General features: G+C 41.6%; 2 protein-coding genes across 4 annotated transcripts; both read left to right on the forward strand.

Moving 5' to 3' along the window:
- The first annotated feature begins 24,786 nt into the window (after nt 1-24,786).
- Nucleotides 24,787-223,024, forward strand: KCNQ3 (potassium voltage-gated channel subfamily Q member 3). 3 transcript variants are annotated; one of them, XM_040079503.1, is made up of 15 exons: nt 24,787-24,834; nt 187,485-187,575; nt 189,355-189,481; nt 191,195-191,367; nt 193,309-193,464; nt 194,799-194,909; nt 195,804-195,899; nt 197,269-197,363; nt 198,584-198,610; nt 208,806-208,993; nt 210,006-210,108; nt 212,371-212,502; nt 214,211-214,309; nt 215,960-216,044; nt 216,896-223,024. In XM_040079503.1, exons 1-15 carry the CDS (start codon nt 24,791-24,793, stop codon nt 217,631-217,633), a joined length of 2,265 nt encoding a protein of 754 aa, XP_039935437.1. In that variant the 5' UTR covers nt 24,787-24,790; the 3' UTR covers nt 217,634-223,024. The 3 variants fall into 3 exon arrangements, with proteins under 3 accessions (XP_039935437.1, XP_039935420.1, XP_039935429.1); XM_040079486.1 differs by lacking the exon at nt 24,787-24,834 and adding an exon at nt 26,070-26,404; XM_040079495.1 differs by lacking the exon at nt 24,787-24,834 and adding an exon at nt 175,773-175,897.
- Nucleotides 223,025-228,637: 5,613 nt separating this feature from the next.
- HHLA1 (HHLA1 neighbor of OC90) lies at nt 228,638-246,244 on the forward strand. The gene is made up of 17 exons (XM_040074974.2): nt 228,638-228,677; nt 228,935-228,997; nt 233,762-233,866; nt 234,731-234,790; nt 235,863-235,943; nt 236,404-236,487; nt 236,585-236,668; nt 237,996-238,079; nt 238,657-238,713; nt 238,822-238,908; nt 239,679-239,771; nt 240,845-241,042; nt 241,566-241,637; nt 241,874-241,948; nt 244,871-245,027; nt 245,677-245,759; nt 245,971-246,244. The coding sequence occupies exons 2-17, from the start codon at nt 228,979-228,981 to the stop codon at nt 246,012-246,014; spliced, it is 1,383 nt and encodes a 460-aa protein (XP_039930908.1). The 5' UTR covers nt 228,638-228,677; nt 228,935-228,978; the 3' UTR covers nt 246,015-246,244.
- The last annotated feature ends 25,216 nt before the right edge of the window (nt 246,245-271,460 follow it).

The raw sequence follows: 271,460 nt of genomic DNA on the forward strand, positions 1-271,460 counted from the left end.
TTTGGACATCTTGATCTAGCTAATATCTTTCTAAAAGCTTCTGTTGGAACAAAAGCTGAATTAAATTTGAATTTGAGATATTATTTTTCCTTAGAGCTGTGAAAATGTTTGTGGAAGGTAATGCCACTTCAGCAGCTAAATTCAGCTACATGCACCCACCTGCAGTTTTCTTCTGCCTAGCACTAAGCCTTTTTCAAAAAGGGTAGCAGGAAGATGAATAGAAGGTTCGTTCTGCTAAAGAAGATGAAACCACGGAGTAGAGTGGTTTACTGACATTGCTAGTATTCAGTCACTATATGGGAAACAGATTTTCCAAACCACAGTATTAAGGAAGATTCTGTAGAGGTCCCAGATACTTGACAGTGAGTACAGAGAGAAGGGCAGCATGTGAAAGCAGTGATATTTTAATAGCCAGCCTTTAATAGCCAAAGATACAGATCCAGACTGAAAAGAACTGTCCTACTTTAGAAGTGTCTTTTTAGGATGCAGAAAGAATATAAGACAAAGTGTTCCAGTTTGGATATTCTAGTTTTGTTGCACTCAGTCTGGGAAATGCAGTGCCAGTAATTGCAAGTGGTGATGAGATACAAAGAAAGCTAGAGAACACAGAGGCATTTAGGGCCTCGTGAATCCCAGTAATGACAGATGATGGGCCACAAGAGGCACAAAGCACAGCCCCTTTGCTGGGTAAAGCCTTCTTGGAAGTTTACAATAAGAGCAGGAAATAAAATGGGACTTGGTGATTGTGCAAGAGTACATAGGTGGGAAGAAAGAAGTCAGGTGAAACTCTGAACAGGAGAAAGACATTGGAAAAGCAAAAATGATGAGGGAGGCATAAGGAAATCACAAACAGTGAATTAGATACGAACCTGAAAAGTAGGGAAAATACAGTTTTTAAAGAAGTCAGTCTAATTCTGGACGGCAGACCCAGGTTGCTCCCACTCCAGATTTCATGGGAAGCAGTTGTGAAGCAGCAGCTCCTGACTTTGCTACTTGCAAATGTTACTCTCTGTAATATGTTCCTCCTTCCATTTTCCCACTTCTGGGTTTGTGAGCCTATTTGCACTATCAAGTATAAATTTGTGTCCCTCTGTCTGACATAATGATTTTACTTTTGTTTCAGGATTCATTAGGCACTTTTATTCTAGTCTGTTCCAGTATAAGGACAAAGGGCCTTTTTGAATGTTCTGGCAGCATGCAAGCCGAATTCTTATGAAGCCTACATAAGTCCCGTTCACAAATTTTAGGTGAAGTCTGAAGGACTTTTATGTTCACAAACCATGTTCGAAAGACTCTCAGAAAGTTTCTGGTCTTTGGTGCCAGCCCTAATGGAGTCCTTGTGGGTGTACTGAAAGGAATATGTATAACTTTGGACTGAGTTTGGTCTAGTTTGACTTTTGCAGCATGCAACACTCTGAGAAAGGACAATGTTGCTTTTTCTTGCTCATTGATTATGCTCTTATATTGCATTAGCTCTCAAACTGAACTGCATCCAGTTAAACTCCAGGAATTTTAGGCAAGTTGGAGACAAGTTATAATTCTAGAAAGATTTTGGCAGAGAGAAGTGAGTTTTGAAGGACAAAACAATCACAGTGGGTTTGAAATTGCTAACTTAAAGGCAAACAATGAGAAATAACAAAGCAAATCCTAAATTAGCCTGTTCAGTCCTTATCCCTGCAGAAAACCCTTGACGGATGTCCCAGGCAGCTATTTTAACAATGGGTACTTTAAAACATTTTAAAAGTTAGTTTGTTTTGATTTCACCTGAACTGCTTTTAGGAAGTTTAACAAAAAATAAGATTTAAGAAGTTGTGTCAGAATTTGGTTCCATATTAGTTTACCTGGGAGATGATTATTTGCACAAAGCCTTTAGTTTGAGGAGCTGTCCCAGGTGGATGTAAAGGGATACAGCCCAGGAGCATCACCTTACTACAGTCTGCTTTGAAGGGATGAGAATGATGTTAGAGAATCAGATCTATTTTTATACAAGGTTGAGCAGTAAAAACAATAAAACTCAGTGATATGACAAATCAAAACCTAAGCCTGGCAACAGGAATTGCCCAGACTGGGGCATTCACTGTACCTGTATGTTTGACAGCTATTCTGCATAGTAAGGAAGATCAAGTATATATATAAGCTTATATAAACTATACAGATATAAATGTATATATCTGTATATAAATCTCTCTGTATTTTAAGTCACCAACATGTCTGCTGACAAAATTTCCCAAATACATTGCTGCAGCATTAGCTATTTCTTCTGCAGGCAGCTTAAAACACCCCTTCTGAATGATGTCTGTACCTGCCACTCACTTAGACCCTTGTTAGCAGCACCTGCACTGTTTTCTCCACCATGGTAGCTCCAATATGACTTGATATCATTTACTGTGCCTTGCAGACACAGGGTGAAAACATGGTCCCTGTGCTAAAGAGCATGCAAGGAGTATAAGTGCAATCAGACCTGTTTCCTTTTTAAGGCCTGGAGCTGACTAATAATTGCCAAATCCAGAAGATGCTACTGATAAAAGCTCTGCTATTGGCTGTGTTGCCAGGTGGAGCAGGTAAGGAGACTGCAAGTAAGGCAAAAAAAGGAAAGAGGTAAGGAAATCCAAGTCAGATGCCAAAGGAGGATAAAGCAGGATGATGTGCTGCAAAGGATATCGTTGGCTATAGCCAGTGCAGTATATTAGAAGTAATGAAGATTTTTTCAGAGTTTACTCACTACAGAAATGCTTTATTCTGCCTTTGATGTCTGTGTAAATTTCTGCTTGATCTCAGTGGGAAATCCCCTTGATGTCTTTTTAAGCCTGAGGATGTCAAAAAAGACTTTGCCAATCATTTTCTAGTGTCAGTCACTATCCAAATGAGCACTACTGTAGTTAGAAATTGCACTCCTTCTGTCCACCCACTCTTCCCCCTTTATTGATACATCAGTTTAATTACAGCTAATGTTGCCAGCCAGACCAGCCTTGAAGGTTCCAACTTTTCCTTTTTTAAGCCAGAAAACCATAGGCAGCAGTGGTGCAGTTTGCCTCTGCTCTTCAGCTAATTCTTTATTCCCCCATGCCAGGAACCTGTAAGGGATCAGAAGATACTGAATTCCTGACTTCCTTGTATTTATGCTGGTAATGAAAGAAGCCCACAAATACATTCCTCCTGGAACACACACACTGCCTATTTTTCGAGAAATGGGCGCTACTCGTTTTGTCTGGCTAACTCAGCAGTGAATACAACCACAGTCGTGGTCAAACCTCCAGGCTGCTTGCAGCCTTTCTCTGGGATTTACAGGGATGACGGGAAAGCTGTGTGACAACGTTCACTAATCACTGGGAAGGGGACCATGTGGAAAGAAGGTGCTGAGGCAGACGAGCAGGCACTGCAGAGATAACACTATGTATACACTGTATGATATGACTGGTGGTCTTTTGCTTGCAAAGTGGTTGTTAGATATTTTCTACTCTCACACCAGTGTGCTGCATCAGCCATGACAGAGGGAGGGCACTGGGACACAGGCTAAACCCCTCAAAATTAAATTCTGCTCCACATTGGGGAAATGCTTGCCTGGATCCTTTCAGCCCACAAACATCACCTTTGTCTTGCTGCATCACTGTGGCCCTGATCTAAGTCTCCATCTCAGTGCTCACAGAGACTCCTGGGTTCATGTCCCGGAGGCTTGTCCTAACAGCACTAGAAATTTGTGGCTGTGAATACTAAAAGCAGGTAATCCTATTTTCTACAATGAGAGAAAATCCCATTGAGACATTCTCAAATCTTTTTCCTTCCATCTCTTAGAAATGACAAGAAATTCTGCTAAGAAATGCATTTATCAAAAATATACTTGAAAAACAGATCACTGCCTTAGTATGGCTGTGACTGGAGTGGGGGAGTGCTGCCCTTCTCTGGAAATCTGGAGCCGGTGTACCCAACATGGCACTGCATGTTTCTGTGAGCAGCCTCTGCCAACAGCATGCAGGAGCAGTTCCTTTGGAAAATTGTTGGAACACACACCTGTGATAACCTAACCAGCCACTGAGTGTCCTCTTTGCTCCACAAACCCGGATGGAAAAGTACTTGCCTGAGAGAAAGGAGAAGGGATGGTTGACCCTCAAAGAGCTCAGATACAGCAACTACTAGGAACTAGAGTCTAGCACAAAGCCCGTGGTACACTGGAGAACTTTAATTAACTAACCTGCTTGAATAACACAGTGTTCAGCCTCTTTGATCTGCAGCTTCTTTCTGATGTAAGTATTTGAGCTCAAAGATTGCTTTGAGAGAATGAAAAGAAAAAATTTCCTTTTGTTTTCTCTGGCCTTTCAAAACCAGGGATGGATTTGGCACAGTGACTCATAGGTTGAGCTAGCGTGCACCAAAGTAATGCTTTTATGTTTCTCTCTGCATACTAAGGGGCTGGATCTCTCAATACAGTAGTTTTTCTCTTTCCTTCCCCATTAATTAATCGAAGTATATAGTTCTTCTGAAATGGCCTCTGTCTCTCTTGCATTGCAGCAGATGGACTGACTATTGTAATTTCCAGTGAACACTGGCTGAGGTTTTCTGTCCAGGACTCAAATGCTACATCATTTGAACCAAGACTCTACCCAGTGACCGTAGCTTTCGTAGTGGATTCAGTCTCCTTCTTGGCTCTTGCTGCTCTGGCTTTTGGAGGGCTCCAGGTCTGGAGACCTCAGAGACCTGCAACCTCCAGCATGTATTTTCCAGACCCTCCACTTATGGTTCTGCATGGGCATGGGCATGCACAAAGCCATTTCCAGCTGTCCTGAGATGTTCAGGGTAATTTTCATCTACTATTACTGTGCTGAGTGTAAACATTTTGCTTTTACTCATCCATGGGACTCTCAGTATCTTGGTTCTCACTTTCTACCCCCCTCCTTTACCATCTCAAGATGAATCCAAACAACACCTCCTCTTTGTTGCTGTATCAAGAGGCACAGCTGAGCACCACTGCAGTAATCAAAATGCATTTATTGGTTTCTTGCTGCTATATATAAGATGTTAGGACGTTTAAGTTTGAATCCCTGCTGGGGCCGATCAGGAAATCATTAGGCTGAAGTAGAAGAAAATTAAATTCTAGAGAATATTGTTCTTCCTAAACTATACCATTAGGACACAAAAAAATATGGAGAGTCTCACAAAAAGAAGCTCCTGGATGGCAGAATAAATTCTCCCCAAGGATTCCTGATGGAAGGACAAATATGTCAGTGTCTGTGGGTATATTTGCCACTTTCAATTTTTGCATCTTCTGTGCTGACTTCTGAAGAGTGACTCTGTTGAGATACCAAATGAACAGTATTCAGTTCCGCCCAACAATTTATCCTTGCCTAATTACAACTGTAAACTCAGAACATCCTCCTGCTGCTCTGCAAGAGAGTAAATCTTGTTCAAGTCTGAACAGGAGCACCTGAAGATACTCAAAATTGTGAAATTTTCATTTTGGCCAACTGGCAGCAGTCTAATCACTAGAGCATATCCCAGTGTAAGATACATTGTCCCAGTCTCACAGGTGGAGGTCTCACCTTAAACTCAAAGGCTGGCTTTAACTCCTAAGTCAGTTATTGACCTCTCTAATCTTGCCCACCACTCCAGTAAAACTGATAAACAATTTCATGTTTAAGAATAAAGTAACACTAGTGTGTGTGTGTGCTAGAGATTTGAACATGTCAGATCTGTAGTACAAGCCCTCGGGTCTTAGCTTGGATGGAAGCAGTGACCTTGAAGTGTTACTGCAGAGAATTTGTTTTGTTGAAGAACCAAGCAAAGCCCTCCTGCCACTCCTTGTTTTATACATCTTCAGAATGTAAGCTATACAGTGACTGACTTTCCACCAAAGAATATTTGTGAATACTTTTTTGTATCCAGGCACTGGGCAGTTGGGCTGAATCTATTGCACAAAATCACGTAGCAGCTGAGGTTGGAAGGCACATCTGGAGCTCATCTAGTCCAATGCCCTGCTCAAAACAGGGTCACCACCAGCAGGTTGCCAAGGGATATGCTCCTGTTGTGCCAAGGTGTTTTCCAGCTGGTTGGCACCCAGTCTGTCCTGGTGCATGGGGTTGTTTCTTGGCAAATGTAGGGCTTTATATTTCCATGTACTGAACTTCATGAGATTCCTGTCAATCCATTTTTCTATACTGTTGAGGTCCCTCTGAATGGCAGCATGATCCTTTCATGTATAAATCACCTCCTCCAGTTTTGTGGCCCTTGGAAACTTCCAGAGGGCACACAGTTAAGTCATCTCTGTCAGTAACCCAGGTGTTAAACAACCCTTGTGCCAGTATCAACCCCATGTTACTCCCCCAGTCATTGACCTCTGGCCAGGCTGCTGCTGACCACGAACTTTGAGCTGGCAGTGGGCTGTTTGTGACCTGCTGTGTTGCCCCTTCAGAAGATACCAGAGTGATTCAAGCCCCTGCTGCAAACCAAAGTCTGTGAATGTGAGGCTTCTTCCAGCTGTCTGAATCTTTTTCAGCTTTTATGAGTAGCTGAAGCTACTGCTTTTTCAGCTCCAGTGGTCTTTAGCCATATCAGCCATGTTTGTCTTGTCAGGACCACTGCTCTTGACCCATCACCTCTCATCTGGCTCATCATCCACCGCTAGGCAGAACTCCATGCCTATCTGCAGCTCACACAGGGCAATTGGCTTGACTTTCCAGCCTGTTCTTCCTGAAAATGCTTTATCCTTCCACTGTAGCACTCCAGCCATCTTCACTATCCCACCATAGCTCTGTGATCCCAATGAGACTGTGTTTGACAAGGTTTCTGCTACAAATAGGCTATATATATATATATATATATATATATATATATATATATATATATATATAATAAAAATTAAAGATAAGTGGTCAAGATTATCAGCTTTCAAATGCATATCAAACCATAATGAATAACCCTCACTAAAAAAAAAAAACCAAAACCAAAAACAAACAAACAAATAAACAAACAAAAAACCCCCCACAAAACAAACACCCCACCACAACACCAAAACAAAAAAAAAAAACCATTAACAATTTAAAATATGAACTATATTGATGAAATAGAGCAATGTGGGAAAGATGAAGAGAGAGCTAGCAGCTCAGAAAACTAATACTCTCCAATAAAACATTTGTAGAGTGGGGAAGATTATGATTTAGTGAAATTTAGACCTCATGAAAGCCAGTGGTATCTCAAAATCCCCTTCAGGGAAGAATAGTAGGAAACAAAGGCAAAGAAAGATTGTTGGCACATGGGGAGGTGGTCCTGATCTTAGGACTTGGAAGCAGAAATGTTTGTCCCCCATAGTGCTTACCTTCAGGTGTAAATGCTTACCTTGCTAGGACAGCCGCTTTTGTGCCAGGACTGACTGGTAAAGGCTGTGCCAGAGGGAGATATGTGACTGTTACTCTTTTTTCCTTTTCTTGGTCAGTGCATCCAATTGGTAAAATTTGTGCCAAGATGAGGTTGTTTCCTTGGTATGGTTCTCACCTGTAGGCCTTGACTCAGTAATTTCCTTTGCAAATAGACATGCCTAGAAAGGAACTAACATGCCCTGCCCTTTTGCAATATTTTCATGTGTTTTTTTGTTTTGTTTTGTTTTGTTTTGTTTTTTTCTGCTTCAAAACCATGCATCTGTTCTTATTAAAATTATAATGCACTTCCTTCGCCTTTCTTCTTAATTATTTTCATGTTTTCTCTATTCAGCTTGATGATTTTTTTAAACAGTGGTAATTATTGGAGATTTGTATTAATCATACTTGTGTTAGTTTGTACCCAGGAGTTCAAGAAGAATGAGTCCTTTTAGAATGCAGGCAAAACAGTTCCTTTGATAAAAATTGTCAACAGAAAAGACCCCCCAGACAGACAGAGAATATTGTATTAGACAATGCACTGCCCACACATGGTGTGCCAAAATTCTCTCTGCTTTCCTTTCCCCACAGAAATTGTGTCCTAGGTCCAGATGTGCAGTTCAGAGATGATCAGCTAGAAAGAGAAGGGGACACCTTGAAGACAAGGAGTGAAGAGTACAAAAAGAGGGCTGAAAATGTGGGAACAGCAAGGAAAGACTGAAGCTGAAGTGAAAAGAAGGAGAAGTTTGAAGTGAATCCTTGTGAGAGGAAAACAGTGTCACACCAAATGTTGTGGGCTGAATGGAAGTCCTGGGCAAAGTTTATCAGGTTTATCAAAGTTTATCAAAGACTCTCATTTAGTCATAAGGAGCAGAAAGGAGTAGAAAAGGCTTTAGAAAGCAAAGCCCTTTGCTTTCGAAACTCAGGAGTCTGGGTGTGGCTGGATCCTCTTCTAGCCAAAGACTGGGTCAATGACTTGCGTCTAAAGGATTATATATGTGTAATTGAACCTTCACATGACTTTGTTCCACAGGAATAAGGATATTAAGACAAACATATGAATGAAATAAATGATTTATTTAAATTGATGATGGTAATGATTACACTAAGAGACTTTAATCAGTATTATTTACTAACCAGTATAGATGGTTATAACTACTAATACAGTGCATTATTTATCAAATTAACAATTTCAAAGCTTAATAGTTATTAAGTTGAGATTGGTACTTATCCATATCAATGACTTTGGGCAATTCTCTTTTGCTCAGCCTTAAGGACATGCCTACTCCGTGGGGGACATCCCCACTCCAGGGAGAAATCTTGAAACACGCTCTAACTCTCATTCTTACTCTCCTAGGAGTAGGTTAGAAGTCCCTGCCATTAAAAAGTGGAACTGGACTTTATACTTTCATAGTATAAAGTGACTGACTTGTCAAGTCAGATGTTTCTGGGTGAGCTGTGAGTGCCACACCCTCACCAGTGCCATTTTCAGTGAGAAAACATCCTCTGAAAGTTTCACTTAGGGATTGATGGGTCAGGCTGATGTCAGCACTCTCCAATATCAAAAGCAGTGTGATCCCACTTCTTCATCCACTGGTAACTTTTGAAAATTGGGCAAAATTTGAGTTGATTTTTGCTCCCTCCTTAGGCAGAACACCCTGCTACACCAGAGCTTTCCAAGAAAACAGACTTTGAATGCTCTTGGAAGTGGTCCTATTAGAGGGGCCTCCCCAGGGCTTCATGGCAAGGATTCAAGGTGTAGGTATTATCTGGGACAAGGAAGCACAAAATGTTCTCCTGAACTGGGAATCCTTGGAAGAATTCATTGTCACTGGTCCAACAGCTACAGGACATAACAACCCAGCATGGAGTTAAACACCACTTGACTTTCCTCCCAAGCTTCTTCCCCTGGAGCAGTCTTTTCATTATCTCTGTTTACTAGGAAAGACTTAAGGAATAAGTACAAGAACCTGTCTTCTTGATAAGCCTTTAAATTGGTACAGAGCTTGCAGTGCTGATATTAATAAAGGATTGCAACAGTTCAGCTATTAATACATTTTCTCTGGCAGAGCTTAGCAGAATATGATGAATTCTGGGTAGACTATGTTATGCTAATTAACATAAATATAGGAAAGCCCTTTTCCCTTCTGAATATCAGAATACTCCAAATGAATACAGCAGTTAACATATGCACACAGGAACACAAGATTATAAGTATCACTGACAACATCATCTTATTAGCTATGAGCATAAGTTTTGAACAAGGAGAGGCTCTGATTGTTAAAGGAAGGGCAGGATACTGGCAGATGAATTGAAGAAAAGAAGGAGGCAGTGGAGCTCTTTGGATACAGTTCACAGATACAACCTTGGGAAAAAAAAATGAACCAACCCCCTCCTCCCCATCACATAAATATCATTTACTTAATGTGAACTGTTTTTTTTTTTTTTTTTTTTTTTTTTTTCCCTTTTAATAAGAGCTATCATGTTAAAAAAAAAAAAAAAAAAAAAAAAAAAAGAAAAAAAAAAGGGAAAAAACCCAACACCCCCAAAATATATCTTAAGCTCCCTTGTCTGAAATGCTCCCTTATATAGTTCTCAAATATAAGGATTTCATAAGAAGAAATGGCTGGGGGGGAGGTGTTTTTTTCCTTTTCTTTTAAATACTGTTTTGAAATAAGAAATGGAGAAACATCCAATGCCTTTGTACTCAGTTGACAGAACTGGATGATGGTATAAAATACTGCTTTTACAAAGATAATCAGGACTGTGTCACAGTGGGAGATACAGTGGGATAATGAAGCACAATCCTTCTAATTACAAGACTGAAACAAAACAAAATGCTAATGCTTCTCAAATCACACAAAATGCACACACACAGTAGATGATGCTGAAGTGGAGGTCTTTATATCTTTTCCCTTTGCTTTAACAACATTTTGAGCCAATAAGAAGTTCTCTGCTGCTGAGGTTGCTCACGTAAAGCAAAGTTTGGCTCATGTCTATTGATGGTACAGAATCATTTAAACCCCTGAACCAAAAGGAGGGATTTAATGAGCAGCAGGTGCTTTGGATTTGAAGACATGTAAGACAGAAGGTTGGGTCAAGGGTATCTAACCAAAGGTCAAGGATCTCAAGGATCTCTACCACACACTGCTGAAGTGAGCTCCTGTTGGCACAACACTGAATTTACTATAGGCTCCAGTCAAACTTTTGTCAGGCATCTGATGGAAAAGTCCATCAGGAATGGTGGAATTATTAGGTGGCCTTGAGGAACCTGGTCTAGTGCAAGGTGTCCCTGCCCATAGTAGGGGGGTTGGAACTGGGTGATCTTTAAGGTCCCTTCCAACCTGAATCATTCTATGAGTCTATATTTCTACTTGAGGTTGAATTGCATTTTCTCAGTGAATTCTTATGAACAATTTTATATATGAGAGTGGCAAGAGAAAGTGGAAAGAAATGGGCAGCAGAAGTTCATTTTTTCTTCATAAGCTGTTTTCTTCATCTCAAGTCTAAAAAATTACATCAGATGCCATATTTGAAAGACTCAAGAAAATAAGGATATGAGCAGCCTGATCTAGTACAGCAGTCAAACCAGTTTGCCACTTTCTGGAGTCTTTCTTCTAGAGTCCCACTTTCTGTATTTCTAGAGTTTTACGTTTGAGCTTTTTTTTTAATGAAAATTTCTATTTGACCTGTATTGTGGTGCTGCATCATAAAAAATTAAGATGATACACAATATCTTCTATTATTCAGTATTACTCTGAAGATGCATCAAATGGAGTATGTTTTTCAGACATGGGATGGTCTGTCTGCTGTTACTTATGCTGCAATAAATTCTCTGGGGGATACATTATACAGCTCAGAATCAGTTTGAAATAACACAGTCCCACTTGGTTCCTGGTAATCACATTGGAGGTGCACTTTGCACCATCCTCTGCACAGAACTTCTTTATTATTCAGATGCATCTTTTTAGTCTCTGTTTTCTTTCAAGTGCACAAAACACAGGAGTAGGTTGTAAAAAGTTCAGGTTTTGGTGAGCCAGCATTTGTGATTATGGTTCTAGCCTATGTGTTTGCTCATAGTAAAAGGAATATCTGTATATATACATAGACCATAGACCTGACTGCACCAAATTTATTCTTTCTTTTCCAGGTTGGAGGAAGTAAAGGTGGAGCAGAACAGAACCCAACCTTCAGACATAAAATCCTAGAATCCTAGAATTGGTCTTTTTCATTAAATCCTAGATATCTTTATTTTAAAAATGCCTCTATCACTCATTGTCAATAGAAATATACTTTTACATTTGAATACCATGTAAATAGGATAAGGTAAAAATATTCTCTAAAATGATGTGTGGGTTAAAGACAAGCTGGTTAGCAGAAGTGTAATAGAAATAATTTGCTTTGGCCACAGAGATAAATGCTTCAGAGAACAAGCATGACTCCTTCTGTCCCAGCAATAATTTATTGAATATCTATATTTAGAACCATAGATAGTAAATGTCTAGGAGAGGGCTGCAGAAGTACAGCTGCTCCAGTCATAGTCTGTATAATTTTTATTACCAGGATCTAAGAGTAAGACCTGCAGTGCATTGCTGCAGCTCTTTGAACTTCAGGGTGGACTCCTGCAGTCCAAAAACTAAGTGATCTAAGCTGCCTAATAGTTCTTTGGATTTAATTACTCAGAAACACATGGGGATTTTTTACATATGTGGTCTTGAATATTGTAGGTTTGTTTGTTTGTTTGTTTTGTTTTGTTTTTTCCCTTTACATGTGTTCACTGTCAACCAGGTAAAGTTAAGATTTCCTCTACCTCACTGGTGCACTGTAAACATTAGTTAAGTGAAGAGCTGGAAGTATTTAATTATTGTGATAATATGAGGCCATTATATCCCATTGATTGTAGGTAACTGGCTCTAGGGAATGCACAGTATAAACATCTGAAGTGCTTTCCAGATACTAATTATTGCCGCATCATCTCCGTTTGAAGGTAGAGAAATTAAGGCATGAAGCAGTGAGCACTGGGACTTTCAAACACCACAAATCCCAGTTTAGACACTGAAATCCACAACGAAATTTTCCAACTAATTGCACAGTTTTGCTCTTTCCAAGCTTTCTGGAAATCTGTTGGGGAAATAGAGAGGTATTCAGAAGATCTGAATGAGGCCTTTTGGTTTGGCCAAGTCATCCTTGCCTTCAGCTTTCTATCAGTTCTGCTACTGCAGAGCTTCTGCTGATTAATACAGTTTGTGCCTGAGTGATCTTAGGGCAAATTTTAGAAACTGGGGGCCAAAAGGCCTGCTCTGTGTTGTGCTGTGAGGTGCTGCAGTGAGACCTGGAAATACCCAATTCATCTTCCCACACCTCCTACCCTTCCCAGCAGGACATCTTTCAGTGTCTGGTAGCACCAAGTCCCAGCTCTGGTCCAGCACAGCTCTGTCACAGACAGAAATGCTGAAAGGCAGCTGAGCGAGTGGGGAGGAACATGGGCTTCTCTCCAACATCCACAAATTGCAACATCGTGTTAATGCATTTAAATTAATGCTCTTGTAGCTTCCTGGTGGGGACAAAAATATCCTGTGGTACAGGCACTTTCCCTTTTTGTGATGCCTCCAAAGAAAAAGTTCTTGACAGTCTGAAAAAATTAATTCTTTTTTTGAGCAGAAAGGTCAGCTACAGGTGAAGGAGCTGCACTGAGAATACCTTTAAACTGCTCTGGCGACCATGATGAATTTCTGAGAGCTCTTTCTCCAAGCCTGGATATATTTAGACTTTCTTTCTAAGGGCAGACTGATTGGGCCAGGATAGGAGTGGCTCAGTTGTAATTTAGTCTGGAAGTAGATAGTGATCTGGCAAAATGGATCCTCATCTGCATCTCTTCATCTGAGCTCTTCTTTTTATTCACTTGCTGGCTTCTGTGCTGAACTCTGAGAAATCCACAAGGGCCATCAGGACTCAAAGGAACAAGAAAATACCCAGGAAGACATTTAAATACATTTAAATCACTTGAATTGGTGGGATTCAAACTTTAAGAGGCTGATGAACTGGAGGCTTCTTCAAGCAATAGCAAGGTCTTGGGATGAGCTCTGGACCTTGCACTGCCCAAAACCTCTGCCATGCAAGGGAAAATAATTTCGAAGACATCACATTGTGACATTAGGAGAAAGTGAAAACATTTTGTTTGAACCTGCTTTTCCCCCCATGACATTGCAAAAACAGGTTTGCAGTATTCATCTGAAACTACAGAAAGGTGCCTGAACAGTGCTCCAGGAAAATGTCCCCATTAGGATCAAACATCAGGATTGGTAAGTCCCCATGACAGAAAAGAGCAACCATCAGATCCCCCAGGATCTTAACCTGTCTTATATGTTTGGCAAACAGAAAAATGATGTCTTTTTACCTTAATAGAGCAACAGCTAGCTTAGGTAACCAAAATTTATGGCTGCAGCAGAGTTAAATGTAATTTCTCTGTAGCCAATCTAAATTGCTTGTGCCCTAGGGAAGAAGGCACAGCACCCTGAACTTCCTCTGCTTGAGCAACATCCCTCAACCATCATCAGTCTTTGCTGGGTGGAGTTTGGGGTGTGTGAGGCTGTCACAATGGTACAACTACACACACTGCACACAAACATATGGAGAAAAAGAAAGGCCACACTGGAAGGGAATAAAACCTGGGTTCTGGATACCATCAACTTGCTGAATGCAGAGAAATGCCATAAAAACAGTCATTGCAAATTCAGATGCATTAAAGGACCACATGCAACTTCAACAGTACTGCAAGCAACCTCAAGGCTCAGAAAGGACCGTGGGAGCAATCTGTTCCTGACTGTTCAAAGTACTGCATTTTGGCTTTGGCCACATTTCTGATTTTATTACTATTGGTTTGAACTGCTAAAAGAGAGCTTTGAACTGGTAAAACACACACTTCAGTCTTCAAAAAAAAGTTTTTGACTCTGTCTAAGCTTCTGGAAAATAGGTAAAAAACCCTTCACTCAATTTTTTCTTTGTTATAATTTCGTTATTAATATGTTTTGAGTTTGAAAAAAAAAATCCTCTCAGCTCAGCTCAAAGTCCCTTCATGAATTCAAGAGTCTGAAACCATTAATCTCACAGTGCTTTTGCTTTTGTTCTCATAGCTTGCTAGAAACACCTACCTAAGACTTCAAGATCCTAGTGTACCTGGCTATCACAAATTATCTTCTGCCCAGCAAAGAAGATCAAGTTGTAACTAAAATTGAGTGCTCTTCAGTTTGATTTCAGTGTCCAAGAAAACAATCACAGAATTATAGATTGGTTTGTACTGGAAAGGACCTTAAAATCATCCAGTTCCCACCTGGTGCCATAGGCAGGGACACCTTCCTCTAACCGAGGTTGCTCAGAGCCCCAGCCAACCTCCAGCCATGGTCACAGCCCAGCACTTGCTGCTGTGAAAATGGGATGGGACAGCAAGATGAACATTCAGCCATACATGGAAGAAATATTTTGTCTTTTCATCAAAATGTGATAGAATAGAACTGATGTTTATCTTGAAAGCCCAGGACGTTATGACACCCTCTTTAAAAAGATTAATCTTTGCAACACTGAATGTGAATTCAGGCTGCCTGAAGATTCAGACAAACATGTGGCCTTGTTACTGAACCTCAGTGAAAAATGTACCAAATCTTCCCAGTTTACAGGGTCACAGATCAGCAAATAGACATTTGACTGACTGGGAACAGCCTGTTGGGTCCCAGCCATTCCCTGCTGCTGCCCTGGCTGCCCACATGGGTCCTCAGTGTGCATCCCACGGAGAAACTACTGCCCTGCTCAGTGCTGAAACCTTGAATAATTATTTGCTCAGCCTTTTAATAACTTCTTGCCAAACTTTTCCATGTTGTTGTTTTTGTTGTGTTAAACTGAAATAGAATCAGCTTTCAAATTATTTTTAGTGAGCAAAAAAACTTGTTTTCCAAGCAAAAAAAAAACTTCTCTGAAAACTTGTTTCCAAGAAAGAATAATAATAAAAAGAAAGAGCTTAGCTTAGCATGTATTAATAAAAAAAAAATCAAAAGAAACTCTGAGTGTCTTTAACTTATTGCTGAAGACTTTCCATGGGCTTATGTTCCTGTCAAAGTTTTCAGGTGTCAGACCACTATTCCCCTACGTGGGATGTGTGGGTTCCTCAGATAGCCCTGAACTAAATTACTGATGAAATAAATGACAGATTTGGGCAGCGAAAGGAACCATCTGGTGGAGATGGGACTAACAGATGTGCTTTCACTGTCGGTGCCTCAGTCCACACACCTCAGAAGTGCACTGCCAGGCACCCCCTTGCTCACCTGCTCATTCATAATGTAGCATGCCTGCTCTTGCTGCGCTGAGGGATCCCATTGATCATGCCAGGCCCTGCACAGTACCAGAAGTTTCAGTCCCAAAGCATTAAAGCCCTAATGCTCCAGTGAACTGTGTGCACTGGCCTTGGAAGAAAACGAAGCAGAGGATCAAATCCTCAGGAACTGAGACAAACAACTGCTCCCTGAATGGTACATGGAGTAATATTGATCACAGCCACACAGGGAATAGGTAATAGTAGGAAAAGAAAGCAAGACCTTTTAAGTGCTACACCTACATATTAACTTCCAATTCAGCTCTCCTCCTGAACAGATGAGAGCAAATCCTACTCCTTCCCACTCTGTCTTCTAGACACAGTCTCTGCTCACAGTTTCTTTGGATTTTTAATTTTTCATGAAATCAAACTAAGTAATAATATTATTTAAGGAGCACATCCATGTTGTCACTGCTCAGCTACCCTGGACTCACCCAGACCCACATTTGCAATGGTCCAGCAAGGCTGACTTGATCGGTAGGCAGAGGGGTCTATCAAAGCAGAGCCTTGTGACTCTGTTCTCATGGCTAATTCCTAACCAGGCCTTTGGAGCAACAGGAAAGATAATGGTAGTAGAAAAGTGCTGCTCTGATAGCGCAGGGTGCCAGATCATTCAAGGTGGGAGGTGTGGACATTCCTTCTCCAGAAAAGTGGAAAAAATACTTAATTTGGCAGATTCACAGTGTATCCCTTGCTCACTGAGCTGCAGGAATTAGGTGATACCTGGGAGCTGCAGCAAGGTTACAGCCACACTATAGTTTTTTTGCCTGAAGTCAACTTCAGTGCTGTGCAGCTGATCAACATTTATCTTTGTGCAATAAAACACAGTTTTCCACAACTGATTATGAACCTTTCCCCTTCTGAACACTAGCACACAGAAGGTGCAAATTATGAAGCAGAAAGACAGCATTTGAGATCAACAGAAGCTGTAGATTTGAGAGCATCATTCAAAGGGAACTTGTGTATTAGGGTGGGCCTGTTCAGCTGCAAACCAAGAGGAAAAAAATGTTGTGAGCTCCTGGTACTGAGGTACATTGTTGCTTTCAGCATGGAGAGACTGCATGGGCTGGCGAGCTGTGCCTGCCTGTGCAGGAAAGTGTCCATCTCGAGACAAGCCACCCAAAAACTAGGATATGTGTGGTGTGGAATTGGGAATTTGCTGATCCTTCAGAAAGCCCTGGAGGAGCTGCTTGTCAGAGACTGATTCCAATGGGAGAGGGAAGTGTCATCTTGGAAATGAGTGGGCAAGGAAAAGGAGGCTGGAAATAGATTTTCAGTTTTACATTTGTGAAGACAGAAGTTGTCCTAAGACAGGGCAGTTTCTTTCTCTCTTTGGGGAAGTGATAAATGGCATCCTTTGAATGACTGTAATGAAATCTTGCAGCTACCAAAGGCAGTGTAAAGAAACTTGCCCTCAGGATCATTGCCAGCCTGGGATGTTCTCCTCCCAAGGGCTGACTTTGAAATGGGTATGGGGTACCTGTGCAAACAGAGCTGGGTTCCATGTGTGAAGGACTGATAGCTCTAAATCATAGTGTAGTTCTGGGCTAAATTCCTTGAAATTAAAATATGTGTCAGGTACTTCCACAATCCTTTGTGAAACTGGGTGTTCAGAAGCAAGAGATGAGGTAATATTTAACTGGGGAGTGTCCAGCCCTGGAGATACTAAAAAACCATCTGGACATGGTCCTGAGCTGTGTGCCCCGCTGGAAGAGAAGGGGTGGACCAGGTGACCTCCAGCATCCTTTCCAGCCTCAATCAGTCACTGATTCTGTGATTTTGTGAATATCTGAAGACTTCTTCCACTGAGGTTATTAGGACTCTCCTGGAGCAGGACTGTTGAGTGTTGTAAAGCAGACTGTACCATGAGGGCCTGCCAGACAACATCACTATTTCAGTGTGTGTGATGCTCCACACAACCACTTACAGTCCCACCCGGACCTAGTGGTGAAGTTGTACCAGTTATTCAATCATCCTCATATTTTAGCAGCAGTGATGGAGCTCAAGTCATGGAGAAACACAATTCTGGCACACAAGACATTCAGAGCAAAGGCCTTCTCTGTCTTGCTCCACTAAAAGGGACTTGACCGAGGAATTTGCAGTGGATCAATTTATAGCAATTTAAAACTGATATTCAGAGGTTTCTGCTGTATGTAGCCACCACTCCTTCCTCTTTTCTACTTCAAATTGTGCCACTATTCTGCAGAAAATTAGAAGCATTGGATAAATATTTCTAGAAAATACCTAAGAGGTACTGGTTTGCTGAGCCTGGCTGTTGCCTGGTATGAAAACAGACAGCATAAAGGAAACCAGTGGGTAAACTTCTTGCAAGAAACACTGCAACCATGACTTCTGCAGGTCTGAAGGCAAAGAAGGAATTTGATGGGAGCTTTGTGAAAGCAGTCACAGGATCTACCTCTTAGTTACTCTATAGTGACTGATGTTGAATCTATAGCACGATCAGATTTCCACTAATGACATTCCAACTGATTATTTTGATGCTAAGGGAAAATAGCCAATTGAGAGAGTCACTTTGACAGGGAGATACAGTACTAACTTAGGCACAATATGGAACCTTAAAAATTATCTGAAATGAAATGGAGAAATCACTGGAATCAGTAATGATTTCAATACATATTCCTCAGAGTTGCCATCTGTAATGATAAGAGTTCAAATGCCTGGATTTGGCGTTGATTGTGTGATGCTCCAACACCTGGAAGGGAGATTCTCACCTTTTTTTCATTCACTTATAGTCAGGAGGGAAAGTGAGAAATTCCAAGACGATCAAAAAAAGTCATAAAACCTGAGACTGAGTGAGAGAAAGTGAAAGACTCATGATAACCCATGTTTATCTGCTTGCTTTCCTTCCCTGAAGAATTTTTTCAGACAGCCCTTTGACTTTTAATGATTTAGTGCTGCCCTGCCTTGTGTGCTAAAGGGCCATGCCTGAAAATGAATCATGATAAGGTAGATTCAGCCTTGTGAAAGGGTTAAGCTCACTGGGTTGAGAAATGAAGAAGTTTTGGATGAGTACTTTTTTCAAGAAAGTCAAGGACTGGGATGGTCAGAGCTCAACACACATGGAAACCCAAGGTTTGAAAGTCCTGATGCAATGTAAGAACCTTGCTGGCTGAAATCCCTCTTTCTGTCTCAAAAACAAGGACTGTGCAAATGGATGGGACAAGATTATGGATGCACACATACGTTGTGACTGTGACAGGGATTCAGTAAGAGGAGTATGAGTGAATTATGGATGCTCTTTTGATTGGTTTTAAATTATCTTTTAATGGCATTAAGATAGTGTGAAGTTACAATGTATTGATTTTCTTTTGCCCATACAGTAATTTGCAGTGGTGGAGATTTATTTTCCACTTTATGTTTTCCATGAAGCTGACAGGCAGCAAGGCCATGGCAGCTGGTGGTTGGTCTCCCATTCCTATGGATGCTCTTGTGCTCTGAAGATGTGAGTGCCAGGGAACTCAGTGCTTAGGGAGAGCAAAGTTGGTGCAGTGGTTTCACATTCACTAAATTCTGGTTTTAGTACTCACTCTTTTTTTGTGTGTGTGTGGGAGAGAGACTAGGAGAAAAACAAAGCAGGCTCAACCTTAAAAATGAACAAATAGTTTTATTAATACACACTAAAAGAATGGAAAAAGAAAGTTGGGAAAACAACCTAAAACAAAACAGAATGAAACCCTAAAAACACTCTTCCCTCCTCTTACAAACTGTTAACTCTTCCACAAAACAACATAAGGAGACAAAACTTGTAGTTTTCAGTCAGTTTCACCATTTGACAATAGTTTTTCATTAATTCTTTAGAGGAAGAGTCTCTTTTAGAGTCATGGATCTCACTGACAACTTAGAACAGTTCTCTTGTGGGTTTTTTAACTGTCACAAAAATAGTCGCTTGGGGAAACCTGCTTTTGTGACCCCTCCCATTAGCAGGTTCCCAAGCTGCTTATGGGTCATGGGTCTTGGACTTCTGCATATTGGGGTGTCACTGTTTAAAGACAAATAACTCTAAAGGCAAAGGATTCTTCATCTTAAAGTACAGAGATATCTTCTCACCTCTTCACTGGCGCAGAGGGCTTCTCATCTCTATCTCTGTTTAAGCATCTTATAGGATTAATATTACTTAGTCCATCACAAATACCTTTGCTCAAATCCACACACAAATCTAAACAATCATCTCCCCAAATGCTAATCTGCTTATCTTTCCCATGATTTAAAGGAATGATCTAAATATAGAGTTCATTTTCATTGCTCAAATAAGAATGGAACAACCAACTCTTCAACCCTTGTCCTAATAGCCTTTTCACTCTTGCTTTACTGACTTCATGCTGTTTCTTCTTTATGTTCACTCTTCCTTTCTTTTCTCTCTCAGAGAAGAGCCAAGCTCTGGAAGCTTCATGTTGTCAGGAAAGGGTTAAATCTGCTCAGAGTCTCTTCTCTCCTGCAGTAGCTCATGGTATTAGATGTTCAAGGCCAAGCTGGTGCGGGAGGAATATCTCACAGAAACATCAGAGATCAGAGCACCCGGGCAGTCCGGAATCACAAAAAAACCAGGCAGGATCATAAATACCTTCTCAGCCCACCCCTCGGTGTAAAATGTGGTGGCCTCGGCCCAAATGGTGCCCATAGCTCTTATCAGGGGCCCGGCAGAGATCTCTCCCTGCTCCAGGGAAGTTTGGAGAAAGTAGCTGTTGTAAAGCAGCAATCTCTCCTCCCCCTACCCCCTGGGAGCCGATGGAATCCGGCCAGGACTCAGGCCAGCTCCCATCCCACAAAAGGGGGGAGCAGCAGGGTAACAGGGTAACAGGGTAACAGCTCGATGTTACCTGTTCTTCTCTGGCCAAAGGAAAAAAGGAAAAGGCCCACCTACAGGAAACCAAGGGGTTTTATATGGTACTTGCCAAAGTTGTAGCCGACAATTTTCAGTGGTCAGAACAGATGCCAATATTCCAACTAACCCTCTGATAGGTCCCTGTCTTTTCTAAAGCAATTCCCAGGTCCTGACCCAGAGAATCATTCTACATTCCTCTATAACTAAAAAAACCAAACTGTACTAACCCATGACACTTGGCATGGGGGATTTCTGTGGCCTCATTTCCACACTGGCATACAGATATATTTTTTGCTAGGCTGAAGCTGCTGCAGTTGCAAAGCAGGGAACCCTTGCCTTGCTAGCTCGTGGACCAGGGGATCTGTTCTGGCAAGTTGCTCCCTCAAGCAAGCACTGTGAAGGTATTTTACAGTTCCTGTTTTATTTTGTTGGTTGTTCTTTTTTCTTTTAATGAATTTTATCCACTTGGGACCAGCAGCACCAACCCTACAGTTATTTTGATTCTGAACATACAGCTAATATAGACTCTGGCTTCCACTGCACAGAAAACAGCTTGGGGCAGCAGCTACTTTTCAATAGGTTATTCTGCAATCTGGGGAGGAAGAGCTGCCTGTCATAACTATTTTTTATTTTTCTGCACAGCTTTGAGAATTCATGGACATCTCAACCACTCTTCCACCAGCAGATTTAGGATCAGACACTGATCTCAGTCTCCCTAACATGACTGTTGTGTGCCTGACCGGGTATCATGCATTGATCTGAATGCCAGTGTGACATTTTTATCAGTTTGACCACCTGCTGATCACAGAACATAACTTCAAGTTAAACTAAGCTATAGGTTTTAAAAATAAAGATCAAACATGCAACTCTGACTTCAGACCAAGTCCAAGAGTGCTTCATGCTTGGCTAATCTATTCTGCCTTGTTTCAACCAGTTGTTCTTTCTGGGCTACACTTTGTGTTGGTTTAAGCCACATCTTAGATTCCTTCAATGCTAATCCTTAAGAAACAAACCCATAAAAAAGTTTGACATATAGCTGTAAGGAAGGAGGAGAACCTGGACACACAAAGAGGGGAGAGGAAATGTTGCTGAACACAGAAGTCACAGTACCAGATTCAGGTTGGGTGTTTGAACAATGCATCTGAGACGGCACCGTCCGTGTCTGGGTTAGCACTCCCCTAAATAATCTCCCATGGGGCTTCAGGTCTCTTTTAAAGCCAGGCTGCTCCTGCTGCCTGAATTATCTGGGCTATCAGTGCTGTACTTGCAGTGTCTCATTTGGCACTCAGCAGTAGGGGCTTCCAGACCATGCTCAGTCACACCAGATTTTGTGGGCATCTGAGTAGTGAGTTTTAACAAAATGATTAAAAGTGAGGTAGGTTTGTGTGTGAATGGAGTCCTCCTTAAAGCTTTTGGAGCTTCCAAGGAAAGAGCATGAGGATGTTTGATGGATCTTACACCAAAGGTTGAGTGGAAGTTGGTGTAAGAGACCAGCTAAAAATTAGGTCTCGTCACCCTAAATGAGAAACTAGAAGCCTTGAAGTACTGTAAAAAATTTGCTTGGTAAGATAGAGGAGCCAGGAGAAGGACAGAAAAGGGCAATAAAATTCAACATCAGTGCTTACACTGAAACTGAGATTCCACTTACTTCTATGGTTATACAGCTTCACCCTCCATGCACTAGGTCTTGCTCCATATACAAGACTCCTGAGTATCAAGAGGTCCTCAAGCTTGAAATCTCTCATCCCAGGAAATGATCCTCATGGCTCTGCTCTTCACCTTTCTCAAAGCATGCCCTACTAAAGCAGGACATGACATTCTAATGACAGTTTCACTCACAGTATAGACAGTGTTGCTTTCTGTTCCTGGTTCCTAGATAGCCTGACCATTTTTTCAAGTAACAAATCTCTGTTCCACTGTCACTGGAGCTCATGAGCAGCTGTTTCTCCATTTAGCTCCTAAAGTCTTTTGCACAGTAACTGATTTTCCACTTGCACTTTCCTTCTAGATAGTCAGCCTGAGTGTTTATGTGGTTCTACCAGAATACACTGTGTGTTAATGTGATGTTTACCAAGCACTCTTGTGCTTTGTAGTTCACAAGAATACAGATGACCTATGAAAAAGCCAAGATAAAGCCGCATTATCTTAACCAACAGAAACAATCCTGTTTTCCTCTGATTTTAGGCTATAACCTTTTTGACTGAACCAGTTTTCTGTCTGATGAGGGCCAGCATAACCTACTGGGAAATGCTTGTCAGCAGTCCCTCCAACACGTTACAGCCTCCAGGCTGCCAGCTCCAGCTCAGCAGAAGCACTCGCTTTTGATTACAGAGATCTCCAGTGTCGGCCAAGGAGGTGGATATCAAACCTGAGCATGCTGGGTGCTGCCAGCAACACTTCATAAATAATAGTAATGGAGTGTAATTGCTCATTAAGCCGAATCATAGCCCAGGGCCCTCCATCTGGCCAAACTCCCTCCGAGTTCAGCAGGAGCTTTGCCGGCAGGTGTGCAATGGGATTGTGGTCCCAGGCAGTGGTACCATCACTGGGGTACTGTAGCACCACTGCTGGGGGCTGAGTCAGATCCCCTTGAAACTGTTGTGTGTCTTTGGATTGATTCAGAAGACTTTAGCCAACCTCCCTTGCTTTACACTGCTCAGCCAGCACAGCTACATCTGCGCAGCAGTTATCCCAGATGGAATATGGAGGAGGAGAATTCCTGACACTGAACCGTGGGATTTTAATTTTAGAGAGGTGATGGAAACTCTTTCCTGTTGGGTCTCAAGTGGTGGTTTGTATGGGCGTGATTTGAGGCTTGAAAATGTCTCAGAAGCCTGCAACTGAAAACCCCAACATGTAATTGATATTGAAAAGTGTTGTGTCCCTGGTGTAAGTGTTATAAAAGCCAGACAAGCTGGTGTGCCTTCCCATCAATCACCTATTGCTATCTGACATTGGTGCAACCCTTTGCAAGTGAAAATAATTTACTGCCTCCCCCCATGAAAATTATTTACCATCCCCATTTCGGTTTGAACATTTACCGTTGTGGTTCAAAGCTGTGATGAATTGGTTAGCTATAAATTGTCTTTCCTCTCCCCTTCTCCTCCCACTTCTTCCTAATGTAACGCTAGGATGAAGGTTAAGGCATAGGGTGTTATCTGAAGCAAGTGCTCCATTCTCAGTGCCCCATACATCCTCGCTAATGCTTATAGCTCCCCTGTGGCATTGGGAAGCGTGATCGCTATTGTACTGAGGTAGAACTGGAGCTGGAGAGAGATAAATGGCCTAGTTATCAAAACTTCCTAGCCTCCCACAGCCCTCCTTGGGAATACAGCTACAAATGACATTCAAATGATGCTGATAGATGTGAGCTGAGCAGGCAGCGGAACGTGTGCAGTCCCGGTGCTGCACCCAGGCCAGCCCCTTCTTGCTGATAGTGTCAGGAGAGCTCAGCATCCCAACACTGGCTGCTGACACTGGAGGAATGTGCATGAGATACCACTCTGTCTGCTCTCATCGGCTTGTAGACAAACCCCTGGGGCTTGCAAAGGGTCTAAATCAGATGGTGACTGAGACACACTGATGCTGGAGCTTGCAGAGCTGAAGGGAGAAGTGTTTTTTTCTTCTTTGGCACAGAATTTTCTCAGTTTAGATGCTCAGAGGGTGAAATATGGGAGGGAAAACAGCCTTTCTTCCACCCAGCTCTGCAATGACAGAAGTGTGTTTTTGAGTGACCTGGGATTGTCTGGTCCAAGGCAGTATGGCCTGTAGTGGGTCCAGAAACCACCTCCAGCAGCTCCCTTTGCATCTGTTGTCTTTCTTGATGTGTGAAACAGAGGAAGGACTGCTCAGATCATAAATCCCTCAAGAATGGAACAGGAGCAAATAGAGTAGGTGGCAAATCTGCTTCTGAGACTGAAAGGGTTCTTGGGTGTTTTGGCATCTCTTCAGGAGATACCGGGAAAACGCCCCCATCTGGAGGAGGAGAACCTCCCATGAAAACAACTAGCAACCTGCAAAGCGTTGCATTATTTTATTTTATTTTAATTTTATTTTATTTTATTTTAATTTCATTTATTTAACTTAATTGCATTTCATTTTATAGGCCATTTTATTTTATAATTTATTTAATTTTATTGCATTTCATTTTCGTTTTAGACCCTTCCTATCCTCCCAAGGTGTAGCTATGCGAAAGCTCAGCCCTGAAGGCAGGTTTTTACACGAGAGCGGCGCTCAGAGGGGATGTGTCTAGTGCACCGTGGAAGAAATCCGAGGGCACCGAAAGTGTAAGGCACACAAAAGCTTGTCTCTTCCCTTCTTCCTTACAGCCAAGAAACTGAAAAGAAAAAGGCTGCAAGGGGTGTTGATCATGTCCCGTCAGGTTTTAGGTCCGAGGACTGGAGCAAGGTGCGGGCCCCCACCAAAGCGGAGAGGGCAGTTCTTGTGTCCGCGGGTCGGGGCGGACCCCTCGGGTGCGAGCTGGCCCGGGATCCGAGCTCTGCAGGAGACCCCCGGCAGGGGCCAGGAGCAGCATCTCCCGCCGGAGACCCGTGCAAAAGGCGCTCCCCGGCGGGGCTGGGGCCGCCCGGCCGCGCTGCCCCCAAGCTCGGGCGGCGGCTCGGGCTCGGCTCGGAGCGATCCGCGGCGGCAGCCGGCGCCTCCGGCCGCCCACTCGCCGCCTCTCCCGGCATCCTTCATCCCCATCCTCCGCTCCTTCCTGCTTCGGCGGTGGAAGCAGCCCCCCGCCGGGGGCCGGGAATGCCCTCCCCTCCTCTCCCTCCCTCCAGCCGCAACGGGGGAGGGGGGCTGTGATGCTGCAGGGGGATCCCCGGGAGCCGAGCGGGGTCTCCCCTTCCGCCGGCTGCCGGGATCTCCCCGCTAGGCGCCGGCGGCCCCAGCGGCTGCTGCCGGGGGGTGGCAACCGGGGGGTGCGGGGTACAAGGCGGGGGGGGGGGGGGGCGGCAGTGCCGCGGCAGAGGGGGTCGGTGCCGGTGTCCCCCACACCGCGGATGACTCGACAGCCGGGGCTGGGGGAGCGGGGGGCGGGCGCCCGGCTATTTGCTGGCTGCATACAATGGGCCACTCCCTAACGTGAGGGTTGGGGGGAGGCAGGAGCCGGGAGGAGGAGGAGGAAGAGGAGGCGGGAGGGGGGGTGGGGGGGAGGAAGGGGCTCGGGCATCGGGCTGGTAAATAAACTCCGCGATGATTCCCCTCCCTCGCGCCGGCCCAGGTGCGCGCCGCGCTCTTGCCCGCCCGCTGCCCGCCGGCCGGGGTGACCTGACGGGGATGTGACCGCCTCCCCCTGCCCGCCGCTTCTTACCCCCTTCCTCCATAATATATATATATTTATATATACACACACTACACACGCACACACACACATGCATTCACAGATGAATATATATATATAAATATATAGAGAAGTCATTTTGGGGGGAGAGGCGGGGAGCTCGGATCATGGCCCTGGGGCTCCCGGGGCTGCCGCCGCCGATCCGCTGCTCGCCTCCGGGGCCCGCCGGCGACCATGGGGCTGAAGGCGCGGCGCGGCGCGGCGGGCGGTAGCGCGGCCGGCGGGGCGGCGGCGGCGGCGGGGCGGCGAGCGGCGGCCGGCGGCGACCCCGAGCAGGGCTCGCTGGCCCTGGGCAGCGGCGGCGACCGCGACGGGACGCTGCTGCTGGAGGGCGGCGGGAAGGAGGAGGGCGGCAAGCGGAGCCCGCCGGGCCTGGGGCTGCTGGCGAAGACCCCCCTGAGCCGCCCGGTGAAGCGGAACCACGCCAGGTACCGCCGCATCCAAACTTTGATCTACGACGCCCTGGAACGACCCCGCGGCTGGGCGCTGCTCTATCACGCCTTCGTGTGAGTACGCGGAACGCGGAGCGGGGCTCCCGAGGGCGCGTCCGGGGCTGCCCCGGGGGGCAGCGCCCGGGGCCAGCGTTTTGCTTTATCATTCTCGGTGTAAAGCTCTCCGGGGGCTCGCCCCGGCGCCGGCTGCGTGCGGAGCGAGGGTCTGATACGGGGTGTGCTGCTGAGCGGCTTAATTCCTCATGTCGTCGTGTTTTCCGAAAGGAGAAGCCGCTTTTAACTCTGTGTGTCTGTCTTGCCCGTACCTCCACGTTGCCGTGGAGTGGCATTCCCGAGCCCCTCTGTCTGAGGCACTGGAGGAGGGATGCCAGAAAGACCGAGCTCTGAGCGGTTTTAAGGCTCGAAGTGCTTCAGGGGAACGCGGCCAGTTCAGCTCAACCTGGAGCGTGAGGTTCAGCTCGCTGTTACATATCGCGAGTGAAACGATTCCTTCCGTAGCTAAAAGCGTCAAATGAAAACCACCGGGTTTCGGTCTGATAAGCATCACCCCGCAGTGCATGAAACCCGAGCGTTGCAGCGCTGTCAACCAGAAAGTTACACTGACCACGAGTGAACCGAGAGGAAATAAACTCGTTTTATGGCCCATAGGTGACAAGTCAAGAGAATGACAAGTGGTTTGCATTCCTAAAAATTCTGTTGCCTTAAGTTTTCATAAAGAATATTGAAAAGATCATTCTGCGAACATCATGGAATGGAGTTGGCAGAGTCGTATTAAAATTAATGTGTGTTCTAGTGTTGTGAATGTGTTTGAAAACCCAGGGGTTCATCGGCGATCGCGGTACTGTTTTTCTTTGGCGCTATGCGGTGTGCAGGGCTCTATGTGACAGAGGATTTAAGCAGCGTTTTTTGAAATTGGTTTATTTGCCAAAGACAAACAAAGCTCTCTAGGCTGCATAGTTTGTGAGCCTGGAGCTGGATCTCAGGAAGTCCTGATCATTGGCATAGTCCTTGCACCTGCAAATAAACAACTTGAATGAAGAGCTGTGATTTTACTTTCAGGCACATTGCTGTTGATGTTCGCGGTGATTTAGCCCCGAGCAAGAATTAAAAGGCAGCCTTCACTACTAGAGTGCTGCTTGCATACCACTTATCTATTGCTGCTCCCCTCTTTTCAGTGTTTATTCTACATCTTTCGACTCACTTCATGTTTTCCAGCTTAAAATCTGGATTCTGTGACACTTTTTTGGTTCTTTCACCTCTTTTTGTCGTAGGAAAACTCGTGGTAGCAGGTAGGGAGTGACAGCACTGGAATTGTGTTTTGCTGGGAAGGCTCTTTGGTCTGGAGCTTTCTGTTAAGTTGTGTTCAGTATTGCATAATGCTCGCTGGGGAGAGCTGTGACTGGACAGAGGAGCACCCCTTTCTGCCTTGGCCAACCCACACACATCAGTGAGGCTTGAGCACACAGCAGAGCATGCCAAGCAGTTTGCACCCCTCTGTGGCAGCTGGGTCAAATCTGTGTCCAGGCTCATGTCTGAATAGAAGCAATAGGACAGTGGATGTGTCTGGAGAGGCTCAGGTGAGCTGAGAGTCACACTTATTTGCAGTGGTATAAGAATTTCCAAGTTACAGCATTCATTTTAGATAACTCTCTAGATGTGTGCTTGACCTTAAGATACTTATCCAATATGGGTCACAGAATGGGCAAAAAATCATGACGTTTGTAAGGTTTGATCCTTCCTAGGAGTGGACCTGACACTGTGTGGTCAGCTTCTCTTTGATGACTGCTCAGTTCTGCAAAACTGAAATGTCAGTCTGACTCACAAAAGTCAGTAACCTTCGTGTGAAAATCATCAGTGCCAAGTTCAATATTAATGAAAATGAAACAAAACGAAACACTTCCAGAAGTCCTTATCTTTAAAGGAAGTAAAAAGCACAAATCTGCCAGCCCAGTATGGACACTCCATCCCTTCCTAGGACATCCAGAGCATTTTGCTGTCCAAGTTGTCCCCACTGAGTTTCTGTTCAATGTCAGCTCCCTCCGAACTCAGATGAAGCTGTGAAATCTTACCTCACTGTAGGATCCAACCCTACAACAAGAATCTGCTGAGGGAGATGGAAGAGTGTGCTGGGATCTGTCTGACAGGCTTCAGAGCTTGTTCCTGCCACTGGAGAAGGAGGACCTGATCAAGAGCAGGAGCTGTGGGGAAGCAGTGTCTAAGTTGATACCCAAAGTCTTTATTCTTGCTTTCAAATGAATTGTCTTTTAACCTTTTTTCCTTCTTTAAAGGGGTGTCTCTCATTTGGAGGTGCTGCTGTGACACGGTGTAGCTCCATCCCAGCAGGCTCCCAGTGCTTCTTTTCACACTGGAACAGTTTACACTTTTCCTCAGGAAGGCAAGAGATAGCCAGTCTTCACATAAAATCTACAAATTTGATCCTGCTTTAATTTTCAAGGAAAGTCCCATTTATGTTATCTTAATGGCGTATTACACTTTGCCTCATCTTCTGAGTAACTTTGCAGTAAGAGCCGTGCACCCAAAATTAACCAGTAAGATTGTTGCTGTCAAATACAAATAACTAGAGAATAAACAGCACGAGGGGTTGCATGGCTGGATATTATGAATTCCTTATAGATCCATGCATTCAGAGGTGTTTAACGAAGAGATTATGCGAAGCAGTCCAGTGATGTGTATATCCCAGGGTTTGGGAGGCAGGTAGCTGCTGTTGGAAGAGCTGCAGCTTTCCAAGACATGCTGAGGGTGTTGTGTGAGGGGCAGGAAGGGGCTTTGACAAGGTCTTTGTGAAAGTTTTGGATCTCACAGTTCAAAGTTTTTGAATGGGTGGTACAGATGGGATCTCGTTAAATCACCCAGAGATGCACATATGGCTGCAGAGGGGTCACGATCCTGTGTGGATCTCACTGCTGTAATGTGCTCATAAATAAGGCTCGAGCGCTGCCTCTCGTAAATGCTTGCTTTAGTTGGCGTTGGGTGTTTTGAAATGATTCTGTCTAAGGAAGTAATTCAAGGCAAACTCATAACAGGATCAGGCCTTACCAAGCCCTAGGGACAGAGATGCAGTGGAGAAAGGGAGTAATTCCCGATGGCAATTTTAGCATTCAGCTTTCACTGGCAGTAATTAAGAGGAAGTGTTGTGGGATACTTTCCTTGTGACTCTTCCTTCTTTGTTGTGCACCAGTGAGTTTGTCCAAGCCTGTCCTTGGGGATTTGGTCCCTAAAGAAGCTGGCTCTGTTTCCTTCACCATCTGAAAACATTTGTTCTCTGGTAGCTGTACTAGACAAGAGATTTATCTATCACCCATGATGTTGCCCTTTGCTGGGTCACCAGGGTTCATGGCATTCTTGGCAATATGGCAATGTCTTAGGTCCTGTCATGTTAAGAAAAAATTGTTTCTCCCCTGAAAAATTTCATGCCCGTAAAGCTAAACTCTAGTTGAACATTTTCAGAATAAAATAAAATACAGTAACTTAAGATTTTGAGATATTTTTGAGATACTTCATTTGGAAATGTCTCTTGGGGGTTGCAGGTCAGGCTACAATCCATCCCTGTTCTTTTCTGATCTCACGTCACTGTAGGTACAGCTGACGTTCCCATGATATTCTGTATTTCCCTTTGTGTTAGGCAGTGCAATATATTGTAGGAAACCCCTGCAGTTGTGCCTCGTGGGATGTGTGCTGTGGCCAGAGAGACAGACTCAAGACCTCTCTGCCTCCACAAACCATCCAAATGCTTTATTTATGCACAAAAGCATTAATGAGTAGAATGAAAAACTGAAACAAGTAAGATTTCTATTTTTCCAGTATTTTTTAGCTGTAAGCACGAAATATTTAGTGGATAAAGGACAGAGTCCAAAAAGGTAACATGATACAGGTTGTTTGGAATTGCAATTTGTGGAAAATTTTTAACCTGACTTAAAGAGAGGATGAAGGAGAGGTAACTAGGAGATATTCTCATTTTCATGTAATCTTCTGTGACAACTACAGCCTTTACTTTCATAGAAAAATAAGACTAGGAAAGGATTTGGGATTAGATATTTCTTTTTGGTGAAGTGTGCAATATCACCTACATTCTGCCAGTGTAGATCCCCACGACCACCATCACATGCTGATGTGAGGGAAAAGCCATGGGGAGCATTAGAGAGCCCTTCTCTATTTGGCATGCAATCTTCTTTCAGTACTGCTTAATAACTGGAATAAAATGAGGGGGCAGAGTCATGCAGTCTGTCAAATCAGCAGCATTTCTGGGAAGCACCGGCAAGCACCTCTTACATGACTGATTGTAGGTGGGTTGTTTGCAGAAAAGGGTGCCATGGGATTTGGGGAGCAGGTTGAAGGTCTGGAGGCTTTCCATTATTCTCCTCTTTGCCCTTCAGGAGATGCTCCATTAGATGTGCTCGCCCTCCAGTCTCTGTGAGCCACCTGGAGGGAGATGGGAGAAGGTTTGGGGTAAAAAGAGAGACAAATATGAATCCTTTCTTGGCTTGTTTGGCATGGACTTGTATCTAAGTGAGTCCCTAGAGCAGCAGAGCGAGCATGGTCCATTAGCGAGTGCCCTTTGCTTATGTGTGTGCCAATAGGAGTTCTGCTTTAATTATTTATGCTAATTTGTCATAATGCATGGATAAATATTCTGCAGTATACTTTGTAAAAACTAATGAAGTCTTAGTCATTGGAGACCTTACCACACACCCCTGCTCTTGCAGCTCCCCTGAGGCTTGCGGAGCCGCCCTGGGACTGCGTGTGGTTTGAGGATGCGACTGTAGCTCAGCTGCTGGGATCAGCTGGCACCACAGCAAAGCTGGGATTTGCTGGGGGAACGAGAAGAGGCAGCACAGCCTGGGGAAGCCACTGACTGGGTAATGGGTGGCTGGTGATCCCCAGTTGCAGCTCTGGAGTCCCTTCAGCTGCTCACAGGTGCCCAATGCTCGTTTAAGCATCCAAACTTCCTTTGAAATTATGGACCAGGCCCTTGGGTGGGAACAAGTGTACACCTGCAGCCTCAAATCTTTTGTTTGGGCATCAGTGCTGACAGCAAGACCCGCTCCACGGTGGGTACCCCCAGGGTGGGTTGGTTTGCCCTGCATTCCACATTGCCATGGCTGCACTGCCACTTGCCGAGTTTTGGTGCTGCTCACGCCTGCTCCATGCCTGTGGGAGCTGCAGGCACGGGGCTTGCAAGGTGCACAGGTGTGCCTCAGTGTCCCCAGGTCCCTGGGGCTGCAGCTCCCTGGGCACCCTGCTGCAGGTTCAGTCTCCAGCTCAGAGCAGCCTCATCTGGATGGGCGCGGGAATCCGCGGTGGGAGTGCCCGGCAGCACTGCCAGGGCCAGCAAACACTCAGCAGTTGTTCTTTCAGTGCTGCCAGCTCAGACCTGGAACAGCCCCTCAAATACAAGTCATAGTCCCTGGTGTTAGGTCTATAAAACTGAATAGCCCCAAATTTAATCAGTTTGACAAGCAATGATATAGCAAAGCCACTGCAGCAGCCAGCAAATCACAGTGTGAGGAGCAGCAGCATCTCAGTGCCACCCCAGCAGTTCTGGAGACACTGTCAGTGGAAAAGCCCAGGACTAGATTTATCTCAGTATCCTCAGCCTGGACTCTGGTCAGAGGTATCACTCTTCATAAAAGCCATCCCAGCCTCTTCAACTGCCTCTGTTTGTTCCTTGTTGGAAACAAGGGATCACGGTGGGGCCACAGCAGGGTCTGCACACTTCTGGGAGAGCTACTGGGCGAAGGGGACACCTGAGCTTGACTGCTTGTTCTAATCTGAAAGGGACATTAAAGAAATGGCACAAAAATGAGGAGGGAGCGGCTTTCTACGCTTGTGGAAATCAAAACAAATTTAATGGGAAAAACAGTAACTAAAGACTGTGTGTCTTAACAGCTGGATTAAAAAAAATAATACATATAATGCCAGTCAGATATCACTGTGTGCTTTTGTGTGTGCAGGTGAACATGAAGGTGCTCCAGTCATTCTTGCTTCTCCCAAAGATCACCTCAAAATCCGCTCAACCAGCATATTTCTTTTCTTTGGTAGTCCTCATCTTCAAATATCACTTGATTGAATAATTTTTATTTATAGCTTACCCGATATACAAACCTGTGCATGTATGTAGAACATAATTCTGTATCCCTTGACTGCGTGTGGAAGGTCAGACAATGGCATGCATACTCAAGGACAAGGTCTGAACTTGAGGAATTTGATTAAATAGCTGGAAGAAACTTTCTGATTAAAATTGATCAAGTGAGCATTAAGTTAATATATTGTGTTGTTTACAAACATAAAAGACTGGTGACCTTAGACACAGCCAGGTGGCTGGGTAATACCATGATCAGCCTTGCATGGTATAAATAAATGATAATGTTTATTCTTGTATTTAATAACATTATATTCCCTTTTCGAATTTAAGAATGCCATACTCTCTTGTGCATGAAGCTTTGCAGAAAGAACAGAGCCATGCATCTGCTATTGCTTCTGGCAGATACTGTATTAAATGGGATAACTTAAATATTAATAGCTTTGCAGGGAATAAGCTCCACAAGAGCTGTTAAGTGTATGCTGCCTTCTGTCTTAGGATGGTAGCTGAGAAACTTAGCATTTTCTGTGGAGAGAGGGGACATGCCCCAGGATATTTAGGTTTTGGTAACCTACTTGGAAAAAGGCAGTTTTGGAGAACTTCCAGTCTGGAAATCTCTAAGTTGCCTTCTCCATTCCTAAATGAGCAGATTGCACAAATGTGTGTTTAACTTGGAGCAAGTGAAAGGTCCCACTGAAGTCAGGAGGAACCTATCCAAGGCGACACTGAGGCAATCCAAAGCAGAAGTGCATGACTGGGATTTGGTGGAAAGCAGCATCTTCCTCTGTACAACCAGTTCATTGTTCTACTCAGGTTTGATGGTATCCTTGTGAGCTCAACTTCTTCACAGGATCCATCACAAATTGTCAGCTTTTCCATAGCTGAATAACCACCTCTGGTTGTAGGATACCACCAAGATACCACCTTGTCCTCCTTAGTGGTGCAAACCATGCAGAGGTGAAGGTGTAATATCTCTAACTCTGTTAAATCTAGTCTAGAGAGATGCTGAGACCCTGACATGAGACACATCTGGTGTCTCCTGAGATGGGATTTGCTCTCACTCCCCTCTCACTCATGATTAATCTTGCCAAATCTTTCTCTCTTTGATTTTTCTCAGTTGCTGGTGCATGGCAGAGATCCATTGTGTGGCAGTGACAGAGGAGGAATCCTCATCCTCTCTGGGTGGCTGTTGTCTTTTACTTCCTTTGACTTTCCATGCTTTATTTCATTTCATGGATACTTGGATCTCATTTGTCCCTGTGTTTTCAGAGCTGTGGCTGACAGTTACATGAATGTGCTTTGCATTCCTTTGGCAACCCGTGTTAGTTTGTGATTGTCGTGTTGACTCTCCAGTGCTGGGGTTTTTTTAATCCCAAGTGCTTTAATATTTACTTTATTATGTCTTCAATAGTGTTTTTATTGCATTTTAGATTAGTACCTCACAATTATGCTAGCATTCAATTCTCTCCTTTTTCTAGATTATTAAGGAAACAGTGAGGCCAGAACTAGCAAACGCCCTTCAGCATTTCACTAAACAACTTCCCTGCTTCCTGGTTAATACAATGTAATTTGTTAGGGCTTTATTTATAGCTCTGGATCCAGTTTATAATGTCATATAATTTCTCCCAGTCATCTGAATTAATATTAAACTAAAGATTTTATGATACATGCACCTGTGTCAAAACTGCAAATATTTCCTCATTTCTTTTTGTTCAAACCTGAGTTTCAGGCTATGTTTATCTGTTCTGTGATGTGCATTTAATTGTTTTCTCTCCAGCTCAGATTTTTCATGCTTTTGACATGGTGTGTATCTCAAACAAAAAAATAATTATTTGTTCCAGGCGCCATCCACCACTGGAGTAGAGATAAAGCAATGCTGAAACTTAAATATCCCAAACCATTCAGGTCTTAGTTCTTCTGTGTCTTATAGAAGCCATTAGAGTTGGGTTATACCTAACTTTATGTCAATGATAGAGATGTTAATCATAAACCAGAAGACTCTTTATAGGACAGTCCCCATGGAGTGTATTTCAGAGTGTAAAATTTTCTGCTTTCAGTGGGGATGGAGGAGGAGCAAGTGCAGCTGTTGAGGGACTGATAGTGAAATCCCCAAAGTGCCTGGTGGGGACCTGCCCACCCGTTCTCAGCAGTGCAGCATCAGCTCTGCTTATCTTTGCTCCCCTCATCCCTCTCCATGCAGGCTCAGAGTGTTTATGAGGAGGGATTACGCCCTGAGGAGGGAATGTCAAGAGCAGCTGATTGAAATTGCAGGGGAATTAGTTTAGGAAGGTAATTACACGAACTGGAATTTGCTCTTCTACCTTTGCTAACACTGTTGCTCCTGTGGGATGTGCTGGGAGAATTTCAATGCACACGGCTGAGGCTGCCTGGTCACACCTCAGACACCTTCTGAGCCCTGGCTCCACACGCAGCCCAGGACCAGCCTTGCTCTGCAGCTCTGACGGCAGCTTTGCTTGTGCCCAGAGCAGTCATTAGCCATGTCTTGGCTAATTGTCAAAGCTGTGCCAGGGATATCCCAAGCAGTGACACACACACTGACTGATAGCACAGCGCTGCTGGGTGGTGGTTTTGTTCTGAGGTGACTGAGTGACAGCACAGAACAAGTGCTGCCACAGACCTGGGACCACTCCCAGTCGGAATCTGAGTGTTGCTCCCTGCTCTGGAGGCAAGTGAGGTCAATGATGTGGACACTGGTCATGCCAGCTGGCCTCAGGGACCGAGACCTGGGATGAGCATCTTTGGGTTAATAGAGCAGACATAATTTGTGTATGTGGGGTCTTACCACTTTGAGGTTATCCTCCTGGGTCTGTGCAAAATGACACTTTCTGGGACAGAATCTTAGAATAATTTAAGTTGAAAGGGACCTTTAAAGATCTAGTCCAACCTCACTGCTGTGGGTAGGTTCAGTTTCAGCAGGTTGCTCAAAGCCCCAGCCAACCTGGCCTTGAATGTTTCTGGGGATGGGGCATCCACAACCTCTCTGGGCAATCTGTGCCAGTTTTTTATCATCCTCATTGTAAAAAAAGTCTTCCTTATATTTAATCTAAGTTGATGCTCTTAGTTTCAAACCATTACCCCTGGGATAAGACCTTTCACTTAGACCAAGGCACAAGAAATCCTGCCCCACTGAAATAATACAGGTTTCACCCTAAATGTGTGTTCAACAACATATTTTACATTCCACATCTTTTCTCCTTCTTGTTCGTGGGACTTTGCCATGGCTTTTGCCTTTTCTGTTTCAACACTGCTTGTGCTGATCAAACTCCCATGGAGGTTTCAACTCTTCACCCCCACATCTTGGCATATTAACAAAAAAATACATTTTGTGATAGAAATCCAGGGGGAAGAGCCCACTGATCATTCATTAACAAACTTTTTATGTGAAATGTGAAGAAATTCCTGGCTGCTGATATTTGGCTATTTCTCTTGACTGTGTCTCACTCACTATTGTAGATGTTCCTCCATTACCTTGTCAGGTCCAGGGTGCAGAAGTGGGATCTGGCAGAGGCTGGGTCATGACAGTTCTGCTCTCAGAATATGGTGCTATCACACAGTGATAGCAGTGTCAAATACACTGCTCTCTTCAGTGTTAAATTACTTCCACAAACTGTATTTCCTTGCTCTTCCTCAGGGCTTGAGTGTCAGTCTTTCCACAACGGGACCCATCCATCTAGCACATTATCTGAGGTAGCTGTCTGGAATTCTTTTATGACTGCTGAAGAAAAACAGGAAATGGAACTTTCTGTAGTGCAATTAATCTCGTTCTAAAGACAATTTTAAAATGGGTAAGATTAATCACATCTTGCAGTACCTGAAACTCTTCCCTGACTACAAAGGAGACCTCATGGAGCTAATTTAAATTTAGGTATTTGCAGTGAAAACACCTGAGGAATGGGAAAGTTTCTGCCTGACCTGAGGGGCAAGGATCAGACACATTAGGACAGCTAAATGTAAATAGGTTCAAGTACAGTTCTGTGTGTGCAGTTGGTATTTAGCTTCTCTTTATAGTCAGTGAAGATTCAGTCAATACAATCAATAGATTTTAGGGTGGAACTCATCCAACCAGATGTGAGGGTCTGCTTTGCATGGAGATAAATCACAGCTTCAGCTCCACTGAGCAACTCTCACTTGTCTATAGCAGCAGCTGATCTTTGCTAAATGGCTGCAGTAAAAGCCACGTTCAGACAAGTGAGTTGTACCTCTAAAGGCAAGAGGAATATGTTTCTTATTATTATATCAACTTCTATTAATATTAGGCTCAATTCTAATTAAATATCTTTTTTCGAGAGCTGTATATATGTTGCTACTTGTTTTCCCAGGCCATGACAAGCCTACAGTCATCCCTGACATTATGCCAAAGAAAATAACATTTCAGTAGTTTTAAGATCTTTCTCTAGTTGGGATTAGTGAGTTTAACTTTACACCTTCCTTTTGTTCTCTGTTTTGTCATGGCCTTTATCTCCCTGAGCCCTCACATAAATTTGCTTTTGATTTATGATGGTAATTGCAGTTGATCTTGAGGTCACATTCAAACCCAGACGTAACTACCTATTATGTACTGTTGTACTGTGCTTCAAATCTAAGGCTGTGATTGACTCTGTTTTCCCTTTGTCTTTCGTATTTACCTGGGCACAGGAGCTACTGTGCTGGGAGTTTGCCAGCATCCGTCCTCCTTCTTCCTGTTCCTGAATTTCTGTCCATTTGCATCGCTCCTCTTCATTACATTACTCAAAATTACCTCTCAAAATCAGTGAGCAGGCATCACTGGTTTCTAGGTGTCTTTTAGGGATCAGAAAACATTTTGAGGATGGCTTGAACATTGTCTTCTTAAAGCCTGTAACAAGTGTACAATGTCAATTTGAATGACCTGGTGTGAATGAAGGTGATCATGAGGGTCATTCGTGGGCTCAGACAGTTTTGGAAGTGCTACAGTTTTTTGTATAAAATTGGGGACTTTGCAGAGATGTAAGCACCACTCAGTATTTTCAAGAGCATGCTCACTTTCATATACCAGCTGAAGCAGGAAACCAGCATAATTGAACCTAGTGGTGAAAATCGTTAGAAAACTGTATGAAATCTGGATGCATGCAAATGCCCTGACATAAAGAAGTGTATTTAGGTTGTGATGTATTCCTTTAACAGCTGCTAGTTTGTGTTTTGCTTGTTTTTGCAGGAGTACTGAGCCAGCAACCTCTTTTAGTCATGTCAGTGCAAATGTAGAGTAAATCCATTACAGTCAGGAAAACAACTGGATTTGGCTGCTGTGCCACAAGCTTGTTATAGACCCAATATAAAATCTTTTTACTTTTGTGGATATTCTGCTAATACCAGAGGCCAGGATCAAGGTCTTGCACACAACACATTTGTCCTCCTGCTAGTGTAAGACACCTTGAGGAGTGAGGTAAATAGGAGAGATGGAGATGCCCAGGCAGAATAACAAGTGATCATCAACCTATCCCAGAGCTGTCAGTATTCACACCGTGGTGGTCATGGCCTGTTTCCTTCGTGTAGGGAGCTGGTTTATTCACACATGGAGGCTTTTCTTCCCTCTTTGCTCCTCAAAGATGCAAGAAAATCTTTTCCCTTCATAAATCTATTCATGGGGTAACAAATCCAGTGCAGATTAGCTGGGGAAGTTGTGCAAGTGAAGGGCTGTCTTTCTGCACATTTCTTGGTGTAGGTCGTGTCTGATATCGGGGCTGTAGGAGGGAGTTGACAACTGCTACCATGAAACCATTTAATTGGGAAGGTTTTCGAGGCCTCCAGTCCAATCCACAGAGCAAGGTTAACTTCAAACTCAAATCAGGTTGCTTGGGGCTGTATGTACTTGAGTTTTGTGCGCCTCCAAGATTTGAACTCCATTATATTGTGGGGAACAAATTTGTTTGCTTTTCACAGAATATGTTGTTTAATGTGTTTCACATAAAATGCTGACTTCTGGGCCCAGAGTCATGGAGAGTTTTCTTCCTCCCCATTCTATTTGATCCTCAGTGTGCACGGACAGAAGCGAGGCGTAACATCTAGACAGAGATGCTGGGCAGGTGAGCCCTCTGCAGAGCAAACAATATTCATATTTAGCTAGAAAGGCAGTTGTGTGTCTCTAGGCTAACTCAAACCAGTGTTGTCTGTGTTTGGAGTACTGGCACTGGGAAATGCTAGGTGTAGTTTTCATTAATCAGTGAGGTTCATTGAAAATAGGAAATCTCTCCCAATTACTTTTTTCTTTTTTTTTCTTTAACAGATGTTGTAAGTTTACTATTTCCACCAATTTTTCATCATTCAGAAGAGTCATTCAGTTTCAACTCTGCAACTCTTTCTCACTTTCCCATCTTCTTCTCCCTGTCCCTCACTCAATCCCATCTTCCCTCTTTTCCTTGGTGGCCTTCATCACCTCACTGCTGAAGAACAGCACCAACCACTGGATCCAGCTCTGCCTTTCCTGCATTACGTGACTGTGACAGCAAAGTTGAGTCTGACTTAAACTTGTCAACCTAAGTGCTGATAGCAGGTTGATGGAGCTGACATGGCAAGTTGCCTCTTACTCATACGTAGCTGTATTTCCTTTTTTGGTCTTTTCTACCCCTTTTTTTAAAACTTATTTGATTTTGATATTGGGTTCACCTATGTTAGTATTAAAACTGTACCTCTATTTCCCCAGAATACAGACTCATCAAGAATTACTTTATCTGTATGGAGCAAGGTAGTTTAGGTGCAAGAATTATCTCTGAATCACCTTGTGTTTCAATGTCATTAGTGTTTCTTGTTTGGTTACACAGCTCCCTGATGCCAGGGAATGTGGCATCCAGGGGTAAAGGTCCTTCCAGTGGGCCACCTGTGACTTTGGGCAAGGCTTTTTGAGTCCCTAAGCAAGCAAATCCTTGTAGAGCTGTTGAGATTCAGGCCCACACACCTGTGAGTCACAGTTCTTGGTCCCTCTTTGCCCAAGGGAGGTGATGGTGTTGGGAAAGAGTGATTTATTGATGACCTGTGGAGGTAACAGCTTCCTTGTGGTGACTCAGCTTTCTTTTACGAAATAGGGAATAAGAAGTGGAGGCTGACACCCATTTCTCTTCCCAGAAAGGATACAAATGGAACTAGTATCCGTCCCTGGTCTAAGTGGTAGGAGGAAGTAGTGTAGGAGCGCAGCATAATCCATGACCTGCATGTTACTTCATGCACAGTCTGTATCACAGCTGCAGCTGTTGCTCCCAGAGTCAAGATAATAGTACCATGTCCTGGCTTGCAGCTCCATTTGCTGCCAGTGTTGATAACCAAGAAATTAAAGATGGGAGCTCTTGGTGTGACAATAAATGGACAGCAACTTTCTGTAGCAATTGAGCACATAGTCAGGGCTGAATTCAGCCTGAGTCACTACATTCCCCAGCAAATGGGATGAAAAAGAACATTGCTCCCAGAGACCAAAGAAGGACATAATCACCTCCAAAGCAACATTTTGTTGGACACCATAGGGGAAATCTGCTGTTATAGAATAATACATTATAGTTTTCTGGAAACAGTAACTCTAAAGAAGACATTAGGATGAGTGAAGAAAAGAGATTTCGAGCAGATGGAAATCTGTCTTCATTGGCAATGCTTGTTTTCACTTACTCTACCATGAGTTAATTTCCCAGCAACTTGAAGTAGATAATGTGTTTATTAGCATTAATCTGAGATTTCCATCAGTGTTTGTTCCAGGCTATGAAGATGGAGTTTCTGTTTTACTAGAGGGCTTTTTAATTGCATAAATGATGATATAGCATGATTGGAAGGGGATGCAGGATAAACTCAGGCTATGCATAAGGTCTAATAACAGATCAGATATCTGCTGAAAGAATTAGCATAAGAAATTTTCAATTTTCCACTTGTCATTTTTAAACCAAACTTGGGGGATTTTCTAGAAGACAGCTGTAGACTGTATCTTAACTGCAAAATATGGGTAAATCAGTGATTTTGTATATTCTTGGCTGGTGATTAGGTAGGACTGCAAGATACAGCCAGGAATATGTTGGGTTTGGGGATTGTTGTTTTCTTGATCCTTTTTTTTTTTTTTAAATTTATCAACAGATAAACAATTGAGCAATGAATTAACACTCAGGAAATGGAGCTTTACTTGCACCTTAACTGTATTGTTAACATCATAATGTAACATAACAGAAGTAGTAGCAGTTACAGTAATTGTGCTGGGATGCTGAAGACGAAATGCAGATGTCTTCCCTGTAAATGTCTAATTATGTCATTTCAGTCTCTTCAGATGCTGGTATAAACCATGGCTACAGGAGCATTGCTGATCTTGAGCTCGTCCTGAAGTAAATGAGACAGTGATTTATCACACCCCGATTACCTACGATTGTGCCAAATAAATAGGTATCCCTCGGCTGTTAGAGGAGCTTCGATACACAGCTTAGATGTAGAAATCTACATTACAAACACTGAGGTGAATCTCATCCTAATCACATTGTTGGAGGCCTTGTGGTGGTAATAACTTTGTGAAGTACTCTAGACATGAGGATAAAACAAGCCAGCCCTTTTGGCCTTGAGATGACTATGCCAAATGCTAGAATCAAAGTCTGAAACACCCTTCTCAAAGCATGTGAATGCATGAACCAAGATCACCAACTTTCTGCAGTGCTGAGTTCTTATTCAGTCTTTTTGTGATGCCCTTTAGGCTCACCTTATGGGGACCTCTGCTGATGTTCCCCCAGTTCCATTCAGAAGGTAAATCTCATTTAAGAGGTTTGCAGGACTGGGCTCAGAAATTGTTGCTGCTTTTTCTGGACAATGTAGTCCCTACATTGATGACCAAATAATGATTTCCAGAATGGTTGCTTGGTTGGTTTGTTTGTTTGGGTTTTTTGTGTGGGTTTTTTTTTTTTTTTTCCCTTCTTCTTATTGAAAGGGCTCTAAATCAATGTTATTTTATTCAGAATGCAAACACCTAGTTGAATCTCTTCAGTTATTTTAAAAAGCAATGTGATCATTTCTTCAGCTGTCAGCTCTCTTGAAGAGTAGGATGTAAGTTTTAGGTGTCCGTGCAGTCTCTTTGCCACTGATCCTGTAAGGAGAACAGATGGACCTGTCTGATGTCTGCCTTGTCCAGAGGGAAAAGAGAATGATTTTCAGCCCACTTGGTTAAAAAAAAGGAAAAAAAGGAAAAAAAAAAAGAAAAGAAAAGAAAAAAAAAAAAAAGGCAGAGGAAATAAAGCAATAAAGCCCATGTTTTTCAGAGTGAGGTAAGACAGAAGACAGCAATAGCTCAGGGAAGAAGCCAGCAGCTTTCAAAGTAGTTCCAGTGATGGTGACAAAACAGCAGCTGAGCTGCAGAATAAGGCAAGGGAGATGTTGGAAATAAAATTGCAAAAATGAGAGGAAAGAGGAATAACATTGTGAGATGTAAAAGAGAAGGAGAAGGGGAAATAAGACTCCTCTTGTAAGTCAACATCTTAGAAGCACTTAATGAAGGTGCTACTTGTACAGAGAAAACTACTTAATTGCCCACCTGGTGCTTTGGTGGCTGTTTCAGGCAAGTTGCCTGTTCCTGTGTAATTGCAAAGTGTCTGCAGTGTGCAGCCTGATGTTGCTGTTGATCTACAGGGAGACCCTGTGTGCTCTGGGTGTGCTGAGAACAAGCCCAGGACCTGGTCAGTGGTGGGGAGTCTTGCCCAGGTGGTGGAGGAAACCAGCTGTTTGTTGCTTGAGCTGTTCCTGTTCTGTAGAGAGCCAGGGGGCTGTGATTGCTGAGGTGGATCCATTGTCTTTGTACATGTCATGGTTGTCATCTGCTCTTGGCAGCACAGAGCTGTGAATTACATCCTGACACCCAAAGAGCAGGAGACTGAAGCTCTGTTTGTTATTCCGGTGCAGAGCTGAGCCCTCGGTGCTGAAATCCTAGGATAGTGTGCTTTGTGGTAGGTAATGTGGGGCCATCCTGGGACAGTGAACCTCCCTCTCTCCCCTACATGCTCAGGGTCAGCTCCAAACCTGAAGAAACCTAAAGAGAGACACCAAAGAAGCTGCATCTTCTATGCATGCTAAATGTGAGATAAAAGACGAATAGCTTAGAATCAGAGTCATTAAGGTTGGAAAAGAACCTCGAGGTCATCATTCATTGTCTGAATACCACGATGCCCACTAAAACATATCATGAAGTACTATGTCTATGTATTTTTGAACATTTTCAGCATGGTGACCCCACTATTTCATTCTCAAAACTAAACTTCATTCTCAAACCTGAGATTTCACAGGACTGGGAGAAGCACATAATGATGTGATGGTTTCAGCTGTTCTTTGTTCTCACGGCCTGACAGCACTTCTTTTCAGTAAGTTTGAGTTTCTTTACTTCTGTACCTCGTAAAATGCCCTACCTTGCAACATGGTATCAAGGTGCAAGACCTTTTGTAATTCTCTGTTATTGTTTTTGTATAATTTACAGGATGTTCCCTGCAGATTGGTAGTTGTTGGTTGTTTTTTTTTTTTTTTTTTTAAGCTGAGGCAGAGGAAAGTCGCTGGCCTCTCTATGAGTCAGCAAATCTACCAAAACATCAGGGTTTTAGTCTGAGATTAATCTTTGTGTCACAGCACCCTTTTTAAGCCCCCAAATAATTTGTGGTGGCAATAAGGGCATTATTACCAGTGTGTAGATGTTATCAGTCATGTGAGAAGTCAAGATGAATAGAAGGTGGATGTGATGGCAAAGGTTATGTCTGACATACCTGTGAATGTGTGTTTGAGATAGTGTAGCAGCACGCAGTCACTGCAACCCCTATTCCTGTTTGGATGTAGCAAGTGATTTTTTTACTAACCCAGAAATTATATGTATCGTATTTTATGTACTATAGAAGCACCTTCAGGGAAAAGCAGAGATGAAAACCCTTTAGGTTGTGCATCCTTGTTATCCCAGAGTACCCCAGACTTCCTCCAGCACTTCTAGGTCCTACCACAGTGCTTCCATAAAATCTACAGCCTTCTGAGAAGGTGTGGACACACCTGCCCTCCTCAGAGAGATGCTGTTCACCCTGCCCAGCCATCCCCTGGGCTCTGCACTGCCCAGGCAGAGCAAAGAGGATCCTCATCCCAAGCTGGGGCCAAATTTGTACATAATGAGACAAAAAAGTACTGTGACCACCAGCTGGGGCAAGTATAATTTAAAAAGAAATGAATTGTGCTCACTGTAACAATTGGTAGTCTCACTGCTTCAGTGTTTTGCAAGTATGTCACGGAGACAAACCTCCTGCAAGGAAAGACTGGAAGGAGGATAGTGCTGGATTTTCTGGTTCCCACAGAAAATGCTCCTTCCTTGCTCAAGGGACAGAGAGTGAAAAGGACAGTGTGAAAAAAGTGGGCCCGTAAATAGGAGAAGATGATATCTCTGGTGGAAAAGAGAGTGGTGCCACTCCAGAGCCAGAAATGGTTCAATATTAATAAATGATCGTTGATAACTGGGGATTAAACCCTTCATGGCTGTTTTGGGAGGACATTGGGAGTTAAAGGTCGGAGACCACTTGAGGGACTTTCTCATCTAACTGGCCTTTAAATGATGTTCAAAATACACCTGCAAGGCTGACATCCTCACTGGCAGTGTTTTCACTTATGCCACAGATTAAATTACTTTCTTAAGGCATCTCTGCTTTGTCACTGTTCCTGAGAGGATGTCACTGTTCCTGAGGTGGGGCTCAGTGAGAGTGCAGCTTGTGGACACACAAACTCTTGTTAATCCTCCTATTTTCACTCCCAGGGTGAGAAGACAAACCAACTAAAGACTGTCATGTTTCAGGGCTAATTCAGCTTTTTTTTATATCGATTCAGCTCACCATGGATGAAGGAGCTACTGACTTTGGACCTGGGGACTGTTCTGCTCATTGAGCTGAAGAGACAGGAGTAAAAAATTGATGGCATTAATTCAAGAACATGTATTTTTCTATGGCTGGTGTGTCACACATATGCAGCTGGCTGCTCATACACAGCCTGTGATGGGGTGGGATTTTTTTGACTAGTACTCCTCTTTGCTGAGGATGGTTGGATTTGTTTATCTGGAGGTCCCATCCATTTTATTCTCAAACCATGTTTTTCAGCCACATCTCACTCAGATTCATATACAAGCTCCTGGTAGATTAGGTAGATTTATTTGATTCACTTAACCTGAGATCCGTGGTTCTGTCTCCTTTTCCTCGGCCTGTTGACCATGGGAGACTGGAGGGTTTAAAAATGCAGCCTGTGTACATCCTCTGCCCCCACCTGTGGTCTCATCTCTGCCCTTCCTGCAGTGACCTGTCTCTGATGGAAATGCAGAGGATTTAGGGAGGCAAACAAAAATAGAGAGCCGTGTAACACTGAGGTTTTACTCCTTTTCTGGGCCACCCTGAGCTGTTGAGCTATAGAATCTCATGGCAGGTGCTGCTGCATTTTGGAGATATATGGGCTAAAACTGATGCACAAACCTTGAGATGCGTTGTGATCCTTCAGCTGGCAAGTGCTCATGCAAGTTGTTTTTGTTGTTGATTTATGCAGACAGCCTGAGGTTGGCTTTGTTTCTGGCAGCTCGGGAAAGCAAAGCCTGTTTTCGTGTCTCTGGATCCTGTGTGTGGTGCTGCTGCAAGCAGGGACTGGGGCAGGTTTGGCACAGGTGCTGGATGCTGCTGTCCAGCCCTCCCAGTCTGCAGTGTCTCAGCGTGTGGGGTTTGTTGCACAGTGTCTGCTTTAACTGGGCAGGGAAGCGACTGTGAGGAGAGAAGGGCTGGAATGGCTGGAAAGGGAAATGAGGTTTTGTCATTTGATGCTCAAAACTTGTTACAGTGATAACTGCAGCTTGGAGGCTCAATGGCTGAGCTTTGCTAATTTCTCAGTTATTAGGGAAGGCGGAGCAAGCAAGGAAAATGGAAGGTCTGTTCTTGGGAATTTGGACTTTAAATATTTGTGCAGCAGCAGCAAGAACCTGGTTATGGTCTGTGATCTCACTGTAATGAGAGTAATGTAATGCAAATGTAGATAAAAAACTGGTCTTTGCTCAAAGACCTTACAGTTTTAGTGTAATAGGGATATTTACAGGTGGATACAGAGGGGTGAAATGAAGCATTAGCAGTACTCACGGTTTGTCCTCAGTATAAACTGTTAGCAATGTTGTATATACTACAGGAACAGCTTATTTGAAGAAGAGCCATTAGAAAAGTCAGCAAGGTAGCTTCATGCATCTTTGCCTCTTCTGGCTTATGCCCGAGCAACTAATAGATTTTGGGTGAGTGCAGTAAGGATCTGACACAGGATCAATAAGGGCTGGCACAGAACTGTGAGAAGCTGCTCTTCCCAGCAGGAGGCAAGGGAAAGCACAGCAGGAACCACAGCTCAGGGCTAAGATGTCCTTTCAAGGTGGTCTTGTGGTGCTTGGGCTGTGCCCTGGCGCCTGAAGCCCAGCCCTCAGTGGTGGAGCTTTCCTAAGGATAATGAGCTGTGATTTAAAAAACGTGGTGGGCGCCCCTAGTGCAGCACCTCTGCTCCATGTCAGCTCCCCAGCCTTAGCTGGAAATACCAGGAGATGGATCCTGGATGAGACTTTCAGGGGTCCAAAGAGCTTCCTTCAGTAGCAAACAAATGGGCACTTTCTTCTGGGAGGTGTTTGTGGTGTCTCAGGAAAAAGCCTATGAGCCCCATTAGCTCTCTCAATTCAGCTGCAGAAGGATTTTCCAGAAGGATCCTTTTCTCATCTGTAAATACATTGGAGGTTATCCCTGACAACTGGAAAGGAAAGAAAAATGAGTGAGCAGCTCTGAGTGGTGTGCTGGAAGCTCTCAGAGGAACAGTGTGACTTCCATGTAGCATAAGCTGAGCTGGAACTTGGCTGAATATTCTGGTGAAGATGAAGTGAACTAAAAAATAAACTGGCTGAAGAGAGGCCTGTAGTACATAAATGCCAAAAATACATTTCTGGCAAAGCCATAAGACATTATACCTGTCTTTATCGTTCACTTTTGTGTCCTTTGGCTCTGTAGCCCTAATACTCCAGGGAAGAGCAGAGGTGGGAAATCAGAACTATAAGTGTGCAACTAATTTTAGAAATGCCGCTATGGCACATCGCTGCTCACTGATTTATTTAAATTTCTGGCTAGAAAATTGCTGGTTGTGGAGGAACGAGCTTATTCTGGAGACAACAATTGGAAAACATTAAAAATGGGATGGATAAAATGTCTTTCGGATTTCCATCATTTCTCATAATAGTCAGCTATTAAAAACCCAAACAGTTTCCTTCAAAAAAACCCCAAAATATTTCCAAGGTACAGCTTTTATGGTACAATTCTGAGTTGGAGAACTGAAGAAGTACCAGAAGAACTTGCTCAGTGTCTACATACGACTTTAACTTGGAAGTGTAAGCATTTTCAACCATTGATTTCACAAATGACTCTGTTGACGTTGAACAATGTGGCTGGATAATACACATATTATAAACAAGAGAAGTCTCTGGGTTTTTTCTCCAATTTGGTGTTTTAAGACAATGTCATTAAAGCAGCCATTATCTTCCATTTCTTAAACATGCTGTTGGTAGGATTTTCCAGGATTATAGTACAATGCTGATGTCTTTCAAAGGACAGTAACTATCAAACTTAACTCCTGGTGTGTATGCACTTGTACAGGCACTGGCATTCATAGCACCAGGGGCACTCGTGTAAACTCACAGACTTGCAAGGCACAGACTCAGCCTTTCACAGCTCGAATGGAGAGGTGTTTCCAAGTTGTGTCTGTTCATATTTCTGCATTACAGTCACCTCCCAGGCAACTCTCTGGCTGTGCAGGACAGGGAGATGCGATGGCTGAGCCAAAGCAGGGACCTGGTCCCCCTCAGAGGTGTCACATCCTTGGAGTCCCTCACTGAGGCTCCTGTGCCTGCAGCTCTGGGCTCCAGTGGACCCAGGGAAGAGATTCCTTATGAGCCTGTGCTGTGTGACAGGACAGTGAATTCAATGGCATGGTTGCCATGGCAGGAAGAACGGAATGGGTGGTTATGGGAGTGGTTAGGGTTTGCTACCCCTTTCCTCTTTAGGTAGTCCTGATCTCCAGTGCAAAGAACATTCTACCCAGAATTTTTATTTTCTGCTTAAAGTTGTCAGTGCTTTTTCAAACAGAGCATTTTATATAAATTGATTTTTTTTTTTTTTTCCTGGATACAGTTGGTTTTTGGACATGAGGGTGTTTGTTTAGGCGGGAGCCTTCCTTGTTGTTTTAGACAGCACAAATCCTTTGATACATAGGCACCCAAATTCATTGTAAGGTAGTATATTGTTAGCAAAAGAGATTGATATTCCAAATTTTCGAGACTACCTGGGGAACAGTAGTGAATAACAAATGTAGTTCCAGAGAAGGAGAGGAGTGCCTGTAATAGAGCAAACATCTTTCACAGTTGTGAGCTGAGTGATGACCAAAGCAGGTAGGTGCTGGAAACAATCAAGTGTAATTGGTCTGTTGGCATTTTAATAAAACCTTTAAAGCAATAAAAGCATTTTTATGAAAAACGGATTGTGGCATCTTTTCTAAGGAGGTCTTAACTTTAACTGCTGGTTTAAATGTTAATTATTGTTTTGTGAAACATCTCTTCGCAGCAGGTGATAAGCAGCAGAGAGGAAGCCTGGTGTAGTCAGCCCTGTGGCTGTGAGATCACATCCCTTTGGAGAACATGGTTCCACTATGGGTTCTCCTTATTCATCTCCATGTTCCTCACGAAATTTGGCCAGCTCAGGGAAGATTTACAGACCTCTTCTGCAGACTTGTTGGGGTATCTGCAGTGTGTACAGATGAGAGGAATCTGTGGGTTTGCTGTGTCATGTGAGTGAGGGCTATTTATATCCAGGGAAGCTGAAAAGGTAGGTATTGAAACTAAGCAGATTATGTAAAAATCAGTCAAATAGTAATTTTCCTTCAGGTTATAAAACAGCCTTCATTAAAATAGAAAAGCACAATCTTTAAGACTTTTTTCTTCTGGTATTGCCTGTATCTTAGTGTTTGGAAAAAGCACAGGGATCCTTCTACAAAAATAGCTTTCATAAATGTTGTTGTTAGCACCTGTTTAGGAGTTAAGAATTACAAAGCCATTTACAAAGAAATCTTGCTTTTGTATCTGCTCCTACTTAGGGGAAAAAAAAAAACAAACAACAAACCAACAACAAAAAACAACAAACTAACCAACAAAAAACCCTTTAGACCTATATTGTCTCTATTTTATCACCATTAGGCAAAAACACTGTAAAAGCAACTTAGATAAACTTGTTTATCCAATTTTGAATTATAGATGACCTGGCTATCTCTTAAAAAAGGTCTCTTAGTTGTGGTCACTCCCAGTTTGAGTTCAAATGCCAAGATACTTGCAGAGTTTCTTGCAGTCTTAACCACAAGGGGCCTTCTGTGATAATTGTAGCAGCTTTTTACATATATGTTTATCTTCTTTATTTATTCCTTTTGCCTTTGGAAGGTTTACGTTACCAGGCAGTCAGAGATGTAAGTGGATGTATAAGCTTTCCAAAATACTGGGAACTGAATACTTCAAGCTCTCTCAAATTTGCCTTTTTAAAAGAAAACTTTGATAATATAGAAATCATAATCTTCTCATTTCTCCTGGGGGTTCAGTTGTGATTTTTCCCATGAAAGTCTGCTGCTATTGTATCTTTCCAGAAGAGCAGAAATGCAGTTTTTTGGAAACATAACAGATTCATAGTCTAAAAAAATATGATGGTGTGGATGAGATTAAGAGGGCAAAAGAAGAAATAGCTGATACAGTTAAGTAGGAAAAGTGAAAAGTCTGTTTAGTAGGTATTGTGTGAGACAATAACTCATTTACTTGTGAGGTTTTACAAGTACACCTGCTCAGTGGGGACTGCAGTGGGCTGCTCATTGCTCAGCCATGAGATAAAATTGGTCCTTCCCTCATGTGCTCAGGCATCTCTGCCTGGACATCAGGAGACACTTTATAGCTCTCCGACTCACTTGGCAAGATAATGACAGAAGTATTTGGAGAAAGGAGATTTTGTTTCTCTGAAAAGAAGCAAGTACCTATAGAGGAATCCAGGACAGGAAGGAAATCTTTGCAGGAACTGAGTTCTGTTCTCTTCTATCTGAGGCAGGAGCATAATGTGGTTTTTCCTTAAGTGAATAAGGTCTTTGTGAAAGCTAATTAGAATCTGTCCATTCTGGGCTCAGAACAGGACTGCAGTGCACTACTGGACTGGCACTAGTTTTGAATGGTGAGCTCAGGTGTCAGTAGCAGCTGAGAATGGAGCTCCACAGGGGCCACAAAGGAGGCTGAGAAGGAAGCAGAAAGGCTGGACTCCTCAGGAAATTAACCCAAACTGAGGCCCATGTTTCTGTAGCCAGGCAGTTCCCAAGAGTGAGCAGTGCTCACAGAGCCTGGGCACATCTGCACATCCCTGCCGGGTACACAGATCCCGCTGCTTTGCTCCCACGGCTGCTATTTGAAGACTGTTCAAGGCTTTTGCTATTTTAGTGGCTGAAAACCTTTCAAATCCATATCTATATTTATGCACAGCCTGTGTATATTCATTTCTGCCTTTTGCCAATGCTGGTTTTCAGTTCAAACAGCTCTTCTGCTTCCCTCATTCCTCACTTTCCCAGCATAATTAAAGTGAATAGTCATCTTCTATCTTAACAGCTTACTGAAAAGATAACATTTGTGGATCGAAGAGGAAAAATACCCTAAAAACAGCCTTGCGATCCTTTTTTTTGGAATGTCTTCACAATTTTTGCCACCTTGTTTTATAATATTTTGTGATATTTATAAACATGAGAGACCTTAATACTGGATGTACTTCTCTTAAAGGTTTCTTGAAAATATTTAAATTTAAACTCGGGTTCTTTTTGTACCCTTATGATTTATTACAGGAAAAATAATATAGACAAGAAGAATGCCTAAAAATATGCATATTGCTTTTTTTTTCTTACTTTATATTTTAGAATATTGGAAATGTCAAGGCTAATCTTTGTTACTATGGAGGAGGCTCTGGCATGTGTTGGAGCCCAGCTGCTGGAAGCTCCTGAGATCTCAGTCTAGCTCTGTTCCCTGAGCACTGGGAAGCAGAGCCAGTGGCAATAGAAAGTCCCTTGGTGGCCAGTGCCTCACTAACACCTCCCATACACCAGCAGCAAAGCCCACAGGTCTTGACTCAGCTGCTTCACAAAAACAGGCTGCAGCACTGATCCCCTGAGGTGGTGTCAGCGTCTTCGCCTCTCCGATTAGCAGTTCCCTTTGAGCTCCTTATGATTTCCCATAATCTCCCTTACTAATTTCTCTAAACCGTTTGAAGATGCTCCAGGTATAATTCTGGTGTCGTTTTTCTCTTTACTTAATCAATTTCTTTTAACATCTCCTCCTTAGGTGGGTCTGTCCTTGATTTCCACTTTTCCATATCCTTCATAACAGCTTAGTATTTCCTCTAAATGATAGCCTTAATGGGACAAATTACCCTTTTAATTTTGATTTAACTTCACATATGAAGGATTCAATGCATGGGATTGTTCAGTGAAGCTAAGACCCAGAATTAGGAAGGGATCAGTCAAACAGATTATCTTTGCACAGATGTCACATTTATAGTCTTCCTTTACCATAAACTGCTAGATTAACTGCAGACATGGGTTCAGGTGTGACTGAGCTTCACTCTTGATTCATGGTCAGAGCCATCCAGGTTGCAACTGAGCTGCTCTGTCGGTAGAGACAGTGTCACTGGATGTTTGTGAGGGCTGGGCACTGGTTTTACAGTGCTGGTTTCAGAAGGTGGAAATGCATTAATTGCAGCCGCCTCTGTCATTTCTGGTTCTTGTCACAAGGTAGTTGCAGAGGTGGGGAAAATGCATAAATTATTTTGCAGGAATGCTGAAGACTCCCATCAAAGATTTAACAAGAGCAGTGAGACAGGTGATGGGAGAGTGCACAAAGGGGAAGCATCTGATGCTGTCTTGTACAGCTTTTGTTTTTAAATCTGTGCAGATAAATGGTGACAAAGACAGCAGATAAAAATGGTTGTGATTGATTGGCCCCTTTGTGTTAAGTTTGGGGCCAATGATTTAATGGAGAAGGAAGCGGAAAAAAAACCCAAGTAACAGGCATCCAGGATTTTTTTTTTTTTTTTTTTTTTTTTTTTTTTTTTTTTTTTTTTTTTTTTTGGTAATAGCTTCTAAAATTTCATTAGAATCCAGTGGATGACTATCCTGTGTTATTAATGAGCTTCACTAGATATCCTGTGGAGTTTGGGAACATTAAAAAGTCACTGTAGTGATATAGGGCTGGGAAAAAACCATATAAAAAATAACCTTTTCTCTCCTCTGGAGTCCAGTTTTATTAAACTAGCTCGGAGGGTAAGTTTTCTACTTTATAAGGGAGGAAGAAGGGCTTTGTGAGGAAGACTCAGAGGAAACCTCTGAGTTTTTACATTTTTAGCACACTTTCTTGAACTCTTTTTATTCTTTTCATGGTCTGTTGAACACCAGGAGTAAATATATAGATAGATACCACCAAATTCAGTATGAGCTTAAAATGCAAGATTGTGTGGGACCTTAGCTGATCATCTTGTCCACCGCTAAAATAGAAACCAAAGCACACCAACATATCTCAGTCATTTGCAAAATGTATTTGTCCAATCTCTTCCTAATAGTCAGAAATCATGTTGAGTGAAAAATGCTTTAGACCATCTACCTCTATTCCATTACCTTTTCTGATGGACAGTTTTCCCCCATGTCTCTTTGGAACCATTTCTTCTCACATTTTGTCTCCCTTCTAACTTTTGTTTGATATTCCTCCTATAAAACACATCTCCCCCTTTTATTACTGCAGCTGGAATTCATGTCATGACCATAAGCCATGAAAAATTTCGATCTGAATCACCTTTTTTGGGTTCATGGTTGACTTTTTAGCTGTAGTAGGTGATGTATTTTGTAGTAGTGACTTCTTTCTACCTCCTGCCCTGTGCATCACTTCAGGCTTCCCTGGTAAAAGCAATCTGTCAGTGACCAAAGTGCAGTTCTTGGGAACACCTTCTAAAAGATATCTCTCGTTGACGTCTGCCTGCTAAGCCTGTGGTAACCCATCCACTGTAGGTAGCTGAAAGATTTTAATGTCAACATGCTGCAGGGTACTAATCCACAGGTTTTTAAACACAAACACAATAATTAATTGATAAATCGTTCTTAAACCTGAAAAAGGGATGGTTTTAAAAACCCACTTTTTCAAGTGAGATCTTGCTGGAGGTTTTAATTACATTTTCCCCTCAAATTTTTGATAATATAGTCTAGATTTCAGTTTTGCATTATTTACCCAGGATCAGCATTAGCTTGGTTAGTTTGTGATTCTCTAGTTCATTCCTTTTATATTTTTAAGTATTCAAATGATGTTGGTAATCCTGCAGTCATTTGAAATTTTGTTTCCCAAGTTTTGTTGAAATTAAGTTTACCAGGAGTTCCTCATCCCTTAAAGGCTCTTGGTGCAAGATATGTGTCTGTTGTTTTTAAAAAATGTTTAATTTTAGCAAATGCTACCTCACATCCCCTTTTCATCACAGATGGCAATCTTTCTGTTCCACCCTCAGTATAAAATTCCTGCTCTGTTTGATATACAGACAAAAAATATCTATCCTCTGAAATTTTTTACTTTCTCTACTTGCCTAAGAACAGTTTTTCTGAGTGCCTGTAGCAAAAACTCATGTTGAAAAAAATTGCTGTAATTATTTCTGTCTGTATTGGTCATTTCATTGTTCCCTTCATTTCCTTATTATCAGTCAAACGTTTTGTAAATGATAATTACAATTTCCTTTCCATTTTCTTCCTGACTCTATAAATATATGAAAATTAATGCCTCACTGCCATTTCCATATCCTCTTTCAATATTTAAGAAGTTGGTTTTTTTTTTTCCAGTAGAGCATTGACATCACTGGGGGTTTCTGGCTTTTGGAGCCTCCACAGGAAATTTGGGAACAGTTCCCATTACAGTCTTCTTTTAGCATTTCTTCCTTTAAATTTGTGTCCCTGTCAGTGATGCTGTCCATCTCACTAGTTTGGCCAAAACCAGCCCTTTCAAAAATTCTTATACGGCTGGTCACCTGTATTTTCTGTTTGCACACAATAAATGTAAACAGATTGTCACCGTAATCTTCAGTACATAAGCAACCACTCATTTTTAGGTCACAATTGATTTTTCTTTGTCCATCAAAGTGAGGTCTAGTATTAGGTTACACTGTGCTAGGTAGGAAATTTGCTCTTTCAAGAAATTACCTGTTATTTTTAGAATATTTGGGAAAGTTTAATTGTTGCTTGCACTTGTTCAAAAAAGGGATCCCGAGTGAGGTCACCTATAATGAATATGAAGCCCATAGATCAGGTTTCTTAATTCTCCAGTGAGATAGAGAAGCTGAAAACAGGTAGTATCCAGTTCTCCTGAGTCAGTGAAATTATGATCCCAAGTGTTTTGTTTGTTTTTGCTCAGTAATTTATGATGTATTTAGGAGAGTTTACTCCTACCCTGTTATTGTGCTCCACCTGGGAAAATCAGAGCACTGAAGCAAGGGACTGTGGCTGATTCTGGATTCAGTGGGATTACAACCTTCACTCCTGCCCCCAGGTGAAGCTCAGCAGACTGAGAGACTTTACCCCAGGTTTCAAAAGGTTTGAGATGCCTATTTCTCATGGCAGCACATGGCTCTTTAGCTCTTTTCAGTGCCTTGGAAATCCTGAGAAGATGAAGCCCATGAGCTTCTAATCTGAAAGCCTTTTGTTCAGCCTCCTGAACATCAAATGCCTCTTTCAGGCATCACATTAGCATTGTGGTGGCTCTTGTTTTCTTCACTGGGTGTTCCTACAGCAGGAAATTGGAGTTACTGGAGGGCCTGCTGGGCTATTTCACGCTTGGTAGCCTGTGTGACTCTTCACATTTGATGTAATTTCTGACATGTTAGGTGAATATTCATTCCTTTGAAGATGACATCCTTCCTTGTGAGGCAACAGCAAACCACTGAAGGCTTAAACACCATGAGTTTTTGAGGCCTGAAGTCCAAAGATAAAAGCTGGCACATGACATAAGGTAAAGCTTCAGACCCATTTTCTGAAACATCTTGAGACTTTGGGGAAAACAGCGGAGATTGAGCTCCAGTCTTGGTTTCTTGTTGACAGCTTCAGGAGCACGTGTCAGGAGAGAGGCTGACACCTCAGAGCAGCAACTCATCATGTGCAGGGGATGCTGGGCTGGGTGATGCTTTCAAAGCATCAGCTCTGCTACAGCCCAAGCACCCCAACCCCTCTGCTTTTGGGGCTGTGGCTTAGGGAATTTTCTGATGAATCCCAACCTGCAGGTCAGGAGACATATCCAGGGTCACACAGAAATTTACCCCAGGGCTTCCAGTCACACCGGAATCTCTTATTCTACATTGGCAAAATTTGACCCTGGAGTCTCTGCTCTTGTACAACACTTGCTTGGCCCGGTCTGTGGTACACAGCTCACACAGCTGTATTTGTGTGTCTGCTTGTTCATGGCACTCTGTCTTATCCTTGGCACACCAAGGGTGGAAAAGCAGTTCTGCTCCTGAAACTCCAAATGAATGTTTAAACACACATATTTATTTGTAGATGCTAATGAATATTATGGAAAAGGGATTCTAGGGGATTTGGGGAGGGAAACAATTTCAAATAAGCAAATTATTTAATTTAGAATTACATTTACTATACATAATAATGGGCAGCTTTCTTATGGTGCTTTGCATCTTCAAACTACTTTGCAACTATTAATTAATTAACATATGTGCTCTTTTGGAGGTAGGAAACTAATTATTAAGAGCCCAGTCTTTCACACAGGGAACTAAATGACAAACATTTGTGTTATTTAAACAATTTAGCCATTGTATTGCATGCTCAATTTGTCTCTGAAAGTACCACTTCTCCATACATAATGTGGATTAATGCATATGCAAATGAATAACTGAAACAACTGCATTCATACAACACATGATGATCATCATGAATAATGATTTGCCCAGTGTTATGTATCTTAGGACTCCCTTAAAATGACAATTAGTCATCCTTGTTTGTGTTTCCTGAAGGTCGTTTGAGATTGAAATTTGTCCCCAAATATCTGAGCTGAAAGATGACACGGGCCCAGAGCTGTCTGGGAAGCTGTTCCCTGATGTAGAAAGTTCTGGAGGGAATCCTATAGCATGGCGGGGAAAAAAACCCCACAAACTTAGACTGAAGGTGGTGTTGCACAAAGCTACACACACTCTTGTGCCAAAACCCCCCAACTCAGTCCCAGGTAAGACAAAGGGGCAAAGATCAGTAGAAAATCCAGGCGCTCATTTTGCTGGTGGCCGAGCAGAGACACCGTGGCTCAGTCAATGTGCTGTACCCACACTCTCATTGTCTGCACCTGGTGATGTTGTTTCTATAGGCAGCCTAAGCTAACCCTCATTTTAGCCTGTCTTAGCAAATCCTACCAGCCCTGTGGCAGAGAAATCTCCGAGTAATTTAGGGAGCCTTTGTCTCTGCCAAAAATCAGTCAAGGGACAATGCTGTAAAGATGGATGGGACAGATAATTCTGCTGGAACAGGAGCTGAGCACCAGGCTTGTGCCTCAGCCAGGAAACTCTGCTCCTATGGATCATTTGAGGAGGATGAAGTTACATTTCATCCTCCAAGAGCACCAGGTGATCACCCAGCAGTGCAGTGTGTGGACAGGCAGCACATCTAGATTGAGACTGCTGCTGCAGAGCAGCCCTGGCAAAGCTGGAGGAGCAAAGTGACCTCCTCAGGTCCAGCACTTACGCACATTAACAAGTCATTTAAGGCAGGTTGATAATTTTTCTTCCCCAGTGTCCATCTGGGGTTTGAGATGCTGGTGTTGAGAGGTGAGTTTCATTGCAGGCACACAGCTTATCCTGCAGTTCTGCCAGGAGCAGAAGGCAGCATGTAACTTGTGATGAACTTCCCACCCCTCCATGATGAGAAGAGAAGCTGCGCCAGGGAGATTTAAGACTCCCTGAAGAAAACAGAAAGGACTTAAGGAAAGCTGAGGAAAGCACCCTTGGGAAGGCACAAAAGGAATGTGACAGCTGAGGGAGGAAAAGCAACTGCTAAGTAAGCAGAAGTGTTAGCAGGCTCAGACACTTGGAGAGCTCAAAAAAGGCAACAGGAAAGAAGCACCTGGGAGTGTGTGAGAGCCTGGGGGATCTGAGCAGAAGTGAATCTGTGCAGACCCTCCTCAGGCTCCCAGGACATCCAGTCTGTGGGCTGGTGAGAAATTGCCAACGTGGTCTTCTGATCTCTGCATGGCTGTATGTGTTCCACAAGGCTTTCTGTGCTGGAACATGGACTGTCCTTATCTCAGCTCCAGCCTGTTCCACTAACAGTTTGCTTCAATTTTTCTATTTGCCAGTTATCCTATTTCCTTTCTCCTAATCTTTTCTAACTCAGCATTGTCTCTCTATCCTTTGGCCTCTCCTTTGCCTTCCCAATAGCTTCCACACCCTCTGTTTAGCCCACCCCATGTAGAAACCCAGACATACACAATTCATGATCCTTGGATAACACTTGCACCTCTCCTTCCAGCTCTCCTGATACCTGCTGTTCCTTCCCCTTATTTTATGCTTCTTCTGATATTCTCAGCTTTTTCTGGTGAACACTGCCCTGTCCTCTTCATACAGCTCCTGGCATACTTGTTTCTGTTCCTACCTGTTGTCTCTAGGCATTTCCTTCATGCTATTAAACAATAATGACCATGTGGCTTTTTAATTTCTTGATGCATTTTTAAGAAAACCTACATTTAGCTCTTAATCCTGGCGTAGACAGCGTGTTCTGATAGATAATTGGCCTATTAAGTTATGGGTACAGCTGAGTAAATTTCATGATTATAGAACTGCTTGAGCAGGCAATACATTTAGCTGACTGCTGACTGCTATTTACGTAGTTTCAGGAGAGTAAATAAAGCCTATTGAGTGGCCATCATCATAACATTATTTTACCTCCCTCCTTCCTGCACTCTCAATTTCATGCAAAAGCCCAACCTCATGCACAGTCTTGTTCCTCCAAGAGGCAAATTACTTGAGCTGCTCCCAAAATGAATGGCACTGGGAATGTTCTCTGCCCTCCAGGACCAGGCTCCAATTCCCAAAGTATAAGCAGTTACGAGACTCTTTCTAATGTCCATTCCCACCACAAATGATGACGTTCAGTGCGGGACTGGTAGCACCTTTGCCTGTCAAGCTCCTGTTGTGGATTGTACTGATCCCACTCATTATCTGATAACTACATTAACATAAACGCCATGTAGGGGTGTGTTTTGGAATTCTGGGTGAAGTGGAGAGTCCACATTTTTTACTTCTAATATTTATGATTGGAAAAACTTTTCTGCTTCTACTTTTCTTGTATTGTAAGTCATTTGCAATACAACCTTTTAGAGGAAATGTTTATTTTGGATTCATTAAAAAGAAGGCTACAGCCCTCTGTATCTCCCAGGAGAAGTCTATGTGCCTGTTGCTATTAGTGTTTGAATTCCAGCTCTGTAAAACACTCAATGTGTGCATTGCTTTCTTTCAGATTTAACAGTTTAGGAGCATCAAATCATGGAATCACAGAGTGGTTTAGGTTGGAAAGGACCTTAAAAACCTGGTTTCAGCCTCCCTGCCATGAGCAGGGACATCTTCCACTAGACCAGGTTGTTCCAAGCCCCACCCAGCCTGGTTCCTGGCTTGGTACACTTCAGGGATGGGGCAGCCACAGCTTCTCTGGGCAACTCGTGCCTCACCACCTTCACTGTAAAGAATTCCTTCCTGATACCTGTAACCTAAATCTACTTTCTTTCAGTTTGAGGCCATTCCCCCTTGTCCCACCACTACGTTCCCTTTTAAGCAGTTTCTCTCCACATAATGTTCCTTTCCAGAGGATTTCTCTCAAGTTCCACGAGCAGACCTCTTCAAACTTACATGTAGGCTTAAAATTAAGCACAGCGTTGTAATCAGTGTGTTCTAGGTCTGGATCTCCAAAATGTTGTCCTAGGCAAAAAGTGATCAAGGGGTGATCAAAATATAATGAAATCTGTCTGTTTAATAGAAGCCCACCATTTTTTATTTTATGATTTACCTGTCATGTTACTTAAATTAAGCTGATATAGGCAGAAATGAAAGCACATAAATGTACTAAAATTCATTAAAAGCAGATTAGTAATGGCAGTCAATAGCTTAATTATAAGAGACTGTATAAGAGACTGACAGGAAGATTTGGAGTGTTTCTGAAGGTAATGAGACCCTGGCAGCTGCTGGCACTTTGGAACAAGCCTCTATATTCCCAATGCACACCAATAACTTACTAGCTGATACCAAAGCAATTGCCCAGTTTAGAGCTGTTAAGTACCCAACTGCAGACATACCAATTGCTTGGACAAATAAACTGAAATTAGGTTGTTGTGTCACGTAGGATGCTTGTAAAAGAGTGTGTGGAGCCTGAGGAAAAATGAGAGTCAATCTGTCCCTCTGGAAAGAGAAGCACAGCTGGAAGGAGAGTGAGCCTACAGAAATACCCAAGAAACCAGATAAATACATGACAGCATGAACAGCATCTTTGCTGTAGATTACAGACACTCGATTTTATGGCCCCAGTATTTCCCATTTTATGAGGATTTCCTCTGTCTTTTGCCATGTTGCACTAAAAGTGGAGGGGTTTTAGGTTTTGTTTGTTTGTTTTTTGTTTTGTGGCTTTTCGGTTTGGTTTAGTTTGGTCTGTCCTTGGTTTTTTGGTTGTGTTTTTGGGGGTTTTTTGGTTGTTTGGTTTTGTTTTTCGTTTTTTGGATTTTTATGGGGGTCACTCTTTGTCTTTGATTGAAGACTTTTCTTCTGCTTTTCAACAGCAGGTATCTTCCCCAGTCAGGGGAAAAGAACTGTACTGCAGTAAATGGGGGGAATTGGGGTGGCTGTGGGGAATGATGCCCTTGAACATAGGGATAAGCAAAGTCATGTCAACACAGTTTGGACTGAAGGAAAAGGCTGTTTATGCAAAGAGTGAGTGATTAGCTATTAGGACAGATGAACCAAGGAGGTGTGCCCAAATGCTGCCTGCCTGCCAGCAAGCCTTTTCGCTGCAAATATCTCTTTCTCTTTCACTTAACCAAAAATAACTGACTGGATTCCAGAAAATTCCTGTGTCAATTTCTGCATTATGCCACAAAATCAGGGCAGGTAATCCTAATAGTTCCCCACAGATTCGCTTGCACTCCCCCCATTATGATAATCACTTGCCATCTCATGTCACGTGTATTGGGGTTTTCACTGGGGAGATTTTCTAGCACCAACCCTGTCCCTTCTGATCTCCAAATGGATGTTTCTCACTCTCCCAGGCTGACACATGGAGACAGTTGGTGCTTGGAACAGAGTAATCCAGATCTCCTCACTCCCACACCCCTGCTGTGGTGCCGCCTTTGCCGTCCCTCAGATAGAGCTGAGCCACAGGCAGCAGAGCAAACACACGGATCGGCTCTTCTGGCTCCAGAGAGCTGGTGGTTCCTCTTGGCTGCACAGGCTTAGAAAACACAGGGAGAATTTTTCACAATGAATTATTTAAAATAAGCCTTTTTGACCTCATTTCCTATATGCATCTCCTAGCAGAAAGTTGAAGCTAAAGTCATTTGTCATGGCTGAGTGTAAATCCAAGGGGAGCAGATGGGGGTTTCCCTGCTACGTAGCCATGCAGGCAATGTGTGCATGAAAATGGACTGCCTGGGATGAGGCAGGCAAAACCTCCACACAAGAAAATGGAGATGCAGCTAAAGGTTTCAAAAATCAACCCCCTAAGTTTACTGGTGGGATTTTATCCTCCTGTGAACCTCATCCAGGTTTTGGTCATCTTGGAGGCAATGTCTTCATCAATTAATTCAACATATTTGCTGACTTTTTTCACTTTGAAAAAATTGCTGTCCAATAAACTTTTTCTTTTTGGGATATGCTGGTAATGGCTTTGTAGCATGCCATGGAAAGGGCTGAGGAATTTTTTGGGGCTCAGTAAAAGTGTGGAAGATTCTCTGTCATTTGAAATCTTTACACGCAGTTTAGTGCCTTCTTGTGTTGTCGTGTATTTACAGACTTGGTGAAGAAATTATTATCATATAATCAGTGGGTTCCTAATGGTGATAGAATAGCTTTTCCCCCTCCAGGGAAGCCCCTTTTAGCTTTCATTACTGTGCATAACTGCAGAGCCTGCCAAAGAGCACTATCGATTCCTGCGCTTTGAGCAGATCAGGGCTGGGTTTGTTGTGCAAATAACAACCCAGCAGCAGCACTGCAGACACCAGGAGCAAAATGAGACAACGGTCTGTGTCAGGCATTTGAATTTATTCATTCTGCCTGGTGTTTGCAGTGCAGCATGACGAGCTGCCTTAGTCTCCATGCACATTTTCCATATGAGCTTGATGCACTGTGGGGACTTCTGGCTGTCAGCTCTCGATGGAGCATGCCCTTGGAAAGGCTGGCATGAACTCTTAAAAGATGAATTATTTAGACAACTTCACAAACATCTTTGAGCCAAAGCTAAAGATACATCTGCTTGTCACGGGCAGTCATGAACCTGTGACGAGAGCAGAGGGGCTTCCCCGTGACACAGCCCAGCCTGTTGCTCACTGCTCAGTGCTGCACAGCAGGAAGAGCAGGAACAGTAGGAGAGGGAATGCTCTCCCCATAGCAGGGGTTTGCTTTTACTGTAGGTTATATCACAACACGAGCATCAGCTGAATCAAAACGTCATACACTCAGACCTGGGTTCTGCTGGGTTTCTGGCTGGTCAAGAGCAGTACTGGTGTGGTGTGGTTGGTACTGGGAGCTGTCGCTTGTGCCACCCCTAGGGCAGTTTGCTCATACAGATGATGTCTTTTAGTCTGAAAATAGACTCTAGGGGGGTTTGCAGCAGTTTAAGCCCTGCCTCAAGCCGATGCAGATGGCTGCATTATAGATTTTTCACTGATGTGGTCACATAGGGAGTTTCCTCAATGCAAACATAGCCCTAATGCCTTTGGCTAATAATTAAGCATCCTGTTCTCCATCAGCTGTCAGAATGACAAGGTGTTGCCTGCCTGCCTTGGGTGATGAACAATGTCTTATCATTTTAGCTTTAGCTTCCAAATAACGTGAGGTTAGAACAAGAATTTCCTTTAGGTTGAATTCCTCTGTTCTGGGTAGCTGTGAGATTTCTGATACCTTCCTCTGAACTCTCCTGTGGGAGATGAGATGCTGTAACTGAGGAGACCTAAGGCTGAGCTGAACTGGCAGTTCCTCCCCTCCTGCTGGTCTGGGAATTAATTAATATTCTTATGCTATGTGCAGTCGTGCAGTGGTAAAGCAAAAATGTGACGATTAAGTGATTCATAACTAAGCTTGTTTTAAAGATATTTCTTGGTGCAAAAAATGTTTTTGACTGCTCAGTCCTGTATTGTGTGCTGCTATGAAGCCTGTCTGAAGGAATTGTAGTAGTACTAGTAATAGCAATGATAATAATAATTCTAGCTCTTACATAACACTCTTTTGCAAGATTTCTGGAAGTGCTTTTACAAGGAGAATAATGTGTTAACAGAAAGAGAAAATTATTTTCCTTGGGTCCTTTGAAGCTCATGTGATGCAGGTAGGAGTGGAAGTGGATCTTTGAGGCTTTGTATCCTGGCAGGCACCAGCTCTGAGGACACCAGCTGTTGTAGGTTACTCGTAGAAATTGAAATGAGGTGTCTGAGTTGCTGGTACCTTGGGTTTGGGCTGTTTGTGCAGGCTGCAGTTGGAAACTGGGGAAAAGGATTATAGATGGCGGACCTGCAGGGAAAAGAACAACAGCCTCTGCACATTTCAGTCTCTCTGCCCCAGTTTTCTTCTCTTTTGCATGGGTTCTTCCATATCTTGGGTAATTAACATCCTGGGTGGGAGGCTTTAAGTAGAACAATGATGACTCTGATGCCTGACTCAGTTTGACATTGAATGTCAGGAAATGGTGTATTTTCATTGGGAAACAATGAAATCTAAGTCAAAATTATTCTTGGGTAGGAAATTTTAAGACCACATCTCCACCAGTGCAAGGACTCAGGGTTTAGCACTGTCAATGCTCCTGGACTGAAAAGGGCAGTAGATTTCAGGAATATTTGCAGACTAGTAAAATATCAGAGGAAGAATCAGACCTACTCCTCATTCCACGGATAAAAGCTTTATCCCAGAGACAAGTATCTTCAAAGCAGAGATCCTGAGTGAAAATAGCTTGAGGCTGAAAAAGGGGCTTTGCCCAAAACCATTGGGAGCCATGAAATTACAATTATGAGTGAGATGTCAGAATTCCCTATATTATATCTAGAAATGCTCAACTGTGAGCTTCCAAAAAGCACCCCATTTTGTTTCAATTTTAAAAAGAAATTGTCCAACTTATTTGGGGACATGATAGTTTTTCATTCCTCGTGACCCAATAGAGATACAATGCTGGTGTGGGTTACAAGAAAAGAGGGTTCCTTGTAGGTGGGGAGAGGGGTATGAGGCAAGGGAAAAGGGGGCACATGTGGACAAGCACAGGAGTGTTTGGGCCCACTAGTGGCCCACACCTCACTGGGACTGTGAAAATGGCTCAGACAGTGTCTGTCCCAAAGAGGGTTACTGAGCTAATGGCGCCCTGAAGGAGAATCAGGACCTTCTGGACATGAATCATTTAATCCAGAGGTTAGTCTCCTGGAGAAGTGTCATGGTGAAAAGAAAGAAGATTGAATTCCCCATGCTGGGACTAAGATACAGAAATTCTTCTAGGGGATATTATTCTGGGTGCAGTTTGAGAAGAATGTCTGAATTCAACCTCCAGTTGAATTCAGATTTTCAGTTTTTCAGTTTTATTTAGTTCTCACTTTGGTACCTTGAATGTTGCCTATTAAATGCTATGTACAGTCTTCAATGCACCAAGAGTCAGCATTAACAACAGGTATGTTGCAGAGTTCATTTGATGTTCTCATGTTTTTTTAAGAGCTGTTGGTTCTTACAGGAGTAGCACATTCTGGTGAGATACATTTCCTGCCTGTTCACAGTGAAAAAGAAGTAGATTTGAGGATTCTAATTTATTGGGAAGATAAACAGTTTATGGCTAGTATCTTAGGGCTTCTTTCCTATTCAATCTCAAAATACATGTGCTTTGCTTGCTGTTGAGAACAAGAGGAAATAGTTGCTGGGAAGATTGAATATGTTGTTTTCAAAACCATTTTCTTTTGATGTTTTGAGGAACAGGGAGTGTACATTTGAGAACAGTTTAGTTTTGTCAGAGAATATTTTTGTTTGTTTGATCTTGCCTTTTTTTTTTTTTTTATTAGGTTATTACCAGTCTTTTGTTATGCATTATTAAAACAGATAAGAAGATACAATTCTTGCTCCAGGATATTTTCTGTCCTCACAACTAAAGGCTTTACAGCCAAAGAAACTACAATTAACGAGAGAGACAAATGGGGTAAGGAAAACATTATTGTCTTCAGTCCTGAGGTGGGTAGCAAATTACAAGGAGATTAAAGATGTAGGTTAGCAAAACTCTTAAATGCATATACCATGCTTAGATCCAGCCCATAAAGGAAATGAGGATGTCTCTAAGTCTTGTTGATCTTGGGTGGCTTCTTTAAAGAGCCATGGAATCCAAATAGCACAGTCAGACATGAGTTTGTTAAAGATATGATTTTGGACATTTGATCTTTTTTATGCAGCCTGGGATTGGACATGTACGTCAGATGGGACTGGATTGGGTTAAAGACCTTTGAGCAGGGATTAGATGGAAGTTCATGGAAGATTTCAGGTTCTAATGCTATTTCTGATAGTGACAGTGTGAGTGTTTCTTCTAGGACCTCCTATTTTCTTGTCTCACCTGCCAATATGGACAGTTTTCCATCTCAGTAATGCTTTTATCCTGATCTAACACTTCCTGTTACTCCTTTGTCCACAGAAGATGCAGTTTCATGCTTTTGAGATTTGATTCAATGTGACTTTAAAACCACTATTGATACAGATAATTCCCTTTTCAGAATAAAATAATCCCTTACAGTCTCTTGTCCAAGCAGCCAAGTGTAGGTCAGGCCTACTGACTTTTTCAGCTGGTCAGTCCTAGGTATGTGCTCTATCTACTCTCCTCTTTCAAATCCTTTAAATCTCTCTGAGCATCGTTTATAGAAGTCTGGATTATTATTATTTTGCATTCATCAAATGACAAAATTTCCTCTGGATGCTTTCTGCTCTTGCGGTCAGAGTCTGCATTGAATTCTGCCTTTGTTGTTAGGCCTACAGACTTATTTTCTAAGCTTTTATCTCCTATTCAAAGGATATATCAGCAGCACAGTCTTTGCTGTGGCTCTGGCTGAGTCATTCCTGCATTCACAAATAGTCTCTGTCCTGCTGTGCATTGATAATATTGGTGCTCATTGATGACCACTGCTGGGGCCCTGGATCTCTGTCCTATTGGTGTTGTCCCACTTCCCTTTCAGGCCCTGCACAATAAGTCTGAATTTTCCTCTCCTCTGTGCACTTTGGGGGTCTGAGCTCTGATGAATTTTTTTCTTCAGAGGATGGTGCTGCAGTGGTCCCTAGGTGGGACCCGTGTCTGGACAGATGATGGGGGCAGGTGTGGACCGCACTCAGATGTCACTGGGTGCAGCTGCTGAAGTGGGGGAGATGGTGCACCTTGGAGGCACCTCCTGGACATTTCGTCATGTGCCATGCTTCTCTCCTGCCTCCAGCACACTTCTGAGGCCCTTTCCCTTGCATATTGGGGACGGGTGGCAGATTGGCAAAGCACTTCTGCTCATTCTGAGGTATCTGGAGACACAAGAGAGGTGAAGCCATGCACTGCAAGGGTGTGAGGTGCAGTGCATCGTTTGGAGAGGAGGAAGCAGTTGTGTGAGCCCTGTACTCCGTGTTTGACCTGTAGGGGTCCGGGGGTGCTATGGGACAGAATTGTTTCATTTTCTGCTCGACCCCACAGGCCTGAGGCACAAATGAGATCTGTCCCAGCATGGCAAAGCTCTACTGCTGCACATACCCCTCACAGTCCCTTCTGGGCTCAGGTTGAGCAATGCAGCTCTTGCTTGAGTTCCACGCTTGTGCGCCCCTTGCTGTTGCTGCCTCTGCTACTCTCAGTTAAGCTCCTGCTGCCAGTGACAGCTCCCAGATTGCCCTGTTAGCCCAGAGAAATGTGCTCCTGAGCATATCCCCTGCGATACTGCCTCAGGAGACACAGCCCAGCAAGCTTCCTAGCTTTGCCTTTTGGATATCTACCCTTCACCTTGGTTTTTTACCCTGTCATAGTACTCCAGTCATAGTTTGTGTCTTGGGCTTGTGGCCACTCTTTTAAGATCATCTCTAAGTTTTCACAGCTTTTATCTCCTTTCCAGAGCTATAATCAGTTCCTGAAGATGGAGTAAGTAAGTGAAGAAAGTTAATTTCAATGTGTCCTTCCCAATAACCCCATTTGCACGAAAATAGCTCAAATATTGTCATTAATCATTCTTTTATGCAATCACTTAGCCAGCTGACTTTCTTCTGTTTTCCCAGTCAACAATTTTATAACAGGCAGCTCAGCTGAGCAAATGGCTGTTTTACGGCAGGCTGCAGCCTGGGGCACGATGAAGAGAGAGAGGTGGGGAGGGGGGTTACCGTGCTGCTAAATCACAGCTAATTTGTCTTGCTGTATGAAGGGCAGGATGGTGGTTAAAAGTTCTCCATCCTGGAGTGCTCCAGTGGATGCTCTTTGCTTGATAATGAGCATTTCCCACCAGCAGATCAGACCCTGAGCAACTATTTTAACAGCCTTGGAGGGTTTAATAGAATCACAGAATAGTTTGTGTTGGAAGTGACCTTAAAGATCACCTGGTTCCAGCCCTCCTGCCACAGAGGCAGAGACACCTTCCACTGTGGAATACTGTGGGTGGGAAGAGACTCAGAAAGGTCATCAAAACTAACTCCTGACTCTACACAGGTGAACATAAAAGTTAAACCAAATACCTAAGAGTGTTGTCCAAATGCTCTTTAGACACTGGCAGGCTTGGGGTTGTGACCACTTGCAAAGGGACCTTGTTCAGTGCTTATCCATCTTTTCAGTTCAGCTCATGCTTCAGAAGAACTGTGTGAGAATCTAAGCAGATGTTTTGAATTGTACATTGCTAGCCGCAGTGGTAGAAAGATATTGTAGGTCTGGATTGGGAGAAAACACACATAGAAACACACAAGCAAGGCTGCTTCATTTTCTCATGTGATCTTGAAATGCCATGCAAGTGCTAACTAAGATTACTAGATGCTGTCCTCTTTTTCATACTGAAGATTTTTGATAATAGGATCTTTTTTTCCAGAAATAAAGACCTTTGGTTTGTTAAGGTATCCCTGTTTAGTAAGTACAGTTGCTAATGTCACCAACAATGAAATTGTATTTACAGCACAGCATCTTACAGTTTCTCTACAAAGGACAAGACTCCCTATCCAAATTTGTCCTGTTCCTTGCCCTACACCAGGATTTCACTCCTTTGCTGTTTGAGGTGCTCTTACCTGCTTGGCCTCTTCCTTCTCTACCAGCCTTTCAACAATGGCATATCCAAATTCAGATCAGGTTCCTTGACACCCCGTCCATCCTAGCCTTGACCACTTCCAGGGAAGGGATTTGCCTCTCCAGTTGGAGGGACACCATTGCAAATCGGGATATTAAGCTTGGGTAAATTGGGTGTAAAGTGTGAAGAGAGCTGTGCCAGGAGCAGTCCTTCAACAGAGCAGCTGAGGCCAGGGGAGGTGGCTATAAATAGGCAGCTTTTTGGGTTTTTCCCCCGAGTGCAAGCACAGAGGTTTGTTTTCTCTCATTTATTTGCATAATTCCAGCACATATTTTGACAAATGTCTTTCCCTCTTCTCATTTTAATTAGATTGTTTGTGGGAAATGCACAAGATTTCCCAGGCTGTTGCCGTATGACGTATGAACGGGATAACCTCTGTATCTCAGTTCTCCTGTTGGCATTTGAAGCTCCTTCCTGGTTTCCATTCAGCCGCAGAAACAATTAATTTTTAGCATCTGGCTGTAAATAGCATTTTGTCTGGCTGTGACAGGGAGGCAGGGAGCCCAATTAACACAGCCTTGAATATCTGTTAGTTTGCTTTCCAGATGCATTTCTATTTTGTGTTAGAAGGCTTAAAGCTTAGAGCAAAAGGAGAATAATAAATTCTAGATGCAGTACTGTCTTATTTAATATTAATTTGGTGAATATAATATGATAAATACTATTGAATTCATTAAACAACTCTTTCCTTCCCAGTCATACAATAGTGGTAATTACATGTGCAGAATGCAGTGAAGTGCTTCCACCAGTGAATTGCTTTTAGACTAATTTGGTGGGAATTCTTATCCAATCAATAGATAATAGGGAGACTAGGATCCTGACTGTAGGAGCAGGAGAATATTCAGGAGGTCGCTTAATTTGGTGGACACTGTACTGTATCCAACATTAAAAGAGCTTGTTGAAAAAATAAGAAAGGTTTCGGTAAAGTATTACAAGACGTATTTGAGGTTTTCAGAATGTCTTTTTGAGAAACACACCTCAGAAGATGGAAATAATTTAATGTATCCAGGGAAATACTTTTGTTAAGCTCCTACATTCATTTAAGAGTAGCTTGTAGAAAACTACATGGGGAAGACATTGCTGGGAGTTGATTGCTGTGGCAAAAAGCAAAAGTGAGGCAGTGGTTAGAAAGTGAGGCAACTGCTATGAAAAAAAGACAACAAAGATATATTGTACTGAAAAAAACTTAGTGGATGTGATACTGCTAGATTGTCCACTGGTTTTAAATATTTGAAATATATTTCTTCCACAATAACATGCACAATGTCAGATAGAAGGTGGTGTTTTAAGCAAGATATGTGGGGAGGAACGTGCATAACCTTGAAGTTCCCGCAAGGCTTAAAAACTCATGTGTCTAAGATAAAATATTGTTTCTCCCAGAATGTGTTTAAACAGACCAATACAGCATTTTTGGTCGTGGTGCCCTCAAGAGCATATCTATAGAAACAGAAACGTCCCTTTTCCTACTTTGTATGTTTTCCTGAATGAATCACAGGAGTTTTGGGCTATAATGTGTCCACTTCAACCACTTAAAGCTGTGGGTAATCATCACAAAGTCTGGAGTTGAAAAGGGCATTGCAATACTCTGACTTTTCTTCTCCAGCCCTAAAATATTTCAGGGTCCGTGACAGGAGAGCACAGGTTGTCTACTTTTTAGCCTTTCTCAAATATTATGCAAATATTCAAATAGAATCAATTATCATAAACAAAATTGTTATTTCAATAGGCCCACAGACTCTCCTGAGGATGCCGTTCAGGATGTGGATCCAAAGGGCTCTAAGAAAATTCCTGCCACTTGAAGTGGGATCCCAGCAGAGTAAATTGTGTCAGGACCATCATAAGGGCTCAAAAGGAACCTCTCGGGCTTTGAGAACTCAGGTTCCAAGTGGAAAAACATCACAAGATTTCCAGAAGTCAGGAGATAGCAAAATGTGTGGCTGTTCTTCAGCTGTGTTTGAGCTGTCAGGCTGCTCTGGCTTTTCAAGAAGCTGTGACAAAAGCAGCACAGTGCAGATTAATCTCAGAACAAGGTTCATCCCCTTATGTTTTCATTGCCATCAGAAATTCTAAAATGTAATATAAGATGCTAAAGTAATCTCTTTAGCTTGAGTAAGAAACTGCATGTGCTGCAGGATCAGACTCTTTAATTGCAATTTCAAGTCACAGAGACATTTTTTCCATTTTGGACATACATTTGGATACTTACAGCATGACCCTGAATACTCCCTGTTAAGTTTCGTAAAACTGATAGACCTAGTGGAGATACTTCTGAAATGAGCAATTTTCATGCAGCAGAAGAAATGTTTCATGGAGCATTTCATACTGAAGGTCATTCTAGAAATAAAATCTGGTTTGAACCTTTCTCAACTGTAGGTGAAAACAGCAGCTTTCTGCAAGTTGGTTGCAGAGAAGTGGTCTGTGCAGGAATAAAATGGACTTCCTGCAACATCTGCCCCACTTCCCACTCACTGCTTGAAAGCTTCTACTCAGAGACTGACAGCTGAGTCTTTTCTAGGTGACACTTGTTGAGAGAGAGGGTAAATGCATCCTGAAACACAGCTGAGTGTCAGCAGTAGTGTTATGAGAAAAATAAAAGTATTCAAAAATAATGAATTGTATGTTCTGAGATTCTTGAATTCTTCACTACCTACTTCTCTGCCAATTCCTAATTCTTTTTCTGGGCTCATTGACTATTCCTTGGTAAATTAATGAAGTTCATTTACCTGAGCAAAAATCCCTGTATTATGCTCATTTGTCTTATACCAAGTGGTATCAGCAGCTGAGCTGAGACAAAAACAACCCAAAACTTGTTCACTATGGCAAATTTCAGTGGTTTTGTGTATTTATCTATAACTGGAACTTAGAGTTAAAATTATATTCTTGGGGGTTTTTTGGTTGCTGTTTGAGGTTTTGTTTTGTGTTATTGTTGTTTTTGTTTTTGTTCTAATTTTTGGAAGTGTCCAAGAACATTTTGAATGGGAAGCATCAAAACAAGAAGTATTGCATTCTTGGACCAAACCAAAAAATATTATTGACTCATTACTGAGCATTTCAGATGCTGATTTGCAAATGACTTTTAGTTTTAGCTGAAACTGATGTTCTTGAATTTAAATTTATTTGGCTAACTTGAGGAGAAGCACATTTGAGGGAAACATAAAATGCTATCATATTAATTTTACTTTGCTTGTGTCAGTGTTCCCAAAGCAAAGGGTTGTGTCTCAAATTTCCTCTTAAGACTTTAAAAGCAGGTCATGGAGAATCCCACCAGTCCCAGCTGAGATGGCCCGAAGATAAGCAAACCTCAGCTGAAGATACGCTCTCAGCTGATACATCACCATTGTTACTCAGTTTCAAGCTGTGGTCAAACGCTCTAAAATCCGATCTTTGGCTGAAAAAAGCAATTTACAGAAAATAACTGAAATACCTTGACTCTGCTTGTTTTTGCTGGTAGGAGGGAAACTTGTCCAGTGTGAGCCAGTTCACTGATTCTATATTGAGTCCATGTGGTTTGAGAGAACCTGGCAGGGATCTGTAGGGTGGAAAGATTGCATTTCTGTCTGAGTTTTTGCCCACATACACTGTCATATTGATTACCTGTGTCAATTTGTAATAAACGTTATCTAATATCTTATTTTGGCATCCCCAGCTTAGTGCAGCTGAGAGAATTGTATTAAATATTGGTTTCTGGGAGAAGAAGGAGCCCACAGACAGGATAAGGGAGATTTGCCCTGGACAAGCAAATCCCTCACAACTCCTCGGAAATCAAAGTTGAGCCAAACTTAAGGGTCACATCCACACTGCTGTTCCAGGTACTGGTCACCAGGGCATGAAGTGTGATGCTAAGCTGTCTGACAGTATAAATGTACTGAAAGTGACCAATTGAACAAGAACATTGGAATATTTTTGTCAGTGTAAGCATTGTGTATGTCAGTCAGGTGAAAGTAATATCCACCCTCCCCCTCCACTGCCTACCTTCCTGCTCCATTCAGTCACGAACAGGGCATTGAGCAGGTGCAAACAACTGCCCACACACACATCCTGTTCAAGATTTACACTATAAAGCATTAACATATTTTAATAAATCAGCAGAGTAGACTTTTCTTCCCACCTCTTCCCAATAATTGACTCTGAGATCTTAGTGTTATCTCTGAGATGTTGGAGATAAAAACCTCGGTTTTTACAAAATGCAAGACTAAGCCTGGGCTGTTGCACAGGCAACTTTTCCTCCTTTTTGTTTTGTTACCCTACACTCTTTACTCCCTGTGAAAATGTCCTAGTCTAAGTAAAAATATAGATGATAAGAGTAAACAGAAGGTTCTTGGTGTTATCAGCTAGAGTACATTGGAGGCACACTGACATCAAATAAACCCCAACAACTCTATTTTAAATTAGTCTCCTTCCACTGCATTATTTATCCCTTAATATCTATGGAATGTTCTTTCCCTGAATATTCTCCCATCCTTCGCTAGAGCATGCCATCTGCCTCCCCATGTGCAAAATGGATGCACAAGTGGAGAGGCATTGAAACATTAACATTCAGAGGGTTGTGGTGGCAAGGGATGCACATGAGATGACTTTTAAATCATGAGAGATGGACATTCTTTGAAGATTGGGCACTGCACAAATTTAACACAGGTTCATTTCTAAGATATTCTGTTCAGTTGAGTGTTGATGTCTAAGTACTCATACAGAGTAGCCCTTAATGCAAACTCAGAGGTCCTCAGATTCATTAACCAACATAGTAAAAAATATTGCCAGCCAAGCACTGCAGCTGTACATCACAGTCCAGTGCTTTTGACTTCATCCTGCAAGAGCAGCTTTCAGCGTTCAGCTCTGCCAGAACCCTGCCAGCTTGCCCTGGGTGTGTCTTGGCTGCCCCTGTGTTGGTGGGAGACTGAGCTTTTGTGTCATGAATGCTTCAGATGTGCTGATGGAAGGAGCTCTGTGAGAGCTCACAGGGGACGCCTTGGCCCACTGCAGGAAGGTGGGAGCTCTTTGCTCAGCCTGAGCTGGCTGAGAGCAGCCCTTGCTTGTGCTCCCATCTCAGCAGCTGCTCAGCTCACATTTGGTGCAGTGCTGCTGTTACCCAGCTCCTGTTTGCTCCAGGGTGGGCAGAACAGTGTCATACCTGGCTGGGAAAGTACTGACAAGCTCACCCTGCTTTGGGCCATGGGCCCTCTGAACGTTGCCTTTCCTTAGCACATTATGAACATACAGCAACCTGCAAACAACAACACACAGGTTTATCTAAACTTTCCACTGAAAAGGTGGTCAAGCATGGGAACAGGCACCCAGGGAAGGAGTGAAATCACCATGCCTGTAAAGGTTCCAAAGACATGTAGATGTGGCACTGTAGGAACAGATTTTAATGGTGAATTTGGCAGTGCTTACTAAGGGTTGATCTAAGACTTGATCTTACAGGTCTTTTCCAGCCCTAATGATTCCATGATTCTCAGAGCAGGTAACCCATTTCTCTTCAGTGGGTTACCTAACACTTCTAAACCCACAAGCAGCTAATTTTTTTTCATGTATGTTACTGTTAACTCTTTTGCAGTTCCTTTTCTAATGGTTTTAAGGTGGTTGGGAACCTGTCCTTCCTAATCCTGCTCCCCTTTGCCAGCAAGACTTAAGAGAGACTCACCTTTGACTGAAGTGGCAGCTGGAAGTGATGCTACAGCTTTCAATTAATGAGCTGAGTCCTGACTGCCTGAAGAGGAAGTCACACACTGTATTTTGGGGTGATTGCATCAGCAGGAGCAGCATCAGCCAGCAGTGCACAGGAGCCAGCAGTGGGAACACGGAGCTCACACAGCCCTCTCAGTCCGGGTCCAAAATCCTCCTTAAGTTTCTGCTGCCTTGAAACCTCGGATCTCAGCTGTTCTCCTGCCTCTTGGCAGGTAGTAGGAGAAACAAGAGACTTAATGAATACAGGAATCTGGGTTTTTTTAGAGGAAATTAAAAAAATGCTGCACTTTTGTATTCCTTGGTGACAGTAAGTAGGCAGATCCTTCTGCATCAGCTATAGGCAGGACTAGTACTGATGTCTGTCATCAACAATAGTTAGACAAGGCTGGCAAAATTTTGACCATTGTCCTCATCTGAAAAACTGATACTAGCCTTTTAAAATTTTCAACAAAAACAACAAGGTATTTCAGAAAATGAAATCAGGACAAATTTTTTGTTCATTCTAAGAAGGGGTGCTACAGTGAAACTTAACACATTTTTCTGACTGTGGGTTTAGCACTGGTGAGAAGTATTGCCTTTATGTCTTTTAATTTTAATTTGATGTTCCTGTAGAAGTTTGCATATGTGAAGAAACTATGAACTTTGGAAAATTCTGGTCTGTTACAAGACACTTATTGAAATTTGGCAGCTGAATTCTTTCCAGATTCTCCCAGCTCTGATTCTGCTTAAGGTGGAGAGTCTTGTCTGGACTCCCCTAGAGAAAATTTCTTCCCAAGGAATATCAGGAGGCTGGAAGAGGAGACTTGCCTTACTTTCCTCCTTGATGCCCCGCGGAGGAGGAGGAGTGGGTATTTATGTGGGAGGAAATGGGACAGCACTTGTGCAAGTCAGAAGTGCTCATCACTTCTAGCTGCAGACAAAGCCTGAGAGAGCTGTGCTGTGGACTGATAAAAACCTTGAAAATAGAAAAATGAAATATGATGTCCTTATTCTGAGATGTCAAAAATTAAATTGTTCTTTTGATCCAGACCTCCCGGCCTCGGCTCCTCCCTCAATAAAATAAATCCAGGACTGCTCTGATGTCACAGCAGATTTATGAAAAGGAAATTTGTGTGTGTCTGTGAAGTGTGCAGGGGTTTGTCACATTGGGAGTGAGGAAACCAATGGTCTTATTTCCCAGCAGGGTTTTGAAGTATGCAGCAAGGTTGTGCTCAGTGCAGATACAGTGCAGTACAAATATATTCAGAGGTTTGCCCAGCGTGCCTCATTCTCTCTGTGCATTGAGCTGTGAAACCTGTAAAAATAATAATATATGTTCACTTATAATTAAAGGCTTCATCATAATGCATGAGCACAGGGGAGGCAAATGAAGGTTTGTGCATGTGCAATTATTGAATAAATTTCTAAATTGCAGCATCTTCCTAAAGCAGCAGAGGTTCAGGCTTAGTTAGGCAGTCATGGAAAAGATCTGTAACACTGTTCTGTGCAGGAGTTACCCGCTGCACATGATTGTATTTTCTTTACTAAGGCTTTGTGTGTTTACTTTGATTTTTATTTTCTGGATTCAGGAAAGGGAATATGAAAATAATTATATTTTTCAGAGCAGAGACCACTTGCTGCTTTGCAATTGTACATTACATGGCACCAGGCCCACCATTCTTGGTGGCTGTTTGGTCCTGCCCTATGAAACATAATAAGTAATATTTTAAACTCCAGATTGCAATGTGGTTTTATGTTTAGGTATACATCTAAACTCATGTGCTTTAAAGAGGGCTGTACTTTAATTTGCTGTCATGTTTTTGTTTAATGACCACAGTTAAATGAAAAAAAAATCTTTTTTTTTCTATGGAATTTTCTAACAAACTTTTTCTCGGGATGTGTGTACAAAATTTGATAGTGAGCTCTTTCCAGAATCTCAAAGCCGAGATGCCTTTACCTCAGAAAAGGACCATTTGGATTCGATTTCTACTTTTGTGTGAAGACATGGGAGAAAAGAAAAAGGAGTGTAATCTTGACTACACGTAAAATTAATTTCTCCACAGCTTTCAATGAAATTGGAATTTTGCCTTAAGCCTATGGCAGAGCATTTAGCTGTAAACATTAGGCCTTTGTTTGCTGCATTTCATTCTCTTGAAAAGATTAATACAGCTATTTCTTAGTCTCACCTCTGTGTTCTTATCTATGGCTTCTGAAGCTGATGCTCTTTTGCAAAAACAGGACCTGCCTCCCATTTTTCTTGCACAGAAACCTCTGCAAGGCTGAGATATGCCTGAAAGGATAAACTAAGAAGGTGCATTTACAGTGAGGGGAGCTGCACACTGGACTCCCTCTAACTCTTAATAAACCCCATCTGTGCAGAGCACATCATAAAATCAGTTATGGGAGAAGTCAGGCTCTGCTTTCAATATGAGTATGAAACACTACTGTTTTTCTGGACTGTTTAAGAGCCCTGGGAAAGGTGGAGACATCATAAAATAGTTTTGTGTTTGTCTGCAGTGACCTTTCTTGAGCTCTGAGAGGAAATCACTGTCCTGAAGTCTCCATTTTAGTGCAGGTGAATTGGGTGCAAATGCTGTAACCACACAAACATTTATTTGCTGCTGCAGTAACTCAAGTGCCCCATTCCTGGAAGTGTTTAAGGCCAGGTTGGATGGGCATTTGAGCAACCTGGTTAAGTGGAAGTCAGGGGCTTGGATCTAGATGGTCTTTGAAGTCCCTTCCAACCCATTCTGTGGTTCTGTGAAATCCATTCTGGGTAACTTTCCAAAAGCATTTTAGTCCCTGACACTCATCTGTCGAGTTCTTTTCCAAATCAGCTGAGATGGAAACCTGAGAAAACCCTTCTGTGAAAGGGTAGTCATGTGGGCAAATTCTGGTGTGCCACAAAGATAGCTTGCCATCCCCAATATGGGAACAAGGCCAACACAGAAAAAACAAAACAAAACAAAAACATGGAAAAATGGAATCAACTTCCATCAGTCCTTGTAAGGCACATAAGATGTTTCATACAGACAGTTTTATTACATTACTCTCTGTTCCTATTTTCAAATTGGAGACAGGAAGAGCAGCCTATGGCAGAGAGGAAAATGACTAATATGTTAAGATGCTTGGCAGTGCTGCTTGGATTCATTGCAGTAGTGCCCAGTGACCTTTCTCAAGGATAACAACCTTATCCACTGGTCAGTGTGAAAACAGTGTTAAATATAAAACACAGTCTCTGTCCCAGGGAATCTCACAAGCCAGACATGACCAATAGTCAAAGCAGAGAGGTGAAGAGAAAATGAGAGTTGAAGTTAAGCAGAACCTTTCCTTGACAGCTGTCCTAGATTATGGAGGTAAGCAGTTCCACTGAGGTGATTTTCAGTCTTTATGTTACATTGCTGCATGCTTGGTTTTCCTTTGTGCAGGTCATGTCTAAACATCAGGAGAAGTTTGTTCCAATGTATTCTTTTGCTTGGCTTAATAAACCATTAGAAAGATAAGAAATGTAATAATAGTATAATTTTATTTTTTGAGTTCCAGAGGCCCAAAAATCTAATAAGAGAGGAACACTGCATTTCATGTTATTTATTTACGTTGGACCTTTGCTTCAAAGTAACTTCAACAAATAAATCCAGAACAGCATAAAAGCAGAAGAAGCATCCTGCAGAAAAATAAATTGATGATCTGGGCACAAATCATATTTATTAGAATGAGTAGGGTTATGGAGTTTGAGAAAATACAATATCCAAAGCAAGTTTTCAGTCTGTGCAACTGTGGATGGTGGTCTCATTAGAGAGAGCCTGACCTTAAATCGTGCAAATGGGCTTGCTACAGATAAGAGCTACTTTTTAGAAGCTAATTAAGAGTATTAGTGTTCCAACCATGGGATTATATTATAATGTCAGTTTGGACAGCAGAATCTTCAAATGCCCACACATAACCACTGCTATGCTTATTAGGGAATCATCTGGAAGATTATTAGGAAAAAAGTGATCTGGAAAAGAACTGGAATCAAAAAACCTGGTTCAGTCATTGAGTCTTTCATTGATTTGTTTGGTATAACTTATCTTTTACCTCTTTGGGCCCTAGTCAGGATGTGGGGACTCAAGAGAGTAATTGTGCTGCAGACAGGATGACACTGTCACCAGAATCTCCTGAGTGGCTCAGAGTCCATTGTATGGAAACAAGCAGGATAGTGACTTCTACCAACCAAAAGAAACTTCTTTTCTCCAAACCTGAAAATTTTTCAGTCCCAAAGTGACAGAAATTGGGAACAAATTGGAAGAAATGGCTCCTTGGTAGATTGAAATCCAGTTTGACATCAAAATGAGATCTTGGCAGAAAACTTCTAGCAGCTGCACCTCAGTCTCTTTGGAAGAAGCAGGTAGTTCTCATGAGCAGATGTAGGTGGCAGAAAACAGTAAGTAGGAGACAATCATCTGTGGACTTCTTGTGCTGTGCTGTCTCAAGGAATTCCTGCCAACACTGTGCTCTTCTCCTCCTGGCTAGTATAAATATCCTGAGGCATGTACATGTACACTGAGAGCAGAGACAGATATTACTTCTGCGGGAGCAGGCTTTCAGACGTTCTGTTCAGCTTATTCTCCACAGTTTAAAAAAAGATCTGATGAAATTGGATCATTAGTAGTATTATGATATTCTACTCTTTTTCATTAGTAAATTCAAGGACTTCTTAAGTTGTATGCATGACTAAGAATGTTTTATTGGCTGTTTTTATTTTCATGAATAAGATTCATTTTAACAGAAGCAAAATATTTATTGTCTCACAGAGGGATTAATATGGCTTAATATAGTGCAGGTTTTGTCACATTGCTATATTCATGGCCAACTATAATCTGATTTGGGATAACATACAGAAATACATCAGGGAACATCTGATTTTATAGCTTTTAAATTCAGTATGATATAAACTCAGCTCTCTTACTGAGAATTAAAGTCATTGCAGGACAAGAGAATTTTTGGACAAAGAACGAATCCATTATTCGTTATGCAGAGATCCAGACACAGTGTTTTCCTTTAGATTCATTGCCTTTATGCAATAGTGCCTTTATTTGAGAAATTTTGGTGGTTTTTTTTCATAATATGGAAGTTATTTCTCTGAGTAGTGTTTTTTTTTTGTTGTTGGGTGTTTTGTTTTGTTTTGTTTTTACCAAAATGTTTCAAAGAGGTTTATTTGCCATGCTGTGTGATACTGGGAAATCAGAAGGAGGAACATGAGATCTGAGTCCCAAACTCTTTGCATGTTTGAGACAAATCAGAAATCATGGATATGATTTCCAGTGTCAAACGCCATTCCATTGTTTGTTGTAACCAGTGAGTGTCATTAAGTAAATAATTCCCAAATAATGAGCAGTGAATGCTAATAACCTGTGAATTAACTAATTCCTGAAAGAAGTGGATATGAAATGCAATTTATGCCTGACTAAATACAATTTTTTGAAAACACATCAGGAGAACTAAACTTTTAGGAGTCAATACTCCCACTCTTGTGGAATCAAGACTGTGGAGCTTGGGGAAGCACATGGACACAGATTCTGGAAACTTCAGCATGAATTAGGCAAAAAACACTTGTGCAAATGTACTGCTTCATTTCCTGTCTAGATCTGGATTAAGTAATTTTGATTATTATGCTCTCAGTTTTGTTCTCTCTGGACCAAGGCCTTGCTAGATCCCAAGAAGAATCTATGGGCTGTGTTCTCCACTCCTTAACTTAGCAGCAGGCCTCCTGTCAGCAGAGAGATGTTCATTCCTCCCCTTCACCTAGCCTAATCAGAAATTCTAACCGCTTGTTCTTCAATGGAACACAATGTTTTTCAGTCTGCCTCATCATTCTTTGTGTTGCAGAGGGAAAACTAATGACTCTGGGGAGAAACCTTTGTGAGGAGATGTGGCATTTTCTGAAGTAACAAATAGCCAACATCTTCATTTATATATTTCTTTCTTGGCTTGTGCTTATTGCTAATGGGATGTAGCACCAGTGTTTGTTTTGCCTTTGCTGGCACTCCCAGTTCATTTCACATTAGGTCTCTATTACTTACACATATTGCCCCTTGTATGTTTCAATGTATATTGTGATATCTTACCCCTTTAAGTGACTAATTACGTGCATAGTGACCTCTGATCAGATGCCTTTGTACAGAAGCTGGAAACAGAGACCAAGTTTTGAGACTCTAGGTTCTGTTATCAGAGATCACTGACAAACCACAGGATGTGGTAGCCGGTCCTGAACCTCCCTCACATCCATGTTCCCTCAGATCAGAGAGCAGACATGCAATCTGAAATGCAGTGGGCATTTGCAGTACAAAAACACTGGAGTATGGAAGCTTACCTGTGACAAACTAGAAGAAAATGAAGTTTGCAACAAAAATGTGAACATCTTGCCTTTGGATACGTGCAGAGTGGCCTGATACTGTTCTGGTACTTCCCAGTTGGTGAAAAGCTTCAACAGTGGCTTTAAATAATTTTCCTTGCTATTATTATTAAGTACTTTAAGTGAGCTTCACCTGTTAATGTATTTGTGATATATTCAAGGACATGTTTTTTCCTTGAAGATACCAAAGGGAGGTAGAGAAGTTTTGGTACTTTCCTGGAGAAAATAGCCTGATACAGCTTATTGACTCTAAAGTCATGAGTGCTTCATGGACCAGTGGCTGACAACCTACAAATGGCATCTGTGCTGCCATGACTGTGAAACTCATTATTTGGGAACTGCCTATTTAATGGACAGTCCCTGTCTGGTTTGCTGCAATGTCCATAAATAAGAGTTGTAACAAAAAGGATTTCTGTAGCAAAATGAAGAGCTGCCTTTGACACTGGAAATCACATTTAAATGGTTGGTAGAGATCAGTTTGTCTGAGTGTTGTTTTAGTTGAGCCTTTAAGTAGCTGAAAGTTTATTGAAAAAATTATTTTCACAAAGCAAAACGACAGTTGAAGTCACTGCTGTGAATTCAGTGGGCTCTGGAAGAAAATTTCTGTTGTTGTGATTGATCTGAAGGGTTTAGAGAAGCATTTGCTTCCCACAGTTTCCTCCTCTCCCTCATTTTATCAGCTTTCTCCTGTGATCCCAGCATCTGTTTCCTGTTCTTTTTGGTTCCTTTTCATCACTGAAAAAGAATGGGTGAGAAAAAGAAAAGAGACATGATGAGGGAAAAGGGATGTTACTAGTTTAACATTTTTTGGAAACCTTTTTGATTTCTAATGAAGATATTTTTCATTCTCACACCCAAAAGAAATAGTTCATTTTTACCAACCTGTTGTGCACAGACTAGTGCTTTCAACTTCTATGAAGAGCAAATGAAGTGAGTCTCATCTACCTTCTTTATATGCAAATGCATGTTACTAAATCCACAGTGCCTAAAACATGAAAGAGCTCAAATCCCTCTAACAGAAATCTTAGGAACAGCTCTACAACTGGCTTTGGTGTTGACTCCACTGACCAGACATGCTGGGGGCACCATTCACCTCTCTGTGCCATCAGAGCTACCTTGAGGTGTCTAGCTCAGCCTCCAGCTGCCTGTTCAGAGTGATGTGGTGTGCTCAGAGGTCCTCAGACACTTCAGAGCACCTAGGTGGCACTAGCAGCCTATATTTAGGCATGTAAACTGAGCCCCAGGGCTATGATTCAGCTTCCAAAGTAGACATTTGGATGTCTGTAGTGTGCTCTTGGTGTCTACACTCTCATACTGAACAGAGACCCAGATCTGAATTTGTCTACGGAAACCCCTAGAGGAAGGTTTAGTGCCCAGGAGCATCTCTCTGGGGCTGGCAGATCCCAGAGTGGGGGAGCTGAACCCCTCCCAGCCCCCCTCAGCTGTGCTGGGTTTCTGCGCGTTGCTCCCAGCCAGACACCTCAGCTGGAGATGTTTCCATTGAGGACTCAGTCTGGAGCTGGCAGCCCTGGGTGGCCCCTGAGCTCTCACAGCCCAGGCTGAACAGGTGGGGGAAGTGCTGCCAAGCACGCCCTGGCTGTCCAGGCTGCGGCTCCATGGGGGGACAGCCCTCGTTTGACAGTCGTTCTGGAGAAATCGAGGAAGAGAGCCAGGATGCCTCAGCGAGGGTGGAAGGAAGGAAGCATCACAATTCCCTTTTACCTGAGAGCTGGTAACAGCCATGACCAAGTGACTTCCTCTAGCTCTGAGGACCTTCTTCTCCTGCTGCTGATCTGAGTTTGGCAGGCAAACTGTTCATAAAATTGATTTATAAGGGAAGAGGTCACAGGAAATCCTTTTACAACACAGTTCATCTTATGTATAACTAGGAGGCCAGGGCAATTTTTTGACATATGCTCCCAGCCTACTTTTTGGAATGGGGACTGAGTAAATCCGCATCATTTTCTGAATTAAGACTGAATTAACACTGCACTGAGAAATTATCTAACTGTAGAGGTTCTCACCTGACTCCCTGAACTGTATCAAGGCTAATAGTTTCAGGACCACTCTTCTGAGATACAGGAATACCTTTAGTTGAAAAATAGAGAAAATTTGAATATTTAGTACCCCAGAAAGTTATATTTACAAGGAGAAAAAAAAAATATCACCTTATATCCAGGTGACAGAAAACCTTGAGAAGCTGTGCAATGAACCCTATACCACGATTTTTTCCCCTGTATTTTCTCATACAACAGTTAGGGAAACTGAGGCATCGTACAATTGCAGGTTTTCCATGGAAATCCTCAACCAGAAGGGCTGATGTGAGCCTCATATGGGTATCTTTACATTGATCTCTTCTGCCCAGGGGTCATGTTGAAGTAGGATTGTTATGATTCTCTTCTCTAGTAAACCCTGAAATACGTCAGGAGAGTGTGTGCAGTTAATTACTGAGTTTCAGTTTAAACTTCTCCAACTAAATCTCCATAAGGAGAATGCAGGAACACTCCAGACTAGGAGCCCTAATTCCTAATGAGAGGAAATTCATTCCTTTTCTTAGTGAGTGAAATGAAGTGGACACTTCCTCGACTCTTCACTAAATTCTTGATGAAGATGACTCAAGACTAATTTTCTAAGTTCCCAACTGTGAAATATTACACACTTAATATTTTAATAACATTGCAACCCCCCACACACAGGAGAGGAAGAGATTATGACCCTCCTTTTCACAGTATTCCTGATTTATATCCATCTGAGATGAGAGACTCTGGAAGTTCATCATAAAAGTGATGACCCAGCAACTTGTGGGGCTGTGATAAATATTGCATGAGATATCCAAACATGAAAAAATCTTTTACAGAACATTAATCACTGTTAAGTTAATGCTGTGGGATGTTTTACTATTTTGTAAGTATTAAATAATTCATTTAAAAAGCTGATTTACTCTGAACTTTGGCCCAAAGCTTTAGAAGTGTGAGAGCACAGATATTCAGGAACAGCTGAACTTCACTTTGCATGTGAATTTCCTCTCTTTTTTTTCCTGTCCTTTTTTCCTTCCCATAAGCTTCCTCTGGATTTCCCACCCTAAAGAGTGTGGGTGAGCTCATGTACTACTTAGAACTACAGACTGTGAACACTCACTCCTTTAATTTATAATGCTGGACCTCAGACACTCCAGTAGCACTTCTTATATTCCCTCACAAATCTTTATTTCTCTTGGTACTTTTTTCTTGCCCCAGGCTTAGCCCAAGCCTTAGGCAATGTTCATCTGAGCGAATGCAAAGGCAGGATTCATCTCTGCAAAGGCAGGCATCTACTCTGACAAGTGTGACTCCTTGAACTTGTGGCTTCACAAACCTTTCTTCAGCTAGAAGGGGAATATAGAAAAGGAGCCTTCACCTTTATAGCCATCCCTGGCAAATACTGCTCAGATGACATTACGTTCTTGCAGTTGAGAAATTCCAATTTTAGCTAGGCTACCCCAGATCTAATCAATGAAGAGGAAGCAGGTCTTTTGGGGAATATTTCTCTCATCCTAAAATAGGGCAGAGAAGCTGTGAAAGCTGTGATCTGCATGCACCTGCTTCTCTTCACAGTCTTTAAGAAAAAAAAAAAGTCAAGGCAGTTTGCTCAGATACAAACATTTATAGATAGATGAGGTGATCTCCTCCCTCAGCGTCATTTTCAGCCCTGTGGCCCATGTGAGCTGCTTTAGGGCTACCCCCAATTTCCCCCTTTGGAAGACCCTGATCCTGGCCTTCAATCAGCCAGTCCTGCAGCTCTCTAGATTGTATGATCTCCCTTGGACACCTTCAGTGGCACCTGACACCCATATGTGGGTAAATGAATCGAGTCCTTGGTGTCATTTATTTGTACTCCACACACCTTGCACGGTATTTTGAATTAGAAAAATAATCCCTCTTTTCCGCATTTTAAGACCCTATTTTTGCAATATCCTGCTGCAAAGGCAGCAAATTGGAGTCAAAGTTGAATGGTGAATTGTGGTCCCCAAAAATAAGGCTCCTTTTCACCACTGATGGGCAAGCAGATCAGCAGCTCGTGCAATCCGGTTGCAGACCAGCGGTGTCCAGGCTAGAAGGGTTTTGGCTGTGCCTGACTGAACAGATAAGAGACATCTTCAGCATCCTGTGGACCATGGCTGACCTTCACGTGCTTGTTTCTTTTCTTGGCTGACCCAGTTTATTCGCTTCACTCAGTTTGATTTCCTTGGCAAATGTGGAAACTTTCTCCTTGCTTTTACCACTGTGCCAGCAAGCAACATCTGATGAGCTGTGTGCATGTGCCAGCTGTAGCTGCTGGCACGGGTCTGCTCTGTGCAGGTGTCCTATTGCACTCTCATGTTACAGCTGAACACCTGTGTGGCATACGACATTCAAGGATTTATGGAAAGCAGGACAGTATCTGTATGGAAAAAAAGCTTCTGGTTTCAGAATTCTTTTTAATTTTTGATGGGAGAGCTTGAAACAGAGAATTTGGGTGTCTCCTGTAGAGTGTTCAGTGGGGCTTTTCTTCTGTTCCAGAATATCCTTGCTAGCAAATGCATGACTTAAATAACAGGAGTTTATGACTGCACTAGATTAGGAAATGCACAGAGAAGCAGGATGAACAGAGCAGACAGAATATCTTGCATCTTTTTATGAAATTATCACAATTTAGACTTGATTCTTCATACTGAATATAACTTGACCACAGCAAACCTATAACACAGACCAGAATGTACTGATGTCCTTTTATTTGATGCTGGGTAAACTAAGTTTTAAGATAGCCATTACTCCAGTTAATTCAGAGATAAAAATAGAGAAAACCTTTGCTTCATTTTAGCAATGCTGGAAACTCGATTCCTTTTATTGTAGTCTTCCATTTTCCTGTCAGTGTCTGTATTTTTGAATTGTCACAATATCCAACCACACAGAAAAAATCATACATTAGGTTGGCTTAAAAGAAAAGTAACCTTGTAAACATTTTGCTGGAGGTTTTAAATGTTAATGAGACAGAGTGAAGTTCTTGCTGTGGGCAACCCATGCGTTCCTGAGAAGTGTAAACAGGAAGAAAGAAGGGGAATTACAGAGGATGGTATAAGGTGCTATAATTATCTGTAATGAGCTGGAATTACTGAAGGGAAAGATTTAGGCAGGTTTTAGGGAAATGTCTGTGAGCATTGGTATGATGGGGCTGTTTTCTGGTTTGATTGGATCAGCGTTGTTGCGATGGGCAACAGACAATCTGGTTAAAGGGCAAGGAAATGTCCCATAAGAAAAAGTCATGCAGCAGCAAAGTACTGTATTTAAAGTGTAGTTCTCTACATCCAGACAGCTTTTTTGGTCCCATCCCTACCATTTTGGTCCCATCCCCATCATTTTATATCTGGCAACATGAGAAGAGGGAAGAGAGGAGCTGGTTACCACCACTGAAGCTGTTAATTTCTCTGTCTGCTCTCTGCCTCACTTCAGAGTACTCTGAAGGACAATCAACTTTTGCTCCTGAGGTCAAAACAGAACTCCTGTTCCATGTATAATGCAAACAGTGTGCCTTGAATGTCCAGTAAATTCAGCTTTTCTAGGAAACCTTAGATTTACTGAAGAGATCTGTGTTGTACATACACCAGAGATCTAAGCTACTCAGAGGAGGAGCCATAGCTCAGGGCCCTTTCATACCAACGTATCTTGATGAGCAGTCCTACCCAGACAAAAAACTGTAACATCACTGGTCAACAGCAGAAATTTTTTTAAAGCAAACTCTTGTTCTTTGAGGTGTTTTGCTGTGATGAGGAGAAAAGAAATCAAGAAACTGTTTAAATTTCATGCAATTTGTTAAATAAATTTGGGCTATTACTAGAGTAAAACAGGTGGTTACGTTCATGTAAGGTTATAAAATGTGAAAGGACACCGTGGTTCTGAAGTCAGACTGACTGAAGTCTAATTGCTAATGTATTTCTAGAAGAAACTAAAGCTATTACAGAACTGATTTTGGACTTGGAAAAGTCTGTGGGAAGCCAGACTTCCCTGCCTCTTATCACAACTAGAGGAGCTTTTTAGAGAGGGAGTTTTCTCAGGTGATGGGACAATGATGGGAGACAGGACCTGAAATTCTCCTTCCTGCTCTGTCTGGTTCAAATCATGGACCTGACCTCAAAGCTTTACTTCCGTAGATGAAAAAGAACCACAAAAGGAGGGTGAAAATTCCCCAAATCTACATGTGGAAACTGTGGAATGGTGTCACAGGTGGTGTGACAGCACCTGGGGTTGATGGGGAACAAAAGAGGCCATGGTAGCAAATGCACAGCCTGTCTCTCCCTCTCTTCTCTAGGTTAGCAGTGGCTTGGTAGGGAAAGTGGAGCAATTCCCACAACAAGCTGGAGAGCCCAGGGAGAGCCTGGCTGCTGGAGGGGGCCTATAATCCAATCTCTGTGCTATCCCTCTCTGCCTTTTTTATTTTAATCAAATGTTTTGTTTCTGTTGAAATTTGTACAGGCATCCCTTAAAAATGGCTCCATTGTGGAAGATTCGCGTTTTCCTGCCAAAAGTAATTTTAGTGGGACATGATGGAAAATCCTTTCATTTGCTGGCAATCCTTCCTTGTGGAAGACCAGCTGCTCGTTTCTGGGAGCAGAGCAGGTATTAATTCCTCAAGGGCAATACACTCTCATGGCCAAGCCTGCCCTAAAGCAACTGCAAAGCCTAGGGAAGCAACTGGGAAGGATTGCACAGATTTATGGTTAGAGGTGGTTTTTGGCTGCAACAGTATGTGGTTTTGCCTAGGAAATGACTCATGACCTTGTAGCAGCGTGCAGGGCAATGCCTCCTCTTGTTAAGAACATTTTTGGCCATGCTGGGTCCCATCACATCAGCCTGTGGTGCTTCTTTGGGTTTTTGCCATTTCTCCTCCAAGTCAGGAGCTTCTGACTGACACCCAATTCAACCAGTTCTCTAGAAGAGGCTGTAAGAAACACATCTAGGCAGAGTGGGGGACACAGATGGTTGATGTTATCTATCAGGAAATCAGTCAATAATGTACAAAACTCTGAGTTCTGCTGACTTACTGACAGGAGTTTCACATACAGACATTGTACACGTACCAATAAAGCCTATGACACCCAATGAGGCAATTTTCTCACCAGGGGTTTCGTTCCTTTTATCTAGTGTCTCTTTTCCTCTCTGCCCTTCACTTCCCTCTTCTCTCCCCTCTCTTTAGTCAAAATAAGCAGAATTAATTTCTTTCCTTGAATATAGATGTTGGTTGTCTTGGGGGAAACCTACTTTGTCTGTCTAGGTAAGGAATCCTCTGTTAAGACCTATGGGATTTTTAGGAGTTGCTTGCATTCATAATCATGCTTTGCATTGCCAGGTATTTTATAGCACACCAGATTTTCCAATGTTGTCAGACTGTCTTTATTTCTTACTGATAAATAGGCATATATCTCACTGGCAGTGATAAGCTTAGCTGCAGGAGCTACAAGAGTAGAAATCTGAGACCAAATATGACTCTTTTTTTTTGTACCAGAAATCCTATTCTCCATCATTAGGCTAATGCTGGTAGAAGGGCTCTAGACTTAGTCAGGGGAATTTGAAGAATATAGATTTCTGGGAAACTAAATGTGTCACAGACAGTGGCAGCAGCTACCCTGCGCTTAACTCAGTGAATTCTGGACTTCTTTGTCTCTGAGAGGAAATAGTTCAATTAATAAATAACTGTCTGCCTCTGTGAAAATAAGATCTAATATGCAATTAAAGTGAAAGATTTCCCTTTTGAGGGTGTGGGGAGCTGTTAGATAAAATTGTAGGAGAACCAGATGTGAAAAGTACTGTTATTTAATATACTTAAAAATGAGGATAATTAAAAGAAGTGAAACATATACAGTCTGCCTTTAAAGGGATTTGTAAGCTCCCCTGCTAACATCTGTATCACTAGGGAGAGTGTAAGGACTAGCTATGCTACATGGCAGAGAGATGACTAATTGCAGAACATACACACACTTGGATTTCCTTAATACAATAATGAGACTTTATTAAGCAGTGGCAGGGAGCAGCAAGCTCAGTGCTGCAATATTATTATTATTATTATTTATTTCTATTACAGTGCTGCACATAGGAATGAATGGAAACGAGACTGCCTGTAGTGCTGGGTGCTGCTTAAGCACAAATTGGGTGATGACTCCTGCAGCTTAAACACTGCTGTCTGTAGACATTTCCTGTGGGGATTAGAGTCCAGCTCTGAGGATGGGTAGAGCAGGTAGCTTTTCCACTGTGGCTTGTGGGAATTAATTTCCCATTAGGTGTGTCAAAGGTTTGACCAGTTGAGCACTAGCAGAGGGATCATGTAGATCTAAGGGTGTACATGGAAGGGTACATGCATTGGACAAGCAAAGTGGTAGCACGGGTATATAAATTAAACTATTCATAATCCCTGGATGAGGAGGTTGGATTATTGCAAGGACTGCATATTTCAGGAAAATTTAGAAATTCAAAGTTCCTGTGGCTTCCTGTGTACCCCAGAGACTATGAAACACCTAGCAACATGTCTCCATGATGTAACCAGTTCCTAACCCTTTCCCTTTTGTTGGGATAGTATTTGTTTGTCCTCCTGGAAAAGAAAGGGTTTTGAATAAAAATGAGCCATGGACCAGCCTAATCCCAGGTGATGGGCAGGAGACTCAAATTCTTTTCCCCATTTCTGTCCTCTGCTTTGGGAGCACAGTGCCATGCTCTCTCTGCTCTTTGGACAGCCTGCAGCAGGCTGACAGCAGAAGACTTTTCAGAGGAGCCCCACTGGCCAAGGCTCATTCCCAGCCCTGTCCCATCATCCTTCTACTGTCACCTGTGTAATGAGACAATGTGTAGAATCTCACCTGTGAGGTCACAAATATATCAAGAAGTTTGCCTACAACTGAGACACCTGTCAAGGGGAAAAAAAAAATAAATTGGATGGTATTTCCTTACACTAGGAAGTCTTAGATCTTTTGCAATCCTACTGATTTGCAACCTGTGATGTAGATTGTATATAGTAACAATTGAGAAGGGAAATCAGGAGGCATTTAGGTCATTACTGTCACCAGTATTTCTTTATTTCCAGAGATCACTTGCAGCATTTATTACACTTGCACTTTGCTAATCTAAGAGTCTTCATTATCAGAAAATATTTACAAGCTCAGGATCTTCTTCCCAATCCTTACCTGAAATGGGTGCAAAGAAAGAGATTAAGGATAACTATATCCTGATCTTTCCCCAGGATCTTTTCCCCATTTTCTAAGAGTTTTGGCTCAGTAATTTGTGGTGGTGTTTTGTTTTGTTTTGGGTTTTGTTTTTTTTTTTTTTGGTAAAGCCCATCTGTTTTCTCTCCCCTTATATAACTGATCCTATCTACAGTCACTTATAAACATAGCATGTAATAAATGATCTCATTTTTTCTTTTTATCTTTTTTAACTTGATGGCTTTATGTTATTCCTTCTATTTTATTGGAAAAGGCAGCTGGAAGTTGTTCAGCCTTTGACTGTCTCCATGCAATTTATTACATCACAGAGGTTTATCATATCAGCTATTTCATTTCCAGGCAAGTAAATGAAGTAGTTCCTCAGATTGAGACTATAAGTGTATTTTGAGAGATATAACAAACGCTATCTTGGAATGAACTGTGTTTGTTGGGGATATTAGAGATTTCCTTTGTCACTAATTGGAGTGTATACGTAATTGGTTTACTCTGGAAAGTTTGCAGTAATCAATATCTTTGGTCAGGATCCAGTATTGACTCCCTAAAATTCTGGAGTTATCAGCATGCCTAAGCATGCAGTGCTGTTTGATGGAAATTATTCAGTTGCCTAAACACAAGTGTAGAGTATGGGAAACCCTGAAATATCAAAGATAATTGTGCAGGAAAAATGAGATGGTGTCTAAGGGGACCTAAGATTCTGGAATCTGCTCTGGGCTTTCTCAAGGCCAGTGAGATAACCCAGGACATTTCAGGTGACATGTCCTGCCTCCTTTTATCCAAGCAATTCTTCTCTACACTGTGGAAAGCAAACACTTCTTTATGAAGGCACACACATAAGGAGTTAGGTGCTTGCTTTCAGATAAATCACTTTAAGATGGTTATTGCCGTAATTCTCACTTACAGACAATGATAATTTTTATCCTAATCTATAGGAATAGAGGGAGAGTTGCTGTAAGCAATTGTTCAACAAATCCACATTTGGTTAGCATTGCTGTAAGTTGTCTGGATGCTCTTGTGTGGCTTTCTTTGTATGCTCTAATTAAAAGAACTTAGAAGCTCTTGGATGTCTTCTTTATTTATGCATCTTTTAATTAGAAAATTCAATAGTTAAGAATTGGGGCATGTGAAGATACAGCCATTTCATCTCCTGCTGTGATCTTGTTATATGTCCCAAATTAATTGATACCAAGCCAAGTTAGAACTTGGATAAAAATGCCTTTAGGGATTAATCCTGGGTGTATTTGCAGGTCAGGCTGATGATTTAATATGTGTCAGCTGTACAAGACTGCTGAGTCTTACATTTGTTCTTGTCTTGTGGTGCCAGACATCCGTGTCCTGGGGATACACCCTCATTGAATACCCTGTGATGAATTTTCTGGAAGAGGACATTTTGGTGTGGATGGTCCAGCCCATTTCCAAAGGCCTTGTGACATCCGGAGTTGCTGTCACCCCTGTGTCAGTGGGGCACGCTCTCTTTTGTCACTGCCAAGGGCAGATCCTCTGGGGACAGGGGAACTCTGCCAGCTGAAATGGACACAGCATCTGGTCCAGTTGGGTTCCACAGATTGCTTCATAGGGGCCATACTCTACTGCCTAGAGAGAAGCAATCACGTAAATCAACTGGATCATTGAGAAAAGCTCTTTTCAAAAGCACACATGAGATGATGTCATTTCCTTAGAGAAGATCACTGTGCCCCAATTTGTGGTTGTAGGAAGGAGAAACTGCTTACAGCGGTGTTTTGGACACTTTTATCTTTCTGTTGCCATGGATGAGTGAAAAGAACAGATCTTTCCCTTCTATTGTTTGCCTGGAAAGAACAAAGATGTGGACAAAAGACTCAGGTGGTTGAATACCAGTTTACTCCTGGGAGTGAACTGGTATTCAACCAGCTGTTTGGATGGCTGGAAGAGTAAAAAGGGTTGAAGGGCTGGGGGCTCCCACAGGTTTGCAGCCTGTTCAGTTTCTGTCTTTTCCTTCACTTGCAGCCTGTGAAAAGGAAACACACTGACAAATATAATGAAAGACAGCATAACTCCACAGCAGTTTTCCTGCAGAGAGCTGAAATTAAGTTTTCCACCTTTTCTCTTGTGCTACCTCTGAAAAGAAGGGGAAAAGAGCCATTGTTTCTGGCAAAGCTAAGATTTTCTCCTGCATTCTGACAGAGATTCTGTGTAGCACAAATCACAAATTATTCTAGGAGATCTCTTTGATACTCTGCTATTTATCTGTATGCAATACTAAATGCATTAGAAGGGATCTTAGATGATTATAATGTGTCAGCATATTGGAAATGATAGAAGTAAATGACACCCTTGCTCACAGACACAATACTAAAGAAAAGGCTTGAACAAGCAAAAAAAAAGTGGGATCTCCATTTCTTCTGAAGGAGGGAAGGCTCAAATTAAAGCCCATTGAGGCAAATCCTGCATCGTGATTACTGCTGCTGTGTCTGTTCTAGAGCTGTGGAGTTATGGGGAGGAGGACTTGATTGCAAATATTATTTGCTGTCAGGTCCATTTCCCTGGGATTCTTCTGCTTAGTGTGTTCTTCTGACTGAGTTCTGACTTTTGTCAGCTTCTCGTGCCATTAAATAAACAGTAGATCGAAGTTATCTGTCCCTCTCTCACTCAAATACCTGTAAAAATAGCAACTGAAAATTATCAGAAATTCATGGTTGGAGTCTCACCACCAATTTGCACGCTCTGATAATCTGATCCTAGTGCTGTTTTTTTGGGTCTTTTGTTGCCTACATTTGATTAGAAATCCCTTTCTTGAAGCCTCTGTAAACACGTGTTCTTTAATTCTATTTTAAATTCTCAGTGGACTAAGGATGTGTCTAATTTGTCCCTGCATAACGTGTCTAGAAGAATACTTTCTAGTGCAAAAGTGCTTTATAGAGCATTTTTAAAGCCCTTTCTGGAGACACTAATGGAATTTTCCTCCTTTCTACCCAGAATTCTCCTTTGTAAAACTTAAAAAATATACCAAACATCATAATGTAGAACATGAATTCTTTAAAATCAGGCATCTTTCCTCTCTTTCCTTCCTCCATATAAAGCAATTTTCTTTTTAAATGTTTCAAGATTAGCAGCTGTGCAGCTCTAACAGGATGTCCTTTGCTATGGAAAACATATGAGCATCTGTATGCCTTCTGACTCAAATTGTTTTAATTCAATTTTGGTGTACACTTGATGTGATGAATTCAAGTCATGTAACTATTGAATAAGCATTGGGGAAGATGGATGGAGATGGGGAAAAGTGATGTGTCATCAAATGACACATTTTCTTCCACCCTATCTGAATTTCAAGGACATGAAAGGGAATTAATTCGTTTGACCAAATATATTTAGAGATTTGTATTCTGTTATCTGTTGAATTGGTCCTGGTTTGAATTCCGGCTGTCGAGGACGCCCCTGGGTACTGAAATGAAGATTTACAGGGAAGAGATAGCAGCTAGGGGAGAAGTATGAATAATGGGGCTCTTGATGACTTCTCTGTAATGTCTGATATTCACTGGAGTTGCCAGGAGCTACCTTTGTCCAGGTTTCCTTTGACACAATGAAGGATAATCCCAAGACCTGACTGCTGTCAGCAGCCCTGCTGCCTGTCCTTTTTCGTGTGACAAAATTTCCATGTGATCTTGGGCTAACTACACAACCAGGCTTGAGGCACAGTTTTGGGAGATATGGGAAGTGACTTAGTGCAGCTTAACACACGCTGTGTTGGCAGGTCACGTTTGTGCTTTTGGCTGCCCCCACATGCCCCCAGCTCCTGCCCCAGGACAGGGCTGGTAAAAGCAGAGTCCATGTTTTGTGCACTGTCACCACTGAAGAGGCATCTGTAATGCCATGGTCAACAATAGCTGTGAGCAATAATCTGACAGAACCGTGTATACTATATGGTCAAAACTATTATCCACTGGTTTGAAAACAAAACTGACAGAAATATAGTTAAATTCATCCTGATTTATTCATTATTCAACAGGACACTTCAGTACCACTAAACGAGGGGACAAACTACATATTTCATCTTTTGAGGGACTGGAGTCTAAATTGATTCAAGGAAGAGTCTGGTTGTTTAATATTCATCTTTAGAACCTAGTGCTGTTGTAAATCCTTCCTATGTTGGTTAGTCAACTAGTATTTTAAATTTCTGATGTATTGACTAAGAGATTAAATTAAATATCTTCTGTTAAATTAGCAGTTGCCTAGAGCATGGTGTAAATAAATAAAGGTTGTGGACTGATCTCTGTAAGAGCTGAGCTTGATGATCCTTGTGGGTCCCTTCCAGCTCAGAATATTCTGTGATTCTGGGAGCAGTGCATCAGGGAAAGCTGTGTGAACTCTTTGGGAGATGCTGGAGACCCCCGCTGGTCTGCAAAGGCAGCCTTGGTGTTGTGATGGGTGTGCAGTGAATGCAAGAGCCTGCCAGGTGTGCCTTCCAGAGTTTGTGTGGAAAAGCTTCATTGGAGGAGAAACATGGTAGGTTAGAGCATGAATCTTCACAGTTTCTGCTTCCAGAGGGTTGAGGAAACCAGCCATGATGCACCAGAGAACTACTGACTGATGGTATTGTGTGACCATGTGCTGGCTTGAAAGCAAAACCAGCGAGAGAATCTAAGTTAGAAAAATAATTTAATAGGAGAGGAAAAAAAAAAAAAGTAAAATAAAATAAAACAAAAGCAGTAGTACAAAAGATCACTGGCAGAGTCAGAATACAACCTGATACCCTGTGGTGGTGGTAGCAGTCCAGATGAAGTGGTCTTGTTGAAGCAGTGATCCTGCAGAAAGGTCTGGTAGCTCTTGTCCTCTGGGAATCCAGTGGGTAAGGCTGCCTGTGTTGTCCCAAATCCCAGATTATATCCAGGTGGGAATGCTTGGCTCCTCCCCCTGGGCAGAGCATCTCACAATGGGCTGATATCATTTTATCACTCTTGTAATGGGTCCTTGATTGCCTATTAAACAGAGATAGCTCCCGGAGGGAGTTACCTATGAGTCATGCAGCAGGGCATTGATGGGCCATTAACAGAAGACAGTCTGGAGGGAGGGGGCAAGGGAAACGCTGCCCAACCTAGCTTCAACAGCTCATGTAGATGGTGATAGAATACATACTTAGGGCACATCTTACATTGTAACCTAGGACAGACCACTGCCAAGAAACTCCATATCTCAACAGCTTTTTCCTCTTTTAATTCCACTGATTGCATTTCTGGATATGATGGGGCTTCATCTGTGCTTCGCAAAGTACTTTGCAGGTCTCCTCTGAGATGTAAAAAATGCCTGATATTTGCAGGACACACTGTTGCTTAGTGATGATCTGACCTTGTGCCGCCAACAGCTTTAATTCAAGGCCTCAGTTCACTGACAGCAGAAGTGACCTGGTTCTAATTCGTGCGTGGCTCATACCAGGCTTTCTCAGGGATTTTTTTCCATACCATGGTCAGTGATTGTTTTGAGTAAGTCACTTAGTACCTCCCAGAATCTGTTGGGGTTTTTGTTTTGTTCTATTTTGTTCTATTTTGTTTCATCAGCAGTGACTGACGGGGGTTTTGAACAAAGCTGCTCACAGCAAACATGTCAAGTTTTCCTGCTCCTCAGCACACAGCCAGGAGACATTGCTGGGAAAGCACCTCTGCCAAGATGCACCTGGACATGCAAACAATATCCAAAGAAAGGGGTGGCCCCAAACAGAGCTTTCAGTGTAGCTTTCAGGAAAAAGTTTTTTAATGCATGGGAAGAAAGGTGGCTCAGGGGGGACATTATCACTCTCTACAAGTCCCTGACAGGAGGGAGTAGCCAGCTGGGGATCAGTCTCTTCTCCCAGCTAGCAAGTGACAGGATCTGAGGAAAAGGCCTCAAGTTGTCCCAGTGGATATTTAGATTTGATATTAGGAAAAGTTTCTTCACTGAAAGGGTGATTACACTTTGGAACAGATTCTCCAGGGAAATGGTGTCATTACAGCCCCTGGTGTGTTCAAAAACATGTGGATGTGGTGCTTGGAAACAGGGTGGGTTGGGCAGGGTAGGATTGTAGGGTTTGTTGTTGGACTCACTGATCTTAGCGGTCTTTTTCATCCCGAATGATTCCCTGAATATTAACTGAATATCTCAGTTCCATGAATTGGGATATTACCTGGACTCAACATGGCACAAATTTCCCCTCCCATTTCTCTGTACCTCAAGCCATATCCCATAAGCCAAATTTGTCACTGCACATAATTCTTGTAGGTATTCCATAAGTAAATCCAAACCAAATTGCTCCCTCTCCAAAACCAATTGTTTTTCTTTTAACAAATACAAACATTTGATATCTCAGTATATCTTGTGTACTAAGGAGATAACCACAGTTATAAGAAAATCTGATTTTGTCCAAAAGAAAATTACAGACATGTAAAATACCACAATCCTGTCCAAAATAACAACAATAAAAAAAGTCTGAGATCTCCAAAGTGGAATCAGATTTTAGATCTATACTGTATTTAATGTACAAGTATCTGATCCTTTCAGGTTGCTTTGAAAGATAATAATAAAAAAAGGCAAAGAGCTCTTCAAAAGTTCACCATTAAGATGCAAATCTGTAGGCAAGAGGGCTTGATTTGTAATTATCTGCCAAGTCAAATAATAGGGACAAAGCATACCTGAGGAGAATTTGTATTAGTTGAAAACCATGCTTTGTCAAGTCAAATTTTTTTTTTTTTTTTTAAATAAATTTACATTTTTTTCCAATGTCTGGAAGGTAAAAACTGAAAAATGACATGTATTCACTCAGGAAAACCCTATACTCTTGCAAAGGCTGCATTTAACAGCTTACAAAGCAATTATTTCATTCTTTCTCTCTCTCTCTCTCTGGGCTCATTGTGCCATCAGATACTTTTCTATGCCTCCCATGATGGTGTCAGCATCTACACAGGGGAGCAGTTTTGTCAAGATAAAATATGTGGTATTTTAGCAGTACTATTTTGTTCTAAAGAAGTTCATAGCACTGTCTGGGTTCTCCCCACCTTGCACTGCTTCAGCAGCAGCTCTGGAGTAAAATGGATGAATTTGCTGCTGTGTGGAAAACTACTCCAGCAGACAGCTGGTATTGCCTCTTCACTGAGGTCCCATTTCCCTGCTTCAGGCTCCCTCCTGCCTTTGCCACCCAGAAGTCTTCTCTTGCTGCTTCCCATAGCACCCCTCACACCTCTATGTCCCATTCAACTCACGGCACCTGCAAAAATTTATGTCCTTCTTTTTGCTGAGATTCACTCTTCAGCCAAAAAGCTCAGCATGTGCAAACTTTCATAGATGCCTTCACTGGGGTGGGGTGCACTGAGGGATTCCCTTGTTTGTTCCGTTATAAATTTCTGAGTTGGGAGAGGCAATGATTTAAAGTCTCTATTTCAGCATTTTTTTTTTTTTTCCTCTCTGGAGTTCTGTGTAATTCTGAGGAATTTGAGAAAGCTATTTACCTGTGTGCAGTTTTATTGTGATGAATTGTCCCATGTGTTTTGTGTCAGCTATTATTCCAGATCAACTCTCTGAGGACTTTGCTGTTCCTGTTAGTGGCAAATGCTGAGAAGTTACCTCAGTGACATAACTTGATTTGCTGAGGAAGCTGGTAAGAAGTGGAGTCATGTCTATTACTGAGACCATCCATCCTTTTTAATTTTGTGTGCAGTAGCACTTGTTATATAAAAGTTTGCATGCCAAGCAGGTCAGCTTGGTATAGACTGCAACAGGGGGTTTAAAGACCTCTTGAATTTTGTGGAAATAGAAACCAGACTTTGGGAATGGCATGGAGCTTCAAGTGAAAGCTGGGGTCTTTTGAGGTTTTACCCTTTCAGAGCTCTTTCCTTGTAAAGATGTTTTGTTGTTTTTCTGCTGATTAGCAGAGGAAACTAATCATAAAGAAGAGCAGGAAATTATGAAAAAGTCTGCTTTCATGGCATAGCATTAATAGGCATGAAGGTTCATCACACAATGAGTGAAAAATCCCTAGAGGGTGAAGCTTAATTTCTAACAGCAACAAAACTCAAAAGAAATTGAAGAGCACCCTCTGAAGCTGAGCTGGTCAGTGGGGAGGACCCAAACAGTCATGACAAAGTGCCTACCAGATAAAAGTCTTGGGGTTATTCTCACAGGAGAACAGGGGTCTGTTTGTCAGAGTTAGCGGTCTAAGCTTCTCTACCTGTGGCTTTTGGCACCTGCAGATTGTTTGATTCCTGGGCACTGACAGGTTTGAGAATTTTGGAATTGTGCAATACAATTTCAACAGGTGAACTCCCATCACAGGTTTTCCTCACCAGAGGAACTCATTCAGTTCTCCTTCCTCTTTCTGGACACCAGCAATCAGGAATCTTGTGGGAATTTCTGTCTAAGGTTTTCTCTCCCATCTCTAAAATGTTGGAAAAAAGTTGAAATGAAATGAAGGAGAAAAGGGCAGAGGGAATCAGACTAAGATGTGAGAATGATAATGACAGCAAAGAGGCTGATGTCAATATAAAAAATTGTAAATATTAAAATGATAAATAGATTTAAAAAGATAATTGTCCAAGCAATAGTATGTTTTCTTTTCAGTCTTGTATATGCTTGCAGACTTCACAGCATTTTTATACTTATTTTTCTTTCTTTTTGCTTTTTTCCTTATCTCTAACCCATTTACTTTTTAAGCCTATCAGGTTGCTTGGGTCTCAGCTTTGCAGCAGTTGCATTATTCCTTTATTTTATTAGAAAACAGGCACACAACTTCAGAGATAGAAAGAAACTTTTTAGCAGGGCCAGATGCAATAGGCCAAGGGGTAACAGGTTTAAACTGAAGGAGGGTGAACTTAGATAAAAGGAAGATGTTTTTTACAATGATGGAACCCTGGAAGAGGTTGCCCAGAGAGGTGATGGATGCCTCTTTCCTGAGAACGTTCAAGGTCAGGTTGGATGGGGCTCTGAGCAATCTGTTTAGTGCAGGAACATGCACTTTGCAGGGGGGTTTGGACTTTTTAAACTGGGGATTTAAATGTCCCTTCCAACCCAATAATTCTGCAATTTCAAGATGCTTCAGATGGACAGTACTGGGCTTTGCCATCGTAGGAGTCCTCCTGTCTCCCTCTTCAGAAGCTACAAGGCTGACTGCAAATACTGCAAAAGGAGGATGCAATGTGAATGCATGATCTGGTGAAAAAAAAACCAAACCACCCTGCAATCATAAAAAGCATCAATGCAAAACTCTCCTCTAATGCCTTCAAACCAAAGTTAATAACATTAACATGCTCTAGCTGATGGCTTTTCTTCAACACCCACAGGGCTACACAAGGGAACCTTCTCCCTGCTGTCCTGGTGAAAGTAAAGCTGAATGTCACCTTCTGCTTTCTCTTACCCCTCCTCTTCATAGGGGTTGCAGTCTTTCAGCCTTTCAGTGCAGGTCTAACCCAATTCTGCTTAGTTTGTAAAGCTTGACAAGATCACGGCTCAAGGTGCTAAGTTTGTCAGGTGCATTCATTTATCATTTCAAATTCTGCCTCTCAAGCTATCTATAGTTCAGCATTTAGGTGGCAAATAAAGCTGTAGCTGGTGAGCTGAGCGGAAAAAAGGGATGATAAATGAGTTAATACTGAGTTTGTCACAAGGCAATTTGCTGTATGAATTAAAACACAAATTGGCCCATGGGTTTAAGGTGTACCAGCCCTACTACAAAATAAGTTAGTGCAGAAATCTGGTGATAGTGTGTTTGAAGGTCTATTTTTCTTAAAGTTGGGCAACTTGGCTGTCCTCTCCCTCTGGCACAAAGTCAAAAGAAGAGAAGAGCGCTCTGCTCATATGAGTGATGCTTTAAAAGGGGAGTGTCATATACATACATTAAATTAATCTTCTCTGGTCAGGGGAGCTGTCTGCTTAGCAGCATCTGTCCATAAAGTATTATGTACTTGTGGTCCTATTTCCTGAGGTCTAATGCATTTTTATGTTAAATGGTGCTCTGAGCTGGTCTTCTCCTCTTTTGGCAGTCACAGCGACCATTGCTGTTAATTAAAGTAGTACCTAACTCTATGCTGGAGGTCAGGACCCCATGCCATGGGAACAGTACATTCCTGCAACTCACAACAGCTCCTATCATGAAAAACTGAAGACAACCTAGACCTGTAGGAGAAAGGTTTTAACATGGAAAAATGCTAAATGCCACATTTATTTTCATTTGATGGGGCACTCACATATTGCCCTTGTTTAAGAGGGCAGCTCACCTTGCACTCCCTCTCTTGCAGCCTGAAGACACCATGTCTGAGTTCATGAGGTTTGTGCTCCATCACAGGATCCCTCCATCTCAGAGACTGTCTCTGAAGGGCTGCACTTTTCTGCCACGGTTTGTCTTCACTTGGTGACTGAAAGTCCTTTTTATCCTGTGACAGCCTCTTCAAAACAAATAATTTCCTTTTCACCTATGGCAAACTGAATAACAAGGAAAGGAGCACACAGCTGTGTGTATATTTGGCTGATGCCAACCATAAATGTCCTAATGAATTCTCATAAATCCCAGCCAGTCAAGGAAACTCCATCTCAGTGCTTGAGAGTTTGTAGTGACATATTCTTCCCTCTTTTACATGTCTCATGGGGTCCATGTACCTGCAGAGTATCCACCAACACTAAAGTCTTTTCATCACAGGGTAGCTCTGCTAAAACATTCGCTAGATCCCTGCTGTAAGCTTGGGAAGAGCAGAATGTGGAGGACAGCAAGTACCTTTCCATGAACTACACCACCCCCTTGTTTTTCTGGGAATTGATTGTTGTTAATGTATGTTTTTTTATTATTATTTTTTTCTTTTTTTAGATTTACTCAGCCATCTATGGCAGTAATGCATACATATAAAATAAAATGCTTGTTAAAAATAATATGCAGAACTCGCTCAGTCTCCTGGCTGCCTGTTAGCTCACCAAGCATGCTACCAGTCATAGTGCGTTTATTTTCCCTAACCGGCCTTAAGATCAGGGAACACTGCCTTTATCTTTGAGGGGGGAAGCTGAAGCAGAGTGGGTAAAGCCTTGATCTTCAAAGGTGTATGGGTGAAATGGGATCCAGAGGAAAGCAGTCATTCAAACTAGGAGAATCTTAACTAACTTGAAAGATTTGGGCCTATGAGACTTCTCAAAGTCATGCAAGGAAGGATGTGGAAAAGCAGGGAGCTGAGCCCAAGGTTCTGTGTGCTTAAACAAACGCTTTGTAGTGATCCAGACTTCACTATATGCAATTATGCATAGGGAAAGGTAAGTAGCTATTCAAGTGCTAAATATTCTTTTCTCCTGAGTGAGTTTGTGAGGAGCTTTGCCATTGTTAGCTGCAAATGTGAAAAAGATTAAGCCCACAGAATGAGGGTACTTTGTTATATGTCACCCTGAGAAATTTTCTAAGAAGCAGATCACAGAAGGAGGCTTTCCTGCTTTGAACGGCAGGTGTCAGCTCTGGTACTTAGCGCCTGTTGGGGTGTTTAATCTCTGAGAAATTGCCTGAATCTGTCAAAGATCTGAGATCTTAATTTCTGTGGTCCTCCTGGAGACTGAGAGGATGAATTCTCCCACAGCTTCTAATTATGTTAAACTTTGTCCTTCCTCTGCTTCTTCTGCTGTGTTGTTGTGATTTTCATCCAGCCTGTTCCCCATGCTACTGAGTAAGTGCCAAAGCAGAGGCCCTTTGGTTCCTGATCTTTGACACTGCTATTTGTTTGCAAATATTCAAAAGCAGGATGACATTTGTTAGTGTTCCCAAACACTCATTTTGTTACCAACACAGTGTAGAGGAAGAGGGGAAGAAGCTTTGTCTCACCCCGGGAGAGTTAGGTGTTAGGGAAAGTTGTGAAACAATTAAGTTGTGCAACAAGATTGCCTGGTTAACCAGAGGGCCACCTGCACAAACCTGGTTCTCACTGAGCCTTAAATCATATTTTATTTAAGAGTAGCAAATTTTAATTTGACCAAAGTGGTCTTCTTTCATGAAGTGTGTAATGCTTGGGGTTTGAGGTTCAGAAGAACAAAGGTCAACCACAGATCTTCAGCTGAAATCTGTGGGAACTTGTGACAAGATTTATGGACCCGAAGTTACTGGTAAGTTAAACGTGTGAAAATCAAGTTTTGTGGTTATAATTGGCTATGATTCAGTGATCCTAGGTGGAATGGCATGAGACTCCTGGAAGTGATCAAGTTGTGCTTAGATAAGGCACTTGTATATTGTAAACAGAAATTATTTTTCCAAGTACAGAATTGATTATATTGGGCAGTTCTTTTAGTGTATTTATTTTGGAAATGTCTTATATAAGGTTATGATATATAAGTAGTGATAAATTATGTTTGCTGGGGTGTTCACATGGAATCACAGACCAGCTGGAATATAGGAACTGAGCAGAAGAGCCTTACCCAATCCAGATGAACGATATGATGTCATTGCAAGGATAGGTATTCACAACAGATTCCCACCCCCAGTGGCAACAAGAAACTCCATCTTTTTGAGAGACTTGACTACTCACATGTGCTGTCCTGGGCCAAGATCCCAATAAAGTGTTCTCCTCTTCAATAAACACTCTATCCATGAGTGTCTGTGTAACAAACTGTGGACAGAGGTGCTGCAAAAATGTTAAATATCCAGAAAGATCAATCCATGGGCATATCTCAAAGCTGATGTGTAACAGTATCTCTCTTAAACCCAATTCCCTATATTTAAAATGAGGATATTAATATTCTTGAAGTCTAATGGAAACAGATCCTTCTTGAAGCCCATAAGGACAATCATGATGCACTCAGAAAAAAAGTCAACAATGAATTCAAACTGTGCAGAGTTTGAATAAGTCATGACAAAAATGGTGTAGAGCTGCCGTTGAACAGGGGCATTGGGTTGGGAGTTTTGAGTACATACCTGGTCAGTGCCCATGGTGTCTTATGTGCAATGAATGGGGCAGGGGCCCAGTGGAAGAACTCATCTGTGATTAAGTCATTAAACACTTTCACAGTACCCATGAAGAATTTAATAAAAAGGAATGGAAAGTTACATGGCTGTTCCATTTTTGGTATTTTCTTGACTGCTGGATGCTTTGACCGTAAATCTTGCTCTTGTGTCATATACATTTGTGGACATGAGTGGTAATAAAAATCGGTTCATTAGGGCCAAAAAGCTCATTTACCATATTCCCTTAGAACTTCTGGATGGAATAGTTTGTGTCCCATGAGACTGGCTTTATAAGAAGTGGAACATTTCTTTTTCTTTTCATAAAGTTTTACCATGACACATGCAATAACAAACACTGTGCTACACCAGGATGTGTTTGTGTTTACTCTGCTTGAGACTCCCCACCAGCCCTCACCGCTGTTAATAATTCTGTCAGCGAAGCTGAGATTTCCATGGGAAGCATATAGGCAAAGTTAAACAAAGTGAAGGACTAAGGAAAAACAAGCCAGTTGCATCATGGAAATCTGTGTCCCTGCTGTGTGCTAACAGCATACCAGCATAAAAAAGAGTTGCCAAGAAAGGGACTAGGGAACTTCAGAGTTCTTTAGAGAGGAATCAGGACAGACAAACCTCACTAAAATGTAGATTGTTTTTCTCGTGGATGCAGATAATTCTTTTCTCTGCACTCATTTCTATCTTCCTTCATTCAGTGTGACTCCGAGTGTCTTGATACAGTTCTGTATTTCTGTCTGGGCTACCCCATGCTTTTAGATTCACTTTGCCAACATTTTATCTGAGCTGATATCTCTGCATCAGCTACATTAAAAAAAAAAAAAAATTAAAAAAAAAATCAACAAACCATCAAAAATCCCTTACAAAAACCCGAAACACAAAGTGATGCTAATGTCAAGTTTGATTTTAAGAATCAAGTGGACATACCCACCTTGAGCAGGCATAAAGCAGTCCATAGCCTGTAAATTACTGTCAGTGTGAGAAAAACTAGAAACTTCCCAGAGAGTAATGAGCATCTTGTAATTGCAGAGTTCAGGATTAACAATGAGATATTTGTAAGTAAAGCTGTATTAGTCATGAGTTACAGCTTGTCTGTGTTTTACAATTAATCCTGAAAGACAGGAAGGGATGTATTGTCCTTGCTGTATAATTATGTTACAGAGGTTCTTTCATTAAACTCTGCAATGGCAGCTGAGCACTTGTTGTGCTTTGGGTGCTTGTGAAACACAGCAGTGACCCTGCTTTTCAACTGCACTTCAGGGCACCAGCAGGAATGTGCATTCCTGCACATGCAACACAGCCGTAGCAGAAGTGAAGAACATCTCAGAGAGAGACACTTCTGTGCTTCTGCTGTTTCCATCTCTGTTTACCCCAGAGAAGGTTACAGAGAAATTAAAGATCAGGCATGTTATAAGTGGTGTGTCCCTCTACAAGATACCTCTGGGACTGGTGATGTTCTTTGTCCATCATCAGTCACATAGTGGGAGTGAGCCCTCACTGGGCAGCAGTCTTTAATCAGCTGCTGAGTTTAGACCCAGCTGGGTGCATTGCATGTGTGGTCATACTGGCTCCCAGAGATGCCTGGCTAGAAGTAGGTTCACCTTTTAAAGCTTCATGGCATTGGCTTGATAGAGGGAGCTTTCTCCTTCTCCATTCTTTCTGAAATGCCAGCCAACAAAGACAAGCACCTGGTCCTCAGTCAGGTTCTTTCCTGGTTCTTTCCCGGTTCTTTCCCCTGGAAGTACCAATCATAGAATCCCAGAATGTTTTGGGTCGGAAGGGACTTTAAAGATCTCCCAATTCCAACCTCCCTGCCATGGCAGGGACACCTTCCACTAGACCAGACTGATCAAAGTCTCATCCAGCCTGGCTTTGAACACTTTCAGGGATGGAGTATCCACAGCTTCCCTGGGCAACCTGTTCAAGTGCCTCACCACCCTCACAGGAAAGAATTTCTTCCTAACATCTGATCTAAACCTATTCTCTTGATTTGAAGCCATTGCCCCTTGTCCTGTCTCTACATGCATTCATAAAGAATCCCTCTCTGGCTTTCTTGCATCACCTGATTAAACTGCATCAGATCAGGTTTTCCCTGATCTGAACTAGGTTGGCTTGCTAGGACAAGTGCCAAGGATCAGGAGGGCTGTGCCCTGTGTGGAAAGGGAAAGACTGGGTATCTGCAGACTTTCAGCCCTTCTTTGCAGGTTGGCTCCTGATGAGTGCAGGAAAAGGAGCGAACTAGAGCAGAGTGAGCTGTCTGACATTGCATGTCCCCATCACCCTTTATCTAGGCAGGCTATATCTGCCAGTTAGAGCCAGGAGTCAGAATAAACTTCCTAGCTGGAGTTGTGCATTTTAATTAGCTGCTGTGCACTTGGTGGCTAAGCAGTGACATAAAGCAGCTTTTTTTAGCTGGATTTTAAAAAGCTTTGAAAATATACTTTACAGGGAGGAATTTCTCATTTTATTAATTTTCTTTGGGCAGCTGCAGACTCTCTGTAGGTAAATATTTCTTACAACAGGAATGTTCAATTTTGTATGTGTCAGATCTTGAGCTACTGCACACCAATACTGTGCTGTTGGAGCCAAGAGTTGTTCTGATTTATTTCAGCAGCAGATACGATCTCCTCAGGAAAACAGGAGGACAAACAGAAGAGAGAACAGGGAAAGTGAAAAATAAAGAACAAATTCTGGCAGTTTGTTGTTTTAATTAACTTCATTTTTCAACCCCCAGCACATTATTTTGGCCCCATTTGCACTGCTGTAGCTGGACTGTGATAGCTTACAGGCAGTCATTGGAAAATCTTTGTCTAAGCTTGGTGAGGCTGATGGGAAGGTTTGCCTTATTTTAGTAAGCCTGAGAGTAGACACAGCATCAGGGGATGTTTTCTAAGAAATACAGACCCTTATCAATTTTTTTTCTCTTGCTGTGCAGGGGAGATGTCTTAGGGCTGTTGTTGCCTTTGTTCCATCACAATGCTCCTCTGCCAGCCTCAGTGCTGTCAGAGGCTTCTTGGAGGGGAGGATTCCAGCTCCAGAAAGTGATTCCCATTTCTTTTATTTTTAGCATCAAGATGTCTTTTATTCTGGCTGAAGGACAAAATCCTTTTCAGAGTCTGCTTGAACAGCAGAAATGAGTGGCTATTAAAAGAAGGCTTACTGTAAAATAGGATAATAACCTAGTTATTTTGCATTTCTAAGTCATTCTTGAATTGATATTTCCTCTCCTACAATGTAGACCAATTAAAAGCCACTGAGCAGTAAAAAAAAAGCAGTCTGTGCAATAATCTGACAGAGAATCATGAGCTGTGAAATGAAAGAATTATTTTGTTGCATTAATGTGAGAAACCATAGCAAATTCTTACAAAGGAGACTTTGTCCTGGACTATTGCTACGAAAGCCTTTTAAGTGTTGTAAGTGTCTTGTATATTTTAATGCCTTTTATGTGCAAATAAACATAGGTGACACATTAGGTGTCAAGGACAGCTTCTCTTCTTGCCTGTCCCCTCAATGCTCCTTGAATGTCCTTCAGAAATCTACTTGTGCACAAGTACAGGGGCTGTGCAAGGCTCTCTTAACCCTGATGCATTAGATCAGATTATTGACAATACAAAAATATTCCTCCAGAAAAGGGGGCGATTTTCTTTGGAGGGCAAAACATTGACTAGGAATGAGCAGGATATTCTCTATGAATTGCTAATAGTTAAGAATGATGCATTTCAGTGCCCCTGAGGTTAATGGGAAGTTTGGGACAGCCCTCGGTCAAGCCGTTTAGCAAATATCATCAAAACCCAGCCGCAACTGCACTGCAGATTTGGATGCAAGAATGGAAAAGGACAGATGAAGCTTGTAAACAGACAAGGCGCTCATTATGCTAACTTGATTGTAGCTAATTAAAAAGGGATATTAGCTGATTGGATTACAGGGGATGGAGCAGAATGACCCTTTGTTCATGCCTGTGCTTGCATCAGTAGGATTCTCCGCTCTGTCCAAGAGTGTGTCTGCATTATCCTCATTCTCGTTTCTTCTCGCCTGCGTTCTGGGACAGATGCTCCCACACAGTCTGCTCCAGAGCAGCATGCCAAGCTCCCCAATAGCTGCTGTGCCAGGCTCGCTGGTGCTCTCCTTGCTGTGCTGTCAGGCCGTGGCAGGGAGAAGCTGCCACAGCGCTGTTTTGCTCTCTGGCTGTCTCCGTGGGTGTGCAGAGCTGCCTGCTCTGATCCGAGCTTGGAACAGAGAATCAGGAAACCACATCCAGCACCTTTCAACGCTATGCCAAGCAGGGCCCTTATTTCTTCCATGTCATTTGAAATCCTCAGTTTCCATAACACAATCTTTTGCCACATCCCTGGCAGTGTTCAAGGCCAGGCTGGATGGGGCTTTCATCAAGCTGGTCTGGTGGAAGGTGTCCCTCTCCATGGCAGGAGTTTGGAACTGGGTGATTTTTAAGGTCCTTTCCAGCCCAAATCATTCTGTGATTCTATGAAGTTTCCTGTGCAAACTTTATAGAATAATTAGATAGAGGTACTGTGCACCTACAAGATGAGACATTACAGGCACTTACATTCAGGTTAGAAAGCAGCAATAGCAAAATACAGATTTTGGAACTAAATATGATAAGAATTGAAACAAAGCCTGACACTCCTGTTTTAGTTCTTCATACAAACTAACAGAATATCATTGCATAATCTTTTTAATTCTCGACCTGTGAAAACACAGCTCTTAGAAATGCAGTCTTGGCTGTGTACTAATTCTTTTGCCTTTGGTAGGAGTGAGGTTGTTATGATTTACCATGGTCATCTCCTGTTTTAAATTCAGAGCAGAATGGCAGGCAGACACAACTGCCAGAGCAGGCAGCAATGTTGAGAGGCCTGACGAGAGGCTTGCATATATACTGGGCAAGGAGAGAGGGGTGTGAAGTCTTGTTCTGGAAAGAGATGAGTCAAGAGAGTCTATTTCCTGATTTTCTAGCTGTCCATGCCCCTCTCATCCTGTTAAGAAGGCAGACATTGAATCACAGTGTTGACACTAGAAGCTGCTCAGTTCAATGATCATTTGAAAATAGGGTGACCACCAGAATTACAAAGAAAAGAGGAAGAATAATGGAAAAAACTTGGCATAGCTTATTTCTTGAGGAACCAGCATATCTTTGAGTTGGAATCACACTATGGCTGATTCACTGTGCATAACTGTTTGTTAAAAGCATTATTTTTACCCCATTTGATGTCTCTGTCCATTAAAGTCACAGAACATCTGATCCCAACTCCCCTGTCTTTAGCCCTTTTGATAGGTAGGTCCCCAATGTGCACAGCTCATTTAGGCCCCTGGAATAAGTATGGAGAAGGGCCTGGGCTTTTAGAGGGCTGTGATCTCAGGACAGGTGTCTAACACAGCTGAACATATTCTTTTCTGGAGATGCCTTTCTCCATAATGTGCAATTAATGGTGTACAAGGAAACTATTAGATATCCAGGGTAAGCTTGCTTGACAAAATCTTTGGGTGTTTATGGTCTGCTTTGAAGATTTAGTTGATGCTTTTGTTATAGTCAAACGTACTATAATATGTTTGACAAGTAGAGTGTGGCAGTCATATGAGTTTTTCTTGAGATTGTCTCAGCCTGTATGAAGATTATTTTTGTAACTCATAGTTTGTATGAATAATGAGAATCATTTACAGAATCTCATCCTAAATTTCACTGAATTCACTAAATTAGGTATCTTTTGACTACAAGGAAGCCTTTGGTGACTTGCTTAGATACAGACATTCCCAAATACAGATCTTCTTGTGCCATAAGGGAAATACTACCTCACAATTGATCTAAAGTTTCTTATCAAGCAAAAATGTTGATCACTCAATAATGAAAATGTTTGGATTGCCATTGAGAGATAGAATGGTTGTCACAGTGCATGCAAACATCAAGACCTGAGAACAAAAACCCATGATTTTTTCATTTTTAGATCACAAATATAGTACTCATTACCTCTTGATTTTAAGGCTACTGAGTATCTAATTTTGCCTAGGAAGTTTAATTTCATTCAGAGGTCTGGAAATACAGAGAGAAAAAACAAATCCCTTTCAATAACAAATGATCAGGACCTGGTACTGAAAGAAAACCTTTGATATAGTGAGGATTCAAGTATGATCCAAGAGCTGTTTAGGGAATCTCAGTCACATTCCAGAGATGCTGCTGGCATTGTGGTCAGAAATGAAAGGTGCTGCCATTATTCCTTTGAACCATGGTAGATTAGGTTGGTAACAGCATACCCTGACACCACAAAGTAGGGTAGACACAGCAGGCACCAGGACTACTGAACCACAGAATTTTGGCTGTCCTAGGACAGGTGGATAGCGGCAGATTTTGTAGTCAGGAAATAGGGCGCTCTTACTGTGGAGGGCTGTGTGACCTATCAACAGCCACCTTGTTTGAAAGGGAATACTGCCACTGATGTCAATCCAAGCAGCAATGCAGGCAAGGGAGACTATGGAAATCTGCATTGAAAGATGGAGATTTATTTTAAAAGTGGTTTGGGGTTTTTTTTTTTTTCATTTATTATTCCTTTTTTTGTTTGCTGGGCTTTGAAGAAATCTTTAAGCTTTCTGTTTTGTGTGTATTGGTGCCTATTTCAGGTTGAAAATACCGTTTAGTTGCAAATCCTGTGAAGGTAAACTCGTTGCTTTAATGCCTGGATATTTTTTTTGTCTCACTTGCAAGGTCTAAATGAGAATTCTTCCACAAATGTCTCTCTTCAGTGAGAAAGTAAAGATAGTGATAAAAGGATTAATATACAAAAGCTTGATGCATGGTTCCCTATTCTGCTTAAGTTCTGAGTAGTGTCAAAAATGCTGCTTTGGTTTCTCATAGGTCCTTTCCAAGTTTGCTGTTGTTTAGAGTTTTTACAGTCTGTCTAAAAGTACATGAGGTTCATGTCTTCTGTTCTGAAATGGGGAGAATTCAAGTGCAAAAACATTTCAGTAAGACATTTTAAATACAGTAAATATATTGATCTTATATTTTTAAGTTCAGCTGAAGGTGAGAACCTTGGGAGGATTGCTTTGGAAGGTAAAGTAGCCTAGCATGAACAGCTGACACATCTAAATTATGTATTTTACACTTGAATGCTGTAATTGGAGGAAGTTTGGATAAGAGTGGATTTTAGTGCATGAGTGTACACAAGATGACCCTTTAAAGATCTCTGCTGTCCTGTTTTCTGTGATTCTCCCTGTAGAATCACTTGGAAAGTATGTAAGGAATTTGACTGAAGACTTTCCTAAAGCCCCAAATTTTTTGAAGCTCATTTTCTTGACCAGGTCCCTAGACATATAAATTTGGACCATACTGAAAAACAGATTCCCCTGAATTTGGGATTGAGATAGAATGAATATAGAGCAGTTTAGCTACATAATTTCCAGTGCCTGTTTTCCACAACTATAAAAGTCTTCAAGTATCTACCCTACATTTTCCTTCTAAAGCTTGAAAATAAAAAATTCTTACAATTCTCTGAGAAGTACAAAGCAATAATGGGTGCCATTATTTCATAATATTCAGCATGAGAATAAACCTTTTGTTTAGGTTATTTTTTGTTGTTGGGTTTATTTGACTGTTGTTTTCTTTGATGATTTTTTTTTTTTCTTTAGTTGGAATAGGTGAGATGAGTTGGAAATTTATTTTATCTTACTGTTAATGATAACCAACCTGACCATCTTTACCTATATCTCATCCAAACCCTGAGGTTTATTGATTTTGAGAAATGGTCCATGTTTTGTTCTGGAAGTGAAGTTATTGTCAAACCATACTGAGAGGCCAGATATTTAATGGCTTTCAGAATTCTGTCTTTAGGATGTGACAGATTTTTTTTTTTTTTTTTGGGGGGGGGGGGGCGGGGCACAGTTTGATGGATTTTTTGGTGGGGGGGTGGGCTATGGTTGACAGTTTCAGGAAGAACTACAGCTTTCTACCTTCCTTGCAGACATTATCTCACAGAGGTGCCAGCTGCTGTATTTTCCTTTAACTTTCTGTGAGTTATGTGCCATGCTTCCAATGGCAGCAGAATCATACCCCCAGATGTCTGTAGCTATGAATCAAACATAGCTTCTCCCCATTAATGGATTATTGACTAAAAGAGCCTGGAGTTGCTGTATGATTCATTTTGCGATTCTTGTGAAGGCTGAGCTTCAGTGTGTCATTTGACCTAAATACTAACCTGGGAAATTGCTCAATGAAAGACATTCAAAGTCAGATTTTGCCGAGTTTGTGTTAACAGAATTCCCTAGAGATTTTTATCATGTAGTTGATTAATTTATTACTAGAACACATTATAGGCAGCGCTGAGATCATCCTTTTAATTTACTTCTTGTGACCTATTCTGCCCTCCTTCTATTTCAGTAATTTTTTTTTCTCGGTCTCTGGTTAGTAGTTTCAACTTAGATTTCATGGAGTTTGCATTTGAAAAATTCGTATTAGGTCATGTAGGACAACTTTTGTCATTGCTAAAGCTGCTGTGTAGGTAACACACGAAGGCATCATCGTGGGCATTTTTGTAGCAAGGATGTATCGAGGTGTTCAGCAGCGAATTCACGTCACAGGGCAGAGTTAATCACACTGTTTTCCATCCCCTGCTCTCTGCTAGGTGCCTCTGCCTTGAATCAGTCACAGAGTGAAAATTCATCGGAGCCTCTGATTTGACCCATATTGCTTTTCTGAGCTACCTTGTAGTGGATTTGAACACAAATCATACAATAAGTGGCTGTATACAGAAAAGAAGAACCCAGGGATCTGGGTGGATATAGTATTTTGTGAGTCATTAGATGCGGCTTCTCTGTGTGATTCAGGCACATTTCTTGTCTGCCACATTTTGAGTCTGAGTTTCACAGAGTGAACTTGTCTCTCAATTAAGGAAGCAGTGATATTCAGCCTCATGCATTACTACCAAAAATACCCTTCAAAACAGCTAAATTCTGATCACAAATATCTTTATTTCTGGTGAAGGGGAACTAGGCAGAAAGGTCACAATTTGACTTTCAGATCTCCAATTACATCTGAAAGGCTGGCATTTGGTGCATGTGTGTGGGGATCATTTCACTTGCAAATTTAGCATATTTATTGACGGATTCTCCTTATGTCTGCTTCTTTCATACATCTTTTTGTCCATCTCATTCAGGCATTCTCAGAATAAGGACTACATTTTTGGATTGCAGGGGCCAAAGAGAGTTATCCGAGGCCAATTCCAGTGCTGTCATTTCATACAGCTACTTAATTGAAGATATCAAGCTCAGTCAGAAAAGATTTTAAATGTTTCACTATCATAAGTCAAAAATTACTGTTAGATATGAAAGTATCTGATATTAATAACCTTTGTTTATATGCTCTTATTCCCCCTAACTTTTATCAGTGTTGGTTTATGTCTTGATCACTTCATCTTGCTCTCTACTATTTACTTTCCTGATGAATTCAAAACCTCTAATTTAGCAAAACTGAACAGATTTTTGCCTAGTACTTCCTTCTTAGATAAGCCTCCATGCCTTTGGTCTGTGACTCACTTTAGCATGGACTGCTTTCTCTTGAACACCAACAACCCCACCTAGACATAATGTTTCAGAGGCAACTACACCAGTTACACACCAGTTTGCAACCACAACAAAAATTGAGAACTAGTACCTAATATAATATATTGAAACAGCTTCTAGAGCAAGATTCCATCCTCACAAGGGAAGAAAATAAATAGACAGAAAGCCTTTCTGTTGAGATTCAGGGAAATTTTAGTAATCTGAGGTGCAAAGTCTCTTACCAGTGCATGAATAGAATTAAACAGTAATACTGATGTGCCTTGGCACTTCCATCTTCAATAACCTTTGCTATCATTATCTACTTGTACCTCACTGCATACCTGAAAAGTAAAGAAAGTTGATTTCTTAACAGAGACAGTTATAGCATCAATGAAATAATTTAGCTATTTAAAATAGAAATATTTCAGAAAAATGTGCAGTGACAGAACATAAAAGAAAATTATATGCTAAAAATTATATCTCAAAGTAAGAATGGCGAACCTCTTCCCTGAATTTTTAATTCTTTTCTTAAAATATTACTAAAATGAGTAAGTTACTAAAATGAAATAAAAAGCCCTGAAAATATTGTGAGGAGGTTTTTTTTATAGGGAACATAGTATTTCTCCTTAACATTGGTGAAATGCTTCAATACTGAAGCAATATTGATGATGAGAGTCTGACCCCATGATACCAGAAACCTGCACTCGAACCCAGTGCACCTTTTGACTCAGCAGCTCTATGCCTTAAGACAGGCAGGAGTTTCAGCCATCCTGTGCCTAACTGTGGGTCCCTCCATCCTTTTAATACTGGTCATGAATTTACTGATCAGCTGGCAGGAGAGATCAGCCATGCTGGAGATGGTGAACTTAATGCCTCATGGCTGGGGTCCCTTAGTGGCTAACTTCCGGGGGCAGCTTAGGAGCAGCTTCCAAGACAAAAGCATGCTTTTTTCGTGTCTCAGAAGATCCAGATCACCTCCCTAACCTTGGATCTGAGGATTCTTGGGAAGGGCAAGTTCCTGTGAGATTAATTAAACAAAAAGATATTTAAAAGTCAGTGCCTGGCCTCAGCTTGGGTTTGAGCTTTGATCTGGATCTAAGGGTCTTCACTTGTTATTAAGGTACGCAAACTGTTCCCTATGATGATCATCTCAGAACAGCAAGAAACAAGGAGGAATCCAAAGCTTGCTGGGTCAAACATGTTTTGCCCGTGCATTTTTTCAGGGATAAAACCACAGTGTCTTAAATTAGATACCAAACAAGACTAACTCAAGTTGCTCTTAAGACTACAGCCAGACTGTAAACCGTCTGCTTCCTGATGAGAACAGATACTTCTGAAGAGATTTCCGTGTGCTCTTGCTATCCCTTTTCTGTTCCCTAACATAATTCCTGGAGCAGGTAGGACTTCTGTATATATCCTAAGTTTTCAGATAGAAAATGATACCACAGAGTTCAGATGGTTTCCTAGACCTTGGAGGAAGGTAGAACAGAATGCTTCTGTAGAGGTCTAAACTTACCATCACCCAAAGTAAATACAGATCGATTCAGATTGGTGCAAGAGATTGTTCAAATGTCAGCAGGAGCTAAAGACAGATCATCTTTATCCAAATGGAGGATTTATGGATGCTAGTCAAAGACAGTGCTGAGACCCTGTTTTGTAAACAAGAGAAGTGTACAGCTGGAAATCAGCAGATTAAATTGGTGTATTGGGAAGTAGGCCTGACTAACAAAGATGAAGATGAGTCAACAGGACTTACACTTTTTTTCACAGAACCACAGAACCATAGAATACTTTGTGTTGAAAGGAGCCTTTAAGATAATTTAGTTCCAACCCCACTACCATGGGCAGGTTTGCCACAACCATGAGACCAGGTTGCCCAGGGCCCCAACCAACCTTGAACCCTTCTCAGATGGGACATTCACAGCATTCCTGGGCAACCTGTTCCAGTGCCTCACCTAACAAGGCTTTTTGGGATAATTTGTTTGACATTATATGAGTGATAACTGAAGAAGAGGTGAAAAGGATCAGAGTCATTCCTTCCATCTGCTGAACTCCAAAAGTCACGGATGTTGCTGAAGTTTCATATATTCACTTTGAGAGATGACTGGGCAAATTGGATGTGAAGAAATGCATTTAGCTTTTTTTTTTTTTTTTTTCTTTGTCAATTGGCTTTTGCTAAAGCTTGAATAGCTCAAGATTATACAATTTCTTATTTCTTCTTTCCCTTTCTATGCTTACTTTTTCTCTTTCCCATTTTTCTTGCCATGTGCTTAAAAATGGATCATGCTCAGAGAACATTTGGCTGTGAACTCATCACCAAAAAGGCAGCTAAATAGCAATGTTGTAAAGAGCACCACAATGACATAAGTTTGCCAGGTCTCCAGGTGGTCTGAAAGTATGTTGTGTCTGCCTGTCTCCTACAGTGAGCATGTTTACAAGAGTTAGCACCAAAATCAGAAATGGCAGGTTTTATCTTTGCTGTTCTTTTCTCTCCCCTATGTGCATCCTGTTGTTACTCTGTCCAAGGAAACTGCTTACAACTCAAATAAGTGCAACAGAGATAATTCTTATCTTCTCTTATTTTTCTTCCCTAAAGGCAGTTATATTTGAGGTCAAAGGCTCTTTCTAGCTATTACCTGCAGGAGAAAAAATGAGAGATGCTGTTTTTCCAGAAAAGAAATTTCAAAATCTGGCAATATTTTACTGTGAAATATTTGCACTGCTTTCCCCCTCCCCTTCATTTTCTCCCTTCTCATTCTCCTAGGGGCCAGCGTAGCTCTGAACCAAAGTATCAGTCCATGTAAATTTTAGTAATCTGGTTTTTATAGTCTGTTATGAATGCACCACTGGAATTAAAGAGTAATACTGATGTGCCTTGGCACTTCCATCTTCTACCTTCCCAAACCTGAGATTGTCCTTCTTCAATCACCAGATTTCACAAGGAAACAAGCTGCATGCAGAATCCAATCACATGAATAAACAAGAATGATTCACAAGATGAAATCTGCTGCTGACTTAGACGTAACAAGATTTCAGACTTCCTGAGCCATCCCCCTGCTTTTTGTGCTGATGGAAATGTTAATACGTGTGACTAATGCATCATTGCCCCAGGCTGGCATGTCCTAGTCTGACTGTAGATAAGGGTGTCTCTGTCTCCCAGTTTCTGAGGTGAAAGCATCATTTTAGATTGAAAAAACTTGTTCAACTACCTCTGAATCAGAAAGGTAAAAGCAATGTGTTTTCCGTTCCGGGGCAGTCACCTGTACAGGCTCTTCTCTCCCATGGCAAGCCTGAGTTTCAAAAACCTGATCCAATGCCACAGGAAAGAAAGAAAATTCTGTCACTGACTTCACTGCACTTTTCATCAGGGTCTGAGTGGGTCAGGTGTAAATGGTGTGTGACACTACAGACATCCAAACCCCCGTTTGGCTGATGTTCCTTGGGAAGATCAAAATCAACAGCCATAAAACAGAAACCCAGGAAGGGGCACAAATATGTCTAGATGTGAAGTGATTTCATGGTATTGTTTCTACCTTGTAGCTTTACCTTGTGAATAAATCTGAAGTGCAGCATGCTGGGCTGTCCCCAAGCAGTGAATTATGGTGGTTCTTGAGGAGAAGTGTGGGACAGATGTACCTGTCTGACTGCTCTCTTCAGACTCAGCGTGGGAATAAAACCTGATCTGACATCAGAGCTAAGGATGGATCATTTCCCCTGGTTAAGCTAGAAAAAAACCTCTTTTCTATTACTTATTGTCATCTTTTTATTACATGTTTTACATGGTGATTGTCTTCAACATTTTCTGCAAGTGTATGCTGAGAACCTGATCCTGTGACATGAATAAGCCTTTAGTAAATTGACTTAAACCTATCATATTGACTCTGTCATTCTCAGTGCTGTTTTGAAGTCTTGAATATAGTCCCTTATCTCATTAGCTGCTTATGGCCATGTGATGTTCTCTTTGCCCTTTTGAAATCCAAGTACACTATTCGCTATTTGTACACATGCTCTGAGCTAGTATGGGTGGTCTCTTAGTACCTATTACGTGGAGAACTTGCTTGGAAACATCAGCCTGACCAAAGCTTGTCAGTATTTGTGTGCCTGATGGTTGACCTCCAATGAAATTGCTGTTATATTGGATGCACCCAGTGCATCAGCGCCATTTCCAGCAAGGAGAATTTTCAGTAAGAAGCTGTAGATCTGAGAAATGTCCTTTCAGAGAATGAGAGATCTCTCTGTCTCTTGCACACAAATTTCTTATCTCACCTCAAGTACTTAGTGACGATGCGTATATTTTCACTAACAGTATTGCAAGTGTACAGAAGGCCAGTGAATCTTGAATAAACAGGGAAATATTTTACTGTTCTGGCAAGTTTTATCACAGAGCAATGGAGAAATAACTTTCTCTACTGACACACAGAGTGAAGTTTTCAAGTACTGATTTGTTAGCATTTAAAAAAATTTTAAAAAAATTAAAAATAACGTTGCTTGACATTTGTTCTGAAATGAAAATATAAGAGAGCATTTCACAGTTTTCTGCTGTATTCACTTGCACATCCCATGGTTATTTTAGTGATCATATCCACATGCAGACTTATCTGTGATGCAGGAAATAAAAAAAATATGTAGACATATTGAAACCTTACGGTAAGTAGAAATGTGTTTAAATCTTATCCTAGACATTAAGTCTGGAGAAACTTGTCCTCAATAGCTTAAGCTGCAATAAGTAATACCTGAACTAATAAACTGAACAGGGGTATGACATGGGTGCAAGAACTGTCCAGACTCTGCAGCGTTACCTTGCTCCTTGGGACGGTTGTGACCAGGGCAGGTTCCTCAAAGACCACACCTTCAGGACCAGTGCAGGCAAGCATGGTTCCCAGTAAGGAGCAGGGATGAGGCTAACCTGTGGCAGGGGGGGAGAGAAGTGACCCTACGGGGCACAGGATCACAGAATCCCAGGATGGGTGTGGTTGGAAGGAAGCACAGTGGGTCACCTGGTCCAGCCCAGAGCACACAGCACAGGATCGGGTCCAGACTGTTCCGGAATATCTCTGGTGAGGGAGACACTCCACACCCTCTCTGAGCAGCCTGCAATGCAGTGCTGTAACCATGCAATGCTATGCCAAGGTCCCATTAGTGAGAGATGCCTCTGCCCCAATTAAGGTGCAAACAAGACCACACGCTAAAGACAATAATATGGATTTTATTTACCTGTGAATGTGAGGTAAAGAGATAGAAAGAGATAGAAAAGAGAACAAGAGAGATCAAGCAGTATATTGTCACCATCCATGGATCCAGCAGTATCCCACTGGTCCTTTTTCACCCCGGGCTTCCTAGTGGTGGAGGTCCCAGAGTCGTTCTGAGGCTACCACCTTAATACAGTTCAAGCTGTGGGTATTGCTGGGATGGTTGTAGAAGCTGTTCTCATAACTTGGAGTGATATGTTTAGGAGCAGTTGTTTCCTTTCCCACACTTTGCCACAGTGGGAATTTCTGTCTGGATATGTTAACCAGGATGCACTCACCAGATCTCGGCTTCCCCAGTCCTGGAATTTGCTCCTCACTGTCAGAAATCCCTCCCTTCTGTTCTTATCTCAACTTCCTGCTGTGGTGGCTTATCTTATGGCAAGTTTCTTCTGTGGCCTTGACAGTGTTTGAGACAGCTGTGCTCTTTTAAGTTCTTACACAAGGGGCAGCGAATGAGTCCTGATCCTTTTGTAGATTCCTTTAGGTGTAGATAGTGGATCCTCAGGAACTGTCTGGAGAAAACAGATGTCTAATGGCAGCAGGATCTCTGAACTACTAATGAAAACCCTGAGAGAGCATCAAGAGGAGCAACCAAAGCACAGAGCACAGAGAGGAACTGCTAAGTGGCTCCTGCTGAGCTGAAGATATCAATTAATGCCTCCTTGGTCACTGAGGGACTTTGCTCTGTGATTGGCAGACAGAAGAAGACTTCCAAACCCCACAACACTGTTGGTTTTATTCCCTTGAACAGCAAGGAATTATGTTTATTCATCCATTCTAATGGGCCATGTCTTATTTCAGAGCAGCTTTACAACCTCCTGCTAGAGTTAAGAGAAGGTGAGGTGACTTTGAGCTCGGTGCCCAGGACTGAGGTGCCAGGAGGCTCAGCCAGCGCCACAGAAAGGGCTGGATGAGGGTGGGAGGTAGAGGTCATGGTACCCTGCACTTGTCAGAGTGCTTCAGAGGTCTCGCTCTGCCAGTGGGCAGGGTAGGTGTGAGAGGTGTTAAAAATGTTGCAGTGATTGAGGGTTGACTGGTTGCACTGTGCTTGAATTGCTTGAAAAGGTGCTGAATGCAGTCTAGGACCTGAAAGCACCAGAAAAACAAGACAGGGTGTGAAGGAGCACGCTGAGCCAAAATGAAGATTGATCAGCATTTCCTAATTAATTTTGCCCTGCTCTTCCCTCTCAGGGAATGCTCATGCTTTAGAGCCCTTATTTTAGGGGTATGTACTCTGTGTCCATCGGAGACAGGTTTCTCCTTGGACAGCAGCGTGGGTGTCTGTGAGAGCCAAGGGCAAGGCTCTGGGGAGCTGGGATGTCACGCACCATCTGTGCAGAGAGACTCAACCAGTCTAGAGAGAAACAGTGTCCAGCAAGTATTCCAAACAAATCAAAGAACACACTTCAAACATCTTTCTTAACTTGCCTGCCTTCCTCAGTTCAGGCTGTTCTGGGCACACGTGCGGGCATTACAGAATCTCAGAAGTAACCACATTTCGAAATGTGAACAGTTTTAGGATGCTCTTCTGTCCAAGGTTTATTGAATTTGGCAGAAGACAGTAGCACACTGGTCCATGCTCTTGGCTTGGGACTTGATTTGCTTTTCTAGTACACAGGCATTAAAGTTTAGCCCTCACTGGATCCCTCAGGAACTTCTTTTCCAATTTATTCAAAACGCTCCAATCACAAGCATTCTCCCAGCACAAATGTAACTCATTCTAAATTCCTGCTTATTCAAAAAGACACCAGTTTTACTAATTGCTACCTTGATTAGTCGAAGTGGAAATAATTTAAGATGTCATTTGCTTCCAAATAGACAGGTCATTTAAATTTGTTTGTTAACTGAGTTTGAAATACAAAATTTGGCCAATGTGCCTCTATTTATCAAGCTCATTGTATGTTATCATTTTACCTTCCTGATTATCTCTTCAACAGGATCATATGGTTGTGTTCATGATTTCAGCAATGATGGGCACTGTTACCTAAGGCTCATTGTCCTTTCTAGAGGACCCAGCAAACAAATTATTATTATGCTGTTTATCACGCAGGCTTTTAAAAGACGGCAATTTTTTTAGTCCTGAATTCAGCTCCAGTGTGTTTAGATCTTAAAAAAATCACCCCCCTGCCCCTCCCCCCGCCAAAGAAACCCCAAACCCACAGCAGTTTAGCTGGGGAGATGAGAAGAATTGTCACCATCACATTGGGCATATATCCACAGATACAGTCAGTGATGGGAACAGCAATTTAGAAGTCTTTTGAAGTTCATCTGTCCTGTAACTCAGGTCTGAAAAATGCAGTCAGTCCCTGGGAGTGCTGGTACAGCTCAAGGCCATTGATTGGTGACACAATCTGACTGCTCTCAAAGCGTGTGTAGGCACATCACTCTGCCAGGACGGATCTGTTCTTATTGATAGGACTAGTGACACATTCCTTCCTTATAAAATTTTTAAATGAAGGGTCAAATCAGGCCATAAGCAATCTGATCCACTGCTCCCTGATACCAGCTGGTCAGACTTCTACTAGTGTTTGTAGGGGTTTGGGGTGTGTTTCTTCACAAGAGGCTGCTGTTTGAAAGAAACTAGTGCTTCAGTAGTTTCTCCAGTGTGCAGTGTGAGAGCTTTAGGGTATTTTGCTGAATTTTGACAGCAAAAATCTTCTATTGAAGTATCTTTTATGTACTTTGATCACAGTGCTCAAAGGATATGTTGGCTTTGGTCTTATCTCTTACTCTCTTCCACACAGGCATTAAGTGAAGGATTTAAAGCAGTCACCAGTGTCTGTTTAACAGGAATATATTCTGAACTGACTTTTACAGGATTTTAAAAATTATTATTAAACACTAGGAATATCATATTTGACAGGTCAACAGATTATTGGGCTTTGGCTTAAATATCAAAAGCCACAATCCTTGGCACATTTCAGCACACTGAGGAAATGCTTGAAATTCACAGAAAATAAAATATTTAAAAGCTGATTACCTAATCTTCTGCAGGGAGACTGATGGGGAGGCATGCTACAACCTGGCACCATGTTTAGCTGGATTTTTAGCTTCTTATTTACTGATCCACTTTTACAAAACGTCTGTGGGAATAATGTCTAATGTCTTGGAGACTTCAGCAAACATGAGGGTATCTCAGACCTCTCTAGCTCTCTGTCCTCCTCCTTCTGTTGGAAGGGACCTTAACGATCACCTAGTGGCATTTCCATTTTCATGGGAATGTGTTGTGATGAGGAAAATGCACAAAGATTACTCCACCTATCTCACTCTTCCCAGGAACAGTCCAACAGACCATTGCTGTAGTCTCTGACAGCAGACTCCAGTTAAAAAAAACATGAGAGGCACTCACAAAACCATGAGAGAAATGGGATGAGACCCTGCTAGTTTCGGGTGTACAAGATCCACCGACTTCTACAAGCCTGGAACAATTTAATCCAGCTGAGAAGTAACATTAACATTAGATATTAACAGTGGCAGTCTCTTGAAGCCTGTTCCACTGATCTTTGTGGGAAGTTTGCCATTGCCTCTAGGCGTTGGCTGCTGGACTGGAGTTCAGGCACATTGGCAAAGATTCACAAAGCACCATTTCTCTGGTCTCCCTTGAATTTCAGTGGGATTCAGGCAGTGAAATGACTTTATGAATCTGGGCCTTCATTCCAAGAAATTTGGAAATCTGAAGAAGCTTATTTAGCACACACTTCCCTCAGAGACTCTGGGTCATTCTATTTGTTTGTCAAAGCAAATCATTCTTTCACATGGCTAATGCACAAATTAATGGGATTAATGGGCACATACCTTCTTCCTTGTATCAGGGGTCTTTAGATACCATTTTGGCACAAAATATAGGTCAAATCTCCAAAGCAGAAGGTCAAAGCAAGGCAAAGTGACAGGTGAAAAGCTGTCATGGCAGGAGACTTAGTCATAGACTCCAACACCACATGTCCTTCTGGACGATGTTTTTAATGGGTTTTCCCTTCTTTTTGACCTTCAGATAAGTCCTTTAGGTGGACTGATCAGCAGAGTGAGGGTGAAACCCAGGACTCCTCAAATTCCTACGCAGCATCATTAGTTACCCTTATGCTCCCAGGGCCGGTGGCCTTCCATGAGTGCAGCTTGCCTTATAGTGGGGGAGAAGGGTCTCTGTGATTGACGTATTTCTCAGACACTGCTTCCTATTTGATTTGATAATTTTTGCTGATGCATGACATATACAGAATGAGATGTGCAGTTGTCCTCACTGTGTAGTGAAGCAAGAGCAGTACACAGTAGGGTGATAGCTTAAGGGATGCATCAAAGAAGGAAGCAACTGGGTAAACTTCTGAGCAAGGAGTCTGGGACCTGGATGTAACCCAGGGCTTTTCTCCAACCTTGTTGCAGCCATTTTAACAGGGACAGGTGCTAACTGGGTAGAGATCCCATGTTCATCTCTGCATCAGCTCTGCCTGGCTTTCTATCTCTGAGTGAGTGTAAAAATGTGACATATATCCTAGAGAAGGGCTGCCAGAAATAGGATTTTCTCTTTGTGGTTCAGCTGGCTCACCTTAGGTCCTTCAGACCAAAGGAAGACTGGAGAGCTTTTACCTATATATGGCAGCATGTAGAGAAATGATGCAGTAGCTTACATGCTCTGTGAGACACCCCAAGGAGAAGCAAAGGAAAGATACCATGAACCATCCCAAATGACACTGAATAAAAGGCCCACATGGACTACTGCAATGAGCCCATTGTGTCTCAGGGTCCCACTGCTGTCTCAGGATGTGCAGTCAGTGAAGCTGATGTAGCCCAGAGGCCAATCAGCTCACCCTGGAGCAGGCAGCTGGTGTCTGCATGGCTGGGTCACTCCTTGGGCTGGATTCACCAAAGGTCTTTGCTGAAAAAAGAATTTGAAGTAGCCAGCATTTAGACAGGTACCTACGAGGAAATATAAAAATATGTTCCTTTACTCTTGAACTGTCTTCCACCCAAGACAGCACTGGTTTTTTTCAGGGTAAATGGCTGAGTTCAAATCACAGGCAAAATTTCAGCTATGGGCTCAAAGAAGTAAAAAAAAAAAAAAAAAAAAAATCCATGCCCAGAACTTAGTTTTCTGTTTAGGACAGGTGTTTATACTGATTTATCCTGCTTATAATATATATTAAAAAAACAAAAACAAAAACAAACAAACAAACAAAAAAAACAAACAAAAAAACCCCACCAAAAGTTCCCTCAATCAACACTTTTTTTTACTGGATTATCATTTGATTTTAGTGCAAGCACCTTATTTGGGAGCATAATTCCTCTTTTGGAAGTGTTAAGTCACGGAATAAGGACTTTCTGTTGACTAGAGACAGTAACACCAACCCAAAGATGCACTCAAAAGACTTAACAGCCCACATCAAAAACAAACAACAGAAGGAAAGGAAAGATGGTGTTGGGAAGTCAGTCTGGCAAAACGCAAAACTAAAGGCAGTGTTTCAAGTAGGATCTAGGCAGGGTATGGATTAACAAGAGAGCCTTAGATGAACCTGGAAGGAAAGAAAAGTTTTGATTTTCAAACATGGCATGGCACCTCTCTCAAGCTACTGGTATAACAAAATAATGCAAGATCTAGAGATGATTTATTTGAGGAAAACTGCTTGAACACCTCTGCATAATAGACTGGAGAAACCTACAAAAATGGTTTATTGTGAATAGAAGTCTGCACTGGCCTGTCTGGCCTATTATTATTTTCACTGAAACCCTGGAGGATGGAATAGGAAATCTTATGTAGTGTGCAGGTACCACCAAGTGGGGTCTGATTAAACATGCTCATGGGTGGGAGCCATTCAATAGAAGTTATCTGAGAACTTTTTAAGAAAACAGAAATTACAGTGCAGCGAAGGTTTCAGGCCTAGCCCCTAGGCAGAGAGTCTCAGTTATACAGATAAAAGTGAGAGAAAGCAGATCTGCAGGAGAAGTTCTGGAAACTGTGGTGGGTGAGAACCTGGTCTAGACTAAGTAACCAAACTCATGCTCTTATAGCAAAGGCAGCCACAGAAGAAGAATAATCATCACTTTGAGTAAGACCTCAGTCTGAGGTTTTGTGAGCACCACATGGAAACAGAATTTGGGCTGTCTGGGGTAGGCCCAGGGAAGAGCTATGTGTCAGTTAGAGACACTGTGCTAACACACGCCCTGGAAGGTGGACAGGACTGGGGTTGCTCAGGCTGGGGAAGACTGACAGGTGTCAAGACACAGGGGTCAATATATAACAGATTACTGCAAAAATCGTCTGTTCTCCACGTTCATTCCATGTGGGGCGTGATGCAATGAGGAAATATCTCAAAGACAAGACTTAATTTGAAAATTAGAAGAATGTTTTTTGCAGTGAATCTAGCTAAATAAGCAAAAAGAATGTGGGAGGCAAGGAAATGTCTCTTCCAGGAGGTGTAACATTTGACAGCTGTCTATCCAGAATAGATTCCAGCCTGGGACTGCCAGCTGTGTGCACCTTCCAGCCTCATTTCACTCTGATTCCGCAGTGCCGTAACACAGAGATGGCAGAACAGCTTGATTCATGTTCATCAGTAGAACTTGACAGCCCACTAATGTGGCACAATATCACAGGCAGCCCGAGGATTTGCCTGTATATGGGAAATTCAGTAGATAATTCTGAAAAGGGCTTAAGGCTTTAAGGAATGTGCATTTGTTTTCCTTTAAATTTAATTTTCTATTTTCTTTTGGTTTATTTGTAAGCAGGATGCTCTGTGAAGTGCAGTTCTGTTGTGTCCCACAGGCTGGTTTCCACTGGCTATTCACCCTTTGGTTCCTTGTGACTCTCAAGGTAGTCCTTTCCAAGAGAGCTGAGGGCATACAGCTGCAGGCATTGCCTGCACTCTGCCTTGACTGAGGAAAACCCCATTATCAGTGGGGGCAGCTCAGGGGCTGAGTGAAGCTGTGTAGGAAACCAGTCTGTGCTGAAGTTTTTGGTGTCTCACCTGACGCTGGCTCTGCTGGGCATTGCCATGGGATGGCTGGCAGCACAAGCCAGGCACCCACTCCCAGCCAGGCTTTTACCTACATTCATTTTAATGTACCTAAGCTAACACAAGTTTGAGTATTGACCAAATTAATGACCTGATGAACAGGTTCTAGTTGTCTCGTCACTCTTGCAGTTTCATTAGAAGCTGAGTACATGGATCTGCCTCTTACTCACTTCCCAATGGGAAGAGACAGAAAGGCTGAAAAACCAAGTAAGTATCAGAAAAAAAAAATAAAAATTACCGATTTCCCCAGATCTGCCTTTATCTTCAGTTTTGACTGTGTGGAACAGTCAGTCTCTGACTGGCAAGAATAATATACCCACAATCTATGACTGGCTCAGGCCAGTAATAGAGCTTTTTAGTAATAAAGCTTTGGTGAATTGATTTCCAGCTGTTTGCTTTACTTTTCAGGAGTTCTTGCCTGAGCCACATTCGGCTCTCATTTGAAAAACCCAGGGTAAGGTTCTGATGGGTCAGGAATTGAACTTGGACAGGTGTTTCTGAGCTCCTGCCATGTGTCTTAAGGCTAAATCACCCCAACTGAAGCACTGTAAAGCTATCTGAGAGTTCATCTGTGTTTTCTTTGTGGTCTTTGCCAGAATGTGAAGGGTGTCCTTGGAGCTAAAACCAAGCCAAATGGATGGTGTGGGCCGATAAGAGAGCCTAAAGTGACAAGATGCTTATTTCACATTATGTAGATGTGTGCTTAAAGCTACCCAGGTTGAGTCCTGGCCCAGATCTGTTCCCTTCCTCCCATGCTGGTGTGAGCCTTTCCCTCTTCAGAGTGACTGAGTCCTGCAGGGGCCACCTACACCCAGGGTGACTAACACCGCTGGGAACGCCACTCAGGCTTTCTGGATCTCAACTGGAATCCCAAGTCATCCCATGTGGGATCCTAAGGGAAATCAAGTCCTTGAGGAGGAACTGAGGACATCAGACTGCCCTGGGAACAGAGATTTCCTCCACAACAGGGAGATGGAGTCAGAAGCAGTGAATATCTGCCCAGATCTTCTCAACAATAACCCAGGAGAAGGGAAACACTTCGCCTCAGAGGGAGACTTTTCTTATATGCCTCTGATCTCCATGCAGAGGAGGGTTATTGAAGCCTGGATTGCTGTAGGACTGATCCCTGTCTCCTGCCCACGAGCGTGACAGGCAGTGGAGGCATGACATGTTTTCCTCTCAGTCTCAGCTTTCATTTTTGGCTTTCCTGTACACAGCAGATAACACCAGGCAGTACATTTCTTGAGCACCACGTAGAGGGAATCATGCACTAGAACATGAAATTGTTACAGTTCCTGACTTAGGGTCAGTCATTTTGTGCAATTTTTCATTCCAACAAAATTACACAGAATCTTTAACAAAGGAAGATAGGGAAGATGCCTCAATTTGTCAGAAAATAGTTTGGAAACTGTTTAGGTCCTGCCTATGACCTGCAGGAGTCAAAAAACAGATGTGTTTTAAAATTGGCATAGTTGGTTATTCAGACAGGAGCTAAACAAAATTTACTCCTGTCTCAGTCTTGCAGGACTGTCTCTGTGTACTGGATAAATCTGGAGTCACCCCAGACAGCTTCTGCAGCTACATCCATGACTAGAGGGGAGGGAATGGACACCTTTGTAGGCTGCTAAGGAAAAGGCTTAGCAACTGCATGATTATTTGACTGACGTTTGTTAATCAGTATGTCCCCTGCTCTGTTAAAAATTGAATCTTCCTAACAGTATATTTTCTTTTTTTAATTAGCTTTTGTTACAACAAGTGGTCCTGTTGCAACTAATTAAAGAAAGAAAGAAAGAAAGAAAGAAAGAAAGAAAGAAAGAAAGAAAGAAAGAAAGAAAGAAAGAAAAATATTATTAAAAATATTGGCTTCACTGTTTATGGGGCTCTGCACGTATAAAACACTTAAGAAACCATTCCACATTGTAGAGCTCATGAAATGGCAGCATTTTATACAGCAGTGGGTGACTAAACCTTAGAAGTCAACACAACCTTTCTTAGCAGGCTGAAATTGCAGTGAGAAGTCTCATTTCTCTTCCATTGATAATAAACAAGAGTGAAATTCACTTGAATCAGGTGGTTATCTACAGCACCTATACCCGAGCAAATGTCCCTGCTCCGTGTTATATCCAGGGAAAGAGCTGGTCAGTGACATCAGTGGAGGTTGCAATTTTCCTTGTCCTAAGCCTCCTCCCCTTGGCTCCCTGTTGGCTCCGTTGGCTTGGGTTCTGATTCAGTGCTGGAGATCCGGGCAGTAGCTCAGGTGTCACCAAGCCGGGAGATCTCGTGTCTGCATTTGCTGTGTTTGTATTTCCCAGCAGCAGGGCAGTAGGAATTTTGAACATATTATGTGGAGAGATGGCACCTGCATTTTACCTGACCTGAGAAATAAACCTGACATTGTCAGCTTGTTCCAGAACAGTCTGTAGCTCTCCCAGACATGGGGAGGAGCTTTTGTGTGCTTCAGCTGCATTGCACAGTGACCCCCCAAACGTGCTGTAAGAGCAAAGACATTTCAGAAATAATTAGGAAGTCCTGCAATGGGCTAAGGCAGGTTTATTTCCCTTTGCACCAGGAGTTTATTGGCTTCAGGGTGAGCTGTGGGTGTAATTCTGAAAAGGTCAGCAGCATAGCAGAGAGAGTGAATCACTTTTACAGCTAAATAAAGGCTGACAATGACCATGGAATGGTGCATCCCAGCCATGAAGGAGTGTGGTGGCCCTAGATGTATTGCTTTGATGGGGATTGATTGTGAATCCATCCTTGCAATAGTGGAGGGTGGCTGTGACTTCACTTGCAAGGAAGGAAGGTGGAATGTACAAGGAGGAGAAAGTGGGTTGTAGAGAGGACCATAGTGCTGCAGAGACAGGTAGAAATATGTCTTGGACTATCCTTGAGGGACTACAGATGTAAATAGGAAAAAGCAAACTGAAAAGTTCATCAGAGAATTAATAACCAGTGCCTGCTTCAGCTGCCCTTCTTCCTGACCAGTACATCACTGGTGTGACTCTGGCCTCTAGACATTGTCTGTGGCTAGAGAAGAATGGCAGGAGTTCAAAAACATTATACCTTTGAAGTCGATCCAACAGGATCCAATAGTTTTTTTGGTTTTTTTAATTAATATTCTATCCATCTTTATAAATAATTGGAAAAGGTTAAATAAAAATAAAGAGGTATTAAAAGCATATTCATAGCAGAAGTAGCCATTTTTTATACATATTTTGTACATATTAGCAAACCTGTGGACCTCTTAGGTTCTTAACTGTGGTAACCACGGACTAACCATTTATTGACAGTCATTAAGCATTTATTATCTCTGCTTGAATTGTTTCTAAGTGTTTCAGTGATATAAATTTTTCTTTCAAAATTCAGTAATGCAGCTGAATCTTACCTGCAGTGCCCTCTTTGCCCAGCATTTAATATGTTTAAAATGCCCTCTGAGTAAAAATTTCTGTACGCAGTCATTAGAAGGAGAGTGCTCTTTACCACAATAATCCCCCATGCATGTATCTCTGTTAATTGATCTCCTTTTCCAGACAATGTGGTAATTATAGCTCATTGAAGAGCATCAAAGAGCTTCACTGTTATTTTACCCTGACATTTTCCCCATCAATGTGACGTCTCTCCAGCATAATAGGGGGCTTCTCCCCTGAATGACAGGGCACAGGTAGGAACTGTGTTGTTTTGTCAGTGATGGCAAACAGTGCCATAGGCACAGGCAGTTTTTGCATATGATGATTTGGCACAAATCCCTTCCATCCGTGCAGGCACAGCCCAGACAGAGCACACTGAGCACTGTGGTTGTGAGACACCTGCCTTGGACAGCAATTCTGTGTATCAAATAAACCAAAAAGATTTAAAAAAAAAACATTCTTACTAGTTTTTATCTTATGATATTTAAAGATCGAAGATGTGTAACTGTATTTACAGACTGGGACGTCTTGTGTTGTGAGGCTGACTTTATAGTTTGGGTTTGCTTTTCATGTAAGACAAATCCAACCAGGATGGCTTTGTTCCTGCTGAAGGCAGTGGCTGGACTCCCATTGTTTTGGCCAGTGACTGCACAGGGAGTCAGAGTTAGCAAATGCAGCATGTATGGCTTCCTGAGCTTGGAGGTGTTCTGCTTCACAGTTCAGAGACCACAGATGAGCATTAGCAAAACATGAAAATCAGCTTAGTCAGAGTATAGAAACCGGATATGGGAACAAGACTTCATTGAATTTTCTGAAATTTTTAATGAGTGGGCTTTTGTGGTGATTAGTTTTGCAGTCCTAATAATATACTTGATCATTAAATCTGCTTCTCTTCCAAAGTTATGTAATTCTGGATCTAATTTCTGGAGAAATGCCATCTGTTTGTTTATTAATCAATAGTCTCCTCTTAACTTACCAATATGGAGTACCTGTTAAAACTTATTTGAGTAATGTACATGCATGGAGGAAGGTTTGCTAGGTATATATTGGATGAGAGTTTTGAGTGAGAGAATAGATAAAGTCAAGTAATAACAAAATAATTTTCAAAGTTAATTATGTAGGGGCCACGAAAGTAATCACTATTTAATGGCATCACTTCAAAGCACATCTCCAGTAACTCATGCTTCTCCCATTACCACAAAGAAAAGAATCCAGAGAACTCCAGATTCCAGCAGGGAGCTGAACCTGATTAAGGACGTGGTGGCCGAAGGTTGTTGTTTTCTAATGGACTGTGTGGCACATACTGAGCTGGATCCAAATTCTGGTAATAAGCACATGGTGTAGTTGGCAGTATTGGTGAACCATAAATCCAGATGCACATAAAGAAAAATGTTTGGATCTGGATGTTGGTCTGAACCATTGTGAATGTCTGGAAAAACTCTCTGGAACCTGACAATCCCCTCAGCAAAGTGAGCGACTGAGCAATATCCCCATGAGAGCTGCTTGTTCTAACACCAGGTTTTTCACAGTGCAAGGAGCCTGTGCTATGCCTTCTAACTGCTCCCTACACACCTGCTAGTGCCCATCCTGTGCCTTGCACTGTTTGTTTTGGCAGCCCTGACTGCCAGCTCCTTGTCCTTGGGAAAATGCTGCAGTTCCTCAGACACAGCTGGGCCCCAGATCCTGTGGAGCCCAAATGAATTCTTTTGTGAGCCAGTGGGTAAGCTTGCAAAAGAGGCTGGAGGAGCTTGCAGAGCTATCATCCTGTTAGATGAGCCAGAACTCCTACAGCTACTATTGCTTTGTAAACTGGGAGCTTTCAGCCCCATAGTAATTATACATTGCTTTAAATTACTTTGGAGTGGCTCTCAAGATATTGTCGTCAGGTCTGTCATCTTAAGGGACAAGCTCAGCCACAAGAGAAATAAGCTAAAGTGAATCAGACAATGGTGGTGGGGGAGTTCATTTCATTGAGCTTGTGCAGTCATCTTGACCTCCATAAAAGTTCTCCATTTCAATTTCTGTCTGCTGAGCAAAGCTACAGCCTTCCCCTTCTGAACTTTTTTTAAGTGGAGGAAAAGTAGGGAAGACACTTTTTTTTTCTTTTAGCTAGAAACAAGACAAGCCCATAAATTCACTGACAATAAAACCCCACTTAGAATTTTTGTTGATACCTGCCAGGTCATAAATCAAATTTCAGCTGCCATTCACTTCATCACAGAGCTGACAACCTTTACCCATTTCTCTACTGGACGTGTGAAGAACAATATAGAGATCTGAAATTTACTGCAGAAATTTTTAATGTGGAAGTAAGCATGATTTAATTTATTGCTCTGGCTACTGCCCTTTTAAACTGCACCTTGGATTGGATGCTGTTCAAGTGCCCTTCTGGATTCTGTTTTATAACTCTTCATCTCTAAACAATAATGTGCATAGAAGAGAGATCTGTCAGGAAAGTTGTAATGGTGCATAGCAATGGTAAGCAGCCTTTAAAAAATGTATTTTCTAATGAGATACTAAGAGAAGGAACAAAAATAGTTTTCTGAATCTCTGACGGTCGTGTAATTGTAACATTTTACCTCAGAAATGATACAAAAATGAAATCGTTTTGCTCCATTATACTTGGTAATTTGGCCTTTGCAATTAGAAAAATCTAGACTAGTGCATTTTGTACCTTTCTGTTATGAAAGATTATAAAGGCTTCATGAACACACATAAAAGTAGCACTGCAGTGAGTTTCTGCTGCTGACCATCTCCCTGTGTTCAATCTGACAACTGACAATATAAGGGGCTGTGGGGCTACTGTTATGCTCCATCATATCAATGATCAATGATCAATGATGATGGATAAGGTACTGGCACAAGCACACTGAAGAGCTCTAAAGGAGCTGTAACAGCCTATCTTGTCAGCAGCCAGGGGCTGTGGATTAAAGCAGGAGTGCACTGAACCACATAGACTCCCTTCCTTTTCCCATGCTGTTCACCTCCTAAGATGGGAAGCTTGTCCACTTTTGGAAATATGATCATCAACAACTGTTGGTGAAAACTGGATGCCTTTCTGCCACAAAAACCACTTCTGTAGGCCAGCTAGGGAGAAAGCTGTTGTTAAGAGTGATGGTGGTTCATCCATTGCATATGAGTTTGTGATCCCTAAAACCATTCTGTTGCTGTCATATGGCCAAGTGCCCCCTCCATGGTCACATCCCTGGGCTGTTCTCCAGTGATGTTGCCAGTGACAGTCCCTTGCCAGGTCCCTCAGCCTGCCCAAGGACAGCCATGCTCCTGGCAGGGTCTGCTGCAGGCACCTGCACATGTGAGGGAGAACAAGACAGTCTCCAGCGCTCGACCCAGGCTGGGTTTGTACAGAGGCAGGTCAGATGCTGAGCTGCAGTGCTCCTGCACTGCCTTCCCAGTGTTTCTTCCTCTGGGAAGGTAACATGACATTGCAAAGGACCAGACTCTGTACATTTGTACAGTGGTACGTATCCCCCTTCACCATTCTTGGAGACTGCAGGGGGCTGGAGTGACCAGTGGCTTTACAAGGAATGCTGCAACTGAGAGCTAATGAGTCCTGCAGGACCCAGCCCGACTCTGTACAGAGCCAGATGGATGCCTTTGCAACTTGTGTCCCTATCGCCAGTTCCTTCTGTTAATGCAATTATCCAAACCCACCATTACCCTGGATAAATGAGTGTTGGTCTTTAAGATAATAACCTCTGTATGATGGCATTTTCAAGACATTTTAGACTTAACATAAAGAAATTAAGTGAAATAGTAATTGATCATTTAAAGTTTTATTGAGATCCACTTTAGATTTTTGTAATGAAACAACATTTACCTTTGGCCACTACTGACCTGGAGCAGATCCAGCTCAATGACCTACATGGGAAAACATCTATATCTATTGCTGAGCATGAGCCAAACATTCCCTACTGCAGCGGATTTACAGTCCTTAATCCTGGAAATAAATTCAGAGGAGCAGAGTTTTGTGACAAGGCTAATACTTGTTGAAGGTTGTGAGGTTTCTCTGAGAAGAAGCAGGGACCACAGTCAGGGCTTTCAGGAAGAGTAACATATCCGTGTCAGGTAAATTCAGGATGCTACAGAACATGGTGGGATCCAAATCTCAGGGTTTTCAGGCACACAGAGTCAGAACTTTACACTGCTGTATCAAAGTTTGATCTTTGCCATTTATATCTTAGTAAAGGCTTGAATCCGCCCTAGTTCAGAAGCTACTTTTGGTTTCTAGCCACATCTACTTGCTCCCTCTGCCCTTATGGATCAGGTGACTGAGCCGTGATAATTTTTAATCTCTTCTATGTTTTTATTTTCTAAATTATAAGACACTGTTAAATTAATGCAACCTCCATTAATCTAGCATCACTTAGAATTGCTGTATTCCTTGGAGAAGATAAGAGAAAAAAATAAATAAGAGTCACTCTATCATTACTATATTTTTCCTCATATGCACAGGTGTGAATTTCAAGATCTGAAAGGATCCTCTGAAACCTACAGAGGCAGAAGGAGATTGATCTTCCTGCAGAGGGAAATCCAGTCCACCTATGTTAGTGATCTATGCCACTCCTTCATGTTAAGATATTTGTATATTTTTTCCAGTCAAAACTTTCTGCCCAGCTTTAGAACCCCTTTTGCATCTTTCTGATTATTAACATTTCCTGTTTCTCCTTTCTTTCTTTCTTTCTTATGACCCTCAGTTAATTCCACTATGCCTTGGAAACCAATACACATTTACTCCACTTCTCTCAATCACATTGCAGTTACATAAGACATAACTATGGTTATAAAATGCCCTTTACTCTGAAAGAAGGAGTTTCAGTACAATGGGACTGAAAGAGACCTTGTTTTTTATACCGAATAATAATGCTGCACTTTTTGCACTTCAAATCATAGGCATGCCCCATGTTTTTGTCTCCATCACCCCATTTGTAAGACTGTATGGGAGCTGCTGCCATATCATTTTTAGGTGTTATGTAGCCTAAAATTTTCATGACCAAAATTTTTTTTTTTTTTCCCCCCCCCAGCCATTTGGAGAGGATGATATCTTACCCCAAACAGCTTATTTTTCTTATCATTGTTACTACCTGAATCATTGTTTTCATCTCCATTGCTAGGGAGGTTGATGGTTTCTTGTGTCAAACAATACAGGCTCCATCATGTTGGCATTTATGAAATGCCAGGACTGCAGTTGTCAGTGCAAGGAAATAGTTCTGAAATACGGTGCTTTCATGTGTTAGATACATATCCCTGCCTCTGTGCAGTCCAAAAATTCACTGTAATGTCTTCATCCCCACACAGCCCTTCTGTCCCCACAGTAATTGATCGAGTGCATTGTCTACTTTGTCCCAGTTTGCAGTGGGAAAAGAAGGTGAAGTCTGGAGTCACAGAGGGAGTTCCCATGGACCAGGCAGCCTCAGCACACAAGGCCCTGGCTGCTGGAATATCCTCACTCCCTTCTGAAGTTTTTGTAGTCACTTAAAGGATTTGATGCTCAGTCCTCATTAAATTGAATGAGATGAGGGCATTCAGACATCTGAAGTTTGCTCTGAAACTCTCAGCTGTAAAAGACAGCTTATTAGGCCTTTTCCCCCATCTTACAAGCAGAAAAAGAAGATCCATTGTGAGTGAAAGAGAGAGACCAGTACCTCATAATAAATAAGAAAAATATCTACTATTTTGTAATTCAGTTGTAACTTCCTATTAAATTTAATAATGCATCCACTTACCTTAATTTTGTTCTTATTAAAGGAAAAGAAATTGGTCCAGGCAAGCAAGCAAATAATTAAATAGAAATATTAAAAAAATGCATGAACACTGTAGAGCTTAAACATGTATCACCTTTACAGCAGCAGACATGATTAATAATCTGTGTCCCTAAAAATGAAACATTCTTCAAGCTTTTGAAAGCTCTCTAGGAATTCCAGCATCAGAAATAAATTTTCATAATGTCAGTATCTCTAGAGACATAAGGTTGCTTATTTTTCCATGGTGCCCAGCAGGGGCTTTACTGAACACAGGAACACCAAGGGAAAGTCCACGCAGAACACACTACAGCAAGGCACAGGAAATACCTGAGCTGCCTTTGAATTACTTGGGATGTTAGCACCCTGCTGCTTAGTAGTCTGCTGGAGGGCAAGCTGTTTTCCAACTGAAGTAGCAGCTTTTAAACAAAAAAAAATTCACTAAACTGCCCTGCAGTGGTTGCCTGATGGACCAGCCCTACCCAAGCAGATCACAACATTTAGAGTCCGAAAATAGAGACCTCAACAAAGTCACTAAGCAAAATTCCAGGGCTCTCTAAGGGGCTTCATGCTACAAGAAATTTGCCTGAAGAGCTTGAAGTGAAGCCAATGGAGCTGATTTCAGCCAATTTTGTCTTTATAAATACATCTAAACCTGACCTTTTTTAGGCCCACTCACATTCACTGCCAAAGGATTTTCCAAATGTCACAGGTCTCTTTTTTTCACATATATTTCTTCATCAGGCAGAAAGCTTTCTGTCCCCACACCTGACAGAAAGAACAGACAAAAAAAGGACAGGAACATTTAAATACACAGACAGAAATACGTCCCTAATCTGACTGTCCTCTCACTTACATGCCTGTTGAAAACTTATTCTTTCAAAAAAATCCATTTGCTGTAGATAATCATTATCTGGATGTTCCAGATCAAATCACTGCCAAAATAAATAAATAAATAAATAAATTAAGTCTTGACATTGAAATGCCCAGAATTATCCTGTTAAGGAGAACAGAGCATTAATTCTTTAATAGGCCTAGATCATTTTTATATGCAGAGTACAAGAAATGTTGTTGCAAGGCCAGACAGAAAGGCAAGCTACAGGAGAGGAAATCTTTGCTTCTTCAGTGCTCTCTCTGCAATAACTGTTCACCTTGATGGTTGAAGTAAACTTTACAGTATCAGTATTCCTCTTTATTTCCTTTCCTCTGCTGGGGAACATTATACTACATCCCTATTCTACCCACTGATTTCACGTCCCTGTGGGAAAGGACAAAAACCTATGATTCTGCTTTAAAATCATTTCTGTTCTGCTGCCAGTGGCCCTGTATGGTATACAAGCAGTTGGGCTGAGCTGTGTAAGTTTTGCCTTTGAGTCTTGTTTTCCTAAGGAGTTTGTGGTAAGGGGGGGGTCAGCCTCTTCTCTCAGGCAGCTGGGAGTAGGATAAAGAGAAATGGCCTCAAATTGTACCAGGGGAGTTCAGGCTGGATATTAAAAATAATTTCTTCACTGTAGGAGTGGTTAAACATTGGAAAAGGCTGTCCAGGGCAGTGGTAGAGCACCAAGTGCTCTAAGAATGAATAAACCTGACACTTTGCAGTGTGGTTTAGTGGGAACAGTGGTGGTGTTGGTCAAAGGTTGGACTAAATGATCTTGGAGGTCTTTCCTAATCTTAGTGGTTTGTAGACATGTCTGTGCTAATTTGGGTCTAGAGGCATCCGTTTGCAGTACAGAAAATCTAGGAGGCTTTATTTTAAATGCCAGGGAATGGGAGCACCAGAAATTAGTAACTACTACTGGCCTTTAGTTGTGTTACTAATTTGGGTAAGATGGAGTGATTAAAGCCAGCTAATAGAAGTACCATAAGTAGGTCAGGCAAAACAAACATCCAGAAAAGCCAAACTAACTTGCTGGTTTTAGGGAACCTCCACAGCCGACGGGGAAGAGTGGAAGTATTGATCAAACTCAATGCTGCACAAAAGGGAAGAAAAGTGATGTGAGGTCAGAGCACTGAAAGTGAGATAGGTGGCTGTGTGAAAGACTTGCTCAGCAGTGGAGTGAGGGCGCTGGAAGCTGTGTAGGTGTCTTTTAACAAGGAAGGATCTGAGGAGCTGCACAGGCAGAGCCAGGTGTACTGCACATTGCACTGTACAGTTGCAAGACAGACTGGGTTTCAAAAGAAAATATGTGTCATATTTGCTAAAGACAGCAAGAGCAGCAGGCTGACCACTGACAAAGGGGAGAGTCTAATTTTGAGGTGTCAAGGCAGAGGCAAGGACAGGCAAGAAAAATGATCTGTGAAATTGTTGTAACTAGGGTGAAGTTAAAAGCCTTCCCAGCCTTTGTTCTGCTGTGTTATTTCCCTCAGTGCACTGTGCTTTAATGCTGTAGGATGCCCAGTTTTTACTGGCTATTTCCTAGTGAGCACAGAGGTCCTGGGAATAAAAAATAATCCTTGATTTAGTGGCAAAATCTACAAATCACTTTGAATTTCCAAACAGGTGAACATTATTCATGGCAATACATGTCCTGAGCCTGAAATAGAGCCTGACATGACTTCATCCCTGTCTCAGTCTTGCAGTGGGGACGAACCACATGAGAATGACACAATCAAAGGTGAAAGAACAAAAACATAAAGCCATGGCTCCAGCATTTCACAGCCTGGAAAGCAGATCATAGGGAAATCCTTTTTAACCATCACAGCAGGAACAATATTTCCCTGTATTTTATCTGCCCAGTGAGAAAATCAGGACAACCTCTTTTCCATTGGCAACATGCTTTGCCACCACCTAGGGTTGTGCTTGGCTCAGAGTATCAGCATGTTTGAAGCACTCTGCAGAAAAGCCAATTTTTGAATGCCATAGAGTCAGGCTCAATCTGCCCTAGAATAAATGGAACTCTTACCATATATTTAAGTGAATTTTAGATTAAGACAAAGGGAGCTGATTAATGTATCCCAGAGCCTTTGGAAACCTCCATTTAGAGAAAGTTTATCAATGAAAGTTCATTGATAAAAAGGACCCAGAGAACTGGACTGTTAGTTGAATATGCTGCCTTATATACTGTGAGGCTGCTGGCACAACAATGTCTGGTCTTTTGAGCCCACATTCTGGTATTTATTTACTAAAGAAACTGGCAGTTTTATTATTAAGGATTTTTTTTTTTCTGTAGTTTGTGTCATTATGAATCCAATGTTCTCCCTTAATGTTGCAATATACATTTCAAAATAGGGCAATATTTAAAAATACTAGTTTATTAACATTGAATAAGGTATTAGTAAGAGACACAAACATATATCTCTATGGGAGAATCAAAATTATAATCATATGCCATTTTTGCTATGTATTCCAGAGTCAGAATGAGGAACAGAAAGATTCCAGTTTCAGGTACAAAACAAATGCATCAGCATGTTAAGTTACTGTGCCCTGAAAAAGGCATTCATATTAAAAAAAAAAAAAAAAAAAAAAAAAATCTGGGTTATTTTAGAAGCCATTTGTTTTAGTTTTAATAAGAACAACTTAAAATTGAACCTTTTAAAGATATAAGTATCAATAATCACTTGTGACTTAAGATATTTCCTTTCCATTCTGCAGAGAAGTCTGTGATGACGTTCATTGCCTCTGCAGTTCTGGAAGCAGCAAGATCTGGAGTCAGTATGTCTGGTAGCTATGCAAGTTCATAGGGACATAAATCAACAGCTTGCTGACCTCAAAATTGTCTGTCCTTTAGCCATTTCTATGCTCTTCACAGATTTATTCCTTACCATATTTACCTGGTCCAGACTAACTACCAGTTCTGAGAGCACTGGTTAAATATGAGTCTGATTCACAGCCCAGTAGATCTTTGTTTTCCTGGTATTCATTCCATATTTTTAGTCTCATATATATTGTTTTCTTTGGCTTTTCCTTCACTCACCACGTTGTTTGTTTTCTCTGGTAACATGACAAATGCACTTTTATAAGGTGCGGCTTTATAGTTAAATCCTGTCTAGATTTACACTGTATTTTGTCAGTGCAAGCCAGCAGCAGGACTCAGAGTCTGATCTACTCAAGGATTTAATACTTTTTCCTGCTGAGTCCCTGCCCCACTGGAGAAAGACAGTAAACATGTGTGTTTTAACAGTGAGTTCTGATTGTCCTCTTTTCTTGGTTTGTGGTTATCCAACAACTGCAGACTCACTTCCCAAGTGGGAGGATGGGAGCAGCCTCTTTCATCCCTACAAGCTCATGGGACTGTCCCAGTCCTGCCTCCTTCTCTGAATGAGTGCTGAAAATGCTCATTTTAGTTTTTTCAGCTCTTTCAGTTACTTCCTTGATTTTAGACTTAGTTCATGCTGGGCCTAACAGAAGAGACAGATCTGGAGGTCTTAGGTTGTGCTATAACTTGCCTCCTTTGTATAAGACGGGGTGAAAAAACAGCAGTGCAGAGTCCTTAAATAGCATAAAGGATTATTATAATTTCTGATTTAGATGTTAAAGGGAAATACCATCAGTGAACTACCTGTGCTTTTGAAAGAACAGTTTGGTATAGCAGTTTTTAAAAGACTGAGATTGCAGCATTTACAGTTGTGATTTTTAGATAAACTTTATCTTCCTCCTCACACATTGCTAGATCCACAGCCCTTTTCACCCATAATATGAGCTAAGCTTTATTAATCCTTATCATTGCTTCCAAATAAGACTCCAATGGAAACTACCTGGCATTTTGGTACTTAGGAAAAGCAATCCAAGTATTAAATATATACAAAAGTCTGCAAGAATTGTATTTTAAATTAAGGATTTTTTTTAAGGAAAGCCTGGTGATTGTAGAAATTGCAAACTCTGCTTCCAGTAATTATTAAATCTTCCATTACTTTGCTCTAGTCAAGGCAGACTCAGACAAGGAATTATTCTAGTTATGAGTAGATGGATATTGCCTCATCCCTTCTATCAGAATGGGGTTACCAAGACAAAGCAAACAGAGAGAGCGAGCTTGGTGGGGATCAGAAATACTGAGTATTAGCATCTGTGCAGTTTTAGGAAAGTGAAAAGCATTTCAAGTCCAAATGTGAAAAGAGTAAGGGATGATCTAAAAATTGCAAATATCAACGTTATATTCTTCATTTTCTATAAAGCAGGAAAACATTTTGCATTCAACTCTGTTAAATAAGTTTCACCACTTTCAGCTTTTGACAGCTTATGCTCCAATGTAATATAGTTTAGATTAAAACAGAAATGTTTGACAGATTCATTCCAGTACTCGGCTGTACAGTGAAAAGTCACTTGTGCCTTTGTGTATAGTGGGGTTTGGAAGAAATAATTTATACAGAAAGCAATTGAAACTAGAAATATCTGCATTAAACTGATAAATGAAATAAGGTCTGGATACCACCATCCAAAAGCAAGTCCTGTACAGGCTGTGAGAGTTACATTTCAGGATGACATAAAGGGCAGGGGTTTTGTGTTTCATTTCTCTTACATCGTTGTGTGACACTGTGGGAACTGGACTAAGTATCCTGATGGACATTGAGCCTTCCATGCAGACCAGTGGGTGCTCAGATCCTACATCTGTTGAGAGAAAGATTGGAAGTCAATTACAGTGGATTTTACCAGGGATATAGGGTCTGCTCTGACTTGTTTTTCACTGCTTAACTGCACTAAGAAATTAAAACAAAGTGTCAATTTAAATTTGCCATTTTATGGGGCTTTCAGGGAGATTTAGTCTGCAAATGAGCACACAAACAAACACACGAAAAACCCCACAGTGATAGCTGCAGAAATATGCCCATGCTCCAACAATCATCCAAGTGGAAATCAAGGCTCTTAGAGAAGCCATTGGAGTTCTTTACCATGATATGATGATAAAATCGCAGCTGTTCATGTGAAGAGCTTTCTAAGACAGATGTTATGATTCTGATTCTTGACAAGTGTTTCTGGAGTTCGCCATTTGAATGACAACAGATTTGCGCTTTAAAAACCTAATTCATGAGCTAACTTAGAATTAAAAGCATGTTCTTTCAAAACATATTTTTTATGGAAAAGAAAAAAAAATAGGCAAAGAAGGGAAGGCAGAGATGGTATGAAATTGCATCAATGTATTTCAATAGGTAGTAGTCTACAGGTGAAATATTACAGTCTTGTATCTATAATTCAAATGACCCTACTGTCACATTGGCATCATGCCAATTTAGTTCAAAAACTAAATTTTCAAAGCAAATGTTGAGTGAAAGAAGATGAGCTGATAGTCAGTACCTCATGGCTTTGTTTATAACTGCATTCAGTTTTCCAAAAATATGGCAAGCAAAAGTGCAAACCCCATCCTGGGCTGCATCAAACCCAGCAGGATCAGACAGGCAGCAGAGGTGATTCTCTCGCTGTGCTCAGCCTTGGAGCCCTGTGTGCAGGGCTGAGCCCCACCACTTAAGAAGGATGTGAAGGTCCTTGAATGTGTTCCAAGGAGGGTAACAAAGCCAGTGAGAGGCTGTGAGGAGCAGCTGAGGGATCTGGGCTTGTCTGGTTTGCAGAAGAGGAGGCTGAGGGGTGACCTTGTGGTTCTCTACAGGCAGTGGGAGATACTGAGGACTCCTCTCTGGTATTCAGTGATAGGACATGTGGGAGTGATCCAAAGCTGCATCAACAGAGGCTCAGTGCTCATATTGGAAAGCATTTGTTTACTAAGAGTGTGGTAAAACAGCAGAACAAACTTTCTAGAGAGGTAGTCAATACCCCAAGTCCATCACTGTTTAAGAGACATTTGGACAATAGAGTTAATAGCATGCTTTAACTTTTGGTCAGCCCTGCAGAGGTCAGGCAGCTCGACTAGTTGGGTATTTTAAGACCCCTTTCAACTGAGCCATTCCATTCCATTCCATTCCATTCCATTCCATTCCATTCCATTCCATTTCATTCCAATTATTTCACAAGAATTTGAATTACACAAAAAGACCTCTCAACTGGACAGCCAAAGTGAACACTTTTCTTAAATTTCTGAGTTTGCTTCTTTTTTCGGCTGCTTTTCATATGAGTCGCTTTCCACCTGAAAAGCTCTAACTTAAGGTTTGCAAGCTCCAAACCTGCAAGAAAGTCTGTTTTTTTAAGGTGCAGCAGCATCTAAATTTAAATTTCTCACAGTCCCTGGAGTTAATAGCCTCATTCACCCTGTAACCATTTTGGCTGTGGTATCGGAGGCATTACGATATGATGCATAACGCTGAGTCTGCAATACTAATGGACACCAATATACTGCCCAAGTCATATTTCTCTTTTGCAGCAGTGTTAATAAAGCAACTATGGAAGCTATAAACTGCAAGGTGGGGGGAAAGTTACAACTGTGCAATGTTTCAGTGAGGAATTTTAGATGGCCTTAACAGTTCCACAATCCATCAGTCATTTCTGTAAACAGGAAAAAAAGGTAAAAAACCCCCAAACTCATAATGATATGTTCTGAAGATTAAAAAAACCTCTCAGTCTTGGTGGTGAGCAGTAACCTTTGATTTACTGCTAATTTGTCTACCTGGCAAGTTTATCAACCTGATGAGGCTGGAGACTGAGACAAGTGGATCTTTAAGGAAAGGTTTTAACATATTTTGATAGAAAGTTCCTACCTTTCTAGGGCAGAGAGAGACAAGGCTGAGACTCAGTTTGTGCCCTAGAGCTGCTGAGCTCTGGCTGGGGCTGGCTCTTCCTTGTGAGTTACCGCATCGAGATAACCTGCAGCTCCTGCCTTGCTCTGCAGTAGTGTTGCTAGGCAGTTTAGGCAGTTGCTAAGGCTGTTTTTGCTCCAGACTAGATGATCTACCTGTTTACTGCACTAAACTGACTGTGGGATTTAGGGATGAAGTATTATCCCAAGCCTGGATAATGAGCCCTGGCTTCTCCTTGTGGATATGCAGAAGGATGCCTGGTTGCTGTGCCCTGGCAAAGGTCTGCATTGCTCTAACACCTCTCACCTTGGGTAAGAGCCAGGCTGCAGCAGGAGACTCCCAGGCCACAAGGAGGAATTTTCCTTGTGGATTTAACTCCTCATGATGAAGACTGGGATTTCTTCCTCTGAGACTAGCTGTCACAGGTCAGCACCGTGTTGCAAACACTGGTGTCACATAACAAGGCCAGTTGTTCTACCTGAGTTTTCCTGGGAGTTATGGCTGACTTTGTTGCTCTAATGTTTTATCCAGTTGTTCTAGTCATACCTAGAGCAATTTTCACTTACATAATCAGAGGTCTTTTATGCCATAAAGAGTAGCTTATATTCCTTCAGTGATTAACAGCATTTTCTGAAAAGAATTTAGAGCAGGCCCAGGTTGGTCAGATCTACATTCAACCACTGATGACAGTACTCATTTTTCTATTGCCAAGGCATTGCCCTGGACTTGCATCTGCCTTACAGATAGGTAAATGGAATGTGACTATCCCTCAGTCCTGAAGTCCCAGTAGAAATTTTGATAAAATTTAATCTGGCAAATCAGATTTAAGACATCTGGGATTAATTCTCAGTTCAGTTTTTGCTGGATATCTATCAAATGAGCCTATCAGGCAAAGTTCTGTGCACTCTCAGGTAGCTCACTTAATCCACTTTATGGTTTGATTCCTCCTCAGTGAAATAAGGCCAGTACCTTATAACTACTTTGGCAGAGGAATCAAAAATCATTGCTGAATATGAACAGTTCAGATGTTTGGAGTGCTAGAGAGAGAAGCAAGACAGAGAGGAGAGTATCAGCCTTTTTTTTTTTTCTTATTGAGTATGGTGATATTTTCTAAGGGGTGTTCAGTTATCAAATTTCATTCTGGAAGAAGTATTTCACATGGCCAAATCATTCTTTATCAAATCAGTTCTTTGTAGTCAGCTTCTATGAAGGCTTATTTTACAGAGCTTTCTCTGTTCCGTCTCTTAATGCAGTTGACGTCCACTTGGTGCTTCATCACTTCTCCCCACTCCAAGTTTTCAGATAGTTTTCATTTCCCTAGTGAATTATCATGATCACTGGTGATAGCTGAGAAGACGCAACAAAGCAGAGATCCTTCCTCTTTACCTCGAGCCACGAGTTTGCATTTTTTTCCTTTCTTTGTGATTGCTACAAAAGTTGATTCAATCAGAAGTAGAGAGAAAGATCAAGCACCTATGTGAAAGCAAGTGAAATTAATGTTCACAAAATTAGTACTTTAGGGGCTTTTGACAGATTTATGTAGGCTCTTTGCATCTGGGCATTGTCTACTTCAGTTTCAAAATATTTATTTTACAGAACCTATTGGAGTTGCTTTACTGAACTTTTTATATGCTTGTGAAAAGAGCTGGCTGTCAGAGCTCCAGCTTGCATCCTCCTGTCCCAAAGACAGGTACAAGCCCAGAAGGGATGCAGAGATGTTGCCTTGTCAGTGTTATGCCTGAAGGAAAGCTTAGCATCAAAAAAACTATTTTTGACTTGTTCTTAGCTGGGTTCAACTGATGGAGATGGTCACTGGCTGTGAAGCAGATTGGTGCCAGTATATTCCTGGTATTGGACATCTCTGCTGATGGGCAGATGTTGTTTGCTGTCATTCTCTCTGTCATAACACCATCCACATATCTCTACTGAAATAATTTTTAGGGTTATGCAGGCAAGAAATTACTCTTTTGGGAATCAGACCAATGGCCTTTCTGCTCTGACCACCAAGAACAACACTAATTAGTTTCACAGAGGACAGCAGTAATTAATTTAAAGGATTATTAGCCAGTAGCAGCTCTTTCGTATTTGCTGCCCTGGGTGGTGCCAAGCAGTCAGACAAGAGGGAATGGGCAGAAACTGATGCACAGAAAATTCCACTTGAATATGAGTAAGAATATGTTTACTGTGTGGATGACCATGCACTGCAACAGATTATCCAGAGAGGGTGTGGAGTTCCCCTCACTGGACATATTCCAGAACTGTTAGGACACAATCCTGTGCCATGTGCTCTGAGCAGGGAGGTTGGACCAGATGACCCACTGTGGTCCCTTCCAACCTGACCCAGTCTATGATTCTCTGAAACATCAGAGAGGTAGATCTTTGGGACTTGTATTGCTGGATACACACCAGGTAAGCCTAATGTAGAACTGTTCCTGTTGTTGGACCCTGGATCACCAGATATGATTGTAAAGAAGTTTCTTTGCTCATGGCTTGCAGATGACAATTATTCCTTCTGCCAACTCCCTTTTTTCTCAAATGCTCTCCACAGACCTTACCAAACTTTTTCTCAAGCTGAAGTTTTCTCTTCTTGGTTTTGCCCCCCATCCCAGTGACATCTCTCTCAAAACACACACTGCTTGTTCCTCTATCAGATTCTGTGTTCATCCTACGGATGCATTTCTTCCTAAGTTGTTTTATCAGGGTTTTGTCTTTGGAATAAACTACTTGAATTGGAATTGCTTTTGCGTATTACAGAAGTTGGTCTGAAAAAGAGTTCCTGTTTTACTCACTTGTGAAATTATGGGTAAATGAGGAGAAAGCTATAAAAATACACGTATGTATGGAAAGCCTGAAGAAAGGGAGTGATTTGGTGGGCGGGAGAGGGGGGAAATTAGGGAGTAATCAAGCACCACTGAGAAATAAGGAAATTAAACTGACTGTTGATTATACCAGAGTAGTTCAACGAAAAAAAGCAATAGAAAGTCTGCTAATCACAAGCAGATCATATCTGACAAAATGTGAGATAGTGAATAAATTTGTTTATCTCCTTGCCTGTTCAGCCAGAATGTATTCTGTCTAAATTAAAGCCTACAGGGTATGGCAAAAACTATTTTGCTTTTAGTCAGAGAAGAGATAAAGACACTTCTAGAGTCTGCAAGAATGAGCAAAATTGGGCAGGTTCCCCAGTAAATGGGCAGAATATGCCCCACAAAGTACTTGTCTCTTCATTCACTGTTAGAAGACCCTAGGAAAATTAGTGATTTTGAGGCAACCTACCAGATTAGGACCAGTTTACTAGCATGACCCAGCACCACTGTACCTCAAATCCTTACCCATCAGATGTGCCTTTTCCTCATGAGAGTGAAAAATTTTGTTAAGGCTCTTTTCCGGCAAGGTAATTTGAACCTGCTAAGGATGATTCAGCAAAGCACTTAATTGCATGTCTCAGCCTATTCCTAACTAGCAGAGATCTTAAATTCTTGTACAGTCCTAAGCATGTCCTTGCCTAACTCAGGCACATACCAAAACTGCTGAGTATGCCTGCAGGAAAGCAAGTAAGTTGAGCCAGGGTTTCAGTAGTAGGCCATGTAAATGGCCAAAGGTACATGATACCTTTGATAAAAACAACAGCTGAACCTACAGCAGCAGAATTTCTTCTTTATACTATAATCACAAAATTACAATTCCTAAATGCTTCCTAAAACCTCAACCCCTTTCACTCTTCTACTGTAAGGATGTGAGTTTTCTCCATCTTGCTGATACTGGAGCATTGTTTGTGATATCCCTGGGTGTTTTGTGCTCAAAAACGTTTTGAAATACAGAAGTTTGAAATATCTTTAAGAATCTGTTTCTTTTCACTGCACTTAATTGAACTTGACTGCCTTGTGTTGCACTCTGAGAACGACTGACTCTCTTTTTCCCAGGCTTCTAGAGTTCACTTTTCCAGGGTTGAGAGGTCACTAGCATTGGCTTTTTTCCACCTCAGAGTTCCTGAATTTCTGCAGGAGAGAACACAAAGTGTTAATAGTGAAAATTGCTCAATATTGTCTGGTGTTCTGATGGATGGCAGTGTCCTTGTTCTGTGTCTCTTGGTACAGCAAAACACTTCAGCTGAAGAGGTTTTAAAAATCTATTTTGGCTGCTGGAATACGCAAGTTCTGTGGTAATGAACAGCTTTCTTACCAAGGTCAAATCAGACTAATTGCCACTAAACAGATTTGTTAGTAAAAACAAGGCTGTATTACTTGATAATAGAGTAAGGATTGGGATTATTCTGCATCTTGCTTGTTTTGGTATACGTTGAGAATTTGCAGGAAACTGGGAGGATTATTCCTTTTTCTTTTGCCCTTCCCATTGCCCAATATGGGCACAGTCTGCATCTTGTACTGGCAAAGGTCCTGCCATCACCAGTATCCATTTATACAGATCATGGTCAGGATGCAGCCCAGGGCTATGAATAGTCCTCCGACACCTGAGTCTCAACCAGCTTCTGTTTTATTTACGACATTTATTTTGTTCCATAGCCATATCTGGCTGGTTGCCTGTGACAAGTACTACAGATAACTTCCGCCCTTGGTCTCCCAAACCTGTCACTTGCCTTCATAGAAAAAATTGTCATCTTTATGTGGAACTGCAGAGGTTGGCTATGGCAAAAGATGGCATGATGTCTAGAATCACACTGCTGCTCCTACAGGTGCTAGATGTCTTGTTTCAGAGTCTTACTCATTCAACATGGGTTAAAAATTATTATCAGATCATTTGGTTTGGAGGATTTTTTTTGCCCTCAGGTTTGGAGGATTTTTTTTTTTCCATTTTTGATGATTAAAACCTCAGGTGTTTGTTTTTTCTGTTTTGTTGTTTCTGTAGTTTAGAGTGTAATCCACATCCTGGAAGGAGAGGGTATTTTCACTTGACTGGTTTTGCAGTTGAAAGAATGATCTCCTCAGCCTCTCTTGTTCTCTTCCCTTCCATTGTGTAGTTCTGGTAATTTTTGATCCTTTGTACATTTACTTTGCTGTTGTGTCGAAAGATGACTTGAGCTGAGGTTTTGTGGGTGCTCCCAGATGAAATGTTTCCAGAATTACCCGCAATGGCAAAGACTGAGTACAGGCCCAGCAGATCACATCCATGCTGTGTTCCCAGTGTACCTACATACCCACCCTACAAGCAAAGAAAATCAGAGTTATTTTCAGAAGTCTCTCTGAGCATCTTTGCTTAAACTCTGCCAGTACAGCCTCAACCTTCATTTCTGACTGGGGATGTCATTCTGGCACCGTGTAGGATTGCTTTCACTGCCCTTCATTAAGGGAATTCCTCTCACATTTTCAAACAGTACAGCCCTTTCACTGGGACAGGAAAATGACTGCAGCCTATTTCTTGGTGTATTTGTAGCAAATCACTACATAATTGTCACAGCTTTAGTTGCCCAGCCAAGCCAAGGTGAGTTGTTTTAATGACAGGGTTTTTCCCAACCTGGGATGTTTCCCAAATTATTTTTATTTAATGAAATGAGACAATCTGCTCAGAAGACAAAAAGCACCACAACACTCCTCCTGACATCCATGTGGCATGACTGAGTTTGCTTTTTAAAAAGGTCCTAAGCAGCTGGCATGACCAGAAAAACGGTGCCAGTTTATAACTCTGGTTTTCATGGGTGACAGGGTGAGGCTCCATGTGTTGGCATCTTTGTGCAGACGTAACACAATGGAACACTCCAGGGATAATCTCTCTCTCATTGAACTGTAGTGAGGCTCATGGCAAGGAAAGCTCTCTCAATATACCTCTGTCATTCCTGCCTCTCCTCCCAGCTGGGAAAATGATTTTTACATAAGAAATAATGTCTGTCTTGCAGAAACCTGTGCTGCGGGCCTAGTCGTCTCCCATTTTGATTCTCTCTCTTCTTTCTTTTTTTTTTTTTTAAGTAAAGACAATTCAGAATTGATTCAAAGAAGAACCAAACTCACAAGGGTGGGGTAGGGGGTTAGAAAAGCACAGTAAGAATTTACCCAGAGCAAATTAATTTGAAGAGCTACCTCAAATGAAGTAAATGAACCTCAGAAATACTATGGAATTAAATTACTGCTAAATTTCTTCAGGCTTAATCATTAAAGGTCAAATTAAATGAACATTATTTGGCAGTACAGTGTCCCACTACCTTATAAAATATATTCAGCTGGGACTTCCTTCCTTCCTTCCTTCCTTCCTTCCTTCCTTCCTTCCTTCCTTCCTTCCTTCCTTCCTTCCTTCCTTCCTTCCTTCCTTCCTTCCTTCCTTCCTTCCTTCCTTCCTTCCTTCCTTCCTTCCCTTGGTGTCCCTCAGCAGGCTGTGCAGAAACAAAAATTGTTTTATTTTGAATGCAGAACTGCAGTTTCCAACCTGGGATTTGCAGACCCTCAGGGTTAGTTGTAAGAAGGGGGAAAGTATGAAAAGGAACTAAAAAAAGCAAATTGAGGTACTAAATCCCTGTATGATAGCTGTGCCCCTGAAAATAAAATTGGACCTTCAGAAAGTAAAATAGTTGGAAGCTACCAGGAAAGAAGGAATTATTACAAGAAAAAAACATCAGGAGGTTTGGGAGGTCATTATGGTCAAATATGTAGTGTGGTAAACTTCAGAGGAAATGTGTTCATTGTTAATACAATTTTAGATCAAAGGAGTAACATAGTAGCTGGGCTGCAGACATTTAGTGGAATTAAACTTTTGAACCTCTCTAAGTCTTTCCTGTCATTTTATATAGCCAGCAAAAAAAAAAAAAAAAAAAAAAAAAAAAAAAAAAAAAAAAAAAAAAAAAAAAAAAAAAAAAAAAAAAAACACCAAACCCCACCACCCACCAAACAAACCTAGTTTCCTTTGACAGAAGTTCATTAATGAATTTGAACTCAAATATTAAAGCTCTGAAATACCATGCTTTTGCTTATGTAGGAACTTTAATTCCAGTGGAGCTTAAAATGATTTATGGACATGCATTTCATAGGGCACAGGTGGCATCAGAAGCCACATTTCACACAGCTGTATCTGGTGCAGCCCAAATAACTTAGTAAAAATATTTCTATTGAATTTCTTAAGAGCTTTACAAGCAAGGGATTTGTTTACAAAACACAGAAAAACTGCATGAATATGCCAGGTCTGGCAGTGACGAATTCTTCATCAGGTAAAGGTGCAAGGATGCAGAATAAAAATTATTTGCAATTCAAATACAGAAGCATTATATAATTTAAACTCACAGGTTTTAGTTAGGGGAATCTTTGTATGCCTGTGCATGCAAACCTGTCCAGTGCTTCTTGGATGAGGCCATCAGTGTCCCAACTGTTTGTCTAAGGCACTGCAATTTAATAGTATTTGTTCTTGAGAAAAGGTCTCAGGATCTTTGCATAGACAAGTTTAAAAGAACACTATCTCCCCAAAAAGAAAAAAAAATTACCCCAGAACAAAACCCCAGATAATTTCACTGCACATGTTTGCTACTCCAGGGGATGGCAGAATCATTGCTTACTGCCTTCCTACCCTTACCCCTAGGAGTAGATAAAATGCTGGCTAGCTTTAGGGCTACAGATTCTAAATCCTTTTGAACTTAAAATCTAAACCTGAGCAAAGTTACCAGTTTTCTGACGTTGGAACCTTCTTGTCTGATTCTCTCAGATTTTTCTGCATAGCTGTCACATCAAGAGATCTATTTTTTTTCCTTTATTTTGCCCAAAGCAGAGATTCTGCTGTAATCATATAACTCAAGGAGCTGGGGCTTTAGAAAAATGCTGAATATTATTTTATACTGTTGCAATTAGAAGAATTCCTTCTCCAAGCTATTGAGACCAACAAGGTTCAGTTTAGATTATCCAGAATAAATTGTCCCTTGACTGACAATCCAAAAGAATAGCTCCATGATTAGTGTTTTGGGACAACCTTAGAGCAGGAGTTCCCTTCCTTTGCCCTTGCCCCTGCACTCAGCTCTATCCAACAATCAGTTAATTCCTTCACAGAGATTCTCCCCAGCTATGAGCTGGCTTTCACAGGGCTTGTGGGTGCACAGTTGCCTGCAGCAGTTGGAATGTGTGCAACAAAGTAAATACTGTGTTTTCTGAAACAATTTCAGTAGCTGTACAGAGTGATCACCTTTGGCTCTTTTCTATACCCTCAACAGCTGTGTTAGTCAGATCCTGAATTTGGAACTGGGGAGCAGTTGCAGAAGGGTGTTTTGAAGCCAAACCTCTGACACTGCAGTGCCAGGAACATTACACAGGGCCACTTCCACTCTGTGTTAACCATCTTTTAACCTGTCAGAGCAGTGGAAAAACCCTTCATGTAATGGGAAATCAGCCTCTTCCTGTGCAATCCCAGCACTGTTCCCAGCTGCACAGCTGAAGACTTGGTCCACCCCCCCCACCCAGCTCCCCACTGACCAGAGAGAGCCCAGTGAGCCCCTACTGCCGTCATGGGGAGCCTCACCAATCCGCAGACACTCATTTAATTGCCTTCCAGGACCTTTGTGTTTCCAGAGGAGAGATTTATAACCAAAGAGCGCTCATATCACTGCAGTGGGGAGCCAAGACTTGTAAAATCCCTTGCTGGCTGCTGGTGACTCATGAGATGTCCAAGACAAGCAGAATAACTTTCTTTTTCCTCTGTTTCTGTTTTCAAAGAAACCACTTCTCAGCTGCACACCAGGGGGCTGTTGCGAGTTTGAATTAATTTGAGGCTTCCAAATTAAAATTGCTGCAATACAGCAATTCATTTCACCCTGTGAGGAACATCTCAGATCCGCTGACTCTTCCTGTGGAGGCACCTGTTTCTCTCTAAAGCCAGCTCAGCTGACAAGCTGAGGAATTTCACTGACTCTGATGAGCTCTCTCTTGAGTGTTAACTCTTCTCTTTGCAGGTCTTAGGACCCCACTAGGCAGGGAAGAGAATCCTAACTTGCATCACATGGGAAGTTAAGTGAATACTGTGAGCAAACCCTATTTCCAGCAAGCACAGGCCTGCTGCTGTTATATTTATGCTCTGGCTTAAAAACATTCAGTTGAGGATGTCATTAGGGGGTTAATGGAAGCATTATACTTAGAAAGTCTCTCTGTAAGCTAGGCTAGCCTCCTTACCTTACTGTGTGATCAAACTCATTATTTTCCAGCTCCTGCTGGGATGGTAAACAGTCAGATTTGAGCAAATGAGCTGCAGATGTATTTATATCAGGACAATAACATGGGGGGGGGGGGGGGGCGGGGTCAGAATGGCACACTATGGCCTGCTCAAGAAATAAAGTAATTAAATTATTGTTTACAGAAAGAAAACTGGTGCTTCTGGGTAGATAATATTTTTAAGCTTTCTTGAAAAGAAGCTTGAGTCTGGAGCATCCTTTAAAAACAGAAATTAGAGGTTGAACACTGGATGAGAAAGCAAGAAGAGAGGAATTCCATCTCCAGAACTTGATTAACAGCAAATACACAGCACACATGTACAATTACACCTTGTGCTTGTGCAGATCTTAGGCAGAATGAGACCATCTGTACCTTCAAGGCATCCATCACTTAAGATCATGTGAGCAGCTACTAAACACACAATTCCCCAAACTTCAGGAGACTGAGTTTGCCTGAACTTGACAAAAAATGGATGCAAGATGTCAATATAGTGTCTTCAATTTATGACTGAGGGAATGCATTGCTCAGGGGCTTTTTTGTTTTGTTTTTCTTTCCTTTGGGGAGGACTGGAGTGGGGCAGGGGGACACAGGGCTTTATGGGAGGGGGGAGAATTTTATTTCAATTTAATGTCTGTGTGTAAACAACTGGTGCCATTTGAGATGACCTAAAGTATCAGTATGGGATGCTAAGTAGGACACAGAGAAAAATCTCCCATTACAGCACCACGTCTGTGCAAATAAACCAAGCCTTAGATCTCCAGTAATGATAAAGGGAAATGTAGGCACCTTGCCTGCACATAGGTGTATACACAGGAGCACAACCTGTGCTAAGTCTCAGAGTTAACCCTGCCTTGATGTTTGTATTTTGTTTGAGATTATTATTTCAAAGAAGATTGATCATTTTCTTACTTACAGCTCTCATAACAGCTGGATTACTATTGTGAACAGATAAATAGTGCCAAGTGACTTTCATGGGCTCCTCCTCACTGCCAGTTCTCCTGTTTTAGTGCTGTCACAACACAGGAGAGGTGTGCTGTGACCATGCTTGAACACTGGGCAACTGTTCAATTTTCCTCTTTTAGCTTCTAGACAACATCCTAGACAATCTCTCCAGCCATGGATGCCAACTCCCAAACACTTGACAGCTTTATCTGATGGCATTTAGACTGAAATGAAACATGTGCAAAGCTTGGCTTCTCTCCAGAGGCGAAGTCGAGAGCCACCTCCACCACCATAGGATGTTTTCCTCTTGTTCCTGTTTTAGGAGAAACTTGGAGGCCAGGAAAAGCATGTCGTCTACTATGCAATCTCTGTGTCACGGTTTATGCAGCCCAAACCACTCATCCCTGTTGTGCCTGTAGCAGCTGGGATTGTAAACCCTTGTTTCTTCATCAGACTTCATCAGGACTGTGACCCAAAACATGAGTCTCTGCTGTGGGTCACCTCCTATCTCCATTGACATTACAACATTGCCCCTGCTATCTATTGACCTTTTCTCAGAAAACTTTTGGATGTGCCACTTAATTTTTTTCTTCCCAATCTCAGTTTGACCAGTCCTCCAGTTTTCATGCTCAGATTGTGTTTTACTCCTCAGAGTGGAGAGATCCAACACTGTTAATACAGCAGTTTTGTATGTTGGAAGGGTGCAGAGAGCAGACTGGGAAACATTACACTCACTATTGCTCCTACATAGCTCCCACTCTCTTTCTGGAAAAAGAACACCTGGATGGACCACTAGTTTGAGCTAGCAGGACACTTCTGTGATACCTCTTTTCCAGACTATTGTGTATTTAGAGAGGTCATGCAGCTTACCTGGAAAATGGTAGGGGAAAAAGTTTTTGGCTTCTCAAATTGCAGACAACATGCATTGTAAGGAGATGTATCAGATAAGGAGGTTAATGGCTTTTTTCAGCTGAATTCCTGCCTCCCTCCATGACCTGGAAATTACCACACTTGGAGGGCTGGTGGAAAAGTTAAACTCCTGTCCTGTTTTCTGTCAAAATGACCCACACTGGAAAAGACATTCCAGTTATCCTGAGCAATCTAACACCTTTCAGCTTTCCTTCCCCAAATGAAAGCAGATATTATCAAATGGATAAATCACAGCAGCAATTGAGAATACTGTGGGCAGGTTCAGAGGTGTGGTTTGATCCTCAAGTCTGCACAGAAGTCTGTTCCCATTAAGGAAAGAGGTGGGAAGAAGACTGAGAAGTCATTGTGGTTTAACCCCAGCCAACAACCCAGCCCCACGCAGCCACTCGCTCACTCCCCCGCCAGCAGGACTGGGAGACAGTCAGAATGGTAAAAGCTGGAAAACTCGTGGGTTTGATAAAGACAGTTTAAAAGGGAAAGCAAAAGCCAAGCACACAAGCGAAAAAAGCCCCAAGGAATGAATTCTCTCCTTCCCGTGGGTAGGCAGGTGTTCAGCCATCTCCAGGAGAGCAGGGCCCCGTCACATGTAACAGTAATTTGGGAAGACAAATGTCATCACTCCAAATGTCCTCCCTTCTTCCTCCCCTCACTTTATATACTGAGCATGATGTCACATGCTCTGGAGTGTCCCTCTGGGCAGTTTGGGTCACCTGTCCTGGCTGTGTCTCTTCCCAACCTCCCCTGATCCCCAGTTTCCTCCCCAGCATGGCTGTATGAAAAGCAGAAAAGGCCTTGAATCTATGCAGGCCCTGCTCAGCAATAACAAAAACATCTCTGAACTATCAACCCCCTGCTCAGCACAAACCCAAAACACAGCTCCACACCGGCCACTGTGAAGAAAATTAACTCCACCCCAGATGAAACCAACACAGAAGCCAAAATGAGACAATCTCCCAATGAAATGCTCCTAGCTGTGGAAGGTGTGTGCACTGAATTTCGCAGGTATGTCAACAAATACAAAACACTTTGGTTAAACAGAACCATTTAATTCTTTAACTAGAACAGAGCTGTTTTTCTTTATGTACTCAGGAAGATGGGTGAAAATCAGCTTTTAGGTTTTTGCTCTTTTTGAGCACTGCTAAAGAGTTTCACAGAATGGTACTGAATGTGCCTGAATGGAGTAGTATATTCCATTTCTGGTTCACCCTTCACTGGAAATTCATATGTTCTCATTCTTGATTTCCTTAATTTTTAAGTGAAGAAAGGATCCTTTGGACCAGTAGTATAATCAAGTCCTATAATGACAAGAAGGCTCACAATGTCATTCTGCATCCATGGAAGAATTCTGTGAATTTTGTTTTTTTTAGAGCATCTCTTTTAGAAAGAATCACACTTCAATTTTCACTGAATTCTGTGAAGGAATATGCAGCATAGTACTCCCAGTATAAAAGAAGCACGCAGGAAATAAATCTGTCCAGTCTTTTATAACAAAAATGCATTTAATAATTTGAGCACCTTAGATAACTTATTTTTCTTCCAAATTTGTACTTTGGGCTCACAAAGTTTTCAGAGAGTGCTTGATTCACTATCAGAAACTGAAACAGGGACCACAAGTCTTGACTCTCAACCTCATCTTAGATCTAAGGGAACCAGAACTGTCCCTGAGGAAAAGTTAAATTAAAATTAGTTTCTAAAGCACTCCAAAGGCCACAGTTCTGTGCCTCTCTTCATCACTGGATTATTACTGATGATCTATTCCAATTTGGAACGGAGACAAGATGACAGTTATGCTTCCTAACAAGTCTTGAAATAACCCATCAGCTTTGAGGTACTAGAAGAAAATCCTCTTTTCACATATTATTATTGGCTGAGAACACCAGGTTCTAATCCCATTTCTCTGCAAGCATCTCTTTGCACCAAATTCCAATTTCTTAATTAGTGAGCACAAAGCCACAAAGCCAAAACAAATAATAATAGAAGAAACAAAATTCAAAGAACACTAAGAGAAACATCTAGGAGAATATCATACTCTTTGTCCCAGAATCCTGAAAAATTGGCATATTGATTGTCATCTGAGTGTTTTCAGTCAATCTATCAAGCTGACAGAGGAATAGCCAGCATGTTACTTGTAGTCAGATGGTGAGAAATGGTCAAATGGTCTGTGCAGATACCAGCTGGCACCCCGGCCTCAGGAGCAGACAGAGCTGTAAGTGTTTCTTTCTCTTAAAAGATAGGTAAACAGAAAATGTAATGTGACTATGAAAGAGTAAATGCACTTTTAGGATACATCAGAAGTTTTTGTCCCAGAGAGGGGAAGTGTTGCTAAGATACTAAGATCTAAAACACTGCAAATGTGTGGGTTTTTTATTGGAGGTTGTCCTAGGTTACAATGTAAAATGTGCCCAAAGTATGTATTCTATCACCATCTACATGAAATGTTGTTGTGCACCACTGTTTCCCGTGCCCCCTCCCTCCAGACTATCTTCTGTTAATGGCCCATCAATACCGCCCTGCATGACTCATAGATAACTCTCCCCAGGAGCTATCTCTGTTTAATAGGCAATCAAGGACCCATTGCAAAACTGATAAAATGATATCAGTCCATTGTGAAATGCTCCGCCCAGGGGGAGGAGCCAAGCATTCCCACCTGGATATAATCGGGGCCTTGGGACAGCACAGGCAGCCTTACCCACTGGATTCCCAGAGGACAAGAGCTACCAGACCTTTCTGCAAGAACACTGCTTCAACAAGACCACTTCATCTGGACTGCCACCACCACGGTTTCAGGTTGTATTCTGACTCTGTCAGTAATCTTTTGTACCATTGCATGTGTTTTATTTTATTTTACCTTTTTTTCCTCTCCTATTAAATTGTTTTTTCTGACTTGGAGTCTCTCGCTGGTTTTGCCTTCAAGCCAGCACATATATTTTGGCGCCCAACGTGGGGCAGGAGGTACTGAGAGAAGTCAGAATTACAATTTTGTAGTGAGGAAAAAAGAAACAGCTGTCCGCTATGATGCTCAACATGCTTTCATATATCTTATACCTAGCTCTCTACATTTTCCCGCACATGGGGCAGTATTTGCCGGTCTTAATGCTCATGTGTAGACCAGGGTATGGTACCAGAATTGCTGTATTGGTCTATTATGTTTATTGTATGATAACCTCTGAGGCAATGAGCATCATTCGGAGTATATACTCTATTTTGTGTTCTTGTCCTGGTCCAGAATGCTACATCTGGGCTCTCAATAATCGCACCCAGCCCCTGTGGGGAGGGGTAAAGAATGATTTTTTCCAGTCTTTTAGGTATGGCACAGCAGTTTTCAAAAGTATTGAGTTCTCTCTAGGTGCCAAGGACAGCATAATATTGTTGTTAGTTCTGCTTTGCCTTCTCTGCACGGCCTGCACCATGCTCACCATGTTTAGAAATCAAACACTACATGGGGTGGTGCAGCGTCTCCTTGAGGAGGAGGGAAAAAGAAACAAATGCAAAACAACGGCATCCGTGTCTACACAAACTGTCGTAGAGGAAACAGGAACCGCATCTATGCAGACTGTCACAGAAGAGAAAAGAACCAAAAACAAGGCAACAGTTCCTGCATCTACTCAGACCATCACAGAAGAGAAAGGAACCAAAAACAAAGCAACAGTTTCTGCATCTACTCAGACCATCACAGAGAAGAAAGGAACCAAAAACAAAGCAACAGTGTCAGTGTCTACACAAGCTGTCACAGAGGAGAAAGAAACCAAAGGTGCCATCAGCATCTCCACACAAACTGTCACTGAAGCAGAACAACCTAAACCAGTGGCAGTTGCCCCTGTTCAGAAGAAGAAATCAAAGAGCAAATCAGTCCGCATAATGACTGATGAGGATGTGGCAGGACCTTCACACTCAGCAGAAGAGACAGAGCCAGAGATCATCACCCGCTCTCTATCCCTGGGTGAACTGCGTGACCTGCGGAGGGAATTCACCCGCCAGACAAACGAGTCCATCCTGACCTGGCTGCTCCGCATCTGGGACGCTGCAGCCAATGACACCATTCTGGATGGAAGTGAGGCCAGGCAACTGGGATCGCTGTCTCGGGATGTGGTCATTGACCAGGGGATCGGGAGAACCCAACAAACTCTCAGCCTCTGGCGGCGACTGCTAACAAGTGTGAGGGACAGATACCTTTGTAAAGAAGACCTCCAGGTGCACCAAGGAAAATGGAGCACAATGGAACAAGGTACCCGATGCCTGAGGGAATTGGCTGTGCTAGAGATCATTTTCTCAGAAGACGAGAGATTTCCTAAAAGCCCAGATGATGTCCAGTGCACATCGCAGATGTGGTTGAGATTTGCACGGCTTGGACCGGAGATGTACTCCCGTTACCTGGCAACGCTGCAATGGAGGGAAGGTGAGGACAAGGTGGGCGTCTTGGTCAATAAACTAAGAATTTACGAGGATACTGTCACCGCCCCATTTCGTACCCATGTCTCATCCGTGGAAACAAGGCTGGCTGAGCAAGTCCGGAGCTTGATTGAAGAGGGCCATCAGAAACTAAAAAAGGAACTTAAGGAAGAAATTTACCACATCTCGCCAGAACCAACAAGAGTCTCTGCCATTAGGAGCAGGTACCCACCAGCCAGGGAGAGAGGATACACTCCACGGGGTAACCTCTGGTCTTTTCTTCGGGAACATGGAGAAGACATGAGGAATTGGGATGGAAAACCCACCTCCTCCTTAGCAGCCCGGGTACGTGAACTGAAGAGAGAGACACCTACCATGAAGAGCTCATCTAGAGCCAACACTGCTCCAGTCTCAAAGGCACAGAACCCCAGACAGTATAAGAAGAATGATATGACTGATCCACTTGAAGGGACCTCAGGAACATATTTACAGGAAGAAAGCAACGTGTACCATGACCAGGAATAGGGGGGCCCTGCCTCTAGCCAGGTAGAGGAAAGGGACAATCGGATCTATTGGACTGTGTGGATCCGATGGCCTGGCACATCTGACCCACAAAAATATACGGCTTTGGTTGACACTGGTGCCCAATGTACCCTGATGCCATCAAGGTATGTAGGAACAGAATCCATTTCTATTTCTGGAGTGACAGGAGGGTCCCAGCAGCTGACTGTATTAGAGGCCGAAGTGAGTTTAACCGGGAATGGGTGGCAAAAACACCCCATCGTGACTGGCCCAGAGGCCCCATGCATCCTTGGCATAGACTACCTCAGAAATGGATACTTCAAAGATCCAAAAGGATATCGCTGGGCTTTTGGGATAGCTGCTGTAGAGACAGAAGACATCAGACAACTGAGTACCTTGCCTGGTCTCTCAGATGACTCCTGTGCTGTGGGACTACTAAGAGTTGAAGAACAACAGGTACCAATCGCCACAACAACAGTACACCGACGGCAATACCGCACCGACAGAGACTCTGTGACTCCTATCCATGAGATGATTCGGAAACTGGAGAGCCAAGGGGTGGTCAGCAAGGCTCGTTCACCTTTCAACAGCCCTATATGGCCAGTGCGTAAGTCCAGTGGAGAATGGAGACTGACTGTGGATTACCGTGCTCTGAATGAAGTCACCCCACCACTAAGTGCTGCTGTGCCAGACATGTTGGAGCTTCAGTACGAGCTAGAGTCCAAGGCAGCAAAGTGGTATGCGACCATTGATATTGCCAATGCCTTCTTCTCCATTCCTTTGGCAGCAGAGTGCAGGGCCCAGTTTGCCTTCACCTGGAAGGGCGTACAGTACACCTGGAACCGACTGCCCCAGGGGTGGAAACACAGCCCCACCATCTGCCATGGACTGATCCAGACTGCACTGGAAAAAGGTGAGGCTCCTGAACATTTACAGTACATTGATGACATCATTGTATGGGGGAACACAGCAGGGGAAGTTTTTGAGAAAGGAGAAAAGATCATCCAGATTCTGCTGAAAGCTGGTTTTGCCATTAAGCGAAGTAAAGTGAAGGGACCGGCCCAAGAAATCCAGTTCCTGGGAGTAAAGTGGCAAGATGGACGGCGGCAGATTCCCACTGAGGTCATCAATAAGATCATCGCCATGTCCCCACCGACCAGCAAGAAGGAGACACAAGCTTTCCTAGGCGCCATAGGTTTCTGGAGGATGCACATTCCTGAGTACAGCCAGATTGTGAGCCCTCTCTACCTGGTCACCCGCAAGAAGAACGATTTCCACTGGGGCCCTGAACAACAACAAGCCTTTGCCCAGATCAAGCAGGAGATCGCTCATGCGGTAGCCCTTGGCCCAGTGAGGACGGGACCAGAGGTGAAGAACGTGCTCTACTCAGCAGCCGGGAACAATGGCCTGTCTTGGAGTCTTTGGCAGAAGGTGCCTGGGGAGACTCGGGGCCGACCACTAGGATTCTGGAGCCGAAGCTATAGAGGATCTGAAGCCAACTACACTCCCACAGAGAAGGAAATCTTAGCCGCCTATGAAGGACTTCAAGCTGCCTCAGAAGTAATTGGCACTGAAACGCAGCTGCTTTTGGCACCTCGACTACCAGTGCTGGGATGGATGTTCAAGGGAAAGGTTCCTTCCACGCATCATGCCACTGACACCACATGGAGCAAATGGATTGCCCTCATCACACAGCGCGCCCGTATTGGAAACCCGAATCGCCCTGGAATTCTAGAAATTATAACTAACTGGCCTGAAGGTGAGACTTTTGGATTATCTTTTGAAGAAGAGGAAGAACAAGTGACACGTGCCGAGGAAGCCCCACCGTATAACGAGCTACCGGAGACTGAAAGACAATATGCCCTTTTCACTGATGGTTCCTGCCGAATTGTAGGCGCTAACCGGAAATGGAAGGCTGCAGTATGGAGCCCCACACGACGAGTTGCACAAGCTACTGAAGGACAAGGTGGATCAAGTCAAATTGCAGAACTTAAAGCCATCCAGCTAGCTTTAGATATTGCCGAACGAGAGAAGTGGCCAAGACTCTATCTCTACACCGACTCGTGGATGGTAGCTAATGCTCTGTGGGGATGGCTGAACCGCTGGAAAAAGGCCAATTGGCAGCGCAGAGGGAAACCCATCTGGGCTGCTGAGATTTGGCAAGACATCGCCGCCCGAGTAGAGAAGCTGACCGTGAAGGTTCGACACGTGGACGCACATGTGTCCAAGAGTCAGGCTAATGAAGAGCATCACAACAACGAGCAGGTGGACAAAGCCGCCAAGGTGAAAGTATCACAGGTGGATCTAGACTGGCAACACAAGGGAGAAGTATTCTTAGCCCGTTGGGCCCATGATGCGTCTGGTCATCAGGGGAGAGATGCAACATACCGATGGGCCCGTGACCGAGGGGTGGACCTTACTATGGACAACATCTCACAGGTCATCCACAACTGTGAGACCTGCGCTGCAATCAAACAGGCCAAGCGGGTAAAGCCTCTGTGGTACGGTGGACGATGGTTGAAGTACAGGTATGGGGAGGCCTGGCAGATTGACTACATCACCCTTCCCCAAACCCGCCAAGGCAAGCGCTATGTGCTAACTATGGTGGAAGCCACCACTGGATGGTTAGAGACCTACCCTGTACCTCATGCTACTGCTCGGAATACTATCTTAGGCCTTGAAAAGCAGGTCTTGTGGAGACATGGCACTCCTGAGAGAATCGAGTCAGACAATGGGACCCATTTCAAGAACGGCCTTATAAACACCTGGGCTAGAGAACATGGCATTGAATGGATATATCACATCCCTTATCATGCACCAGCTGCCGGGAAAGTTGAACGGTGCAATGGGTTACTTAAGACTACCCTGAAGGCGCTCGGTGGGGGGACTTTCAAAAATTGGGAACTGAACTTAGCAAAGGCCACCTGGATGGTCAACACTCGAGGGTCAATCAATCGAGCTGGTCCTGCCCAGTCTGAACCCTTGCACACAGTGGATGGAGATAAAGTCCCTGTGGTACACATGAAAGGCATCTTAGGAAAAACTGTTTGGATTAATCCCACATCAAGCAAAGGCAGACCCATCCGTGGGATTGTTTTTGCTCAAGGACCTGGTTCCACTTGGTGGGTAATGCAGAAAGATGGGGAAACCCGTTGTGTACCACAGGGAGACCTAATTTTAAGTGAGAACTGAGTGTAGGGTTTCATTCTGTATATGTGTATATTTATCTATCTAGCTGTAAGAATGTATTAATTTAGGTATAATGTAGATGGTCATAGAATAAGGGGTGGATTATGTCCTAGGTTACAATGTAAAATGTGCCCAAAGTATGTATTCTATCACCATCTACATGAAATGTTGTTGTGCACCACTGTTTCCCGTGCCCCCTCCCTCCAGACTATCTTCTGTTAATGGCCCATCAATACCGCCCTGCATGACTCATAGATAACTCTCCCCAGGAGCTATCTCTGTTTAATAGGCAATCAAGGACCCATTGCAAAACTGATAAAATGATATCAGTCCATTGTGAAATGCTCCGCCCAGGGGGAGGAGCCAAGCATTCCCACCTGGATATAATCGGGGCCTTGGGACAGCACAGGCAGCCTTACCCACTGGATTCCCAGAGGACAAGAGCTACCAGACCTTTCTGCAAGAACACTGCTTCAACAAGACCACTTCATCTGGACTGCCACCACCACGGTTTCAGGTTGTATTCTGACTCTGTCAGTAATCTTTTGTACCATTGCATGTGTTTTATTTTATTTTACCTTTTTTTCCTCTCCTATTAAATTGTTTTTTCTGACTTGGAGTCTCTCGCTGGTTTTGCCTTCAAGCCAGCACAGAGGTCCATGGAGAACTTGTAGAAATTGAACAAAAGGCAGATCAGAAAATCAGCTTTACTTTTCAGAGGCCTGCAGGCACTCGGAAGGGATGCCCAACGTCATTCAAAATTTTCCAGAAAGACAGAGACTGAGAAAGCTACAATCCATATCTGTGTGAGAATCTGGCCATATTCAGAGCAGAGAAGTTCAAACTAGATCAGTTGCAGAGGTGGACTACAGGATAATGACAAAACCGAGAGATTATTTTCTTATGAGGAGACACAGTGAGTCAGCTTGTTTAACTTCAGCGAAGTGGAGGCTGCAGAAATATATGTTGTCTGTCAATACATCAGTGTGTGATCACTGGGGAGACAAACACAATTGTTAGCAGACAGGACAGTGCCGGCAGAACCCAGTATTGCTCATGATTATTTTAGGCTGAAAACAAGAAGGATTGTTGAGGAGAAAGAGGAGAGATGATCACAGCATTGGAGATGCAGCCTGACCTGCTTTTGCAGAGGATTTTGTGACATCCTGTGATAGGAGGGATGTAATGACCCACGGGATTTATTTCCCTCAGTGGTTTTGTTTTTCTGTAATTTGCCTCACTGCTCACTGGTGTTTTAATCCCATAACCTGTCAGATTGAAAGATCCCAGGACCATCAAAGTTAAGAAATTTCCGTATCAGTTTAGAAGCAGGAAGACACGGCTAAACAATGTCACTCTAGAATGCCTTGGACATTGGTAGATGTCACAGACTGTGTAGGTGCGGCCTCCCAAGACTGTTAAACCTGTTTTACATTCAAGCCAGCAGAAATCCTAAAAAGATGTAATTATGCAGCCAGAACCACCAGACTTGCCTTCCATCCTAGAAAAGGAGTTATGTTTGGTGCAGGGCCGGAATAAACCACAGACTAGTTGATGGGCAGTTCACCAGTTTCCTTCCCTGCACTTTTAAAATATTGTATTTAGTATTTAATATTGCTGGCAACATCAAAGATCCCTTGTCATGGGTGTAGCAGAATCATAATATTAAAGAAAGTGTTCATTAATACAGTGGGACAACATAATGCTTGAAAGATAACAATGACAGAACATACAACTTAGTTGAATATGTGATTTTAATCTCTTCGACATCTCTTCACTTGAAAAATTAATTCATGAGAGCTATCAAATTTTAGAAACATTAGGGAAAATCAGCAAGAATTTTACAAGCTTTCAGGAGACAAACAAGCTTTTATTTGCCATGTTGTGACCTAATCTGTTAATGAATCAAAAGTGGTGCTGTGTGGCTCCTTGTAATAAATGAAAAAACATTCTGCAATCCCTCACACTCCTCCTTTGTGTGGGGTATTTGCTTTTAGGGATCTGATTTTCAAAACAGCTATATGGTGACATACCAGTTTGTTCACAAGATACATTCCCTCCTTATTACCATAAATTCTGGGAATTTTTCTGGGATGAAAACAGAGATTGTCTTGCTTTACAAGATCCTCTAGAATCATACAGAGTCAGCTAACTGAGTGAATACTCTGTAGGTTTCCTCTCTCTAGGGGTCAGCACTAGAAGTTATTTCAGCTCTCTTTCAATTGTCTTTTTTCATATTTTGTTGCCTTGCTCTTTCCTAATACAGCCTAACACCATCCTTGTGGTTGCCCAGCACTGAGCACTGAACAGATGTTTTCTTTGAGCTGTGCTCAGTCATATCCAGGCCCTTTCCCTCAGTAATTACAGTTAATTCTAGGAATCCTTAGTGAATATTAATAGTGGAAATGGTTCCATCAGATATCCATAACATTACGCTGAATGCTCTTTCACAATGCAGTGCTCAGTTACGCAGATGCATTACATCATCCTGAAGTTGCATGTACTTTTCTTTATGCTTAATTAGATTGAAAAGAGTGCCTGGAGGAATGGGGAAATGGGCTCTAGCTTCCCATAAATCCCTAAGGCGCATTATACCCCACGCTCAAGAAATGTCTTTCTCCCTAGTGTTTCCCTCTAATTTTTCTGTATTTTCAACATTTATCATCTAACATGATAGAAAGGAGCTGGTTGCCTTAAAATATATGTTTTCCCTCCATTACCCTGCTCAGTTTCTCCTGTTTGATCCTGCAGTAAAAATGCAGGTCTGCCATCATTACAGTCAGACCAAAATACTGCCTATAACTATGTCATTGGCTGTCACCATCACAGGCTTAGCCTGTGATTTCATCCCCGGGCCAGAGAGGGGAGTGGAATGGGAAGCAAAGGAAGAATGGCTGTGATTAAGTACAAATCACCAGAGCAATTGGAGAATGTGACCAGACTGTAAAAAGCACATGGAGTCATCTCTCAGTCTGGTGAGTTCACAGGTTTTTCCTACTTACAAAAGCCTATTTTTGATGTTTGCCCCCTTCTTTGCCCCTACTCTGTTTAAGAAAAGTTGGCTGGGCATAAAGGAAAGGCAAATAGCCTGGTTTTTTACCTAGCAGCTATAGTACTGCACCTATGGTGGAGAGCAGAGAGACAATTCTCTGAAGCACAGTGCTCCCTGAAGCCAACAGGAGCATAGCTCTCTGTCTGCCCTCTGGCTCAGGCAAGCAACTCTTATAGATCTCTCTTTATTGCCTGATTTATTGAAAGAAATCTCTGATACATTCCTGTTGGCTTCTGTTATCAAAAGAGGCACTCAAGAAGACCTGGTTCTCTTGCAGTCATGCAGAAATTTGCTCTGTGAAGCTGGAGTCATAATGTACGTAATTAGCCCTCTAAGTAATTGTCCATACCTTGCAGTCATTAAGCAGGACTGAACACTGCACAAAGTCTTGTGAAAATAGGAATTTTCTTAACACAATAAAAATTTGACTAATGGTGTTTCAGATCAAAGAAGGAAAGACTTAGTAAAGGATGGGAAAGAAGCTGAGGAATTATATATTGCAGGGATGTCAAGCTGTCTAGGTGCCTCCGCAAAATGTTGCATGCAATAATTTGGGCAACATTTTGCTTACCATGAATATCAAGGCAATAGTTTCTTTTTGTGAAAAATGCAGCCAGTGCCAAGTATAGTCCTTGTTAAAAGACATAACCACTCAAGGATGCTGTTGCAATTATGCTCTTGTAAAAAGAGAAGAGAAATAAGCCCTGTGTCCAGCAAAGTGCATGCAGCTGCATCCAACTTGCATGCATTATGTTATAGGCTTGGCTTTCTCACAAATATTAATATTGATCCTTTAGCTTCTTTTGTCTAAGGATTCCAGAGCAATTGACAGCTTTGCAACACCCAGAAGAGGAGGGTTACTGCTGCATTCTTTTAACACTCAGGCATAAAATGGCAAAGTGAGGTTAACTGACTTGTCCTGGGTCAGACAGTGAGTCAGAATGGGAGCTGGGAAGTGGTACCCAGGGGTTGCTGTTCTGCTGCTGCTGCTGAATATACACAAGAAGAGGAAACTGGGGAGTTGCCTGAACAGTGTTTGCTACAGCTGGCACTGAGTCCCAGCACCCCTCATCTCTGCGCCTGGTGCCCTCAGGAGCTGAAGTGCAAACACATTCTCAGCCCATATGCTCAGATGCTGGGAATATCCCAGAGTGCTCCTACAGGTGCTGTGAAGAGGATTCCTCTGGGCTGATGAATGTAGAGAATGATTTTAAATGGTGTGTGAGTTCAGTATGGAGGGGGAATAGGCAGGACTCCTTTTTCCAGCAACTTCTTAATTTCTGTTGTCACAGTCCTCCAGTTAGGAAAAGGTCTAGGGAATTTTTTTTTTTTTTTTTTTTTTTTTTTTTTTTTTTTTTTTTTTTTTTTTTAAATCTTGCATTCTTGCATTGCTAATAGCAACAATAGCATTGTTAAATTTATTTCAAGTTGCTGAAATTACAATCATTTCACTGGTCTGAAATGTAGTTAAATAATAGAATTTGCATTTCACAGCTGAGTAAATGGAGGCTAAGGAAGTGCATCTGTAGTAGAATTGAGAACCAGAAATCCTTTACTGACACTGGACGGATTTCCTTTGGTGGCTACAGGGAAGTTTCATATACATACATGTTACAAATTTAGATTAATCTGCTGAGATATTATCCTGTAGACTGACTTTAAAGACACTGTCTAACCCAGAGAACAATAAAGATCATTACCATAATTTCCAACCTAGACAAAACCAAAACCAAAGCTATGGCTGAAATCACTAATGGTACCATGGTTCAGAAGATCCTGCTCTAAGCTAGAATGTTTTATTTCACAGCTGCAGGGGGCTATGGATACATGGCCACTTACCCTGCCCAGCTGATACCTGTTATACAATGATGCACTGATTGCTTTGGCTTAAGCAATTGTTTAGAACTTTGGTCTGAATTTTGGCTACATTAAAATAGCTTTCATCTGCAAGGTTTTTTCTCAGTGTAAGTGGAGTTTTTCCTGTCCCACATAAGCACCAGGCAGTGGCTGCTTTCCTGCTCCTGTCAGATGGCCACTGGCAATGGATCTTCGACTCTGTGTCATCCCAAAATAAATTCTACACCAGTGAGCTATAAATCAGTTGATGGGCTTTGAGGCACAGTGGCTCTGTGTTGCTCAGCCTACACTGATACAATGGAGGGCACAGTGCCACAATCCAGCTGTTGAGATATGAATAAACGACAAGGGGTTATATACAGACAAATTTAAATACTGCTGACTTAGGGGAAATAAAATCACTGAAGCACTGAATGATGCTGGCAGGCTTGAAGCCAAAATCACAATTGCTTTTATTCTGCTCTGACATGGGGTGTAATTGGGTTACAGTGAAAACATTGAAATAATCTTTTTTTTTTTTTTAAGGTGAAGAACACAGAAACACTTCTGACAGTGGTCAGTAGCATGTGAACAACACTAACTATTCATCAAGAATCAGACAGAATCACGGAATCATTGAATATGCTGAGTTGGAAGGGACCAATCAGCATCACAGAATCCAGCTCCTGGCCCTGCACAAGACGCCCCAAGAGTGTCACCATGTGCCTGAGAGCACTGTCCAAACACTTCTTGAACTCTGCCAGCCTCGGTGTTGTGACCACTTCCCTCAGGAGCCCATTCCAGTGCCCAACTACCCTCTGGGTGGAAGAACCTTTTCTGACACAACTTCAGGCCATTCCCTTGGCTCCTGTCACTGGTCATCAGACAGAAGAGATGAGTGCCTGCCCCTCCTCTTCCCCTCATGAGGAAGTTGTAACTGCAGTGAGGTCTCCCCTCAGTCTGCTCCAGGAGGAACAATCCAAGTGACCTCAGCTGTTCCTCATACAGATTCCCCTCCATATCTTTCATGTGGTCCCTCCTTCACCATTTTCATGGCTCCCCTCTGGGTACTCTCTAATAGCTCAATATCTTCATATTGTGGTGCCCAATACTTGAGGTGGGGCCGCCCCAGTGCAGAGCAGAGCAGGACAATCCCCTCCCTTGCCCAGCTGGTGATGCTGTCCCTGATGCCCTCCAGGACAGGGCTGGCCCTCCCAGCTGTCAGGGCACTGCTCGCTCATGTTCTACTGTCCACAGACCAGGACCCCCAGGTCCCTTCCCACAGCACTTCTCTCCAGCCTCTCATTCCCCAACAACAACCAGGGCTGTCCCTAACTCTGACTGTGACTCTGACTGGCCTTCCAGACACTCAGATAACCACTGATCATTACAGTCAGGGGCATTACAGTTCATTCCAGTAAAATACTTAAAGCAGCAAAACAAATCCTCTAGAACTGGTGTCCAAATAATACTATATTTTTTTTTCTTTTTTGTCTTTTTTTTAACTTTGGATTAAGCAACAAAGTAAATAGTAAAATGCCAGAATGTATAAATTGGTTTACCAGTGATGGCAGCCCCAAACTTTCTAAAGGGAAATATGAACTGAAAGCACTTCCCCCGCCTTGGGGATGGGGCTGTGGTTGGTCCCACAGCCCCTCTGGGCTGCTCCTGCTGCCTCTCCCTTCTCCCTGCCCCAGCACAGGCCGTTCCCTGGGCTGCAGCCCTTCAGTGGGGAGCTGTACAGCACAGGCAGCTGGCACAGCTCCCTGGGATAAGCAGGAAAGCAGCAGATGGCTGAGACAGGAAATAGTGCCGAGACTGGAAAGGAATTTCTTCATTTCAAAGCCTTTGGCCTTTACAGTGCTTGGAATGGATTTGGAGGGTAGCTGCAATTCTATCTTTAGTTGTCTGGTTTGGGGATGCTTGGTTTTGCCAATCTCACACAGCACCAGGCACTATGTGCAGGAGACAAGGCAGGTCCAGCTGTATCATCTGTTGGAGCCAATCCACCACTGCAAGTGACAACTTCCAAGTATTTCATGTTGACATTTACTTGGCTCATGCTATCTTACCATTAACACACTTCTGGAGCCTCCTTGGGGGACACACAAGACAACAAAAATGCCTTTAAAACACCTGCTTCAGCCATAAAATTTCATTAACTAGGGATGAGCTTTTGTCATTGGGCAACACTGGCCATTTCTTTGTGCCTACACTGTGCCCTTGGCTCTGCAGCCCGTCAGACTGAGTGGCTCATCCTGGGTTGCCTGGTGGCACTGCTTTTACCCTTGCCAGTACTTGCAGAAGGTGTTGAATTCCTACCTTCCTCTGCACAGCTATTATTTATTAATGTATTAGACCTTCATTCACTATATATTCTTGGATTTAGCTTTCAGTGAGATACACAGATATTCAGCCTGTTCAGCTAACCACCAAAAGTCAATAAAATGCTGCAACCTGAGGAGGGAGAGAAGTTGCACATTCAAGGGTCTGAATTAAGTCCACACAAAACCACAGTGGTGTATCTTTCCCACTGGGATTGGAATGGTGATTATCCCAAGAGAACTGGTAGGTGAGGGCAGACTTTGTCCTTTTAAGTGTTTAATCTCTCAGAGCCAGAAGGCTGTATATTAAAATGAAAGGTAAGTAGATAAATATTTAAAGAAGACTAGGGAGGGCTATTTTAGATGCTTTGAAAGAGGTGGCAATGTTTTGCTAAGGTGAGAAAGGAGTTGCTGGAGAGATATTTTGGGTTGGTTTGGTGTGGGGTTTTTTTTTGGTTGGTTGGTTGGTTTCTGTTTGTTTGTGGGGTTTTTTTTTGGTTTGGGTTTTTTTTTTCCCCTAGGACAAACTCTGTATCTCTTTGTAGTGTACAGTATTTCCTCAGGGTGGGACGGCACAAAGAGATTAAAAAAAAAAAAAAAAAAAAAAAAAAAAAAACACAAAAAACAGTGGGCAGTTACGAGATAAATTTCTAGGTCTTTTGGCACTGAAAGCCTTGGAGGCAATAAACCCCCATTAAACTGTCTTTTGTGTACATCCCAGGAGAATGTTTTCTCCTTTGGTGTGTTGAATCTGTGTGTTTACTCATGTATTAAAACTGTTGCTTGGTCTGCAGTGTAAAGATAACATAAAATGAATCCTAAGTGCCAGATATAGGTTTACAGGCTGCGATGCTCTCTAGAGCTGTCATCACTTCTGGGTTGTGGTTGTGATGAGATGTAATGTTTTATGCTCTGCAGCTTCTGGACAAAGCCAAGGCTGAAGGGATTTAGAGAAACCAACCAACAGATTCAGGCTAGGAGACTGCTAGAGAAACACACAGCAAGTAATGAGGAATTGCCAAGGAAGAGAAAACATCCAGAGGAACAAGATTGAAAATGTGGGCTATCACCTTGCAAAGGTCATCCTGCCCTGCTGTGTTAAAACCTTGGCTGTGGACTGGAGCTCATGGGGACTTGGGGACCGACACGAGTGGGTCCCAGACTGTCATGGAGAAGAGGAGAGGGAGAAAGACACAGCTCTCAGGGAGGCAGAAACTGATCTCATTCCTCCAGCAAGGACACAGCAGTCACTGTACAGTAGATGAAGTTGTTTTACCTCTGTATTCATAGTGCCAAAATCACTTTGGTGCGGTGGAAAATCATCAGTCTCAGAGCACTATGGCACCCAAGGGTGGCTGTCTTTGATGTGGTCCTACATAACCAAAAGTAACTCAACTTCCCTTGTGATGAAGTTACCTGTGTTGTTGTTACTAGGGTCCCCCTTTACATACTCACAGCCTGGGAGTCTGCAGACTGGAGAAATGAACTTCTGCCCAAGAGATCCTTCTGCTTTGACATGCCATGTCACACATCCCAAAGATGATCTTTACCCCATTTCTTGGGAGGATAAGTGCTCCTGGAAGTGGGACAGGAGCTGGGGTCATCAAAATGGGCTGTGTTGGTGAGCACCATTTGGGCCATGTGACATTTGGGGAAGGAGCAGGGGGGGAGAGGGGTCATTTCCTACTGTGCATACACTTCCTCCTTGTGCTGTGAGCCAGTGGCTGCTTTATGGCAGGGCTTCAGTTGTGATTAATGAGCTATTATCAGCATCGTTAGAAAATCCACCATGGTTGTCACCAAATAACATTCATCTTCTACTCAATTCCTGCTTTTGGCTGTCAGACTTTGGCTTAAAGCAGACACCAAGGTGGAAACATGGGGAAGCAATTGATGGCTTCAATTCAGGGTGCATAAAGAGACCAGTTGCTCTGTGAAAGCCCACCAGTGTGTGTTTGGTATTGATAGCATTAGTGCAAGGTAATTATTATTCCAAGATTGTAAACCTGCTCCAGATTCAATGATATGTCCTGCCAAGGAAATTACTGAGACATTTTGCTTAATAACACTGCACAGGCATTTATTTTCTTAATGAATTTTTAGTATTAGCCTCACAGTTCAGCACTGTCTCAAAAAGCCCCCTTAATTAAAGTTTTGTTAGCACAAGGGGTCCTTGCAATTTCCAGAAAATATTGGACCTATAACTTTTGTAAATTTGTACTTCCTGAAGTCTCCTTCAGCCAAACTCTGGATTTGTGCTGCATGATGTGGTAACCTGTGTAACTCAGGGGAAAGCAGCTTGAGGTGTGGCCTGACATCATCCAGGAGAATTGTGAAGAAAGCAGAGTTAATTACTGGGCTACTGTTAACACAGCTCCAATAGAAACCTCAGAAGTGTCATCTCCCTTGTTTTGGATCCTGCCTCGGTGGAGTGTTTCAGAATTGTGGGAATCACACAACCGCTGCCAGACGGCACTGAGAGGCTGTATATGAAGTTACCACTCAGCTCTCTCTCTGCTAGAATAAATTACTGAGGCACAGTGCTTTAAGTGTTCTTGCAGTCAAATATTAGATTGATACCAGAAAGAAAAGAAAAAAAAATCATGATTTTAAAAAATGTGATTAGAGTCAAGCAGATTCTTTGAATTATTATTGGCCATGCAGCACACAGTTTAGGTATGTCTTCATCAGCAGTAGGATTTAGATATTTTGAGTGTGGACGTGTTGAATAAAGGCAATTTTTTCATCTTGGCACCAAGCTCTATAGAAGCCAGGGGCTCACTCTGCATGTAGACCTATCTGTGCATCACTCTTCTTCCTTTCTTCCATCATTACCGGCAAGACAGTAGAGATCTTAACTCAGCTTGAAACTCCTCACCACAAATACTTGCACTAGAGAGGATTGCAGAGGCAGCAGAACACGGAGCTTGCATAAGGTTGCCTGCCACTTTCTGGCTTTAAATAGTTTTCAGGTCCCCTTAGCAACTGGGTTTTGCATGTGCAACAAAGTCCTTTTCATGAGTGCTAATCATCAGATGTTGGTGCCCATGCTGGAGAGTTAACACTAATACCCTCTTCATGCTGTAGCTGTTATTCAGAGATTTGCTCACATTATATGATCCTTTCTTAAACATTTCCTTGGAGGTGAATGGAAGGTTTTACTTTAGAAATAATTCTGTTGTTTACTTTTCCCTTAGTTTGCTCTAGCTTTGAAAACAGACACAATTTCAAGGCAGCACTGGTAACTGATGGGAAACTTTCCTCCATTAGTTTGTGGTGGGATGCTGTCCCACAAACCCATGAAATGATCCCCATTGTTTATTGAATCACCACATTTTAAATGAATTGATTATTTAATCACCACATTTTAAATTAACATAAAACTTCATCCACTTATAAGTAGCTCTTTTCAGCAGCTAGTGGCCTCCTTCACTGTTACTTCATGGTAAAACCACTGTGTTACCCGACAATTTGATCCAGAGCTTGATTTTGCCAAAAGTAGCCTGAGACCTCCTATTTTTCTAAGACTTTTCTCTCTCTAGGTTAAGGTAAAATATTCTTTCTAGTCTTTAACTGTCAGTTGCCTCCTAGAACAACTGCCAATTTTTTTCAGAGAATTAGTTAATGATAGCAAGGAGGAAAGTATACAATGCTATCTGATATTCTCCTCCAAAGGAGCAATGAGGCATCTTAGGTTTTTGACCTTGACTTTAAAATGGTTTTGTAATTATGCCTTCTTAAAACAGTGGGTTTTAAAGTCTGCTCATCATCACTGGCTGAGTGGGAGAAGGAATCTTGTCATTCATGATGGCTGATAACTCGCTTGCCAGATCAAAATTAAGAATAACCTTTCACCAGCAGCTCTAGCACAGACATCATCCTTTCTGACTTCTCAGTGGGTACCAATGAGATTACAGCCAGATTTCACATGACAACCAAAAATATCCCCAGCAGTCTGTTAAAATTTAACTCCCCCAAAAGATTACATCCTCACAAGCTCTGCAGCTTGCTGTAGTTCAGCTGATCAATGGAGCTGAATCATATGCTTTATGTTTTTCAAAGTTTTCAGAAATCTCAATTGGAAAAGAATTTGTGCTGCAAACAGGGAATGATGTGTCATGGTGCAACATCCAGCACAGATTGCATGGTAAAATCTTTGCAGGATTAAAGCCCCAGGCCATCAGAACAGATACTGTAAAATTCAAAAATAATTCTTCTAATAAAACCATAGCTAAATCCTGTCTGCTTCCCTTCCCTGAGCTTTTCATTGTTCACAGTAGGTTTCTCCTGTTGGAAAACATAAAACTACAGCATTAGCTAAAGGCACCTCAATTTATTGCCTATATTCGAAGCCATTGCAATGAAAAGGGTTTTTTTACAGTTGTAAGATCTCTCTTTAAGACATCCCCCAATCACTAGAGACATGGGTACTCAGAATTGGTGGGGTTCCTGAGCTGACAGCAGATAGGCTGAAAAAAAAGAGAGAAAACTTCAAAGAAGAATAATCATCAACTTTGAACGTCTTGAGTTCAGTGCACAGTGACAGTAGGTTTGGGGCCATCTTCCCCAAAGAGGGAAATTACCAAAGATCAAAAGTGCTTAGGTCATTGAAGTGTGAAGATTTTCACATGAAACAGTTTGGCTTTGGGCTTTGCTCTCTGACTGTCACCATTTCTCTATGCTTCTGTCTTTCATCACTGCCCTGTTTTTTTCTTCCCTTCTTGGGCTCATGCTTTGAGCTCTGTCTTTTCACTATTAAAGTCATCAAGAGTTTTGCCAGTAATTTCTATAAGCATAAAATCAAGCTCTTAATTTTCTTTCATACTCTTTCTTAGGTTTCCCCAATGTTTCTTTCTAGGTTTCATTCCCCAAAGCACAGGTGTTCATTCTGTCTTTCTTTTGCCTTTTTTTTTTTTTGGCTAAAGATTAAAAACACTTAAATAATTTGATTTGCCTGGTTTCCTCAAGCATTCTTGGAAATTTTCTTTAGGATAGGGGTGAGGATCAAGGTAGTTTAAATTTCATCTCTACTTGAAATAGCAAGCCAATGTCTGTAAGATGTTTAGTTGCCAGAAAATAAATTCAGAATACACATGCGTGTGCTCACTCCCACATACAAACTCTCTTGAAAGTAATTTGTTATTCATGTTTAGAAATAATTAAATAATTTCTAGTTGCTCGCATCCAGGCCCTGTGAACAATGCTTGCAGTTAAAGCTGCTAAATTAAACCATCCTGACTCCATAATGCTGGTACATCAAGCAGATGTGTTCCGGAGTACTACCCACTGCCTCGATACCTCCTGAATAGCTGCACATAAAGAGAGAACATTCACATAACACTGTCTATAAATATAGCAGCCAGAATACACTCCAGAGATGCTGTGAGGGCTCCAAAGTTAAGTTTAGTTTGAGGTTTTGAGCTCAAATCAGAGCTAAAACTGATGTTATAATGATTGAATACACTTTCCAGATTTAACATCTTCGCAACCCTATTTAATTTCCTGTAATATTTTTAGCTCACATGAAAAGATGTTCTCCCTATTCATCAAAAATTATTTTAAACCTGACAGGGGGAAAATTAAGTTACTGATGTCTGCTTCCTTTATTTAGTACTTTTCACTTACATCCTGTGCTCTCACATCAGTTTTTTTACATCGGTTCCGGGAACTGGGGAGAAGAACTGGTCAGCAAAATTGTAGGAATTTCAGGAAGATAGAATAAGGAGACAGATATGCAACTTGGACCTGAAGTTATACTGAGTAAGTTTGGTGATGATACTAAATTGGAAGGAGCTGTTGACTCCCTTGAGGGCAGAGAGACCTCAACCAAGCAGAGACATGAGCAATCACCAACCAAATGAAGTTTGGCAAGAGCAGGTTCTGGATGCTGCGCCTGAGACAAGGCACCTCTGGTTGTGTGGACAGACTGGGGAATGGGAGGCTGGAGAGCAGTGCTGTGGGAAGGGACCTCAGGTCCTGGTTGACAGAAAGCTGAACATGAGCCAGCAGTGCCCTGGCAACCAGGAGAGACATCCCTGTTCTTAGGGGCATCAGAAACAGCATCATCAGCCAGGCAAGGGAGGGGATTGTCCTGCTCTGCTCTGCATAGGGTGGCCTCACCTCAAGTCCTGTGTGCTGTTTTGGGTGACACAATTAAAAAAAACACTTTGAGCTATTAGAGAGCATCCAGAGGAGGCCATGAGGTGGTGAAGGGCCTTGAGGTGAAGCCATCAAAGATGTAGCTGAGGTCACTTGGATTATTCAGCCTGGAGAAGAGGAGACTGAGGGAAGTTCCTTCCTTGTGAGGGGAGAAGAAGGGGCAGACACCGACCACTTCTCTCAAGTGACAAGTGACAGGGCCTGAGTGAGTGGCCTCAAGCTGTGCCAGGGCACGTTTAGGCCGGATAATACGAAAAGATTCTTCACCCAGAGAGTGGCTGGGCGCTGGAACAGGCTCCTGAGGGAAGTCTGACCACCAAGCCTGAGAGAGTGCAAGAAGCACTGGGACAATTCTCTCAGGCACATGGTGGGATTCTCATGGTCCCCTGTGCAAGGCCAGAAGCTGGATTCTGTGATGTTGATGGGTTCCTTCCAACTCAGCATACTCTATAATTCTCTGATCTTTCTGGACTTATTTCATTGGTCTTCCACTGCATGTGCTGGAGCTACAACCCCTTCAGCACCTCTGACCCTTTATAGTCAAGCTCCAGGATATGAAGATGGGGGTCCTCTGTTTTGTTGCACAGGCTACAGGGACCAACAGCTTCAGCCACATGCAATTACTTAAATTTAAGTATTTTCTGCAGGTGATATCAGAGACAATCTACTTATGCACTGCATTCACCAGAACAATTACAGTTACCTCTACAATGAGCCTGAGACATTGAAAAAAATGGTCTGTACTGAAGACCAAGTGTTTCAAGAGTGAGACACTATTTTTTTCTTGCTATAATAAAATAACTCCCAGGTTAGCCTAAGAAATGGACGATGCCTTATATTCTAGGAAAAAGAAAAGAAAATATCCATGCCTAAGCCAATGCTTGATGCCAGAGTGAAATGAAGAGATATCCCTCCCTGATTCCAAATCTGGTGCTTGGCTTAAATCAGGCTGTGGAAGTAAGATGTAGGAAGTGTGTCATCCTGTGCATCAAAGACTTCCTGGAATTTATTGCATTTCTGCTCAAGCTGGCATTACTTTCCTTAAATGGTGGCCTTTGTATATGTATTGCTTCTAAGAAACAAAAAATACAAATATGGAACAGGTTTCATTGGGATGTAGAAATACCTGATACCAGGCTACAATGACAATGGGAGCAGATTAACTATGAAAACACAGGACTTTTTTCTCCCTTCATATTAATTAATTGATTCTTAGTATAAAAAATTCCACTTTGGCTACATTTGTCTTAATGTCCTTGATAGACTCATTAATTCTGAAATTCTCACACTAAAACACTGTACAATTAAGTCAGAGGTACTTACAAGTAACTGTAATAGTATGGCTTGCTATTTTACCAGATCTGGTGCTCCAACTTTAAGCTAAGGTTTTAAGGGGCCACAGTTAATTTAATTTTTACTCACTGGGATTGAAATCCCATCACAGAGTAACTTGAGGGATGTCAATGTAAATTTGACAGCTTGGTGAAAACTGGGCAATAGATTCACTTGGCCTGAACTTCCCATAAACCCAGTATTGCCCAGGTGATGAGATCCAGCCCACACAGGTGAGAGTGGGGTAGAGTTAAGGTTATCTGAATCTTTCCAGTTTAATATTTCAAGTTTTCTCAGTTCCCATTGGGCACCAGTGACAGAGAAGAACTTCTTGTAGGTTGAGTGGATAAGGGGAGAGGAGAACCTGAGGGGGCAGGCAGAAGCATATAAACCACAGCAATGCATGCTGACTAAAGTGGGAACTGATAGCTCCCGAAAGAATAGTGATATGTTTCATATATACCTATGAAACAAATGTGGATTTTTATGTGTGCATCCTAGAAAATTAATCCATACTTTATTTGTTCTGAGCTGAATGGAGGTAATTATGGAAATTCATGCATGCAAAAAATGTCTGATCTGATGCACTGCTACCTTATCAATTAGGAGCATTGTGTAACTCCAGTCTAGCTAACTTGCTGTACCATAAAAGCAAGTGGAGAGGAGCCAATAACCCCTGAATTCAATCTGGTTTTAGCTGTTATTTCTTGTTTTTTCTTCTTTTATCATCTAACTCATGAAGTTTGGATCTGTGGGCCATCAACTGACTGATTGGGATTGCTGCTAAATTAGCCGATGAAGTCATTGCTGGATCTAATGGTTGCAATTTAAACCCTGCTTTTGAGCAGATAATGGAAAGGTTAATGCTGTAATAAAGGATGAAGAGACAGACGTGTAATTTATTCCTTCCTCTGTAAACTAGGGTACTAATAAAAAACTGTGCTGGAAATAAATAAACATGTTAAAATAAATAAATAGATAGATAAATAGATCAATAGATAAATAAATAAATTAGTAGAACAGGAAAACCAAAACTGCTTCCTGGAGGTGAGAAAACATCTCCAGATGACTGTATTTTCCAGCGTAAAGAACTTCCACAGCTTAAATAATTACAGAAAGGACAACACTGATGTGAGTTTAAGCAGTGGAGCAGGGTTGAAAGATGCAACAGAATGCACAAAATTATGACTGCATTATTAATTTCTACTGTGCAGGCTCAAGGGAAAAGCTGCTCCTGCTTTTGTGCACAGTGTGACATTTCTTGAATAAAGACAGTGACTCAAAATTCCTGGCAAAACAGTATTTCCCACACTTTTGTATTCTTCTGTCCTGTGAAGGAAAGAACATAATGATCCATTCTGGAAGAAGGAGCACAAGTTCTCTCAAGAGTCTGAAGAGTGAAATATTTCTTAGCCTGCCCCATAACTCCAGTAATGATGTGTGCAGAACTTAATTACACGCTTTCTATTGTGGGCATGTTGAATCACTTGTGTTAGATAAACAGCATCCACAGCCACATTACATCTGTTTAGTGTACACTTAAAGGAGGCACCTTGAGATGTATCTAATAACTTTACAAGCATCTGAGTACAGCCATGTGCTTTTTTCTAAATGTTACAGTGACCAAAATAGTGCCAGTAATTTAATGTGAAGCATTCACCATGAAACCCTTTCAAATTTTGTTCTTGTGAGTAATTAGCTTTATCATTAGACTCAGTACAGCATCCCCAGAATTCAAATTACTTAAATCCTGGTAGTTACCAGCCCTTATAATTTTACTGGCATTTCAGTACTTGTTGGATTGTTTTGTTGTGTTGGTGGGGGGTTTTTTGTTTGTTTGGGTTTGTTTGTTTGTTTGGGTTTTTTTGTTTTGTTTTTGTTTTGTTTTGTTTTGTTTTTCCCTAGCTATAACTGTGCTTCACAGGAGAAACTAAGGTTTTTTTCATTGGAAACTCTTACTTTTATAGTTGTCTTGTCTGTGGAAAAACAGTAGAAGTCATCCACACTCGAGTGTAAAAATGGTACAAGATGGTATTTTTTAAGAACAACTCATTATTAATTTTGTCTCCCCAGATGAACTGCCTGGGACTGGCTCCTTAATTTCCTGTTTAAAAAGAATATGGACTACTTTGAGTACAGACCAGAATTCTGAAGCTTTTGGGGACTACTGCTGCTGTTAAGCAGTAGAACAATCAATATGCAATCAGTCATGATCATCTTGATCAAGAATGCTCAGAAAACACTCCTGAAACAGTTAGAGCCTGTGAGGTAAATAATTAATCAGTGTTGAGAACATCTTCAGGCCACATTATGCCAAATACAAATGTATAGCCAGTGCTGTAGGTAGCCAAGCCTAAGATCCCTGTTTAGTCACAGAACTGAGGTACTGGAGGGATGTCTCAGTCAGTAGGTCTTTCACCCAGGAAAGAGTTCCAGCCTAGTGCTCACTTACTAATGTTTTCTGTAGCCACATGACAAGTGCAACTCTCTATCCCTGGATATGTCCTGGTGGGACACAAGGGGAGAAAAACCTGGTTTTTCACACCCTTTAGATACCTGTGTCAACCATCATGGTTGTCTGGGAGGTCAATATAAAACCCAGGCCTGAAATTCATTCCTCTGCAGCAGTCTTAATTTTACAGATAAAGGGAAAAGCTCTACGTGTCTGATGCAAACCTTCTCCATCACGCCAGTATTCAGAACTGGCAGAGGCACTGCAAGCTGTGGGTAGAACACCAGTATTGTCACTTTCTGGTCATCTGCATGGGACGAGATTCAAGGTGTGATTTGGATATTCAATTCAGGCACCCAAATATCTTAGTGTGTACAGATGATTTAAGTGTCTGCTGTCCCTCTGATGTAGCTGGTACTGCCTGTGGAGCTCAGAAGTCTGTTCAGCTCACTGAGTGAGCTTCAGTGGCTGTCTGGCTGGTCACATCTGCCATGCTATGCCTGAAATGGATTTGACTCTCCACCCTTATTGATTCATTATTATGCTGAATCTCCAGCCACTCTGCACTGATACCACAACAGAAGGTGGCAATGCTTGAATTAAGAATAGGAATTCCTGTTCATATGGATGTCAAGTAAGAATAGGAAAGTTATGTCAAGAATGTGTCTTACTGTGCCCAGTATTCCTCTGTTACAGACAACTTTCCTTCTGTAAAACCAGCTGTTCCATCTAGGAGACACACAAAGATTCCTGGTTTTTGAGGATACAAACATGTTAGTCCTAGCAGAGTTTCTTAGCACAGACTTAACTGCTTTGCTGGATTGTACTCTGCATGCAGGACTTCTCATTACTGCATTTTTTTCTATTTTTCTAAATTTACCTTGCATATGCTGAAGTCTCTGCCATTTCAATTTACTTATTCAGCTCAATAGATTCCTTTCTTCTAATAAAAGGAACAGTAACTCCTTCCATATTGCCATTTTTCCCTGAGTATTTGATAGAATTGTCATTGTTTGAATCTGTCAGGTTAAACAGGGATAATACAATCTGAGACATTAATGAGGCAGTTGAGCAAAAGGACCATCATACATTGTGTTAAGAAGCATTGTTGCAGATGCTGCTGAAACATTTCAGGAGCAAAATCGGACAGGTCTGGAAAAGACAGATAACCTCCTCCAAAGACTTCAACTTCAGGCGTCAAATGAAATGTTACATGCTTACAGATGATCTTTCTGAATTTTGAATGCTGATTAATCGTTTATGGTAATGCAAACCAGCAGAAATACTTTAAAACATCTTCAGATGGTACAATAGGTACAAATACTGTGTGCAAATGATACCATTCAGTGGTGTAAATCAGAGTCCTGATGATACAATGACCTCCAAAGAGCTTATCCAAAGTTCACCACCAGTGAGGTTGTGATCCATTTGCCATGCTAACACAACTAATTTGCTAATTAATGTGAACTGGAGATGGGAAAGGAGCACAAATAACCTGTCTGTACCCCACACTTCAGCTGTTGCTGTGTTAGCCTCAACGCTTCATCAGCACCAGCTCTTTCCTGTGGAAAAGCAGATCTTACAGAAATTCCACATAACACAGCCTCTGTAAGCACCTTTGCTGAAACACTTAAAAGTTATTGCCATATTCTCATCAGTTTAAAGGCAAGCTGTTGGAAAAAACACTATTATAAAGAGATTTACCTTTAAATGTCTGATCATCCCCCTCACATTTCTATCCAGACCCCATATCTTGTTATGCATTAAACCATCAAGGCAGCAGCTGACATTTTAGGGTCAAAATCCACTTTTTGTCCCTCTTTTATCTTCCCAATAAATAGATATTAAAAAAAAAAAAAAAAAAAAAAAAAAGCTCCCAGTGTTCATATAGAACTCTCAGAGAAGATAAGCCTTCAAAGATATTTTGAAAGGCAGGTATTAAAAGACAGAAGACCTGTGGCAGTGGCTTAATTGGTGTGAGGGAGTGGTTTCATTTCTGCACTGGGAGAAGGGGTATGGCATCAAGGATTTGGCCATCTGGGGAAGGTGTGATTGGGAGACTGTGCTCAAGCTCCCATCCCAAAGGGATTTTCATCCATGACACTGTGCTCAGGGCCAGGCCTCTGAACTTACTCTTGGAGCCATCTCCTTCAAAACCACAAAAAATCTGGGGCTTGGGGCATGTGCACTGTGAGACTCCATACAGGGCTGGAAGCATGCAACAGAACCTCAGGGAGGAGCATCTGTTCCCCCCTGGAGAGAAAGTGGAGTTGCATCGTGGTGTCCATCATTGCTGGGTAAAGGCTCATCCCTTGGGATCAGACCGAGATAAGGCTCTGCACTGATATGCTTAAAAATGGCTATTTTATCTGAGATGATCTAGACCCTCTGAGACATTCCCAGTTCTGTTCTAGGCAGATACTTAAGAATATTCTGCATTCAGCTGCTTTCCCCTGGCTTCCAGCTACTGCCATTTTCTGGGGTGTTATTCTGGAAGGGAGCCAGAGCTGTGATCCTGACTGATCATGAGTGCCAAACTACAACCTGCTCTGGAGCACAAGCAGAGGTGAAGAGTCTGGTGTAAGAAAAGGTTTATAGGAACAGCATCAAATCAAACTGGATTAAAGTCTGGTTTAATTTCCAGTGAAATTTGGTCTATTAATGCAGTATTTGGCCTGTGTCAATCTGCATTTCCAAGAAAATGCATTCCTCTACACAGCTCCTTTGACATGAAGTTTAGCCTTTGCATCTTTTAGCACAGATCCTTTCTCCTCTTCTCTCCTTGTGGATAAAGTGAAGGCAGCTCATCCTCTTTGCACTCTGCACAGTAAGAAATCCTTCCCTGACTGATGTGAGTTTGTTTTGCTGGATCTGTGAATGGGTCAGACCAGATTATTAAGAAAAGCTGATGTGCAGTGTTCTCAAATAATCTAAGTTGCAGTAATGACTCTGAACTCTTCACTTACAGAAAAAAAAATAAAAAAGTCTTCCTGGGTTTTAAAAAAACCCAACAACTGGATGGTTCAAAGCAAAGATCTGTGACCTTTGTCTGATATTCTCCAGGTCAGGCAGTGATTAAATTCTATGTGGAAAAGATCTATCTTCCATTCTAGCTGCAATACTTCATGCTTTTAGCTGGAAAAAGCCCGGAGTGAAGTGTCCTGTGTCACAAGCACGACTGTGATCACCTTAGGTGCAAAATGATAGAACTCATTGTAGAGTTAATGCCAGAAAATCCAGACATCCTAGCTAATCTGAGAGAACTGAGCCATATGTCTGGCTCCACAGGAGCTGCTTTATCAGGACATCCTTCATTGCCCCTAATGGAATGTTTCCTGGACCTGGAGTGTACTGGCAGTGTTGTTGTGGGGTGCAGGTCATGTGCAGCCATGCACCTCTTCCTTACACTGCTGCAAATCTTTGACCAGGCTAAAAGGTTCATTGGGAATGGCACCATGCAGCTTTACTTCTGGATGTCCCACTCCAAGTGAGAACTGAGATCCTTGCAGAAAGTGCTCATGCTCTCACGTAAGGGTGACTGTGTGATGTTCGAGAAGGCACAGGCGAAGAAGATACAGTCCCAGCTGGAAATTGTTGGCAGTCCCACATGGCTGAAATGCTACATTGGATTGGAATTACTGGCATTTTTGAAAGTATGGGGTTTGCAATGTATGGTCAAAAATAGAAAAAAAACCCAAACAAAACAAAACCAAAAAAACAGCTATCAATGCTCCCAAACGGGTTGAAGTCCTGCATGAAGAGCAAAGATTCTCTTTTCAGTTCATTGTAAGAATCTGTCTGACCACCAAATTATTATTATCAATTTCCTACCTAGTAACTGTATTAGAGACTACAGAGGCTTCTTCTGGACCTATTAGAAATTCACTTTCAGTTATGCCACCTTTGGAGGACCTAATACATTTGGTGTCTGTGCCTACGAGAAAAAGGAGTTTGGTCAGGTGGCAGAAAGTGTGGGTGGGCTCTTTGGCTGGGTTTTTCCATTTGTTTTCTCTGTCTGCTACAGTCTTTTGATGTTTATTGATTTCAAATGGGAAGGTAGAAAATATCAAAACACTGTGTTCAATCAAGACAGAAGTCACAACTGTGGCTTCAGAAGTTACTCTCATTTGCATTTTTTTTTGAGATTTCTAAAACTTTATTCAGACGGTATAACTCATCCCCCTCCTTCCTAAAGAAACAAGGACAGTTTTGTGGGGGAGATCAGTGTATCTGCCTGTGAGACATCCTAAGTCTCATGTGCCCCTGAGATTTTGTCATGTTTGGGAGTAGACTCCTAGATCTTTTGTCCCTCAGGACACAGCAGTCTTGGTGACATTTAAAAAGGTATCTTCCTAGAAATTTTTCTCCAGATGTTTAAGCATTGATGTGGATGATCCCTAGTCTTACCTTAGGTTCTTTCTATTACCTAAATTCACTTCTTTACAGATTTTGCTGAAGTCTGGGCATTTGACTACTCAGTTACAGGATGGCTTTCAAAGGTCTAGCACTTTTATTTTGCAAAATTTAGCAGAAATCAATGTAGCAATCTTATAGTTTACCTTCAAATGGCTTCATGCAAGTTTTTTAATGTCTTTTGGAGAATGCCCTGTCAGAAGCATTTCTGAAACTCATTTGATTTTTGGTTTTTGCAGCTGGGGCTGCTGGGTGATGTGGTTTGGCCCCATGCTCTCCCTGCTCTGCTGCACTGCATGGCTCACCATGTTCCATAGTCTGGGTGTCTCAACTCAGCAGCTTGCTGCCGGCCAGAGATAAGCTCATGGATAGGTATTCTGGTCATGGCACATAAAAGCCCCAAACAACAGTTCAGTGTGTTGTCCTTCACCTATTATATAAATAGAATTTAAAACCACTAATGAAGCAATTCAGGATATTTAGTTGCAAGCCAGAAGCTTTCCCATCCTTATTCAAGCTCTAGGGGAATAGGAGACATCTAACCCCTTTGGTAGCTGATGCTGTCATTGCCTCTCCTTTGCTTCTGCCATCTGTTCTCCGCTCAGTCGCCCATGTGAGAAGATGCCTTGGTCTCTCCCAGTAACTTACATATGCCAAGAATTTCAGAGCGCTTTTAACACTTGTCCCAGAAGGGAAATAGGATTTTGGTATGAGACTCTTGTCTTCTAAGCTGGGAAAAAAACAGGCAGGGAAACGTAGTGCTCTGGGCTGTTTTGCAGTCTCATACCAGCAAACCTGGGAAATGCGTCAGGCCATTCTTCTGAAATGTCCCTTGAAGCAGAAAATACAGATTGATGGTGTCTGTGCTGTCTGACATTGCTGACCCAAAATGTACCAGCGTGCCAGACCCCCTGAGAAAAATGGCAAGGATGGTCAACAGGGCTCAGAAGAAAAAGGATTTTAGGACCGGGCCCGAAAAAAAACTGAGATAAGGGAGTTTTAACCTGGTTTGGCTAGTACATGGAGAAGAAAGAGGAACCATCTAATATAAAATCTGTTCTTTTGAACCCTAAATGCCCTGCTGTGAAACGCAGCTTTCCTCTCCCAGGTCTTGATTTTAAAAGCTTTCCAGACTCGTGGAAACAGCAGTGAAGCCCATTCAGAGGCAATCCTGCCAATGAGAGCCCAAGGTCATAAAAAAACAGTCATGAGTAAGGGTTTGGGCTTTTCTGCCTCAGCTTCCTGCTGTGCCAGGGATAATGTCTTCTGTCACCAATGGACAAGTGTCATTCTGGGCAACCACCTCATCACCTGCCAGGTCAGCTTGTATGCCAGGTAGACCAGGGCTCTTTTGGGGACCTTTCCTTACTTCCTAGGGTTTCCCTCAGCATCGATGAAGGACTTTTTTTCTGCCTCTGCCATTGCAGCAGAGCAAGAGTGCAATACAGCTTACTGAGCATGGCATTTCTACCCAGTCCTTGCTGTATAATGGCACTAGGACAGGGATTTCTATGTGGAGCTGTGTTTGTGCACCCCAGGAAATCCATGGATGCAAAGAAAGAGGAACCTTAGAACAACCCTTCTGCAGGACTTGTTGCTTTTTCTCTTCCAGGACCTCCACTAAGTTTCTCAGCACTTTCCCCTGCATCCCCTGCCCTATTGTAGCCTCACAAAATGTTTGGATTTTTCCTGTCACTCCTATCTCAGTACTGAACTCTGGCCTATTGCTTGGAAGTGCAGAGATTCAAGAATCTAAATATTAAACAGTGAGTATTCCCTGGTCTGTGGAAATCAGGCATGCATTCCCTTCTCTCTGAAGAGCTGTTCTCAAATATTTGGTAATGTCATTTTTTTTAGTGTTAAAAACCCTGACTCAAGTTTCTCATTAGCAACCATAAAGCGATCAGTGCAAGATACTGCAGATGTTCTGTGAAAAATGAAGTTTGGAAGAAGAGAAAAAGATGGTGGGTAGGAATATAGAGAAGCTGAAAGAACTGTGAGAAAAGATACATTTTTAATCTTTATGGGTAAAAGCCAATAGCTGAAGAAGATAAGGTTGTTCCAATATGAAATTTGGGAAACTGTGTGGGAATCAGGGTTTCATGGAACCATATTGCTTTGGATACCCTAAACCAAAAATTTAGCAGAACACTGCCAGATTTTCCTTACATATCACAATCTTAGAGAATTCCATTAGCATTTACCAGGTGGCGGAGCATAATGAAGCCAGAGCACGAGCTTTAAGGGAAGAAAATAAAATACCAAATGAAGCAAAGCAGAAAAATCTAAGATTCATAAGAACATTTGGAGACAGAAAAGTCCCAATGTCTTGCAAGAAGTGGTATTGAAGATGAGAGAGCAAAAAGAAATCTGTGCACTGTTGGACTGGGGTGATTTCTTACTAGTAACTGTTCAGTTAGAGGCTAGAGGCTTTCCTACCCAAAGCCTCTATTATAATTTTATAACCAGGATCCTTGACCACATGTAGACAGCAAGGGATTTCAAAAACACCTTGTCATGTAGGACTGCTGTGGCTGGCTGGCTAATTATTTCAGCAGCAAAAATACATAAACATGATGAAGAGGTGGTGTTTATATCCAAACCAGGGGTAAATATAAGGGGTGGCATTCAGCTAATTTACGCAGTAAACCTCTCTGTAAGAGTTCATCATCAGTCTGTCCTTACATTTAAAGATAAGAAATATCCTCTGCAGGTGCTCCTGACCAGCTTGACCTATTTGCTTTAAATCAACTTGAGCTGTACACTAGAAGCACACATTCTTCTCTGTTAACTAAACCTCACTGAGACTTAAAATTTTTGTTGCACAGCACAAAAATTTGTGAAAATGTTACCAGATGCAAATGTAGTTTGGCCTGCCTATGGCAGATCTAGTGCTTAAACAGCTTCATAGGGAGATGTTTTGTAATAGATTACAGGCAAATTCTGACAGGATCTGCTACTACAATTTTGAAGGAAGGGATGGTGAACAGGAAGCATGATGAGCATTTGTATATATAAAACACATAAAGGTTCTCAGCTAGCTCTGCATTCTATTGGCTTCAAGTGAAAACAGATATAGAGGAAAAACTCAAAGAATGTGGAACATTAAAATAAGCAAAGATTTACCAAACAAAACAGTCTGTGATGTTCATTCAAGAAACATTAGATTCATGATCATGCATAGTCATAAAATACTTTTTCTTTTCTGGGAAAGATTTTTTTTTTTTTTTTTTTTTTTTAAATACTCTTTTTAACACACCAAAATAGTGCAGTTAGAAAATATGAGTATTAAATATGTAATTTCTAGAACTAAGAGATACATTGACCAGAATAATGTATTATTTGTGACAGTGACAAACAAGAACTGCCATTTGGTGGTCTGGAAATAATGCATACAACAAATTAATCAGATTTTTAAGGCATAATGCTGCATATAAGAACCACATAATATTCTGTGAAAAACAATGTAAAATAATGGCAAGAATGATTCTAAAAAGCTGAAGAACACATTCAGATCCTCATTTGGCATATATGATATACATTCTTAAAGTCTGGACTGCCACCTGCTGAAACACTCTTTAACAGGATGTTTTGACTTAATAGGACTCAGCTTTCATTTTAAACCTTGATTTTCATCCTATTTCTTTCTTCTAACCCTTAGTGCCCTATGTCCCATGAATCATTATAACTGTGAGTAAATTTCAGATTTCCTCCCCTTCTGCCCCTTGATTCCCCAGATCAGTGGCAGTTTTCCTCCTGCTCATCCTCTGTGATTTCAGCTGTTTCTTACCCTGTGATTTTCCTGTTATGATTTTACAGGCAGACTCAACCACTCAGCCCACACTGCTGCCTCTACAAAATGAAATTAGGCAGTGTAGAGTCAGGCATTGTTCTGTTGCCAACTGTCTTTATGTTTGCGTGGCCACAACACAGGCAGTAGCAGCAAGGGGAAGATGAACCTCTCATCATCTTTGCTGAGCAAGGAGGACTGATGTAAGAAGGGTGGAATCTGAGTGACATCTTCCATAGAAAGAGGACACAGGAAGACTTGCAAGCTTCAAAACCACCAAGATCCAGACCAGAAGAGGCTGGGTTGCATAGCATCAATGCAGATTAAAGTTGTGCTCTGAGCTGCAGTCATATTTCTTGCAGATGTTGAGGAGATGTGAGTTGATTAACTCGTGGGTGTTTGCAGTTGGTGTTTATCCTTCAGATATGGTGCAGCAGGAGGAAAGCCAACCCCTCCAAGAGAGGTTGTGGTTATGGGTACTAACACAGGCTTTTCATCCCTTCATACCCCAGTGTCCTGCGGGAAGGAGCGTGGCTTTGTGGGCTCCCTGGTTTTGGGGACAGCAGTTCCCACTCAGCAATGGAACCTCTGAGGTACTTTCATGCACTTCCTGCAATGGGTGTTCAGGCCACAATCTCTTCTCAGATTCGCCTCCAAGATTATTCACAACGACTTGTGATCCTCACTATGACCCTCTCACCCTACTTTTAGTGACTGCTTTGTCCTCATAGGTGGGCTCTCACTGGGAGCTGGGACTTGGAGTATGCTCTGTGCCACAGAGGAGCACCCCAAAAGCACTGAGCAGTCGTCCCTTGGTGTCCACATCAGGGATTTTTACTAACCAAACTCTTTTGTCACTGTAAGACCCTTTTCCTTATATCAAATACTGCTGCCATCACCTGAACATCCCCTGCTTTGAGCCTGTTTCTAAACGAACGAGCTGCAACCCCTCTCTCTGTGGAGCACCGGTACCCTCTAGTGGTAAAACCGCAGGCATTTCTAGGCAAAAAAAAATGATTTCACTACTAACTCATCTTCTGTCTTCCTTTTGGACAAAAATCTGTGCGTCATCTTTAATTGACAGCAGCAGGTTTTTTAAAATTATATCGTAAATTCATGGCATTAAGTTAAGTAGCCCATGATGTAATGCAATGATGTCATTTCCTTGGACTGCTTTCAGTGTGTTTCACCTTCATTAAATCATTAAAATTGTACTTGTGAGCTGATGGGTGACCGAATTTTCATGTGGCTGTAATGGAGAGTGCCAAGCAGCTTCTGCTCAGGGATTTAAATGGGGTGTGGTGATGGTACCACTCAAAAGGCTGGAGTGTGGCAGAGCATAGGTGGCTTATAGTTAATCAAAGGAATCATGTTGTCTTTGTTTAGTTTTCACCAGTTTGCTCTTGGAGGTTTAGGACAGCTGGATCATGAGTCTTGGAAAGCCAGGGATCCACTGTCTTTATAACTGCAAGGTGGGGAGAACAAGATATGATGTGGCAAAGCACAAGGGCGTGGCAGGAGCATCACAAAATTGCTAAGTGAACTGCCAAATGTCTTGAGTAGCAGGAGTGTGGTTATAGGTAGACGAAAAAGGACACATTTTGGTCTGTTTCCTACCAACTTCATAACCCATGCTCCAGAGCAGGGCTGGGGAGTGGGAAAAGGTGAAACTTGCTAAAGAAATCCAAAATCATTTAGCATGAGCAAACACATTTACTTCAGTTCCTACATTGCTTGAAATGACTGATTTGAAATTTTCCTGGCATAAGAACAGTGATTTTCAGAAAAGCCGCAGCAAAGTAATCCTTCAGGTTTTGCTGTTGAAAAGACTGCTGTCTTTTCCTTGCATGCAGGGTGCTAGTGGACTCTGTTTGGAGGAGATTCCCCCCAAAAGCCAGCAGGAGCTATCTGGAGCTCACCGCTGTCCTTTCACTCCAGCTGCAAATAATTTGCACCTCCTCAGACTACCATTCTGTAGGCCCTAGGTTTCCTCAGACATGAAGGAAATGAAAACCCAAGGCAGGTTAGAAGCCACATGTTGCTGAGCTGAGTCCCTTGTCACTGCCTCTTCTGCAGGCTCTGGCTCTGCTCATTCCACCCAGTGAAACAAAGTGGAGTTTTACTCAGCAAGAGATGAAATCACACTACAGGAATCAGATTAAAATTCAGAACAGGTAGTACACATAAACACAGCTTGATTCTTCACAAGCTTTTTTCCCTGGATGATTTCAGTACCTAATGCCTATCATTTCTTTGATGTACCCTAACTATGAAAGCAAGGGATCCACAGCTTTTACAAAGACATCTTTGTAATTTATTCATTAAACTCAAAATATTGCCATGGCCACCTGCCTCTCTGTTCCTGTGGATCAAATTTTGGAAATAGAAAAATACCCATGATCTGGGTACATGAAGTACCAGAATCTGAGCTTGCCCCTCTTTGCTTCTCAGTAATCGCTTCTGTAAAAGATTTTGAATAGCTTAAACCTGGGAATAGTTTTGCAAAGCAGATCAATTAGGCTGAATTGGATTTGCCAGCAGTGGGAGTTAAATTTTTAGTCAAATCTCTGTATTCTGGAGCCTCACAGACAGAAAATAACACAAGGGCAGTGATTTATCACACATTTTGTTTACTGCAGAGCAGAAGTTTACCCTCTCTTGTTACTCTTTGAAACCTTTTCATCTTTTCATCTGCATAGAAATAAGTGCAAAAAGGGAAGAGGGAAAAAAAAAATGCAATGCAGTTTTCAAGGGAGGATTTGTCCCAGTGCTGCCTTGCAGTGAAGCATTTACTGTTCCCAGGCCTCAGGATGTGCCAGGGAGATCCACTGCACTGGAACAGCAGTGCCATTCTGAGCAGCACACAGCTTGGAAAAGAGCAATACAATCCTCTGCCATATCATACAGTCCCTTCTGAAAATGCCCTGTCACCTATTTAATTCTTGAAGAATGTGAGTTGAATAAAGCATGTCTGTCCCAGGAACATTCTGACCCTGGATCTTGCCACGACTGCCAGTTCCCCCTGCTCCAACCTGGTTGAAAACTTCTGATCTTCATTAAAACCCTTCTCATTCTTGCCAACAGGGAGCAGCCATCCCGTGGAGGTCTCTGCTCATGATTTCATAGGCAATATCTCCAGTGCAAATACAGAGAGCATTAAAAATGCTGTGCTTTTTTTTTTCCCTTTGATTTCATTCCAGATTTCTGATTGTCCTGGGGTGTTTGATCTTAGCTGTCCTGACAACTTTCAAGGAGTATGAAACAGTTTCTGGAGACTGGCTCCTCTTGCTGGTAAGTAAATGGTGGCTGCTGCATGGCCCTGGTAAGGCCCTGGAATTGCAATCAGAGCCCCATCAGCAGGGATGGAAACTTACTCCCAGCTCTGCATGCAGTGAGGTTTCTGCTCTTGGTCCTGGAGCAGTCACTGTGCACTTACATATTGGAGAGATCTCAGTCCACTGTCAACACCAACTGAGTAAAAAGTAAGTGAAGCTCCTGAGCAAAAAGAAAATGAGAGGAAAGGCCCCGGCCTGAGGCTTTTAAATAATGGCTTTTCAGTATTTGTCTAACAGTCCTTCCATCACATTATCAGTAAATTTCCTATTGACCAATTGCTATTGACCTATTGTGCCAGAGCAAAGCACACTTGAAAACTATTTTTGGGGGGAATCTTTCGGCAGTTTTGATTCATTCTACAGTATTCTACTAATCCTAGTATTTCTTTCAAGGGAGGTCATCAGTGTTGGACTCATGCTTGTGTCCAATAGCAGCATAACTGAAATTGCTGCAGGCAGTGCCTTGGAGAGAAAATGTATTCACAGCAAAAGCATTCCAGATTGCTTGTTCTATAAATGTTGAAGTTCATCCTCAAGACTTTATTTCAGTAAGGCCTCCCATTTAGCAGAAGAATTAAAAAATAGAAAAAAACACCCCTTACTAAATATAAAATGGCAAATTTAACGTTTTATGAAAACTCCCCTAAAAATGAACTTTCTTTGCTCCCATAGCTATCATAAAATACAGGGCACAATGTCTCTCTTAACCTGGCCTTGTTTAAAATATCCCTAGGGAAGCTGCACAGCAAAATTAGTTCCAGGATCTCAATTTCCATTTCCCCTTGTACCTCCAGAGACATATAGATCCAAGCAAGAGCTAAATGCCAAAAGGAATGAAAGGTGAATTCCCCTTGTATGTTCTTTCTCAAAAAGTGCCTGTATGAAAACACCTTCATCCCGCAGGGAATATGAAACTTGCTTTTGGTCTCTGTTACCCTGCTTAGGCCCATCTTTCACATTTGAAAAAGCCTGAGGTTATCTTTCCTTCTCCTGTGCTTGTTTTTATGTGGCTCTTAGCAGTTTTTAGAAGCTGTGGGTAATGAGCACGAGGAAAGGTCCTCTTCTCCCTCTTGCCAGCAATTCACAGAGAGGAAAAGTAACCGCGTGCCCCAGGCTGCCCTTGGCCTTCCTCTGCTGAGCACCTCAGAGAAGCTCTTTGCTCCCCATTCCCTCCCCATCCTTAGAAAGGGTCTGGAGCAAGGTGCAAAATCACATTCTTTCGTCCACCAGAAATTTAAGGGAACAATATATGCCTTCAATTTGTCTTATCTATGTCTTTATCATTGCTTTAAACTTATGACCATATGAGCATCCTGTATCCTGCCCGTCTCGACAGATACGTCTGCATGAACGAGCTGCTGGTGGGTGACCCTGGGGGCGGGTGCAGAGTGCCCTGGGTGCTTTGCAGTCACCCCTCACATATGTCTGCTCATTTTTTGCAGAGAGGGAGGTCTTTCTGTGAAGTAATTGTCCTTCCATTAAGGCAGGGTAAGCACTTCACATTTACCCAACAGCAGGGGCAAATCCTTCCTGCGCGGTACTTAGCAGGCTGGAAAACTATGTCCCACTTTGCCTTGCCTCTGTCATCAATTTCAATTCTCCTCCACTATTTTCCTCTATCTTACACATATCCTAACACATGCACCTCATCTGTTTCCTTCAGCTGTATTCTTGTGTCCATAATTACTGCAAAACTTGTTGTGAGACTAACGGTGTAGTTTGTGTCTTGATACAGGAAACCTTTGCCATTTTCATATTTGGAGCAGAGTTTGCCTTAAGAATCTGGGCTGCTGGCTGTTGCTGTCGCTACAAAGGATGGAGGGGGAGACTCAAATTTGCCAGGAAGCCTTTGTGCATGCTGGGTAGGCGCATGCTCTCTACTACTGTTTTCCTCATTAATATCCTTTTTACTTTTAAGCCAGTTTGGAGGATGTCAAAGAGCTGGTGATCGGCAATGCAAAGAGCACTGAAATTATATCTGTCCTTTAGGCCAGGACCTGTGTCCTGCTTGGAGTAATTAGAAGTAGCCAGCAATAACTTGTAATTAAGAGACACTTGGCTACCTAGTCAGTGAGGAAAAAAAGAATCCTTCTATTCTTCAAATACATTTTCCTTGCCTTGAGCCCCACTGCAGTTTCCTTAAGCTCACCCTAAGAAAGATTCTCTCTGCCTTCAGTTTCAAACTACTTGAGAACCCAACTCTAGACCATTTCCCCCCACTCCCTTTCATATTTTTGTTTTGTTTTACAATTGTGTTGTTGATCTGTATTTGCAAATAAGTATCTTTGTGATTTCACCCATGTTGTATTTCAGGCTTGGAAGGCACTGCCTATAATTATCCATAAAATTGCCCATTATTCATGTTTGAATACCCTCCTGCAACTATTCATTATATCCACAAACCAACCAGCCAACATTTAGGAGCTCACTCTGTCTTGAGCACCTGTCATCCCCATTCATTCTCTGATTTTAGGATACCCTCACTTGTTTCAATCCTCTCCAGGCCACGTACTATGTGTTTTTTATTTATTTGTGCAGCACATAACACTATAGGAGCCATGGTGCTGCAGGAGTACAAGCCTCTCTTTTCTCTCTCCCTCCTTTTGTTTAGCTCATGGATCTAAATGGTAAACAAAATTGTGACAAATTTTCTTTGTGCATCTGTGCTATCCTCAATTTAGTAATGCTCCTTTGGGTGCTACTGTTGTACAGATACTCCTTATACTTCTAGTAGGTTTGTGAAGGCAGCAGAGTGTGAGCAAGTGGGATTGATACTGTCTCACTCCTTCTCAGTAGAAGCGTTATCTCATTTCTGAGTGTGAATCTTCATTGATATCTGAGTAAAAAAACAGAAGATATCCTGGATTTATTAAAATCATTTCTCGTTTGTCACTCATACAAGTTTGTTTTGAGAATGATTGGAAGTGAATAAATCTGAAATCTACTCTTTTTGGCTGTAAAGGGAATATAAAGACAACTCAAAGAGTGAGTGCCCAGAGAATGTTTGAAACTGTTTGGTATCACTTTCTTCTTGTATGAGAATATAGGATCAAAAGCAGGGGGAAACAAGGAAAAGAAAGAAAAGAAAAATAATTTATTTACATTTCAAACCTCTTCAGTTATCAGCAAATTGGTCCTGTGAGCACTTACAAAAAAATAGTACTAACTTCAAGATTTTAGTGGGAAAACTCAGCCAAAAGAATAAAATGGTAAGTGTGCCATCAAAGCTGAATTTCTCATCCTCTAACCTGTTCACTGTGGTGTCCCAGTGGTACAGATGAAGTTAAGCCTGATGTTCTGCCAGCATTAGGACACTGTTTCTGTGCTTCCCTAAGCAAGCTCAGTGTCTCAAGTCCAGTGCATTGATCTGTAAATAGATCCCAAGGCTTTCCAGGAGGTTCTGTGCTTGGTACTGACTGTGTGGCAGGTGCAGATATCTGATTAATTGGCAAGAGAAGGCATTTTCAGGCAGCATTGAAACTCGCCTAGGGAAATCTGCAGCACAGCCAGATGGGATTAAGAAGCAGGTGATGGGGCCACTTTTGTTGGCAGGCTTTGTTCTTTTTGCCTTGCAGATATCTTTGTGCTGATTGCTTCAGTGCCAGTGGTTGCTGTTGGGAACCAGGGCAATGTTCTGGCAACGTCCCTCAGAAGCCTCCGCTTCCTGCAGATCCTACGGATGCTCCGCATGGACAGGCGAGGCGGCACTTGGAAACTTTTAGGATCAGCTATTTGTGCACATAGCAAAGTAAGTAAAGAGCTTGCAGGGCTCAGCTGGGGCCTGGAGAGAAAGATTAAAAAGAAAGAGAAGGGATACAGTGGTACAGCAGTGCCTTGGGGTTATGTTTACCAGTTCAAAATACAGTTTTGTTCTTTTAGCTTCATTCCCTTTTCCATTCTCAGAACAGTTTCTGCCCCTTGTTTTACTTTTCTGTGCTCAGTAGTGGTGCTGGGAAGTGAGAGCATGTTCATTCCCACACGTCACAACAGGAATTTTGCCTTTACCTTGAATGGAAGCAGGGACATCTCTCTTACAGTGAAGGATGCTGGAAACCTTGACAAAAACGCCTGTGAAGTTGCAACATTTTTGCAGTGGCTTCTCAGACTTGTCTGATCAACAGATGGAGCAAGACTCTGAAGGGATGGGAAGAGGGTGATTAGCCTGAGAAATGTGCACAGAAGTGTGATTTACAAGACAGCTACTAGTGAAATTTCTCTCTGGAAGCTTAGGTCAGACAATACAGAGATGGACAGAGTGGGAACCCAGACAAAAATTTCTGAAGTCACCTTTGCTTGGTCTAACTTGGTGCTGTAGTTAGACACACCCTGTCTTGCACCAGACAGGTACTTGTGTCCTTGCATTTTCACAAAACGCTATCACAAGTTAAGAACTATCTGGTTAAAATTCCTCAAGATGAGATTTCTCATCTGCATAGGATGTAGAAAAATTACATATTCTCCAATACATACTGCATTTTCTTACTCATGAATGACATTCCTGACATTTTAGGGGGTTTTGAAAGTTAAAATGCCAGCTGTCATAGCATATTTAGACTTTGTTTCTCTGTCAGGGTTGATGGGGATGCCCACCATGCTTCATTCCTTACCAACTTCTGCTTCCTTCTCATATTAATTTGCTACAAGACAGGTGGCAGATAAACACTTATGTCAAAAATGTTTCTCAGGGAACAGATCATGAAAGAAGTCTATATACCAAAAACATTGTTTAGAAATTGTGAAAGGCTTCATTGTGTGGGATTTCATTCAAATATTACTTGTTTGGTTTCCCACCATACACTTTTAGACCTCAGCTGGCTGAGGGAGATAAAAAGGGGTTGTGAGAACCTTGCTTTCCTGGAGACAATGACAAAACAATTTTGCTAACAATTTCCTTCTGGGACTGCACACCAGAAATTAGCTAAGAAAGTTGTGCACTTGTCTCAAGATTCAATCACAAATTCCTCAGCTACAACAACTTTCTTCTTTTTTTGTCCAAATAAAGTTTGCATAGAATGAATTGGAGTTTTGGTTTTGTTTTTTTTAAATCCACTTTTGAAGACCTTAAAAAATGTTTCTGCCTTGTTTCAGACATTGCTGGGATTTTAACTTGGGTGGCTGCATGCAGTCGGATTAGACACACGCTCAACTTTAGTCATTCTCTCTAAATGGCAAAGTTCAGGATTTGTTTGCACACAGAATATTTTCAAAGTCTGTTCTTATTGCATGAATTCATTTTGAAAACATCATTCATGGGATCTGCTTTGATAAGCCTGAAGAGATTGAAGTACATCCTGCAGCCTTGGCTCTCTGGAGGTAGGGAGAGGGCAGAGCTGTTGATTTGCTTGCCAAGACTGACCAAGGCCAGGGGCAGAAGGAAAGGAAAGAGTCAAGGTCAGGGTCAGAGCCCTGCAGCCCCCTGAGCCATGGCTGCAGCTAAGCCCTTAATCCAGCTTTATGCAGAACTACAACTGCAGATGCCTCCAGGCTTCTCCTAAGGAAGATTCTGTGTAAGGGCCAATTCTTGTAAATCTTTGCATTATTTCCCGTTAAGTGCTGAACTGGGCTGGTCATGGATGTGACCAAAGCCTGCAGTGACAGCTCTGCTGTTACCCTCTGTGCTTCTCTCTCCTTCTGGTGTTTACTCTGAGGCTCTTTTCAGCCCCTCCATGTTCGTCTGTTTCTTTTGCAGGAACTCATTACTGCTTGGTACATCGGGTTCCTGACACTCATCTTATCCTCATTTCTTGTTTATCTGGTTGAAAAAGATGTTCCTGAAAAAGATGCTAATGGGGTGGAGATGAAAGAGGAGTTTGAAACCTATGCAGATGCACTGTGGTGGGGGCTGGTAAGTGACTCCAAAAATAACTTACACCTTTCTTAAAAAAATTCCTATCAAAGAAGAGATAAAGTTTTAGGGAATACAGTGCAAGTGCTGCTGTGTTTGGGTGAAAGGCACATTACCCAGTAACATAACCAAAGTAGGGGTGCCCCAATTAACAGAACCTACAACCCTGTTGATTTTCAGACAAAGGCCCTTAGGTGCTTAAACCTCCTTCAGAAATCAAACTGTGTTCCTGGTGTCTGGAAAACGTCTCCTTTAGAGGAGCATCTCTTCAGGTGTAATTGCACCATGGGAGACTGAGCTCTCATGCCAGCACTGTCCTGCCTGTGAGAGCTGCATCTTACAGAAAATAGCAGAAACAGAGCTGGCCAATGGATGGTTTTGCGGGGCTATCAAAAAGCACCAAATGTTTGGGCAGCTGAGGTAGACGCTCCTGGTGGGTCGGTTCTTATGGAGCCAGTGACTGAAGATGTCTCTGGGTTCAGATGAAGGAAGTAAAAAAATATTTCTGGAAAGCTTACCTTAACAATTCTTGTGTCTTACATGCCTTCCTCAAAGATCAGGGAATGCCATGGCTGGTAGGATTCTGAAAAAGGGGGATCTTTGATACATCTATTCTTGTCTCTTCTGATGAAGAGGGGAGTATTGGTTTGCATCACTACTCATTCAATCACAGAATATTCCTGCCATTCCAGAACTCATGTTGCTTTGTTACTGACAGTCGAGGAAGTCTATGTCCTGCTGTAACTTAAATTCAGCAGCATATTTTTTATTTAATGTAGTTCACTCATAGATATAAGATACTCCCCTCCCTCTATTATTAGTCAAAAGATACCAAGTGTTGCATAGAACACCTGGATGGTTCCATGTTCTTTTATATCCAGGACATTTAGATAGACTCGGTGGTGAGAAAATATACACTGTTGGAAATTAACTTTGCCCAAAAAGGGCAAAGTTTTCACAAAGACATCTTTGTTTTAAAAAGACCAGGAATTCAGGTAGAACTAGTTCTGATTAGGTTGCTAAGGGTCTGCCAGCTGTTAACTGACAAATCCCATTCCTGTGTACTGACAGTGGGCAGGAGATTCATGAGGAGTTCATTTGCAGCAAATGAATCTGAAAGAGGCAGCTGCTTTGAGACTAAAGCATTCTCTGTACAGTGGACTGAGACTATGATGCCCCCAAAAATTGGTTGGCCCACCCTCAAGATCCTGTTTCACAAAGCTGTGCATGAGCACCCATAGGGCTAAGAGAGTAATGCAGCTTTCATGGTGACATTTACACAGAGCTGTTGGCTTTGTTTTTCTTACATCAAGCCCTGGTCCTTCTGCCCCCAGATCACCCTTGCTACAATTGGATACGGCGACAAGACCCCCAAAACGTGGGAGGGACGGCTGATTGCAGCCACCTTCTCTCTCATTGGAGTGTCTTTCTTCGCTCTTCCTGCAGTAAGTACCTTCCCCTCCTCTGTTAGACAGTGCTATGCTCTTGCAAAAAGAAGGTAAAGTTAATAAAATCACCAGTGGAACCAAATCCCTTTTAAAGAAGTACTCCAGAGGCTTGAAAGGGTCTGTATCGGTAAATGGAACTTGATTCTTCTTTGTACAGAGCCTATTGGGAATAATATAGCACCCCAATACTCCTCAAATCACAGCACTAGTTGGCACAGGACAAAATTAATCCAGCAACTGAACAATCTGGGAAACCACAAGGCAGTTCATGAGAGTGTACACTGGCACCTGGTAATTTACTGGTATTAACATAACCCCCCCAAGACATATTTTCGGAGGATTTGGTGTCCACTGTTGTAATAATTAAAATTTGACCCATCTTACCCAGCCCTTTATTTCCTTTGTCTGCAATGTCCTCAGATAAGAATGAAACAGAATCTGACTGAATTGGGCTGAATAGCAACAGAAACTGTGCCAAACCCAGATTTTAGGATATTTTTCCTCTAGATCCAGACTTGGAAAAAATTTCATGGAGGATGACAAATCCTGAACTCCCAGATCCAAAGTACGGTTTAGCACAGCCTATGTATCATGCAAGCAGAATTTCCATGGAAATGGAAAGTAACACAGCACCTGGACTCTCCAGCTTGGAAAGGCAGTAGACATTCAGGAAGCCTGTTGAGGACCTTTAATTAGTGTGGCCTGTGGCCCTTGAGAGGATCATGACAATCTCCTGTCCCATGGGTGGAGCAGCAGGAAAGGCATGGGAACTGCACAAAGATTCCATGTAGCCATCTCCATCTCCACCCACAGACCTGCACCCTCTCATCATTAATCCCTTTTGTTCTGAGTAAGAAATGTCTAAAATCTTGCATCACTTTATGCTTTCAGGGCATTTTGGGGTCAGGGCTGGCACTGAAGGTCCAGGAGCAGCATCGTCAAAAACATTTTGAGAAAAGAAGAAAGCCAGCAGCTGAGCTCATTCAGGTTTGCAGCCGCTTTCCTCTTCCTTGAAAAAGTGTTGTGCATGAAGACTGCTGCATCATGTTAACAAGGGCCACCACTCCTCCCCTGCCCAAACTCTCACTTCCCATTGCAGGAGGTGAGAATTTGTGTTTGTCAGGTTTTCACACTGAGCTAGATAACCCAGAGGCCCTTGCAGTTCTTTCAACTCCCAGAATATCTTTCAGAAGAACACTGTCTTTCGAAGAAAGGATCTCATCTGCTAGCTTCTGTAAACCAACTGGCTTCTGCATCACTGCCACAAAATCACAGAAAATAAGCTGTTGAAAACACATTCTTTACAAAATACAGATTTTTTTCAGTTGCCTTGAGAAAATGCTTTTCTGTGCAAACAATTATGTTGTTACTGATGTGAAAACAGCCATAGAAGTAACACAATAGACTGACAATTTCAATCAAGGCAATTAACATAAATAGTATATGTGGGTTTTAAAAACTAAAACACACCCTGTATCTCCTCTGTTATGTCACTGGACGATCCAAACATTCAATGGGAAGAGAGCCCTTACCTCACTTGGACATCAGTTATGGCTTTTGTTGTGAATTCAGGATATTGAGCTTAAAATCATTACTCTGTGTGCTGACAAAATTGAAGTGATTTATTCTTAGCAGGTATGGAGCACATTCTGACAGCAGTTAGATAAACTGCAGCATTTTCACAGAGGGACAGAGAAAGTTCCCATGATAACAAATGGAAGCATTGGTGCTCCGGAGCAAACAAGTCCTCAGGAGAAATAGGCTCAATGGCATTAAAATTCATCACTGTTCTCATTAAAAACACGCTTTAGCAAACAGAGGGGGCTGCGGGCATGAGTTGTGAGTGGAATTTAATGGAATTTAATTTTAAATTAGAGCATCTCCACTGATCAGGTGGTCTATTTAGCTAGTGGGTTTTAGGGTGGAGAATATTTTTTTTGAGAATTTTAATTTAAACTAATTGCTGAAGTAGAAAATTGCTCAGCAAAATTTCTTCTGATGATACATTAGGAGGCAAGCTATCATAAGTACTTCCAGAATTACTGAACAAGTCCAGCAGTGCTTGAAGCTCTTTTAGACATACCAGACAGGACAACAGAACCAGTTTTGTCTAATGTAATGTCATGTTCTGTTAGTGGTTCTCTCCATGTCCTGTCTCCTTCAAAAGCCCTCCCAAATCAAAATTCAGTGTCAATAGCTTTTCCGTATAGTGACACTCATTTGGGATGGCTGATTAGTAATAAATTTCCAGATAGTCGCTCAGGTGCATTGTTTTGTTCTTTGAAAGAGCCTGGCTGCAGTCAGCTGGGAAATAACTTCAGCTACCACTAATTATTTCCTCTCCCTTATAATTTAGGCTGCCTGGAGATACTATGCTACTAACCCAAACAGGATTGATTTAGTTGCTACCTGGAGGTTTTATGAATCAGTTGTATCATTTCCATTTTTCAGGTAAGTGCATTGTCCCCCTCTGCATCATCATTTTCTGTGAAGTATCAGTCAGGACAGGGAACACAGACTTTATATATATATATCAATGAGGCTTTTTTAGGTAACAGATGGTTTCCAGAAAACTCTTCTGAAGAAGAGGAATCTTTTGTGAGGTAGTGGTTTAACTTCAGTCATCACGTCTGAGTTCAGTGAAAGTATTCCATACATAAAGACATTCAGATAAAATGGATGCTTATTTGTTTGTGGCTATTAGACTGATCCTCACTCTCCTTGCCTGTCAAACAGGCATCTTTCTCACATTTAGATCTTAACATTTTAAAATGTTTTTCCTAAAAGCCTATATAGCCCTATGCAAAGCCAAGACTTTTAGCTGCAGATTATCAGCTGCTAATAATGGGCATTACATATCCAAGTTAGTGCTTTAAACTTTCCTCCTGGTCTTGCTGTTGTCTCTTATTCTAAAAAAAAGTGCTCTTAACCTACTGTTCAACTCAGAGGTCTCCACATGTAGTTTTGCTCCCTGCACTGATACTGAAGCTCCAGCTGTCACTCAAGACTGACTTTAAATGTTTCAGACTCCTGCTTTCATGAAGGACAAATTACAAATACTCACTTTTTTTTTGTTTTAGTCACAATACACGTTTAGAATCAATTTCATGTGCTTCAAAAAGCAAGCCTCTGCAAAAAACCCCTAACATCAAAATGTTTCATTTCATTTCCTCCCTTTTCTTTATCTCTTCTCACTTTCTGTCTATTCCCCCATTTTCCGTTACAGAGTAATTTCTCTGGGATTTCTTGACAGCAGGGTTTCCAGAGAGTAACTCTCAGATTCATAAGGAGTCTGAACTCATTGCTGTGACTTCAAGCTTGCTCATTGTGTGTGGGTTCTTCTGTGATTCAAATGCAACCTGAAATTTAATGGGTGTTTTGCAAATAAGATCCAGGGTGAGAGGGCAGGGCAGACCTCACCAAAGACTGGATTGCCAATCTAGCAGCACAGATTGGTTTCAGGAATCTATATGACTTTTTTTTTTTTTCTTTATGGCTAGTTGAAAACCTAGCTTTTATTCTGCTTTTTTTCTGTCAGTTATGGTCACAGAACAAAAGAGGTATAAAATACTGGCAGTAGATTATCAATTTATGTTTTAAAAATATGCTGAATTTATGATGTAATTCTTCTCTCCTTGCTTTCTTGTAATGCATCCTCTCTTCTATAAAAGGAAAGAGCAATTGGATGGTACTGCCAGGTATGTAGCTGCCATTTTAATATATATATATATGCTTTAATACAGCTGTTGGAGGATGCAAGCTAAATTGTTCTTTGTGGATTCATGAGCTGTTAACTAAATCATGCTACTAACACACAAGTAATCATTTAAAACTATTAACAAATCCATTTCCTAACTGCTTGCTCTTTTTTCCTAGTTTAACGACACAGCTAAAGTGCTAATTGTACAAAGGCAGTGTTGCTTGCTGCTTGTCTGTAAACAGCTTTGTTGTTTGTTGTGACTAATCATGGTCTAGATTTCTCCTGATCCATGCTACAGAGGCAGGATTTAGCACCCAGGCTGTTCTGGGGGGAATTCAAGACTCTGGTTGTAGTTGTTGCTCCACAGTCTTGCACAGAGCGATGTCATGGTGTGAGTCAGTGACAGTTCACCATGTGCAAAGATTTGTTGGCAATAAATACAGAGATGAGTGTCTAAGATGGAACAGCAGGACAGCCAATCTCTCTGGCTGTAAAACCTACATTAGGTTTGAGGGCCTGGTGCCACCCATGCTGAAGAAAAAGGGGAAAGCTCCCCATTACGCTGGGGTATTTACAAGCAAAGAGAATGAAGGAATCATCAATCCCAAAACTGGTCAGTCACTGAAGGCTACAGCAGAGCAGCCACTGTCAGTCAGCCTGCAAGGTCTCAAATGGAAATAGTACATTTTTAACCCTCCTCAGAGAAGCAGATGAGTCAAATGCACATACAATAGTTGTAAGTCAAAACTTAACATTAAACTGCTATCAATGGGTCACCCCCAATGAAATTCAATAGCAATTAAAGGATAAATAGCTCCACAGACTCGTGCTGATGCTACTTCAGTTTGCATCCCCATTTACAGCACAGAGAAAAGAAACAAGAATTGTAGCTATATTTGAAAACTGTAAGCCAGAGGTCAGGTCTGAGTTCTGGTCCCTGGCCTGATGAAAAATTATGTTTTTGTTTTTTTAAACATTTCACACAGCACATGACAACTTCAATAAAGGAAGTTAATAAAAAAACTAAAGATTAACACTTGCCGTTCTCCTCGGAATTTGGGGGGGTTCAAGCTTCATTTAGCAGAGAAGAAAAACCTTTTTCAAGTTTTCTTACAATACAGGCAAGTGGTCTAGTGCTAAATTATTAGGAAAGGATGTCTTCCTCCTCTTGCCACCAAAATCATGAGCTCACCTGCCCTTCCTCAAAGACAACTGGGTGGGAGGTGCCCAGTTCATGAACCCCCATGGACCTTAAGTGCTTTATAACCATGGCACGCCCCAGGCTAAGCAGTTGTGAGCAATCTCAGTTGGATGAATGCAGATGTTTGGAGATTTTAGCCATCTCCAGTGTTGGCAACAGCTGAATTTTGGTCTTTAATATGTAGGAAACAGCTTAGGAGCTGAAATCTTTTTGAGTATGTAATGCCATACCTTGAGTCAAAATGTTCTGGCTGAGATGCAGCAGCAGATTAAAATTAGGTAAGAGAATGACTGCTGCAGTGCACTGTTGGTCACAGCCCTGCTAGAGAAGCTGCTGCACCTGCAGCAGTTCTGAGTTACTGTAGCTTTCAGGCCAGTAAAAGTCGTTTTATGTTGATATGCTGAATTAAAAATGGAAAAGTATGACTCACAGCTCAAAACCTTTAATCCCAAGACCCCTCATTCTAGCTAGATATAACTTGTTTTTATTTTATTTATATTTATATATATATATATATATATATATATATAAAAAATAACCCGCAGCAAAATCAGTACACTTGCATGGGAGCCTTCCTCCTAGCAGAAATGTGTTTATGGAATGAAACATTCAATTAAAGGGACTGGAAACCCTCCAGGTAAACAGACATATGATGGTACTAGTGGGAACATCCCCTGACTTCAGTAGAAATGGGACTGAGCTATAAAATCTGGTTGTTTTGACAGTACCACATCCCATGTCTCATAAAACTCCTATTTACAAACCAGATAATTAAAAAAAAATCTTCCTCCTCCTGCAATGATTTAGTATAGAAATTATTACTCATACTAAACTGAAGTTTGTGCTTTGACTGTATGGAAATAAATGAACAATAAGGGAATTTGGTCCTAATGGGGAGAACAGCCCATGAGTATCCTCAGTCTCCAGGTTCTTCCATCAGTTAATTACTTAATGAGAAAGTAAGTAGTAACGCTGCTGTGGTAATCAATTGCATTGTCTGATCTGTAGATGACAAAAGAGAGAGACGATTTGGTCCAAAGCTTTCATAGAAGGTTTTCATAAACTCAAAATGAGGTCTGGCTGTGTCAAAATTTGAGGGTGGGAAGTGTCTTAGGTGGCATTGTTTCTACTGAGTAGTGTGAAAGCTCTTTAGGAACTCTACAGTTGTAGAGTTGAACTCTGTGACAGGTCCCTCTAGGATCTCTCCTAGATTAGGAGAGAAGCAGGAGCTGGCACCATGACAAAGTCACAGATAGATACAGGACTTTGTTCTTAGACCGTTTGGGAAGAACACAGGGGTCAAAAATGAGTGGAAAAGTCCATTTCAGAAGTTGGGTCCCAAGGCAAGGCTGCAGGGAAGGACTTTTCATAGTGGAAAATCAAGTAAATTTTGGCAGCGATCCAAGGCTTTATTGACACTCCCTTTAAAATAAAATTGTGAAGATATGAGATTTGATGAAGAGAACATTGGACTGGAGCTCATCTCTGTCCTGTAAACAGTGAAGGGAAGTGGTAGCTCTGAGGCTGCTCTTTAAGAACAGCATCTTCCCTATAGGCCCTGTATAGTCCCCCAACCCAGGAGGAACTGTGGCAGTGCTCTCTGTGCCTCACTAATGGTGACTTTACTGACTTCATGCCAGAGGTGCCACAGCTTTCTCTTCCTTAATCAATGCCCAAACCTCACAGTCACATGAAATCTCAGACAACAATTTCTTTTTTCCCTGTATTGCAAAGCCTTCTCGTCTGTTAAGCTCTCAAGAAGGGAGACTTATGAGGAAGACATAGTAATGCTCATTTCTGGTGTCATGCAGCGAATCATTCAGCAAACATTTGGGAGCCTGACCTACATTTAGGATGGGCATTTGCTTGCTGGGCATGATTTTATTCTGAGCCAACTTTTTTTATGTCTGTGTTTTAGGAATGAATATTGGGGCCAGATTTTTCAGTGCTGTCATGAGCAGCTGTTCCACTGACTTAGACCAGTGTTGCAGCTTGCATGTACAGTCACTTTAGTGAAGAATTTTGAACTTTGTCCTAGGGTCTTGTTCCTGATCCTGATCCTGGCTGGTGTAAAGCCAGCCATTGTCTGGCTTTACACCTAGATAACAGGAGAGCATGTTCATGCCTAGACCTAATATTATGTGATTGCAGAAAAGTAATTTTTCCCTGTTTTCTTATCTCTGCAAGATAAATAATACTTCTGTGCCTTTGGAAAGTTGATTTGATTTTTTAAAGGGGCATAATCAGTAACTGTCCTACCTACTACATGAGTATGAAAGAATTCATGAAATGTGGTACATTTTTGTATTGCCAACGCTGACAACAAAATGAAAATAAAACCCTACTTTACAAGGTGTAAAATTTCACTGTAAGCATTTCATCCTAATATATCTGCCCGAAACACAAAGGAGAAAAAATCCAGTCTGACCTTTACACTGCATTAACTACAAATGAAAGGCTCCCATTCTTTTTCATTGAGCTTTTCATGGGTAATCATTAATGTCTCATCTTAATAACTTTTCTTCACTTTACAGTAATGTCATGTTTAGTAGGGAGTCATTCTTTGGATCCAGCCTCACAAGAAAACTTAGGTATATACATTCAAGTAACAGTTGAGCCTTATTCTTTTCATATTTCTTGCATGCCATTCTCTGCCTGCACTTTCTGTTTTTACTACAGTAGTTCACCTGGCCACCATCAAAAGTAAGGGACAGTAAGACTGAAAAGTTATTAAGCATAAAAAAAAAGTTGCATGACCTTACAAATAGTTAATTGTTCTGCTGTTCAGAAAAGATGGGATATTATCTTAGCTCTCCCAATGATCTGCTTAGAAACAGGTGCTTTTCGTGCTTTTCTCTGTTTCCATAGAATGGAAATGAAACTAGCCTAGTCTGCAAATAATTTTGAAATTTACTGAGAAAAACATACTATAAGAGCTCAACACTGTTCCTTATGCAGTCCCAACCCTGCCAACACAATTCATGCAAGTTACTTTGAATTTGAGTTCAATGGAAAAACATCTTTGCATGTGTATTTGCAGGTTCTGGTTCAGCAGATGGAAAACAAGTGGATGCTTTTGACCATCTGAATAAAGATACTGACATGCATAAATATTTTGCTGAACTGTGGGACAAAAACTTTACCTTCCTGCACAGAGATATAGAAATAGTTTGTGGCATTTCAGGAATATGAAAGACGCATTATTAAAAATAATATTTTGACTGAATTGCAAAGTATTTTACTCTATTCCACACCTTGCTGTCATTCAACTTTAGCTGGTTGTTCTCATTCCAACTTCATTCCACAAACATGAAATCATCAACATGCAACTCAGCTTTTCTAGCTGGAGCTCTTCAGCTTTTGGAGAGCAGCAAGCGTAGCACTCTGTTTTTTCATCTGTTGATTGGTCCATGCAAAGTAGTCAAGAGACTTTGATTTTGCAGTTCAATTTGCTTTTTAGTGCTTGATACATGATATGTTCACTTTGAAGCAAAAAGTGCATCAGCATCCATATGGTTTCTGTTTACAATGGCTGCATCCATTGGTGAAAAACTACCCATCCTGTTTTCACAACAAATTCCATTTGGATAATTCTTCCCATAGAGTTATGTGACATTGTTTATTTTCATCCATCTCCAATGTCTTTAGAAAGTGTGGATAAGAGAGGGGGCTGAGCAAAGGCCTTTAGTGTATGTAAAGGTTGTTTCTTTTTCTGAAGGGCATCAAAGTTGAGCTGAAGTTTTGACTTGTGCTCATGTTTATGGGCAGACAATCTGGATGGTAGGTGAGTCTGGATTTTGAGTCATACCCGCCCTTAAATACCAGTGAGGATATATACCACCAAGGAGTGTGGAAATTTGTTGACTTAGAAGGGAAATTTCCCCCTCACATATTAGAAACTTGCAAATTTGGACCTCAAGATTCAGGGTGCAAAGTGAAGTCTAGTTTTGAGGAAGCTGTATTCAACTATTTTGGGACAGAACTTTTTTTTTGTTTGTTTGTTTTTAAATATCCTCTCTGAAGGAAAGAATCCTACTCAATAAAAGGGAAAGTTGATTGGCTAAAGTTTAGAACTACCTCAGAAGTGTGGAATGTTCTTTATTTTATTTTTAAGAAATCTCATGGACAGTCTGAGATCAGTTGAACAGGTTCACTGCAGAATTCATGTTTGTCATAATTTGGTGTTAATTTTTATTAGGAAGTGTTCAAAGCAGAATATAGAATACTTCTGGAAACCTCATTCAGAGAGTTTGATTTTCCAAAGCAAAGTTCACTCATATAAGTTCAGCTGATAAAGTACAAAAATGCTGGAGTAAACATAACTTCCTTCTGCTTCCAGTTACCTGAGACTAATTATATCTAGTGATTCTAAAATGTGAAAAACACGGAAAAAATCCTGATTATTATTTGTACTTGTTAGGTGAAAGTGGTAAATCCATGGCAGAGGGCTGTTTGATTCACTCTTAGAATTAATTCACTTGTTTTCTCCTCGTACACGTACCATTTGTTTATGAAACTCCAATACTAGGAAAAGGATAGAGAGGAGAGTATCTGGCTTGCATGATGGGATGGAAATGCATTATTTCTTTGCATGACTGTTTCTGGAAAATATTTCTAGTTCAGTGGTTCCCACTCTTTATTCTGATCAAGGGTAAAACATGTGCTGAAGCCAGCCATCTCTTGTGTACCAAGCCACCAAAATAATTTTTTACCTGGTCCAAAATAATTCCCTCTGCTCTCAGGGAACAAAAATTTAAGAGCTGATTTTTTTTTTTAGGTAGAAAGACACTGCACTGCTTTCACCTTCCACCCTTTCTGGTGATCTGTATCTACCACAGAGCTAAGAAATTCTCATTTTGGGTCCCATTTCAAACACACAGGTTTTGGAACCCATGAAAGAGAGGATGCAATAGTCTGCAAGACAAGAAATGGTGATTTGTGCAAGCTAGTCAGAAAAACTACCCTGCATTTTTGTCAGCACGTTTGGGATGGATTTGTATCTGCCCAGTTTCTGGAACTGTGCTGGAAGTTGAAAATTGTATTTTATTGAACGTAAGGATGCCAAATGAAGTGGGACCACTGTTCCCAGGGGAGGAAGAGTAGCTAACATGAGAAGGGGGAGTCAGAAAGACGAGCAGCAGTACGTGACCCTGTGGGTGGGAACCACTGTGCTAGCCCCGCTCATGAAGGATGGTGTGATCTGCGCATGCTTCGTGCCCCGGGACTGAGCCACGCGCATGCTGCTTTATTACTGAAGGAGATTGTGCCATGAGAACAAACGTTTCCTCAGGACTTGTAAATGATCAATGAAAACTAAAACCCCAGCAGATCCAGATTTCACTTCTTGGAAAGGAGAATAAAGTCCCTTTTTTTGCTGATGACAGATAGTCATTATCTGGAAAGAAGCTTGGGTTTTGTTTTGGGTTCTTTTGTATACAGCATACAGTTGTATATTTTCATGTGAAGCTGATGAATTATTTTCTGATGATTTTACTGCTCTGGCTGCCAGACATGAACACAGTTGTCTGTATTTGTTGCATAAGCATACTGTTATGAATCTGAATGTTACTTCAAGGGTTAATCTTCAGGATTCAATGAATGAGGAAGGCTTCAGCTCAGGTAACTTTAACTTAGACTAGAGACCTGCTTTTTAGATGACTTCTCATCTAGATCTTGCCATAGTCAATAACAAGAGCCAAGTTCTCAAAGTGTAAAGTAATGTCAAAATGAACCACACTCCCCACTCACTTGTTAGAGTTGCTGACTTCCCACTGATTATAGAAATGGGTCTAAAGAATAGTCTTAGACAGGAACTTTAAGTTTTTTAGCAGCTTAGAACAGATCAGATGAGTTCTAGCTCATAAACCTAAGATGCTCAATCAATAGTCTTTGGAGAATAATTTCTTCCTAAACTGACACTTAATTAGCTGCAAAATTCTTTGAAAAGAAAATCTGACCTTAAGTCCCACCCTACTGGAAAAAAACACCAAAAAAACTCCACCCCACGAGTGATCATGCCAACATATACAGTGGAAAATGTCACTGCAAATAAGTAGGATTCTGTGCTGAATGCAGGGGAATATTTTGTTCTGATTTTATCTATGAGGAGAATACCAAATCTTGCTCAGTCCCAGTCTTGCATAGCTCTCTGACAGATTTCTTCATATCTTGCTTATATTGCTGTCCTATACTTAAAAAAAAAAAAATCACTAGATTAATATTTTGGATACTTTGCATCTTCTACTGACCCTCTTCCTTCTGGTCTGATCCCTACAGATCCTCTCCTCACTTTATTCTTCCTTTATTTGTGGTATGAAAGGAAGTTATCTCAGGGGTTTTAAGGGGCAAACTTTGGGACAACTGGATATGTATTTTGAAGGACTCTTCCTTTCACTTGAGATTCATCTATCAATCATCAATTGTCAGAAACCCTGTAATCCCCCCACCTGGAGAAAGCTGATCTCCACAGCAAGCCTGTTGCACAGTTTTTTCAGACCCAGAAACAAACTTCGTCATTTTATTATCATGGAACAGCTATCCTCATCCTAAAACTGTTTTGGTTGCTCCCATCTTGTATCTTATTCCACAGTCTCCTACAGTCTGCAAAGACCACCACCAGGGTTGTCCATGGTCAAGTGATGCAGAAAGGAAGGGTGCAGGATATCCCTAAGTTAGCAGAACACAAATCACTTGCTGGGACTCTGCACCCACCATCAGAACCTTGGTGGGCAAAGCAGATCAAGTTTCCACCCCAAAGGCAAGAACTATGGAAATCATTTTTAAAAGAGGTTCTTAAGCCCAAATATGAGACTGCCTAAAACATACTTTGTCACAGATGACAACAAGCAACATCTCATACTTTTCTACAAAGGAGGAAGTAATCCCTGACTTTTACTCCATACATTTGTCAGTGCTTTGTGCATTTTCCCCCCATGCCATGAATTCTTCAGGAAATTACATTAGGGCAAAGCCTGAGTAATGTCAGTATCATTCATTTAGACTGTTCTAATTCTTCCCTCAAATCCATTCTTTTATCTCCTGGAAATGCTGATGTACCAGGACTAAACCTGTGTCTCCATACCCAACACCTCCGTAGCTGCCACTTCAGTATTCACGCACACATGTGCACTTCATACGTGCAATGACAGGCCAAGTGTCTGGACTCCCAAGGCTGCAGAAATTATATTTACAAGTACTTTCACATCAAAAAGAAAAATCAGAAGGGTTGGAAAAAAATTCCTACACCTGAAGATTTAGTACTTGCATCTTTTTCTGATAGGGAAGATCATATTTCACTACTCCCTGGGTCAAAGATATATTAATCAGAAGTATACTGTAGAGATGAAAACCCCAGTAATTCCTGTAAAAAAAAAAAAAAAAAAAAAAAAAACCACAACCTTGCAACAGCTGTGATGCTCAATGCTCAGGTAACATCCATTGTGGTGGGATACTGCAACAGACAGAGCTCTGAGATAGAAATAGGTCCTTCTTTCACACTTGCAAAGTCCGCACACACATCTCCATCTTTGTCCACTGTGTCCTTGCACAGTGGGCCCTCTCCACACTTGTCTCTCCTGCCAGCAGGTTTAGTGGCTGCAGCTGAGCTTCCTGCAATGATGCCTCACTGAATAGCTGTTAACTCTTTCTGCTGGTAACCATGGCCATTCATCCTTCAGCTCTGCTCTCAGAAACCTGCCAGCTATAACAGCTTCTTCCCTTCCCACACTCAACTTACTTAATCTATTGTCCCACACAGAACTGCCTCTTGTTCATGTGTCTACAATTCACCCCTCCCAAGAGCTGTCCCAGGAATGTGTTAAAAAGCAGGCTTTCTTCCCATGCCTTAGCCCTGCTTTTTTTTTTGCCTTTTTTTTTTTTTTTCTTTTAACAAATGTGCAATTAACAAATATTTGAGCAGCAAAGTGAACAAGCAAATCAAATATTTATACCATCTATCGTTTACAAAGTGTTCAGAACATATATAAGCTGATTAACTCACTAGCAAATTCCTATTGCTATATTAGTGGTATTAGTGATTACCTTTAAGATCAGTATAGTCATCAGGCTGTCCAGGAGGGTTAGTGATGCTGGTAAAATGGCAGGTAGATGAAATTCTATTTCTGTGTGGTCACTGAAGGACAAATGTATCTGGACAGTAAATCTCTAAGAGGACAGACAGTGCAAGGAATCATAAGAGGAGTAAAATTTCTCACTTCACTACAACTATAGGTCATGGTGGAGAGAAAACAGTGTATCCTGCCCTACCATGCCCCTAATCAGTACTTGGCAAAACATTGCCAGAGTTTTTCTGGTGATTTATTTGGTTCACAGCACATCTGACTTTATTTTATTCTTGACTGAGGGATTTGAGGTTGTTATGTTTGGATAAGAGAAGGCTCTGAGGAGACTTTAGAGCACCTTCCAGTATGTAAAGGGTGATTGCAAGAAAACAGGAGAGGTACTTTAAACAAAGGTGTGTAGTGATAGGATAAGGAGGAATGGCCTCAAAGTGAAGAGTGTAGGTTTAGATTAGACAATAGGAAGAAATTCCTCACTGGAACACGCTGCTCAGACATGTTGTGGATGTTCCATTCTTGGAAGTGTTTTAAGGCCAAGCTGAATGGGGCTCTGAGCAACTTGGTCTAGTGAATGACATCCCTGCCCATGGCAGTAGTGTTGTTTCATGTCTTAATAATAAAACTACTGCTTCAGGTGTGCTACGTGAGCTTAAGCACTGCGATACCTTGCATGGAGAGGATAGCATGACCCTCTGGTAACATTTTCAACACTGATGCCAAAAAATGCTCGTAAAAAGCAGTTAATTATCTGTGGAGCTGAACTGTTGCTTACAAAGACATTGATTAATTATGGTAGCCCCAGCAGTGTCCTTGTATACAAAACAATTATTTAGCCCGTTATATACTTAAAGCATCATGAAAACAAGTTAATAGTGTACAAAGGAGGAAAATGATTACTTTTGCTTATTTTGTAGCCAAAAGCTGGGTCTCTTGGATCGGGTTCGTGGTACCAATACTAAAGGAAAGCTATTTACCCCTCTGAATGTAGATGCCATTGAAGAAAGTCCTTCAAAAGAGCCTAAGAATGTTGTCTTGAATAATAAGGAGCGTTTTCGCACTGCATTCCGAATGAAAGCATACGCTTTTTGGCAAAGCTCAGAAGGTAGCCGATCTGTGTTGATTTCTTTCTATGCATCTCCTGTTCTCCCCATTTTAATTTGTCCTTCTGCATATTCTGTTGAAGGTTTGTGACTTTCTGGGACAAACATGTCTGGTACCTGGTTTTATGTAGTACTTTTGGGACAAGAGCCCTTCTCAAAAACAGCAATTGATACAGGATAAAGCCAGTGCTGGATTCACCCTGTTTGACCTGGAAAGAGCGGCCACACTGGGCAGTCAAGCTATATCCCCCAAAAAGCACACACCATTGTGTCTTGGTTTATGAGCAAGGATGCTATGCTAAGATAGCTCCCTCCTGAGCTGCACCCAGCCCTGCAACAGCCTGTGTCCAGGCATCTCCAATATACCCTCACTGCCATCTCATTAAACCTTGTTTATAGAGTCAATGTCTTCTTCCCTGCCCCTCTGTCCCCAAGCCTGCTTCCCCTCAGAAGTTTCCATTGGGTCTCCATGCAACATTACAAGGAATTTTTCCTCTCAGCTTCCCTGAACGCACATTTTCCTCTTCTTGCCCATAACATATAAATGGTCTTTAATTAACTATTTCCCCTTTCTTGCGCCAGCTGGCCCCAGTGCATGCTGGACATGCTACCATGGATGTAGCCTGGGTGTCCATATCAGGAGCTCAGTTTTCTCCTTCATGAAGGTACATGAGCGCCAGGCAGTGCCAGTAAGAGGAGAACTTGGCCTGTGGCTTCTACAGCCTGTTTTAGCCTTTATGTAAAATAATTGGGGTAAACATCCATTGGAAAGGAAGAAAAGTTCCCAGTGTTTCAGAAATTCTGTATTCTGAGAGGAGATCCTTCAATAATGTGTCTTACAGCTGTCCTAAAATAGTTACATCCTTTTCAAGACCTGACCAGTGAAAGAAGCTGTAAGAGATATTTCTTTATTAAATTGCACATACTTTATGTAGTGCTTTATTCAGCCAGACATCCCTCTAAATATTGTACGGTGAGATGTTCACACATCTGGTTTTTTGAATTGCTTTGCAGATGCAGGAACAGGGGAACCCATGGCAGAAGAAAGAGGCGAGAGTAGTGATTTCCCTATGGAAGATATGATCCCCACATTCAAGACAGCCATCCGAGCTGTCAGGTAAATGTCGTTTTGAAGGATTATGCTTCAGGAAATAACATTACCATGTTGATTCACTGTTTCTGCTATTGCTTTTTTTAGATGCAATAGATGAGATAATACTAATATTTTCAAACACATGAGACAGACCCTATTCAATCTGTTGGAAGCATGCAAAAGGGAGGAAGTTTTTCAGTAACTTTGGCCATGTCATTTTGCAAGATACTCCACAATGTTTTTATTATAAAATAATACTGTGTACTGTTCCTCGTTAAAATGTTATATATATATATCTTTCTCAATTTAGTGACTAATATTTATATGAAACTGAAACTTTTGCTTGACAAAAAACTGTGCTGACTCAACTCTTTATTCACAATTGTATGAGTGTGCAACCTACTTTTCAGCTGGCATGGTTTAATAGATGCTGGGGTCTCCATTTCAGCAGTTTTTTTCTTGTGACATGTGTCACCTCTATTTCCATGTCACAAGAGATATTCCCTAAGGTTAGAAAACTCTTATTAAGCCTTGGTCATGTGTTTAGCACATCAGGCAAATAGAATTCATTCACTGATGCTCTGTTACTCCTTGATGCAGTACTTTTTAATCTCCTCCCCTGAAAAATGCCCCCATGGGAAAATACTCTGATGCTTATTCAGAAGTTGTTAATTTTTGGGTCAGGGACTTACCACCTTCCAGGTGAAATACTGCAAGTCTGGAGAATCTCACATTTATCTAAGAACTCCAAGGAAGATGGTAATAAAAGTATAACGATATATTTATGTGTATATTACCATGATATATACGCTCCTGGTTCTTTTTGAATTGGGTGCAGGAAAATCAGTTTCTAAAAATTCCAAGTTTTCTTAAGGCTGCTGAAAGCCAAGTCACACAGGGTTTGCTCATGTTACCCATGACTTCTTCCCTCCCATTGGAAGCTTCTTTGTCTTTTCCTGATACCTTCTTGCTTTCAAACATTTTATTGTTACTTGTGGAAAACTTCTTCCCCACATCCTGTCCAAATCTAATTGATTCATACAATTTTGATTTAAACTCAATCAGGAGCCAAGATTTTTTCTTTTTTTTCCTTGTGTAATGTACCCAGATCCTGAACATTAATTGTGAGTAATTCTTTCAGACAAAATTACTTAATGGATTTCAGGGTCATGATGGAGGAGATTATAAATTAGAATTGCTAACACTGTGATCCCTATTTTTTCATTTAAGCCTTTGAATGTGTAATTTTGATGTTACCATATATAATTTGGCTAAAATAGGCACAGGTATCATTTTGAAACCTTGAAATATTTATAAAGAACAGAATTAAAGAGTCAGCATCCCTGAAAAAGTTGTAAGAGAATTATCTTTGCTAAATGAAAGTTTAAACAGACTTTAAAAATGTAAAAAAACCCATCAACCTTAAAAAAAGTTAAAATTTTAACAGAAGATGGCAATTTCCCAGTTCCTACCAAGAAGTATCTGGAGACTCTGCTGAGAAAGCAAACATCCAGAATCCAAGTCTAAACCAGATTAAGATAAGGGTTTCATTATTTAAATGTATTTCTTATTTTTGTTTAATCTACCAAGATATATACATTTAAAGTAATGTATAAACAGAAAAGGATAAAAAAAGAATGCCAAACATTTTTCAAGTGCTCTGGCCAGCAGTGTTCCTTGTTATAAGAATTCTGTTACTAATTACTGGGTCATTTTATAATAGCAATAGTAACAGCAATCATTATCATTACAGCAGTGACAATAATGTGATACTGCTGTTTTCTTCAAGGACACTTCAGACAGTTTTTAAAAGTTTTCACCTCTTCACAACCTGAACTGCTGCTAACTTCTTAACTTCCACATTTATATCTAATTAGCATTTCCTATCCAAAACTTTCCCAGGTGCAAAATTAAAACCAAGATGAGAATGATTCAGCATTGCATATACTATAAATTAGCTTTATAATGGGCTGAAGCATAAAAGAAGCAACTCCAGCTTCACAGCTTCAAAATCTCCTGTGACTTGTGTTGTTCAAAGTCAAGATCCAACTGTAATTCTGAAGCTTTAAACTATTATTTTTAGACTATTAATTATGCAAAGCCAACTATTACAAATTTTCAAATATGGTATGATGTTATAGAATCTTTGTTTATACTTTATTACCTTGTTTAGAAAAAACATGCTCAATTTACAAACACCCAGAGAATTCATCCATATTTTGACAAAATTGGAAATTTTCATAGTGGAATTTATATAAGAAATATTTTTTCCTGTTTATTATGCAGGATACTACAGTTTCGTCTCTATAAAAAAAAATTCAAGGAGACTTTGAGGCCTTATGATGTAAAGGACGTGATAGAGCAATACTCAGCAGGGCATCTTGATATGCTTTCCAGAATAAAATACCTTCAGGCAAGGTAAGAATCTTCTGGTAAATGGGAGAAATGTATAGTTTTACTGGCAAAACAAAAACATTGGCCTATTTGTGTACAAGGCCACCCAGAAGTTACATCTTTGCACAATGTAGCTGGTCCATGAGAAAACCTTTTCCCAAAGACAAAAGGCAAGTCTTTAGCAGGGATAACTGTGGGGGAGAGACTGCTGGACATGAGAGTTAAAACGTCCTGTGAATTTTCTTGACCATTGCTTCATTTGATCAGGATCAAATTTCTCTCCTTCTCCCCATTTGACGGATGATAAATAAAAGCAACAGTTGCTCTCCATGAAGTTTTTCTTGGGCTGGATTCTCTGATGACCTGTGCCTAATGAAACATTCCACAGAAGTGCAAAAATACATCAGCACAGAAGGTTTCACTCAGGTGTAATGGACCTATCTGAAAAAATGTTGGAATTTCAGGCCACTGTGATTGTTCAGGTGCAATCTGCATCTGCTGCTGTTTCCTCACAGGAGGGGTTCATTGCAATGTGCTTCTGAGGCACATCTACAAAACTTGGTGCTGCTCCATGAGCCCATGTCAAAGCTTGGGGCTGTAAATTTGTGTGCGGCCCCATGTGTGCAGCTGTGTGTGCTCAGTCTCTGCACAGCACATTCCCTGAGGCCCTCAGTGACTCTGAACAGCAAGATGCCACACAAACATAATTTCTCTCAAGAAGGGGCTGAGGGAGTGCAACACTTGCTGCACATTTCCACCTTATCTGGACTTACCTTGGCTTTGAAAGGCTGCTCTGATCTTTCTGCTGAACTTTTTAATTTCTTATTTCAAAGTGATTCTCCATGCACAGGGCTATCTCTTTTTCAAGTATATAACATGTCTGTCAGCAATGCCTGGGGATCAAGCCAATATCTAGGTAGCTTTGTGAGGCTTGCCTGGAGCTTTTTCAAGTTCCATTTCCAAAACTCCATGGGGCACTGTGAAACCATGCAAGGTATCTGCATGGATTGTCCAATAACACAGATAACTGCTCTGTGGTTTAGTGCTGATTGATATGTGGCCATTTGGGGGGGCAGGCTAAATAGAGACTTACTTACACCTGAGCAGTTGGATATGACAAATGAAAGAATATTCAATATTGTAAAAGAGTATAATTATGTGGGTTGGAGCATTCCAAACAATCTTTCTGCTTTTTGCCAAATAAAAAAATTGAGTAGACTTCCTTATGCAACTTCATTTAAAGTTATGTGTTTCAAGCCAAAAGAATAATTAGTAAAGACTAAAATATTGCTGGCAATTAGAAACAACAACTGACAGAATGTTATTGGTTTGCCAGGATGTCAGAAATTCTACGTTTTGCCAAGTTCTGATTTTCACTACCCTGCACAAAATCTGATGGGTCTCCTGACATTTTAAAGAGCAGCTGCTATTGGATGTTTTTTGACAATCATGCTGTTTGCTTCCTTTGAAGGAAAAGAAGTTGTGTTTCAAATGTTGAAGTTTGGAAACAGTGAGCTAGAACATTACTTAATTACTATAAAATTACCAGGTAATTGCAATTCAGTGCATTGATTGTGACTCAAAAGAGAGCAGACACATCATGACCCTCAATGCATTACCAAATCAACACGTGCTTCCTTTTTGAATCTTTGCTTCAGAGATGCACAGCATGGTCTGTCCTGTGTTACCGTTTGGAGATGGACTTACACAGTTGCACTTTTCTTCTTTTCAGAGTAGATATGATTTTTACACCTGGACCTCCGTCTACTCCCAAGCATAAGAAATCCCAAAAGGGAGGAGCTTTTTCTTACCCTTCACAACAGTCTCCCAGGTGAATTCTTTTATACCTAGTTTTTAGCATAGCCCAACACAGAAATAAAAAGTTACTTTATTCCAGTAAGCATGATCTTTGTTCATCCACTGTTATAGTAATGAGACTGAGGGGATGTGTTGCTGTGAGATGCATGTGGGTAAACATGGAGCCAGAAAGTCGCTAGCTTCCCTAAGAACAATGTTTGATGTAAATCTAAACAATGGCTTCTTAATTGTCCAGCTCAGCTTCTCCACTATTTGAAAATATGGTTTTAAATTAAATACATGCATTTGATTGCTGATGTGATAATTTTCTAACATTTAACTTGTAAACCCACATAAAAGCTCAATAAAAATCACTAACAGTTTGAAAGTAAATTAGTTATCCTCCTGAAGTGCCCACCAAATGGCAAGCAGACATTTTTAATGCATCTGCTTTTAAACCAGTCATTGGTGAGAGATACTCAAAATAAATTGTAGTAACAGATTTCTGGATGTGAAAGTTGCACCATATTATTGTATTGCTGCTTTCCACATAGAAAAAAAAATCAATAATAAATGACATTTCTTCTGTTGTTTACAACTATCAATCTGTCAATAAATATCCATCAAGAACCACATAAGACCATCAGCAATCTGTCCCCAAAGCTGTTGTGGTTGCTCAGAACAAAAGCAATCTTACAGAAAATACATTATCCCAAGCAGGGAAAAATCTGAAACCACGTAAATGTGGAGACAGAGACCTAAGTAAAGGGAAGAGGCAGTGATCATTTGGGGAGGAAAGCAGATTGCAAAAACTGCATGAGCCCATAACACCAAGTAACCCAATGTGGAAAATCTGACATGTTTTAGGTACATGTGTAGGATTTTGTCAGGAAAGAGAAAAACTGGCCATGTTAAAGGTTTTGGAGTCTATTTGTTCTAAATCATGTTAAAGAGCAAGCACTCAGAAACTGTTTTTCTAGACTTTGTTATGGGAAGATATTGATTCCTTTGACATTGGCTTGAAAACCATTTGGTAAAGGTTTAACTTGATCATGAACGTCCAAGATCCCATGAAGTTTATAAATCAAGCTCTTTAGTTAGAGATCATCTTCTTACCTACTGAATTTGGTCCATCTGATGGACAGGCAGGAGGAAAACTTAGTCTAGAATCAGCTTTAAATGTTCAGACCAGTCTCTCTCTTTTCAGCATTTCCAATCTCTGACACTTACTATTTGATATAATGAAATTGAGAAAAAAACCACACTCATCCTTGAAACTCAGATTCAGTTTCCAAAGACATTAATTATAAAAAATTAGATTTTAAAAAAAACATGGCCATCTGTAGACCCACTAACTGCACTATCTCAATAATTTTCACAAACCTGAAATTATTCCAACAAGCTGGGGATTAATTTAAATTTTACTTTTAACTTCTGGGGCCTTTTAATCTTTATCTTAAACTTGAAGACAAGAAAAAAAATAAAAATAAAGATTATATATTTTTTAGGAATGTATTAGCATCACACAGAATAGACTTTCACTCCTGCTTGTATAAACAGCTAAAAGGGCTCTAAAGATCTCTATGAATAAATCAACAAGACGGCAATTCTTTTTTCTGATATAAATTGCTTATTGTGATGTAAAGAAATATTGAGCACTAATAGAATTATTAATTCTTTATAGAAATGAACCATATGTAGCCAAAGCATCTACAGCTGATACTGAAGACCAAAGTATGATGGGAAAATTTGTTAAAGTTGAGAGGCAGGTAAGTAATTCCAAGACAGTGACAGAGACTGAGATGCTTGTTCAGAAATGATATAGCTGACATAAATTCTGTATGGCCCAGGCAGAATTGTGCTGATGGTGGTGAAGACTCACAGAGATCTTGTTCTAATGATCACAAAACTATGTCGCTAGTTTTTCATGAAAGAATTTATTTAACTGGGAAATGTGCCTTTTGAAACTGTGCCACTGTGTATGACAGAAGATCCTAACCACAATGTTGGAGTGGGACTTTTTCATTCCTGTAACTTCAGTACTCATCATGTCTGGTGTTTGGTGTGAGCAAACCCTTTTCCTGCAGGGTCTGGTCTCAAAATGATTGTCCACTCTTGGACCCTATCCAAAAGAGAAAGAAAACTAGTTCTGATATGCAACCCTGATGTTGTGAGACTATTACGTGGTGTTAGGTCATAGGTTGGATTCAATGATCTAAAAGGTCTTTTCCAACCTTGATTATTCTGTGATTCACAGTTGGAGATCCCTGTATGCAAAGGTAATTCCATATATTGAATTTTGGTAATAGCTATTTACCACTGGTATCAAGACTTTGTCATAACATTATAGAGTCCTGTTGGATACTGTTAAATATCCAGCAAGACTAATAATTTTTTGGCACGGTTCATAGGGATGGGTCTTCTTATTCTGAGGCAGTTAGAGGATAAGCTGTCCATCCATTTCAGCCTAGCTTCTGAGGGAAGGTCATGGTTATTGTATGTGCCTCCATGACCCATAAACATGGCAGCACACCGTTGGTAAGGGCAGTGCACGTATGGAATTGTGCACTCTTTTTGAACTGCTGACTTGAGGCAATATCATAACATTGGTATTTTTCAGGTAAATGACATGGGGAAGAAACTGGATTTTCTTGTTGATATGCATATGCATCACATGGAACAGCTGCAGATACAAGTTGCTGAGATAAGTCCATTGAAAGAAACCGCTTCACCTGCAAGGGAGAAGAGAGAAGAAAACAAATATTCTGAATTAAAACCAATAATATATAAATACACTGAGCAGTGTTCTCGTGAAACTCCTTACAACTTCCAGCAGGTTCCAGTCAACAAAGTCAGCCCCTATGGTTTCTCAGCACGGGGTCACATGGCTCACTCACAATCTTTATCAAAAGGTGGGCAAAACTCTGGCAAACTGCAAGCCGCACCTTCCTCAACTTCATATGCAGAAAGGCCAACGGTTTTGCCTATATTTACATTAATGGACCCCCAGGTTAGCTACCGCTCCCAAGGGGACCTTCAAAGCCCTTACTCAGATAAGGTGTCCCCGAGGCAGAGAAGGAGCCTGACGAGAGACAGCGATACTCCATTGTCCCTTCTCTCTGTCAACCACGAGGAACTGGAGCGCTCCCCCAGTGGCTTCAGCATCTCCCAGGAGAGAGACGACTTCCCGTTTGGCCCCAACGGGGGGTCGGCGTGGATGAGAGAGAAACGCTACCTGGCAGAGGGGGAGACAGACACAGACACAGACCCTTTCACACCAAGTGGCTCCATGCCTTTGTCCTCTACAGGAGATGGGATTTCGGATTCAATATGGACCCCATCAAACAAGCCAGTTTAAAAGTGTGTGTGGGGGCAGTCACTGGTTGACTTCTCCTTGTAATGTAAGCATACTTTGTATATCTCACTTACTCTACACCCAAAGCTTACTAGTTCAGAACACCAATGGCTGCATAAGATGCATGTGATATTAGTGGTAGTCATTCTGCACCATTTCATACAATTTACTGATGCAGTTTTTTTCATGCTACCAAAACTAAGGAGCTTAGTTTTGAGCATGGTTTGCATGACTTTGCCCTATATAAATGGTACAGCTGATTTCTTCCATGATACGTATCTATCTGGTACTCTTCAATACAACGATGGTGAATTGATAACAGACAAGATACAGTGGTCCTTGCTACATTTTGTAATCAGAGCAGCAAAATAAAAATATTTTCAGGAACAATATCCCTTTGTGGAAACATAACATCTGAATAATTTTCCAGTATAAGCAAATCAATCTCTAATCAACCAAGCCAAAAATTTCTAATATCTATCTAAAAGCAGGGAAAAAGCTGAGTTAAAATATGACCTTAATGAATTTTTTTTTTGTGAACTAAATGATTCTCATGTGATGTCTTATATAATTACCCCTGAAAAACAATGTTGAAAAGAAATTATGGGTAAGATTTTAAATCATCAAAGCCACCTTCTGGGATCAATCTTAGTTAGTTATTTATTGAAAAATGTAAATAGAAATCCCTCAAACTACTTTGAAAAGCTTCACTAGTGTTTATAAAATTGCTCAAAGTAGGATTTTAATGCTTTTTTTTAGAAAATCTTTTGCTAAGTCTATTTGCTACTTATGGGCCAAATTTTCTTTGTTACCAAAATAAGGCTGTTCAGTGTAGGGAACTCCAGGTTTATGCACTCCACTCTTCTATTGACTTAGGTGCTGCTAAGTAAGATGCATAATGTAACTCAGCCTGTTTCCCAAGCTGTTAATTGGGAGTTACACTTCCACACATGCTCACAGATTGAAAGGCTCAATTCTCTAATATTTTCCAAGTGCTTTGAGCTCCTCAAATGTGCAGAAAATTGCTGTTCTCTTCCCTGCAAGTCCTACAGTGTGAGATGCTGCCAGAATCTGTTTCTCTCTGTTTACCTTTTCTCTTGGAAATGGAGTGCTCCAGATCCATGCATGTGTGCTATATTTAAGATTAATGTATGAATAAATGAACACCATTTTTGTCATGTGTCCCTGAGCAACAGAGAGATAAGTACATTCCCTAGACCTCAGCCAATTTTTTTTTTTTTTTTTTTTTTTTTAATGAAAGTTGGAAATTATTGAGAAGGAGGAGACCAGGAAAATCAGTTGTCAGTCAATGTGTCCATGAAATTGCATCTATATGATGTCCAGCTTGATGGCTGTACGCTCTTTACAGCTGGTGGAAAATAAAGGAGCACCATCAGTGAGCTCAGGGTACAAAAACCAAGGCACACATCAACTTTAGGATGAGATAAATCTCACCTTTAACTCAGTTATCTACAATGACTAAACGTCTGCCAACTTCAAAGAGAGCAGAGGCTGACTTGCTTAGATGTCAGATAATCAGAGATGACACGATCAGTGTTGAGGCTCTCACCTCTCCCCCACTGATCCAAGGCCTCTCTGCCATGGTTCATCTCCACCCCACGTCCAGGACCCCTGTCACACGACTTCCCCACTGTGACCAGGGCACTGACCATCAAAGATGCAAGGATTTGGTCCAAATAAGATGTTAGAAGAGGGACTTTCTGTAGAGACTGCTTGTATTGCACTGCAGCTGCACAACTGAGCATCCTTGGGCATCCAGTCAGAGGCAAGAACACATTACTGGGCTTCCCAGTGCTTACTGGGTTTTGCACAGCCCTGGATAAAAAGCACTCCAATGGACAATATTTTGTTGGGTTTTTCCAGCCATAGTAAGCTTTTGGTTTAATTCCTCAGTATTGTTGACCTCTCATAACAGTCATTCCATCCAGGGACTTTCAGTTCTTTCCCAGATATGGGCATTGCCTTCCTCTTCATTGTTTGTTCTCTATTGGAAGAGACATCTAAAGGATTAGGATCTTCTTACTTCGTCTGATTCTTCAGCTAAATCATGATTCATCCTTCTGGGATGGATCTTCAGAGAGAACAAATTATTGCTGTTACTGGATTAAATACTGCAGACCAGTTACAGCCTTTGAAGACTGGGCTGAGTTCATGGAGCTGTTCTGAAGCCAGAAATTATGATGGTATGAGGCACAATTTTGGTAATTACTTAATTGACAAAATAGCATTGAGCTGAAATATAATCTGTGTTTGGCACAGTTTTGTGGTTAAATTTGCAAAGAATAAAACTAAATGACCAAAGTGTAATTCGTTATAATTTGGCATATTGGGAAGAATTCTTTGGCCTTTGCGATTCTTGGAAATATCTGCGTTGTACCTGTTGCAGGCTTTCTGAAAGAGTAATAGAGGTCTGTGGCAACTTGTGAGATTTAACCCTCACATGACAAGATAATGGAAAAGAATAAGTAATTACTTTAACATTGCTACACTTCTGAAGTTGATATAAGTATGTGCTAGACAAGCATGTGTCACTTTTCTTGTATGTCAAGGGCCTATCGTTCCTTCTAATTTCATCTGAGTTTGGTCCTTTTTAAATGCTTTCTAGATCTAAGTAATCAAAAATCAAGGCATTTCAGTAGGGCATTAGGTCTGATCTTTTAAGAAATGGACTCTAAAAGTCTGATCACTTTGTGATTGTCTTTGACAGCGGCTATGCCATGCAATTCCCTGTCCAATTCCCGCTGAAATCCTTTGGTTCATGTTTCTGTTCTCTTCCGTGGCAGGCCATACAAAAATAATAATTTCTCAGTATTAAACCCAGCTGAAAATCCTTAAATAGCCTCCTTATAAAGAGGTATGTTCTTTCCAAGAGAAAATCCAAGCAAGGGCAGAGGCTTGGATGAATTCACCTGCACACAGAGTACAGCCCCAGAGAAAGCAGGATTTGGGCTGTCCTGCACTCAGCACACTTAGCAGCTGAACTGTCTTGAAGTTAGTATTTTCTCTGGCCTGCAATCAACAATTTGCAATATGCATCTTAAAGGTCGGGTATTTGTCGCGACAAGCCACACCATCAAATATATAATGATGCCAGATAAGATCTGCCTCTTCTTAAAAAGCACTGGTGATAAACTCAGCAAGATCCTCTGCAGTAGACATCTGTGGGTCCTGTGAAGGGGATCCAAGAAATGAGACAGAGAGATCTCGTTAGCTTATTTTAATATCTATTTTTCCTTCTTAGCGCTGAAACTGGTTACTTCTCTGTTCATAAGGGTGCTGTTCTTAGCAGCTCTCTGCCCTTTACATCATCAGGTTTAAAAAAAAAGCATCCATCAGTTCTGCTGACAACAGATACATGTCAAGGTTCCACCAACAAGGTGAGATCTGGAGACCATCCCTCATCTGGGCTGTGCACACAAATTTCATCAGACTCCAGTCAGGGTGTGTCCAGGCAGTGCATCCACCTTTGAACTGCAGTTTGTGCTGGCCACAGATACTGGACAAAGCAAAATAAACTATGTGTGATCCCAGTAACATTAAGAAGGTCAAGACTTGTTTCTACACCCAAGAAATCTCTATTCACTATTTCAATTGAGAAAGGCATCTGGGTCACTAATAGTCTTCGTAATAGGAGTTAATTAGGTTTATGCCTTCCTCTGCATGGTGTTTCAGTTGAAGAGTTATCAGTTCTCTTTGGGTCAGATCTTTGTAGCATCTTGAGTGACACTAGCACTTTGTTTGCATGTACTTAACATTAAAAAGTATTAATGACTTTGATGACTCTCATCTCATTTCAGGCCTTGAGATATTTTTCATAATTTGAAACTGAGGAGCATTTCTCTGCTCTCCTTGAAGTAAGTTAGAAACCTTCTCACAGTGATGCACTGGGAGTAGGGCTAGGTTATAATCTGCCTTTATTTATAAATTTCCTTGTGAAGGACAGCACTGATCTTGAGACATTTTTCTTGGCTACATTTTGAGAGTGATTTTCAGTCCCTAACAAATGCCACATGCCTGGAAGTTTTCAAAAAGGTGAATCTGTGTTTACATTGTGTGCCTCTCTTTGCAGCATTATTAGCAATTAAGCTTCTTCATTTTAGATGCAAACTGGGACTATTTGATTAAGGCAAAAGCGAATGCTTAGTTGAAGTATGAAGGTATGATAAATGTGGTTTATTCTGTACTTAAGGAGCTGGCACTTAAAAAAAAAAAATCTAGTCAGGTAATGGCTATTGTCCTTGCCTTGGCTTTTCCCTGCCCTAAATTTATCAGTCTGGCTCATATCAAAATAAAAGGGAATCCAACCCATGGAGAGATTGATTAGCAAGTCCCTAAATGGACTTTGGATATATTTGCTCTGTTTTATCCGTAACGTTGCTGCATTATTACGGTCCAGAGTGGAAATAGTTTAATTTTTTTCTGCTGCAAATGGTGGCCCATAAGTGCTGCAAACTAAAGCCCCCCTGACACTGGGGTAGCAGGGCTGCTGCCTGGTGGTCCAGCCAGTTTGCAAGATCACAGCCTAAAGCAACCAGAAGAGGCAGAGTAAGGAGCACTCCTCATCCCTGCTGGGAGCCCAGCTGCTGCAGAGGTGTCACATCTGCTTAGGTAAGAACTAAATCCAACCTGCTCACTGCAGAGAGTGTGAGGAGAGTAGGGTCTGGATTCCTTGCACCCCACAGCCCCCATCACTAAGCTCTGGGTGCATAAGAGCTGCAAACCTAAATTTCCTACAGCACCTCATGAATTTGGTGGGATGTCACTTTTATCAAGAGCTCAGCTGGATATGAGTGTTCAACTTGAAGATGATTTTAAGAGGAGCAGAGGAAAAGGGGGCATTTTCTGGTGATTTTTAGTTGGGCACTCTGGGGATGAAGATCCTGGGTATCACTTTTCCTTCTGGTTTTTTAGGCTGTAAGTTTTGGTCTTTCCCAATTCAGCTTTGATTAGCTTCCCTCTGAAGTTAACTTAAGCAAAATACTGAAAATGGGATCCTATTTCCATCATGAAGAACACGCTGAGACTGAAGGTTACATAGCTAACTGCATTTTGTTTTCTAGTTATGGCATCTTATTATTACTAGTATTTGTGCCTTGCTCACTGAAATCTTCTCCATGCTACAAAGATGCTTTTCAGATTCTGGCTGACAAGGGAACACAACTTTTATACAAGTGGCCTTTAGTGCTCTTTATAATATTATTTATTGTAATTTTTAAACTGTATGTGTAATTTCTATTCTGGCACTGTCCAATATTTGAACAAATTTAATATGTTTATTTCAATATATTATGCAAACAATACTTCTTAACTGATTTTTTTTATGTTCTGTCTTTAAAAACTGCACCACTTATTAATAAATAGAAATTTCAATTATTATGTGGGTGAGTTTATTTTCATTTAAATCTTAATATCTTCAAGCATATCCAAAGGATAAATTGTCAAATGTCCCCACAGCAGAGACATGGGCAAAGACCCTTTTGACTTCATCTAGGCAGGACTAAATTCAGCTAAAAGTAGGTTTTATGTGGATTCCACAGCCAGCCCTGTCAACACACAGCAGATCCCGTTATTTGTGACATCTTTTGATTTAGTGGCCATGTAATTTAAATGGCTTTGAGCATAGATGTGGGGGAAAATGAAAAGTGGGGAGAAATACATTCATATTGGAGACATTAATGTGCTAAAATATTATGAGATTGCAAACAAAATATAGAGAGAACATAGTAGTGGCACAAACATGATCAGAATATCCCCTGCAGGGAGTTTGCTTGAATTCTGCCCCTGGTTCTGTGAAACATCAACTCTTCCCAAAAGTCTAGCTGGACACGGGGAGGTATTTTTAAGGCATTTTCTGTGGCTTCAGTTTCATGGCTGTCACCAAGGAATAAGCTCTGCTGGGCACTTGAAATACAACATAAAAAAAGGTTTTTTATTTTTTCATGGTAGGTAAAAAAATATTCAACATTTATGCCATGTCCTATCCCACTTCTTTGTCTATCCCAGTGCTTTTGAGTCTGTTTTAAATTATTCGATTTAAATAACAGTAATAACTAAATAAGAAAGAGGGTGAATGTCAGGTTCTTAAAGCCAAGTTCTACTTTTTCCAACGATTGACAATTTGCATTTTTGAAAACTAATGCACCAGAGTGTGGAGTTCTGAACCTTTTGTTTTTCAGGGCTTTTTCAAGTGACTTCACTTTTATAGGCAATTCTACTCAGCATTATCATTACTGTCTGAGCAGTGAATGTCCCAGCTTGAACTGAAGGGACACTGCAATGACATTTACCTGAGGATTTCACAGACACAACAGGTGAACCACTCAGCTTTTGTTCACCTGCACTGAAAGGTATTGCATTAAAATTTCCCCTTGGCTCCCCAAAGACCGGAGCCTGACAAATCACTGGATTTCAGTAAGGCATTAGGTCTGATCTTTTAAGAAATGGACTCTAAAATGGGAGGAAGGTGTGATACCTGTTCTCACGCAAAGCCCTGCTTATATCCAGGGATGCAGCCTGGGCTTGCCTCTTTATGAGACTTTGGGGATCTTATGCAATTGTCTCCCACCTAAGCAGAACAAGACTTAGCAGTTTAGAAAGAGTAAAAATTGAGTCCTGTATGGCTCAAATAAAAGTGTCAGGAGTGGAATTTTTTCACTGTATCTTTCTGTTTCTTTGCAGAATGCCTTCATTTTTAAGACTCACCAGGGTAAAACGGTTGCTTGATTAACATAGATCATCCTCTTGGAACACAAAGCATCCTCTTGGACTACAGAGAAGGGATTGGATCAGGAGAGCCAAGTCCCATGGCAGAGAGCAGCAGGAGAGCTAGACATTATTTAAAGAAATTGCCCTCCAAAATAGTGGCTGGCAGCACACTGGGTTTGGGACACCACCACCACTTTTCTCTTGTTTCTTTGTGTCAGGCGCAGATGGACAGCAGAATACAGACCAGAGATCATGAAAAAGGTGTATAACGTGCTATGAATGTTTTGGCAGATTTGATGGCATCAGTTACATCTCTGACACGTATCCTATCAGACATAAAATCATTGGATAAGTCATTAAATATTTTTCTAAGTAAGTTCTGGACTGCTGAAATTTCTTGGTATCTAATCAAGGCTATATGAGGATCTGTGTTTAAAAATGCCAAGTGCTTGATCACAAACTAACATCTTCGGAAACCCGCAAGGAGGAGTGCACAGTATTGTGTAAAAATCTTATGTATTGTAACTCACACACAGATAAGAAAACCTTTAGGACTCCATGCCTCTCACAACTACACATTTTCACAATATCCATGGCTCCTTTTTTTCTTACTTTCTCTTCTTTTACTTCCTCAAGAGTGTACTTGAATTCAAAAAAGTTTCACAATATCAGATACATCAAAAGAAAATGTTCCCTACTTTAGTAAATATAAAAAACATTCTTACTGAAAATAGCTTGTAGAGTTTAATATGTATTCTGTTCAGGAAGTTTTCTGGTGTCAGTACTAATCTTAGCAAAACATGGATAAGAAAAAATTAAAGAAAAAACATATAGAAGACAGAAACCATTTGCAGTTCTAAATTTATGTTCTCAAATGGGAAAAGAATTCTATGAATGGCAATATATACATTTTTATATATAACTATATATTTGGGGTTCTACAAATCAAAGTGCTTGGTTCTGCACTTGAGTCAAAACAACCTCCTGCAGTGCTCCATGCTGGGGGCTGAGTGGCTGAAAAGCTCCCAGTAGGAAAGGCACTGGGCTGCTGGTTGACAGCAGCTGAACGTGAGCCAGAATGTGCCCAGGTGGCCAAGAAGGCCAACGGCACCTGGCCTCTGTCAGCAATGGTGTGGCCAGCAGGGCCAGGACAGTGACTGTGCCCCTGTGCTGAGCTCTGGTGAGGCCACACCTCAGATCCTGTGTCCACTTTGGGACCCTTGGGACAAGAAAGACATTGAGGGGTTGGAGTGTGTCCAGAGCAGGGCAATGGAGCTGGGGAAGGGTCTGGAGCACAAGTCCTGTGAGGAGCAGCTGAGGGAGCTGGGGGTGTTCAGCCTGGAGAAAAGGAAGCTCAGGAGAGACAGTATCCCTCTCTACAACTCCCTGAAAGGCATCTGTAGCCAGGTGGGGGTCCACCTCTTCTCCCAGGTAGCAAGAGACAGGAAGAGGAAATGGCCTCCAGTTGTCCCAGGGGAGGTTTAGATTGCATATCAGGAACAATTTCTTCAATGGAAGTGTTGTCAAGCACTGGAACAGGCTATCCAGGATGTGTCCAGGGAATCACCATCCCTAGAGGTATGTAAAAAATGTGTGGATGTGGTTTATTGGTGGACTTGGTAGTGCTGGGTTAATGGTTGGACTCAATGATCTTAGAGGTCTTTTCCTAATGTAATAATTCTGTGTTTCTTTATATAATTTTTCTTTTAGGAAATGAAATGTTATTCTTCTGAAAAAAGATTGACAAAGAAATGGTAATACATTTAGAGAACTGTACTTAATAAAACTTGTGCCAAAAAATAAATGTAATAGAAGGATATTGGTAAAATCTGAAATTAAAACTTTATAGAGCTAGTACATTTCTCAATAAAATGAACTAAATATCTTGTAAAATTGTAATGGTAGAGGACTAACAGAGGAGTGTTGAAGTGCAATCAGTTTTTTACAGAACAAATGAAATTTACTCAATTTATACTTTATAAACAAAATTTGTTAAACAACCACTCAAAGATGCTTTCACGGAAACATTTTCCACAGTAAAATGAAGCATAACTGCAAATAAAACTTCAATGCTATGGAGCAAACTTGGGTAAAGTTTGCCTCTTTGCACTCTATTTAAAACCAGCATTTCCTTCTCTCTTGCACGTCAGCATCCGGTGAGAGAGAGGCACAGCTGGATTTGTGTTTTCTAACAAGGTAAATCAGACAGGTTTGCAAGGTGCTTTAGATGCCACAGCTCATCTTTTAGGGCAGAGGTGGCTCACAGCCCAGCCAGGGTGGAGGGTGGTCATACCTGAGGACACTGATCAGGTTGTCCCCGAGGGTGGTCACACCCGGTCCCACCAGGACAGAGCAGGTGGCAGGGGGAAGCTGGCTCATGCCACTGCCTGAGGTCACAGGAATGTACGGCCAGAGCTCTTGCAGTCACTTACACATACTGCAATTTCTATAGAGAACTGTGTTCCTTTAATCACGTCTAAAGGCCTAAGAAAAAGCCAGAAGGAAGAAGTAGTGCATCGCTTTCACTCTGTGCTCTCAGCCCACAGAGAGAGCTCCAGCAGCCAGACTTCATTTTCTCCATCCTTACCAGAACATCACACCACACCGTCTCTTACAGATAAATCACAGGAGTTTCCTTGAATTTGCATTTATTTAAATTCCATTAGCAGGGCCGTACCCTGTGCAACCTTCAGCAAATGGATGCACTTACTAGGTAATTTGTATGAAATGTATGTCTATAGTGTGTTACTAAGGGACACTAAAAATGTCTTCTTTTCCTGTTCTGGATTTTGGGATGTGAGTTATGGGCACAGTGCTGCCACACAAAGGGATGCCGGAAAAAGGAGGCATGTAAAGACTATACTCCTGAGAAAGCTACTTGCTCAGAGGGATGTTCTGAGTGAGAACACAGCATTGTCCCCAAGAGCCAAAGCTGGGGCTGAACAAAAGCCCCCTCCCGGGTCACCTGAGCATTGCTCAGCAGCTGAGGAAAGTTAAAATTACAGAGTCCCAGGGTAAAACACAGCATGAGGCAAAACCTGCTGAAAGTCTAATTATCCTCATAGGCAAACATCAAACGGCTGGAACTGATCCCAGTGCATTTTTCTGGCTATACCTGGTTTGTCAGCTGTTACAGAGAGGACTTTCATCCCGGCCTTCTTGATGTGATATTGAGCAACTAGTAATATAGTCAGTAAAAGTCTTGTCAAAGAAAAGGTGCTTCCATACTCCTCCAGCTGCAGCATTCAGTCACAAGTCTCAAAAATTTTCCTTTTTTCACAACAGTAAATTCCATATAGAATCAAATAGTACTAGATGCAGTGACACACCACCGCATGATTTTTTTTTTGTGAAAGACAGAGTGAACAAAAACAAGGAAAAATTGTGTATGTATTTGCACAGATGTGGGGGCATCTTATTGACCAGTTCTGTTAAATGTGGCTGCAGTTGCCTTGCAGCATCTGAAGTTCTTGGTGAAGGCAGGATTTTTAGACAGAGGCACACTGCTCAACCACACATATAAAATGGTTGCTAAAGCACTTTTTGTTTCATAATCCTTTTAGATTTCCTTTATTAATTGCTACAATGTTTTGAGTGATTTTACAAGTTGAAAAGTTTGGTGGATTGTGATAAAATTACTGAATGGATGATCACTGGCTTTTAACCGTGCTGCATCTAAACTCAGCGATTTCAGAGGAATTCTGTCCAGCTCACTGGAGTAAGTGGGAGCAGAATTTTGCCGGCTGTTTCTAAGTGATCCGATCTGGCTCTGACCAGACCTCTCTTCCTTCCTCACCACTTAACCATGATTCCAGGCAATTTTTCCCGTTTTAACTGAAATTTTATTCCTTTTGAGGTTCCACACTTAAGGTACACTGCAGGTGTCATCTCTGCCCTCTTGACAATGTCCCTTGTTTGAAACGAAGGATGGTTAAAGCTTTACCAGAGGGGCTCACCCTTGCCTAATTCTCACCATCAAAGGTGGCATTGGTCTAATTGCAGTAAGCAGAACTGTTCCTTTAAAAGGGGAAAAAAAAAAAAATCCTCCACAATTCAATTCTACTGCCAAAAGGAGCTTCCAATCCCCTCCTGACCTGTCCCAGAGGCTTTCCATGCGAGATTCAACAGGTACTTTGTATGCTTACGATTGTGTTACCTCTAGTTAGTCCTTCAGGGATTAGGATAACAATTTTCACAGGATTTTAAGGAAATATTATCAAGCCTGTCGACTCAGTTTTTCACAAAGTGTTTATTAAGACCTGGAAATAACTTCCAGTTTTATATAGGCTCTGAAAATAATATTTTTGTCATGAGAAATCAGGTAAGTCGACATTAACTATTCAAGATCTTGGTGGTTTTGTTTGTACTTGGAGGAAACCATTTCACCTGTGCTATTAATGCTCAGTGGAAATGTAGGAAACTAAATGTTTTGGGGTTTTTTATTAAATGTATGTTTATTGCATTTTATTGCATTCTCACACAAATAAATCTGGCCTTAAAATGGAATTGTATCAATGTAATGAAGTGTGCAGTTGTAACATGGGCATATTTTCACATTAACTTGAAATATTTCTTTAGATTTGGTGGATGATGGTGTGCTTAAAATGAGACATGACCTTTAGATGTTGCAACTGAATGAAGGTAAGGAAATTCGTACTCAAGGACTTTTTTATTTCTTTGTCCTCTTAATTTGTGTTCTGCTCTGTTAAGCATGAAGATATGAGGAAACTGCTTGATATTGGAGTACACTACGTTTGTACAGGGAAAATGAAAACAATTCAAACTTCATGGTTTCCTGCCACATTAAAAGGAGTTCTACTGAAGCGTAGCTAATAAAGACGTCGGTTTAAGATTGCTGTTAACCCAGAGTAACAGAGAAGAATTTAATAAGAGGTCTTCATGCGTGTATAAAAGTAATTTGAACTAGATTAAAATCTCCAATTCAGCAGTTCAGGGAACTCTGGATCTACAGTTCTAAATAAAATAAATTCTACTAATACCATTCAGCTTAAAATAAACAGAGTAGGATTGTTATAGCCAGCAGAGGTGAAGGAGAACTTGTAACCAAAGGCTTGACCCCCAGTCTTTATCAGATAAATGTCTGGAAGGAAATTTTCTCTGAGTCAGTTTGTGGGATTTGTCTTCCTGCTCAGGGCTGTGAGGCACCTGTTCCTTCAGTGCCTGTGAATCTCAGTATAGTTCGAAATGGAAATGGTGATTTTGATCTGGAGGACAATGAGGGTTTCATATTTGCAATCTGGACATGTATTTCAGTCATCGCAGTGGAGTAACTTCAAGAGAGATACAGTTGCAAAGTAATAAAGATTTGTCCCTTATAAACAAAAATTGGATATCGAATAACCAGAGTAACGTAAATGTGACGTGTCTTGCAAGTGTTAATATTACTAATATTCACATTGCTGAGAGATATTTCAGGTATTTCAGTTCTAAGAGTAGTTGTCACACATGGTTTTGAAGGTTTGTTGGATAGCATAAATTTCAGAGTTAATGCTGGAAAAAGATTTTGGGAAGCAGCTAAAAGCTAACGCTTCAAATTTAAATCAAAATCTCTACCAAATAAAGAACAAGAGTATTCCATTTTGGAGTGATATTCCTAGAATTATGATTTATCTGCAATTTCTCTTTAAGCATTTTGTGCTGGTCAGGGAACACACCAGTGCTAAATCTGGCATTCAGGCAAAACAAGCTCTCTCACGAATGGAGGATTTTCCATCGTTTTATTCCAACAATACTCAGTATTTCTTTGCTAGAAGTAGAACAGGTTTTGTCTTACAGTGATCCATCCTTCCAGGTTATGTTTGCCTGTTGTCCTTATTATTAGATGTTTTGCTTGGTTGAGTCTGTAGTGTGATTTGGCCAGGTTAATGCTTTCTCTGAATTTCTGCTGGAAATCAGCACTGCGTGTGGAGAAAGTTGTGCGTGTTGATTAGCACAGAGGAGCAGCTCAGTGGGGAGGACAGCAGGGAACTGACAATTCAGGCAAGGAAGCTTCACCCAGTGTGTGGGGAATGCTTCCAAGCACAATTTATCTTGCTCTATTCTGTTTGCATTTTTATACCTTTTCTGTGTCTCCTAAAATAGATGATCCCTTCACGTGTCAATCCTCTTGCCGCTTCTCTGTCTTTCAGGAATGTGGTCTCTCTAGACCCTGTTCTTACTTGCTACACTAAGTCCTCTGTCAAATGATTTTCCCTTGTCCTACTGTCATGAGCAACTCTGGCCAGTTTAAAAAATCAGTACTAAGTTAGATCTCTGATAGGAAATTATCTGCTATCTACCCTTTTACTTATGAACAGTTGTGCTTTCACAATAGTCTGTGAAATGCACTTACCAAGGATTTCAGCGTTAGTATGATCCACTGGTGACCCAGGAGAGCCCATATTCCTCAAGGCAAGTCCTGGAAATCAAGTTTCCTCACAGTGAATGAACACTGGCCACTGATCTGTAGGGACAGACTGAAAATGGGGCAGGGCATGCCCTCTTCTCCCCACCTCCTAGATTTGGGTCTTTCACCCACCATGCAGCCAAAATCCTGCAAAGGGCAGAGGTGTGGGGTCTTTGACCAGTCAGGACTGCAGAGCTGACCAGCCTTGCACCTCAGGGACAGCTCAGTGGCAGCACTTCTGCTGTGTCTCCTGCTGATGTCTCTTGGATTGCTGTGCACAGGAACAGCACTGGCTGTGCAGCCTGGTCACTCCTGTGTGCATGGAACAGATCATGGGGAACGTGCTCAGAGGCTCTGTGGGCCATCAACACTGAACGATCATCACAAAGCACAGCCCATCCCAATGCAGATTTTGCAGAGCTAAGGTGACACTCCTCATAGCACAATAAAAATTCACAAAGTCCTTTTAACAAAGGAGCGAATCACCCCACTTCTCACCTCAAACAAAGATACAACCCAATAGTTATTTAATAGGAGACTTGATTACCTAGATGTGACAGCCACCACAGACCCCTGCTCCAAGTTACATGTAGTTACAATCCTCCCTTTTATGTGATCATTTAACTCTCCACCTCCCAAAGCCCGCTCTCCCCAACAGCCAACTCTCTGCAGCTTTGCAAAGCACCAGTTCCTCATACTCAGCTCCACTGAGGAGCATCTCTCACTCACTCCTCTCTACTTCATTGAACCAAACCAAAGACAACAAAAAACCGATCAGAATCCAGAGGCAGGGATTGGTTTTATACCTATCTCCGTGCAGACTACACCTCCACTGCTTCCATCACATCAGCTAACACGCAGCCCTCCCCTAATTACAGAGCCCACAGATCCATTAAAAAAAAGCTGTTAAAAGTCTCAGGAAGCTTCATTACACTGGAGTGAAAGCAGGGATAGCCTTGGCAGGAGTCAAGTGACACAATGCTCAGCCCTCGTCAAGGCCTCTCTTGCCAGCCCAGTGGCTGTGGAGCCGTGCCGAAATGAGCACTGCCCCAAACCCTCCCTGGCTCGTGTGGCCGTGCTGAGCAAAGGGCTTGGGCTGCGCTCTGCTGCAGGGTCAGGCGGTACCGCGCGCCGAGGAGCACGGCGGTGCAGGAAGGAGGGACCCTTGTGTGCAGTACCCAAGAAGAGCGTATTCCCAGATGGGAGGCAGGGACAAGAGCCAGAGAGCACCGACAAACACGGGTTTTTAAGTGTAGGAGGAGCAGGGGATGGTCACCAAACATCAACCACTGGGGATTGCAAGGAAGAGGAGCACAAGCCAGAGAAAGAAAGAGCTACAACCAATAAAAGTGCACGAGGGGAGGGAACAGTCTATACTAGGGCTTCGAAGACTGAGGGATTGACATGGAACATTCTAGAAGAATAGGAGGGGCCAGGGGAGGATTGGCAGTCCCAAAGGAGGAGGGAAGGGCTGGTAGAGGGTAGATGGACAGCTCAGCAGGTGTGGCTAAGGGAAGGATCTGGAATAAGGGTACAGTCAGGCACAAGATTGACATGGGGTTGGGCATGGTTCAGGGCAGGAGGGAACAATGTGTAAAAGGGGAAACCCAAAAGAGTAAAAGCAATATAGGGAATTTAAATTGGACATTCAAACACATCACCACATCAGGCCCTGTGATTTTCATGATAACAACATTTTCATGGTCTGTAGTCTATCAGTTTGCCAGATCTCAAATATTGTTGCAAGAAAAACCAGGTTTAGGATTTTTGGTGCTAGACTTGTTCATGGGATACTGGATTCTGTCCGTGCATAATTACTCCACAGAGAGGTGATGGAGTATGAAGTATGGGAAAGAGATTTGGCCAACACTTTCTACCTCAGTCCTTTTCTTCTGCACAGGCTGTGCAGAAACTGTGGATAAATCCAGGCTTGGGACTGAGTAAAAAGGTTTGGGCATATGGACTGAATAGTAAGATGAACTGCTTGAACGCTCTCAGAGCTTTGCTTGAATTAGCAGAGCTGGCACTTAACACTTTTGACTCATCAGACCAACAAATACAGACATTTCCAACACAGAAATAATTAGAATTGTTTCACCATCCCAAGGAAGTCTCTTTAGCGCCACTAAATACAAATAAGCCATTTTTTGAATGTGTTAATCCTCTAGTGACTTCAATATGAAAAATATTTCAAATATGATGATAAAACAGTAAACAATCAAGCAGTATCTTCAAGATAATGATTTGCTGCATACTTGCAAGATTAGCTGCTCCAAGAGGATATTAAAAAATTTTGGGGCTTTTTTTTTTTTTCTTATTTTCATATAGTCCCTCATTTTCTGACAACTACAGAGTTATTTGACATGTTCTGATATTGCAAAAAAAAAAGGGAGAAACATGAAAAGAAACTTTTTTTTTTTTTTCCCCTCCCTAATCACATCTAATTAAGTCTTTGAAACCTGGAAAGCAGCTCGTGGTCTGAAAGGCAGAACATTGTTAATCATTACCAAGCAGTTAGTCAAGGCAGCACAGGTCAAAACCTGGTGATAATAACTACAGAAATACAAGACTAGGAATGATCAGAAAAGCAACATTTCTGTGGAAGAGAACCTCAGTTGACGTTTCTGGTTTGAAACTAAACATAAGCAATTTTTTTCTTGTTTTAACAGAAAGGCTTCAGGCACTTGTGTCAGGCTCCTTTTAGGCACAGCTCATCCTGCTAGAGAAGAGGGTTGTGTTGACAGCCTTACCAAGTCCCTAGAATAGTTAGGTAAGACTCAAAAATCGAGACGCACATGGTAAATTCACAGCACCCACAGGCACAGAGGAAACACTGGTTGTAGGATCTCTGTTTCTTTGTCATTTCCAACACCAAGCTTTCTCTGCATCACAGAAATCTATAAGTCTCCTGTGGTCAAGCCTTTCTGGGATGAGGGCTGGACAAAATCGCTCAATGCTAAAAATGTTACCATCCCCAAAAAAGCATTTCTCTCTCCTAGACCAGCCAAACCTGCTGAAGTCAGCCTCCATAATGCAGGGGTTCTGGCATGTGGCAGCGAAGATGAGCCTGGGGTTTCTATGTCTCTTTCTGGTTTTCAGCACAGGTAAGGACAATGGTGCTCCCCAGGGAATAACCCAGTTGCCTCTTTCCCAGCTGCTGCCATAGCCCCATCCGCACATCTGTGGCAGGTTTGGCTCTTTCACCCTGTGTAGGGACTGGTGGGCTGGAGCTGCAGGGCTGGTGCCATTCAGAAGAGCAGACCTGTGGATGCCATGCCGAGAATCTGGAATCAGAAAGTTTTTAGGGAAAGAAAGAAGGGTTAGAAGAGCTCCTACCACCTAGATTACCAATCCAAATTTAGCTCTGATGAATTGAATGTTGTTAATACAGCTGATTAACACCACATCATAATTTATAAGCCCTGGTTTATGCACTTTCTACTGGGCATTTCTCCTTTATAAACATATATAAAGAGGAACTTGGATGGGCTGGGGAGCTGAAGCTTCTTAGGAAGATGGCAAATTAGCATTTTCTAGCACTGACTTCTTTGGAGAGCCTTTTGGATTACTCTTAGGAGTACTCAGCTCTCCTCTGGTGGGATGAAAAAACCTAAATCTCAAACACTTATCTTCAACTTGTCCTGCAGTCTCTCATTTGCTGCTGTGCACAACAGCTGGTCATCAAGGGAATCCCAGAAACCCAGTCCAATCTTCTGAGCCCAGTTTCAGCCCATTCCCCATGCAACACACCACTTGAGGACAGTCCTCAATTGCATGAGTGCTCTGAATCACAAATATGCACAGAGAAAGGAAAATTCATTTTGATTTAGCCTTATTTTACCCTGTACCTTGCAGCAAACTCTGTGTACAAGCCTAGTAAATACCTCTATAAATATTTTCTATTATATTTTTATGTTGATTATTGAGGGGCAAACTCAAGAGTCTCAGTCTCTTTCTTCACCTTTCAGCTTCGTGCATAAGAAAAGAAAATAAGAAAGAGAAGCAAGTGGCAGTGCTGGCTACTGCAGGTAACAGGCAGCACATCAGGAGCCCCAGCGTCGGGTGTTAATGGCAGTGGGAGGTGCTGTGTTGGGCATGGAGGTGGCAGCACATGGCCCCTGCTCCTGCAGGGTCTGTGAGCCCCAGCCAACTCCTGCTGCAAGGCCACCCCACCCCATCCAGTCCCTGGTCAGGTTAACAGCTGTCCTTCCCAAAATCTACTCCTCCTCTCTTTCCTTTCTCTCCTTTCCAGCTCATCATTCCATTTGTTTTTCCTTTTCTCTCTTCTATGCTGTGGGCAAGCGCTGCTTTCGGCCCTGGGGTGCAGCTTGGCTTCAAATTAGTTATAAATAATACTGATGTCACTGGAAAATTGCATTTCTCCCCAAATTCAATTTTGTTTTCATTTCAGCTTTCTGTGCTGCTTTTTCCATCCTGCCCTGTTCTTCCTCTCTCTGTCATGCTCACACACCTTCCTCCCTCACACAGACACTGCACTGCTCTGCTTCAGCATGACTTTGTGGGAGGGAAGCAAAAAAAAATCTTTGAAATTTTTGACTTGGGAAAAACAAATAAGCAACATCAACAGAAATAAAACATGTTAAGATAAAAAGTGTGATTTGTCTACAGCAAAATTATTCTCTTGTAGCAAGCAGTATAGCCATGGATGTAGCTGAAAAACAAAAATCTGTATTTTCATGTAGGTTTGGGGAAGGAGGAACATTTCCTGGGCACTTTCTCTGCCTATTGTGACCAGCGTGGTGAGATCTGCTGCTCTGTTGGCAGCAAACACCCATCGCCCAGCAGGAGAGGGCACCAGCACACCAGGGTTGGCTGGGTCCGGCAGCTGCTCAAGGGCAGGGTCAAGGGCACAGCTGGCGGACCTGAATTTTGGCCCACCATTCTACTGTTGCTATATCTTGCTATTTTCTAGACTCACCTCCATGGTCCTGGAATTTTATTTTCGCATCAGTGTTTTTTTGGTGCACCCACTACATAATCTGTTCATTTTGGTTTTCCCGTTCTGGCAGATTTCTAGCACATATAAGCAGGGGAAGCACAGCTGTTTCCTTGTGCCCTCATGCACTCCTTTTCTTTCAGAGCTGCCTGCAAAGTCCCTGGACCTGGCTGCTATTAACCTGACAGAGCTGGTGAATGGGATGCTGAGCACTGCGCTCAGAGGTAATGGGACACGGCTGGGCAGGTCCCAACTGCCAGCCCAGCAGTGCAGGAGAAAAGGCACTACAAGTGTTAGCAGGAGAAGCTGTAAACATGTGCTGTCAGCCTCCAGATTTCCTTCTGGGAGCATGTTACCTTCATTCATTTATAATGCAGATGGCTGTCTGCTCCAGAGAACTTGGAAATTACTGTGGGTTTTTATATAGACACAATATAATTACTTGCGGGATGCCTTTCAAAAGCACTTTCTAATCCATTTCAATTAAAAAAAAAAAACAAAATAAAAATGAAGAAGCAATACACATGATCTTTCCTTCAGTGGTAATGAGAACAGACTCAGTGTGAGGCAGCTGTTTTATACTGGCACCTCGGGAATCTTTCAGACACTAAATGAGCAGAGTCAAAACATGCTGTTCTCACAATTTGTTCCAAGCACTAATAACATGGACCTGTGTTTCTGCAGGTACCAAGAAACTCTTCTCTTTGCTGAGTGTCACCTCTTACAGCTCATTCGCCTTCCACAAAGTGTCAGTCACCATTTATAACAGTGAGTGTTGATGCTTTGCTCAGCTCTGGAGCAGTTTCTCTCCCACAGCCTGTGCAACAACACACTGACTTTTTTTTTTCTCTGTCTCTCCCTCCAGTCTCTAACTCAAAAAATATTGACCCCGGCAAGTTCCCTCTGCACTACTGCTACTGTTTGAATAATGTGACAAATGACTTGACAGGTGGGTACATGAAAGAGATTGGCAATTGCATCTGCTTAAGCTGAATTATTGCCTTTGGAGCTGAAGGCTGTAGTCTGAATTCTGCAGACTTCACCCTTACGATTACCACCACAGAGGTCAGCAGCTGTAACTCAGGATGAGTGGCTGCTCTAACTCCATGACCTCAGTCTCAGGTGGCTGCACCCAACCAGCCAGTCTGGGATGGAGCCATCACTCAAGTGACTGGCGTGGTTTGACTGGCAAAAGGCCTCCCTTTCCTCCTTGGAATGCAAATTGCAGCACAGGAGACAACCAGCAATATATGATACATCACCTTGGCCCCTTTTCCTCTCCTGAGATAACCCACAGGAGATGAACAAGGGCTTCTCTCCACCAATGGGCTCCAGCACCATCAATGAGCCCAAGAGAAATGAAAAACAAGGACTAACATCTTCACAGAACTGTTAACAGACTACAAAATACTGTAGGGCAAACCCTTCACCCGAAATCCTCATTCACACCCCTGATTTCACAGAATGTAACATTTCAGGATGCATCTGAGTGTTTGGATTCTATGACTGGTTAATGTAAGGCATCAAGAGTAGATCAGCAGCTACAGACCAGACTCCAAACCCTCTATGCCACACGTGGTGACCCTGCACAAGCCACAGTAGCTTTCATGGCTTTCTCTAGACCCACACATCTCACAAGCCATTATGGAGAATTAGCCAGTTCACCTTGGAGAATGACAGAGAAATTAATCTTTCTCATGCAATTCCAGAATATCTTGGGAATTGGAGTATTATCCAAAGCAGTAAAAATTCAGGGCTCGGGTCTGTCACTTCCTAAGTGACCTTTTACTACTAGGAAGTACCACCACAACACCACAACACCACCAGCAATTTCTTGGGTTGACATCTGAATCATCAGTATGTCTGAAGCAGACCCCAGAGCAAATAATCCAATGCCTGTTGGAAGGTCCTACACAGCAGACAGGCAATTACAGCAGGCAAAGCCTGCAGGCTTTAGATCTCCCACTATATTGAAGCAGACTAAGTAGAACATAACTTTAAAATGTTCTCTTGAACAGATAAATTCCATTTATATTTGCTTTTAGACACACTGATGTCGTTTTGGATGTCATCTTTGAAATATACTTCTGAAAGTATTCTCGTGGTTTCCTCAGTCCAATTCCAGCAAAATATTTTAACTTTTAAAATATTTTAAACTTTGTCATGTATGAGCATATATCTAAAATATCATCACATATAAAAGAGAACTTTTGACTTGGCATGTACATGATAGGATATGTGTTTTCAATAATAAACTTTCTCTATTTGTTGTCTAGATTTTACAGCACTACTTGTGGATATCATTGGAAACTCCACCAGTTATCTCACAGAAATTTTCAAATCCACTTCTATTCTCTCAGGTTTGCATTTCCTTTCAATATTCATCATTGTCTTATCTGTCTCATTTATTCCTGGAATGAAAACAACTATAAAAATGTGGATAAAAGCCTATTGCCCTTACTCAACAGCATTTTACCTGCAACACATGGAACAAGATACTTATATAATGTGTATGTGTGTAATACAGAGATGTACATGTTTCTATGAGCAGTTATGTTGTATAATGTTTTATAATTAATTGCTAAAAACTGATAGATTTGAGAATTAATATTGTATACTGACATTTTAAGCAATTCTGATTAGAGATTAAGAGAATAAGAGAACAGAGAATAAGTATGGGATATTTTATTTGAAGATAATTTTTTTCCATATAAAAACACTTGTAACTTAGAATTTTATTTAGATAGAAACTTTTTCCCTGAAGATATTAACATTTGGATTTGATGCTGGTCTGAGTTTTTGTCAAAAATTAAATCAGAAGGAACATAATTGTTCAGCTGTCATAGCCAAATGCCATTTTTTACTTGTGTTTTGAAGATAATACCATGTAAGGAAATCTGGTAACAATGTTCTCTTTTATGGTTTTTTGCCTTTCAGTGCGTCAGAGCAATGACTCTGATTGTATTTACATCTGTGTGATGGCAGGACAGACAGGTAAAAGTTAGAATCATTCCACCCAAAAATATTGCCCTGGTTTTCCTCAGTGATGATATATTCTGGAAACATGCCTTTCTTGATATTTTTAAGCATTTCTATTTGCAGGGAATAATCTGTCTGATTTTTTGGAAATACTAGAAAAGTCTCCTATAATTAATTACACATTTTCCAGTAACACATCATCTGACCTGGGTAAGTACATCCTAGGAATAAAAGGAAACAGGAATCAGAGAAAAATCATGTCTAGATAGCTCTTGCAATGAGTACTCCATCCTCATTACTACTACTACAAATATTATTTTATTTTTTATTATTGCTTATATATTTTCATAGTAATATGTATTTGATTATAATTAGAAAAATATTTTATATTGTTGAAAATGTAATACAATAATTATATCATAAATGTAAATAAATTTTACAAACTTATAAATTATTTGTTAGTAGGCTTTTTGGTGGAGGAACAAACAAAACTTGCTGGGATGAGAGCTTCTACAGAATTCAGCGTTGGGCTGGGGAGGGTTTCTAGTGCTCCTAAATCTAACTGGGCGCCTTCCATAGTTCTCAGCGCAAATTACCTCCTACCTTTACATGGGTTACCCTCAGAGTGGCGGTGAATGCATTCGTTCATTGTCCTGCGTGGTTCCTCCACCCAAAACTCCTTTGGCAGTTTGAGCTGCTCTTCAGGTGCTCACCTTTCACTGTTACCCATCACTATCTCCCATTTTCAATGACAGATTAATGCAGGCAGACTGAAATCAGTGGCAAGTTGTGTGTGCTGAAAGCTGTGGGACACTTCCCTCCTTTTAAAAATAAACAAAAAATATGCCACTTGGCCAAAACCTCCCTTAATTAGAAACAACAGCTGTTTCTATGGTAGCAGAATCTGATTTCTTTCCTTTTTGTCACACAATATGTAGTGGATAGTGAGTGCTCTAACCTTGTCTTCTCATACCTCGAAGACCTAGATTCAATTTTCTCAAGTTCCATGAAATTGCAGGAAGACTCAAACAAGACACTGGATTCATCAGCGGAATATGTCTGGACATATAAATGTGAGCAAATACTGTCAGACCTAAATTTGTGTTCCCTTTGATTAATGTCTTGACAAGTGATCATGTATGTTTGCTGTGCAGTTAACCGTGATGTTAACTCCAAAAAAAGGGTAGCATGAAATTTCTCTGAATCAACAGATGATGTCAGTGATGCATTGAAGAACTGGAGGATAGAAAAACTTCTGTGAAAATCCATTTTATTAGAAAAAATAAGTTTTCTAAAGAGACAGAGAAGAAGAGAAAAACTGGTTGCCAGTTTCAGGCCAAAAAATAAGATTATTTAAACTATTTCCTCCTATTTTCTATGGTAATTTCTTTTCTGTATTATTCTCTATCTATTTATTTATATGACATTCAGTTGTACCTGAGCATTTCATAGACTTTAGTACGTTTAACTTTGCTATGGGGTTACAAGATAGAAAAGTGCTGATCTGCTCCATTTTGAAAGTCCAAAACCAAGGCTTTGCACCTGCTCGCTTGTAGTAGAAATTGATAGAAATTCCAACGTTGACTTCATACCTCCTTGTCACTGCAGCTGCAACTTTTTCCTAAAAAATGCCTGATTTTCCTGTAGTCAGTCTGCTGTCTTTTATATTGTTTAAAAAATTTCCTCAACCACGTGCAAACCTTTGTCATCCCCTATAGCCACGAGTGTCAGTTCTCAAACTGCAGCATCTGCCCTCCAGTACCTGCCCACTCACCTTCAAACAGACAAGATATTTCTCTCTTTCTGTTGTAGTGAAGCAGTTCAGGAAATTAAGCACAAATTATGTGAAGAAAAACACAAAACCCTGCAGAAAGATTTCAGTTTCTTTTTTTTGTTTATGAAAACTCACACATTAAAACGTTCTCAGTTAAAATTTCAAACATTATTGGAGCTCCCTGTGTTTCCCTATTTAAAATGAAATGGAGAAGTGGCCGCTCAAGTGCCAGAGAAGCTCTCCAGGGGTAGATGGGATTTTCTGGGTGTGTTTTAGGTATTATTCTCCCCCAGTGTGTTGCAGTTGTTGCTGCCATGGGGCACCAGCACCCCCAGTGTGCTGGTGCCCTCTCTGTCTCTTTTGCTTCTCCAGCTACCAGGACCCCTCTCGCCCAGAAAGGGAGGGAAATCCCCACCACCAAGTTCCCACCGTGGCCAAAGACAGCTGGAGCCAAAGGATCGTGGTTTCCATCACCCCATGTGGAGGCTCCCAGGCCCCAAGGCACGGCCAGACCCCCCCTGAGCCCTGGGGGGAGCTTGGCCCCATTGCCAGCCCTGCAGCCCAGCCCCAGTGAGTATGGCCAGGAGCCCTGGAACCTGCCCTACCCCACTGCTGTGGGGTTTGGCCGAGTATCTCTGAGGTGGAGGTTGGAGGGAGACCCACTCTGGGTTACCAGTGAGATGATTATTTTATTGCAGACATGTTAAAATCAGCTGTAGGTTCCATCCTGTAGTTTCTTATCTTTAGGGGAGAAACTTGGTCTTGCTTCCCACAAACACTTCTGCCACTTGGATCTTCCCTCACATTTTGCTCCAAATTTGGTGAGCAGACATGTGAGAAACCAAAACAGAGATGTTTCTTTTGGTGTCCCCTAAACATGCCTTCTTGAAATCCTGCCCTTCCCTAGTCCACAAGCTTTACAAGTTCTAGTGAAGTACAGTTTTCTTCTTCCTGTTTCATCCTGGCATTTTTATATGTCACTGGCAGTACTGGGTGGGGGACTGTGGCTGTTGAGCTGTCTCATACATAGCAATTCTTCTCAGTAGACAGATAAATAATGAAAACCAGGATGTATGTGTCTCTGTTCCCGCAGCTGACATGTCCATGATTTGGATGCAGACAGTGTCTCCACAAGAAGCCGGCAAACTGCTGCCAACAGAGACAGGTAATGATTGATCTGGGATAGCAACAGAGTGTGTCACTTGGCACATTAATGAAATAGGAAGTAATTATAGAAATAGATGACTGATAATGTATTTATGCATCACTGCCTATGTAAGTGTTTATTAATGAACTGTGAGTTCTGGGTTAGGTTTTTATTCTTTTCTGCTGCTCTTTCAATCAACCTGCCTTTTTGTTTTAAGGTGTCAAAGCAATTTCTATTCTTTTCCTTCCCCTTAGATTTGCCTCCCACAGTCCTGTCTACGCCACCTTCCTACAGACCTGGTGTGACACTGAAACTTTACTCAGCAACCAGTAAGTAAATGCACCTTGTGCAACAGAAATAGCAGTATGTTTGAAATTAATGCAGGATAGAAACGTTCCCATGCAGAAAAACATACATGGTTAATTTTTTTGTGACAGTTTATGTATGTGATCTGCCAAAAATGTCCAAGGGACAGCTTCCCATTTATTTGTGAATTGTGCACCACTGCAAATTCAAAATACAGATCGTATAGTGGTGGTAGAATTAACATAGGTACTCTGTGTGGCAATTTTAGACAATTGATTGATTATCAGAGAATTCATTCTTAAAAGTCATTCCAAAAGAAAATATTATGCTTTAAATCTCATTGTAAATAAAATGATGAAACCAGCTCATGCCACATGAAACCTCCAGAACTGTTCTGAATTTGCAGTACTGCAAATTACTCCCTCAGCTAATAAAGGATCATCATCAACTAGATTTTCATGAAAGCTCGGTTCTCATCTGCTTGTGTTTCTGTGTGGTGACTGTCTAAGAGCAGCATAGATGCTGGGTAGTGCAAAGATACCATATCAGCCTAACCTGCAGGGGTGTTCAATATCCTTCAGGCTTGATATTTTATATAAAACCAGAGGAGTCTAAGGAACTAAAATGCTGGCAAATAACTTTGGTTTTCATGGTCATCTTTTTTAGCTCTTATAACACTATTTAATTCTGAAATCAGATTTAGTTTTCTCTCATCTTATTTCTATTTAAAGAGCTCCAAATACCAGAATCCTCCTCTGGTGTGCAACACTATGGACCCTGGAGAACCTAGGATGTTTTGAAAAGGCTGGGAAACATGGATTTCAGTGAGATGGGCAAATTGGAGTCACCAAATGCCTCTGTGAGAAACCACGGTGGCAGAGGCTGACTGCCTGATTCTAGAAGTCATACATTTGGGGAAATAAATTCAACAATGGGATCCCAAAGTAAGAAAGGGCATCTACATTGTTCTGGGGGGTGACTATTCCAGTAATTAATTTCTTAAATCACAGAACTGGGTGCCAGCTAATGAAACATGTAAATGTGCATGTTAGATGGAACAGGGAGGGATATTTTGAGTCTGAACATTCACAGTAACCATAACATTGCTCTTCACTGGCAGCAAAATTTAATCTCAGTGTCACAGGGATGTGATATTGAATTAATAAAAGAGCTGTCTGTTTACTGCAAAAGTTGGTCACTTCACTGCCCCGACAATAATGTGGCAATTTGAAACACAGGGGAGGAACAGGAGCTGTGGTTCTTTGTGGTTCTTGCCTTTTTTGATCTCTTGACTAATTCAATTTCTTAAGAAAAAGGATTCTTAGAAGAGAAAGTTCTGAAATAAATTCCTATTTTTAATTATCTTTATGAACTTATGCACTGAACACAAAAAAAACTTTTCACTGTAGAAATTTATTACAGAAGAGGCGTAAAACATTACTATGAATGGGTGAAAATTTAAATTTTAATGATATGAGGGCAATATATTATGCCCTCATAATTAAATCTCTAATCAAAAAAATTGAATAGAAAACTAATTGAAAAATAATCTTATCATTAAACAAGTATAGTATTAGGAAAATATAGTGTTAAAGTGATTGTCAAAAATTAAACCCAAATCAATTTCCTTCACTTTCAGCATTTTTGTTTGACTTCTCTTTCCCAAATAGATGACTCCGAATTGAAATTGCTATTGTTCAATTTGCAGCTAGATAAAACTGAATTTCTCCTGGCAAAACATATGGCTTGAGTAAAGCATTTAACATCTGGTTGGCAGGATAGGAGGACTTACTTTTGTGGAGGTTGAAATTTGTAGGAGGTTGGCCTCCAGCAAGTTTTAATTATTCATCAACTTTATTATTTCTCATCATTTTTAACATTACTTTTCAGGGACAACTTCTATTAAAACCTCATCGCCCCATGCTCTGATGTTTGGTTGTTAACATGGAAAGCGTTTACTTAAGCAAGAAACCATTAATTTTTAATTTACTCCATGCAGGAAAATATCAAGTTGTGTCAAATGCTATTAAGTGGACAAAGCCTCATGACATTTCTGTCAAATTGCTGGGGTGAGGAGAAATGGGTCTCCCTCTTTCTTTACTACAGCTGATACTTGTGTAGTGCCTTTGGCACACAGCTGGTTTTCAGAGCAGCCTGCAAGTTTGGGAGCTGCCACTGTCTGTGCCTTACTCCTCACATACCCCTGCCACCTTGGTCAAGCACTGCCAGTAGAGAAAATAGTTTCATAGCAATCTCTTTCAGGTTGGCAGAGCCTTGATATTCCCCCTGCCCAAGAATGCCATTTTATATTAAATTCCTTGTCTGCACTAGATGACTCAAGCTTATTTCAACAGAACTTCATTAGTCCAAATTTAACCTTCATAACCTCTGCTATCACATAACATAGCATTTGCCCAGAGCTATAAAGTGTGTGAGACATGTGAACCTGAAAATGCAATCAGACTGTCTAAGGGGATTATACTCAGCAGGTGAGGTACTTTATCCACACATGGCCAAAACCTGCTGCTAGTTACACAAATGGAAGAAATAGTTGGCAATCACACCACAGCTGCCCTTGCTTTGCCCTTCCTTCCTTCCTTCCTTCCTTCCTTCCTTCCTTCCTTCCTTCCTTCCTTCCTTCCTTCCTTCCTTCCTTCCTTCCTTCCTTCCTTCCTTCCTTCCTTCCTTCCTTCCTTCCTTCCTTCCTTCCTTCCTTCCTTCCTTCCTTCCTTCCTTCCTTCCTTCCTTCCTTCCTTCCTTCCTTCCTTCCTTCCTTCCTTCCTTCCTTCCTTCCTTCCTTCCCAGAACCCCAGGATGGCATTTGCAGGGATATCCCTTATTTGCTGGAGTAGGGAAGACGTTGCTTTGCAGACCATAGCCCAGATAAGGTAGACATTTGGTGGGACAAGCATTTGGATTAGTTCAGAGTTGTGTTTTTTCTCCAGGGTGCCCACAGGCGATGCTCAGAGATCCCCGTGTGACCTTCCCTCCTGTCACTCTCATAGTGCAGAAGATCAACCCCTGTGTGATGGAGCTCTGCAGGTTCTTTCAGCTGTGCCTCTGTGTTGGTCAGAGAAGATATTCCAGAAAGGAAGCCATGAGGTAAAACCTGACACTAGTTTTTCTTTCTCTGCCTCCTTAAAATACTCCTTCAGGCTTTTCTTTTTTTCCCAAATGACTATTTTCAATCACCAGTGATTATTTAGGAGGGTCTGTGGTCACTGGCTGAGACCCAGATGTGCCCCAGTACATCAGTCAGTACCTGATCAGGCTTCAGTATGCTAGATAAGTGAAAAAAAAACCAGCTGCACCTTTCCAAACATCAAATGACATCATTGAGGTTGCAATCTAGCTTTTTATTTCCAAATTTAGTAATAGCAGCATAATATACTGTGCTTATCATGGAATGATAGATTGGTTTGAGAGGAGGGGATCTGAAGTTCCAACTCTGCTGCCATGGGCAGGGACACCTTCCACTGGAACAGGTGACTCCAAGCTCCATCCAACCCGACCTGGAACGCTTCCAGGGATGGGGCATCCACAGTTTCTCTGGGGAACATGTCCCAATGTCTCACCACCCTCACAGCAAAGAATTTCTGCCTAATAGTTAATCTAAACCTCCCCTCTTTCAGCCTGAAGCCATTCCTCCTCATGTCATCACTACATGCCCTTGTCCAAAGTCCCTCTCCTTATGAAAGATAATAAGCCTCTTATCTTTAGCAGCATCTCCTATCTGTAACTACATCTTCAGGTACTGTGTTGAATACTACTCCTGGTTTGTGAAAAATGCAAGTTATGTCTGTGAAAAAGTCAAAAGAGTTGCTTACTCCCACAGTAAGTACATTTTCACTTTATATCTCTACATACCTTATTATGAAGACATAAAGATTTTGTATATCCACTGAATATTTGCTGTTTCATCAGATAGCTATTTTATATCATAATGATTTTTAAAGGATTAAAAAAGTATTATTTTACCTTTGTGCATATTTTAATATTTCCTTGTAAAACCTCTTCTAACTAATATTTTCTTATATTCTTCCAGCATTAAAACAAAAATGCCTTAAAAACATCTGTACATCAGTTTAGAGCACTGAGAAATTTTACTGCAAGTTGGAAGACTGGTGGCAGTTTTAGTTTTCTTTTTGATTTCTCAGTGTAAAAATCAGAAAGCAACGTGTTATTTGCAAATATTTGAAATCAGACAAGCTATTAAGCAGATGTTAACCTAGAAATGTCTTCTCCTCCAAGGCATTGTAAAAATAATGTGTAAAAACAGAGGTATTTTTTACAAGTGATGTAACTGCAATAAAAGCATTGAAAGGCTTTTAAAAATTTTATTTTACAAAGGATATTTACATGGTTGACTAGTAATGCAAATAGTTTCTATTTATTTTATTGACATTTGAGACATAGTAATCAAAATTAACAAATGCAAATAATTTAAAAGCAACCTGAAATACTGAAGGCAAGAATGACTCTCTGGTGTTAAACACATGCAGGTTACGTTCCAAGTCAAAAAATTCCATTACTTTATGTATGGAAGTGCAGTGTCTGTTGCAGATGCCTGTTGTGCAATGTCAACCCAGGAATGACAGGATCTCTTGTGTTTTGAGATATGTTTGTGTGACCCCACCAGGATTCAAAGAAACATGGAATTATAGAATGGTTTGGGTTGGAAGGAACCTTAAACATTATCTACTTCCAAGCCCACTAGATCAGGTTGCTCAGGGCCCCCTCCAATGCAGCTTTCATGTCCTTTATATGCAAGTCTTGTGAACTAAAAATCAGTTCTAAAAAAATGAAAGAATAACCAAATCAATTGCACTATCACATATTTTTCTATGCTGCAGCAACTTTATGCTACAATCTACCCAGAGTGCGTCACCAGCCATTAATATTGCTCTTAAATAAGAAGTTTGTTTGCATTATATCTGCTGCACCTTGATGTTTCGCTGAAGAAAGATGGGTTCAAAGACAAAGCTGAGGAGAAAAGCGGTAATATAAGAAATGCTGACCCCAGGGAGATGTGGGATGCAGTCGTTCTCTTCCAAAACACATTTCACTGTTGTGCTCAATAGCGTGAGAGAAGAATTTCTGTCATGTCAAAGAGCAGGATAGTTTGGAGAAGTACCAATTACAGCAGATATTGAAAGTTAGGCCAATGGAGTAAATAGGGATGTTGATACAGTTAGTATATGCTGGGAATGAGACATGCTGCTATCCAGAAGGACATCAATAAGCTGAAGAAATGGGCCAACAGGAGCTTCATGAAGTTCCAGAAGTGCCGTAACAGGGCCATGGTACTGCCATGCCTTGGCAGAGCTCACCCTGTTGGAGCAGCTCTCAGTCTGTGCCCATTGCCTTTTGTCATGTCACTGGACACCACTGGGCAGAGGCTGGCCCTGTCCCCTTTGCACCCACCCCTCAGGTGTTTACTGGGTTGATGAGGTCCCCCTAAGACTCCTCTAGTGAAGAGACCCAGCTCTCTTGTCCCCTCCCCATGAGAGATATTCTAGACCCTTCATCATCTCTGTGCCCCTTCTCTGAACTATCTCAAGTTTTTCTGTGTCTGTCCTATGCTGATGAGCCCAGAACTGGACACAGCCCTGCACGTGTGGCCTCAGCAGTGCAGAGCAGAGGGGCAGGACCCCTTCCCTCAGTCTGCAGGCAGCACTTTTCCCAATGCAGCCAACCACATCCTGAGCCTTCTCTGCTGCAAGGGCACACCTCTTGCTTTTCTACTGAGCTGCTTCCCAGCTGTGTAGCCCAGCACACACTGGTGTGTGAGGCTGCACCTCTCCAGGTGCAGGGCTTGGCACTTCTTGTTGAACTTCATGGAGTTCCTGTTGAGGTTCTTCTGGATGGCAGCGTGACCTTTTGAAATGCCAGTCACTAATCCCAGTTCAGTGTCACCTGCCAGCCTGCTGAAGGTCCATTCTGCCCCATCATCCAGATCATTAATGGAGACGCTAAGCAGGGCTGGACCCAGCACTGACTGCTAGAATGCACCTCCAGTCACCGGCTTCCAAAGAGATTTTGTGACACTGGCCACCGCCCTTGGGGTCCCACCAGTCCATTTTTAACCCACCTCCCCAAGCACATCCAGCTCAGGTATCAACAGCTGCTCCACGAGGATCTTAGAGGTGACCATGTCTAAGGCCTTCCTGAAAACCTTGTAGGTCACAAAGGGCCTTTGCTGATGTAAGCATTTTTACAATTCCCAATTGCCAGACTTCTCACTTCTCCATGCTACAATTCAGTGGACAGTTTGTCTCTGTTGATGGACTCTTTGAAGGGTAGCTGTGTCTGACCCTGGCAGAAAGCACACCTTCCTGATGGAAAGCAGCCTTCCCAAAGCTCACTGAATCAATCTTCCCCTGGATTTCTCTCAGCCTTGGATCAGAGCCACTGTGGATAGATTAAAGAAGACTTCCCAGCCCTGAGGAATGCCAGTGTTTAAAGCTGTGTGTGTAAACTCTCACTCGTCTTTCATCGCTGAACACTACCTCTTGCTAAGCTATTAAAGCCATATTCACATACCCAAGAGATTTTGTGAGTGATTAATTACAATGGGATGACTGTTATTTAATTAGAGCGAAGAGTATTAGGGAAAGTTATTAAATGGTGAGGGCACCTGCAGGACAGACTCCTCGGTATAGATCCTTTACATGGCTGGAGCCATATTACCAGATACACTGTGGGCATAATGACTCTAAGGAATCTCAAGGAAGAATTAATTAATAAATGTTAAAGTGGGCTTGATAAAGGGAGTGATCACATGGCTAAGGTCTATATCCAAGTGGGTATAAATAACTTAGTACCGGCTTTGCTGATGTTCGTTTGTCTTCCATCCTGCTGCTTTGGGATACTATCCCTCAAGGTAAGCCTTTCTGGATGTTCTCTATAATAAGGGAAGCAGGAAGAAAGCAATGTAGAATAAGCTATTTGTGACTTAGGAGTAATAGACAAAAATATAGGCAAGAGATTTGGGGAAATAGACTATAAATATTTAGAGCTGTTAGATTTATAATCTCACTTCCTGATGAAAAAAATACAAGATTTTCTAATAGAAATGAATTCCATATTTGAGCTCAGAAAAGCAGATAGAAATCAGTAGGAACATATTTGAAATCTGATCTATATATATATGTCTATTTATTTGGCTGCCAAAAGCTCTATGCCTGATTTGGAAAATTGTTCTAAATTTGAAGTAATTTGTGACTGTAGTTAAAAAATAATCTATCATCTTCCATTTAATGAATACTAGTGAAACACATTTAGAAGAATTTTTTACATACATTTCTTGAAGATCTCCAAATAACATCATATTTCTCATTAGGAAAATTTATGATATATTAGATCGGTCTCAACACAGATTAGAAAAAATGTTTGACTATAAATTTTTATGATATGAAACAAATATAATGGATTGCAGATACACTGGATTCCATAGACATAATATCAGAATAATTCTTCATTTACACAGTGTTTCACAATATCTTCATTTAAACATAAGAATTGTTTGAACATTCTGTGAGATTAAGGAAGATGTGAAAACTGTTTGCAAAACAAAAGAAACTACAAGTCCACTATTTTATTACTGCATGACAGTTTCATAGTCTGTTGTCTCAAAGCAATATCAAAATAAATATTGCTAGTCAGATTTTTAGAGAACATTGGTAAAATAAGGATATAGAAGGCTCATCATTCCTGTAATTTGTGCATTTACTATGATAAGGGTAAAAACTGAATTTTATCAAGCCAAAATATATCCAGGCTACGAAAGAATGATTTCCCAAGATGGCATCTTCCCACTCCCAGATTGAAGAGATAATATTCTGTCTAATATTTTACTTAAATTTACCAGGCACACCAGTCTGCTGTGTGACTTTTTACTTGTCTTTGGATTAAACAAAAAATGATTGTAATTCTTCTGGTGTCAATGTCCGTGGTGGTGTACAGTGGTAAGTGGCAATGTATTTTTATGAATATTTGACATTATGTCAAAATCCTATTTTAAATATGAGCATTTGGAAGCAATCCACTAGAAACACACCTTCTCTCTCCTCAAATTTTGGTGTTCGACACCAAAATGCACTTGAATATATTTCTTTATGAAGTTCATATAAAGTATTTTTCTCGGGACTTGTAGTGAAGCAGCAAAACATGTAGTGGGGTTAAAAATACAACTAGAAAATTGCAACTTCTTTTTGCTAGCATTTTGTCATTAAACTTATTAAGACTCCAAATTTATAAGTTTATATAAAGAGATTCTACTCATTAAACACATTTGTATTGTCTTAACTCTCCAAACCATTCAGTGCATCTTGAAATATAAGCCATGTCCAGCTAAAGCTCCTCTTTTGAATCTTAGTGTGAACATGGTTTTTCTTCATATAGCTCTTTAGATTTTATTGCCATGAGTGAATGAACTTCCCAGAGTCAGGGATGGGAAAATATCACAAATTTCTGCAGTCTCTTGCACTGTGTAGGAATGTCAGGAGGAGTTATGATGTGCAAGTGAAGAACTCTTAGAAGGTCCATCACCATTTCTGATGAGTCCATGGAGATATTTCTAAAGGGAAGAGAACACTCAGGTCCCCAGAATAGAAAAATTCTGCACTGACCTTCATCAACTTCACCAGTTGCTTCTCTTCTGAGGGGTTGCTTGCATTGCAAATCAGAAAACAGGTCGAACACAAAGCATATAGGCTAGAATAATGAAGGTGAACCATAAGACTCCACCTATGCAGAGAGAAATCAGAGAGAACATTCACATTTCCCACTACAGTGACAGGGAATGCAAAAATACCTGCACTATTTCTTTCTTTATTTATTTTAATTGATAGTGCACTCAAAATTATCTGTTCATTCATACATTTTTCTGAAAAACATTTGAAGAAAAAGCCCCCCAAACATTAAAAGACTGTGCAACAGTGTTTAGATTCCTTCTCCCTAGCTAAATACAATCAGAACATGAAGATTTAAAGCGTTACCACGTTTCGGTTTGGGGAGGATTATTAATTCATATTTCTGTGGGATTTATTCTGCTGATCTCTGCTTTGAGACTGAAGCAAATATCTGTGCATGAAATAGCATCTTTGAGAGGAATTAATGTGATTTTCCTTGAATAAATTGAATTGTTTGGGTTTGCTGCACGCTGACTTTTTCTGGCATAGCCAAGGTTTTTGCTTCCCAAGAACTATAATGAGTGCATCAATGCCTTGTTTTTGGACATTTTAGTGAGCCATGTCTGAAAAAGAGGAAAACTGAAAAACTGAAGGTACAATGTTTTTTGATGGGATTTTTTTAGGCAACATTTCAGAAAACTGTTTTCAGGTAAGAAAATCACAGATGCAGTCCAGAAACAATTTTATATGTAACTGAACATTAAAAGAAATTCCATGGATAAGGTGTACAATGGGAAAGCCGAAGAACTGATGTATCATACAAGTCTCCTCAAAATGTACTGAATTTTTAAACAGGTTTTAGGGAGAGGTGAGACAAGCTGGAATTCCCAGGGTCTTCTGAGTTTTAAAGGATTGATTTTTGCAGTGAAATCTTTCACTGCCTCTACAGGCAATGACATAGGACCAGTAGTTCCAAATACATAATACCAAAAGGGGAAAAGAGAATAATTACTCCAGAAAGTATTTTCTCCTTGTTCCTCCCACCCCCAATTTAAACAAAAGAAAGCAATCTTGTTAGCAAACATTGGTTCATTGATCTTGACTTGGTGACAATTAGAAAAGTTTTTCTTTGTAATAGGAGGATTAGAAGAACCAATGATTTACCAAACTGCTGAGCAGACATTCCTCTCCAGGGGAGTTTCCAGCATTTATGTGTTAATTGCGTGTACACAGTTCAGTTTGCACAGAACTAATTGCAAGTGGAGGTACTGGAGCAATCACAGTTTCCAGTACCCCTGGAATATGGTTTTGTCAATTTTCTCCTCTGATGCATTTTAACTCCATGGGATTTTCTTGTTTTCCAAACATTTTGCTGAAAGAACCAGATGTTTAATGGCTGTTCATCAACACTTAGTCTGAGCTGTGGTGTTATGCAGTGTTTCAAACCTGGCTCCAGTTGCACTTGACAGAACCAGGTGAAGTTTGTCATTGCAGAGGAAATGCAGACTTTAAGCCAGAAAATAAGGGTTAGTTTTTCTTTAGCAAGCATGTGTACAGATATAGCATTCAATGCTGGCTTTTTGCACTATTATTTTGCCTGAAGCTGAATTCCCCATGGTCATGAAGCTTTCAACAGGCTTGTTCCAGTTCTGTGAAAAGACCAGCCTTTATTGGGAGACTTTTTCTGGTTTGTGGAAAGCAATTTGCTCCCTTTAGTCCTGCTGCAGAGAAGGACACTTTTGGTGGATTACTGTTTATCTAATGGCTTCTCATTGTGACCAAGAATTTCAGGAAAAAGAATAACACAAGAAGAAGCACTTATTCCTGACTCACTCAATCCTGTATTCATATTCTGCAACTGAACTTGAGAAATTAATTGCTGGGAGCATATGACTGTTACCATGAAAATATGGTTCACACCCCAAAAATTGTGAACATCCTGAAAAGCACTTATATATGATCTTAAAAAAAAATATTAAATCCTATTTTTCCTAATCCTTTGCTAAACATAGAGCTAAGCCTCCTATCTAAACCCCCACCAATCTCTCACTTTTACACTTATATTTATTTGCAGGAAAATGTAACAGATGAGCAAGAGAACTCTCAGCTCTTTCCCAGAATTTTTATAGAGAAAAAGGACAGCTTTCCTAATGCCATTTATTCTGAGACATAAGTGATGCCATGAATTTAACCTTATAGGTTTTTTTGGTTTTAAATATTGAGATCCTTGAGACAGTAAATACCCTTTACTTACTACTTTTTTAAAAAAATCCAAGGTTAAAAATATCCAAAGTAATACACTGTCCTCTGATATCATGCAGAGGAAAAGAACAGGTTAAAAAATGGGAAGGGAGAGAAAAAATATTAGATTTTACTCTAATTCAGGACTTGGCCAACAGAAAAAAAATGAAAGTGTTGAAAATACAACAGATCTACCATGTCAACTTCAAAAGGAAGAAGAGATAATTAGCTTAAAATATAAAGAGTTATGGGAAGAGAGAAAATGAGGTAATAAGGCAATAGCCAAGATGGACTCAGAAAAACCAATTCACTTCAAATAACCCTGCTTCACTTTATAGCACAGGGTTACAGAGTATTTAGGAATAGGTGGGCACTAAACCAATTTTATATAATTCTACTGATTTGTCCCAGGAAGTGCTACTGTTCAGATGAGAACAGGAAGAAGACAAGGGTTTGCTCATTCTCAGCAGCAATACCTGTTTAACAGAGACTGGGTTTTGAGCTGAAGTGGATGTGAATTACCAGTCCACACCAGTACAAATCTGGGCTTCCCAGGGTGGGGGTGAAGCTGGGCAAGTATTTCATGTCTTTGATAAATCAGCTTACCTGTGTAGGAAGATATTCAAAATGCCTGCAGAGTGTCATAATGAAATATGTGTTGTTGGTTTTTTGTGATCTTTTGGGTTTTGGGGTGTGGTGTGGTTTTTTTTTTTTTTGTTGTTGTTTTTTTTTTTTTTTTTTTTTTACTTTTAAATCTTTATCTTCTCAAATTTATTTGCTGAGGTAGGTGGCCAAGAACTGAAGGCGCCAGCATTCCTGCCAGAGCTGCTTAACACACCTGAAAGAATCTTGAGTAAGAAAGGTTTAAGCTTTACTTTCTGCAATATTGCATGGCAGTGGGAATCCTTGTACTCCAGAAGCTAGGAACTCATCTCAAAATGGTTTAACCACTGAAGTGAGAGCAGGGGAAGTCTGGGGACAGTTATTGTCATTTATTTATTTTTTTTTTTTAAGTAAGCATGGTTTTTTTGTTTATTTTATCATTTAGACAATGCCACACTCTTCAACGGAGTCTTTCAAAATGTGGAAAGTGTTGCATTATTTTTTGGTACGTACCTGTTCCAGTTGTACTTTAACACTGAATAGAAATGTTGTCGGGTTTATTTTTATATATTTACTAAGATGAAACAGGGATTTTTGTGGATGCAGATCTTCCCAAAGACCACTGTAACAGTAAGCACTGCTGAGTGCCAAGCACTGCTGAGTGTCACTGCCTTGTCTGGGCTCCGTGTCCATGCCAAGGTCACCTGTGTGTGACCCACACCTGCCTCACCTCCACTTACCAGGTGTTTTATGGCTGTTCTCTTTCCAGACTGCCTGGGTTCTCACTTCACCTGGTTACAGTCCATCTTCACTAACTTCCCTGCCCTTCTCAACTTTGTGAACAAAATGAAGTGTGTTACTGGGTTGTGTCCCAGGGATTTTGAAGACTACGGTTGCTCTTGCCGGTTTGAGATGGAAGGGCTCCCCATGGACAAAGCTGATGAGTAAGTCACGAGAGATCCTTTTCTGCCCTGAATGGCAATAAATGCCCTCATGCTCTGATAATCCAAAGCATAACACCTGTATAAATGATTTACAAAGAGTAATAAAAAGATAGATCTATTTGGGGATAAGTAAGACCCACAAAATCTGGCTTCAGTGAGAGAAAATGTAATCTCAGGCCAAGACAATCAAATAGCTGTTCAATTGTATCAGCAGGAGATGTGAAAGGAAATTCAAGTGAATCAAGATACATCCATGTCTGTGAAGAAAATGGGTTTTCCAACAGTGTAATGTATTAATTCCCTGAGTGAAGACAGCAATGGCTCAGAAAAGGCTAAGCCTATAGATAGGTGGAAGTTAATCCATCCATTTTGCACCATGGGATGGCTGGGAAAATGGAGATCTAACCCTGCTACTGGAAAAAAGCCATGGAAGTTCTCTGAGAAAGGTTTTCTGAACAATTGTGATGACATCCTGAAATGGGAGCTCGAGTCAGTTCAATGGATTGATACCCAAGAACTGGGCACCTGGGCTTTTGCTTCACTCAGCTTCATTTTAATGCAGAGCAGCACAAACCCAGAAACTGCAGAAACATCCATCAGCAGGTTTGTCCTGAGAATCACCCACACAGCCAGTTTGTATTTACAAATTGTTTTGCAGCCCTGGGGTGAGGTTTCCTTACCAGGACAGAATTCCTACTGCCGTGTGCAGCAAACAGAGACTGATTATTGCTTTGCCACTGACAGAGATGTGCTCTGCGTTTGAGGGAGCCTCCAAACTAGTGGCTTGGGTGTCTTTCCCAGAGACAGTTCCCACAGTGTTACAATTGTTTTTCACTGATTTTATTTCTCAGAGCTTAGTTTTGCAAATCTTGGGGCTTATTTGTGCCATTTCTGTTCCACAGAAAAGGGTCAGTGCCTCACAGCAGTTTTTTAAGGCATTGGAAAGTACTAGTGCCTATAAGACCAACCTTTTCCCATTTCCCAGAGTAGCTCATTGTCATAGCTAAATTAGGAGCAAAGTTTACCTCCACAGACCTCGTGAAAGAGAAGCAGGCACAGAAGACCATCTGTCACCCTGGTTTTTCTGAGTTTTTTAAAGCCTTTTGATCGTTCATAAGAATGGAGTCAGACCTTTTAGCTACTGTACAATATTAGGAGCAGTTTCTACCTTTTTCCCACATATGTAACATAAACAAATCCTTTGTTTTTCATTCTCTGTCCTTTGTTTGCATATTTCTAACCTGAAAACAATTGTAACTGACGGCTGGTCTGGCCATTCAGCTAAGGGGTGATAACTCCAAAAGCCAATCCACTGCCAGACCCACAAGTGTATAAAAAGTAAGAAATAAACAGGCAGAGGGCTCTCCATCTTGCTCTCCACCTTGCTCTCGGCCTTGGCGCAGCCCTGAGCTCTTGGAGGACTCTCTGCCCTGCAAAATTTCTCGTCTCTCATGTGATTGCTTTGCGTATCACAGTCACAACCATCCATGTCTTACAATGTCCTGCTTACAAAGGGAGACTAAGCAAATTTTTGGAGTAACTGTTGCAGTAAATGTTGATGCAATTGTGAATCTCTAAGCAAACAAGAAGTGCAGAGAGTTTGGGTTATACTTCTTTTGCAGTTAGAGGAGCTTTTAGATGCTAACATCTCCCTACACCTCATGTAGAGTCAAGAGAGTGTTGAGACATCACCAGTTAGGTGTTCAAGACCTTGTTCCTGATGGAGCTCACAGATTTCTTCTCATCTCTGCAGCAAGGCACAGTAGAATTTGTGGTGCAGAGGAGCCATCAGGCCTTCTGCTGAAGGGTATTTACCCTCACTTTTTTAAGAGAAATTCCTCGGATTCTTTCTCTGGTTGTGAAGACAAATTAAATAGTGTGATAATTATTTATTAATACAGTCAGTGATTTAATATGAAGTTCTTTCTAAATATAGGAGGTGAAAATGTGCATGTGTATCCTAGAAGGGAGCCTGGCAAGGAGCAGATGTCAGCTTCCCTGGCAGCAGCTGCTGGGTTTGGATGTTTGTGTTGTCATTGCCTTCAGCATTGTCAAGGCCAAATCCAACTCAATTACAGAGCAGTGTTTTGAGTCCATTTCTCTGAAATGAGGGTATTTCAATCAGAATCTAAGAGCAAGACCCTTTAATCTATGTAACAATTTTACCTGGGATAAATAACTGGTTTACTGGTGTTTAATTTACAGCTGATGTCAGCGCACAGAGGTGTTGTGTAGATGATTTATCTGCCCAAAGAGCTGAAGAGAGGAGAGGACTGAAGAAGAGCTTGTTAGTTAGTTGACTTTTTATTCCTGTTCAAAGCTTAAGTGGCTCTGTAGGCAATTTGGGTTGGCAGGACAGCTGGGGTGCAGGAAAACACAAGGTTTCTGACTGCCTGGGTTGTACAGTGGTGGGAGAAAACTGGTTTACTCCAGTGTGAGAAAAATATTTTCTGGCCCTTTCCCATGGCTGAATGGTGTATTTCCATTGTGATTGCTGCACAGAATTACAAGAAATAGAGGATAAAGCTACATGTATTTAGTCCAATGAGACACAGGAATTCATGTTGCAGAGCCATTAACCCTGCATGTGTGCCAGGTTCAGTATAGTTCTAGAAATCTGCAGTGAGAAAGGTTGGGACTGGATCCAGGGTCTGTAGAGATGACTTGTGAGGCTTTGCTTGTCAGTGAGCTGACAGTGCTGAGGGGAAATATTTGTGCACTGGTAGTGGATTCTTCATTTAAATTGCTTGTAAAGTCCTTGCAAGCACCCAGGTACCACAGCAGGACAGAAATGTTTGGTCACCCACAGCAGGCAGACCTGCTCCCACCACTTGGTTTTGCATGCAGCTGTGGTTATCCTGCCACTCTGACCCAGGGAAAGGCAGCACTCAGCCTTTCTTTTGTCTGGGGATCACACCATGGATCCCCTTTTCTCCTTTGGCGTATTTTGTGGTTTTGTGTAAAATCCGCATGGCATCACTGCAGTCTGACCTTGAACTGCAACAAAATTGTTTGAGCTCTCTGTTATTTCCTTTTTAAGATGCTGTTTTCAGCACCGCAAATGCTACGAGGAAGGGCTGGAGATGGAGTGCACGTGGGAACCATCAAAGATTTCTGCAGATGTCAGCTGCTCTACTAAAAACCTGACCTGTGGTGAGACTGACCTGTCAAAAGAGCTTAACACTGGAGCCTCACTGTGACCAGAAGTTTGTTCTGGTGTACCTACCAAAAGTCATAGACAAATTAATCAGAAACCATCTCCACTTCCCAGAGCTCCTCCAACACACCGCCTCTTCCTGGGGTTTTCCTTACTTTGCAGGACCACTAAGTATTGTTTGAGATGTCTCCACACCTCAGAAATGCAGCAGGTGCTGAGGAGAGACCTGAAAAACAACCTTCTGAGGCATCAGGGCCTGATTTTTCTTCACTTTGAAGGATCAAATTCTTTATTCAGAGGGTCACACACACTCCTCAGCTACAGCACTATCACCAGTGAAGGCAAAGATTGTGAGTTATAACAGGAGCTATTCCATGCAATGTTGCTACAGGCTTGACAAGAGTGCAGTGGGGTAATAGCATGTAATATAATTTTTCATCAAGTATTGGCTCTCAGAGTATATGCTAGAACTTGGTTTGAGGATACCAGCAAAGAGGACCTGAATCCCCAAACTAATACCCTTATGTCCTATTTACACAAAAATCTGATCCAATTTCCATTTCTTGTTTCAAATGAAAACATTTTTTTTACTATTTAGACGAATCTCTAATGGTCCAGGTGCATTTAAACATTAAAAATGCTTTTTAAGCTCTTTCTATATAGTTCCCATTACAAATACTAAATAGAATTGTGAAAGCTATGAAAAGTTGATGTTTTTTTAAACTCTGAAAGGTAGGAGATTTTGAAGAGGGGAAAATAGTATTTCCTGGAAAACTGTTTCACATCCTTTATGTTAGGAAGAAATTCTTAACTTTGAGAGTGGTCAGGCACTGGTGCAAGTTGCCCAAAGAAGGATTAGGTGCCTCATCCTTGGAAGTGTTCAAGGCCAGGTTGGATGGGCTTTGAGCAACCTGTCCCAGTGGAAGGTCCCTGCCCATGGCAGGGGGTGGAATGACATGAGATTTTACACACCTTCAAATCCAAGCTGTTCTAAGGTTCTCTGATTCTTTATAAGGAGCAAATCACATCTCACATGAAAGGCTTGGATTGCACACTGTGAATTCTTGGAGTTAGGAAGGTTATTTTAATGAAGTCTGTGAAATGCTAAATGCAGTATTAGCTGGATTAAGTTTTCCATGGAAAAGCTAGAGCATTGCTCTGTAGTTCTGAATACTCTGCAGACACGACCAAAGAGGCAATAATTTATTGACAGCTGTGCCAGGCTGTATCAACTGGTGTTTAAAACAAGAGTTGGACTATGAAATTTGACCATGTTTTGCATGGAGAAGCACAGTATAAATAGGTTTGCACCAACACAATAAAGACTCAAACCTTACAGGGAGGAAAAAGCAGAAGGCAGAAAAGATTTTTCAAAAGCACCTTGTGTGGACTTTTGTTTTATTTCTAGAGTCTGTGGATCCCTGTGAACAGTTCCTCTGCACCTGTGACAAAGATGCCATTGAATGCTTTGTGGATGCACAGATTAACTCCTCCTTGAATGGGCTGGATGTCTCCTCCTGCCCATCTCCAGTTACAGGTAATTATAGGGATCTGATCGACTTCCCCCTCCTGCCAGATTTTCTCCTGGCATCAAATGTGACCCAGTGAGAATGAAGCAGGAGCTGGGTGCTTTCCTGCTATAAATGTGGTCTCTGTTTCATGTGTCCTGTCCATTTACTGCTACTTGGGTGAATACCAGGAGAGAAGGTGGTGGCAGACTGATTGCTATCCTGGAGCAGGGCCAGGAGAGGCTCCTGAGATGGGGAAGGGGTCTGGAGCCCAGGAGGAAAGGGACAAAGGCTTGGGAGAGATCTCAGTACTGAGTGGGCTGTGGATAGGAGATGGAGCCAGACTCTTCTTGAAGGTGCACAGGCACAGGACAAGAGGCAAGGAACACAACTGCAACAGGGAAATTTCAGTTAGATGTGAAGAAACTTTTTTCTTCGGGAAGTTTCTTCCACCTGGAATGAATGATACTTGTGACGAGGTCACCAGCAGGAAATGCTGAAAATATTGCTAACCCAAATCTTCCCTTAAATCATTCAAAAACTGGCTGAAAAAAAAAAAAGCAGAAACAGGCTTACTCTGCTCATTTACTTGGTTACTGCTCTGGAAGGGAAAAAGGGGATATTTATCCCCATGGTCACACACTGATCCGTGCTCCGTAGCTGAAATTACAGCCTGGCAAGACCAAACGCCTGCCCCACGGGAGCAGGCCTGGATTAAAATCTTCATTCATATGGATTGCAATCAGAGCATGGCAGGGGCAGGACCTCTGTGCTCCCAGGCTGAGGGAGATGTGAAAAAGCATCGTTAGCTTTTCTCTTTGGCTCAGAGTCACAGCCTCCGGTGCTAGGGAGGACACACACACATACCTGTATCACACCCTGGATGTGTGCATACCCTCCTGAATGCAGCAAGGGAGAAGAAAATGCCCCAGGAAGGTTTGCATCAAAGCCAGGTTATTGTCTTTTTTTTTAAGACAGTAATCTTTCACTGGGATCAGATGGCCCTAATATACATTATGGTAGATCCAACACACTAAAAATAAAGGAGAAAGTGTTTGGTGCTAACAGGAAAATAATGCTGATTTTATCACTGCTGATAAAGACAAATTCAATTTTAGTCCCCTGGATGCCTCTGTTAATTTTAGGTGCCTGATTATATTTCACTAGAATTTAGTATCAGCAAGGTATAAATACAAAAGCAGTATTTTAATACTGCTACTGTAATTACAATAATATTTAGAAATTAGTTCTCTTCTGATGACTCTGATCATATTATGCCATGATACTCTAAGCCATGAGTTTCTGGAGTAATTTTTTTTTTTTTTTTCAGAGTTGATTCATCAAGGGACTGGTCAAACAGGGGCTGTGACTGCATCTGTGGAAGAAGGTTTGTAATTTAGAGAAAAAAGCTCGGCTTTCAGCTTCCAAAAGCTGAGAAAATACAAGAGGTTTGATTCTCTGTTCATAGACTCCATGTCTGCCAAGCACACAAACAACATGCACTGGATGTGTGCAACCAGGCCACTGCTTAACCCAGAAAATCACAGATATTTGTGTTGGAAGGGGCCTTAAAGATCATCTCATTCCAACCCCCCTGCTATGTGCAGGGACACTTTCCACTAGAACAGCTTGCATGGGGAGTGATGGAAAGCTGGATTTTTTTGAGAACCTAAGAACCTGATTTCAAGCTTTGGTGTGCTCCTCTGTGTGTGCCATTGCCCTAACTATGAATCTGCAATAATGAAAACCACATGGAATTTTTTTTGTTTTTAAAAAACAATGTTTCTGACATTTAAAGGTTTGAGGGTTCATTTGTTTTTTATTTTTTGTAAACAGCAGCACATGCACAAGGTACCTGAACAGGCTTTATGCTGAATGTAGTGCTGACTGCCCCTTCATATCTCTCTCCTGTATTATCAAAGTAGTTTTTTACCATAATTTTCATTCTCACCTAGCAGCAGCTTCAGTGTTGGCTCATGTTTCTTTATCTGATTCTGGGACACTTTGTAATAGAAAATGGAACTCCTGAAGAAGTGAGAGCTCCTGTATTTGCACTTCTGTAGCAATCTTTTACCTCCTGAAAAAACAACTACTCTTGCTCCCTAATGAGGCACAATCCATGGAGTCCACAGACTCCAAGTATTATCAAGGAATAAAAACTGAGGATTAGTATTAGGAATTTCAGAGAGCTGAAAACAACACAGATAACATTTCTAATCAGTCATTGAAGGAAACATTTGGAGGATCACTTACTGTTTAACCAGTTGTCTCCCTCCTTAAACCCAAAGAAGCTTCAACATTAACAATTGTGGAAGTTTCATTAAACCAAAGCTAAGTATCACTGAGAAACTCATTCAAAGGCAAATGAGTTACTCTTCACATCACAACAGCTTAACACAGAAAAAAAATGTGGAGATGATTTTTTAGATATTTTGATAGTTATGTTTATAATTTATCAAAAGGCAGCTGACAAATGAAAATCATTTTATCAGGTAATGAAATAAGTTAGAGGTTAGAAAGCTATTTGGACTTATGGCTGCCCATCCATACCTGACTTTCAGTGCAGGCAAACACACGATGTTCACAAGGAATGCAACATCTTTCTGTGCACAACACTGGGATGCCAGACCTAATCCTGTTTAATCTATTTGTCTGTCAAATGGACTTAATACTGAATTTCCCAATTCAGTCATATTTATACTGCTTCTTTCATAGAATCATAGAATGCTGTGTTAGTGCTATGTACATTATTTTCATGCAATGAGATTAATTTATCAGCATCACTTTGTCTATAACCATCAATATACCACTGAGAATAACAGGCAATTGATACGTCTGGATCTTCCTGTTTTCAGAAAAAGCAACCTGACTGTTTGTAACTGTACTGGCAATGTATTTCCTGAGTTTATATTTTCTATTTTCAACAGTGGTTTCTTTTGAGCCCCGTGACATAGTCTTGGTAACTTCCAAAGCCAGACGTAAGAGTCATTAAACTTTTGTTGACAAATTTGGCACTCTTGACTCCAGGTCAAGATGGATTTTCATTTATGAAGCTCTGTAGTGTCACAGTCAAAAATCTTCAGCACAGGATTTCTGGATAATATTTCTTCTGCTGACTTGCACATCCTTCAGCAAAACACTTCACTTCTCCTAATTACCATCTTTATAAATCTAGGCTGTTTAGTTATGCTTTATAATGCTTTAAGTCAAAGTAATTTCAGAAATGCATGGCAGAAATTCAGCTGGCAGGTCACTACCACAATGCCTCTGTTTTTTGTAAAGTTACCTCAAGGGACCACAGAGGCACAGCTCCTGTTCCCCCCATCCTCTCGACAAAAGGTCAGTGATCCTCAGTTTTCCTCTTTCTTTGATGGACACAGCAATTCTTCATCTAAAAGCATCACAGCTAAAACTCTGTGCATGGTAGCACCAGGGCTGCTAGAGAATCAAATTTAGATCAGGGTCAGATAGCAGATACACAAACAATAAAACCTGGCTGAGAAGCATTAGCTGTTCCTTGCCTCCAGCACTCATTTTCACTCCTCATCCAAGTATTTCTGAAAGCCTCTTCACATAAGGCTTTATGATATAATGGTTGTTTCTGTAAATTGCATTCACAGCATCTGCTGCCAGAAGGGTTCATTTTGATTTTGCCTCCTCCTTTATTATAGATAATGTCATGGAACTCTCTCCCAGTCTAAAACCTGTTCCAACTTTCACAGGTGTGCTTTGAGCACAGCTTCACCAGTAGGTACAGCTGAAAATGGAGAACCATGGTAGGTCTGGAAGTTTCCTGTGGCCCCTTCTGTGTAGAAAGGATTATCCAGGTGGGCTGAAATCCACCAGAAAAATGTCAGAGAAAACTGCATATGGAGAGTAGAAATCAGTGATTTTTTTGACTCTGATTACACTGAACAATATCCTTGTCTCCCACCCCAATGAATTTGGCGTTTCTGTACTAGGCACTGGTCAAAATCACTAAATGCTCTCTTACATTAACTTGAATGTATCAGAAAATCTGTGTATTGTGTTGCAAGTCTGCATGGCTCCCAGGAGATTATTTGTGATTTCTATTCTTAGCTAAGTGTAGCATCTTCCAAACTCTGGCTTTATTCTCTACATCCAGCACGAATCACTTTCATTTTAACATTCCACTGCCAAACAAAGTGGCATAAAACGTGCACCTTGCTGAGCTATCAAACCAGTGTGTGATTATTGATCCTTTCTTCCACCTTTCATGGGCTCTGCTGTGTTCTTAGCAGGACTTTTATTTATTTTAAACTATTCTCTTATCCTGTAACAGGTTGTTTTTCAACACATACTAAAACCAGAACTTCAGAGGAACAAGTTTAATGAATTTGAGTTTAGTCTAATTAATAAATGCAGCCAAAGAATTCACAAGGGAAGCTTTAAAAATATGAAAATACACGCCCATTGCTATTTTCAAAGTATTTATTTTGTGAAATGCCACATTCTTCACATTGAAATTTAGAAAAAATGAAAGCATTTAATAAGTGTTTTCATTTACAAATTAGTTTATATTAAAAAAAAGGTTTAAAAAGTAAGAAAAATATTTTAAGTACATCCAAATTCAACAAAACACTTCTGATCAACAAGGGTGTCAGATAATCTAAAAACAAATATTAATCAAATTGTAGGATAAAGAATCTCCTGAAAAACAATTATTTGTCAATTTATTTTCCCCTCAATATTTTCTTGTGGTCACAACTCAGTAAATCCTTCAGTCACCCAGCTCTGCATCACTTAAATAGTTTCCTCCTTTCACTGATGTTACTCTCAGTTTTAGAAATTTCAGTTGAACAGACACACTTTTAAAAAATTTACTCAGAAAATAACATCTCATGACATCTCACCTGTACTTTATCTCTCAATACAGCTAAGAAGCCACCAACAGGATTTTCAGCACCTGGTCCAGCTCTTTGTCTCAGTACATAGAGAGTTAAAAAAACCCTAATCATCAGTTAAACTGATCATAGTTAACCACAGTCCATTCCTCTGAAAGGCAAGAGATGTGAATAAATGACCAGTGTAAATACTCTGCTTTTCCAATTTTCCTCTTAGATATCCCTTCTCTGTGACCATCAATTCACACTCATTCTGCCTGGGGATATTACTCTCACCAGCTATCTAAAATTAAAATCTTGCTGTTTATTTTCTATTTCTTCTTCTGCTTTCTTTTTTCTGCTTATTCAGAAGGTGGATTTATGGAAGCTTTGGTCCCAGTGGAAGAGACAACCACCTCCCCAGCCTCATTACCAGGAGACAGTAACTCAATGCAAGTCAAAATTGTCCCCACCAACAAGAGTCCTGCAGGCACACCTGCAAGGACAAAAGGAAAAGGCAAGTGAAAAGTGAATTACACCTTTTCTAATTTAGAGCGCTCCCCTATTCCTGTTCACAGCTATCTGAGGAGTCAGCATTTTTCATGGATATGTAGAATTAAACTATTTTGTTATTTAAATCTGGAGGTGGCATACAATACAGGATGTATAACACCGACTGCCCTGGAAAGGGCAGCTCACTGCCACCTGACCAGGAAAGCTTAACTAAACATTAATAAACAGCCTCCCACTAAGAATGAACAATTTTTAGAAGACTGCAGTTGATAAGAGTTTAGAATATGCACTTTTGGACACAGTCCTGAGTTATTCTACCTTCCCAAATCTAATCTATGCATTTGTTTCCTCAAGAGACAAGCCCTGCAAGGGGTGGCCTGAGCACAGCTTCCTTTGGAATAGCTCTGGACCTGGGACTGCCTGAGAGAGGACCTGCAGAAAAAGGTAAATAAAGGGGGTTTTCCCTATTACCTCTGATGAAATACTCAGCAACCTCTATATTAAATGCAGGTATGTATTATTTATAAAGATTATTGCTATTTTAAACCAGTTATATAAGCACCTGTATTGTTATTTATTGGAGATGGAGACATCTGCAAAAGGTTCCATCACTTTAACCTTTTCTGCCAATATGCTGTCAGTAACACTTATAAATACTTATTATTAGCTTGTAAGTATATTTTTCATATAGTGCAGTATAGAAAATGAGCTTAGAGAATTTTTCTCCCTGCTTTTGTTCGTTGAAAGTAATTTAATCACATCTTTGAGTTACTTTGTTTCATAAGCAGCAGCAGCAATAGCAACTTTCCTGCTCTTCATTCTGACCTTCTGCCAGTCTTATCAGTCATGCTTTTTCTCACCATTTCTGATTCTGTTCCAATTTCTGCTCAGAGATCCCAGAGATTTCAGACCTGTCACGGCTATAAACACACTCAAGGACTGTCCCATCCATCTTTTTAGGCTTCCCAATGGAGAGAAGCAGCCCTGGAATTGGAAAAGAGCAGAAGAATCAACCCTACTTTTCACCAAACTGGAAATTTTGATTTTAAAATACCAGCTTTTAGAGAGCACAGATCAATTCCCTGAACCTGTGGTTTACTCTGTGAATTAACATGAATGAGTCAAGACCCAAGAAGGCACATGGGCAGAATTTCCTGTTGAAGACAGTAGCCCAGGATTGGCCCTGACAGGAGCAGGGAAACAGTTTAGAGCTGCAGAGGCAGAGATGGAATTACTCATGGGAGAAAGGAGGATGCAAAGGGAACAAAAGTCCTCACTCCCTCCTTCTCCTCCAATCCGACCATCAGCCCCTTCCATCCTTTCCCTGGCAAAGTCCCAGAAGAGGCCCCTTTGATGTCTTTTTCCTGATATGGAACACTGTGTTCTTTCAAATCTTATGAGTAATTCTCACAGTATCAGTTCTTCCGGAGTAGAGGGAGCCATAGAGACATTAGGATTGGGATTTGGTGATGCCAAAACCTCAGCAGCACAACAGCCATTACAACCAATCACTCTTGCATTTGGTCTAGGGGCGCCACAGCTCACTGGACTATATTTCAGATGAGAACAACAACAACAAAATTATTTCCTTCAGCAAAACATGGTCATTTCCCAGCTATCACTGTGGAAGTACAAGAGGTTAGGACTGTATTTTCTGAATTCCCAATACAGAAGCCACTGAATACTTAGCTGAGTTTGAATATTCCAAAAGAAAAAATTGCATATGAAAGATTACAAAGGACTGCAAAGTATTCTCAATGCAGTCCAATTTGACTTGTATGTTCTATCTTCATAGGGATCTCTCTCCCGTTTACTGTTGCCTTTTACTGTCTTCCTCAGTATTCTAAGAGCTGTAGTTCATGGACTGAAGTAATAATTTAGAGATGGTAAAATGTTGTTCTTCAAAGTTTCTGATAGCTCTGGAAACACTTCTGTCTTCACAAGAGAGCCCTCAGCCAGTGAAAACATGATGCGTCAAATAACAACTTTGCTTTGTAGTGTGCAAGCGATTGACCTTTCTGCAAGAGAGAGGACGTGGAAGAGTGGAGAGGGAGCTGCCCCAGCTTGGAGAAATGCTGTTCTGCTTAACTGAGCGATGCCCAGAGGAATTTGAGTCTTATGGCTGCTATTGTGGCCAAGAGGGAAGAGGTGATCCCACTGACGAACTGGACAGGTGTGGGCTCCTCTTTACATGCCATTAACTGTGGGTGTTACTGTGGTGCCCATGGACCAAGGCAGAACAATACCTCATTTTTTGGGGCATTGTATAGCTATGTAGCAATAGTCAAGTCACATTTCGGAGAAAAAAATCCACTTAAATAAATAAACCACAAATACTCTAATGTGACTAAACCACAATCTATTGTTGTGTTAATGTTTTGGAGAGGATTTACTAACTCAATTAAAATAAGAAAGGAGAATGATGGGAGGTAATCAGAGCAGCAGGAGGAGTGCATCAAATGGATCAGGATAAGGGTCACAGTGAAGATTGGCCAAGTGGTGGCTTGGAAAGTGATTTATGAAGAGAAGAACTAACATCCACCCAGAGCACACTGTCCTTCAGAAGGGAGCAGAGCTGGAGCAAAGTTCTGTTGGAGCTGCAGCCAAGAGCCAGCACAGCTGATGATGAGGGTCAATGTAGAGAATTCCACAAATAAAAGTGCCTCTGGGAGCATAGTATTTACAGCTAAAATCTCTTCCTCTGTGGAAGCTGGTAACAGTTGGGACACATCAGGTCTAAGCAGACAGAGCATACACCTTTTTCCTGCACTCACACACAAATAAGAGCCCACACATGAAATACTGGATTAGATGATGGCATGATCTGGGTATCATGATGCAGTTTTCAGATTTCCAGCCAAGACTGGAATACTGGAAGACACTTCTCATGGCACATAAAGTCATGCTTACAATTGTAATTACGTGTCTTAAAATTAAAACATGCCTCTGTTAAACACATGACACAAAAGGAATTAGGAAGAGGGAAGTGAAAGTAGAAACAACTATAGGAAGAAAGTAAGAACAGCTTGGATTGTTTTTTCTTCATAGAAAAAAAAAATAAAAATCCAGGATATGAAAACTAAATTTTTTTAGTTTTAAAGGGCATTGAAAATAAATACAGACAAAAAATTGTGAGCATTCTGGGATTCAGGAAAAGTAAGTATTTTCCATTTACTTCTACTGTTTATTTTAGATGCTGCTTCTCTCATCACTGCTGTATGGAGCAAGTTAAGAAACTTGGATGTCATGCAGAAAGAAATTTGAGATCTGAAGTTGTATGTTTTGATCACACGCCAAAATGTAAGCTTGTGTGAGAGGAAATTCTCATGTCCTGATGACAGTGTATCAACATGATAGACTGAATGACACTATGACAGAGCTGCTAGAGCTGAGTACGGAGACAGAAATATTTAGCTTACAAAAAATTAGCAATGTTTACTATAAACTTGAACTTTTTTCCTAGCTGAGACAAAGGTTATTACACTGATGTCTATGTGACCAGGTTGGGCTGAGAAAATTACATTCAGACATTTTATAATTGCAGACAGAAGTCAGCTATTTGTGTATTTGCATTCACAAATTCAACTAAAGCCAGCAGAACCTTCCACTGCCCAGCACCTTGGTGTCAGGCTTTTGTTTAGGTAATTAATTATGACTTTGGAGACTATAATTCATGGCAGATGTGAAAATTTTATTTTCAAAAGCTCATCTACCCATGTAAAATTATACATATAGTAAGTTTAACTGCTCTCCAACATTAATTATGAAACTTCTCTTTCAGGCATTGGCCAGAGCACATGTGAGAAGCTCCTCTGTGCCTGTGACAAGGCTGCAGCCAAGTGCATGGCTTCTGCCTTCTTCAACGAGAGCCTGAAGCTTCCCCACAGGCAGGAGTGCCGAGAGGAGAAGGTCTCCTGCCCAGGTGACCCTGCTGAAAGGCCCCCAACAGGCACAGAAACAGGCACAGGGGGTTCCAGCTCCGAGGAGAGCAGTGAGGAGGAAGGAGCCCTGCGGAGCAGGTTCCGAAGAGCCAAGAGAGGGACACAGCATCGCGTTGGGAACTCCAGAACTGTGGGACATGATGGCAGATAACCACCCACCTCCACGGGCTTGGGAAGGGGCATGACAGTGGCCAGCCACTGAGTACCTGCCTCCTTATCCTCTCCATGCTGCCTCACACTCTCCAGCACACAAATGATGTAATCATAGACTAGGATTAGGTGTCAGGCTGTATTAACGCCTTACTGTAGCGAGGTCAGCACTATGGACCATCTATCTAGGTCAGGTATTACCTTAAATAATTATTTGACAGTGTTCTATATAATTTCACTTGATTTTTCTATGTAAAAACTTATGATCAGACTGACTTTTGTTAACTGTGCACTTGGTTCAGACTGGATCTTGCTGATGGTGGCCAAGAATTCCAGGTTTTTAATTAAACCAACCTGTAACTACTCCAACTCCTACTGCAGACATTCTTCCTTTACTGAGCTTAGCAGGAAACATCCAGAAGCAAAGCTAAAATAACTACATGAAAACTAGTTCCTTTTTTCCTTCCTATCTATAGCTGTGTGTGACCACCTTCTGAAAGCAAGAGGGTCCAAAATGCTGGACAGACCCTCCTCTTAGTGAAGCCTCTTCCCTCCCTGGGGCCCAAGTTAAGGACATGAACAAGAAACTTCCCAGCCTGGTGCAGCCCTCAGACTGTTACTCATTATTGCTCTTCCGTGTTGGGGGTGATGAAATCACAATGTGCAGTCCAAGGGTGATCAAAAGAGACTTCAGCACCTTGGAATGGCTGATCAGAAAATGTGAAGCACAGGGCATTTTTCCCCCTATCCTTGCAGGGACAGACCCAGTTCTATAAATGACTGGCTCCATGGCTGGGGTCACAGCCAGAATTTGGGTTTTTTGACAATGGCATGACCAGCACACCACCAGACCTGTTTGTGTCAGATGAAATTCAGATTTCTCACATGGGCAAGAGGGTCTTTGCTCATGAGCTATCAGGGCTGACTGACAGGCTTTAAAACAGACTTAAAGGGAGAGAGGTGTAATATCAGGCCATGACAAACCTCTTAAGATCCTTTCCAACCCAATGCATTCTTTGATTCTGTAACTCACCAACATTTCCTAGAACAAAAAAAAAGTTGCTACAAACTTCCCAGTGATTTGGCTGCTCTGAAAAGATCTGGATTTCTTCTCCATCATCTTGTTCTACAAGGAAGAACTGTGTCACCAAAGTATTCCTACAGACTGATGACTGTATCCTCATACTGGGTGCAGAGATGCTGCCTGTGTTCTTCCAGATCCTGCAGCAGTTCATTAAACCCCAGCATCTGATCCTGTGTGAACTGAACAGTGTGAGAACAGCAGGTGAAAATCCCTGTGAATGTTCGTGGATGAGCAGTTTAGATTCTATAAACTTCAGGCTGGCGATACGCCCCCTTCAGTATTTTTCCTACATTAAAAGTGCAAAGGAATATCACACTGCAAAAACCCCCAAACAAACAAAACCCTAAACAAACAAACAAAAAGCCAAACACTACCAACCCCCTCCCCCAAAAGTGACAACAAACTAACCAAAAATCCCACCACATAAAATCCCAAAATTAACCCCAAAGGCAGTCACATGAACCCCTCTGGATCCCAGTGCCTACACCATCCGCACTAGTGAAACAACCAACAGAACAAAAAGACTTTCTTTAAGGGAAGACAGAGAGGTCAGATAAGTGATGTGAGAAATTCTATTTGGAGAGAAGATTTTAATTAACTCCCCGTTTAAGCCGTACAGAAAAAGGACATCTCAGTACTGAAGCAAAATGCTAAAACTGCAAACGCCCATTTTTGTCCTATGCTGAGGATGAGATCTGCATTACACTGCAATTTTTAGCAACTTTTATTATAGGGATGAAAAATTATTTTACATTTTACAGAATTTATAAATAACTATTGCAGAGAGAGAGAGAAATAATGAGCTGAAGTATGGAAAACTGGCCTGTAAACAGATGAATGAATTGCACTGCAGAGTAGTAACATCATCTCTTTGACAAGTGTGGTGCTGCTGCTCTGAACACTGCGACTTGAACTCCCATCCCTTTCTGCTAATTGTTACTACCTTCATATTTATGCATTTACTCAACAATGCTGAATTTTCTGACTGCAGAGAAAGGGATAGGTCATATAATCAATCAGGTAAAAGAGAAATAAAATAAATATGCTGTTGTTCAGGCAATGCCATCATTAATTCCTTTGATGGAATCAAAGTATATCTTATTTCAGGAAGAGTTTAACACCCAAGTTGTGCCCTAATTACTATCACATGAATTGTATTGATAAAATGAAGTCTTAAATAATCTAGTCATGATTAGCTACATTTATTCATAATCAGAGATCAGTGCTAAAACAATAAAAAAAATGACAAGCAGATCAAAAAGAAACATAGAGCATAACTTTTTTCTTTCTTTTCTCATTCTCATAATCACTTTACACCATATTTTTCATAGATTAGGGGCACAGCTATCCAAAACCTAGCTATTTCCCAAAACCAAACAACTAATTTATTAACTAATAATCTACAAGTATTTCCTACTTCAATATTTAACTTTTTCAGCATTGAATTCTTTGTCTGTCCCATGGGCAGGGGCAACTTTCATTAGACCATGTTGCCCAAAGCCCCTTCCAGCCTGGCCATGAACACTTCCAGGGATGGGACATCCAAGCTTCTGTGGACAGCCTGTTCCAGCACCTCACCACCCCCACAGGAAAGAACTTCTTCCTAATATCTAATGTAAACCTACTCTTTCAGTTTGAAGCCATTCCTCCTTGTCTTGTCACTGCATGCCCTTGCCCAAAGTCCCTCTTCAGCTTTCCTGAATCCCCTTTATGTACTACAAAGGTCTCCCTTAGAGCCAGGGGAAATCCAGGATGTTCCTCCAGGATGAACAGCCCCAACTCTGTCTTCCTAGTAGAGATGCTCCAGCCCCTTGATCAACTTTGTGGCCTCCTCTGAACAAGTCAACATCTTTCTTGTTTGGGGGCTTCAGAGCTGGACGCAGCATCTCAGGTGGGGTCTCACAAGGGCAGAGTAGA

The sequence above is a fragment of the Hirundo rustica genome, chromosome 1 (assembly GCF_015227805.2).
Source record: "Hirundo rustica isolate bHirRus1 chromosome 1, bHirRus1.pri.v3, whole genome shotgun sequence".
NCBI lineage: Eukaryota > Metazoa > Chordata > Aves > Passeriformes > Hirundinidae > Hirundo > Hirundo rustica.

Excerpts from the sequence above, each read along its gene's own strand:
- HHLA1 (XM_040074974.2), top strand. Across the intron at positions 233,867-234,730 it reads CTTTCTGGTTTTCAGCACAG|CTTCGTGCATAAGAAAAGAA; the intron begins GTAAGGACAATG and ends TTCACCTTTCAG. Across the intron at positions 241,043-241,565 it reads AGCCCTGCAGCCCAGCCCCA|CTGACATGTCCATGATTTGG; the intron begins GTGAGTATGGCC and ends CTGTTCCCGCAG.
- KCNQ3 (XM_040079486.1), top strand. The coding sequence starts at position 26,073 with ATGGGGCTGAAGGCGCGGCGCGGCGCGGCGGGCGGTAGCGCGGCCGGC. Across the intron at positions 189,482-191,194 it reads GAAGCCTTTGTGCATGCTGG|ATATCTTTGTGCTGATTGCT; the intron begins GTAGGCGCATGC and ends TTTGCCTTGCAG. Across the intron at positions 191,368-193,308 it reads CTATTTGTGCACATAGCAAA|GAACTCATTACTGCTTGGTA; the intron begins GTAAGTAAAGAG and ends TTTCTTTTGCAG.